The 288,358-nt window shown below is 37.7% G+C and overlaps 1 protein-coding gene and 2 non-coding genes across 11 annotated transcripts; all 3 read left to right on the top strand.

The window, feature by feature from the left end:
- The first annotated feature begins 3,292 nt into the window (after positions 1-3,292).
- On the top strand, positions 3,293-3,402 carry LOC141571477 (U6 spliceosomal RNA). The gene has a single exon (XR_012496205.2). It is a non-coding gene; the product is annotated as a U6 spliceosomal RNA (small nuclear RNA).
- Positions 3,403-117,494: 114,092 nt separating this feature from the next.
- Positions 117,495-117,601, top strand: LOC141571383 (U6 spliceosomal RNA). The gene has a single exon (XR_012496133.1). It is a non-coding gene; the product is annotated as a U6 spliceosomal RNA (small nuclear RNA).
- Positions 117,602-161,338: 43,737 nt separating this feature from the next.
- On the top strand, positions 161,339-288,015 carry FAT1 (FAT atypical cadherin 1). Of its 9 annotated transcripts, none has more exons than XM_074329766.2 (30): positions 161,339-161,752; positions 180,049-183,331; positions 222,245-222,559; positions 240,189-240,250; positions 243,275-243,604; positions 243,956-244,166; positions 245,362-245,430; positions 246,562-246,701; positions 250,484-250,759; positions 250,884-251,094; positions 256,561-260,628; positions 261,145-261,341; positions 263,838-263,991; positions 264,820-265,053; positions 265,904-266,293; positions 267,571-267,785; positions 268,070-268,207; positions 270,376-270,519; positions 271,141-271,338; positions 271,759-272,560; positions 272,701-272,832; positions 274,234-274,391; positions 275,038-275,500; positions 276,998-277,151; positions 277,315-277,425; positions 278,892-279,523; positions 280,256-280,393; positions 282,971-283,030; positions 285,517-285,552; positions 286,588-288,015. In XM_074329766.2, the coding sequence occupies exons 2-30, from the start codon at positions 180,067-180,069 to the stop codon at positions 287,214-287,216; spliced, it is 13,932 nt and encodes a 4,643-aa protein (XP_074185867.2). In that variant the 5' UTR covers positions 161,339-161,752; positions 180,049-180,066; the 3' UTR covers positions 287,217-288,015. The 9 variants fall into 9 exon arrangements, 7 of the variants coding, with proteins under 7 accessions (XP_074185867.2, XP_074185869.2, XP_074185868.2 ...); XM_074329767.2 differs by lacking the exon at positions 161,339-161,752 and adding an exon at positions 164,268-164,425; XM_074329768.2 differs by lacking the exons at positions 161,339-161,752; positions 245,362-245,430 and adding an exon at positions 164,265-164,425.
- Positions 288,016-288,358: the final 343 nt, after the last annotated feature.

Below are 288,358 nucleotides of genomic sequence, written 5' to 3'. Positions count from 1 at the left end.
TGTATCACTACTTCGTGTAGCCAGCATGGCTATACTCTTACTCTGTGCTCCATGAGGTCTGAACTTTCTCTTTTGTATTTGCAAACCACTCTCTTCCTCCTCCCCAGCATCTCCATGATCCTCTGCCAGATGCCAGAAGACCTACTATGATGATTTCTATACCCGGTCTCTTTTTGGAAACAGTATTTGTCATTTGTGACCAATGTTTGCATTGCTTCTACTCCCAACCTTGCCCCAATTCATTCTAAATCAAATGCAGTAATGGGATGGAGCCAGCAGAGCATTCCTTACTGTCACCTCCTCTCACTGACATTCTGGTTGTTCTGAATCTCTAAAGCTGCATAGCATGTGCTCACAAAGGCTGTTCACACTCTGACTTAAATGGGTATGCAGTACCCCCAAATCTGCATCTTGAATGATAATTGAGCTTCCGAACTGATAAGCAAACTTCCTGGATTTATAGGAAATACCTTCTGAACTAAGGAAATACATCATTAAGTCAACTCTCCTGACAAAGGGGAGAGACAGCCTCCCCAAGTTTCAGGTCCTCTGGCTATGTCTCCTGCTATTCTTTCCAGTAAAGAACAAACCACTGACCACCTGCCATCATCCAGGAGTTGTAACATTCTTATTGTCCTACACAGCTCCCCACAGCATTTGCTAAATCTACAAATCTTAGATGTGCAGCTGAAGGAGTATGTTCTTATTAATATATATTACTTACCAAAAAAAAATATACAAAAGTAACGATGGCCTAGAAAGAGTAGCAAATAAATTCAGGCGTGATTAAAGAATAATTGTCTTTCAGAGTAAAATGGCTAAAAGGAAGAGACAGAGACTAGCAATGCCCCAAAGATGACAATGCACGATCTGATGCATGCATTTCCTTTTATTTCCTCCAAGGATCCTTATCACAGATTACAATTACTATCACCCCCACTCCAGAACAGTTTTCCATTGAGCATATATCACTATTAAACTAATGCTTTTATTTCTCTCTGACCAAAAACCTTAAGGGTAGAACAACTTGGTTTATTTTGATCTCACTCTATCACTTTATGAGGACTTCAACCAGGTCTCCTCTGAACCAACATGTCCACATTCTGCTACAAAACAGTGATTATTGTTATTGTTTGTTTTCTTTTTCTTTTTTTTTATTTATTCTGTGTATCATGATTTGCCTCCCCATGCCATTTATATAACTACAGAAATTCTGAGTCTGCCACATGTGGGGTCATCTTAGTTAAACATGCGAGTAGGAGAGGTAATTTGCATGGTGGTTAAGCCTTTAGGCCTCTGGAGGGAGACACACTGGGTTCAAATCCTGTATCTACCTCTTTATAAATGTATAAACTTGGACAAGTTACTTAATTGTTCTGATTCTAAATTGTCTGTCCATAAAGTGGATATAACTATTATGCCTATAAAATGAGTGGCATTTATTAAAAACACAGGGAGGATTCTAGGAGATAATAAAATGCTTCCCAGAGCATCTGCTACATAGTTAAGTGTTCAATAAATCATAGTCATTAGTACTATTCAATAATAAAAAATAAAAAATAAACTTTTGTTTGTTTGTTTCTGCTGTGCCCAATCATCATCACCTTTTTCTTTACTTTGGTTCTCTCTGTTTACCTCTCTGAGTGTGATTTTTTTTTTTTTTTTTTAATTCTTCTGTATGTCAATACAGGCCAAAACTTATAGTTGATTGAAATGAGGTATTTTACTTATTTATGAAATGTTGAACTCCTCTTTTCCCCCCTAAATTATTCAAAAAAAGGCATTCTATGCTTCCATGCTTATTCTCATCTCCTTTCTTGGTCTCATCTCTCTGTCTTATAGGGCAAAAGGAGGATAAAATAACTATTGTGCCATTTTGAGTTCCTCGGACATATTAGCTTTCAAAACGTCATGCTTTTGAATGTGCTCTAGTCTCTACTTGGCTGGAAACTCCACACTTTTTTTGTTTCTTTGTTAAATTCCTATTTATCCCAGAAAGTTAGGTGAAGTGCAATAACCACTGTTAAGTCTTGCTTGATTTCTCACGGCACAGTGAGCAGTAGTACCCTTGGTGTTCCCATAATAATGTAGTCAGAGCTCAGAGATGCCATGTGAAGTGTCGTATGTAATGGATCTGTTTGTGTTCCTATCTCTCTTGTAATACACTTAGTTCCTTGAAAGACAAGGACAATGCACTATGATTCTTTACTTGATGTCTCTACCCTCTAACATGTGGACATCACATAACAGATACTCAATAAATATATTTTGAATGCCTGAGGGTCTTCTATCTTCTACAGAAAGAGTCTAAATTATTTCTAAATGTACCTAAAATATGGCACATGTATGGACTGCAAAATCCATGGAAAGGTTGAAAGAAGAAAAGGGAAAATAGGCAAGCAAAGTAAATGATCCAGGAAAGTGTACTACACAGAGGGACCCTTCAACATTTTTTGTGTTAGCTGATTTATTTTGACAAAAAGTGCTAGAGCCAGAATTCCATAAAAGCCTTGCCTTTGAGCTCTACTGTGCTTTATCAACAAACATAACTTGTTATGACATAGAGTTACTTTCTTCTTCCCAGGCAACTTTTCACCATCGCTTAGAATCTTAATCATGGGTAAGATTATGATTTGAAGATTAAATTTTAAAGAACTATAGTCCAACCAAAGCATGAGTAGCTACTATAATATGGTTCTCAAATTTTATATCAACAAAGCTTATAAGAATTCTGACATGAAGTAAAAGATCATTTTTTTCCAGAAAAATATGTACAGGTTCATAGACATATGTATATTTTATTTACTGTGAAATATAAGGGCATAAAAATTGTCACAGGCTGTTAAAAACTACTGTAAATTGTTTAGCTATGAGTTTAAAAATCCCCATGCAATTAATTACACTAAAATTATGCTATTAGGCATAAATTCCTTCTGGGGTAACTAAAATATGAGATAACAATAAAATTTACATTGTTATTACTGGGGGTGAACCTGATAGCTATGGCTAAATTATAGGCAGACCTAATTCAAGCTTTGCTCTCAGCAAGTTATTATATTATGATATAATGCCACAGGTCATTGTCTGTGATCATTGGCTATTTCAGCGAGAGAGATCTCTGACAGGCTTCTTCCCAGTTCACAGTTGTTAGGAAATAGGTGTTAGTCTGAAGTCAGACATCTTATTTATTCCTAAGTATCTGAGTTTAATCCTCTAAATTCCACCTCCAAAATATATGAGCTACCCTCTCATCCTTTCGCCATTGTCAAAGTCCTTAAGAAAGAAAGTACAGCTGCTCGCTTCGGCAGCACATATACTAAAATTGGAACGATACAGAGAAGATTAGCATGGCCCCTGCGCAAGGATGACACACAAATTCGTGAAGAAAGAAAGTACAGGTATAACACAAAAATGATTCAATACAATAAAGAAAAACATGGCATATAGAAAAGGAAAGATTTCCAAATGCTCAGCTATACTAAGTTCACAAAATTAGGTAAGGGACAGAAGGGTTTCCTTAGATAGATGAATTGTTCCTATCTTTGGCACAAGCAGTGGTTATCAAACTTAAACAGTGTGTGAGAAACTTCTGAAGAAAATAAATTTTTAAGATTAACTTATTTTATTTTTAAAAAGAAAATCATCGTGGAACTATTGAAATCTGCATGAACTGTGAATCCAATTCAACTATTGTTGAACTCGATCAGGAAAATAATAATCTGAAATTAGTTTTCAATTCTTACAAACATTGGAAAGAATTTCTAGTTTCAGCACAAACTTGACCGCCAAACCACTGAAAGAAAGGAATAAATGCCAGGTATCATTTATTCACATTAATCTAAAAATAATTTGAGCAAGGGTCAAGTTTTCTTACTACTGTTTACACTTTGGCTTCAACTTGGAAAACCTCATAACATCTATTTGGCTTTCTTTGGTGTGATAGCTAGCATGTTTTACATGTTAGGTCAGCTTCTGTTATTTTCTTGTTAGACCACTAAGAATTAAAGTACCTCTAATTGCTCATTTTAATCTCAAAAGAGAATTTTTTTTTGTCTCTTCAACTGGAAAAAAAAATTCCCCATAGCACAATGACAGACCACATGCTAGTTGTCATTTTGTGCTGCCTCAAAAGCAGCAAGCATGCATTCCGACACAACTAATCTTAAAGGCTCTCCTTTTAGGCACCAATCTGGTTCTAAACACAAGCCCAGAAGCAGGCATGGAAACAGGATTCAGCTATAAAGTGACTATCCGAATAATACAGAATATACTTCTGTTAATTTTTTCAAGTTGTCATCAAAACAAACAAAAACATTCTTTTAAAATGCTTGCAGAGAACTTACAGATCCCCAAAAAACACATCTGAGAAAGATCCAAAGATTCCATTGTGAGAAGCACTGAATTCAAAGATTGAACACTTTCTTCAGTTCCTAGAGACCTATTTACATCAAGTTTCCAGACACCCTTTAAACCAGGAGGCAGGTGTTCTCAACAGGCTCATTGCCATAAGTACATTAACTAAATAAAATAGCAGATTTTCCTAAGTGAAAGCAGAGAACGAGACACATCCAAGTCACCTGCAACAACAGGTCATGTAACTATGAGGGTGACATGGTAATGCTGATGACCACACATGTGAATCCAGAGCAGAAACACACTATTTCCTGTCTGGTAAGGTCCAGAGCAAAGACTCTTCTGGTGGTCAGGAAGACAATGAATTAGAGTAAATACCAGTTTCTATTAGTAGAATGAAAGGCACCAATAGATAATCTGTGGTGGGTAGGATCAGCATTTGCAGGAGAAAATCCTGGTAACATGCCCTACCCAGCAAGAGGACCCCAGATATGCCTCAGACTGATGGCATGAGTATAATCGGCTCCAAAGTATTACGCTCTAAGTCTCCTAAAACTTGGTGTCTATCTTTTGAACAACCTTCCAAATAACTCCAATGTCAGGAAAATCTACTTGACAAGCCAATTTAGTTTACTTCGAGGGCTAAATAGACAGAAATATTTGTTTTTATAATAGCTGTCATTTAGAAAGTATCAACTATCACCTGCTTTATTAAATGTTTATATCTAGTATCTCATTAATTTCTCACAATGATGCTACAAGGTCACTGTTGTTATTACCAGTTTGTGGATGAATAAATTGAGAGTTTAAGTCTTAGAGAGCGTCTGTCAACCATGTCAGTTTCTGCTATAGATACTAGTGGGTACTAAAATAATACTAAGACATATAGCATATGGTATACTATCCATTATAGAGCAGACATCTTCTTAATTTATAACTATAAGTTCCATCTTGTGCCCATTAAAAACTCAATCCATTAGGCCAACCTTTCCTCTATTTCATATCACTTGGTATACAATATATGAATTATAATCTCACTGTCCTCAACTTCCTACTTTTGTCCTATTTTTCTGTCTCCGCATGCCTTCCTCCATTCACAGGAGAGAAAAAAACTCCAGTGTCTCCCATTTGTGAAAACACGGGCAAACATAGTTAGGATATACAGAGGGTGTCAAAAAAAAATGTATACACATTTTAAGAGAGGAAAAAACTATTAAAATTGTAATACTTAATACATACTGATAACAAAAGATGAATACAAGTCATGTGTATACAATTTTTTGGCATCGTCGGTATATTAGGGAAAAGATCACTTAACAAAAACTTTTAAGGGAATGATTCACCAGCACTTTTACAAAAGATGAAAATGTACATGTCAGGAAGCACACGTGAAAACACAGTACTATTGTTTGAAGACCATCGCCTGATGAAAGCAACAGATAAGAAAAAACAATATTAAGTAGGCAATGCGACATGCAAGCATCGTTTGTAGCCAAAACATACATTTCGCTTCACATCAAATACCCAAACTGTACCCTTCCATGTGGTGTTCTATGTATAAGTTCTTATGCAGAGCACATGAACTGGTAACTGATGGAGTTTTCTAGGATATTTCTTAAAGAAAGAAAACATTTTGGCTTATGAATACTTCTTGTAAAAAGTAGTTTTTGAGGTCTGAATTCCAGATAATCAATTTGCTCTACTATTTATTATAGATAATCATGTTTTCCCATCCTTTATTCATAAATAAGCACAAACTATTTTATCATTTACTTTTATTAAATTTAGAAGAAAATATCAGAGGAGTAAATTGGTGATATTTTGATTTAAATATTTTGTTTGGCCAACTACATAGTACTCTAAGCTCTGTAGTGCATGAAATCTTTTTTTGAAATGAATTTATACTTTGTCCTTGATTGCCTTAATCTTATAGATGAAGGATTTCCAGACAGGTTGTAGCACTGCTATTTCTTAATCCTCTTTCAAGTAGCTGTTCCTGAAGCCATACACCATTTAAGATACAAGCACTGAGTAATTCATTTCAAAGGCTACTGTGCCTGTCTAAATCACTTGTAAATTACTTTTAGTTACGCTAACTACGCTGTAAACTATGCAGACATCTGAGCACCAAATCCACACTTCTGGTTTTACTTACTAACTAAAGAGGAAAGTATTTAATATTTTCATTCTTATATTGGATTTATTTATTGTCTACAAACCTCTTGCTAATGTGACACACTGTATTTTAGCTACAACAATTCGCTGTCATGTCAGCAATTCAGTAAAGACAGTAAAGAAAAGCCACTGACTTTTTTAGCATAGTGTTTTTATAACTTTGTACATTTCCTTGGAGACTCACTAATCATCAGGATTTTGGCAATAAAAGCTTTCATACTCACACATCAAAAAGAAAATACCTACAGCATTGTTTTCCTTTCTGCCTGCCTCCCACATTTATTAGCCCAAGTTACCACCCATATAAATGAGTCACTTCTCTTTGGACATATGTTTTATAATTATTCACCTCAGGATATACACAGCTTAGATAAGGCCATAGCTCTTTATAAATTCCAGCCACCACACATATCAGTGGTTAAACAAAAGTATTATGTCATAGAATAAAGGAAATAGAGTTGTATCTTTTTTTCAAAACACAAAAGAATAATTTGAAATATTCTGTGCATTAATAGTTATGACTTGAGCAAAAAAAAGTGGATTAAGTTGTAATAGAGGAAAAAAGTAAGCAAAAATACTAAATATGTGATTTCATGCTTTTCAACAGATTATCCAAATCCCGATGGAAATATTTAGATAAACTATCACACACTTAATAAACATTAGTGAGTAAATAGATGAAAAATGTCTCGCATTGCCTTAAGTTAAAAAATTATCACTGTTTATTTATTTATGTATGTATTTATTTATTTGATGTTCATTTAAAAAAATTGTGATCAGCTCCTACTATTCATAAACACTATACTGGACCATAAAAATACAAAAGTGAAAAAGGCAAACAGAGACATCATATAGGGTACACAGACAACAAAAGAGGTAAGTACAGCATAATGTAATAGGCCTTGTTTGAAGAGAGCATGTAAGAAGGGATGCAACCCAGTAACTCAGATGTGAGGTACTAGGGAACTCTTTCCAGAGGTACAGACTTTTAAACGTAATCTAAATAATGAGTAGCAATTAACCCAATGAGACAATGAAGGGGTGAATGGGGTGGACAGAGAAGAGTGCAGAAGAAAAGGAAAGAAGGAAGGAAAGAAAGAAGAAAGGAAGGAAGGAAGGGCTGAAGGGAGGGAGGGAAGGAGGAAGGAAAGGAGGAAAGAAATAAGGAGGGGTGGCAGGCAAGCAGGAGAAAGAACACCACTCTGGGACCACTTAGTTATAAAGCAGTAAAACAGAGTACGTATTTTCACTGCTTTGTTTTCCTATAACCACAGATTCGAATCAATTCCATCATAGTCTACAAAACATGCACTTGGAATGCTTTGTCTTTCTCATTTATTCTTCCTTAATTGATCAAGGTTTACTTGTAATATTTATTATGGATTCATCATAATTAAAATTAAAGATAAATTTTAATTCTTTAAAAAATCCCGTTTTTTTCTTAAGAGTTAAAATATCTAATACTGAAAGCTTTTAAATCTTAGTTCTATAATCATCTTGCTGAAATATCCATAAAATGAGCTATTTATCAAAATAATCTTGAGGGAAAAGCTTTGCCTTGTGTTAGGATAATTTTATACTTGAATAATACTCTTACAAAACTCTACCTTTTACATAATCATTGTACAATGTATAGTGCATAAGAAATTACCTAAACAAACTTTATTTCCTAATGCTAAAACCAACCTTCCAATAAAATTAATTGTATTATAGGTATTATTTAGATTGTATTTATTATGCTGTATATATGGATTGTTATAATTTTTTAATGTCCTTATTAAAATATTTCTAATAATCAATGGCCATATTACACGGTATTGGTATTAGTATTTAGTTTCAAAGAATGTTAAGGAGTTTCAATATGTTTTAATGTATCTAGTATTTCATGTTATTAGTGCTTGCAAAAGTTTTACAGAAATAATTCCAAAAATGTTTATTATAAAAACAATAACATATTACATAATATTTGAAAAGTATAGGAGACAAATCACTCAAAAGCCTACCAACTTACTGGAAGAAATATTGATATTTTACCAATTGAAAGGTATGCTCAGACTGGGTGGAAATGCAGTGCATGGTAGAATCAGCCAAACATATTGCCCATTATCTTTTTCCTGCCTCTAGCACTGACACCTTAATCTCTTTCTTTAACCCTGTCTCTGGCTTCCATCCAGGGCATGCTGCCAGAACAGGCATATTTCTACATGGAACAATTTACAAAATAAGCCCCAGAGTCCCTCACAGCCCTTTCGTTTGTAGGAAGTGCCATCTTAACATCATGGACAGCTGGATTTAGGTCCCTTGGTGATAGCACATATTATAACAGTTTCCCCCAGCACCACCAAAGAGAAAAAAAAATTAAAACCTGTCATTGCTAAATAAATGTTTAATAACAGAGTCTTAATTCAAATATTTCTACCAAAGAATTTCACAATGTTGAAAAGAAAACAAGACCCTTACATATGCTGCCTACAAGAGACTCACTTCAGATGGAAAGGCACACACAGACTGAAAAGGATGAAAAAAAAGACATTTCATGGGGAAAAAAAAAAAAGCTGGGGTAGCAATACTTATACCAGACAAAAGAGACATTAAAACAAAGTCTATAATAAGACACAAAGAGGGACCCAGTAATCCCATTTCTGGGTGTTTATCTGAAGAAACCAAAATGCTACTTTGAGGGGACCTGTGCATCCATGTGTTCATTGCAGCATTGTTTACAATGGCCAAAATGTGGAGGCAGCCTGGGTCTCTGACAATGGAAGAATGGATAAAGAGGAAGCGGTACATACATACAATGGGATATTGCTTGGCCATGGAAGGGAATGGGTTCTTGCCATCTGCAGTGGCTTGCATGGACCTGGAGGGTATTGTGCTGTGTGGAGTGTCAGACAGAGACAGACAGATACAATGTGATTTCACTTATATTTGGAATCTACAGAACAAAATAAACAAACAAAACAGAAACAAACTCATAAATACAGAGAACATGGGGCTGGGGGGGGTTGAAAAAGAGGATGGGATTAAGAATTACCAACTGGTTGTTACACAGTAGTCATGAGAATGTAGGGTATAGCATAAGGAATATAGTCAATAATATTGTAATAACTATGTATGGTGTCATATTGTCACTAGATTTGTTGGGGTGATAGGAGGAATTTGGGAACAGGGTAAAAAAAGATGAAGAGATTAAGACACACAAATTGGTAGCTACAAAATAGTTATGGGGATGTAAAGTAAAGCATAAGGAATATAGTCAATAACATGATAATAACTATGTATAGTGCCAGGTGGGTACTAGCCTAGTCAGGGAGATCACTTCTTAAATTATATAAATGTCTAACCACTATGCTGTACATTTAACATTAATACAAAATAATATTGAATGTCAAAAATTATAAATAAGAAGACTTCATATAATATAGAGAAATCTATCAAAAAAGAGTATATCACAGCATTGTTAATAAAATATTAATTTTAGAGCTCTAAAAAAGAGAGAAGAATGTTCTAAAGGAAGAGTCTCAAAAGCAGAGAGCCCTGGAAGTCAGAATAATCGGGGTGTATGTGAAGTTGGGAGTGCTTGGGTGCAGACAGAAAGAGGAGCTTGGCAGCAGCAGAGGATGGACCTTTAGGAATGAGCTTTCGTGATATTTCCAGAAGAGTATTTCCTTGCAGAAAGTTTCAGGGTGTAGCATCATGATTCTAAAATTATTGATAATTCCTATAGACAATTGTTCATGATAATTAAATAATGTTATATTAGAAAACATAACACCATTACTAATTGGTTTGGTAATCTTACCAGTGATGATAAATCTAGAGCTGTTTGGCTTGGAAAAATAGTATGGGGATGAAGTTTGAGAAGGGGAGAGAATATGATAAACATGCTGGGACTACAGCATGGTGAAGTGAAAGGGAGCTGGACCAGGATTCAGGACGCCTAGGTGCTAGCTCTGACCTGTATCTGTGAATCCTCACTTGGCCATGCTGATGCTCAGTGTTGATAGCTATAAAATGCCATGTTGAAAAAGAGGATTTTTAGGGTTTACTTGTTTTCTAGATTATATCATCTCTTCTTTTAAGGGTTTTCACATTCAAAAGAACGTAGACATATTCTGTACAAATTCAGTGGAAGAATTCATATATTTAGGTGACCAAAATAAGGAGAAAGATTTTAGCTTCATATGAGTGTATTAGTCAGGGTTCTTGGCTACAAACAACACACAATAACTCTGGTAATGTACGTGGAAGAAAATTACGCACTGAAAAGGAGAGCTCACAGTACCTATGGGAAGACCAAAAAACCATGCTCAGGTAGGAAAACAGAGAGGAAAGGCCAGGAAAAAAATCCCTGTCCCAGGCATATTTCTTAGACCACTGCCAAGGCCATTATTGCCATTGGACCCTCTGACAAGGACCGTACTGGAAATGTGCAACAGGAGCCACAAATAATCTCCAACTTTGAACTGTGCTGCAGCCTTTTAAAAGTCCCAGGCCCAGTAGAGTCATATGACTGCCTCTGCTTCTGCCGTGAGTTCATTCCCTAGAGAACAAGTTCTAAAACGAGAGCTCAATACTAGGAGACAGAGCCTTACCTCTCACCTACCTTGGAATTACTTTTAAACAGCAAGGATGTATATATACTGTTCAAAAATAACAAAAGTCCATTCTAATAAAATAGGTCTAAAAGTGAATGGATTGCTTTTGGAGGTTGTAGTCAGCTGAATGATGGTCCCCCAAAAGATACGACTATGTCTACGCCCTAATCCCCAGAAATTGTCAGTTACCTTATTTAGGAAAAGGTCTTTGAAGATGTCATTAAAAATCTTGAGATGAGGAATTCATTCAGGATTATCTGGTTGATTCCTGAATCTAATGACACATATCCTTTTAAGAACCACACAGAAAAGATAATGTGAAGACAGATGCAGAGATTGAAGTGATATAGCCACAAGACAAGGAAATGAGCCACCACCAGAAACTAGAAGAGGCAAGGGACAGCTTCTTCCCTAGGGTCTCCCTATAGAGAGTGCTGAATACCTTCAAGTTTCTGGCCTCCCGAACTGTGAGGTAGTAAATTACTGTTTGTTTTAAGAAACTAAATGTGTGGCAATTCCTTACAGCAGCCCTAGGAAACTAATGTAGAGCTAGTGAGCCTCTCATTGTACTTAACAAGCTGATTCTACTTCTGCATTCAGTGCTTTGGAGGCAATTCTTGCTCAAGGTGGGAGGCCGAATTCAGTGATATGCGTATGTTCTTTTCAACTCTAGGGTCCTGCACCTCTAACTGTCACATAGCTATCCCATCATGATCATAGCCTCATCCTGTTGTTTATTGTATCATTTCTGTGCAGTTAGGGTTGATGACTACAATAATAATATTTGGCTATTGATATCATGTAGAATATTTGAGATTTTATTCCCAAAGTTGTTTATACACCAACTTGATCTATTACTTACACTGCTTTCTTTTAATCACTTTCCTTTCATTGATTTCTTTCTCTGACTAAAGGTTGAATCAACTAACATGAAAAAATTAGCTGTTCAGATTATGCAGCTGTCATTTTTCATGCTCCTTGGGAATGTTTGCTGGAAAAATAAATGGAGCTGGGTTGGTACATTTGTTACCAAATCATTGGAAATCCCCTTATTGTACTTTGAATCACCCCGAGGCACACTTATTTTTAGCCATTTTCTTGATGTCATAAATCAGGGTTCATCTCTACATCGTGGTGACTAATGCCTCATCTGCATAAATAAATATTGAGAAACAGTGAGCCCAAATTTCTCTGTGTTTTTAAACAAGGAACTTAAGCAGGTGACAAGGAATTCTGCATAACTGGAAGTTAAAGTCCATTGTACTAAATCTAATCTGCTTTGATGTTTTTCCACTCTTTCTCCAATAATTAAAAGTTAGTGTTTACATAGTATCCTTTGGAGGGTTTTCTGGGTATTTTTAACAGACGTAATTTTTTGTATCTTTATTTAGGATATTATCTTGTGATATTTTATGGAAGTACCCTACCTATAGCTGAGCATTACATATTTATACGTTATGGAACATTTTATTACAGATCAAATGTTAGTTTTAGTAATCATGAGCCTTACAGATATTGGATTTTACATGTAAAATGAATTGTGATCACCACTAGACACCAAAGTGGTAGCATGTGAGCGATCTCTACTTTATTGTAATCTTGCCCAATTCTACTCTTCATCCTGCCATCTCCCATTATCCTCTTCTAATATCTTTTATCCCTGACCTATTCAAGGGGCTCACAGCATAGAGGGAGGGTCAGAGATACACACAGTACCTACAACAGGGAAAGTGCTGCTGTGAAGTTATTAACATGGTGCTGTGGGACAACAGAGGAGAGGCTTTTCTTCTGGAAAAGACTAGAGTGAGGAAAGTCTAAAGCAGTGGACAGGACTTCCAACAAACAATGCAGAGGGAAAGGAAAGTTCATAACTCAGAAGCAGAGGGCAAAAAGGCCCAGCCAAGGGAGTATATTGAGAAAGGTTTGAAGATACCAAGGCAAGATGCTGACAGGCAATGGAGGAAGGGATTGGAGGCTGGGTCAGATTTGGATTTTGTTATACAAATAAAGGGGAGTCACTGAAGGCTTTTGAGTACAGAAAATATTTGTTCTCTAGAAAGCTCACATGACTCAGATGTAAATAAAGTTAAACTGGAGGGAAAAGAGGTGGACCCTGGTCGTTCTCCTTTTCAGGCAGCAGGTTTGGAAAATGGTATTCTGGAATGGTGATAGAGAAGGAGAAAATAAATGGAAGTCACCAGGAGGAAAACCAGTGGATCTTGATTAAAGCTGGGAGGTCAGAGAGAAGGACAGCAGGTAAGGCCAACATGTGTTGCCTCAGTCTGTTCTGCTTCATAATTTCAGACATGAGCATTCCAAAGACCTGAAGAGCTGCCTATTCTGATGCTAAAATAATGGGAAGTAAAAGTCCAGTAATAAACTTTCAAATGCATCACACAACTTAAAACACCATTTGAATTAAATTCAAGTTGTTCAAAACAAAACTCCTAAAAATCAAATGACAGCTTTGCTGCCTAACTTTATGTGGTTTGTAAGCGGGATAAGTACACTTTCAACCATCTGTTGTTTTCCTAACTTGCTAGAGAGAACTCTAGAACTTACCCTGCTATGCAATCACTTATTGCTTTATTAATTTTTAGCCCAAAGTAAAGACATTTTATATCGTGTTTGTGTGTGTGTGTGTGTGTGTGTGTGTGTGTGTGTGTGTGTATGAAGGAGTGAATATGTATGTGGTGGGGGTGGGAAAAGTGTTTAGTGTGAGCTTTAAATTCTACTTTTCTCAGTAATAGCGTAAAATGCAGCTGCTGCCTTCCAGCCCAGCCCAGGCCACCCTCCCTGTTTACTCTACAGTTGTCTTTTATTTGCAGCACTTGACTGAACCAGTCCTAAGTGCCTTTTATCCCAGGCTGAATGTAGTCTGACCACTTAGCCTTCACATGTCCACTTCCTCTGCCTTGCCCTTTTACAGGGGTGTGTTCACGCCAGCACATTTCTCTGCAGTTATAAGCCTCTGACTTCCTGTGGAGAGATGAAGGCTGAGCAGCCTATAATCCCCTGTCATATTCACCACTCCCAGTGTTGGGTTCTGAAATGTTTGAGTGAGGTTTTCGTTTGGTATGGTTTTCACTTTTGTAGCCAGAATATTTGTGAGACAGTATTTTTTTTTTTTTTAATTACTTACTTGGGAAAGCATTTGAAAGAAAAGGAGAGAGAGGTGCAGCTGGCATCCTTGGAATGTTCTAGGCCGGCTCTCTGCAGAAAAGAAAACACAAGCTCAAGATGCTTCCTTTGGGAGAAAGACTACTGTGTGGCAAAATTAAGCTCACAGTTTACAGTAATCCCTTCTCTCCCATAAGGGCATCTGTGCCTTCCAGAGCCATGCAGCAACCCTGCTTGGCAATGACAGGTCTCAGAATTACAGTTTATATTCTCTATTGCCTGGTGGCAAACAGTGATTTGCAGGCCTAGAATTCTCTTAGTTGGCAGGAAGGGCCACTCCGCTAATTCTCAAACCACATTTGGACAAATAGAACTGTATATTCTTTTGAAGATGGATTTGCCCCTTCTTTTAAGGCCTCCCTAGATGTAAAGGTATAATGGAAAATGATAATTATTTCAGTTCCTTCTCTAGCCCTTGTTCTCATGTCTATGGGATAGGGTCCTAGTTTGGAGAAATCATCCACCAGCTGTTTAATATCCTGGGCACCTTTGGGAAACAGAGTGAGGGTACAAGATGCAGAAGAATGTCCCCTGCAGAATGATGCTGTGGTGATCCTGAGAGATGCTAAGTGGTCCTAAGAGTCAGGCTAGGGGTTCCTCTAGATTCTACAGAGCTGAAGAGGTGCTTTTTGAGAGTAAATCAGGAAAGCAGTAGAAGAAGCACTTTCCCAGGAGCAGGACATAGACGTTCTTCTGTTGGCTTTGCCATTAACAAGCTACATGACCCAGGACCAGTCTCTGAAACTTGAACCCTCCGAGCATCAGTTTCCTTCAAAATCAAAGCTACACTAAATCAACAGTTGTTACCTCAGAGGGTGCAGGATGTTATGATCACCTAGGAGTGTGTGTATGTTTAACACTCATGTCTGACACCAAGCTTATAGGATGTATCCAGTATTCAGGAAGGAGGAAATCAAGAAGCCAAAGGTAGATTTTTTTTTTTTAATGTTTCTGAGCTGTTTTTGATAAAAATCACCCTCATCTTCATCCTCACCACTTTCTGATGGAGAATCTATTAGATTAGATGCATTAGGTGATATCTAGGATCCCTTTTGTCTTAACATTATATGACTGCACCTGAGAAAAAGAAAAAAATTAGGGAAATGAAAATTAAGACAACAATGAGATACCAGTAGACACCTACTAGAATAACCAAATTCTGGAACACTGACAACACCAACTGCTGGTGAGGATGTGGAGCAACAGGAACTCTCATTCATTGCTGGAGGGGAGGCAAATTGGTACAGCCACTTTGGAAGACATTTGGGTGGTTTCTTACAAAACTAAACATACTCTTATCATACAAGCCAGTAATTGTACTCCTTGGTATTGACCCAAAGGAATTTAATAATTATGTCAACACAAAAACTTGCACGTGAATATTTATAGCAGCTTTATTCATAATTGCCAAAACATGGAAGCAGCCAAAATGTCTTTCAGTAGATGAATGGATAAATAAACTGTAGTACATAGTAATATCGTTCACCACTAAAGAGAAATGAGTTAACAAGCCATGAAAAGACACAGAGGAACCCTAAATATATATTACTAAGTGAAAGACACCAATCCTAAAAGGCTACATACTGTATGCTTCCAACTATGTGACATTCTGGAAAAGGCAAAACTATGGAGATAGTGGTTGCAAGGGTTGGGAAGGGAGGGATGAATAGGAACACAGAGGATTAATGGGGCAATGAAAATACTCTGTATGATACCATAATGATAGATACGTGTCATCAAACATGTGTTCAAACCCACTGAATGTAGAAACCAAGAGTGAACCCTAATGTGAACTACAGACTTTGGATAATAATGATGTGTCGATGTAGGTTCATCGGTTGCAACAAATGTACCCCTCTGGTGAAGGATGTTGATAATGGGGGAGGCATGTGTGAAGGCAGGAGTTATACGGGAAATCTGTGTACTTTTCACTCAATTTTTCTGTGAACTTATAACTGCTTTAAAAATAAAGTCAATAAAATACATAATGTATCATGGTTTGGACCCATTAATTTGCTAAGAAACCTATGTGATGACTTCTTTCTAAAGCCAAATGACCTTTATCTTGAGATAATGCAACTGAGGAAATTACAGGTCTCAATGTGAAATGTTTTCTTATAAATGCGAAAGTGAACTAAGAGAGAAACACCACAGGAAAGAAAAGAATGAACCTTACCTTGTGATAAAAAAGTGTTGTGTATAAACACAGAGAGAAAACTTTTATATGGAAAATCAATGCAGCTCAACTATTCATAGGACAACTTGTATATAAAATTTTTAAAATGTGCAATTTTAAATGATAAGGTTTTTCTTATTGTCATACCATGTAATTTGGCAAGAAAATGCACAAACAATTATCTATTAAAGTACCTTAATGATACTACTCTTCAATAATTCCGCTTTGAAAACATATAATATGCTCATTAGACTTTCAAATTAGGGAACTTCCCATCTCTTCCTACTTGTACACTTGGGTTGAGTTCTAGCCCTATCTTAAAAACAGGAATGAGAAACCTGTAAAGATAATTTGGAATAATCTTTTGCGATGATCTATGTGAATTTCTGTATTCCTTCTTCTCTCCTCTCACACCCACACAACAATTTCTCTTCACATACTCATAAAGGAATTGTAAAGTAAAAAAATGGCTGCCCTTGGAAACAAATCATCCATATAAAAATCAAAATGGTAATGGTTCCTTTAATAAACATTTAGTGTCTACCTTGTCAAGTACTGGATTAGGCATTAAAAATACAAAATCAAATAATATTCAGTCTTGACTCTAAAGATGTACATATTTTAGTAGAATCAGCAGCAAAGTAAATCATTATTTTAGAAATAGGATAGCTGTCTTCAGAAGGTAATAGGAAAGCACCTAGGAGCGCCTTCTAAATTAGATTCAGAGATAAAGGAGGGCCTCTTTGAAGAAGTGATGCTCATACTTTTGAAGAATGCATAGAAGTTAGCTAGACAAGGGGGAAAAGAGAAGAGAATGAAGAAAGTTTTAAAGGAAATAAATAATATAGGATGACCCATTATTTCTATACGAAAAGAGACTCAGGATAATGGAAAACATTAAAGCTAGTAAAAGAGGCAAAATATCTCTGAAAGACATACGAAAGCCACGAGTCCTAGGCTAAGGAATCTGAACTTTATTCATCAGGCAATGGAGACATGTTGAAGGATTTTTAAATAAGTTAATGACATGCTTGGGCAAGTACTTTATAGCAATTGTTCCCACAGCACTCTAAATAATACTTTAAAAGAGAGGCAAGGATATTAATTAGGTAGTGAGTGCAATAATTCAGGCATATAGGGTGAAATCCTCACCTAAAGTCATGATACTAAAACAGAGGAGGTAAGAAACTAAATGAGAACTGTTAAAGAGGTAGAATTTGAAGGACTCCATGACTAGCTAAATGAAAGAGGTGTGGGAGAGAAAAAGAAGTGAGGATGTCACATGGGTTTCTGGCTTCACCAGTTAGTTGAGTAGTGATACTATTCATTGATTGATATAGGAAATTTAAAAGTAACCAATTTTCTGGAAAATTGTTTGGAAATGTTAAGTTTGAGGCTTCTGTAAGACATATAAGTAGAGAGATATTCAAGACCATCGGATACAGAGATATGGAGACTTTTATAAAATTAGAATATATAGCTTTATATAAATATATATGAATATATATAAAACTATATATCCAATTATGCAAATAATATATACTCAACAAAAAGTTGGCAAGAGAATACATCTAAGTTTAACAGGCATTTATCTCTGGTAGATTTAGAGATAGACTTCCATTTGTATATATTTTTTTCTATTTTCCAAATTTTATGTAATTAATATGTATTTTTTATTGTAGATAAATTTCCTTTTAAAAATAAAATAAAAACTAATATGAAAAATAAAAGAAATGTCTGTGTGATCAAGAGTACCATAGAGCAGTAGAATAAAATTAAGAGAGGAACGTGTCTATTGGTTTGGCAATATGAAAGTCACCTGAGGATTTTACTAGAAGTACCTTTTCTTTTCTTTTTTTTAATTAAAGTTTATTGAGGTGACAATTGTTAGTAAAGTAACATAGGTTTCAAGTGTACAATTCTGTGTTTTCACCACCCAGAGTCAGTTCTCCTTCCCTCACCATGTATTTGATCCTTTTACCCTCAATCTACCACCCCTTCCCCCTTTACCCTCTGGTAACCATCCCTTGTTCTTGCTATCTCTACTTCCTCTGAGGCCATTTATAACTCTGTCCATCAAGAAAAGGGACTAAGTGATACTTTCAAAAACTTGACTGCAAATGGAAGCAGAAATATGGACAGGGGCATGTGGAAGATACAAGTGAGCGTGCGGAAGATGTTATTTTAAAGGAATGTCTAAAGATGGAATTATCTCAGTGTGTTTATAGCTGACAGGAAAGAGCCAATGTAGATTCAAAAGTATAAGACCAGGAAGACTATTGGAGCAGTACTTCTGAAGAGACAGCAAGAACTTGAATTTGAATATTAGGTGAAGTAATAGCCTTAGACTAGAAAAGACCTTAACTAAAATAAAAGGAAATGAGGAAAGGATGGGCAGAAATAGAAATACAGAGACAAAAATTAAACACATGTAGTAGCCTCAAATCTTTCCCAAATTCCATTTAGGTAACAGTAAAGCTATCAATACGTAAAAAGTATAAAAATTCCAAAAGGAAGGCAAACATCAGCAATATAATTTTGGAATTTGAAAAATAGATGGGTGAGTGGTAACTGATTTAGCAAACCTGAGAAAGTTGGCAGTGGATAAAAGCTATAAAGTAACCCAATGTACATCTCCTCACCTGCAAAAGACTCAGCAATTGGAGGAATCCTCCTGCAGAATGCTGGCAGAATGGGTTATTCCTCCATGCAAGAGTTTGAAAGAGTCTTCCCTGGGGAATCTGGTCCACCTACAACAAAGAAAAACCAAATATACTGACATTGAGGATTCTTCAAGAAAATAGCCAGAGAACTCACCCTACAGTGAAGCCCACAGTCAATAAAATCCCACCAGCAGGAAAAAGATACCCAAAAAAGCCCACTGGAAAACAATCTTGAAATTTAAAATACACCAATAGAAACGGAAAACTCAATAGAAAGATTGAAAAATAAGGTGGGAAAAAACTTGGAAATCAGAAGAAATCTAGAAAAACAGAGAAAATAGGAAATAAAAAAAAATAAGAAAAGTAGAGAACTATTCAAGAGAGCCAATATCTATATAATAAGAGTTCCAGAAAGAGAGACTAGGAAAGAAAAATGGAATGAAGAAAATCATCACATGAATAAGACAAGAAAATTTCCCCAGAGCTGAAGGATACAAGTTTCCAGATTAGAAAGACCCAGCAAGTGCCAAGTTCAATGAATGAAAATAGAAACCACCCATACATTTCATTGGTAACTTAAAAGAAGGAGGTGAGGGGAGAGGGGGAATGAGGAGAAGGAGGGGTTTTTTTTCCACAGAGAAAAGGAAAAACAGGTCACACATAAAGGATTAGGATTAGGAATTTAAATGGTTTTGGACTTCTCAACAGCAATGTTGGAAACTAAAAGACATGGAAAATATCTTCAAAATTCTGAGGAAAAATAATTTCCAGCCAAGAATTCTAAATCTGGCCAAACTATCAAGTAAGAGAATAACAGCATTTTCAGATGTGCTAGATCTCAAAAAAGGTGACAGCTGCAGAGCAGGTATAGTAATCAAATAGGTCAGACTGGAGCAAGTCAGATGCTCCAAGAAGAGACTTATTCAAGAAGAGCAAATTAGCATTAAGAGTTGAAGGGATTGAGAAGAGATTTATATAACTGGGAAGAGGATAGGGAAAACCTATCCTCTTCCCAGTCATATAAATACATCATTATATAAATACGTTGTAGGAATACATCGTTCTTGGTCCTAGAAACAATGTGTTTTAATTGCCTCCTACCCTTCCCTTTGGCGAGGGAGAAATTCCCATCCTAGGGTTATGGAATGACTGAACACATGACACTTGACACTGGGCAGAGGAGATCAATAGCAGTTAATTAATAACAAATACAGTCTGGGGGAGGAGGAGACCATATGCCATGCAGGGCCACACAGGTTGTGCATAGGAACAGAAGGAACCATCAGGGGCTTTGGGAGGCAGTCTTTATAGTATCAAGAGGAAGAGGTGACCCTTGGTCCTGCAGGAAGATGTGATTCGCTTGTTTAAATAATTCCAAGTGTTAGCAGGGAACTGAAATTCATTGCTCAAGGATAGGTGACAGTCAGAGCATTTGAGGCCCTCCTGGTTTGACCAGATGTTAAGGCAGCACATAATGCTGGGTCTTAATTTTAGGCCAAACACCACAGTGTTCAGGAAAGGAAAAATAATTAGAATATACTTATGGCTTAGTCATGATTAGCATTTACATTTTATAATATACAAATGAATATGACCTGTAGGAGAATGGGGCAGGAAAGAAAATATGTTATGTGTTGAGAGGAAAGGGGTTTTGCTATGTGCAAGAACTCAATCTTCATAATTTATTGTGGGAATTCAATAGCAAGTGGCTAAAATAGACACATCAGCAAATAGCACCATGTGCCTGATATGTAGGAATATGGATCTACCTGCCCAAAGCGTCAGCTAAAAGTGGTTTCTTCTGGGGAAAAGGAAATTAAGGATCAGAAGATCAGGAACTGCTGTGCTTTCATGAGTGTTTGTCTCTTTAAACTATGTGCATTAATAATGTTGAGAAAAAAACTGTAAACCTTATTTTTTAAAATTAATGAAGATAAGTTTGTGATTCAAGGGAGAAAAAGCTGAAGAATTTGTTGTTTGGTGCTGAAAAGGTGAACTCTGGAAATAATCCACAAGGGTATGAATACTGGCTGTCATCCCCAAGCTGTTCCACCTTGGGTAAGTTACCCAACCTCTCTTAGCTTCCACTGCGTCAGCTCTCAGATGGAGCAATGATAACCATATCTACCAGAGGAAGCGCTGGTGAAGACAGATATTCATTAATACACTTCCAGAATTACTAGCTGATGTAAATAAAGGACTTAGCACAATGTCTAACATACAGTAAGTGCTCAGCTGATGTTAGTAATTTTTCATAAAGATGAGCTTGATTTTTTCAGCAGAGTGGAAAGCAAAGTCTTTGCGGAAAGGGATGGTTGAGGTGGTGAGGTCAGGAGTTTAAGGAATGAGATGAAAACTGTGAAGAACTGCTGAGGGAAATGGGACTGGAACTGAAAACAATTGTGGGAAACTGAGGGTCCAGCTGCGGTGAGACCAAGGACGTATGGCCACTCGGAAAACGCCACTGCCATCAGAGGCAGTAGTGCTGGTGCACAGGCAGGGAAATTGAGTGTTGGCATTGATTGGGGCCAGGAGTTTTGCTGAGCAAAGAGGGCAAAAGACTTAAAAAAAAAAAAAAGAAAAGAAAAAAACAGTGGCAAGAGAGTGATTGACATGATGGACTATAGAGATTAGGCTGGAAATGGAACCTGGCAAAGGTAGAAGTCACCTGATTGATGCAGCCTGGAGGTTTTTCTGCAGTCAAAGAGGTTTACAGATAGAAAAAAGGGTATGAATGAGAGGAAAAGTTCTCCTGGTTCACAAAGGAGATCAGAGAAGAGTATATGGGGGTTTTTGGTTTCATATGTCCATAGTATGGGATAAAATACATGACACAGAAAAAAAAATATTTATTTTGTTGTATCCTCACAACAACCTTAGAAAGGAAGGAGTGAGGACAGAGGAGAGAGTGAAAAAGAAAAAAAAAAGCTGACATCTGTTGAATACCCAGTAGGTATCTGGATTGTGTTAGGCCTATTACATATTAATTTCATTTATTTTTCATAACAGTCTTAGGAGGTAAATAATAATATCTCCACTTTATAAATGAGTAAACTGTAGCTCAGAGAAATGGAATAATTGTCTCCAAAGTCAATGTAACTTCCACAGCACCCAGCTAACAACAAACTCAAAGACAGGCTAGCTGTGGGAACTAGGGAGAGACATGAATTTTTCTGAAGCTCAATTTCCTCAAAACAAGTGGGCTGGACTAGATATTCTTCAAGACACTTCCAAAATTAATACCCTATACTTCTGAATAACAATGTTTATGAACATACTTTTTCTCATTTGTCAAGCAGAGTAACAACTCACCTCGGAGTGCTGTTATGGAGATCACATAAGATAATGTATGTGAAAGTGATTAATAAATTAAGACATACTGTATCATAGAGAGTTTAAAATATTTAGAAATAAGGGGGGGGAATCAAAGTCATATGGAAGAAAAATAGAGAGACCGAGATTTAAATAATACCCAATGAACAGCTATTCTCCCACCTAAGGGCCAGAGACCTTGGGCCGATTATTTAACTTTCCGGTGCTTCAGTTTCCTTATCTGGAAAATGGGGATTGAAAATTGGACTGCTTCACAGAGCTGTGGTGAGAATTAAATGAACTGGTTTATAAAAGGCATTTAAAATATTAACTATTATCATCAGTACTACTACTATTTTCCAGGTATGTGGTTTTTGCATAAAAATATAAATATATAATACATACTAAGAACTATATATATAACAATATATAATATATTAATATATTATATAATATATACTAAGAAATATAAATATTATGTTATTTATATATATTTTATACAAAAACACCATACCTGGATAATATATATTCATATATAATATACATATACATATTCATATATATACATATATATGTGTGTGTATATATATATATATATATATATATAGAGAGAGAGAGAGAGAGAGAGAGAGAGAAAGAGAGAGAGAGAGAGAGACAGAGACAGAGACAGAGACAGAGACAGAGACAGAGAGACAGAGAGAGAGAGAGAGAAACTCCTAAAGGATTAGGAATAAATTCAAAGGGAAAGTATCCGGAGGCTGAAAAGGGACTAACAACTGAAACAGGAGAAAAAAAATAAGAGAAATAAGGACACTCGGTCATTGCCAATACCAGACCAATAAATAGAAACAGTAGGTAGTCACCTGTATGTGTGATCTATGGGGCTCCATGAAGCCTGCTCTATTGCCCACAGCACTTCAGTGCTACATAGGTATCACAGTGCCCCTACATTCTAGAGCCAACCATGAGTTAATGATGGTGTTAGGTACTGGAGAATAAGAGATAAATAAGATAGGTCCTGACCTTAAGCACCAAATAGTGAAAGAATCAGCTGTTTAAACAAATTGCTCCAAAACAACATGGAAACTATTAATTTTTTAAAAGGAGATAGTAATTGCTAACATATATTGTATGCTTACTATGAGCCAGGTACTATGCAAGTGCTTTATATAGATATTATCTTATTTAATCTATCCAGAAAAGTCAGGATTCCAACTCCAGAGTTGGCATTGTCAGTACTTTTCCCTGCCTTGACTAAAAAGACACAGTCAGGAGGTGGCTGCAATAATTTATTTGGGAAGGGCAAGGGACTGAACTATGGGGGTGATGGCAGGAATGAAGAGGGGGAGATGGGTTCAAGTTATATTCAGGCAATTAAAATTGGCAAATTTAATGTAGTGGGTAAAGAGGTATTGAAATCAAAGACAACTTTCAGATAACTCTGGAGGGGCTTTCCCCATTGATATGAATCTAGAGGGCACAAATATTTAAATGTTTATAAAAGCTCAAGCTTATGTTTAGAATCCCTCATACATCAGAGACTGCTAGTTTCCTATCTAATATCCATTAAGCCATCTTTTAATAAATAAAACCTGTACATTGTTAGGTACAGAAAAAATTTCTAGCCTCCCTCAATAGGTATAGCCAATAAGATGCCAGCAAAATATACTGGATGTGGCTGCAGGAAAGTTCTTTTGTTCCTCTCTTTTCTTTCCTAAACAAAACATGGATACAATACCTGAAGCTTCAGTAGGCTTTTTCTGCAGACCTGAGGTGACCTTGAAGATGACCACCAAAAGTTAAGGAAGGAAAAGTAAAAAGTAGAACTGCCTGGGGCACTAAAAGCTGTCAAGAAAAAGATTCCCTTAGTGAAGCCTTCCTTAGAAGTAACACCCCACCACCATCTTATTCAAATGCCAGCTCTCTTCTGTGATAGCTGATTTATGATGCTTACTTACATGAAGGTTGTTCTGACTGACAGGCTTTCCTCAAGACCAGGGAAGGGAAGTGAGGAGCAATGGAAATCTAAAGACAAGGGTAATGGGGAAAGAGTGACAGGTAGCTGAGGAGGAGAAAGTGGCAAGGTAAGAAATATTCTCTACTTCCAGCTTTCCACCATAATTCTGTGAGGCAATATGAACTGCACTCTCTCATTAGTCATCGATTTCACTAATGTTTTAGTGAGCACAGTAGACCCTGTTTGTCACCTTTCAGTAGTCAGTTCTGTGGACCAGAAAGCCATAGTCCTTGCCACTTCAAAAGCCAAGGTTTCATTCACCAGAGTTGTTAGAGTGAAAAGGGTGAGAAAAACAGGTTAAGGCACAAGACAGAGAGTCTCTGATGCCATAGATGGCCACTTAAAAAGTCATATCTAGGAGATCCAAGGTGGCAGAGTAGATAAACACTATTTCTGCTTCCTTCTGTAAATACATTAAAATTACAACTGAATTATAGAACAATCAACCTGGAGAATCATCCGAAGTCTAGCTGAACGGAACTTTTATAACTACAAATATAAAGAAGAAGCTATGTCAAGACTGGTGGGAGGGGAAGAGACATAAAATGGGCTAGCCCCAAACCTCTATGTGGCAGTTGAGAAATGGGACGGATGTCTCAGTTGTGGAAGTTTCCCCCAGAAAGCAGGAGACCACAGCTGCAACCCAGTCTCCCTAGCCTGGAGTAGTAGTGCTGGGAAGAGGAGCCATCACAACTCTGGCTGGGATTCCAAACATCCAGGTGGGCCAGATGGTGTAGGAAACCTAGAAGTCCTCTTAAATGGCCCACATGCATAGACTCCTTCACTTAAACATACTCACCATAGGCTCTGCTGAGGGACAGAAACTTGGGGGATATCAGAGACATACAGGGAGGGGAGAATACTGAGGTATGTGGCCTTAGAGTGAGGGCTGAAGGACAGTCACCATTTTGCCTATGAGGGTTCCTTCTCCCATGCAGCCAGCAGGTGGGTGCCATCTTTCCTGTGTTGATCCCTCCCCCACACGTCCAAATCTGAATCTGATTAGTCTAGTGAGCTCTGCTGCTCCACCCTGCTGACTCACTGGGAACCTGCCCTACCCAACTCCCTGAATGCCAGAAGTACTTTTTCTGAAAGCAGCCAGCCCCACCCACATTGCACTCTATCTTGGAAAACTAGCAGAGTCCAGGTACCCCAGGCAAGCAGCAACTGTACTTGGTATGCTTTGAGACTTTTGCTCAAATAACTCCAGCTCAGAATTGGCATAAAACCAGAATCTACATTAACCTGGTGACCGCATCTCTTCCCAATCTAGTGAATCCCTGAGACCCTGCCTCACCCAACTTGCATACTACATGAGGTTTAGTCAGTGACTGAACCTTAAGGGAGCCTACAGGTGGCAGCAGAATGCGGAATGCTTTGTAGCTCCTATCAGGTAGTCCCTGGCCGGTCACAGGCAATGGCTTAACTGGCTCCTTTACTGGAGCCCCTCCCAAAAGGCCCCAGAACTAATATGCTTGGAGGATGGCTTCAGACCACAGCAGAGCACTGTCCACTTAGCCTCATTATTTGCATACCAAACAAGGTTTTATCAGTGACTGAAACTTAAGTGAACCAGCAAGTAGCAGCAGGCCTCAGGGTGTCCTGGCTTTTTGAGGGGCTACCCCAGGCCTGATAGTGCTGACAGATACCCTCAGTTTGCAGCATAGTCTCTCTCACATGCCACCAGGTTTAGTACAGGCAGCTAATAACCACAGAATGCTTTGTAGCTCCTACCAGGTAGCATCTGATGTAGCTCACAGGCAGTGGCTGACTTGGGCCTGCACCAGAGTCCCTGCCAAAAAGCCCCAGAATGAACATACTTGAAAGTTGGCTTCAGACCACAGCAGAGCACACCCACCCCACCCCCCACCCAAATTAGCGCCACAAGTGGCACACACAAAGGGCGGTCTCAACAGGCATCAGAGCCTGCTGGGGCAAATTCCACTCAGTGGAGTAAGCCCCACCCCCAGCAGCTTATCAGCTGTGAATGTGGCCAAACCCCAAGCCAATCAGTCTGAGGGTTGTTCCCACCCACTGATGTACCAATAGCAAACAAGACTCAACTATAACAGGAGGGCACACACATCTCACACCAGGGACACTCCCAGAGTACCCAAAACAGATGACCATGGAGACTGTGCCAATGAACCCCACAGGACAAGTACTGCATAAGGACATCAGGCCAAGACTGGGAGACATAGCAGATCTACCTAATACATAGAAACAAACATAGAGAGGCAGCTAAAATGAAGAAACAAAGAAACATGTCCCAAATGAAAGAACAAGAGAAATATCCAGAAAAAGAACTAAACAAAATAGAGGCATGAAACCTACCAGAGACAGAGTTCAAAACAATGGTTAATAAGGATGCTTAAGGTAGTAGGAACTTTAACAAAGAGATAAGAAGCATAAAAAAGGACATAGAAACCATAAAAAATAACCAGTTAGAAGTGAAAAATACAATAATTGAAATGAAGAATGCACTAGAAGGAATTACCAGCAGACCAGATGAAGCAGAGGATTGAATCAGCAATTTGGAACACAAGATAGCAGAAAACAGCCAATTGGAACAGCAAAAAGAAAAAAGTATTTAAAAAAATGGGGATAGTATAAGACACCCCTGGGACAACATCAAGTGTAACAACAATCACATCATAAGGGAACTAGAAGGAGAAGAGAGAGAACAAAGGATTCAGAAGCTATTTATAGAAATAATGATAGAAAACTTTCCTAACCTGGCAAAGCAAAGACATACAAGTCCAGGAAGTGCTACAAATTCCAAATAAGATGAGCCCAAACAGGCCCACACAAAGACACATTATAATTAGAATGGCAAAAGTTAAAGACAGAGAGAATCCTAAAAGCAGCAAGAGAAAGGCAAGTAGGAACTTATAAGGGAGCTCCCCTAAGACTGTCAGCTGATTTCTCAACAGAAGCTTTTCAGGCCAGGAGGATTGACAGGAAAAATTCAATGTGATAAAGAGAAAAGAACCCACAACCAAGACTACTCTACCCAACAAGACTATCATTTAAAAGTGAAGGACAGATAAAGAGCTTCCCATACAAGAAAAGGCTAAAGGAGTTTATCACCACCAAACCAGTATCACAACAAATGTTACAGAGACTTCTTTAAGATGGAAAAACTATCAAAATTATAAAAAAAAAATGTCAATAACTACATATCTATCAACAATTACTGTCAATGTAAATGGATTAAATTCTCCAATCTAAAGACATAGGAGGGCTGAATGCATAAGAAAACGATACCCTTATATACGGTGCCTACAAAAGAATCACTTCTGATTGAAACACACACAGAGATGGAAGGTAAAGGCACGGAAAAAGATATTTCATGAAAATTAAAATGAAAAAAAACAACAAAAAAATCTTGGGTAGCAATAGCTATACCTGACAAAGTAGACTTTAAAACAAAGGCTATAACAAGAGACAAAGAGGGACCCAATAATCCCACTTCTGAGTATTTATTCAAAAAAACCCAAAACGCTGCTTCAAGGGGACATGTGCCTCTATATGTTCACTGCAGCATTGTTTATAATGGCCAAGATATGGAGATAGCTTTGATGACTGTCAATGGATGAATGGATAAAGAGAAGCTGGTACCTATATACAATGGAATATTGCTCGGCCAGGGAACAGAATGGGTTCTTGCCATCTGCAGCAGCCTGGATGAACCTGGAGGGTAATGTGCTGAGTGGAGTATGTCAGGCAGAGAAGAACAGATGCTATGTGATTTTGTTTATACCGTGTTTCCCCAAAAATAAGACCTAACTTGAAAATAAGCCCTAGCATGATTTTTCAGGATGACATCCCCTGAACATAAGCCCTAATGCATCTTTTGGAGCAAACCTTAACATAAGACCCGGTCTTATTTTGGGGGAAACACAGTATGTGGAATCTAAAGAACAAAATAAACAAACAGAGAAAAACTCATAGATACAGAGAACATTTTGATGGTTGCCAGATGGGAGGGTTGGGGGTGGTTGAAAAAGGAGAAGGGTTAAGAAGTACAAATTCATTGGTACACAGTAGTCATGGGGATGTAAAGTAAAGCACAGGGAATATAGTGAATGATATGACAATAACTATGTATAATACCAGGTGGGTACTAGACTAATCAGGGGGATTTCTTAAATTATGTAAATGTCTAACCACTATGCTGTACCCCTGAAATTAATATAAAATAATATTGCCAGTCAACTGTAATTGAAAATTTAAAAAGGAAAAAAAAAGATTAAGGTGAATAAGAGGTCAAATTTCAAGGTAGAAAACAAGTAAGTCATGGGGATGTAATGTACATCATAGGGGATAGTCAAAAATACTGTGATAGCGTGGTATGGTGTCAGATTGAGACAGGTTAGTTAGCATGTTATTAGGTAGACAGGGAGGTCCCTGGTGGAATAAACAAAAAAAGCAGCCATATCTTGAAACTCCAGGTTCTGGAATGTCTCCTTCACTCCAGGATAGAGATATGAGAATACACCTTGAGGTTAATAAATTATCTTACATCTTTTTGGTGGAACAAAGGAGCAGATCTAGTAGATAGGAACAGGTTATTTTGTTAATCCCTTCAGCATGGGCAAACAGGACATACATAATAGATGAATTTCATTAGAAGGCTCCAGCCCCCTCCCCCAAGCAGGCAGGGGAAAGTATAAAAGACTTTTGCCTTAGCTAATGTGCTTCCTAGTTTTGGGTACCTCCTCCTGTTCGGGAGCTGCAACCCATTCTGCTTTTAATAAATTATCTTCTTTTACAATTCCTTGCCTCTCCCTGGTCTGTGTGTCCATTCTTTGGCTTCACAAGACACGATCCCGGCCTACACCCAGAAATTGCTGGCAGATCTTACATCATTTGGGGGCTCATGTCCGCGATTGAAGGAGAGGTAAATATTATCTGTGCCTTCCTACTTGCCCACCCTATGGGCCTTCATCGTTTTTGTCTCCTTTTCCTATCACACAAACAGTAGGCCTCCATCAGCCATTTAAATGCGAAAAGCACGGCTGCTATTCTCAAGGAGGGCAGGTCTTGCAGAAGGGCTCTGGTTGATCCCCTCTGGCACTGAGCTGGAGGAATGTCGGCCACAGTCCAACTGCCTTTTCTCTTGCTTTATCTCTCAGGTGGAGTAAAGCCCAAAGATGGCGCGCCGTTGAGGTGAATGGCTCTTGGCAGCAATTGGGGGACTCTCACCGTAACTACTCTGCAGTGTGTCCCAAAGGCTACCTGGGTCTTCCCCAGCCCGACTGTCCATAAGGGTGCTGTTCGGAGGCTTCCCTCCCCTCTTTGCTACTTTCTCATATCCTTTGCTGCCTTTTTCCTTTACACGAGGAGACTGAATACTAGTGCATGGCCAGGACTGTGGGCCGTTGCGGACAACTGAGGGATCCTGGCCATAGCTACTCTGTGGTGGGCCCCAAAGGTCCCTCTGGTCCCTTCCCAGCCTGACTGCCCATAAGGGTGCCAGCAGAATAACTCCTTTCTCTCTGTTGTTCTTTCATCCTGTCACTGTCTCTCCTCAGCTTTTGAGATGCTGGTCTGGGGTCTCTCCTGGCAAGATCTCCGCAACAGTCCCTCCTGACCTCAAGACATCTGAAGGTAAGAACATGGATCTCTGCCTTTATAGGACGTCTCTTGTCACTCAGGATAAGATCTACTGGCATTTAGCATTTCCTCTCATACCATCCTCTTGGGATCTCCTCCAAGCTTTAACGCACAGGTGGAAGTGTCCTGGTCTCCACCCCAAATCTCTGTTGTTTTTGTGACCGCTCCACCTGTTGTCGATTCTTCAATAATTGTCTGGCAGCCCAGACTCATCAGGGGCTCCACCCATGGAGTCCTGAATACCTCACCACTTTCCACTTACACCTCTGCTTTTGTCAGCCATCTGACAAAATTCCCAGGGAAGGGCGGTATATTCCAGACTCACTTTACCTTAAGGAGGAAGCATTATCTGAAGACTTTTGGGGCTTCCATTTCCTCTTTTTGCCCCCTCTTCCCTATTGGGAATCAAAACTTCCCCCTTCCCCCTTCTGCCCAAACGGCATGTCTTCTTTACAAGCCTTGAGTGTATACTCCCTCCTTAAACATCTTTATTTAGAAGGCCACTATTATATTAATTGTGCCATCAATTTTTGTGATGCCCAGAGTTGGGACATACACTCCTGTACCTTAAAGCACCTCATTATTGGTCACAGCCTTTATCAGCCTGTGGGCCAGCACCAGACATTCAGGCAGGGACACAGACATACACAGATTTCGGTAGGAGACCACAGGAGGCATGGGCCAGGCCGCCCAAGTAAGGACGAATAATCCTGGCATGCCATATCTCCCTACCCACTTCAGAACCGGTCGCATGGTATCCGTGGCCCATGTTTTCTGGGGGACACCCTAGAAAAAGTTGTGGGAGATGAATTTCAAATGGATGCCTTTCTGTTCTTTCTCCCTTTCAGATGGGCAATCAGTGCAATTGTGCCTTTGCCCCCCTGAATTGTATCTTGAAACACTGGGACAAATTTGATCCTCAGACTTTGAAGCAGCACCTCATTTTCTTTTGTTCCGAGGTTTGGCCTAAATACACGATGGAAGATGGGGAGACTTGGCCTTCTGAGGGAAGTATTAATTACAACACTATCATGCAGCTAGATCTGTTTTGCAGACAGGAAGGCAAATGGTCAGAAGTTCCATATGTTCAGGCTTTTTTCGCCCTGAGGGACAAACCAGATCTCTGTAAGAAATGAAGGGTTGACCTTTTTTGGCCATGATCTCTTGCCTCCCTCCTCCTAAGGACACCCCTTCTAAGGAGACTCTCCTTAAGGAGACCCCTCCTAAAAGGACTCCTCCTAAGGAACCTCCAATGGGATCCTCCTCTCCTGAAGAGGACCCTTCAACAAACACCCAGTCAAGGGACCGTCCCAAAACTTTATATCCTACTCTTCTTCCGGAGCCGGTTCCTGCCCCAGCTCCTTCTCCATATCCAGGACCTCCTGTACAGAAGCTCTCCCAGCATCGAGTAAATCTCCTTCCCTTACAAGAGATACTGGGAGGAGAATTTGGGCCTGCGAGGGTTCATGTCCCTTTTTCCTTACAAGATCTCAGACAAATAAAGGGAGATCTAGGGAAGTTTCCAGATGACCCTGACAAATACCTAGAAGCTTTCCAAAATGTAACCCAGGTCTTTGATCTCTCCTGGAGAGATACTACATTAATCCTAAATCAGACTCTCACCAGTTCTGAAAGACAAGCAGCCTCGCAAGCTGCCAAAAAGTTTGGAGATGATCAGTTCCTAGCCTATCAAGAGGAACAGGCAGGATGGGATTTCACTCGGGAACCCTTCCCTACATGGAAGCAGGCAGTACCCACTGATGACCTACTGTGGGACCCTGATATAGCCATGGGAAATCGGCAAAGAAAACACTTTCTGGTAGGCATTTGAGAGGGACTGAGGAGAACAAGGGCCAAACCCATTAATTATTCAAAACTATTCACTATTAGCCAGAATTCAAAAGAAAATCCCTCAGCCTCTTTAGAAAGGCTCAGGAAGGCCTTAATTAAACATACTCCGTCCGATAGGGCCAGACATCCCCGCAGGGGAAATTTTTTTAAAAGACAAATTTATAACTCGGGCTGCCCCAGGTATCCGCAAGAAATTACAGAAATTGGCTATTGGTCCCAAAGGCACCTTGGACCAGTTACTCAAAGTGACCAACACCATCTTTTACAATCAGAACCAAGAGGAAGCCCAGGACAAGGAAAAGAAAATAAGAAAAAGACAGAAATACTAGTAGCTGCCTTACAGGGTACCCAGGGAAAGGGAAGGTCTGACTGCCACCAATGTGGACAGTCCGGTCACTGGCGAAGGGAATGCCCACAGCCGCCAGAGTCAACTCAGAGACCTCTATCACCCTGTCTCATCCGTGAAGGGGATCACTGGAAGTCAGACCGTCCCCAGAGGCCTCCACCCCCAAGGCCTGCCTCACTCAGTCAGACTCCCACTCGGGCCTGAAGGGGTCCTGGGCTTCCACCAGTGGGTTCTTTGTCCTATCTAACCTTCGGGACCCCCAAGCCCCGGTAACCCTAGAAGTGGAAGGAAAACCTATTGATTTCCTTCTAGACACAGGAGCCACATTCTCTGCCCTCCTCTCCAATCCAGTACCCTCTCCAATCGACATGTTACAGTCCACGGAGTAATGGACAAGCCAATTACTAAATATTTTTCCCAGCCCTTAGGCTGCATATGGGGCGACCTAACATTCTCCCATTCATTCTTGATCATGCCAGAAAGTCCTACTCCTCTATTAGGAAGAGACATTATGACAGCGATGGGAACTATTGTTCTCCTAGCCCCTGGAAGGATTTCTAGCTGCCTCCCAGTAGTAGAAACCAACATCAACTCTGATGTCTGGGCATCACAAGGGACAATTGGCTGCACCTTAATGGCCACTCCAGTCCACATTCATCTTAAGGACCCCATTTTCTTTCCTTGCCAGGAATAATACCCTCTGAAACCCAAGGCACAGAAAGGACTAATCCCTATCATTAACAGTCTCAAATGACAAGGGCTCCTTAGAGAATGCATCAGCCCTTGCAGCACCCCCATCTTAGGGGTTCCCAAACCAAATGGAGAATGGAGATTAGTTCAAGACCTCCAGGCCATCAACGAGGCAGTTATTCCTATACACCCTATAGTTCCAAATCCTTACACACTCCTAGCCCAAATACCTGAAAGTGCCAGATGGTTCACGGTATTAGATTTAAAACATGCCTTTTTCTGTATACCCGTGCACCCTGACTCACAATATCTCTTTGCCTTTGAGGACCCTGAAAGTCAGATTTCACAGCTCACCTGGATGGTCCTCCCTCAGGGGTTTAGGGATAGGCCACACCTATCGGAGAGGCCCTCTCCAAGGACCTAACAGAGTATTCCTATAACAGCTGTACTCTTTTACAATATGTTAATGATCTTTATTGTGTGCTCCCTCTGAAGACCTCTTCAGCCAAGGCTCTACTGCCCTTTTAAATTTTCTAGCCTCTAAGGGTTACAAGTTTCCAAGGCCAATGCCCAGATGTGTCAGACTTCTGTCAAATACCTTGAGCTAAGTATCTCTGAAGGGACTATGGCCTAGGGAAGGGCCGAGTTCGTCCCATCTTCATGTATCTCCTACGTAAGACCCTGAAACAATTAAGGGGCTTCCTAGGCATTGCTGGCTAATGCCGCCTATGGATCCCAGGATACGGAGAAATGGCCTGCCCCCTTTGCCATTAAACATACTCAAACTGCAGATACTCACCTGCTGCTTTGGAACTCAGAGGCAGACCAAAATTTTAGCCTTTTAAAACATGCACTGGTAAGTGTTCCAGCCTTAAGCCTTCCTACAGGAAAATCCTTTCATTTATATATAACAGGAAGAAAGGGAATGGCTTTAGGAGTCCTAACACAACCCAGAGGACCCTCACGGCAACCAGTAGGCTATTTAAGTAAAGAACTAGACCTTGTAGCACGCGGCTGGCCGGCTGGCCTCCAGGCCGTAGCTGCGGCTGCCCTTCTGGTTCCTGAAGCCACCAATCTCACGATAGGACAAGACTTAACCATCTTTGTCTCCCATTACATTCAAGGACTTTTAAATACTGACAATAGTCACTGGCTCACAGATAGCTGCCTCTTGTGGTATCAAGCTCTTTTACTAGAAGGTCCTATAACTCAAATACAGATCTGTTCTTCTCTCAATCCAGCCCCATTCCTCCCTGAGGTGGGAGAAGAGCTGATACATAACTGCCAGCAAGTTTTACTACAAACCTATGCTGCTAGACCAGACTTACAAGACACACCCCTAGACAATCCAGATTGAACACTTTTTACTGATGAGAACTCTTTTGTAGAAAGTGGCACACGAAAGCCTGGGTATGCTGTTGTTACTTTACATAATATCTTAGAACATGCAAGCCTTCCTTCTGGAGCTAGTGCATAACTGGCTGAGCTAATAGCTCTTACTCGAGCACTAGAGCTGAGCAAAGGAAAGAGCCAATATATATATACTGATTCAAAATATGCCTTTTTAGTGTTACAAGCCCATAGAAGCATTTGGAAAAAAGAAGCTTCCTAACTGCCAACAGGTCTTCTATCAAATATCACCAGGAGATGAACTGACTGCTACAGACAGTACTTTTTCTCTAAAGAAATAGCAGTTATACACTGCAAGGGACACAAAAAGGAAGTGATGAGATTTCTGAAGGTAACCAATTAGCAGACCAAACAGCTAAAAACACTGCCAAACTGAGTCTGAACCCTACACTAACTCCTCTAATTTGGGATGGGTCGATAACCCACATTAAACCCCAATATACTCAAAAGGAACAAGAATGGTCTAAGACAAGGCGATGTATTACTCGACCCATGGGTTGGTTACCAGGGGAGGATAGTTGTTTACACCTCCGAGCTGCCAGTCAATGAAAAGTTCTAAAAACTCTCCACCAAAACTTCTACTTAGGAAGGGACAAAACTTTACAAATGGCTCCAAAATTGTTCATAGAAAAAGACCCTCAAAAGACTATACAACAAATTTTTTCATCCTGTGATGTCTGCCATAAGAATAACTCCCTAACACATCCTCAGACACCCATAGGGATGCAAAGACGAGGCAAATGCCCAGGGGAGGATTGGCAATTAGACTTCACCCATGTGCCCAAAGCCAAAGGATACAAGTATCTCCTAGTCTGGGTGGACACCTTCACCCACTGGGTTGAAGCCCTTCCTTGTAGAATAGAAAATGCAATAGAAGTAGTTAAGGCCTTAATTATGGAAATTATACCTAGATTTGGTCTCCCCAAGTCTCTTCAAAGCGACAATGGGCCTTCTTTCAAATCTTCAGTCACCAAGGGTGTATCCAAAACTCTAGGAATAGACTATTACCAGCATTGTGCTTGGAGACCACAATCCTCAGGCAAGGTAGAAAAGACCAATTAGACATTATCAAAAGACATCTTAGAAAATTATTACAAGAAACTAGTCAAAATTAGACGGCTTTACTCCCCATAGCTCTCCTCCGTATTCTAAATACTCCAACTAAGTGTGGCCTAAGCTTTTTGAGATGTTGTATGATAGGCCTTTCCTAACCAATGACCTCCGAATTGATCATGAGAACAAGTCAGAGAAGCATTTCTTGAGAACCAAGCTGCCATAGACTACCTCCTCCTCAAACACAACATATAACTAACCCAACGTATAACTTCCTTAGCATAGTTCCAGCAAGTCATCCAACAATCATCAGAAGCTCAACCTCGGGCAGATCAAAAACCCCTATTTAACCCAGGAGTTGAAGTTCTTACCAAATCTCTTCCTTCTCTATCTCCAACGCTAGATCCAGTATAGAAAGGACCCTATGCTGTGATTCTTTCTACTCCCACAGCAGTAACGGTCCTAGAATTTAACTCCTGGATTCACCACTCTTGAGTCAAACCCTGTGTAAGTACACCCACACACACAGAAGAAAAAGACCAAGGTCCTCAGGATTCCAGTCAACCTCTAGAGGACTTAAAACTTCTATGCCATACAAATAAGTACTGAGATGATAGTCTAGTTTCTAAAAGGGGGCTTCTAGTTCCATATTAGGGGGCTTCATTCTCCTTACTGCTGCTTTCATTCTCCTCGTTGCTACATCTCTCACGTGTATTATCCTAGATTCAGCCCCTTCTTCCTGTCATTACTTGCCTTGGGCAGGATTGAGCCTAGGAATATTTTGTATTATTTTCGCATGCTATATTTTAATTAGTCTTCTGAATCTTTCTGACATCTAAGACACCGTTAACAATTACTACATACTGTTTTATTAAGTTTTACTCTTTAATAATGCTTCAACATGGGGCTCCAGAGGACCTCATACCATTCCAAAGAAATGAAAATGTATGGATTTACTTAGCTAAACATGTAATGAATGTGTCAGAATTTTGCCTTAAAGGAGGAAATTGTGTTGAACAAAACTTTACCTCCTGTCTAGTTGGAGTTTGCACCCCCTTAAGTTCTATAAAGAATTATATCACCTTCAATACATCGATAAGCTCATATCTGACTCCGATATCTACAATTAGGGCCCCACTACCCCTAAAAAGACACAGGCATGTTCTCTACACAGGTTAGAACTGTAACTCCAGCTGATCAATGTGTTATTTTCATCAGCTGCCCAACCATTGTGTTGATCTTTCGACCAATGATAGCCTTAACCATCACTGTTATAATTTATGCTGATGCACATGTTAAACTATCTGCTGGATGGCTTCTTCTCTGTGGGAAGATGGCTTACTCCTATGTTCCAGTTTATAGCACTGGGGAACCTTGCCCTCTTGAAAGATTAACTGTCTTCTTACCCCAAAAGCCTCGCCAGGTTAGACGTTGCAGAGAACTTGCTCTAGATCCCAGCTGCAACAGCGATATACCTTTATTTAGTCCAGCTGAATATATTTCTTTATCTCTCTTTGTAGTACCTGCTATGACCATAGCCTTAAATGTGGAGATTAGCCACATTGCTTATTCAATGGCAAAGGCCCTGAATGCTACTTCACAGGCTATACACACCATGGGCCAAGAGTTAGAACAAGTCAGAGAAGCATTTCTTGAGAACCAAGCTGCCATAGACTACCTCCTCCTCAAACACAATCAAGGATGTGAACATTTTAAAGGATTATGCTGCTTCGGTCTTTCTGATAATTCTCATTTAATAGAAAGTACAACAAATCTATAACATACTTTCCAATATTAAACAACAGACAGGATTCTTTGGTTTAGACTTATCCTTCCTTACTTCCTGGCTTCCTAGCTTAACAGGATTTAAAGAAGTCTTTCTTATATTTCTCTTATTCATTATTATAGGAATTACCTCTTGCTGTTGCCTATGTTGCATCTCTGCTTGTGGACCACTCACTAGCTGGCTACAATGGTCTCCAAAGCAACAAAATCCTCATCTGGATCTGCTCATCTACCAGGGACCTTTAGATAGACTGCTGGCCAAGCCCTCGCTGCTGGTCTCTCTCTACGTCCCTCCTCAGCCTGAAATAGCCAGAGCAGTTGTTGCCCCTATCTCCTAACGGCAGTTAGGGTTACGTCTTCAGAGGGGGGATTGAGACAGGTTAGTTAGCATGTGCTAGAAAAAAAGCAGCCATATCCTGAAACCACAGGTTCTGGAATGTCTCCTTCACTCTAGGACAGAGATATGAGAATACATCTTGTGGTTAATAAATTATCTCAAATCCCTTTTGGCCGAACAAAGGAGCAGATCTAGTAGACAGGAATAGGTTATTTCGTTAATCCCTTCAGCATGGGCAAACAGGACAAATCTAACAGATGAATTCCATTAGAAGGCTCCAGCCCCTTTCCCCAAGTAGACAGGGGAAAGTATAAATGTAAAAGGCTTTTGCCTTAGCTAGTAGGCTTCCCAGTTTTGGGTACCCCCTCCTGCTCGGGAGCTGCAACCCCTTCTCCTGCTTTTAATAAACTATCTTCCTTTACAACTCTTGTCCTCTCCCTGGTCCGTGTGTCCATTCTTCGCCTTCATGAGGCACGATCCCTGCCTATACCCAGAAATTGCCGGCAGATCCTACATCAAGATGGTTGTTGGACTTACCATGCTGATCATTTCTTTAGATATATAAATGTTGAATAACTATGGTGTACACCTGATACTAACATATTATATGTTAGCTATACTTTTAATTAAAATCTTTTAAAAAAAACAGATAATCACATTATAAATAAATAACTTTCTATTTCATAGAAAAGTCTGTCATGCAGGGCGGCCTGCAGAGTCTCTGGTCCCGCTCCCCACATAAGAACGCAGGCTATGATGAGGCCAAAAAGGAACACCCACGGAGCCACAAGTAGGGGAGTCATATCACTATATCCTCACTGGCGGCATCTGCCTCTCTGCAATCCGCTCTTGCTAGCTCAGCCACCATCTTCTTGCCAGCCCCCATTTTCTGCTAGCACAGCCACAGCAGTTATATTAGTGGCCAATGGCTCACTGGTTACAGCTGACGGCCAACTAGCCACAGCTGATGGCCATCCAATCACAGTTGATGGCCATTTACTACCTGAGCCAACACCTTTCTATGTGAGGCCGAGAGCCTGGAAACTGCTTTCTGGGGCTCTGTCCCCACACTCCACCCCTACAGGCTCTCGCCTCACAATCCACGCAACAAGCATCTTCCGCGAGGGGCTCTGTGCGAGGAGCCTGGAGGTGAATGCAATATCCTGGACACAGCCAGGCTCTCTGGGCTCAGCCAGGGTTTCTCAGGGCACCACCAATCCTTCTGAGCACAGCCACACTTCCTGGGCTTCTTAGGGTACCACCAGTCTCTTCAGCCACAGCCAGGGCCTCTCAGCGCACTGCCACTCTCTCTGGGCACAGCCAGACTTCCTGGACTCAGCCAGGGCCTCTCAGGGCACTGCCACTCTCTCTGGACTCAGCCAGGGCTCTCAGGGCACTGCCACTCTCTCTTGGCTCAGCCAGACTTCCTGGACTCAGCCAGGGCTCGCAGGGCACTGCCACTCTCTCTGGGTCTCTCAAGGCACCGTGCTGGAACAGCGACTCACAGTCAAGGTGCTTACTGTCATGCAGAGAGTCATGCAGGGTCTCTGGTCCCGCTCCCCACATAAGAACGCAGGATGTGGCTAGGCCAAAAAGGAACACCCACGGAGCCATAGGTCGGGAAGTCATACCACTATGGTCTCACTGGAGGCTGGGTTCACACAACGTGCGACCTGCTGTCCGCTTTTCTGCCAACCGACCAACGACTCTCCTCCACTCTCCTAGACTCTGCTCCTCTACTCTCCTCCATAGCCACAGCAGTTATATTAGTGGCCAATGGCTCAATGGTTACAGCTGACGGCCAACCAGCCACAGCTGACGGCCATCTACCACCCGAGCCAGCACACCTCCATATGAGGCCGAGAGCCTGGAAACTGCTCTTTGGGGCTCTGTCCCCACACTTACATATTCTTGATGGCGGCCGGTCAAGCCACAAAAGCAAACATCCGCCAGTTCCACTATATGGTGGTATGTTCCCAAGCAAACAATCAAGCAGTCCATTAAATTAGGGATAGAAGAAAATTTCCCATAGTCCATAGTCATTCACCAGGGCTTTGCGTTAGCCTCACAATGTGTGCCATTTCCACAGGGCGAAGGCTCCAAGTCCTCCCCAACCTGGGGGTGAGGGCCTCAGCAAGCACTTCCCAGCCCACAGAGCCACAACCACCTTCACTTTCTCCAGCCTATGCTGGTTGGGGAAACATCCACGTCTTTCCACCCCTCCACAGCTCTCCGGCAGCTGCTCCTCCTGGTCTTCCTGAGACTGAGGGTCCACACGCACAAACTGCTCCACTGCCCTTCAGGGAGCTTTGGCCAGCACCATACCCTGCTCGCTGTGCCATGTGTCATGTGGGGCGGCCTGCGGGGTCTCAGCTCCCGCTCCCCACATAAGAACGCAGGATACGGTGAGGCCAAAAAGGAACACCCACAGAGCCACAAGTAGGGGAGTCATATCACTATATTCTCGCTGGCGGCATCCTCCTCTCTGCAACCCGCTCTTGCTAGCTCAACCACCATCTTCTTGCCAGCCCCCATTTTCTGCTAGCGTAGCCACAGCAGTTATATTAGTGGCCAATGGCTCACTGGTTACAGCTGATGGCCAACTAGCCACAGCTGATGGCCATCCAATCACAGTTGATGGCCATTTACTACCTGAGCCAACACCTTTCTATGTGAGGCCGAGAGCCTGGAAACTGCTTTCTGGGGTTCTGTCCCCACAAAGTCATATCTATCTGATTCTTAAATTTGTAACAGAATGAATGCTTAACTTGAATGGAAATTGGTAAAAGATTATCCATATTGACATAGTTATGAGCAAGTAGTTCCATTATTTGGTTTCAGAAGTCTGTTTCAGTAAATATTTGGACTATTAGAAAACATATCCTTTAAATTGGCTAAGAATATTTTCATGTCTTTTACTAAAACCTCCTTAATTGTTATGAGGAAGTGTACCCATGTGTATAACATGTGACTGCCCATTTTTCTTAAATAATATGCATTATAAATACTAACCCTATCAGGTATTTGCTGTTTAATGCAGTATCAAGGTATTTGTTTTGTTGATGATTATTTTGATTGCCAAAATCTTTGTTTTGTATCAGATGGAATATGTGTTCATTGCCCCAGAGTTTTACTTGTTTGTGTGTGTTTTCCATTTCTTTTCCTCTGAGAACTGAAGCTGTTTCTGTGAGAAGCTCAACACTGAATGACCTTAAAATAAGAAATCAGATTAACTATCCATCTGATAACCATCAATTTGGACTTTATTAACACATAGCATCATGTGCAAGGAGTTCCCTGTAAATTCTACTGCCTCGAAGTGTATGGAATGTTTTTTAAAGGCCTTGCAATTATAGTCTAACAATTGGGTCTAGTTTTAAAGATTCCTGTTCCAACACTCAAATGCTTGATCATTACAACTGCCTTCCCTATCTCTGAAGAGTGCCAGATTCATAACAGAACGGGGGAAGTGTGGCTAGAGGCATGCTCTAAAAAACAATGGAAGAGAGCCCAGAAACAATGTCCTTTTCATGCTGCCTGCTAAGTCTAACTGCTATGGAATCAGGAACACAACAAAAGTGTAAGAGGAATTGAAAAAGTGACTGGATACCTAGAAACACAAAAGGCCATTAAGGAAGGTGGGCTTGTCAAATGGGATTTTCCTTTTTCATCTAGAGAACTTTTGTAATTTTTCCTTGTCCAGATAACACAAAGGCCTTCAGTTCTTCTCCATACCTATATTCGACATTCAGAAGAAAATTACCTCACCCTTTAAAATGTCACCCTTTATGTTGTAAATCACCGTGATTGGAGAGGAGTCTGGATCCTCTTGGCATGCCCAGACTAGATTTTATCAGGAAATGTTTCATCACATTCTTTTCCTGTCATTAGAGTCAATTATCATGTATATTTATGCATTCCTTTGTTTGAAAGTGCAGTTTGGGTCTGAAAAGAGCCTGTACAAAAGGGCATTTTTAATTTGACAGTCTATGTGTCTCCAGACTCATGAATGGCTAAATAAAATTATATATACCTATACCGGACAAGCCCACAAAATCGAGTTTCTACTGCAGAGCAGTGCTGAGCTAATAGAGCTGGTGAGAGTCAGCTGCATTCCATTCAGCCTCACACATCACCAGCTAAATACCCAGCTGAGCTCAGATCCCAAAGGTTATTATTGGTAATGATGGTTAAAGCAAAAATTCTTTGGGCATTGCACCCCAAGCTTCTAATTTGACAGTTTGAGCAATCTTGTTGTGACTGGTAAACCTTGCACTTGATATGCTAGGTAGTTAATACATAAATTATGTGTAGGGTTGAATGCCATGTTGCCCATGTAATGCCTTGAATTGTGTCCTATGATCGCAAGTAAGCATTCCTAAATTTCTAGTCAAAAGTAAAAGAAAATTTGCTCTCCCCTGGAATCCAGGTGAAGAAATCTTTGGATTTCATCACCCCTATAGTTTTTATGGAAGGTTGTTTTATTCTTCTAGATGGAAGGAAAAGGAAAAAAAAAAAAAAAAACTCTCTTCCTTTAAGAAGTATCCAGAACCTTAGGGGAAAGAGCCCAACTACTACTGATGAAACTGAAAATGCCTGCCCAACTCTTGCACTGGCATCTACGGTGGAGACAGACCTGTTCCCTTTGAACCAGCAGTTGACATAAAGGAGCAGGAGCCATGCAGAAGTGGGGGAGGTGGGAAAGGGCAAGCAGTTGTTGCAGCTACGGCTGGTTTGGAAGGCAGTGGTTTCCTGCAGTGTCCTATGGTAGATATTAGCAAAGCAGGCCACGGCATCTGTGCCCGGCAGTGGCAGTTGGGAGGTTTTCACTTGCGGATGGGAAAGGGGCTACATATTAAACCTGACAAACTCAGGAGACTACAAATAATCACATAAGATAGCATGAGCATAAAAAATTTCATAACTAAGTGAGCCATGGCGGGAAGTCACATCTTTAGCTTCCTTCATAAAGTTAATCTGTGCCTTTCAGTGGGCCTGTCTGTTGTCTTTTTTGCACCTAAAATGACATCCTTGGAATGTGAATAATCCCTTTTTCTGGACCAGAGCAAGAAAGTACAGAATCCCTCAGTATTATTCTTGTCCCTTGAGTAACATCTCTATGAGACCTATTAACTATCCTGTACCATCTATGTGAAAGAAGTACCTGACTCTCCAATTTACTTTTATCCAATCCCAGAGATTTCCCCATTTTGCTTTCTCCCACCCCTTTAATCTGTCACTAATAGATTTCATATAACTTTCCTCCTTTGATTTTATGTATAAAATAAGCTGCAAACCGCCATTTTGTGGACCATTTTCTCAGTCTGTTGAGATTTTGCTTCCCAGCCATTGTCGTTAGTTTGGCTCAAATAAACTCAAAAGCTTTCTCTTTGGCTGGATGTTTTTCTTCGACACACTGGTGGAAGAAAAAACTTCTCTACCAACGTAGGTCCTATTGGTGGTAGTGGTGTGGGAGTGGGGTAGAGGGTGACCTGTGAATTAACTGACAATAGACAGATGAACATGAGAAAATTTTATTATGCATGAATGCAGGAGTATCCTATAGAGAGAGTAGCTAGGAGCAAAAGTGAATATACAGGCTTATTAAAGGGGAGGGGGCCTTAAGATCTCAATGATAAATTTTACAGATATATTGGACTATCTAGAATAATAAGTACTAATTATATCAATAATAATTGCTATTATTTTATAATTATTTATTATATGATAATGCTTAATTGCTAATAAGAAGGATACTTCAGAGTAGTCTCTGCTGATTCACACAAAGACCACATTTTATGTGGTTTTATAAGTAAAAACAGCCTCTTACTTAGTTTTTTCTCTCATGGATTACTTGACAATTCTTTCTCCAAATTTCTTATTATCATGCAGGCTGTTGGTTTATCTGCTACTATTTCTTTACATATCACAAACAATACTCACCGATAGTGCATGAGAATGTATTTAATTTCCTGCATGAATGTCAGCCCACCGCTCTAGAGCTGCTTAGAAAATATTCTTTCATCTGTCTTCTCACCTTCCAGAACCAAAAGACTTGAGCCACAGGGATCCAATTTCAATACTGACGACTCACCCCAATCTAGGATCTCATTATTGGTTAGCTTGTCTTTCTATTTTATATTGAGAATAGCCTGTTGTTTGTATTGATCAAATGGTTTTGAATTTTGGGATCCTCGTTTGTAATGGGTTTGAGTTTTTATTGTCAGTTTTAGGTAAATGTTTGTAAATTGTTTTGTAGACTTAGTTGTGAGTTGACTGTGTTGCTATTCAGTGTCTGAGATCATCTTGATAGTTGTGCTGGGTTATTATTAATATTATTACTGTAATTATTTTGGTGGACTGAGAGTTTCTTAGGTAGCAGAATTGAGACAGGTGTATGAGCAACAAAAATCTTAAATGTGGTTCTTGTATTGTGATATTCATGTCTGAGTACTGTGTTGACCTTGCAGAATAGCACAATTTCTCTCAACAGAGTTTTCTAAGTATGTTTCCATAGTGTCTAAATATGGTCCATACTGCCAAACAATTGACTATGTCGAGAATGTCTGAGAATGCTGTTTTGTACAAGGAGAGTTTCTTGCAGGAGTAGTGGAAGTAGGCGCAGTCTGAAATCAGCTATGAGGTGTCTATAAGGTTGGTACAAAAGTAATTGCGGTTTAAAAGGCTAAAAAAAAAAAAAAAAATTGCAAAACCGCAATTACTTTTGCACCAACCTAGTAATTTCATAATGTAGGCTGAATAGACTGCAAAGCTTTTGACATGTTTCTTACATATCTAAAACATCCCTAAAGTTCAGACCTATGGAATTTGTGCTCAGTCTTGCAACCGTTCACTTTTTGCTATGTGTAGTTTTGAAATGTGTCCAAGACCCTCCCTCAGGCCTTGGAGTAGTCTACCTTCCTGTGTATGTAGGGATCATAGAAATCAGTCTGAGTACATCGGCTCTGTCATCCATCAGCTTATTGACCCAATCAGCAAACTGCTTAGATTTCCAGCAGAAAATGGAAATGTGCATTTAACATTAGCTTGAGCAAAGAAACTTCTTGGTAAAATGCCTGGAACTGTTGGTGCCATATTTGCCTTATTTTGTTGAAAGCAGATGTTCACCACAGCACCCTTCACAGTAAACTGCCAAGCCAGCTTGCGTGACACTGTTTTATAGCATAATCTTTGTGAGTTCACACTCTTGGCATATTTGTCCTGATTCTATAACCAACCACTTTCCCCATCTACTCATTATTATTCCTTTGTCATTTCCTGGGAAATGCATGTATCTTCTTTTTTTTTTCCAAATAGGATGTAGTCTTTCCCCACCTGCCTTTTCTCAGTCACATAAACGATGTAATTGATTGTGACAATTATTGTGAGCCTAATTTATACTCCTAAAGCCATTTATATTTTCCTGGCCCTTCTATCATAATTTTAAAGAGTTACTTCCCACATAAAAATGTAAGATTTTTCAATGTTTACTTTGATTAATAGTTGAATATATCATACACATTAATACCAAAAACTGCCTAACGTTATACTTGAGAAATCACAATGGCTAGTTTCTAAGCAAACTAGTTTGAGCAACTCTAGATGTGTGTCAACTCTATACAAGTACCTGAGTGCCTTCTTTAACTAACCAAGAACTCATAAAATAATAGACACTTAGAGCTGGATTTTAGAAATTCTCATAATAATGATTTTCAAATTAAAGCTCTAAAAGTACAAGGAATTCTGCAGAGATTTCGCAGAGGAAAAGGAATTATAAGACCAGGACCCAGACTCTCTACCACTCTCCAGCGCGCACACACACACTCTCTCTCTCTCTCTCTCTCTCTCTCTCTCTCTCTCTCTCTCTCTCTCACACACACACACACACACACACACACACACACACACACACACACACACACTCCCACTCCAAACCTAGTAGATCTGTAGTTGTTGGGCTTCAGCCTATAATATCTGTACATAATAAATGGTTCATCTGCTATAAACATCAACATATCAACATAAAAGTTCAGAGTATTGGCATACAATCTCATCATTGTTTTGAAAAGATTAAAAAAGAGACCCAAATGGCTTATATGGTTTAACCAAAGCATTGATTTCCTGGTCAAGTAACTTCTCCGATCACCTTACTTTCTTGTTTTATTATTCTTATTATTTAATAAAATATGATATGATCTTTAAGGTTTTTAAAATATATAATTATTTTATTTTTTATATTTAAGTAATATATTTGAGTATTTAACTTACCATTATGACAATACATGAAAGCAATTTTAGTTTTATGATATAACCAGAAAGCTCTTTGTCACTTCCCTTGAGAACGTAAAACCATCAACATAAAGCATACTAAAAAGGCATATTTATGTATCCTAGTGTTGGCCCCATCAAAATTACAATGCATTTCTCTCATTTTATATACAGATCAGAGAACTATAAAACACAAGACAAAGAAAAATTATATGCAAAAATAGCAGGGTTTTACTCTACTTTTCAAAACAATTTACTATGCCTCTTTGGCCATTTTGCAGAGTTTATCCATATGCTATGCTCCTCAAGTCAGTTAATAAAATATATTTGACAGACCTAAAAAAGGTTAAGTATTCTAGAAGTATTTGTGGTATGCACTTAAGAAGTTTTTTTTGGAGCTGTTAAGAATAGCACCAAAAAAGGATTAGAAATCCCACTGTTCTATCTAAAAGAATAGGTTTACCTTGCAGTAATAATTTCAAAACTGGCTTTTCCTTGACAATTTAGTATAAAATACTTGCAGTAAGAAGTAAAGATAGCTCAAGGATGTGATGTGATTAGGACCTTGGGACTCTCATTTAGCCAGGTCTCTGTTGTGACCTCAGACAGACTATTCTGCTCTGCTTTCTTCATTTAGAGAGCAATATTGACTAATCCCATAAGATTTCTATGAACAAAAAAGATTATAAATGGTGGTAGAAACCTTTGTAAAATAAGATGCAAAGTAGTCCTATTTTACTATGAAATTTGAATCATAATCACTTTAATGACAACTATATTTATGGGTGGTTATGACCAACTAAAGAAAAATATGGTATTTAACTAAGAAAAACTGAGAAAGAAACACATCCTCTACATTCTGAGAATGGATTTTCTAAAATAAGCAATATATATTGCATACACTCACACACATATGTATGCATATATAGTTACACATACATATATACATGCACAAAACTTCATAGCCAGACAGATGAGTTTCAAACTTAGTTCTATCACTTACAAGCTGCAAGAACTTAATCAAGTTACTGAACTTCTCTCAGTTTCATTTTTTTAGAAAGAAGAATATAAAAATCACACAATTGATGTAAGGGTTAAATAAAACTGGATGAGAAACTTTATATATATTTATGCATCTGGCAAGTAGTAAAAATACCGCTTTTTTAAACCCACCAAAAGCTGTAACATTATATGTTAGTAAGTTTTCAGATCTTGCAGAAAAGCTTGTTCTATAATTGCAACAAGCCCCACAGGTCTTACCAAGCTTAGCTCTTAGAGACAGATATTTTGATACAAATCTTAACTTTAGTATACTTGTTTTTCCGGTATGTGTTTTGGCTTAGTACAGACTCATAAAAATTGACTGAATAAAAATGACACATAACAATTTACCTGTAGGCAGATCTACTCCAATAAGACAATATTTAAACCTGCAAGTCTTAATACATATGTGTTAGATCATGAATAAATGAATCTCATGACATGAATAATTTCCTATAAACCAAAGTTAAAATGAGAAAAATTACAGTTTATGACACATTGAATATTATTTTTACTCTTGTCTCTTAAAACAGTGTAGTCCTTTACCTACAAAATCTCTATCCCCTTCTATTTTTAAGATTTTTATTAAAATATAGCTAACGTACAATATTATATTAGTTTCAGGTGTATAATATACTAATTCAACATTTATATACCTAAAGAAGTGATCGCCACGATAAGTCCAGCAACTATCTGACACTCTACCACGCTATCACAATATTATTGACTATATTCCCTATGCTGTACATTACATCCCCATGACTTATTTGTTTTATACCTGGGAATTTGGACCTCTTATTCCCCTTCACTTTCCCCCCTTTTTAAATTTTTCAGTGACAGTTGACATTCAATATTATTTTATATTAATTTCAGGCACATAGCATAGTGATTAGACATCTATATAATTTAAGAAGTGATTCCCCTGACTAGTCTAATACCCACCTGGCATTATACATAGTCATTACCACATCATTGACTATATTCCCTATGTTTTACTTTACATCCCCATGACTATTTTGTAACTACTACTGTGTTTCCCCCAAAATAAGACCTAACCGGCAAATAAACCCTAGCATGATTTTTCAAGATAACATCCCCTTAACATAAGCCCTAATGCATCTTTTGGAGCAAAACTTGATAGAAGACCCAGTCTTATTTTCAGGGAAACACGGTAATTTGAATTTCTTAATCCCTTCACCTTTTTCTCCTGGCCCTCCAACCACTCTCCCAACTTTCACCCCAAAATATCTAGTACCCAGCTGACCCCATACATAGTTATTACAATATTATTGACTATTCCCTATGTTATACCCTACATCCCCATAACTACATTGTACCAACCAGTTTGTACTTCTTAATTGCTTCCCCTTTTTCACGCATGTCCCAACCACCATCTTATCTGGGAACTATTAATATGTTCTCTGTATCTATGAGTTTGTCTCTGCTTTGTTTGTTTGATTATTTTGTTCTTTAGATTCTACATGTAAGCAAAATCACATTGCATCTGTCTTTCTCTGTCTGACATACTTCACTCAGCACATCCTCTTGGTCCATCCATGCCACTGCAAATGGCAAGAACCTATTCCCTTCCCTAGCCAAGCAATATTCCATTGTACATATGTACCAATTCCTGTTTATCCATTCTTCCATCTACAGACACCCAGGCTGCCTCCATATCTTGTCCATTATAAACAATGTTGCAATGAAAATGTGGATGCACATATCACCTGGAAATGTAAATATAATATAAAGAAAACACTATTGAATATAATTTAAAGAAAACACTATTGCTGGAGTTCTGTCCTGGCTTTTACCTCCTAAACGCTAGTAGCAACTGTCAATTACTGTGACAACTGAAATGTCTCGATACATTTTAAGTATTCTCAGGAGTTGGTCTGTACCTCCCTTGGTAGAATCAATTTGATTCTACCTAAAAAATACATTAAAAAAAAAAAAAAAAACTAAATAAGAATTACTCAGCCATAAAGAAAAAAAGAATGAAATCTTGCCATTTGTCATAACATGAATGGCCCTTGAGGGCTAAGTGAAATAAGTCAGGCAGAAGATAAATACCATAATACGATCTCACTTACATGTGGAATCTAAAAACAAACAAACAACAACAACAACAGCAAAATAACTCATGGATATAAAGAAGAGATTGGTGGTTGCCTGAGGCAGAGCGGGTGAGGGTGGGTGATATGAGTGAACAAAATCAAAAGGTACAAATTTCCAGTTATGAAATGAAGTCATGGGGGTAAAATGTATAGTATGGTAACTATAGTTAATAATACTGTATCACATATTTCAAAGTAACTTGGAAGTTCTCATCACAAGAAAAGAATGATAGCTGTGTGTGGTGGTGGATGCTAACTGGACTGTGGTGATCATTTTGCAGTATATACAAATATTGAATCATTATGTTGCACACCTAAAACTAATATAATGTTATATCAATTGCACCTCAATAAAAATTTTTAAAAAGTTTAAAACAGAATAAAAGAGAGAACTCAATCATATTTGAGGGCTAAACTTCCAAGTCACAGAGTCAGAGAGATGTGCTTTCAGAGTGAAGGAGGTGACTTCCACAGCTTGTGGGCCTGTCTAAAGCCTTGGGAAGAAATTTAGGGGCAGCCCAATAGGAAGTTTTATTTTCACTCCTGGGCCTCAGTGGGCAACATGGAGATCCCTAGTCAGACAAAAGGATAAGATGCAGATTTTGAGGGCACTAAACCTCTTATTGGATGATTTCCCAAACAAAATCCAAGAAAACTCTTTCAAAACCACCTAAGAAAGACCATAAAGTTTTAAAAGAGCTAGGTTTCTTGACTTATTTATTGGGCCATTAAGAAAGGGGTTATTGAGGGGAAAAGAAGAAAAGTTTTATTTCATGGCCAATCATGGCACAAAGAAATCCAGGAGGAAATGATAAAGTGTCAACCTCCAAAGATAAAATCATGCTGAATCCCTGGGACTTGAGAGAAACGAAAGGGCATATAAAAATGTAGGGCAGCCAAATGTCTGCCCCAGACAACGGACCCAGGGATATCCCTTAACGTGCCCAGCCTCATCCTATTTCTCTAAGATTTATAAATTAATTTGTGTACAAGTAAGTGTGTACAATGAAATTATTTGTTGCACAATGATCTTTGGTTCATATAAACCCTTGTAGGATGATTATAATTCATTTACTATTAAAGGAAACATGGCTAAAAACTGAAAAGTATAAAGATTAAACTTACGGGAACATGGGAGAGGGTTTTTGCTTAAAAAAGAAGGGTCTATATAGTAAACATAAAATAAATAAAATAACATATCTTTATTATACGTAGTATACAATAAATATAAAATAATATACAGTATATATAGTAGACATAAATCAGATGAAAAAGATTTCTTATAAACTAACAACATCCAAATTCACCTGTACTGCTTTTTTTTGAGATACTGCCAATTACCTATGGTTATGAAGAATAAAGGCCTTCATCAGTCTTCTATGTTACATAATTTGATTTTCTAGAGATGATCCATTCACCTGCATTAAGCCACATTCATTCACTCATACATTCATTCATTCAATAAACACTAACGCCGTACCTACCATTTGCCAGGTACTGAAGCACTAATTAGGAATCTCTGCCCTCAAGGAGATTATAGTTTATTCGGGATAGTAGAGAAACAAAACAAACATTACAGTTTAAAAGATTAAAAGATCCTTTTTTTTTTCCCCAGGGAACACTGAGCAGCTAAATAATGTGTATTATGGGGACTGAGGAGATAGGTGTGGGGCAGTGGGCAGTTTAAAAGATGTTCCTAAGGTAATACTGATTTGAATTTTGAAAGATATATGGTGGTTAGCTGGAGATATGTTGAGGAATCCATAAGATACCCAAGTAGAAGAAACATTTCATAGGCAATTAAATATATGTATCTACATTCAAAAACAAGGTTCAAATTTAAGATTTAGATGTATTTTCCCTACGAGTATCAGCTGATGTGATAAGTTGGAGAATATGGAAAATATAGAGCGAGAGGAACCGAGAGCCAAGCACGGCACCATGAAGATAACAACGTTTCAAAACCCAAGACAGAATCAAAACAGCATGGTATTGGCAGAAAAACAGACACATAGACCAATGGAATAGAATTGAGAACGCAGAAATAAAACCACATAAATATGGACAGATAATTTTTGACAAAGAAACTAAAAACATATAATGGAGGAAAGACAGACTCTTCAATAAATGGTGCTGGGAGAATTGAACAGCCACGTGCAAAAGAGTGAAACTGGACTGCTATCTGTCACCATGTACCAAAATTAATTCAAAATGGATCAAAGACTTAAGCATAAGACCTGACACGATAAACTGCATAGAAGAAAACAGAGGTACTAAACTTATGGACCTTGGGTTCAAAGATCATTTTATGAATTTGACTCCAAAGGCAATGGAAGTAAAAGCTAAAATAAACGAATGGGACTATATGAAACTTAAAAGCTTCTGCACAGCAAAAGAAACCATCGACAAAATAAAGAGGCAACAAACTGAATGGGAGAAGATTTTTGCAAACAGTGCCTCTGATAAGGGGCTAATATCCAAAATATACAAGGAACTCATGCAACTCAAAAACAAAAAAAAAAAACGAACAACCCAATTGAAAAATGGGCAGAGGACCTGAAGAGACATTTCTCCAAAGAGAATATACAAATGGCAAATAGACATATGAGAAAATGCTCCACATCACTAATCATCAGAGAAATGCAAATAAAAACCACAATGAGATATCACCTCACCTGAGTTAGAATGGCTATCATCAACAAGACAAATAGTAACAAGTGTTGGAAAGGCTGTGGAGAAAAAGGAACCCTCATAGACTGTTGGTGGGAATGCAGACTGGTGCAGCCGTTATGGAAGGCAGTGTGGAGGTTCCTCAAAAAATTACGAATAGAATTACCATATGACCGAGCAATCCCTCTCCTGGGTATCTACCCAAAAAATCTGAAAACATTTACCCATAAAGACACATGTGCTCCAATGTTCATTGCAGCTTTGTTTACAGTGGCCAAGACATGCAGACAACCAAAATGTCCTTCGATCGATGAATGGATAAAGAAGTTGTGGTATATATACACAATGGAATACTATTTGGTGGTAAGAAAAGATGATATAGGAACATTTGTGACAACATGGATGGACCTTGAGAGTATAATGCTAAGCGAAATAAGTCAGACAGAAAAAGCAGAGAACCATATGATTTCACTGATATGTGGTATATAAATCAAAAGCAACAAAAGAACAAGACAAACAAATGAGAAACAGAAACTCATAGACACAGACAATGGTTTGGTGGTTGCCAGAGGGTAAGGGGGGTGGGGGGTGGGGGGTGGGAGATGAGGGTAAGGGGGATCAAATATATGGCGATGGAAGGAGAACTGACTCTGGGTGGTGAACACACAATGGGATTTATAGATGATGTAATACAGAATTGTACACCTGAAATCTATGTAATTTTACTAACAATTGTCACCCCAATAAATTTTAAAAAAAAGAAGGAAAAAGATAATGGAGGTAAAAATAAAAAAAAAGAAGAACAAGACAGAAAGAGGGGCTGTAAGAGACTAAAAGGAGCATCTGGAGAGGAAGAACAAAAGCAACAAAGAGCCATGTCACAGAGCCCAAGGACAAAAGAAAATGGCCATAGCAGGAGGATAAAAAACATTAAAAATTATTTGTAAATTATTCATTGGGCTTATGAATCAGTAGGACATTGTCAGTGCAGTGATGGAACAGATATCAGGTTGTAATGTTGTGAAGTGGAGAAGAAGAAGTGAGGTGAGGAAATGGAGATTTTGACTGAATACTAACTTTTTCTAGAAGCTTGCCTACGGCATCAAGAAGAAACAGTGGCGAGAGGGCCTCAATGGATTCAGGGCGGTTGCTTGGCCTTATGTTTCGGAACAGAGACCACAAATTCACAAGTACTTCCCTCAGGAACACAAAGAAAATGTGACTTCTTTATTTATTTTTTTATAACAAATTTAATCTTTTATTGGGCAGTGTGGAATAAACTTAATTATTATAGATGTTCTCGTTCCCTTACAGCTAGAATGGTCTCTTGATGAGTCAGTCTCTTTCAAGTAAATGCCTTGCTCCTCCTCATTAACAACTAACATTAATGAGACTATTGAGGTGTTAATATGTGTGAGGCAAATTTTCAAACATTGCATTAAAATTACCTTATTTAAACACTGTCTTTACTTAAGAACCCTGTCTTTACTTCAGAAATGAGGAAAATGAATAACTTGACCAAAGTCAGGCAGCTAGTGAGTGTTGGAACCAGGATTCAAGCTTGGGTGGCCTGACGTCAGAGCCTATGCTCATAGCCACAACATTTGCCAACACCAAGACGTCATCTGGGTGTGCAGAGAACTGAGAGAAATGAGTCTCTCAGAACCTCAGTCTCTGATCACCTGACAGTTCCATCTACACCCTAAATTGGTGAATGCTGAGGTGCGATGTGTCCTCCCTCTCTAGTTATCAAGTTGCCCAGCACTACGAGGTTCCGTGGTCGTATGCAGGGCATTTGGACACTAAAATCCCTACACACTTTGGCCCTTTTATCCTCTGCTTAGTTTCTCTCAGTATCTCTTTGTCTCTCTCCAAAGCATCAAAACATCTGGAAGTCCCGCATGTCCGCTACAGGCGTGGAAACAAAAACCTCTGCCTTAGCCACCTCCTCCTTCAATCAGTAAGCACTATTTTTTCTACACTATGCTGAATGTGACCTTGGGGAGGCCAACTGCAACCCCCTCCCCAATGCCTATGGTCATTGTCCCGTGTCTTCCTCTTGTTTTGCTGCTGCATCCCTCAGGTCAAAAGGGAAATATTTCTCATTATTCTCTGTCTCCAATTTGGGGGTCCAATTACAATTTGCATATAATAATCAACCAAATTTGTATGTTAATGGGAGCTAAAGAAATTTAGAAAAGGTGTTTCCTTCTCACCAAAGTCAGGCTTTCAAAATTACTGTCTCACTGCACATTCAAGAACTTCAGCTTTGTGGCTAAAGTTGAGCAGTGTTGTCTGCTCCAGGAAGGGTCATTCTGCATTCTATAGGGCAATGCATCTCTGGGCCCAAGCATACAGGTGGGATGCTAAAAGGGAACATGATATTAAAGGGGAAATTCAGTACATTGGTTTTTAATATCTTCATGATACTACCACCAGATATGTTCCTAAAAACTTTCCTTAGGGTTATAAATAAGTATAAGTAAACTCTCCTTACTCCCCTCTGCCTGAGGCTGTTTTTCCTTTTAGTCTGAAAATGGAGTCCTGTATTTGGTCACAAATTTGCCATCTATAATTTTATTATATCCCTTTTAAATTTTTACAGCTAGAGTAGGAGAGACTCAAACTTGTCAACATTTTACATCTTGAGAGAAAAGATTATTGTAACAGGTTCTTTTATTTAGGACCAGAGCTGAGTTAGATGCCTACTTTAATGAGTCATACACAAATAAGAAATGTAATACTACATAAGCAAATATTTTCATTACATAAAGAAGACAGATTTTCCTTACAGGAGTTCAGCATACAGATTTAGAGAGTAATAAAAGAACTACTGATATTATTTACATTAGTAACACAGATATTCTAGCTTTAAAAGGTGGCATTCATAATTATTATCAGTCTGACTTCTCTATCTGCTTGCATGAGTTATATGTATCCGTGTGCTGTAAGCCATCAACCAACATGTCTTATTGCTGGTTCTTTTAATGTAAGTCAGAAAATCATCCACGAGCGCATACAAATTAACAAGTGAAGCAATAAAACTCTAATAGATTAGCATATAAGAAACATGATCAGACATTTCATACAAAAGAAAAAACAACTAATAAATATACAGGGAAATAGCATTTTCATACTGAAGCAGAATAGACAAAAAGACCCATGATGAACTGATCATTAAATTAAGAAAAAAGTAATAAAACCCAATTATTATAAAGCTGAAAGTAAAACATATATATATATATTGTTGGTAGCATAATAAATCAATATAACAGCTTTAGAAAACAATTTGGGAATGCTCTTTGAAACAATATTATATTCATACACTTGGACCATGTAACTCCAAACCTGGCACTTTATCTTAATGAAATTATCCAAAATAGGAAAATAATTTGGCTACTACAATAATAATTAGGAGTTGGCCCTTCTGTAAAGGGCCAGATAGCAAATATTTTAGGGTTTGTGGGTCATATAGTTTCTATTCAACTCTAACATTATAATGTGAAAGCAACAATAAGTGATACATAAATGTGTATGTGTGGCTGTGTTCTAATGAAACTTTATTTACAAAAGCAAGTAGTGGACATTAAATTTCCAAAGGAGATCCAAGATAGCGGAATAGGTAAACACTGTGCCTGCTTCCTTCCATGCATATTAAAATTACAACTAAATTATAGAAAAATCAACCTGGAGACTCAAGCTGAACAGAAGTTTTACAGCAAAGGATATAAAGAAGAAGCCACGTCAAGATTAGCTGGAGGGGTGGAGACACGAAATGCGCTGGCCCCAAACTTCCATGTGGCGGTGGACAACCGGGAGGGATATCTTGGCCACAAAGTTTCCCCCAGAGGAGTGAGGGACCTCAGCTGCAAACCAGTCTGGAATACTGGTGCCAGGAATAGGAGCCCCCACAACATCTGGCTTTGGAAAACAGTGGAGATTCTGACCATCAGGGTGGGACAGAAACTGTGGAAAACATGGACATCCCCTTAAATGGTCCGAGCACAGACTCTCTCACTTGTAGTCACTCTCCTTGGGCTCTGATAGAGGGACAGAACTTGGAAGGTATCAGAGATATACTGAGGGGGGCATCCTGAAATGTGTGGCCTTGGAGAGATGGCTGGAGGACAGTCTGCATTTTCCCATGCTGCTGGCAGGCAAGCACCATCTTTCCTTTGTTAAGTCCTCCCCCAGAGGCCAAATCTGAATCTGATTGGCCTGCTGAGCACCACCTCCTCCACCCTGATAATTCACTGCGACCCCACCCAACACCAAATGCACTTTCTCCATGAGCAGTCAGCAGCCCCCAACCCCACCCCCGAATTGTACTCTTTGTTGGAAAACTGTCAGAGTTCATGGGCCCCAGGTGGGCAGTGACTAGACTTTTGCTGAGTAGCTCCAGCCTCAGCACTGGCACCAAACCAGAATCTACATTAACCTGGTAACCACAACTCTTCCCACACTAGTGACTCCCAGAGACATTGCCTCATCCAATTTGTGTACTGCACGAAGCTTTATCAGTGGCTGAACCTTAAGTAAGCTGGCAGATGGCAGCAGGCCTCAGGGTGTTGTGGCATTTTGCATAGCTACCTCAGGCCCAGTACTGGAGGCAGACATCCTCAGTTCACAGTGTGCCCCCTTCCATATGCCTCTAGGGCTAGCACAGGCAACAAACAACAAAGTAACTCTTTGTAGCTCTTACCAGGTAGTCCCCAGCCAGTCAAAGCCATTGAGTGACCTGGGCCTGCACTGAAGTCTCTCCCAATAAGCCCCAGAACCAACATACTTGGAGGTTGACTCAGACCTCAGAAGAACACTGCCCAATTAGCCCCATAAGCTGCACACACAAAGGGAAGTCTCAACAGGCACCAAAGCCCAGTGGGACGAATTCCACTCAGTGGGGAAAGCTCCCCACACAGCAGCCTGTAAGCTGTGGACATGGCCACATCCCAGAGCCAGTCAGCATGAGGGTCAATCCGACTTAATAGCTATCAAGGCTCAACTATAACAGTAGGGCACATACAACCCACACAAAGGACACTCCTGGAGTACTCGAAGCAGGTGACCAGGGAGACTGTGACAAGGCTCCACAGGGCACCTGCTACATAAAACTACCCAGCCAAGACTGGGAGAAATAGCAGATCTGCCTAATACATAGAAAGAAACACAGAGAGGAAGCCAAAAATGAGGAAACAAAGAAATATATCCCAAGCAAAAGAACAGGAGAAAACTCCAACAAAAGAATTAAAGGAAATGGAAGCAAACAACCTACCAGAGACAGAGTTCAAAACAATGGTTATAAACATGCTCAAGGAACTTAGTGAAAACTTCAACAGAAAGATGGCAAGTGTAAATAAAAGGACATAGAAACCATAAAAAAGAACCAGTCAGAAGTGAAGCATACAATAACTGAAATGAAAAATTCACTAGAAGGAATCACCAGTAGGATAAATGAAGCAGAGGACTGAGTCAGCAATTTGGAAGACTAGGTAGCAGAAAACACCCAATCAGAACAGCAAAAAGAATCCAAAAAATGAGGATAGTTTAAGAGACCTTTTGGACAACACCAAGCGTAACATTTGCATCATAGGGGTACCAGAAAAAGAAGAGAGAAAACAAGGGATTGAGAAGCTATTTGAAGAAATAATAATGGAAAACTTTCCTAACCTGGTAAAGGAAACAGACACAAAAGTCCAGAGAAGTGCAGAGAGTCCCAAACCAGATGAACCCAAATAGACCCACACCAAGATACATTATAATTAGAATGGCAAAGGTAAAAGACAATCAGAGAATCCTAAAGGCAGCAGAAAAAGGTGACTAGGAACTTATTAGGGAGCTGTTATAAGATGTCAGCTGATTTCTTAACAGAAACTTTATAGGCCGGAAGGCACTGGCACAAAATATTTAATGTGATGAAAAACAAGGACCTACAACCAAGATTATTCTACCCAACAAGGCTATCATTTAAAAGTGAAGGACAGACAAAAAGCTTCCCAGACAAGAAAAAGTAAAGAAGTTCATCACCACCAACCAGTATTACAATGAATTTTAGAAGGACCACTTCAAGATGGAAAAAAAAGTTCAAAATTATGAATAATAAAATGGAAATAACTACATATCTATCAACAATTACTTTCAATGTAAATGGATTAAATATACCACTCAAAAAAACATAGAAGAGCTGAATGGATAAGAAAACAATACCCTTACATGTGCTTCCTATAAGAGACTCACTTCAGATTGAAAGACACACACAGATGCAAAGTAAATGGATGGAAAAAGATATTTCATGAAAATGAAAACAAAAAAAGATTGGAGAGTAATTCTTATACCAGACAAAATAGACTTCAAAACAAAGGGTGTACCAAGAGACAAAGAATGACCCAGTAATCCCACATCAGGGTATTTATCTGTAGAAACCCCAAACGCTACTTTGAGAAGACATGTGCATCCATATGTTCATTGCAGCATTGTTTACAATGCCCAAGATGTGGAGGCAGCCTCTTCATCAATGGAAAAATGGATAAAGGGTAAGTGGTACATATATACAATGGAATATTGCTTGGCCATGGAAAAGAATGGGTTCTTGCCATCTACAGTGGCATGGATGGACCTGGAGGGTATTGTGCTGGGTGAAGTATGTCAGACAGAGAAAGACAGATGGAATGTGATTTCACTTATATGTGGAATCTAAAGAACAAAATAAACAAACAAAACAGAAACAAAGTCATAGATACAGAGAACATATTGATGGTTGCATATGGGAGGAGGGTTGGGAGTGAGTGAAAAAGAGAAAGAGATTAAAAAGTACAAATTGGTTGTTACACTGTAGTTAAGGGGATGTAGAGTATAGGATAAGGAATATAGTCAATAATATTGCAATAGCTATGTATGTGTCATATTGTTACTAGATTTGTTGGGGTGATAAATGGGAGGGGGTTGGTGGATAGAGTGCAAAAGGTGAAGGGATTAAGAAGTACAAACTGGTAGTTACAAAATATTCATGAGGATGTGAAGTAAAGCACAGAGAATATAATATAGTCAACTATATGTCAATAACTATGTATAGTTCCAGGTGAGTACTAGACCAGTCAGGGAGATCACTTCTTAAATTATACAAATGTCTAACCACTATGCTATACACCTGAAATTAATATAAAATAATATTGAAAGTCAATTGTAATTGAAAACTTTTTTTAAATGGGGAGAAAAGTGAAGGGGGATGAGGTCCAAATTTCTAGGTATAAAACAATTAAGTCATGGGGCTGTAATGTACATCACAGGGAATATAGTCAATAATATTGTGACAGCATAGTACGGTGTCAGAAGGTTGCTTGACTTATCATGGTGATCACTTTTTTAGGTATATAAATGTTGAATAACTATAACGCACACCTAAAACTAATATACTATTGTATGCTAACTATATTTTAATTAAAATCTTTTAAAAATGTAAATATAATATAAAGAAGAAACTATTGATAAAGTAGCAAGAGAATTTGTATCATAAACCTTCTAATTCTACATTAAAACTTTAATACAAAAATTTTAACAAAATACTAAATTTCAAAACAAAAATAGTAAGAAGTAGTTGACAGTATTTGGCCCACGGATGAAACCCAGATTCAGAGTGTTATTTATTAATGACAAATCAATGGGAAAATCTAAACAATAATCTCAACAATTGGAAGAGTTCATAAAATATGATAATCAACTCAGTGGCTTATTGTGTAGCCATCAGGATAAAAATAATTGTAAAAAATATAGCAGCATGCGAAATATCAAGTAAAAAAAGGATCCAGAATTATATATACAATACAATTATAAACATAAAATTATCTCTGTAGAAGGACAAAGGCTGAAAGGGAATACATTAAAAATGTAAATAATTGTTTGTTGTCATGGATGAGACTTCAAGCTTATTATTTCCACCATTGGTATTAAAATTTTATTTGAGAAGTAATACAAACTTTAAATACTCTGTTTCATTGCATTGCTGTCATCACACAGCATCTGCCTTTGGGTTAGAAAAAGTTCTAGTAATACACAGCAGGGACATTAGGAAGTTTGGTAGTTCTACAGTGATCGTATGTAGTTTCACATGGTACAATTTCATAGATGAACTCCTAACCCCGGTCCATCATGCCACAATGCAAATGGGCTCCATTGGCCACAGATAATCAGATGAAAAATTTGCATGATTTAAACATAACCATATGCGGATTTGTGAAACCAACTCAAAGCGCCTATAAGACAAATGGTAGGTTCACAACATTGTCATCAGAAAGGATGGTGTCCCAAATATTTTAGATACAGTCCTTGTTGTAGCATGCCAGAGACCTTTCTTAAGCCAAATCCTACATTTATCAATAACTGAGCATGGCTTAAAAACATAGTCATAAAATCTTTATACTGCTGTATACTACATTATGCTACTTACTTTGTTTATGCTATCTCCTTTGCTCTACAGAATTCACTGTAAAAGGATATTAGGAAATGTTAATATAATTCTTAATTTATTATGACACATTAAAATCATATATACCGCTCTATAATCTGATGTTTAAGGGCATAGATCTAGAAATAGACTGCCTAGAGTCAAATTCCAACTCCTTGAGTTACTGGATGTATAAAGTTAGGCAAACTTACTAACTTTGCTATGCCTCAGTTTCCTCATTTACAAATGGGTATAATAGCAAATTCTACCTCCTAGGGTTGTTCTAAAGATTAAATAAATTACTGTATGTATATTGCTTAGAATATAGTTTAGTATACTTGGTAATACTAAGCATGCAGTATTTGTGAATAGTCAGTATCCATTATTGCCTTGAGGGACAATATTCCAAGGATATTTTATTTCAAATCACTGTTGTTTATAAAATTTCATTTCACCACTCTGTTTACATTATTTTCTCCTCAGGCAGCATATAAAAAATTAATTCAACTTCCTAAGCAGACAATGGTTCAGTACTACAGCTCACAAATCTATAGCATTGTAAAAAGTAGAATGAAAAATCAGATTTACTCTGATAATTATCTTAATTTCACTGTTTCTCCACAAACACTGCTTACTATCTAAAAGTAATATTGATAATCACCCCCGATCAATTTCCAAGAATTGCTGTTAATAAGATAAAAAAGTCATCTTAGATTTTCTTAGATAGCTACATGAGAGACAGGAGGTGATTTCTAGATTGTTTCTAGGAAGCAGGTAGAAAATTTGTGTTGGGATTTGTGCTGTCAGACAAAAACAAGGATCCCACAAAGCAACATAATGAATGTTGCACTTTTATTATGTCACCATTATCATTCATATGATTTTCAATAGTTGCTGTCGACACCCTACTTTTCCTATCCAAGTGTTACAGATTGACCAAGTTCTTAAGGTATCAATAACACTGAAGACAATTTGGAAGCATTCTGAAAAGTAAATAATATATGTAAGTGGGTGACCACAATCTTTATTTTGAGGCCATTTGTCTTCGTAAATGTAATTATATTTTTCCTACTTGTGCTAGCTACTTCTTTGGCAAATATTCTGGGAATAGTTCTGAATTGACCAAAGAACCAAAAAGATGTGAAATGGGGTGTGATTTACTATCCTAAGTCATAAAGCACTAAGGACAGCCCAATTATTGAATTAGTATATCAATCTTAACCAAAGGGTGTGTTTGATCTAAGTGAAGGGTCATAACATTATTTGATATTTTGGTAAGATGAGAAAAGAAGGAACTTTAGCAGAAATTAATCCACTGAACTGGGTGACAATAGATATTAAGGCATTAAAGATGGTCATTTTACTGGAAGGAAATAAGTTATTGGACAATATATCAAAGAGTTCTTTCTGTAAATGTAAAATAATTTTTTCCAATTCCAAAATATATTTGTCATTTCAGTTCATTCCAACCAAATTGATCATTAACTAAGATATGTAACATTTAGAACTCCTTTTACTATATTCAAAGTCTTCAGATTGTGTTCCACATATTACAGGTTTACCATAATGTATTGAGAAATAATTAAATACATTAAAAATAATAGCAGTGTTAGCATATTGCTTTTCAAATTAATGTTATTACATAATATATGATATATTATGAGCATCTCTTGAATTAATTGGCATTACAAGGACTCAGCTTTAGAATCATCTCTACAAAAGAATCGGTCAAATAATATGAAGAGATAGATCTAGGCATGCAGCAAGATCTTATAACACTTACATTTTTCACCTCTGTAAATCATAATTTCAGTGTTTGCAACATTTTGAGTGCAGACACCACAGGCAGTAATAACTGGCTTAAATGCCTTCACGGTACAGCTGTTTGCAACAAAACCTCCATTCATAACTCTCAAAAAATAAAACGACAGCTACAAGTGCTTTGAAAGAATATATGCTCCTCTTTACATTGTCCCACAGGTTAATGCCCAGGGTGCTCTGAGCTCCATGTAACAGTAACTGTAATTGAAAGCATTACACCCAAAGTTATTACACAGGGCCACGGGCAACTACAAACATCTTTGTGTTTTGTCAGTGGGAAATCTATATTTGAAATGCACTGTGAAATCATTGTTTGAGATATGATGAATTTGTTCATCTTAGCATAAATACCTCAAACTATCTTATTTGGTTGTTGGTCAGACTAGAGGGGGAAAAAAAGAGAGTGTGTGTGTGTCTCCTCCACCTTTCGGCTATGCTGATCTCCAACTTGTTATTTCATTGGGCGGCTTATTCTGTGTGCCTGTCAGTCAGGATGACGTCCATCAGCCCCAGATGCACATAGGCCCTGCTTAGCAATCACCATGGAATTAGATGCCCCCCACCAGGCAAAGCCCTCTTTCAATTTCAGAAAAGACACTAATTTATCTTTCTAGAGCCACATGCACATTCCTGAATCAATCCTTGGCACCGTAATAGCAAGGCTTGGTCACATGCTCACTCATGAAGTGGGACAGGACATTCTGATTGACACCACCATCTGGACCACTAAGAGTGGGGAGAAGTGAAGTAGGATGGGTAATGATGCTGAGTAGACAAAAACCACAGCTTCCACCAAACCCTGCAGACCATCCAACCTCCTGATGAAACAATGGGCCCTGGGAAAAAGATGTCCACGCTGTAGGGAAGGTCATCCCAATTAATGGGACGGATGCTACAGTTCTTTGTAAGTTTTCATTTGTGAAAACCTTTAAACCAATGTCAACACTGAAAAATCATTTACACCTGAACTAATGCATGAGTGGACATCTGTATATCCTACTTCCTATGTGGATGAGTGACATTTGACATTTTGTGAAAATCCTTAAAACATGTGACTAATAGAAAGTCATGAATTTGGAGAATGCTTAAAGAGAAAATAAATCAGGTAAATCTTGACGATTTACACCCAAAGCTTGGGGGTGGGGGCACATCTCTTAAATTAGATTTTATAATATGGGACGTAAATTACCACCCAATGAAATTTCATCACTTGCATGAATAAATGAGGAATCTCACATTATTTTACATCGTCAATTTAAAATAATTTTTCCATTTAATTATGAAACTTATAGAACTTGGCTTCTCAGTATCAGTAGTCACCCGGGCTTCCCCTCTTAAAATAGTATAAATTTTTAGGTTCAAACTAAAAGCCATTCCTACCCTTAAAGAGGGTGATTATTTTATCATAGTTTAAAGCTTCTTTGGATAAACAATTATTTATTTGTGTGCTTTCCAAATTCATGTAAAAATGGTCAGTGACAAACCAGTGTGATAATATTATTGGGACTAATTCAGTTCCAACTAACTGAGTGTAAATGAGAAAATAAATGGTTATTCTTTTATCTCTTTCTCTAAAGTTTCACAAAATTGTATAATCAGAATTTACTCACAGGTTTGAACATTTACACTGAACTCTGGTACTCAGGAAAATAGCTCTTCAAGCTGGCAAAACAGGATTTCTTATTTTTGAGGGGAAAAAAAGATTTCTGAACCATTGGAATCTAAATATTCTGCCTACTGTGTAGCCTTTATGTCATTGTGGAGAAGTTATCAAGGAGGGTAAAAACCAGAAAAATAACTATAGAATCCATGAAAAACGAAGCACTTAACTATAAATTTAAAGTTGCTATTATTATACATGCTTTATCAGGGAGAAAACAATAGCTGGATTAAAAATTAAGATAAAGAGTATAATTTAGTAAATTTACTGAATCCAACAATGTCAGATATAGGTAAGAGCTTTTGCTAAACTAACGGTGTGGCCAGAATCACCAACATGTTCTGAAAGGCATTTCTTCAGCAGGGGTCCCAACCAGTAAGGTGTGATATATTTTGCAGTCTTTCAAATTCATTTCATGAAATCATTACAGTATTTTTTATCATTTCTGAGATATGACAGAAAACTTTCTAAGAACATTAGTTCTTTTTTCACTACACAATTGTTTTCAACCCTTTGTTTCTTTACTAAAGTGCAGCTGAAATTGTAAGGCAGTTATTCATCTTTTGACTGAAGTTCATCCAGTATGCTTAGTTCATGTGCTAAGTTCATGTGCTTAGTGCTGTTATCAGAAGATTCACCTAGCATAGGCTTGCAAATAGATTTTTTATTGTTATTTCCATATACTTTCATTTAAATTGAAACAGAAATCTAGGATTCCACTTGCCGTATAATCTCTTCACTATTTTAGAAAATAAGTCTCCTAGCCAAGTATCATTCAAAACTCTCAAAATTTTGATGTAATTAATAATTAACTTCTTTAATCTTAGTAGTCCATCTAACCAAGTAAGTGTTCTTTCACTTTTATATGCTTTATTTACCAGAAAACTAAATTAAAATGTAACTAGAACAGCATATAAAATTTATAATGGTTAACAATTACAGAACGTGTTCTTCAATTGTAAAACATTTTGATCTTTGATTCCAGCTTATCAACAGATGTGTTTTCAGAGTAGTTGGATCATGCCATAAAGAGAGTGCACAAAATGCTATGACTCAGCTTTGTTACGTGATAGCAGAACTACTCCACCTGTGTAATTTAGAGGTTAACTAAGTAAAAAATTATCTTCTGTGCCTGAGCTATAAAAGATTCCAACCTGTCTGAGCATGTCTAAGAAACTGAAAGTATAGATATAATGATTCAGAAGCCTCTTGCTAAAGCTACATCAGTTTGAGACCCATCTGATTGTGTATAACACAGAATAGAAAGAGTAATCTGTCTTTCTGGATCTTCTTCACTACCAAACACCATGTAGCTTTGGCACTCTAAAGGACATAAGTCCTGAAGCCTGTTGGAGCAGCTGCCTGGGCATACCGTGCCATCCAAGAAACTAGAAAGACCATGGTGCTTGCTGGAATGGCTACTGAGAAAAATCCTGGTCTGGCTTTAGTGCCAAAAATTGTTGTATCTCTCCAAAGCAACTGAGAATTGTTTTTCTCTTGGCCCCTGAGACCACATAATTGATTAGATTCCTGTCTTTTAATTGGCTGCTAGAGCCAACTTGTTTCTAGCACTATAATAGACCAGATATCCTGAAAGATCCTGCCAATAAAAATAACTAAAATGTTGAAAGAAGAAGAAAATAGATATTTAATTGCATTGTTGAGGTGGCACAAAAGAAAAGAATCCACAAGGGACAAAATTAAAGTGAAAGCAGAAACCCAGAAGTCAAGCAACTGCCAATGACAGCTTTCCCTCTGAGGAGTTATACTAAGCCCTGAAGACCTTGAGTTTCCACCATAACAGTTGTATGGGGTGTGAAGGACTGGAGATAAGAACATAGCCAAGGTTGGAAAGAGCTACACACCCTCAGCCTTAGGACAAGTGAAATATAAACCCACCTCACAGAAATGGACAGCACAGAAATTTGCCTGTCTTACCCTTAAAGCAAAGTAGGGGGAATAAAAGAGCATATCTTGAGAATTTATACCACTGAAGTTCAAATTCACCTTCGTGTGTGATTCAGAACACTTGACAGAAAATTTTATTTAGACTGGCCCAGTTGAAGAGTGTACTCATATGTGCCTAAGATGTCTGCAAAAAAAACAACGCAAACTCTCTTTGGATGAGCATTACTTCAATCTACATTAGTGAATTTCCATAGTTAAAAAGAATATGAGCTCCCAGTTAAGATAGTCACAAAACACCCACAGAAACAATAATCAACAAAACAACATACAGCAGAAAATGACCACAAAGACTTTAGATCCTGGAATTTTTAGATCCAGAATATAACATAATTATGTTTGTAATCTCAAATAAATAAGAGAGGAATGTGAAAATAGGAGCAAGGAACATGAGGCTATAAAAAACACAAAGTATATTTTTAAAAGAATCAAATAGAACTTTTAGAAATTAAAAACTCAATGAACAGAGTAAATAGAATAGATACAGCTGAAGAGAGAATTGGTAAACTGGAAGATAGATCCAAAGAAACTGTCTTGCATTCAGCTAATGGAGTTAAAAAAGAAAAATATCAATGAGTTTAAAAGACATGCAGAATAAAAAAAGAATGTCTACCATATTTTCCACCAGAGTTCCAAAAAGCAGAAACTAGTTCAAGAGGCAGTATTAAAAAGATAATGACAGAGAACCTTCTAAATGGTAAGCCCCATTGGCAGAGTGCACTGTGACATTTTAACCCTTGGTTCTTTGGATAGCACGAGGATGATAAAAGCCAGACTCATGAAAAGTTACCTGTAATAAAGAAGGGGTGGATACTTAATCACTAGCTAGACTGTCCTCAAAGGACCTTCCAAAAATTCCAGCAGGGCAACAGTTATAAATGCCATAAGGCAGAAAAGATGAAGTCTAGTTACTTCAGAGGTCACACCTATGCCATATAACAGACACAGAAAAACCCTGGGGTAAGACTGCCAAGACCTCAGAAAGGACACGATGAGACTGAATGTCTGCAATTTTACTGCTAAGGGTTTAGAAGTGAAATTACATACATAGCCATCCAAAATCTCTTGATTATACCTCCCAAGGGGTCAGAAAAATAGAAAGTAGAGAAATGCTTAACATCTTCTCTCTCATTTTTGTTGTTTGTTTTCTCTTTACTATTCCCTAGGCCTAAAACTCTCCTTTTTGCCTGAATAACCTAGTTTTCCCTAATACCCACTCCTTTCCAAATGCCTGTTCTATTTCTTTTTCCCCAGAGCATCACATACCTATCACAGCATCTAGTCTACTATACAGAATTCTTATCTTCTCATAATCTGTTTTACTATCTGTCCCTTTCACTTGTAATTTCAAGCTCTATGTCCCTACAAATACAGACCTTATATGATTAGTCTTTGTGTCTTTAGAATCTGTTAGGATCTAGTTCAATGCCTTGAATGTAGTTCAGTATGTTGAGCAACTCTTTTTATATTATATATTACACGCTATTGTGTCAAAAAAGCTGAACTTTGCTATTTGGATCATAAGGAAAATTACATTTAATTGAAAGTAAAAGACAGAAAGGGCATAAAAGACTGAAGCTAAGAGTATTAAATAAATTTTAATATTTCTTATACTTCTCTTTCTATTCTTTCTTTTTCTTTAACTTTAAGTTTATTGGAGCGACAATTGTTAGTAAAGTTCCATAGATTTCAAGCGTACAATTCTGTAATACATTATCTATATCTCACATTGTGGGTTCACAACCCAGAGTCAGTTCTTTTTCCATCACCATATATTAATCTTTCTATTCTGATTTCAATGATTTCGCTAATAATTAATTTTGTTTCTAAAATTGTTGAAAAATGATTCGCATTCCTTATTTTCTCGACTGCATGAGTTTTATAAAACTTCTTTCCAACTTTTCTCCCCCTGAGTTTCCCAGGCCTCCATAGCTCGATGTGTTTTGCCTGCATGAAATCAAACAGTATTAATGTCTCCCCATCAGTTGAAGTTACCATTCAACCCACATTTTTTTTTTAATTAACACCACGCAAGATTCCTCATTAATGATAGAAGATTTTGGAAAAGCTGGTGCTCTTCTGGTATGTGACGTGAACCCCCAAAACAGAATTAGAAAATAAAATATAAACATAAAGATTATTACTCCCCACAACAGCAAGCCCTAACTTATGTCCCAAGAAAGGTGAATAATATAATAAAATAAGGGGTGTATTTATTTTAGTAATCTTTCATTTTGATATAATTTCAAACATGCAAAAGTTGCAAAAATATTATGAACTTCACAGGCTTATTATTTGTTAATAATGGCCCCATTTGCTGAATCTCTTCATCTCTCTTTCTGTCATTATAATACACACACACACACAAACACACACAAACACACACACACACTGGGGGTGTCAAAACAATGTATGCAAGTGGACACGTTGGTCAATGTTGCTCAAGCAGTAGTTTGCCATAATAAGAAGTGTCTGGACACTGATGGTACCACTTTGATTACTTCTTGTAATTGCGGAAGTCAAACGTGACTTGTATTCATCTTTTGCTATTGGTATATATTGAGTATTACAATTTTAATGCAGCTTTTCTTTCTTAAAATGTGTATACATTTTTTGGGCACCACATATATCAATCATGTGAAAGTAAGTAATATCACACGACTTTACCCTTAAATACTTCAGTATGTATTTCTAAAAACAAAGACATTCTCCTGTATAACCACATTATAATTATTAAAATCAGGGCATTTAACATTGACGCTATAACCCTTGGCCCATATTCAAATTTTGACAACTATCCCAATAATACCCTTCATAACATTTGTTTTCTTCTCAGACTCAGGATCACATATGGCATGTGATTGATGGTCATGTTTCTTTAATCTGAAATAGTTAGTTACTTGGCCTTTCTTTGTGTTTAGAATATGCCTGACATTGGGTTTGTCTGCTATTTCTTCATGATTAGATTCAGGATACGCACTTTTGGCAGAAATGCCACAAAAGGGATGTACATCGTATCAGAAGGGACATGAGTTTGGCCCATTATTGCCCCATTGATGACATAAAAAGTGTGTACTTAACCACATCAGTAAACGAAGAAGTAATACAAACATAAATTTTTATGAAAGCTTACAAAAAAAATGAACCAAATATAGCAAATGCTTGACATTCACAGAGCTAGCATATCCCCACACTAACCCCTTTTGACAAATAGGCAGGAAAATAAGGAGGCATTAGAAACAGAACAAAAGAGACATTGTTGTGGGGAAATCTGGGAGACAGCGACATTTGCATATTAAGGAAAAGCAAGTCCAAGTCACTAACAGTTTCAGAGAATATATAAGAAACTGGGGTCATTTTTCAAAAACTAATTTGAATTCCCCTAGATTCCCTTTCTCGGACATCACTGGTAATTATGTTTATAAATCAAAAGTGCTTCATGACAATGGAAAATTGGGTTTTTCTCTGGCAAAAAAAAAGTGATTTTTTTTTTTAAGTTCCTTTCAGTTCAAAGGCTTTTAATTTTGTTTATTTTTTAAATATTTTTGCTAAAAAATATAGCTAACATACATTATATCAATTTCAGACGTACACCATAGTTCTTCATATACCTAAAGAAGTTGTCACCATAAGTCCAACAACCATCTGACACTGTACCATGCTATCACAATATTACTGACTATATTCCCCAGGCTGTATGTTACATCCCCATGGCTTATTTATTTATACCTGGAAATTTTAACTTCTTATTCCCTTCCCCCTTCACTTCCCCCCCTTTTTTAAATTTTAAATTACAATTGACATTCAGTATTATTTTATATTAATTTCAAGTGTATATCATAGTGGTTAGACATTTGTATAATTTGAGAAGTCCAAAAGCTTTTCATTTAAAAAGAGTATTAGGAATATGTCCTATGACACAGATTTCAGTAGCAAAATTATAATATATGTGAGTAAACTTATAAAAATACAATATATAGATTAATATGTATGTATGTTTGTAATAGTATAAATACACATATTTTAATGTTTACCAAAAAATGGAAAATTTGTTCATTTCTGTTTATAAAAGTCATAATCCACAAAGAATTAACTCAGCCAGTGTCACCTTGGTTTGCTACCTTTTCCCATTCATGAAGTCTCCATGTGTAACAGGCAGCATTTTGGTATACAAATGATACTTAGAAATCTACTGTGGTAATTTTATTCCATCCCCGCAATTGGATATAGTACAGGGCTATTTAAAGTAGAGGGGAATTTCAATACATTATAATGTACAAACTGTAATTTCAGTCCCAATTTTCAGAAACTGTTCTGTTAGAAAAAATAACTTCACTGGAAGGTTCAGCCCACACTATTTTTATGCAACCCTGTAGGCATGTAAACTTAAAGACCTGGCTTGCCCAAAGAAGTTATTTTCTAGTTTGTTTTGTTAAGAACTCAGTTCACCGAGCACCAAGTGGAGGATATAGAGATCCTTTTTAGTTTTGAAGATGATGCTGTGATAACAAGAAGCAGGACAAGGATTTACACTTTTTGTTCTTCATCCATATCATCCTCCAAAACTTAAAGACATTAATTTTAATAAGGCTAACTCATGTGCAAATATGAAAATATGGTATAGAATTTTAAGAAGAGGACATTCCATCACTTAAGCTATTTAATATCACCTAAGGATTGTGAAATACAACAAATACAAATAACGTTTGGAGGATGGTGCCATACAAGATTACAATAATTAACCAACAACTCTGTGAGAGAAGTCATCTAAAAAGGATTTGTAATATCAGCCTGGTGGAATAGCTATAGTGGGGTATGGTTGACTGAACTTTGTATTTGTCTGGAGTTGAGAACCTTCCTAGGTTTCTAATCCCCAGGGAAAGGGACTTGGACATCATTGGACAACCTTCCTACCCCTTTAGACTTCTGCTGTAAGGTCTAAAACATAAATTTGTTCAAAGGTAAAGAAAGTTCATGGCCAAATGAAGAAAACTTCTAACACATTCCTGTTCTCTTCTAACTGTTTTACTTGTGTGTTAATTACCTTTTGCCCCATTCGCTCTTCTGCCTACACAATTATGCACTTTCTCTTTGGGTCATCTTTCAACAGTTGAGCCCTCATAAGCGTTCCCTCACAAAGGATTTATGAAGAGAAACAGTTAAAGGTAGACTTGGCCATGGCCCTGTCTTTATAGATGATAAGAAAAATTCGCCACTTCTTCTTCATGTCAAATCACTTTATCAAATGGAAGAAATGAGTTAATTATTCAGTCACTTAGTGATTCATTGGCAGAGGAAGCAATAACTGACTCTTGGACCCTGCTTACCCTTCCTGCATGGCCTTTCATGTCACATCCGTGAGAGAACCTATATGAAATGCATAACAAAATCATTAACCAGGAAGCCAATGATTCCAGCACCAGCTCCTAACAACCTACAGCTACTTACAGAAGATTCTACAGGAGTCCTTAAAAACAATCCTGTTTATATTTGAGACCTTACACAAGAGCTGGTCATTTTTACTCTTTTATTTTTTTATCTCTATGGAAAAAACAGGAAGCTGTTTACATGAGGATTGCTACTTGTTGCCATGGGTGAAATGCAGCAAGAAAGGATATAATTGGCATAACAGCAGACACAAATATATGTAAAGAAAGGTTGCAACTCCTATGCATGGGAAGCAAGGGTTTTTTAAAGCAGTTATTTCTTCTTTTAGAGTAGTTCCTCCAATTATGAACTTTGACCCATTTTCACCAGTAAACAGAGACTAATTTGAAAGACAACTACATTCCATGCTGCTTAACGTGAGATGAAATAGATAAGTCCACATAGCTTAAGAAGTGAAATGTACCAGACTTAGGGTTACTTATGTTCTCGCAAAGTGGAAGTCATTACACAGTATTTTCTTTGGGACAGCCTCCTCTTTGAGGTCATGAAAATAACAATGACCTTAAACGATTAGTGTGAGCATCCCTATACCATCAATAGACATACTGTGTGGTTGTGAATTAGATGTTCCCTTTATAACTGATGTATAATATGTGCAACCTCACTTTTCTAATCCAAACATTAAGCGGCCATAGTAAGCAGCAACAGATATCAGCTGACTGAACTCCTGGACTGAACTCAAACAGCAGGGAAAGAAAAAAAAAAAAAGCACACAACGTAGAGAATGAGGGGTTGGCTTTGAAGTGGTTGTTTCTTTATTAACCTAAGGGACACGTGAATCTCTAGCATATTTTAACTAATCCAGGTTCTTAAAAAGGTTTTGGAAGTGATTCAGATACGGCAGGCCCGCTAAGCCTAACATTTCCACAGCTGACGTGATTTGCTGGCTTGTGAGCTAGACAGTAAAAACATCTACGGCATAAAGTCCACGGTGGCGGGGTGCACAAAACAGTCACTCTTCGCTCCTAAGTGCTACCGTGGAGAGAGAAGTGGGATTTGTGAGAAAGAAACTGATTCAAATCCCCCCTGTAAATTTAACTTCTCAGTCAGATTTTGAGCAAAATAATGTAAGTAAAATCAAAAGTGCTGTAGCAGACTCCAGCCCTTTGTGGTGTTTCAGTAACCCTTTCCTCGTAGGTTTCTTTATAATGAAGAAAAAATTTAAAACAACAGAATTATCCACCTTTAAGAGCTGGTCAACCAGTCTAATAAGGCAGTTGAAGACCATTCAAAATTTAAAGCAATGAAATAGATTGTATGTGTCCATATGGAAAAATAATTAAGACACTGTTAAGTGAAAAAGAGCAAGTTGCAGATTAGCAGTAATAGAGAGTTCATTTGTGTAAACAAAAAAAAAAGTGGAAAAAAAATATATATTTTAAACTTTCTGGAAGAACATGTATAACATAGCTAGTAGTTGTCCAGGTCAGGTGTCATGCGGGAGACCCTGCTCGCTGCGCCATTTGTCATGCAGGGCGACCTGCGGGGTCTCTGCTCCCGCTCCCCATACAAGAACGCAGGACATGGTGAGGCCAAAAAGGAACACCCACGGAGCCATAGGTAGGGGAGTCATACCACTATATTCTCTCTGGCGGCACTATACTCTCACTGGAGGCTGGATCCACACTGTCCGCAAACCGCCATCCACGCTTGCCAGCCCAGCCGCCATCTTCTTGCTAGCCCCCATTCTTCCTTCTGTCTCTGCTAGCGTAGCCACAGCAGTTATATTAGCGGCTAATTGGCTAACTGGCTACAGCTGACGGCCAATCAGCCACAGCTGACAGCCATCTACTACCCGAGCCAGCACTCCACGTGAGGCCGAGAGCCTGTAAACTACTTTCTGGGGCTCTGTCCCCACATCAGGGTTCTTCAATTCAGACACAAATGACACTTTGGACTAGGTAATTCCTTCTGATGGGGGCTGTCCAGTGCATTACAGGATATTTTACAGCAACTCTGGACCCTTCTGCTAAACGCCGGCAGCAACATCCTCCTCCCCCGAATTGTGACAACCAAAATGTCTCCAGACATTGCTAGTGTCGCCTGCGAGTCAAAATTGTCCCCCATTGAGGACCACTGCTCTGAACAGTGAGGCTGGAGGGGGTATTTTAATTTTCATCTCTCCTCTTCTGAACCATTTGATTTATTTTTGTTTCTTCATTTGATTTTACCATGAACATGCACTACTTGTATTTAAAAAAAAAAAAAAAAAAGTTATTATTTAAAAAAAAAAAAGTAAGTAAGTTTCCAGATTTTCCTCGGAACTCATATATAACCTGGGGAGAAAAAGAACTGTATAACTAATAAATATTCCATACAGCTGTGTTGCCATTTTGATTGATTTAGTAGCTTCATGTAGTACATCTACTCCAAAGAGCTTAAGGCTTTTTAAAAAAAAAAACACTTCAGAAAATACATTTTGAAATTTTTATAGCCAAAAAAATGACAGCAGCAAAAACAGTGGAGAAAATGGCAGCCAAAATCAAGCTACTTAATGAATGCAATTGGCATTGGCATCCAGGGTTAAGAATTTATTTCTGCTCAGTAAAGCCAACCCTTAGCAAAACTTCGAGGAATGTGAAATGTATCTTCAATATCCTTCCATCTTGTCATGCCACTGGCCTCCACTATCTTCATTTATTTGCTCAAATATGCAGAAGGACTATATTAGACACTAAATTCTCTGGGATTTGAGAAGCATCAACAATTTTGGTATAAATTAATCGATAGATTTATCCTTACCAGTGACCTATGCACTTTAACATACTACTCAGAGACAGGAAAGTTCTCATGGGGCAACTTCAGAGACCAATGTCTCCTGGCAGGAGCTACAAGGGGAACAGGGCTGCCTGCCAAATGATACCACAAAGGCAGCTGGCTGACAAGGTCAGGGGCAAGGCCAGGCTGCTCCTGAGGAAGAAGTGAGTGAAATCCATGAGAGGAGAGGACGGCCATGTTGTTTCACTTAGTAAAGAAAAATTCCAGAGAAGGATGTGGAACCTAAAAAGTCAAAGTGTTTGGACAAACTGAAGGGAAAGCAGGCTAACACATTGAATAAGAGAAGTGTAGATAAGGGAAAGAGGGAATGGGGCAGGGAAATGAGAACAGTGCTGAGAAGAGCAGTATTGAAGAGGAAGAGTCTCAGGAAAATGAGGAGTGAAAGAAAAGTGCCTGACTGGTAGTGGAGCAGCGGGTAGAAAGTTTGGAAAGTAGATTTGGATCTAGGACACAGCTCAGAGGCCAAGGGTGTTTTCTTAAAGTGCAGAACCAGTAGTGAGTTACAAGGATAGAGTTGATGAAGTACCATTCCTGAAAGTCAGAGACATGAATAAGTAGGTTCTACTTAAAAAAAAAAAAAAGAAAGAAAGAAAAAGAAATAGTATTAGTCTTTTTCAAGTCACCATATTTTAACTTCATCGTGTTTATCCATTATTCAGCTTTTACTTTTGTCAGTCTCTAGCCAAGACTTGAACTGCCATTTCCTGGTTCTGTGGGTGGTTAGGATAATGAGGGGTATTCTATGACTTTGCTTCATTTCTGGCCCCCTCCTTTTTTGAGGGTGTGTGCTCCCTTAGCTCTGCTCCATAAAAGATACTGTCATATATGAACACTGTCTGTGTGTGGCCCTGGAGCCCCTCCAACCTGCGCCTTAATAATAACAGCAGCAGCCAGAAAAGGCAGAAAATGGATTATAAATTTCAATGTTAATGTTAGGACGAGCAGCGGCCATGTGCTGCTCTTTTTTTCTGAAACAGAAACGGAAAGAATGAACGTCCTAGGCTGTCCATGAAATGAGTCGTCTTTACAAAACTTTTTCTTGGTTGTACCTCAAGGCAGTTGTGATGTGGACTTTTGAAAACATCAGTGCTCTTAATATTTAGAAAATCATAAAATCAAGAATTTGCCATTAAAATATAAACAAGACTTGTTTTTCTTCCTTTATAATCTTATTTATACACTGTTTAAATGGTTTACCTAAAATTGAAGTGTTAAGAATTATGAAATAGCAAATTGGCAGCTCCCTTTACATAAACTGCTTATAGCAGTGGTTCTTAATCTGAAAGAAATAGAGTTCCTTAAGCCATTTTCAATATTTCTAAGAGTTAAACAGAAATTGCAAGTTCACTTTCAATAAAGTTGGAAGGCTAATTGAAATGTCAAGCACCTTTGATTCTGCTTGGAATTATATTAATGTAAAGTGGCAACTCTGGTTATGTCTTGCAGATCAGGATTTTTGTTACAGAGAAAAGGAAAGGGAAGCGAGACAGGAAGAGAAAAGGAGGAAGGGAGAGAGGAAGAGAGGGAGGAAGGGAGGAAGGAGAGAGACAAGAGGAAAGAAACAAGATTTAGCTCTAGACCTGAATTAGTCTTTGTTAAATTGGATGATTTTTTTTTATCTCAACAGGCCTCAGTTTTCTCATCTGTAAACTGGGCATAATGCTATATCATGCTACAATGAGCATTGGAAATAATCTGCATAAACACTCAAGTTACATAGCGTGGAATCACCAACATTTCTTGAGTACATGCTATGTCCTAGACTATGTTCTAGGTGCTTTTCATGGATTTATCCAAAACAACATTATGAAGTTGATGAAATTATTATCTCCCTTTTAAGACGAGGAAATTGAGACACAGAATAATTTTCAAACACTTTTCTAAGGCCACACAGCTAATCAACTGGGGTCTTAACTGAGGCTATCTGGTTAAGAGTCCATGGCTCTTCATTACAAACCCATGTTCCTAATCACTCTATTACCTTAATATGTAATAAGAATTTAATGTGTGATCATTTCTGTTAATACTATTATTTTATGTCTTTATTATTAAAAATGAGAAAAAGGAATAACTTACCAAATAAATTGATCATGTTTAATAGACAAAATTCTTTAAACCTCAAGATCCATAATGGTAAAATAATTGGTAATCATTGCTCTATAATGGGGAATTTGACATTTTATGTTCAATCATTAATTTAGTCACAAGGGTGACTCTGATATAAAGTGAAATTCCCATCATTCACTTTTTTTTCCCAATCATTCATTCGTTCACTAACTGCACACCAGGCACTATTTTAACAGATTCAAATATAGTGTTATTTTGAAACCACACTATATTTATAATACATATTTTAGATTCATTAAATACAAAATATGTTTTTAGATTTCTAAGTGTATGCTCTGAAGTCACAAATCCTATACTTGATTCACTTCCCACTTTGTTCTGTGTTTCTGATTTGTAATTTGTTTACGTATAGCTGCACACAAAAATGCATTTTCTGAAATATATAAAACATTTCATACTTTTTCTGAGAAGATTTAATCCAAATTGAATGAATAAGCAAAAAAACAAATAAAGAGGAGGAAAAATAACCCCCAAATAATCATCATATACTATGAATTTTAGTATAAAAATTATATAAGGTACATAATAATTCTTCTCCATATCCTGACGTACAATTCTTATAAATCCAATTTGAAAAAGTTTCTAAATAAAAAACTTCTAAGTACAACCAATTAGAATGCAATTAGCTACAGTGGATAGTCCATTCCCAAGTGTCCAACAGCCGGTTATTCAGTTTATGGATTTTCCATACTCCATGTTCTACCATTTTCTCATTTTATGCTTCTCTGCTTCTCTTCCTATAGCCTTGTACCTGTTTATTAACATGTGAAGATAAAAAGTTCAAAGAATAGAGTTTTGAGGTAGAACTCATTGAGGTACGTTGACTCTTCATTAGAGGTTGTCATGGGGCTTTTATCAGAGAAATGAAGCAGTACAATTAGTTACATTAGGTTTCAGGTGTCAAAGCGAAATATCCTCCTTTCAATATTTAGTTTGACTGTATGACATCTTTACAGCTGGAAATATGCTCAGAGATCATGAATTCCTACCTCCAAACTTTGCAGGAAGAACCAGAGCTCAGACAAGGTAGGTGACATGCCCCAGGTCATCCAGGCAGATAACATCACAGACGGGATGAGAAACTAGGTTTTGCTAATGTCTCAACAAGTTCTTTTCAATCATCCATTCTAACTTTTATCCAGACTCATGTTTTCCCAGTACATTTTATTTCTACAGTATTTCCTAGTAGTGAGGAATTGAGTGATTCAAATAAAACAATTGTATTAATTACAATAAAAATTAGTTTATTTGAATAAGTTTTGACTCTTTCTTTCCCATTTGTGGGATATATATGAATTTAAAATATGCATATATTTCTTTTAATATTCTGGGTTTGTTTTTGTTTTTGTTTCCCCACCCCTGTACTAATACTAGGTATCTCCCATTATTGTCATCTTTATCAATCATCAAAATCTTCACTTCTCTCTTTCAACCACCATTTTCTTTTGCATTTATCTATGCTAATTTTTAATCACTTCTTGTAAGTTAGGTGAAATAGTCAATTCTCTATCAAATGTTTTAACATTAGATTACCAAACTGTTCTTCACTAAAATAAAGAATTAGAAGTCAGAGGTATAAGTGGGAGGAGAGGAAAGCCACACATTATCATAGGAACACAGACCACATAACATCTACTTGATATATAAAGACAAACAAGGGACTTCTGGGCAAATGCCTACCATAGACGTCTTACTTTTTTTATTACTGTAGCAGTATTCTCAACCTTCAGTAAAATTTTCTGCACACAAACACATTGTAAAAGAAGTTTTTGGTGTAAAAAATTTTTTAAATGCTGAGCTAACTGTTTGGGTCAATAGGAACCCTAAGGCCATAGGGCATAATGGTGGAATGATCTTGAATGAAGTCATTCAGTGGAGATAAGAGTCAGAGAGGAACATGAGAATGTAAGTTAAAGAATGTTTAAGAAATCTTAGATATAGCTTAGCCTTTTCTATTTTCTCTAAAAAACAAAGTTTTAAATAAATTTAATCTAGACTTAAAGAGCAAGATGGCCCCAGAGCTCTTTGGGGTTACCATTTCTTTCAAGAATAATTCATTTCAAAACAAATGAGTTACTGAGTCTCTAGAAAAAGGCAAAATTAAACACTAAGAGTTTTTTGTTTTCAGAAGCAAATATTGTCAAACAATAACAAAAAGGCAAAAAGAGTTGTTCTAAATATATAAGCTTTCTGTCAAACAAATTTAACCCTAATAAGACAAACAAAACAATTACTAAGGGCATTATAGCTTTAGAAAACCATTTGAGGCTGTTTGTTCCTACTAATATCTTAAAGTTGTCAAAAGCCAAAAACTGTTTTGACAAACTTTTTTTTTAAATTTAATATATTTCAAAGTAAAGATTGTTCTATGACCTGGATTATCACCCTAAATTTTTCATGTAGATCAGGAAATTTCATGTTTAATGATGAGTATTCATCTCTTCACTCTACCTCCCCAGCCATTTACTACTCATATTCCTCACACACACACAATTAATTTTTCATCAGAAGCTACTCCAGGACCCTGAGTATAGCTGAGACAAGGAGTTATCAGTCTCTTTAAACAAAGCTGGATGCTGCAGAAATGACTGGAGTAAAATGTCATCCAAAGGAATGTGAGGTGGGGCACAAGAAGAGTCAAATACAACTCACCCCATGTATCATTCAGATCCACTCAGGCTTTCCATTAAAACTAGTCTGTCACAGAATCTTTATAGTCTGAGATGACCACAATCTCTCCCACAGACCTAATGTAGGCAGAATACTAGAGGGATAGTGGAACAATCTTCACTGGCCACCACTTCAACTGATGCCTCCTCCAGCACACACTGTAAATTTTCATCACTTTTGGGTATCACATCAGCAGGTCGTGATTGCTTGCCTGGTGGAGTGACCCAGATCTTCATCCTTACAGGAGCTGAATACTTAGTTGCTTTACGCTTGTTGGACATTTATAGCTATTACTGGGCATGGAAACATCAAGACATCTGATTGCATTTCCTGTGTTCTGGACATACTTCTTTCTACTTCTGTTATGTAGCAGCAACCCTAACTCCTCGTGGTAACAGATACATAACTCCTTTCTGTGCCTAATGATTCACTATCATGAAATATCCAAAAGGACCAGGCAGAAGTCATTGTGTCTAGTTCTGTGGTATCCCATCCAGCATAAGTGCAACCCCAACCCTGCTCTTGGGAACCAGGACCTCTAATCCAATAGAGCTATAAATTGGCAAGGACAAGAAACACTAATTTGGGAAATGGGTCACTGGGAGTGATAGTGACAGGAACTAATCTTCCATCCCATTCCTGAACCTATGTATTCCATTAGAGACAAAGTGCCATATATTAATCATTGTTTCAAATCATATACCTCATCCCAGAGATAGCACCCTAATCTTATAGAGTGTGTTCTCACACTGGTGCCTTAGATAATTCTTTAATAAGTCATTTCTTCCTCCAGGCCCAATGCTCCTGGCTTATGTTTGCACATGATCCAGAGGATCCCAAGATTATATACATGTTGCTATATACATGTTGTTGTAGTTCCTTGCCCCCAAAATGGGTCATTTGATTTGAGGCACTGCTGCAAAAAAAAAAAAAACAATGCTGGTAAATCTGGAATTTCGAAAGCCCTCAGATTGTGGTTGTGGAAGAGGCATTTATGGCAAAGAAGGCAAACCCATATCTAGAGTTTACATCAATTCTGGTAAAGAACCATTTTCCCTGCCAAAGTAGAGGGTTCAATGCAATCGAACTGTAACCAGTGGCTGGCTGGACTCCTCACAGTAGTAGTATCAGCATCAGTCTCTGCTGCCAACAGGTTGGGCATTGAGTGGTGGCAGTATCTAGGTCAGCCTGAGCCTATCTATGCAGAGCCTCCCTGCCTCTATTGACCTGTTATTTATAGATCCATTGTATAAGAATTGGGTAGCCAAGGACAGAAGCTGGCTCACCTATACTGGACGAGTCATAATCAACTGGTTATTCAAGAGCTCTTTGTGTTGATGCTATCTTGTGGGCATTACCTTAAGACATAAAGATCTGTACATTTTGTGCCTACTCCCATTTATCCACCAATATGCCTCTTCCCCAGATTTGCTTATCTCCAATTTTCCAGTGTTGCTCCTTTCAGGTCCCTGACCAACTAGTTATTCACTACTACCCAAGAGTCCATATGTATTTTATAACTCCAAAAAATATTAACAATCCAGGGTACTGCTTGCAGTTCTGTCCACTGAGAGGATTTCCCTCCATCACTGTCCTTACGTCCATCCCTAAGTTGTGCTGTTGTATAGCAGCAGCCCATTTATGACAAGTACCAAGATACTGAGCCAACCCATCTGGGAACCACGCCTAAGTTTTTTCTTCTGTCAGTTGGTCACAGGGAACCCCCAAGAGACCATAGCTGTGAACTGAGGCACTACACAGAGGGAGATAACAATGGAATCTGAGTCACATATTAAAAGGAATTTACATGTGGCTCCTGGGTCTGCTTGGGACTCATTGCAAATGTATCATTTCCATCATAAGAGATATTGCTGCTATACCCATTTGACCTGGTAATATTCAACTCATAACGAACTTCATTAGAGTCAGATGTCTCACCATTAAGTGCTCGGTCTCTACTAGGGCCCAGTAACACTGTAATAGCCATCTTTCCAACAGCTAGTGCTTCTATGCTGCAGAATACCTGATCTTGCTCCAGACCCCTAGAGGTCTGTATTGTGACATTATTCTACAGATTCATCATGGATTTCTCTAACACCATTAGATGTAAAAATCTCTATAAACTCTGCCCTGGAGACTTCTGACTTCCACAATATTCCCTAATTTGACAGTTGGCCAGCCTGACCTGTGTCATACAGGGTCTCTGATCCCACTCCCCACACAAGAACGCAGGATATGGTGAGGCCAAAAAGGAACCCAACGAAGCCATAGATAGGGGAGTCATACCACTATATTCTCAACGGCGGCTAGTTGTGACACAAAAGCAAACATCCGCCAGTACCCCAACTAGGGGTCTTCCTGCACCCCAGTCTCACTGGCAGCCGGGCGAGGCACAGGAAGGAGGATCCACATTATCCAGAATCTGCCATTTGTGCTTCCTAACCCCATTTGCTAGCCGCAATCCCCGACCACTTCTCTGACACCTACACGTGCTAGCTGCAATCCGCCGTTTGCTTCTCTGCCAACCTACCAACCCCCTAGAGTAGCCACAGCAGTTATATTAGTGGCTAATGGCTAACTGGTTAACAGCTGATGGCCACCCCGCCACAGTGGATGACCATCTGATTACAGTTGGTGGCCATCTAATAACCGAGCCAGCACCTTTCCACGTGAGGCCGAGAGCCCGGAAACTGCTCTCTGGGACTCTGTCCCCACACTCTGTCATTTTATTCTTTCACGGCTTCTAAAGCAATGAACAAAAGTCAGCCAACTTCTCAAGCTTTACAGTTACTATTTCTTCTCTCTCTATAAACTAACACAAAAGTTAATGTCCCTCCTTCAACCTGTATCTTACCTTAATCTACCATCATTGAGAGTAATAGTGCTGCTCCTATGTGCCAGGGGTTCACCCCTCTTATTACCAATGGCAGTGCTCTTACCCCCACGTGACCTGTGAATGATCCAGTTCCTGATCCTCACCCTGAATTCTAAGGCCGCTTCTCATAGCAACCAAAAAGCTTATATGCAAGTGATTTATTTTGGGAATTGATATTAGGAAACAGGTGAGAAGGACTAGAGAAAGTAAAACAGAAAAAGGGGAAAGCTAATATAGAGTTGCACTCGCCAGCTGGTTACAGCTGATGGCAATTGGGCCATGACAGCTGAGATTTTTGGAGAGGCCATGAGTCCTTCACCTGTGGGACAGAAAGCAGACTGTTAGCCACTATCCCATCTCCCACAGGTCCTAGGTTACCCCATGGGGTGTTAACTATCTTTCAGTTCCTTATTGGGCATACATGAGTGCAAATAGCCCACAATCTGGTGTCAGAAGAGCACCAAAGAAAAAAGTGAGATACACACATTGTAATGAGGCCAAATATGTGCAGACAATTTGTGCAAAACTGGTTGCAGGAACAATAGTTAAAGTAAAAGATAGGTTAAAAGGATGGGAAGTCAAGAAGAAGAGGTTTCCTGTGCAGACAATTCCAGGTTATTTTGTTCTCCATCAGGATTGAATTATAATTCACTGAGATGGAAAAGACTGTGTAAGCATTTTGATAGACAAGTCAGAGTAGAGGTCAATAGTGGTAAATTAAATTTGGGAGCTGACCATATAGATGGTATTTAAAGACTAGATAAGTACATCAAAGGAGTGAGTATAGATAAAGAAGCGATCTAAGGACTAAGTCCTATGACAGTACAATGTTAAGAACACCCCCCCCCAAAAAAGAAAAAAATGAAGCGAGACCAAATAAAGAAATTGAAAGAGGAAAAGTGGAGAGTTAAGAAGAAAATCAAATCATGGGTTTCTGGAAGATGAATGAGAAAGTGTTTCAAAGGAGAGGGAGGAATCAATTGTGTCAAATTTTGGATATAGGTCAAAGAAGATGAAAACTGAACATTGAATATTGGGATTTAGCAGCATGGAGGTCACTGGTGACTCTTCCAAGTAGATTTTATGTGTACCACTGGGGTGGGGGGAGTCAAATGCCTGATTATAACGGGAAGAGAAAAATGGAAAGAGGGAAAGTGAAGACACAAGTACCGACAACTCTTTCAGAGTTTTAGCTCAAGGAGAGGTAGGGGATATAAATAGGGAAGAATAGGAGTATAGAAGAATAAAGCAGAAGTTGGCAGAGAACAAAGACTCAAAAGAGATTTGCTTATTTGTTTTAAGATGGAAGAAATCATGTCATTTCATGTGCTGATAAGAATGGAGAGGAAAAGTTGATAATGCTGAAGAGGGAGGGGAGAATTACTGGTGTGGGGGCAGAGCCCCAAAAAGTAGTTTCCAGGCTCTCGGCCTCACATAGATAGGTGCCTGGCTCAGGTAGTAAATGGCCAACTGTGATTGCATGGCCATCAGCTGTGGCTAGTTGGCCGTCAGCTGTAACCAGTGAGCCATTGGCCACTAATATAACTGCTGTGGCTACGCTAGCAGAAGGAGGAAGGAGAGAGAAAGAATGGGGGCTAGCAAGAAGATGGCGGCTGGGCTGGCAAATGTGAATGGCGGTTTGCGGACAGTGTGGATCCAGCCTCCAGTGAGAGTATAGTGCCGCCAGAGAGAATATAGTGGTATGACTCCCCTACCTATGGCTCCGTGGGTGTTCCTTTTTGGCCTCACCATAACCTGCGTTCTTGTATGGGGAGCGGGAGCAGAGACCCTGCCAGACTCCCTGCACGACACATGGCGCAGCGAGCAGGGTCTCCCGCATGACAACTGGGATTTAATATCATTGAGAAAGTAAACAAAAATGGGATCTGTATTAGCTTTCTATCATAACAAATTACCAAAAGCTTGCAGCTTGAAACAATACAAATTATCTCCAGGTTTCTGTAGGTCAGAGTCTGTGGGGATTGAAAGAATTTGGCTGATTCGTATATGGAGACTGTGGGGGAGAATCCACTTCTAGGCTCATTCAGGCTGTTGGCAAAATTAAGTTTCTGTGGTTGTAGGACTGAGGTCACCATTTCATTGCTGGCTGACAGCCAGGAGACTCTCCGCTCCTGAAGGTCACCCATATTCCTTGTCAGGTTGCTCCCTCCAGGTTAACCAGCAACAGCACATGAGGTCTTTCTCAAGCATCCAATCTCACTGGCTTTTCTTTCTGTCATATCTCTCCTACTTTCTGGTGAAAAAAGTTCTCTGCTTTTAAGATCTCATGTGTTTAGATTGAGCCCACCTGGGTGGTCCAGGATAATCTTCCCATTTTAAGGTCTACAACTTTAATTGCATCTATAAAATCACTTTTTTTCCCCATATAATATAACATATTCACAAGTTCCAGGGATTAAGGAATAAATATCTTTAGGGTGGGGGCAACTACTCTGCTTACCACAGGAACTGCTCAATTGGTTTTAGATAGGATGCAGAGTAGAATATGCCGGTATACAAACAGATGGTAAAGGGAGTGACATAGGCTAGAAGCTAGTGAAGGCCCCTTTGTGAGTCTTTCTGTTTTCCCAACAATGGGGGAAGCAAGGTCATCAGGTTAGTTTAAACCTAGGGGTAGAGGTGCTGGAGTTTGGAGAAGAAAGAAAGTATGGAATAAGAATGGGAAAGTGAATGGACTAAATGTAGTATAATTTCCAGGCAAAATAAAGGATTTAGTTGATGGTCATGGCCAAGAATTTAAAGAGACACTAGTCAGTCCAGTGGTTATTAAGCCTGAGAGCAACAGGAATTGAAAAGAGAGGGTCAAATGAAAAGACATATTGCAAACTTGAGTGACTGAGTGAATATGTAAGAAAGGGAAAGAAAGACATCCTATCAAGGGGATCGGTATCATTTCACAAAAATAAGGCACATGTCATAGAATTAAGGAAGTTGGAGGCATAGAAGAACTCACATAGGAACAACATCTATATATCAATTAAATAGTGGAATCGAAGACACTAGCATTATGAGTAGAATATCTGTATTGTGTAGGACAGGTAGTTACTGAGTTGCTAAAAATTGGGTTTACTTTCTTTTATGTGGATCTTCCGGTAAATGCCATTTACACCTTTACTAGTAAAAAGTGTAAAAAGTGGTATAAAATACAGTTATTTTTACTTAAATACTAATTGCTTTATGATTCTGTTATTGTCCTGTGTATTATTCACATATCAACTTAGAAATTGCTACACACACACACACACACACACACACACACAGGAAAAAGTGTATAAAAAACATAAATGAAGACTATAAATATGTTAATACACACAAAGTATACTACCAATACAACCTGGGTTATAGTGATAATAATTCAATTTCAACTCAAGTTATACCACCACCATTTCTGGAAGACAAGAACAATAATTTTTGTAGACAATACAAGGTAATGGCTTTAAGTAAAATGTTAAATCATAGTAATAGACTATACTATTTCACATGAATAAAAAGGAAGCATTTATAACTTTTAAAATAAACAATTTTAAGTATTCATTCAAACAATGAACAAGAGATAAAATTCAATGGAATCTTAAGATTATTTTGTTAACTGTCAATTTGCTAATTTTAAACATTGAAAACATAGAAATTAGCTAGTCTAACCTCACTCACATTTTGCCAAGGGGATACCTGATCATTAGAACACAAATAAAGAGGTGTTGTTTACCAGTTTAAGAATTTACCATATTTTCTGAACTAAATTCCTGTCTTCCAGCTTCCTGCATTTTCAATCCCTATCACTATCAAACCTTGTACCAATTGAATAGATAGTAATGACAAAAACTGAGTGCTTATGACTCACTTTTTCACTTTTTTCCCCTCTCTTCTTGCATTATGACATAGGAAGAAAAAATCTTGGGAGAAGATTTCTATATCTCAAACTATTGCACAAAGAGACCCAAACATTCCATTATGAAAAATATAAGAGTGCCAGATGAACTGTCTGTACTACCCTTATGAATAAATGGTTGAGCTTGGAAAAAATGTAAGGAAATTCCTATAAGATCGGAAATGAAGTTAGAAAAAGAGTCCCAGGAGGTAAATAAGTAATTAAGCCAACAGTTGACCTGGGCATGTCTACCACTTCAGATAGCCTAGAGCAGGGGTGTCAAAACTGCGGCTTGCGAGCCAACTGCAGCCCATGATCCATTGTTAATTGGTCCACAGCAAATTCCAAAAATATATTTAGTTTACTTACATAAACCAGGTGAAGTAATACGTACTTCACCTCGAGTGAGTGGCCTGGCTGTTTGTGTATTTTACCGCATATGGCCCTTGGTGACAAACATTGAAAAAAGTTTTGACACCCCTGGCCTAGAGCTTTGGTTTCATTTCTGTGCAAGATCTGAGATCCCTGCCTACAACTAGGACCGAACAGCATCAATGATAAGGTAAAAGAGGGTGTGGATACAAAGCCACTTTGCAGAGGCAGACAAAAATCAAACCTTAAGACAAACTGTGAAGAACTATAATACATAACACAAACTATATTTTCTAACCACAATTCGATATAAAGATAGAAACTAGTAACAATAACATCTAAAAGGATTGAAACTCAACAAGCATTTGGAAATTGAGACCTCATATAGCTTCTTCTGAATGACTGCTCTCACTTTCTAAGAACAAAATTTGCTAAATTCCTTATCTAAAATATGTATGCACTGATTAGTCTGTAAATCTCTTATAAAGTTACTGTGTGCTGTAAACATAATGCTGGCTCTGCCTGTCCTTCTATATGTCATCATGATTCTTTATGTGAGGCCTCATTTGTTTAATACGTATGAATTTTTAAAAAATGAAAATTAGTAGTTTGAACTAGGAATCCTGACATTTTTAGAAAAGAGAGCAAGAACAAGCATATAGCATGAAATAAAGGAGGTCCTTCTGTCTTAGTCACTCATACACACTTCCTACTCCACCAACCTCTCATTATGAGTAATTTCCTCCAAGTTATTCATAGAAGCTTCTCTGATGTTCTCCATAAATTGTCTTACCACCACAGGCCTTCTTGAATATTGCATAGTTAAGCTCCTCTCAACAGAGAAAACCCCCACCTTTAAACATTGTAAAAAGAAGTTACTATTTTCTGTAAACACATCTACATTTTTTCATTTCAACAGTTATTTCATCACCTCATGCAGCAAGACCAGTTATATTCATTCATTCATTTACTGCACAAATATTGAATGATATAAACAAAGTGTTGGTTATCTCTAGCTATTTAGGATACAGTGATGAAAAAGACACACATACTCCTAGCTATCATAGAGCTTACTTTGTAGCAAAGACATATTATAAATAATATGTGTTAAATAAATATTTATTTAATTACATAAATGTAATACATCTGTTCATAAAATGGATGTATTTTCAAGAATAATTACAATATAAAAAAATGGCACATGCATTTTACTAAAGCTTGTTCAAAGAACTAATGAATTGCCTTTGCACAAATATAACAGATAGCCTTTTGATTTCATAATGTGTAATCACCTAGAATAAAGCTGGAAACCTTTACTTGCTTAGCACAAATGGAGAAAAGGCTTCCTTTAAAGAACATATTTCACAACAGGCTTTTGAAATATGATCAGCTAACTTTATAACTAAAAATGAAGTGTCCAGAGAAACAAATGACCCATTCTACTTAAAAAATGTATTGTGCACTTGTGACAGCTGTTACATGGTAGTATAATCCTCCCTAGAGAAGACTATGAGGGTTTCCCAATCCCACCCCCAAGAGAAAAGTCAATTTGCACATACTAGCTATTCAACTATGACCTATTTGTTTAGCATAATTCCCAAGATATTCAATTCACAAAAGGGCCCACTTGTTCGATCTGCTGGTTGGAGCCAGTCTTTTCAAACCCTAAAGAGGAAAATCCTCTGGAGGTTATGTAGGATGGAGGGAGACAGAATCTAATCCTTCGCAGCACATTGGCTGCCTGCCAAAGTTCTCCAGAGGAAGAAGAATGCAGGAGCCCAGACCCCGGAATGCAGCTACATCTGGAGAAGCTGTCTGATGAGAGAGAGAGCATCCTGGGAGCTGCCACTGCTGCTCCATACACTGCTTCCAGTTACTTACTTCATGAGAGACACTGAAGTGCAGCATGAGTGACAAGTACCAATTCTCCATCTTACTGCAACACACCTGGTTTAGACACTATCGGGGAGGGAGGTGAAAAATGGTTTGTCTTTTCTACAGCAATATAAGCAAATGATTTATCTTAATTATTTTTAGATTGCAATATGTTGCCTCATATGTCAAATGTACATTAAAGAGCAATTAGCTTAAATGTCAGCATTAAACGATTCACTACTTAGCATTTCAGAAACAGAAGCAAAAATAATGAATCCACATGTCGGTGTACAACAACCTGAAAAGTTTCCGTAACAATATACTCCTCTTTCTGCTTTAAATTTGGAATAATGCATTCTATCTTAAATCCCATCCAGGAGACAGTAACTACAAAAACAAAACAAAATCCAAAAGACACAGAAGTCAATAAACTGAGGCCCTTAAGCCAAATCTGGCCGGCCACCTGCCATTGTATACAAAGTTTTATTGCAACATAGCCACACCTATTCATCTACATATTGTAAATGCTTTCAGGCTGTAATGACAGAGTTGAATAGTTGCAGCAGAGACCATATGGCCTGCAAAACCCAAAATATTTACCATCTGGTCCTTTACAGAAAAAAATTTGCTGATCCCTGGTTTATAAAGTGTGTATCATTCTACAGGTGGCATCCTTTGTGCAGATGCTCAAGTACTTCGCAGAGAGAAGACCACGGAGACCTGTGGAGAGCCCCCTGAGTATTCAACAGAGAGTACTGATCAAACCACTTGAGATGAAGGAAAAAAACATTAGAAGGATTAAAGGGAAGAGTGCCAGGTTCTCACACAGAGACAGAAATAGTTTCTGTTCCTACTTGCCCTACTAGAAAACTAATTCCAAGGCATTGAGTAAAATATTCATAAGTGTTCTCTTAGTTCGGGGGGTGGGGATGGGAAAAGGTGGTTGTTTAAAAGCTTTTCGTCTTGCAAAAGAAAAGGTTGGTGAACTTGAAAACAAAGAAGCAGAAACTATTAAAAATGAAACCCAAAGAGAAAATAAATCATGTGAAAAACCATCAGTGAACTGTGGAACAACATCAAAAAGTCTAATATAAGTTTCACTAAAGTACTTGAAGGAAAAGAGAGAAAAGCAGGGAAATATTTTAAGAAATCATGGCCAAATATTTCCAAATTTGATTAAAACTATAATACCATAGATTCAAGAAGTTCAACAAACACCAAGCTCAAGAAACACACAAAAAAGCTATTCCAAGGTCATCTGTCCACACCATTTTTATTCAACATTGAACTAGATGTTCCAGTCAGTACAATAATGCAAGAAACAGAAATAAAATGTGTTTAGGTCCGAAAGGAAGAAGCCAAAACTGTCTTAATTCACAAATGACAAAATTGTCTATGTAGAAAATTCCATGAAATCTACCAAAAAATACCAGAACTAACAAATAATTTTAGCAAGTTTGCAGGATACAAGATCAATGTAAGAAAATCAACTTTATTTCTATAGACCACTGATGAACAATTGGAAGCTGAAATTTAACAAGCAATACTATTAACTATAGCATCAAAAATATGAAACACCTAGAGATAAATATTTGTACACTGAAAACTACAAAAAAAAACCCCTTCTGAGATAAATTAAAGAACACCTAAATAACAGGGAAAATGTCCCAGTTTATGTGTCAAAAGACTCAATGTTAAGATTTAAATTATCCCAAAACAGAGATATAGATTCAATATAATCTGAAAAAAAAAAAAAAAAACCTGCAGTAGGCTTTTTTGTAGAAATTTAGACGCTGATGCAAAAGCTCGTATAGAATAATCACAACAACTTTGAAAAATAAGAACAAAACTGAAGGATGTATTCTAATTCAAGGCCTATTTAAAGCTACAGTTATCAGGTACTATGCTACGTATTAGTATCAAAATAGATAAGTAGATCAATGGAACAGAATAGAATCCAGAAATAGTCTCCTATATAGACAATTAATTTTTGAGAAATGTGCAAAGACAGTACAGTGGAGAAAGAACAGTCTTTTCAACAAATGGTACCACCAGAACAATTGGAATATAAATTGTAACAAAATAAACTTTGATTCATACCTTACATCATGTATAAAAATTAACTCAAAATGGACTATAGACTTAAATGTAAAACATGAAATTATAAACTCCTAGAAGAAACACAAGAGAAAATCCTTGTGACCTAAGCAAAAAATTTTTTAGAAACAACATAAAAAAAATCCAAAATTGACAAATTTGACCACATCAAAATTAAAAACTTCTGCTCTTTGAATGGTACCAATAAGGTAATAAAAAGACAAGCCACAAACTAGGAAAAATATTTTACAAAGCCTATACCTAATAAAGAAGTTGTATCTAGACTATATTATGAATTCTCAAAACTCAGCAGAAAACAAACAACTGCGTAAAAAATTGGGCAAAAATTTCAGTAGACACTTCACTAAAGCAGATTTACAAATGACCAATAAGCACATAAATAAAAACTCAACATCATTAGTCATTAGTCATTAGAAAAATGCACATTAAAACCACAATGAGATACTAATTCACACCAATTAAGAAGGATAAAAGTTAAAAGATTGACCATACCAAGTGATGGTGAGGATGTGGAGGAAATATAAAATGGTTCAACAACTTTCAAAAACACTTTTGCAGTGTTTTAAAAAGTTAAATATACATATGATCCAGCCATTTCACTCCTATGTATTTACCCAAGAGAAATGAAAGCATACATTCATACAAAAACTTGTGGATGGATGAAATAATATCAAATGTCAACTGTAACAGGAAAATTTTTTTAAAGGGGGGAAAATGAAGAAAAACGTGCATAGATATTTATAGCAACTTTTAAAAATAGCATTGATATTTTAAAGCAATTTTACAATCTGAGCAGTATTGAAGGGAAGGTACAGAGATTTCCTATATACCTTATGCCCCCACACAAGCATAACCTTCCTCATTATTTACATTGCTATCAAGAGTGATATATTTGTTACAATTGATGACCCTACATTGACACATCATTGTCACCCAACGTCCATATTTGACATTAGGGTTCACTCTACTGTTGTACATCCTATGGGTTTGTATGACATGCATTCACCATTATAGAATCATACAGAGTAGTTTCACTGCCCTAAAATTCCTCTGTTCTCCACTTATTCATCCCTCCCTCCTGCATCTTTATTTTTAATACTCTGGAAATGAAAACAAACCAAGTTATCCATCAACAGGTCAATGGAAAAACAAACTGTGCTATATCCACACAGTGGAACACAAACAATAAAAATTAGTCAACTACTGATTCACTCAACAATAAGTACTAATCTCAACATCATTATACTTATGTGAAAGGATCCAGCCAAAATAAACGATATACTGCAAGATTCCACTATATAAAGCTCTAAAAATGCAAACTCATCTATAGGGACAGATCGGAGACCAGTTTGCCTGGGGAAGGAAGTACCAAGGAGTGCAGAAGAGAGTGATTACAGAGGCAGGAGAACTTTTTTGTGGATAATGTGTATGTTCACTATCTTGATTGTGATGGTGCTTTCATGGATATGTAAATACATCATTATGTATCAAATTGTACATGTTAAATATGTGCAATTTAATGTCAATATGTGCACTTATAATAGCAATTGTACCTCAATAAAGCTGCTCCATAAAAAGAATATATGAAGATCTACATGACAGAATGATTTTGTTTTGGAGCCATGTCAGTCCTCATAAATTAATATTCATTGAGCTCTAATTTTTTTCCAGTAAGTTTTACAAAGATAATTATATTTAACCATCATAACATAGCATATGAGATAGGTACTGTTGTCTTTGTCTGATAGATAAGAAAATGAGACTCAGAATGGTTCAGTAACTTCCATATTGTCATTCACCTATGTGGCAGCAATTTGATTTTGAACTGAAAAGCCAGAGATATTTTGTCAATACACTTTGCCTCATCAACAATTCTCCTTTAAATATTAACTTAGTATACATCCTGAAATGTTCTAGCCTCTCAAATGATAGAAGGCAAGTTCAAATTTCAACATTTGTAACTCAAAACAAACTTCTTAGACATTTATCATGATATAAAAGTTTTACATGCAGTTGGGTGTACGAAAGAAATTTGCTAATAAGTATGGCTATTTAGAAAAGAAATGGCTTTCTCATGAAGCAACAAGCGAGTTTTCTTTCCCTGTACGACATTAAGTAGTAAAACACAATTGGATATCCATATGCAAAATAATGAAATTGCACCCCTACCTGACACCATATGTTAAAATTAACTCAAAATGAATCAGACCTAAATGTAAGAGTGAACTAAAACTACAAAACTCTTAAAAGAAAACATGAAGTAAATATTCATGACCTTAGATTTGGCAATGAATTCTTAGATAGAATACCAACTCCAGCCTACTTCATAGAAATATTTATCACAATCTAAAGGTCCTATGCATAGCAAGGTACTAGAAAGAAATTTGATGATATTTACAGCAATTTGGAAAAGGAATGGCTCCCCTATGAGGCAAAAATTTTGTGTTCTTTCTCTATAAAATTATTTCCCTGTAAGAAACTAGTAAAACTATTTGGAACTTCATAGTATAGCCCATGATCTCTGAATCTTTCAGACTAGAGAATTAATGTCATCCCTTTCTACATTTCCTTTCTCCACTTCAATCTGCCACATTTGTTGTAGGAAAACAAATTATTGAACTTTTGAGCCAAGTAAGTAGTTGCTTCTAAATTATATGAAATTTGCAAACCACCCCATGTGTTTGCTCATTTTACTTAAAAAAAAATGAAATTTTCTAGATACTCAATTGGCCTCGCCATGTTATCTAGCCTAATGTATCTCCAAACATTTCGTTAGTTGAGAATTTTACAAAGGAACAAAAATTGTTTTGTTTTCCTCTTTCACAAGAAAAAAGAGAGAGAGAGAGAGAATAAAAATAAAATATTTAATTACTACTCTTTAGTGTTTATTACTTAAGTAGATACAAAATCTCTTGAAAGACGACTTCTTTCTCAATTAATTCTATGGTTATAATCTCTGCCCAGACTCTTCATGAGTTAAATCATTTTTTTTTTTTTAATAAATGAGATCCTGAGCTCAGCAAGTGGTACATCCAGCTTAATGAAACATATCTTCTTATTATTCTCAGAAAACACCTCCTCAAAGTAGTTCTTAACCTATTAATCATTAGTTTACCCAGTGGTTATTTCATTGCACAACATGTTCTTTTAAAAAAACTACTTTTCTTTCCACTAAGCTGCCTCTTTCTTCCCCTACCCTTAAGCAATATTTCGTTTACCTTATCGCAACTTCCTGGAATACAAGGACTCTGACAGCTTTGGATAGAGAATAAACCCTAGAAAATATTCCATGCGGATGTCTTACCAACTCACAAATTAAATCAAAGATGTCTAATAATAGGTTGGTGCAAAAGTAATTGCGGTTTAAAAGGTTAAAAAAAATTTGCATAAACCGCAATTACTTGTGCACCACCCTAATAGAATCTTTAGCCTTGTTTACTTTTAATTAATTCTGAAACTTTGTCTTTGATTTCTGAATGATCTTACTGAACACGGCTATTTCTGGCAACAATGATGTTCTTGTCTACTGTCATATATCCTCAACAGCACCTAAAATACCTCAGTGCTCATAATCAACGCTGCATACATTTATTAAACAATCATGTGAGTGCACATACAAGTTTATGTGTTCTGTGACACATATAGATAGAACTAGAGTAGTATAGGTATTGTTCTGAAACTGGAGATGGATTCAGGTTGTACATGTGAATACAGCTACCATACAGATGCTAAATTTAAAGATGCTACAAATACAGATCAGGATTTATAAATGCTTCTTAAACTGGAAGAAAATATAAAGATCTCAAAGTCAGCCTTCCATTCAAATGTAGGAATTCCTTTTTCAGTATTCTTAACTTTGGGTTGAACACTTTCAATGACAGAGTGAGTATTATTTCAAAACCACTGTTCCTTTTTGGGATGACTGAAATTTATAAAAAGTTAATCATTATACTTAGGTTGAAATCTGCTTCATATTTTCTACTCATTGGCCTTAGGTCAATTATCTGAAGCTAAAATGTCTGTTCTTCTATGGGTGGGTGAAGAAAGAGGCAGTGTAGTGGAAACAAAAGTATTCAAAATAATAAGAGCATGTTGTACAATGAAATAACCACTGGGTAAACTAATGATTAATAGGTTATGAACTCATTTGAGGAGGTGCTTTCTGAGAAAAATGACAAGAGGTTATCTTTCATTAAGTTGGATGTGCCACTTGCTGGGCTCAGGATCTCATCTATAAAATAAATTGATTTAACTAGTCAAGGATTATAAGTTCAAATGTTTTCAAGAGGCAGAGAGGAAACATCAGTGAACATAAGATAACAGGAAACTTGGGGGACTGTATTGAAATGAAAACTCCTGCCCCTCTAATGACATTGGTATTCAGTTTAAAAATCATCCTCCTGAGAGCCCAAACAGACATATCCACGCCATCTGGTTCTCAGGCTGCTGGATTTCTCCCATGAACTAGATGACTTTTCAACTTGTCTATCAGGTTTCTTCCACCTGTAACATCTACAATTTGATGGTTAACTGACCCCTCACCACACTGGTCTTCTCTGAGCGTCCTGCTGTTCGCAGTTCACTTGCACTTGTGTTGGCTTTCTGAGACATGGTGAAATTTGTGTGTTATTTGCTCTTTTTGCTTTTGTGTACTTCAACACTCTGGCTCATTTCTTAAGGCATGTTGCGCCTATACTCTAGAAATGTAATTCCCATTATGACATAAAAGACAGACTCTCTTTTTACAGGAATACCTGTGTTTTGACAAGAAGTCTCAGAAAGACTCCACTTAACCCAAAGGTACAAAGTCAGAATGATGACATTCCAGACACGACCCATGACTGTAGAGCAGGATGAATATTTGGGGGCAGGGTTGTAGTTTTTAGTGTCCTGTAAGCCCCATCATGTATGTGGCTTTCCAGGTTTGGTTTTGTTTTCTTATTGGTATCAAATTAAAAAAATAAGACATATAAAATTGTCCTGCTGGTTTCAGACCTGTGATTGATATATAAATAGTGTTTGTGACTATATTTGTATCTATTTGTTTAAAAAATTGTTGTGGTGTGCAGCAAATAATATTGGACTTTAGGGAATTTAAAGACATAAGGTCCTCCTCTGTCCCTTGGAAGACTGATCTTTTTGCAAAAGATTTAATTTATGGGGTCCTGGTTGCCTAACCCATAAAATAGAAAGATTGATGCAGTATCTTGTTTAATTCACACAATTGCCGTGAGAATGCAACTTGAGATATTGCACTTCCTTTGTAAAATATAAAGAATTATATAATGCAACATACAAGTAGAATGAATTTACTTGACCTCTGCTTCTGAGAAGATGTACTAGGTAGGTTGTGAAAGGCCAGTGCTTCTATTACAAAAGTAGAAAAAAGAGAGAGAGATTTTAAAATAGTGCGTTCATACAGACTTCAGAGAGCTGTGGAAACAACAAGAGTACACCACTTAAAATTCCAGGGAGGCAGAAATGTATAAGGCTATCTGATGATAATCCAGCGTTGCTGGTTCTAGGCTCAGCCTGAGCATAGGGTAGGGCCTAATCAGAGATAATTATCATGGAAAAGAGAAACCAGCAAAGCACTTAGCAGTTGCATAGTGCCAGAGGACAAATTGGAAACTTGAGGAGCCACAAATACACTGCTTTTTTACCTCATGGGACATTTGCTGAGTTCTGAGGTTTTGCAGGAGGTTGTGGAACTAGGCCTAAGCTATCTAAAAGCCGAAGGAGATTTCCTGCAGTTTCACAGGACTTAGGAAACACACATGCCAAGGGAGAGGACTGCCGCAAGCACATGATCGATACCTAGAAGGCAAAGAGTAACGCAACGATGAATTTTTGTCCAAAGTATTTTAACTCAGTCATTTGGCCTGGCACTGTCATCCTCAACTAAAAGTCTCTAACTGAAAATCATCCGTTTGTAACATCATGAAAGACTTCTGTTATCCCACTTGTAGTTGGCTTGATCTGCACCTGCAAGAATTTATTGACACTATGTCAAAAATTCCTCATATCGGGGATATACAACCCTTTACAGAGTCAAAATTCACTTATTCATTTGTATATTACAATATAGTTAAACATGAAATGCTTGCAAACAACAGCAACTTAAAATAATTATATAGTTCTATATCTAAAAAAATTCACACACAAAACACAGTAAGGTAATAGGTATCCTATAGATATTAATTACCATGTACTTGTTTTTTCCAGAAAAACACTTTATACATTTCAAAAAACTTCACTGTATCTTTCATTGAAAATATATCTGTACTTCCACAAAAGCAGATACTCAGGAATATTTTCTGACTTAATGAGTATATGAGCCATTTTTCATTCCACTGCTCCTAAGTTCTTATTTCTTCAGTTGGTAACATTCTAGGGGGGAATAAAATGTATGTGTAAGGGTACCGCATCATGTACTATGGAATCTGTATTCTATTAGCAGGGTCATTGCCAGGATTTTTGTAATTAAAACTCTATTGACCCATCTCTTTTTCTTCCAGAGCTGAGGAAGATTATTTACTTGGTTGTAAATTTAAAGGTCATCAGATGTAAGACTGTACAAATAAGCAGAGAACAGCCAGAAATCCCCTCAAAACAAGCATTGCTGCGATGAGGTCAGAAGCACACAAGCAAGAAGGAGGACTGAAGACATGTTCCATATTTACAGTTTCATCATTACATAAAAATAGTTTTTTACATCCAGATTCAAGTGTGTGCTGAACTAGGTTGAAGGCCTCTCTGTGAATATGTAAATATAGTTAACAAACACACAATTGTCCATCACTGCGATCTGTGTTGCTTTTTTTTTCTCATTATAAAACCTATAGTTTAGGAACTGAATGACAAAATCATAGTTCTTCACTGTAACTGGTACAGGGATAAATCTGTGGAAAACCCATTTCTTAATTTGTCTCCCAGGAGCAGGCTCATGAGCACATTTTGTAAACAGCAGTTATAAGCTTGTTTACCATTTCCTTGTTTTTCTCTATATGTAAAAGGATCATTTATCTGTGTCCTCAATTTTAAAGTTTTAAAATGTCAAGCCTAAAAGTCAAGCCTCATTTGAAAGAAAAGACACACACTGTAAAATCATTCCTTATGTTTCAAAAGTTTAATTTTTCCTTGAGTCAGAAAAACTGCCTGTGTGCTATAGAGCAGATACTTCATAGAACTGGGGAAAATGCAAATTGCAAGGGTTAGATAATTTGTTGAATGTTTGTGAGTTATCTTTTTAACATTAGAAAAACAAGTTGGATAACCTTCCAGAAAATGTCCTTTGGAAACAACTCTAAGCTTAAAAGATGGATTTTTGCTGCCCAGCAAAGAAAATAATAACTTTACCCTAAAAGGGAAAGTTTTATATCGCTCTCTAGGTCTCAATTCAACACAATTAATCACAACTTAAGATGTGTTTTTCTTGTGTGTCTACCATTGAGTTTGCATTAAAATACAATAGAAAGCAATCTTGATTTAGGTTCTGCCTGATTCATCCGATCACAAGAATTAATCTTATAAAATATAAGACAAATTATAGATTTTTTTTTTTAAATTTCAGACTGATAAATTATCTTTTGTTTTTGGAACATATTCATTTGGACTTATAAATTACATTAAAATGTAGCATTTAAAACTTTTTAAGAATGAGGGGCCATCTTTGCAAGGAATGATTATTTTACACAATTGAATAATCTTGTGTTGTAACACAATTGCAAACAAATGTAAGCTATATCAACCATATTTATTTTTGATTTCTGACAATGCAACAATTTATCCAGCTTCTTTAAGGTGAATTGCCAGCTTTAAATGAATCGTGAGGATTTTGTTGTTATTTTTGTTGTTTGAAATAACAGGAATACAAAGTTCATGTTTAATGTTATAGTTAATAATTGATTTCTTACCCTGACAAATAAAATCTTTCTCTCTCTCTTTTCTCTGGTGTCCAATTTTTCTTTTCAATTCAACTGTGAAGTGGTTACTTTATGAAACCAAGTAAAAAGCACAAGGCCTCCTTGAAGTATTGAACTTCCTATGGCAGATTTCTTTTGTTTTATATAGGACAATCCATTCTTATCCTTCATTAATTCTAATAAACTCAGACAGGTGGCTGACCTTCTCAAAGAATTTGCTTTGAAAATATAACAAAACCTGTGTCTACACATATCAAATGAAGTCGAGAATTAAGCTTCCTTTTGTTGAACTCAGTTAGGGGGCAGAGGGCAACCGTGATGATTTAGAGGAAGAAAAAAATATTTTCTTCAGTAGGTGAAAACGGTTGAAAAAACAAATGGCTTGAATTATCCAGGCCAGAATGAGCAAACTAGAACTCACAGGTCAAATAAGACCCACTGCCCATTTTTATAAATAAAGTTTTATTGGAACACAGACATGTTCATCATTATATACTATCTAAGGCTACTTTCATGCTGCAATAGCATAGTCGGTAGTTGTGACAAAGACCACATGACCCTCAAAGCCTAAAATAATACAATCTGGACTTTTCAGAAAACATTTGCCAACTCTTGATCCAGATAAATATCTCAACTTTTTATTTAATACTTGCCTCCATAGAACTAGCCAAAAACATGAGAAAACAACCATTTGGGCATCCCAAACTAACATGTTTTCTGTTTAATTTCTACGAATCTTTATTTTAAAGAAGTTGCAGAAAAAAATTATTTCAATCAAGACTTATGTTAATATGCAGGCATATCTATTAGACTCCAGTTTTGTGATAGCCTCAAAGGACATATAAAAACAGTCTTCCTCTAAATTGCATCTTACTCAGTTAAAGGCATTTGTTGGTTTGATATGTGTGATTTTCTCTTTAATTGCTGCAGGGGTTTGAATTGCAGGTGAATTAAAATTTAAAATTCTGATCATTTTGCAAACTTGTCATTATGCATGCTATAGGCAAGTTAGATTCAGTTATGCCAATGATTGCAAAAAGATACATTATTGCTGCATTCTAATGCATAAACAGGTTTTATGTTCTTCTGCATAATATTAGAAACTCAAATTTATGGAGTCACAGAGCTATGATCATCATCCAGTTTTTAAATAAGAAAGCATTTGGTGATTTATATCACACATAAAGAAGTTTCCCTGTCAAGGTGCTTGCTGATCCATGGCATATAATTTGGATAAATGACACAAACCTTTGATGGGGTCATTAGCAATTATTTGTATCCATGGTTTTTTAAACAGTGTTTTTATTTTTTGAATCTCAGGTGGTACTACCTATGCTCTCTCAACAAATTTTGGTTGTTCAGAAAATCCATTTCAATAGTTTTTCCATCAAAACTTTTAAAGTTAAAATATGTATATGAAGATCTAAGCATTGTCTACCAATAGATGATAACATTATGATAAGATAACACACCGGTCGTTTTAAGTGTCCTAATGAAAAAGACACAACTTTTATAAAGATGTCTTGCCCCCTCTCCAAAAAGAATTGATTTGGGGTCTGATCTAAGGTCTAGATTCAATTACCAATTGACGGGAAATACAGAGAGCAAAGGAACATGTTAAATTACACTATGGGGTTGCAATGCCCAAAATCCAGATTGGGGGGAATTCTATAGGGTAATGACCCAGTGCCCTAACCAAATAAATTTCAAGAAAGATAGCAAGAGGAAGGGGAAACTACAGATTAATTAAGACTTAAACGTGGTAGGCAATTGCAACTGTTTACTTTATTTGGGTCCAGACTCAAACAAATAATTAAAAATCTGCAGATGCTTCTTGACTTACAATGGGGCTGTACCTTGATAAACTCATCATACGTTGAAAATATTGCAGATCAAAATGTATTTAATACATCTAACCTACAGAACATCACAGCTTGGCCTAGTCTACCTTAAACAAGCTCAGAACACTTACATTAGCCTATAGCTGGGCAAAATCATCTAACACAAAGCCTATATCATAACACAGTGTTGAATATTTCATGTAATTTATTATGCATATTGCTTTTGCGCCATCATGAAGTTGAAAAATTATGTCGAACCATCATAAGTCAGGAACCTTTTGTATTTATGACATTTAAGAGATAATGAGAAATTTGAGCCCTGGGTAGAAATATAATAATTATTGTTAATTTTTAAGTGCTATAAACATATTATGGTTTTTTAAAATAGAATTTTCATCTTAAGAGACACATTTTGAAATTCTGTATATGAAATGATAGGATGCTTAGGATTTGCTTCAAAATAATAAAAGAAGGAAAATAAATCTGAAAATTAAAATGAAATAATAGAGAACGGGTAAGAGGAAACAAGATTGTGAGATCATAAGCATTAACACTGTATAATGTGTATATTAGGGTTCATTATGCTATGTCTACTTTTGTATATATTTAAAATTTCCATAATAAAAAGTTAAAAATATATGTGGGATACAACATAAAATGCCTCTTTATGATGAATTTCACTGATTTTTGGTGACTAATAAAAGTAATAGACGAAGGTGGCAGAGTAGGTAAACACTGTGCTCACCTCTTCTCAGGACCACATCAATTACAACTACACTACAGAACAACCATCATGAGAATTACCTGAACCCTAGCTGAACTGAAGCCCTACAACTACGGACAGCCACCTCGAGACTGGTAGGAGGGGCAGAGACACAGAACGGGTTGGTCCCAGACCCATGTGTGGCAGGTAAAAATCAAGAAGACTATCTCAGCTGCAGAGGTCCTCCAGAGGAGTGAGGGGTCCAGCTTCACACCAGGCTCCCCAGACCAGGGTTCCAGTGCCAGATTTCTCTGCCAGAGATTTATGCAGAAAACACCAACAGAACTCACTCCTGTAGCTCTCTGCTGCACATGCCATACTTGCATTTCCTTTTGAAATCCACCTACTTTTATCCCCAGTCCTCCTTCAGGCTGCTGGTTAAAACTTATGTACTATGTGAAGCTCACCACCCCATCCTCCAATAAAGGTTGTTGTGAATGCTACTCCATACAACCGCAGGGTGAAATAAATCTGTAATGGTCCACTCCTCCCCAACAAACACACAAAGAAGTATGTTGACATCAATCATTTAGTTTACATGTAATAAAGTCAACTAAACTGAAAAGGTAGGTTTTGTTTTTTTTAATTCTTTCAGAAAATTTGTATTGTGACAGGTTTGACACATACAAGAAGCCTTTTTACCATGTTCTAAAACCTAATTAGCAAGAACACACCTGTCATGCCTTTCTTTCTCCAATTTTTGTCCGTCTGTGAGCATAACTTTTAGAGTGTTCTTTTTACTCATAACTTTTATTGTTTAAGTTTAAATGTTGTCCTAGGAAATAATGCATGCAAGTTAATGTAAGTGAAAATTAAAATTTCTGTGTCAGAGCAATAAACAGCTGGGTAACCATCTGCTGCCCTCCATCACCTCTGACATGAGCCAAGTCCCAGACTTAATATCTCTCCCCAGATCTCTTGACTTTCAAAATGGCTTCCAAAGAAGGTCTTCCTACCTCTGGAATCGCTCAACCCTAAAACTTCTCCACAATGCTACTAAAGTGATTGGTACTTGCCCTGTCTAACACTGGTCAGTGTCTCCCCATCACTTACAGTGAAGCTCTGCCCACAGCCTCGTCTCTCCCCACCCCTCTTCCACGCCTTCCCTGCTGTTTATATCCTGTCCTCTTGAAGCCTTCCCCCAAGTGCCGTGCCATTTCTCACCTGTGGGAAGGCCCAGATCATTCCGTCTTCCTGGATTAACACACACACACACACACACACACACACACACACACACACACGGGGTCTGCTTCACAAATACAGTCATTCTTTAATACCCAGCTCAGAAGTAACATCCTCTAGTCCGAGTAGTCTTTACTGTCATCCACACACCATCACTTTCTATGCTGTTGACATGTCACACAATATGGTAATTTATTTGTTAAATGTCAGCCTGCTAGTTTTAGAGCTCCTTTAATTCCAACAACTGTATTTATCTCTAGCGTCCAGTCCAGCATGGGGTACGTAGTAAACTTCAGCAAGTGTTTGCTGAGTAAATAAATGAATAATTTGAATGCTATAGTTTATTCAGTAAGCCCTTGGCTAATACCTTCTGCAATAGCTTAATCAATTATTTAATAAATGTTTATTTAGCATGCTGTATAAGACACTGTGCCAGACACAATTGTGGGTTAGAAAACTGAACAAAGTGGTAAAATAGCTGTGCTTTGAGAGAGAAGATAACTAAAGTACATATATGTCACTGTAGTCAAAATGCAAAGCACAAAACACTACAGGGTCCCATAAAAATTCAAGCAATTTTTTGTGCAAATTAGAGAAGGAATACAAAGGAGGTACCACACTTTTTAGTGAGATGGAAAGGATTTCATCAACAAATGGTTCAGAAGTTATAGAATAAGGTTCATATTTTGAATGAACCTTTTACTACTTTCTACTACCCTTTCAGCTAATGTTCAAAAATGTCTTCCTTATAGCTTAGAAATATAAATCTGAAGGAATACTGCAGATGGTTTAGTCATTACCTCATTTTATAGAGAAAAAAGCCGAACTAGATCTCAGGGCTTCTTTCTTCCATTCTATAATTCTTACTATACTGAAAAACTGCCTCAGATTTTAAAAATTAATTCTATATATTACTATTTGATTTGTGGTAATTCTAGACACAGACTCTAAAATGTGGATAGGAAAAAAATTGAAAGACAAAATTTTGCCTGTATGTAAGACTATATAGAATTACTGTGAACCCATTTCAAAATTTGCTTTCCTGTATTGCTATCTTTTAAGTATTTTTTATGGGCAAAAATTAAGATGAATACCAAATTATATAAGACTTAACTTTGACAATAAAATAACTTTAAAGTTATTTGAGGTATGGATAACATGTAATATTTTGCTTGTTTCTCTATGAATTTTTAAGCATTTGGCAAATTATGGATTCTTACTGACAGAAGACAAAGTACAATTTTATATAATATAACTGTATAGTTTGTATTGGTAAATAAAATAAATATAAACAGAATTAATTCAACCAAATATATTATTTAGTGCCTTCCATGTATAAGGTATTGAGGTATGTAAACAAAACAATATTTTTATACTTTTGATACCTACACAAGAATTGAAATCAGATAACACCTTCTGTCTGTTATATTTAGGACTTACATTTTATATTTGAAAATAGCATCCTTTATCCAGACTTTACAAATTCATTCTACTTTTGTCATATCAGAGTCTTCTTCCATAACTAGCATTTAGCAAAACTATGCATTTTATCTGTTTCATTGCACATTACACTAAACAGCTAGGTGGAGAAAAAAGATCTAATATCACCTTAATGGAACTTTTGGGAATAAAATTCCTCATTTCTCTTTGTGCAGATGGTTACATTCTCCAAATGATCTTCTGCTGAAAACTGTACAGAAAAATATATCCCCGACTCATCATAAACCGCAACTCAAAACTAAACCTTGGGATGCAATCCTCCAACTCTGTTTTATTTTCAATCACATGATTATTTAAAAATTGGAAGAACGTGTTTAAAACTTACTTTTAAGTTTGTGGCTTGAGTCACATCCAGGCTCAAAGCAGCATCATTTGTACATCATACATTAAGATGAGATGACATGAGAACCACAAGATAAAACACATCTGACAGCCTTCTTTCCTGGAGTTTGACCCAAGTGGTGACTATTTTCAGCATAAATATGAAAGTACTAAAGTTATGATTTATTACCAGGAATAAGGAGGATAAACGTTGAATAAAAGATAATGGTCAAGTGGAAACTTGACAGTTAGTGACTTATCACCTATTTGATGTGAAAAATCATCTGTCATATTTTTGAAAGTATTTCTAATCTCTGTTGCCAAGTGTGTTCCCTTTTGGAAAAATCTGGAAGTAAATATTACAACTTGATTATAAGTTTTGTCTACAGTTGTGGTTGCCAAACTTTGAATTTCACAGATCAATAAAATTCCAAATATATAGTTAGGGATTAACACAGAGTTACCAACCTTAAAAACTTCTGTCAAGTTAGAACGCTTTTTAAAACAAAAGATAAAAAATCATTATAACAATGATATTTCAAAACTAGAATGTTCTAAGCAAAATAGGGGGAGGGGCACAATATCAGAATAAGGAACAATATTTCAGGATTAAAAAAATAATAACTTTATTTAAAATCCACCATATTATACTAACTTTTCTCACTTCAGGACAGACTGGTGCAGTCTTCAGTTCAGTCAGTAATTAGGAACCACTGAAGGAAGAGAGGGAAGAAGCAAAGGACTCAAGGAAATGTAATAGAATACAAAAGTGGGCAAAAAAAGAAAAAGTGAGCAAAGAATATCTCACTTTTGAAAAGGCTTATTCAGGAGCATTAAGAGTTAATTTCTTATTTACATATCTCACTGTTGGTACAGAGCTAGAAAACTAACTAGCACAACCAACTCATTGGTCTAATGAAACTGTCATACTTAGTTTAATGTTTTAAAGAAACTGCAGAAATTTCTGAGCATATTGTATTGATTCTAAAATGTTGCTCATTTTCTTGGCAAAAAATAAAACAGGACCTGAGATATATGGAGCTTAATAACGCTTTCTTTGAAAAGCTCCTCTGAGTTTTAAAATGACCTTCTTCCTAAGATATATTCAAGAAGAAAAATGCTGGCTCTACATAATCTTTGACTCCTGAGCATCAGTAGTCTTGTCCTCAGGTGAACTCAGGTCTACCCAGTTGATATTCTTTCAGCACCTACAGTGTCACACGAGAGGCAAAGGCCAGGTCCTAGGCATTGCCAATACCAAGACGAGTCCTGGCTTACAGGTGACTTAAAGCCAGATAGGTATATTGAAGTAATAGAAGCTCAGAGTGACAAAGAGCGTGATTATGAATATTCCTTAACAATACTACAAAATAGCTCAGACACTTATCCTTAGGATTTAAATCCAAAAGCTACTTTAATGTCGGTCATCACTGCAATGTCCCTAAGCCGTCATATTAGTTGATGATAAGAATAATAACAATTGTTATCCCATATAAAAAATACAATACACCAAAAGAAAAGAAGAAATTGATGGTATAGCATGATTGAAAAACATTTGAAATGTATAGACCAGACTCATCTTACACTGTGTTTTTCTACATTTTGGAAGTTTCCCTCTCTCATTAGACCAGTATTTAGCAATATACTGGGAACAAGGTCTGCATGGAGGCCTTTCAAGATGTCAAAATAAGGACAGTGAAGACAGCCAAATAGAATCAAAGAATAACACAACCAAAGTAACACTAAAAATGTAAAGATCATGTACACATAGTCATCCATTGCTTATGAAAGTACAAATATTACACGCTTTGTTAGTAAATTGTTGGTAGTTAATTCAATAAATAATTCTTAAATTTTGCAGAACCGTCATGTGTAAATGTTAAATATGCGTTAGTGAGAGATCTCCCTTCACATCAAAGCACTTCTGAGTTAATGATAGTGGCTATTGCATTCCATATATAATGTGAATGTCTCAAGAACACTTTGGCAGAAATAGTACCATTTAACATAGCACACTTTTTGTCCTTCACACATCCTCTGTTAAGAAATAAATTATTGTGCTAAAGAAAGGAGTTTGTGATGTTAAATTAACAGATATAAGCTAAGCACTTCAGTTGGAAATGCCACCTTTGGAGTTATATCCTTTATAAATTGTTATTGGAAGTTCTGAAAAATCAATTTTAACCTTGTACAGGAACTAAAAGCAAAATAATCATGAAGCGTGTCAAGACAGAAAGGAACCATAAGCCAAAGAATAGAAAAATTTGGACTTTAGAGGGTAAAAACAATAAATCCTAGATACATTGGTCCGATTTCTATAGTAAATCAGCTTTTGATTATTTTATACTCTATATACTTTCCTACCATTATTAAAACAATAAATAACATCCAAGAAAAGAAGCAAAATTTGTGCCCCCCCAAAATCCAATTTTATCAAAAGGAAATAAAATTTTGGAAATGCAAGCAACTATTTGGCCCCAATGAACATACAGTGTTTGATGCTTAATGCTTGTAACTCATTTAGTCCGCAAAGAAAAATTTAGTTGTTTTATAAGAGAAATTAATGTTCCATTATTTCTCTGATTTTTCTACAGACAGACACATGTTGAAGTCAAATTGCAAGTTAAAGATACAATTTAATCAGGCAAATCTTGACTCACATCTTTGAAAGTCAGTTTCTTTGTCCAAATAATTAGAACAATAGTCTACCCACCTCATACAGTTGGTCTGAAAATTAAATGAGATAATGTATTTAAATGCTGTCACATATTAATCATTCAAGAGGACCAGTAGTGGTAGTAACAGTAGAAAGAGTTGTAATATCAAAGTACATCGATCAGAATGAGGGAAAGTAACTGAACTAAATATTTCATGGCATTAGGTGTGATAATCTGATTCATCACTCTCACAACTAGGATGGTGTTGCCAATGGTATCCAAGTAGTCTGTGCAGAAAGACATCCTGCAACTTATCCTCATTAGAGATGCCCTTATAATAGGATAGGAATAGTTGACGTCTGTTGACCAAAGACTCTTCTTTCTTTAAGAGTTATTGGCGGGCTCTGCCATCATTGGTTTCCTTAACTTCCATTTTCCTAGGCTTCCAATATCACCCAACTTCTCCTGTGATGGTTTTCCTTGCTAGTCTTCCCTTACATATGTTAACATGTGCAAAGTTGTTACAGTCTCACAGACCCAAAGGTCATTTTCCTTTCTCCCTGGGATATGAGATGATCAATTAAGGAACTGATCTTAAAGTTTAACTTTCTAGAGGGCAACCTTTTTCTCCACTTCAAACTGAAGGGGACATCACCAAGAATAGTAAAACAAGAATATCTGCAAAACAGAATCATATTTACTTTTCACATGTTTTCATATTCGTGTAGTATAAACCCTAGTTTGAACCTAAATGATGTTAAACCTAGGATTCAACATGTCTGGACATATCTGGAAGACTAGTCAGGTCAAAGTAGCAAGGCTTTATTTAAATGACAGGTGGGAAGATTTCTTGAAATATAATCTTTAAAATAAATGTGTTGACTGAAAGGATAGTGGAGTGGGTTGTAGAATTGATTCTGAGCACAACATAGTTAATTCTAGGAAAAGGAGCTGTAGTAAAACAGCGAATAAAACCCAAAAGAGTCATTTATTACAATCCCATTAAGAACAAAAGCATTATTAGGCACTACTACTTTCTCATTTCTGCAAAAGTATGGCTCAATGTGGAGTGTCAGAACTATGAACTCGGTGAGCTGAGGTAGGCAGCTGGACCAACAACTGCCAGTTCAGGAGAGGACTTTTAGACAGATACCCTTTAGGCAGGGCCCCTCAGACAGAACCTTTTAGCAGAATTAATCACAACAAAGAGGAAGAATGATCCAGAAAAAAATTAAAACAACCTATGATATTCCCTTATACAGCATCCCCAAAAGGAACCCCAAAATTCACTGGGGGGTAGAATTTAAGCTTCACAGCTTAATTCTATGGGCTTAAATAGCCTTCCATAGAGGAAGGCTAAGGAGTCAGTGAAACTCTATTTTGGTTCTGCTATAGTAACCTTGTTTTAACCTCCATGCTGCTGTCAAACAGGTAAATATGGATTATATTAACATATTATTTCAAAGAGTTTCATCCATTAAACACAGCTTTTTAAAAACATTTTCTATTTCTTCATAAAAAACTTTGGAAGCAATCTTATTTGTTCTGTCAAGGAGGAATATTTTATACTCCAACCAACACACCAAGTTAAAAGATCAGAACACTATTCTCCATTCTTTCAAACTACCATTTTTGTACATATTATTAAAACGGGAAGTAGATGTTAAGAATATGGACACTGGAAATAAAATGCATGAGCTCAAATGCTGGCTGAAACACTTACAGCTGTATAACCCTGAAGAAGGTCTCTAACTTCCTATGTCACTCTGTCCTTGTTTGTAAAATAAAGATAATTGTCACTACCTCATGGTGGTGTTTAGAGGATTAAAATGGTTAACAGTTTTAAATATGTAGAACAATGTCACGTGCCTACTTAAGCTTCACTGAGTAAAAATTACTTAATAAATGACTAAATATATATTCATCACAGAAATGTTTCTTGAGTGCACAGCTGAGCATTATGAGCACTTCTGATACTGGGAATATAGAAAAGAACAAAACACATAACATTACCTTCCTCAAGGAGCTTGGATTCTAAATGGTCTCTAAACCATAATCAATAGCTAAATAATCCAGGGTACCATAATTAAATACTTTTATAATGTCAGGCATTCAGGGTTCACAGTTTCTCTTGTTACATAGAGCACCACTAAAGATCAAAATTTTTGGCCCACATTTTGAATACCTTTTAGAATGAATATCCAAAATTTGAAGTATTAGGTAAAAGTTTTCAACATTATAATTTAAGGAATATGTTCCTGATTTTTCAAAATAACTTAATTAGCTTCTAAAAAATGTAAATATACACAAATGTGGCTCAACACATTTAAAGTGTAGGGAAAATATGGTTAAACCACTTTGGAAACTGGATAAAACAATGACCGCTACCACTCTGATTCTGATCATATTAACAATAAATTTCAGCTTTGGAAAATATAACCTTAGACTTACACTAAGACAATATAGTTTGGTTATATTGTACCCAAAGAAGACCTCTGCATGGTGAAATCTTTTTTTGGGGGGGGCGGGGGGGGGGGCGGGTAGATTTCATGCAGAAGATACGAGCTTGTTCTGATTAGAGAAAAATCTATGAATTTTCACCATCCAGATACACTTAAGAGCTTCAAAAAATATGTTTTGAAGCAGGAATGGCCATAGTAAGATAATTTTCAGTGTCTCAATCAATATCCTCTAATAGATTAGATTGCGGAATACCATACATTTAAGGATCAGAAAACTGATTAGTATTAAATCACGTAGAAAGATTCATTGGGGTAATTATTTCTCACTTGGAATAGGTCATCACCTTATTTTCTTAAACTTTTATAAGCCAACTTTGACAAATACAGTTTCATTAAAAAGTATATTTAGTGTCAAATATGAAAAATACTCATTTGAAGACTATTTCTGTTTGCAGCACTGTAGTCTGAAGGCATCCTCCATTATTTTAGCTACTATTTCTAATTTTAAAGCCAGAAAGTTTACTCTCATGAAGAACTTACACGCTTCCATTTGGGGAGGATAATGGAAACTATAGAATTCTTTGTGTTTCCATTGTCAAGAACTCAGAACTAAATTTAGAACTTAGCTGCAATAATAAACAAACCCTACGAATGATATATCTATTTCTTCTTTCTGTTTAGCTAAAATTAGTTCTTTTGTTTTCTTTTTAATTGCTCTGCTTATTATGTATTTGAATATTCAAAGCAGTATCAAATCCATGTTGGAAGAAACTGAATTTGGAAGTCAGACATAAATAGATGATATTACAGCAATTCAAATTCTTCCCCCAAATCACATAATCAGTGACAGGGATTTCAGTATCACTACAGTCCCACCATGGCACCTAATTCAGTTAAACATGGTGTTAGATAGGGTCAGAGAATCATTTTACTACCAAGTACATAAAGACTGTATAATCTGCCCTCCGCATACAACTACACAGTAGAAAACCTTGGGGGAAAGAATTAATCTTTATAGTGTGTGGGTATAATAGCTTGAGTTCTAGAACTAGTTCATTCCTTACACCAGTAATTGCTCTCAGTGAAATAATAAAAAGAAACTTGAAAATGAAAAGTAATATCCAGGGTCAGCTAGGGTACAGGGAAATAGGAATTCCTGGGTACATGTGGTGAGAGTTTCAATTAATACAACCTTTCAAAACACAGCATAACCTGGTGGTTAGTAACAAGGGTAGGGAGAAGGCCTACGTCTCGGTCCTGGTTTTCTTACTTCCTGATTGTATGACCTTGGCCAATTTTTTAAGTCCTTTAAGTCTCAATTGTTTGACCACCTTTAAAATGGGTGTCATGATAGCATTCATTTTCTAAGGTAATGATGATTGAGCTACAGTGCCTAGCATACTGTAAGCATTCGTGTGCTTGATTTTGTTATGATTATTACTTCTTAATACTGTGATTTGGCAAATACTGAGGCTTTAGAGTAAACATTTGCTTTTGATCCAGAAATTCCACTTTTAGGAATTCAGCCTAAGGAAATAAGTAAGGACACTCACAATGATTTCGCTGTCAGGACACTGCAGAATTCCAGAGTCATAACTCTGAACATCACTTGTGTGTGTTACGTCTTGGAGCTAAAGCGAGAAGGTACAGAGTCTACAGTAACTGCAGGTCTTGCCGGCTGCTAAGTAACCATTCTGTGATTCTTGCGAAGTGAAATACAGAATTTAAAACTTTGATTATTATGTGAGAAAGACACTATATGGAGGAACAGTCTTGAAATTTAGGCAGAGGAGAGAATATTTAGAAAATAATCTTTGTTGTGAAAGTTTCCGTAAAGCTTAAAGTGTGTGTGGCTTTGTTTTGTTTTTAAAAAATGCTTTTAGCTGACAACAAGTAATTAATAACAAGATTAGCCCTTGGGCAGTGTTTACTTGGTATGATTCCCTATATTAAAAGCCACTGGTTTGTTTGGTAAACATGCATACTTCTGTGTCCATCCCAGGCCTGCTAAATCAGAATCCTGGACAGGAGTTTGGAAAGCTGCACATTTTAAAAGCACCCAGAGGTTAAAGCCAGCTGAAGCTTTGGTTCCACTCCCCTTGGAGATGAGAAGTACCAACCCATCTGGGGAAGCAGTTGCAGCTCTCAGGTGGAAAGATTCAAAGTCATGGCCTGTGAAAGCATTTTTTGAGAAGAAAAATATAGAAAGAGATGACTTTTAAAAGGAAAACAGAAGAATACAGTTTTTGACTGCACTTTTCTGACTTGTGAGGATATATACATTAGATCATTTTAAATAGTGTTGCCATTTATGCCCACATCTGTTTCTGTGCGTGTATATTTACAGGATTCTATCAGTGGCTTTTTCTTTAAAAGTTTCATCTGCAAAGAATGTATTAACACATGTAAGCCTTCCAGTCTTTGAGGGGTACTTTCTTACAAACTCTTATATCTCTAACAAAAAAAATAACTGTACAGCCTAGCTCTGACAAAGTATTTCATTTTTCTCCCTCCACTCTCTGGTACAAGTCTTAAATTTATTGTCACCGATGAACGCAAGTGAAAGGTTGGCTTTCAAAAGGCAACTATGGTCCACTCAAAGGCAACCACTCTGTAGAACAGAAGGAATTCCCTCCGCTTCCTTCCTACGTGGTAAATTGTTTCTCATTTATGCTGTTTGGGATGAGAAATAATTTAATAATTCATTTTTAACTTTTATATCACTCTTTCAAGCAATTCAATTTCCAAAAAAAAGTGAGAGCAGCATCCTAGAAACCCAGAATCTATGATTATGGACCTATTAAAAGGAAGTGGACCTTTGCTTGGAGTCTTCCATATATAATGTCATGGAAATCAGGTGTTTAAAGGTGACAATGGCTCAAGGAAACTGCTAATGGAGGAAAGAGAAAGTGGTAGAAACTCCAGCTGATCTGAAATTTTTTAATGGGTCAAAGGTTTCTATATGTGTGTGTATTCAATTCATATATGTTAAATATGTGTGTATCTATCTTTGTCTATACAGTAGGATATGCATACATATTACACTACATAATTATTAGGCATATATGTTAAAAATGTTTCACATTAATTATGTAGCATACATATTATACTACATAATTATTAGGCATATATGTTAAAAATGTTTCACATTAATGAGAAAAATATTTACTCTTATGTGAACCAGAGTTTCAGAGGGTTTTTTTTCATTATTCTAACATCCAAAATCTGAGTTTAATGCAGTATGTGGCATCTGAAACCATGTATTTTTTATTTATCGTGGTCAACGGGCACCCACCAGTCCCATCCATCCGATCTTCTGTCTCATGTTCCCCACTCACATACATATACAAATCCCCTACATGTAAACACGCAGAGTCTTCTGATGTAATTTCTCAGCAACTGAGATTTCCTCTCTCTACTCTCTGATGTTATTTCTAGGTGTCCCAAGTCTGAGATTCCACATGCTTTATGGAGGGCTGTAAGTTCCCATTCCATGTCTACCTCTCTGTCATACAACCCAGGCATTCTTGGAGCAGCAGTTCAGTCTCCTGGGCTAAAAGAGTGAAAATCCTGGCCAGGGAGTTAAGGGATAGAAAGAGGAGAAGGACACCAGGAGAATGTTCTCCTGGCATCTGGAAATCTTGAGGGAAAGAAATAGGGGCAGATAAATTAGAGTGAAGATGCAAGGAGAGGACAGTCTATAGGAGTCACTTAAAAATACTGCCAAAGGTGGCAGACATGTCCGGAGCCCTTAGCACTAAGCCCCCAGAGGTCATCCTCCGTAGGCAAGTGGGGAGGCAGGGGAGGGACATTTATCATATGTTCTTACCCAATCCCCTCAGCACTCTTTGAAAGACTGTTGCAAAGACTCTGACCCAATAACCTGCAGGTCTTACTTACAAATTTAAAATAAAGTCAATCTTATTGTTGTTAGAAATATAAGGTTTAAAGCCTAGAAAATAACACTTTGACATAAACACATTTCTACAAAAAGTAAATAACTGTAATTAGAGCCTATCTCATTTTAACTGAGAGAAATTTCTGTAGCTAAACATAAAATAGGAGCTGAAATTGGATCAGGGAGGCCAGTGGAGCTAAGGAAATAAAGGGCAGTCCAAAGGCATCTGACACAGACTTCACTCAACTCCTTCACAGTTTTCTCGAGGACCTGCCTATCTCCTTATTGATGGAATTGAAGATATGCAGATGCACTTTCGGTACTTAATATTCTACATGACTGGGAATGAAGTATGTTGGCCTGAATTCTGCCTGACTTTGCCTAGGCGTGGCTGATTCCTCTACCCAGCTAGGTCAGTATTGCCTACTAATTCATGAAATCTCTTGCAACAACACTCACCTTTCTTTACATAAAACAAGCCACTATTATATTATTCATTTGTAAATTCTATCTCATCTCTGTCCTCCCTTTGGATTTGCTGTCTCAACTTATCTCTGTCCCTCCAGCCATATACTTCAATATTTCCTCAGTCCGAAAACAGAAGTTCTGTCTTGGTCTTCTCTCTCTACCCACTCTTGTAGGATATTCTCATCTATTCCCACGGCTTCAGTTACGATCTGTATATCTATACATACAAGAATACAAGCTGAGTCTTCTTCTTAAAGCTCTCCCTTGAGGTCTAGATGCTAATATCAAACTGTGCACTAAAAAGAGCTTTTGCATATCCAGCAGACACCTCCAGCACCAGTGTCTAAAAGGTAACTGATTGTTGTCTACCCTCTCCCCAAGGCTGTGTTCCCCATCTCAGCACTGACACCATCACTAGTTTCCTGGGTCACGAACCTGGCAGCACTGGGATTTTCATTCTCATTCTCACAAGTCCCTTCTCCCTTCCACAGACCACATCAAAACAATCACTTAGTCCCGTCACTCTAAAGAATTCTACAACTCTCCAGTCTCCTGCTTCTAGAGTAGTCTGGGATAACATCATGTCTTTCCTCTCTTGAAGGAAAATGCTGTTTCCATATTCCCTTCTCTTCTCTTTAGCCTTCATTGAAAAAATCCTGAGTATTTTAAAAACTCCCATTCATGAAGTCAATTCTCCATTAAAGCATGCCAGTACTTGCCAGTGCTCATGGATTCAAACCTATGTCTTAATGTTACATGACAGTCTTTGTTTATCTTTCTAACCTAACAGAGAGTTAGGCTCCTCTATTTCCACCAGTATTAGTTTCAATTTATTTTTCTTTACACTCTTTAAGCTACCAAGGTCCAACTCATCTCATGCCTACCTTCATTCCAGGTTATTCTTTCAGCTTGAATTTGACTTAACTCACCCCTTTGGCTAGGCCACTTCTTCTTAGTATTAATGATAATATTACTTTTGTTTTTCACTTTTTATTTAAATTTATTGGGGTAACATTGATTAATAACATTACATAAGTTTCAGGTGTGCAATTTTATAATGCATCATCCGTATATTCCATTGGGTGCTCACCAACCAGATTCTAGTCTCCTCTGTCACCATATATTTAACCTCCTTTACCCTTTTCATCCTTCCTCTCTTCCCTTTCCCCTCTGGTAACCACACACACACACACAAAAGATGAAATATTGCCATTTGTGACAACATGAATGGATCCTGAGAGTATTATGTTAAGTATAGTATTACTTCTTAAGACTGGCCTTCCCCAGTCCCAGTTTCAAGCTAGTTAGAGCCCTGTGGCAGATATGGCTAGTTTTCTATGCTGAACTCACTCTACCCACCTTTTATAATAACAGACCTAGTTTGTGTTCAGTGCAGCAGTGTGACCAGCTGAAATACTCACATCTGGTCAGGCGTGGTCATGTGACCCAGTTCAGGCCAATAAGAACTCACCAGAAGTCTGTGGGGCTTACAAAGATTTTTTAAACAGACTCAAAAGACGTTTTTTTTTTTTTCCTTTTGCACTTTGCCTTTATCTTTCCCTCTCCTTTCTCCTTGGATTCATGAGTGCTGTCTGGATATAGGGTAAAAAACAACATTTTAAGACTATGAGGAAAAACCTCATGTTGTGATAGTGAAACAGGAAGGTAAAAGGAACTTGAATTTTTGATGAATGATCTCGGGACTCTGACATATTATGATGGAAAATCTCTTAGTTTTTTTCAGCTTCTAGTTTTGTTCATTACTACAAGCCTCATACAGTACTAGACACAAGGTAGGAACAACGGCTATGGGATGAGTAAGTGAGTGAAAGGGAGAGGAAGATGTGGCGGACCCTAGGGGAAGTGACCATGAGCTTGCTCCAAGGCTAAATCTCGTCATTCCTTTTAAAGGTTTAAAGGTATAAAGGTTCTGTAGATATTTAGGTATAAATATCTAGATAAAAGAATCTGATATTCCTTCATTGATCATTCACCTGATTTGAAACCCTAAAATCTTGGTTAAAATGTGGATATTCTATGGGTAACAAATTGAGTCATTAACATTAATGCTCAAATTACTTTATCCGGTAATCTATTTAGAATATGCTCACCTGTACCTTGGGAGAATAGGACCAGGACCTCCAGATAAGTGTTCATGCGGAAAGGGAAGGCAATGGGTGATAATGAGAAGGGGTTGTCAAAATATAGCCTGCAATTTAGGAAGTGATCCTGTACCAATCTCTGTGTTGGCCATAAACAGATATGGTTCCTTATTTCACACAGGACAGCTTTCTAAGGATCTTTGGGTATAATTTTTTATCTCCTTTACATTTGAAACATTTATTATACTGGCACAGCCACCTAAGGAGTGATATCATTTTTACTAACTGAAATACAGCTTTATAACTACATTAAAAACTGCTACAGGACAGTGATTCAGAGTACTGGCTGGGAAGTTTTGATAGAAATGAAAATACTCTTTTTGTTGCAATTGCCAACCTAGAGTTCCATCCATGGAAATAGCTGTGACTGGCTCTCACATAGCAGCTTCATGTTTTACTATATGTAATGTGTATAATACTAAGTATGGGAGAGGTAAAAATAGCATCTTCTGAGGGACATTACTTAGCATGTGACTTTGATTAAAAGAAGAAAAGACCAAAATTAATTAATTATCACAAAGTTAATTCTTAGCATCTTAGAAAAGAAATTGAATAAATTATTGAACTTCCTTTCAAACATGTCACTGAAAAGATGAATAACAAGGAGACAGAACGCAGAGAGAAAAGAAACAGGTATAGAGTTTGCTAGTCCTTGGATGCTAAGCCAATTGTTTTTTAATTCAAAATATGTAAAGAGTAAAGAATATTTTGATCCAAGGGCTAAAATGTACAACATAATGAAAAATAAATCAGAAAGTCGACACTTGACACATTATCACTATAGGTGTCATTTGTGAGCCAAAGTAAATAAAATATAGGTTAATTGGGATTACAGTTTTTCGAAAGTACTTCTTTTTGGCTTTAATAAATGAAGAAACTCTGTATTCAGATAATTAAATTAAAATGACATGCTGTTTCTTTTTTATTTCCTTTTTTTAATGAAAGGAATTTCATTAATGTTCTTCATTTCCTGAATAGCTACAGCAGTTATCTTCCCATGTTAAACACTGTGGTTCATGACTCAAAAAAGACATGTAGAAACGCAGACCTCTCTTAACAATGAAAGTACTGTTAGTACAGGCTTAGACAAGACAAACTAGGTATGGCATTTTTCTGTTTTATAGAGGAAAATAAACGATTTGGATTGATTGAAAAATGAGATTGAAAAAATGTATTGAAAGACAAATGGAAGACCAAATAAGAATGTGATAAACACTTGTACCTTATTTAGGATGACAAACATATATCCTCCATATGAGAAAATGCAACTCACAATCCAGCCCTAGCATGCTGCAATAGGTGTTAAAGATTGCTGAGAAGCAAACTCTAGAAGTCTTTCCTGTGCTTTGCTCCTGAAAGCACTTGAAGGGAGTGAGGAAAAAGCCCTGAAACCTGGCTAGCAGATGTGTGACCACATTCTCATCACAAGAAAGACAAGAGAAGAAAGAGTCTTTTTAAAATTTGTTTGCAAAATGATATTTCTATCTTACCACCCTACATATGCATGGTTTATATTGACTTCAAAGGGACATCTCTACAGCTAAAGATAATACTGATTGAGTCATTCACGATTTAGCAATTGACAAATTGCCTTCATATGCATTGCCATGTCCTGGGCTCAGGGTAAGATTTATCTGGAGGGGCACAATATTTTGAAAGGCCTAATTCAGGAAACATAACAGCCTAAGAATTTTTTTATTTTTTTTTAAACAGAAACTCTAATGAAAGATTGATGATGCATATATTACAAGTTTCTCATTCTAGCAAGAGAATACAGGCCCTCCTGTTGTCACTCTGAGTCAGTCACCTCAGATGGGCATTGGACACACATCCCAGCACTGAGGGGAATAAAAAAGCATTTACCAGATGAATGCTCTCTGCCTTCAAGGAGCATGCGGCCTTCTCCACTTCCTCAAACTTTCCCCAGGTCTATACTTGGCACAAAGGGAGGGATCCGGGATCCCCTTCCTGGGTGCTAGGCTCATCTCCACTTGCCACGCCAGACATAAACTTTCTCTTCTGCAGTAAGCATAGTCGCAAAGTTAACAAAAAGAAGGTGATAGAGCAGTCCTGGGGCAGAAGTGTGGCTGAAGGAATTTCTGCTTCCTTTCCTTCATCATCTTCTCCAAGGAGAGCCACAAACATGCAAAATGATTAGGTCATGTGGTTTTAGACTGGGCATAAATCTTAAACAATGGTGCGAGTACAGCAGAAGCGTCATAATTATTAGACTAGTCTATGAGGCATTTTTAGCTTCCTTGAGCCACAGTTGGTCATTTCCTGGTAATTACTGACTCAGGACTTCATATCTTCTTTTATTGCAACACTTAATGAGTTAAAGTAAAATGATTTATTTACAGGTCCACGTCTTTGTTCTCCTATGGCCTGTTAAACTATGAGCCCTTCACAGCACAGTCAATGTCTTACATAGATGGTGTCTTTTTCCTCCCAGCCCATCCTCCTTATCCCCAAACCTGCAAATGCCTAGCACTCTGGCCCTTACGAGGCAGTAGAAAAACATTCATTTGGTGAACAAATAAATGAATGACCTGCAGATCTGAGCCAATACATTAAATGGAGAAGATTTTCCCACTAGGACACCAAAATCACCGTGTCATGCTCACTTAGGCAGCACATATACTAAAATTGGAATGATACAGAGCAGATTAATACGGCCCTTGTGCAAGGATGACATGTAAATTCATGAAGTGCTCCATATTTTGTGCGGTACCCCAGCCTCCTCACACCCTTTTAAAAAAAAAATCACCCTGTCATGTTTTTGACCCCAAGTATTGGACTATTATTAACTTCAAAGTCAAAACATAAAGGAACTTGTATTAAAAATATACGGAACGTATAAAACTGAAAGAAGCAAAGGAACAAGACAAACAAAGAAACAAAAACTCATAGACACAGACAATAGCTTAGTGGTTACCAGTGGGTAAAGGGGGGAGAGAGGATGGTAGAAGAGGGTAAAGGGGGTCAAATATATGGTGATGGAAAAGAGAGCTGACTCTGGGTGGTGAATACACAATGTAACATAGAGATGATGTATTACAGAATTGTACACTTGAAACCTATGTAATTATACTAAACATTATCACCCCAGTAAATTTAATTTAAAATTATATGGAACATTTCAAGGGTATGTGTGTACCTATGTACTCATTTACTCCCAATATAATGTTATTTTGAGTGTAAATATGCCAATAGCATTCTTCTGAACAAAATGAAATACCATATTTCTGTTTGTGAAGTAGTTTCCACTGAATATTTGAACAGATCAATGTACTGCAAAATGTGTATGTAATGGGAGGTCCAAACCAAGCGTGAGCACTAGGTCTGAGATCCAGAATGCAGTAAGTGCAGCTAGGGAGCAAACAAACAAACAAAGCCAGCAAAAAGGAAGATACTCAAACAACTCTAAAAAGTGAAAGAAGATGAACCCAGGGGTGTTTTAAGGCCAAATCATGCTCGTCCAGGGAAGTGAGTGCCTGGTGCTTTAGTCTGTCATTTTGCTTGGAATATGGGGCAGTTACTCTCGGCATTGCTTAAGGAAACTGCTGCTCCTTACCTTAGCCCTTCCAAAACTAAGATCTACTGCACAACTGGGGACTTGGGCCTAAAGTAACATGATAGAAAGGTGGTGATGCACAGAGGAGAAGCCAGAATCTGCCATCAGGGCAGTGAACCTGGGATGGGCTGGGGAACCTAAAAATGGTTGGGTTCTGAGTGCCCAGGGAGCTACGGGTGTGATGTGTCCACACTAATAGTCTGTGAGAAAGCGAACATAGAAAAACTCTGTTCTGGGTAAATTTCTGAATCTTGTGTTCTTGTTACTTTCTCTAGCCTCCTTTTACTTTAATTTCAACAACTGTTACATCAACATATGTCCACATTTTACCGTAAAATCTGTCACAAAGGCATATATTTTGGAACCACTGAGGAAAGAAAGTAACCATCTGCCTGCTCTTTCTTAGCTGTGTTTTGGGTACTGCCAATCTGAAGGATAAATTACAGAAACGCGGAAGTGAATAGTGGAGGGGTTTCCTGATAGCAATTTACAGGGGAAGATTCCAGAAAATTCCAAGCATGGTACGGAAAACTAGAAGATTGCTTGTAGAGTAGAGATAGCCATGTACACAGAGTAACATTACCCAGGCCCAAGAAGCACATGGGGTTTTTCACAAGCGACAGTCCTAATGTATCTGTGGGTACCTCCTTCAACTGCCTTTATGTCCATCAGGGAAGAAAGACTGGGGGTGGGTGGGAATGAGCCAGGAGTGTGGACGAATCCTGTTCCCATTGTCATTTGAGAGGCTTAACTATAAGTCAATAGTCATTCATATAACCTGAGTTCAAGTGTTAAATACAGTTAATTTTTTTGAAAAGTAATTAAAATTGTAAGTTTCTTTTGATAATATATGCTCATATGGACAAAATTACATGTTTTTATCACTTAGAGATATGTGAATTTATAAATTGTCTTGTTTGAAATAAACCTACCAGTAAAGCAATCGTAAAGCACTCAGTCTTCAAAAAGATGATTCTGGCATTTAATTTGGAAACCCCTTAGCAGAGATCAGGATGCCTTGTTTCTTCTAGCTTTGTCGAACTCTTACACATCTCTAGAGAATGCCAATGCCTGTATTTTTATATATTATTTGCCTCCTGCTGAAAATTGTCTTCCAACCCTCTTTTTAAAATTCTTTTACTCAAATCAGCCTCTGGAAGAATTTATTGTCTGAACAGAGGTGTTCTTATTTTGATTTATACAAATCACTGTGATATCAACAAATGCTTGGCGGATGATTTCACTTGCACAAATTTGCCTGGAGATAATGAATACCATTCACCTAATGTTCCAAAGGAACCAACATGTTCTGCTGTGGGATCTACACCTGCATTTAATCTTTGTTCTTTTTTAAGGATGAGGAAAATAATCTCGTTTTCTATGTGTTTACCAAAGTATTTCAGGTACTTTAATATTTGACAGAGGACACAGTTGTGTCTGCCTTTCTGTCTTATTCTGTAGACCAATGTGTAGTCATTTTGAATCTTAAGCGATATAATTAACATGGGGTATTAACATGGATTATAAAATTAACATGAGTTATAAAAAATTCCTTATAGCTCTGCTCATTACAATCAGGTGTTTAATATTATATTGGCAGGCCATTTGAATGTTTTACCTGAATTTTCAGGTATCATTTTAATTCTAGGTTTGTTTTTGTTGTTGCTGTTGTTCAAATATTGTTGTTCAAAGCAAGTTCTATATACTCTGCTTATTATTTCAGAGAGAAGAAAAAACACATTATTTCTGGTTTTAAAAAGCTTTAAAAATACTTGGAGAAATAAGTTTCTAATAATAAATATTCAGAATAACACATAATGTTTATAAAATGTTTAATAATTTACCACACTCTATCACAGACATAGACTGATAATATGCTCCTCTGAGAAATCCTGAGGTAGAATAGATATGATGATCTCCATTTTATAGATATAAATAAATAAATAAATAAATAAATAAATAAATGAAGGCTTGTAGGTGAAATAATCTGCTCACCTAGTGGTAGAGCCAAGACCAGAGTAGAGCCAGTGCTAGATTTCAAATATTGTCTTATTTTTATTACACCAAACAACCATAACTCAGAAAGCATTGAAGGATGACATAAGAATGATTCAGTTCACCCCAATAAACTTTAATTAAAATTTTTAAAAAGAGTGATTCAGATAATTTGCTGCTTTGTTGAGACAGGGGTGACAGCTCTTCTGATTAAAGAGGTGGCATTAAAGCTAAGACCAAAGATGGAGCAAGAATTCATCCAATAGAGACAAAGACCATAACATTCCAGAGAGTAGAATCATAGAAGGAAAGCCATACAGGTGGGAAAGGGCAGGACATATTGGAATGAGATCAAGGGATCAGATATGGCTGGATTGCAAATTATTTCTTAAGCAGAACAGAATTAGATCTACAATTATACATATCTCAAAATAAAAAGTTTAATTTTTAAAAAAAGGGACGTCATGTTGAAATCAGAATGCAAAGGGCCTTGCAAGTCAGACAAAATATTCACTTTATTTAGTAAGCAATGGGGAGCTACTGAAGATTTTTTACTGGAAAAATGATATGCTGAGATTTGCACAATAGGAAAATTACTAGGACAGTGGCATATGAATAGACTGAAGGGGAAAGGACTTATAGATGAGAAGAATATTTTTAAAAATAAAAACAGGAAAAATAATAATTTCAACATGCATTAGAGTATCAATGGGAGAGGGGAAGGTAAACACAGGAATGAATACGATGATTATTTCAAAAGTAGAAGCAAAAAGACAAAAAAAATGGAAGACATAACAAATAGCTAAATGTTGAAAAGGAAAAGTGAGAGACTTGTTAAAAATTTATTCTGAAATTTCAAGTCTGAGTGTGGGAAAAATAATGTTACCATGAACTGAAATGTAGAAATCAAGAGTAAGAGGTAATTTGGATAAGAAGAAGGTGATTTCCATTTGGGGAATATTGAGCTTGAGCTGCTGGCAAGGTATCCATGTGAATATATGAAGTAAATACATAATAGTTTGAAGTTTACTCCCAGAAGAGAATCTGTGGTGATACAACAAGTCAACGGAGAGAATAGAGAGAGAAAAGAAGTTAATGGACAGACCTTGCAGACGACATAAATTTGTTGAGCCAGGTGGTGATGAGACAAAGTGGAGATTTTGGAAGAAATGGTCAAAGAAGTAGAACAAAAAGATAGTAGCAATTAAGTGTTATATAATTCTTTAGGAAGAATAACACTTACAAAGACATAATCGGATTCATAGTAAGTAAAGAAAGAAGTTTTGTATAATGGATTAGAAAACAAATTGTGTGAAACTGGAGCAGAAACGTTGAATACTGTTATGAGAATTTTGAGAAAGACAAAGTAGGATGAAGGGGGAGACAGATAAGGAAAAAAGAAAAAGTGGTAGCTTGAAATGAAGGTACAACTGGAAGAAAATGATTTATAGTATTTTATTTTGGAAGACTCAAGTATACTTCAACACAAATAGGAAAAGACCAAAGAAGAGAATATGATATCCAAGAGAGGGAAGAAAACCAAAGGAGCCAGGGGCTGAAGGGTATAAGGTGAAGATCTTGGGTGAAAAGAATATTGAAAGAGGAGACAGATTAGAGAGAAATTTTAAGTGAATCTGAGTATGCTCATAAAGAATGGCTCCAATTTTTATTGTTTCCTTTCCCAAAACAATCTAAACTGAACAAAGTGGTAAGTCACCAAGATCCAATTCAATAGGTAGATTTCACCTACTGCACAGAAGTAGAATTAGATTGATTAAGTTTTATAAAGTATAGCTAAGGATTAGAAAGAATTTGAACTCTTTATTTGAGACAATTTGATTTCTTCAGCAATGTATTAGCAAGCTAAACTATTGTAGCAGAGTCCCTGAATATTAAGTGGCTTAAGTGACAAAGAAGTGTATTTCTCTTTTGTGTTAGTCTGAGGTGAGAGTTCTTTGTCAGAAGGAGGGTCTACCCCACACAGTCTTTCGGAGACCCCAGGTGACAACAGCTCTGCCATCTTTAACACGTGGCATTCAAGGTTGCTGTGGGCATCACCAGTTGTCCAGGGGCAAAAATTTCCTCTTAATGAAATGAGGTGAATGACCTCACTGCCTTTAACATTCCTTTGATGTGTCCTGTGGACACACTTCATTGCTAGGGGCTTAGAAATGTAGTCCCTTGCTGGCTAGTTACATCCCAGCTACAATTCTATTTCTAAGGAAGAAGAGCACAGATGTCGGTGGCAAACCAAAAATTTTTGCCACAAGTATCTTAAAAAAGAAACTCTTAACTGTGGCTTGTGCTTTAGTACATACTTTTCTAAATAAGATTATAGAAATGGTTTTGCTGTTTAGGAAAACTCTCGAAGTTATAAAGAAACAAGCTTAGAAAAGAGACTTAAATAAGTTTACTTCTTACTGGCTGAGCTATACTTAAATTCCCTTTCTTGGTAAGGACAGATAAAAGCCCAATAGATCATAGATGCTTATTAATTATTTACATAAGTAACACTTACTATCCCTCACTTATGTAATCTGATAATTCTCTGGATGCAATTAATTAGAAATGAGATCAAAGCTACATACTCCCTTTGATGTCCTATTTATATAATTTATTTCTGTCAGAAGAAAATAATCATAATGTCATGTGCCATGTGAATATATGCAATTTCTTTCTGACATTGTTGTTTTGAATTTCTTAGCTTTTTCTCACGAAGAATATGTCCTGTGATGTGACATCTTGTCTATTCTGACTGCTTCTTTTTAAATATACAGACTTGGTGGTCTTTCTAATTATTTAAGTCTTCTGGCTTATTTTTACTTTATTGAAGGGACTTTTCTGGGTTTCACATTGTTCAGTTAAAGCTCCTGGACCTTGAGTCTTTTCTTTGGTAAATAGCACAGTTAAGGATATAGTAATGATAATATGTGTTAATGTGCTTAAATTGTAATCCTAATGATTATTACCTATATTCACTGCCTATATAATGTCTTGGAAGTTTGATAGGATGAGGTTACATATTTAAGAAGCTATTTAGACATATTAGTGGATATTTGGAAACAATTATTCCTAATTCAAACTGTTACCAATTAATAATCTACCAAATGTTCTGAAAATAACCAATTGTGTGTTGTCAACAAAACTGTGCTCTTTCAGTATATCTGCACACAATTGGTTTTTGGCCCTGCCATGAGATACTTCTATCTTTTGAGCCACGTCTCTTACTTTTCTGGATTCCTGGTACATCCTCACGGGTCAAATGGAAATATTGCCTTCCCAACTTGCCTTGTCAGATGGTTAAAAATTATAAAAGAAAAAAAATCAAGGTACTTTCAAAGGCAAAATCGTAGGCATCATTATTTTAATTCCTCAAAATGATTTCAATTTGCTGATAGATACAAAGAGTAGCAAGGATTAACAGAAGAGTTAACAGCGAGAAATCACACTAATAATCACTGGTAAAAATTCTCATTTCAATCTAAGGATTAGGAAAATCACATTAAAGACTTTTTTTCTCTAAGGCAGGGAAATGTAAGAAAAAGGATTTAATAGGGAAATGATAAATTTTTCTAAAACTATTTGATTTTATTTGGTCTCTTTTTAATTAAAAATCAGATGAGATTTTAAAAATCTCCATCAAATAAATTAAAATTGATTTTGAAATGGGATTCTACACTTAGGAGAGAATATAAGGATACCAGTCGTTATTTGTGTTAGGTACAGGCTGGGTTGCTGTAACAGAGACTCCTAATGTAGCAGTTTAAAAAAGATAGGTTACTTCTCACACAAATAACAGTCCAGAGATGGGCAGACAGTCCAGCTTGGCATTGTATCCACCCATAAAACCCACAACATCTCCCAATCTGAAGATTCTTAACTTTATCATATCTGCAAAGTCCCTTTCTTTGTCCATATAAAATAACATATTTACCGATTCTGACAATTAAGATGTGAATATCTTTGGGGTCCATTACTCAGCCTACTACAAACAATAAAGCCATTGATTTTAACATAAATAAAATAGACTTTTATGAAAAATTACTATATTTTCACAACTCAAACTAATGTTTAGTGAGAAGAGTGACATTGCTTTTTACATTTTGCAAATCTCCTCAATGACTTGATAAGTAGAAGACAGTTAGCTGGATTTTCAGATCTGCTTCTTCACTCAATGTGTTGTGATATATTATTTTGGCTGAAGTATATAAAGAAAATCCATCTTCACACAGTCACATATTTGTGAAAAAGAGGAGTATTTCAAAAGATTTTTCAGATAATTCTGGATATGCTTATTTAATACTACACCATAACTTGAAAAGTGGTAGTTTTCTAAAGGTTAGTTGCAATGTAGAATCTGAAACAATATTAATGAAGTTTTCATATTCTGTCACATAAAAATCTAGTGGTCTAGCTTGTATTTGAATGATTTTGTATTATCATAGAGTTATCATTTGGAAAATACTGATTCACTAAGTTGTACATGTCTTTTGACTACTAAAATATTTTATTATATGATATTAAAAACATTTAGTAATATCACAACCAATCTCATTAGAAAAGTCTTTAAACATTGAGAAGCTCTTAAGCTCCCAATGGAAGATTCAAGTTTTCTAATTCTAATTTTTTTCTTTACTTCTTGAATTTTATCTTGAAAACAAACACTGTCAGTTCTTTTTCTTGAAGCAACAGGTCTCCTTCATCATTTTCAAGAAAATGTCTGCCAAGTATCCACATTTGAATAACTGTGGTTTGTCTGTCAGTTGTTTTTCCAAATAAAAATGGTGTGATATTAAAAAATAATAACTGAATAGTTCAGTTCTCAACTCAAACATTTGCACAAGTGCTTCCCTTCAAGACAATCATTATACTTCAGCCTGCACAAGTGTTTTACACATATTTCTCATTTCTTTACACATGCTGTTAATAAGCTGTGCACTTAACATTCCAGATTTAACAATATCAATCATTGTTACTGCTTCAAGGATCAGTACATTTTTATTATATTTTTAAGTAAAACTGGTATTTTTCTTCTGTGAGTATGTGGCAGTGCAGAATGCAGGGACTGCTTGTTTTATCACTACCTTCATTCACGCTAAGGCACTAACAGTGATGTTCCCCATGGCTTTAGCACCCTCAGTGCAAATGTCAAAAAAAAATTTAGTATTATTATTGAAATAGTTTTGACAATAAAGACCCACTAAAAGTATCTCTGAGGTCTTAGGGATCTGGGGTCAACGAATTAAGAATAGATGCGTTAAGGCATTATCTTTGCCTATCCTCTTTGAATCAATGCTACATCCACAATCCTGCTTTTAGGAAGGAAGAAAGAGCAGAAATGGAAAGCAAGGAATTTCTTTTTAAAGAAGTGAGAGCAGTTATGCACATTATTTCCACTCTCATTAGAGATAATTTAGTCATATGACCAAACCTAGATGCTGGGGATCTTCAGCTAAGTAACTCTGTGTTTAGCAAAAATTGGATTACTATTAAGGAGAACAAATTTTTAGGAAACAAGGTACTTTCTGCCTCATGAACCTCATCAAATAGAATTGTTTAAGTTGCCATATAAGTAGCTTCTCACATATTTATTTTAGCACATGTGTGTCTTTCAAAGGACCATAGGTTTTTTCTATGTAATTCATTTTAGGAGTTGAGTTCTGCAGACCAACATCCATTCAAATGGTGCAAATACTGCATGAGATTGAAAATAGTAATAATACAATTGAGGTGTTCTTAGCGCTAGGACTAACTCTGAGCAATGGTTCTGGGGATGAGGAGAAGATAATGGGGGTAGTAGAGTACATTTTTCTATAGATGGAACCAGACTGAGATAAACTTTGGGATAATTTTAAAGAAAAGAATAAAATGTCCATATATTTGTTCCTTGTCCTCTCCCCTCATTCAAGACAGAAAACTTCACCGTAACGGAAGAAGTATGGACTTTTACACAAGAGAAAGGCTAAGTTCTTTTCTCAGATTCCACATTTGAAAAAGATGATAAATAATATCTACCTTGTAATTGTATTGTGATAGATTAAATGAGATCACCTGTTTGACACACTTATCACTGGCTACTTAACAAAACAACAACAAAACTGTAATGCAAATCACTAGGCAAATTAAGTGATTTTTCTGGTTAAGAGCTGAAACTCCTAGCTGAAAACTATCTCTAGTTTTCTAGTTCTGTCACTACCATTTGATGACTAAAGTCCGTGTACAATAGGAGTTAGCCTCTCAAGTATCTTGAACTAATTCAATGAAAAATAGGAGACTTTCCAAGATCAAACTTTCCTGTACTGCAGGGTGGACTACATCCTAATTTGTCTGACTCCAGTGCTTTTGTAGACAGGTTTTCATAGCCTCTTTTCACCTAGGTTAATGGATCTCTTTTAGATCATATCAGCGCACTCAGCAATCTCTCCCCACAGGAGTGGGGGTAGGGGTGAGAATCATGACAGTGGCCAGTGAAGAACAGGTGAGATTGCCAAGTGCTCCCTGACACAATCTGGTACCTGAGAAGGTAAATGTTAGTGTCATTTCCTCGTCATTTATTTATAAGGTGTCTGTGTGCTTTTCAGCTTCTCTGCAGCTAGGGAGGTGGTCTGGGGTGGTCTTAGCTCACAAATCCTTATCCATTTCCCAGGCAGGCATTCTATCTTTTGTCAGTGTAAACAGAGGCAATATCTACCACCTATTCAATAATTTCCAAACACCTTGAACCTTTGGGGACAAAGATGAATTTCCTCTCAGTTTCTTGGTTAGTCTGTGAATTGATCAATGACAGACTGAACACTTTGATTATGTAAGAAAAGCAGGGCTTGTAATGAACTTGAACGTGGGGATTTGAGGTTATTTCCCAAAAGGAGTCCTGGTAGGGGTAGAGTGCAAGGGCACACACAGGACGCAGATGAAAGCCTGTCGTTCAGCTGGGCTCAGGGATGCAGAAGGCAGGGAAGGTGTGGCAATCCTTGAGCCCTACAGCCTGCCACAAGCACACCCTCGAACATCAAAAGGAAGCTGGAACTAGAGGGAGACAAAGGGCTAAGCAGACTGTGATGCTGCAGAAAACAAACATGATTGATCTGGGTTTTCCCTGACAGTGTGTCTAGTGTGCTACATTTAAAAAAACAGCTGCACCAGCTATGTAAATGCTCAAAAATATTTTCTCTTTTAAGAGGAAAAAAACAAACTTACAAGAGAGTGGAAAATGTGTATCTTGACATACATATGATGACATGGAATGGTCACAGACTATTCATAAACACCGGCAACCACAGCTTTTCTTTGCAGCACCCGTTCCTGGAGGCCCTCGCCCCATTTTTCTTGCATGATGGGAAGTTTGATGCAGAGCTGTAACCAGACCAGCCACACAGGTATTGACAGAGTTTGCAGCTGCAACTACCACCAACCACTGCTAAGAATCCCTCAGGAATCCACATGTGCTGACAGCTGGACATACTTAAGATTGTTGAAGTACTAGGTCATAACAGGACATTTAGCACTTACACTTTATCCATGGAGCCTTTCTTTAAAATGTTGAAGCATGCCACAATAACCAAAGGATACATTATTATAGTCCAAGTCACTTGTGCCACAATGACATTATTCATTATTCCATAATTCAGTAAATAAAAATAAACAGATTATAAAGTCAAGGTTTCTGGATGCAGAACTGGGAAGTCAGAGTATCTTAGGAAAGCATAAATAATTTAGAGGTGTTTACTACTTCTTATATTTTTCTGCAAACTTTTAAGAGAGAGCCACATTTTATAATAATTGCAGATCTCAAGATTGATTTATCTTTTTCTAATACCACACTTTCTCCTTCTATTTTATTTGGAGAATATATCTAGTCTGTTTTAAAACATTGCAACAAATAAAGGACACTTCCCCTCTGCCTGGGTTGAAATTTTTCAAATTTTTCTTTTGTCCATTGTTTGCTTTAAGAAGGACACTCATTCAAACTGAAAATTAAAGTCTAAGTTTCTAAAACAAGTCTGAATCTACCAGACAAACATTGAGTTGTAGCAATTGTCTTTCATTTCTTTTTTCCTCCTAAAACAGTTATGTCCTCTGGAAATCTGTATCCTACAATTTCTTTCCATTCTCCTTACAGGTGTTTATTTCTCTGGTTATAGATCAAACTGCTTATTTTGTTCAGCCTATCACTGCCAAATTATTGGTACTGAAAAGCTCACTATTTACAAGTCATGCAAAGAGAGTACTTCATTTTTACCATACTTAAAATGAAAATCACATTCTTCAAGTGAAATTTTTATCAAGATTAGTGGTTAAGTCAACATGCAATTATTTTGGATTTCAAAACATTTTAATTTTCTTTAGAAACACAGTACAATCTATAACTACCCTATTAACATTTGTTAAACAGTTGAAATCACAATCAAATATCTCACTTCCTATAGATAGCACTAGAAGTCCAATACTATTTCCCTGTCCTCCAGACTCCTTGAAGGAAGACTTCAAGTCCAGGTCCATAGAGTTTCACAATGCAACATCCTCATTTGGAATATAGTAAGCACACAATTAATGTTGCCCATCACTGTTATAATAATACTTGTTAGGATTAAAATATGAACACTATGCCATTTCTTCAGGGCCCAAAGCTAGTAAGTTTGTTGTCTTAGTCAGGTTGGGCTGTTATAACAAAATGTCATAGACTGGGTGGCTTAAATAATAGTTTTTTATTTCCCACAGTTATGAGGGCTGGGAAGTTCAAGATCAAGGTGCTGGTCGATCCAGTTTCTGATGAAGGACTTTTCCCTGTGTCCTCACATGGTGGAGAAAGCTTTGCTCTCTAGGACCACTGGGATAGCACTGTTACCCTCACAGTGACGCTGAGGCAGCTTGGGGAAGGTGCTCCCTTGGGCTCCACGGAGCCTGCCCCCACCTCTCTCTTCGAGGGCCTCCCTCCTGCGGTACTGAGTGGGGTCATACTGACTCGTAAAGACTAATATATCAATGGGTGATACCAGGATTAGTTCTTTGCACCATATTCCTTTTTTTTTCTTTTTAAAGTTGACCCTGTTCTATTTGCCTACTTAAACCATGGGAATGCCCTAAACTTAAACCATGGGAATTTCAAGTTCAAGTACAAGCTGCCCTTGTACTTGGTAATGTCTCAAATGTCGTGGAATAATCAGGAAGAGCAAATGTTAGTAATACACTCTGATCTATAGGTTTCATGCACCATTTGGTAGCCCTGTGTTTGAAAGAGATGTGCAAATGCCTGTCTCAAAGCACTGCTCAGTCCGTGAGAGACAAAACGTGCATCCTCTGCTTTTCAGGGCCTAGAACACATGACTGCTGCATGTTTTAGATTCTCTACCTGATGGGAAGATACTCCAGGATAATATTTTTCTCTCTGGCAGAAGAAATCAAACACTTTTAATCCCTTTCTTTGACATACACCCTATACCTCATGAATAATCAAGTAATGATTCACAATTGGCAAGTTTTCCTTCCCTTTTGTACTTTGCAGACTTCAAAGGACTTTTGTATAGGTAGAAGGTGAGGCTGGTGGTACAGATCAAGCTAAATTATCTTATCACTCACTAGATGTTTTTGCTAAGGAAAATGTCATTCTTTAGCCATGATGAGGAAAGCCAAATCTTCAGCTTCAAAGCCTGAACCTCTTTAGCAAATCCTTGCTCACTTCAACCCCTAATTCTGAATTCCACCTGTACCTGCTCACTCATCTGAGTCAGTCTGCACAGTTACTGAAACCCTCACCGACCAAGACTTAATCCTCCCCCTGAGCAATGTTTGCAAGTAGAGACCAGATTTTCCAAGGTCAAAACCCACAGTTTAATAGCAGCAGCACAGTGGACGAGTGCATAAGGAAATTGAGTCCACTTTATGATACAATCTGCAGTTCATGCTCTTCACTAAATATTTTATTTAATGACTTGGTTTTTAAGAGCAAAAAGCTAAGCAAAAACAATAATTAGAACACATGTCAGCTCCTCAGCATATCAATTCCCTTCTTTAAAAAATAAAAATGTGAAGTACTGAACTGAATCCAATTACAGTAGATACTAAAACAAAGCAAACTTCAGAAATGTGTTGCAGACATTCATTTAGTGTGATGGTTTTGGCCTTCAATAGATCATGTTTGGAATTACAATTATTTTATGAGACTTTGGGATCTGATTTAATTTCACTTATTTGGTTGCTTTAATCCACTGCTCTTAATAAGAGAAAAGATGTGTTCAGAGCCCAGGAATAGGATTAAGTTAACTTTCCTGCAAATCCATGTTGGCCTCGGGCCCCTGGATCCTGTGGTAGGGATCCCTATGGGTACTTGGTTGCCAGGGAATTGTTCCTGGACTAGGCCAAAGGCACAACACGTTATCTGACACCTTCTTCGACAAGTTGAAGATTGGCACGGGCCTCAGTGCACATCCTCATGAGCAGAGGATTAATACCTTTCCTGTAGGATAGTCATGCAGATTAAATGTCATGCAGATTAAATGAGTTAGGTCATAGAAAATGCTTGGAACAGTGCCTGGCACCTAAGAAGCTTTCAGCAAATGATAGTTGTTATTTGGTTAATATTGCTGCTGCTGTTGTTATTGCCTCAAACAATGAAAGGACAATTAGGTAAGCAAATCTTTATTATTTCTGGCACTTGCTAAAACTGATGAGGTTCTGTGTGGCATGGCTGTACCCAAGGGGAATGCATTTAAATAGAACACCTGATATCTTTATAATGGATTTCATGTAGAGATCGCAAAGAAAGCCTTTTCTTATAAATGCAATATATGACCAAATAAAGGGAGCACATACAGAGGTCACGGAGTCAAATTCAAAACAACTTTTCTTTTTACAAGCAAGAAAAATTTTTCAGTGCTGGTGTTGTTTAAGTTCTGGATGAGTGTGTGGCCACCACTGATATGAGAAGTTGCAGAGAAGAAGATGGAGAGAAAGAAAACAGATGTAAATTTAGAGAAGGAAGACTTTATTTAATTTGTGGTGGTATCTTTTGGATAGGACAAAGCTGTGCATATCGCATTTTATTCATTCACCATTCATTTTGAATTTTCCAAGAAAATCGTTCGTAAATTCTAAATCTTATTCCAATGTCCTCCCAAAATAATTCAGTTCATCAAACCATGTATTCCAATGTTTACTAAATCTATGTTCAGTCTCTTCGTTAGTCAGGAGATCTCATTTCCCTACCCATCCCTTCTCACCACTCCAACATAAAATAATTTTCCATGCTAGCTTGCCAGTGCCTAACATTCCATTAGCAGGGAAAAGCTTCCATTTCACAATTTGGCCCCATGTATGATACTTGAGTGCCTCTGAATCTCTTTTAAAATTCAAATTAAATTATGTATTGTTGAGTTCAGGGTATTTCCAGGAACCATGGTTTAACCGCTGTGGAGCACATACACGGTAGGGCTAAGGGGTGAGAGAGTGGGGTAATGAACAACAGAAGTGGGTATAGGCAAATAAAAAGTAATAATAAAGGTTAAGGGCCCAAAGGCAAGTTTATAGCCTTCAAAAGTGTTCAAACATTAGACCTGGAATAGAGTGTTGGTTGACCAGAAGTGAGAAGGTACTGAGGTATAAAACCAGGATTAAATTAGATTTTTGGGAATATCTAGAGTTTTATTTGGTCATCTGTTCTCTGGGGTCAAAACGGGTAGAAGAGGGATCAGATCCACTAATTCCACAGGGAGAGAGCAATTGTGTCCAGCAAGCAGATCTTGCTGGTAATTAGTCCACAAGAGTCAACAGAAATAAGCGCTTCTCACACAACTCAGTTAGAAAAGAGTAACCAAAAAGCCCAAACTGCCAGTCATGAGGTAAGTACTAAGGATGCAGTGTACAACATGATGACTATAGTTAACACCACTGTATAATATATATACAAAAGTTGTTAAGAGGATACATCCGAAGAGTTCTCATCACAAGGAAATTTATTTTCCTTTTTATGCCTTTTCTTTTTATTGTATCTATATGAGATGATGGATGCTAATTAAACTTTCTGTAAAAATCATTATACAATATACATATGTCAACCCATCATGCTATACACCTTAAACATATACAACCATGTGTGTCAATTATATTTCAATAAGCTGGGGGGGGGGGTGATAAAGAAATGAGAGCTTCTGAGCCCTTTTTCTTATACTAAGTCCCACTGTCTCCTATCCTACAGTCTCCACGGAGTGCATGACTAATAGAAATCGAGGGAGTGATTCTCTCCTTGCCCTAGTGAAGTATAAACCCAGGCTTGGAAAGGACAGATAGGGCTTGTTGTAGCTTGTTCTTCTAGAATCAGCTAGTAAAAACAAAGGATTTACCTAAATGTCTTTTTCCCTCCTTTACTGTAGTCAGTTTTTCATTAACTAAAGCAAACTGCATTTAGCTACTCACAAATGTTGGAACCGCTTAGCAGATAGTTCAACATTAGTATGTATGTACTAGGAGGTTCTTTCATCCATATGTTTTCTAGTCTCAATATCCGTGTAATCTTCAATTTTCTTGGTACTAGTTAGTCCCAAGAATATCTTTGGTTTCTAATATTTTCAGACTTTCTTCAAAGCTAACTTTTTCATCCCTATAAAAAGGTAATATCAATGTGTTGAGCAAGGAAATTCGTCTACATATAATTAAGTGAAGTTCAAACCTGAGTTATTTTTATGTCACTTCCTTTTAAACAGAAAATAGAAATAAACTGTACATATCTGAAACACCCATATAGTTAAAAAGAGCATACCACAATCTATAGAATCAGAGAGGAAGCAGAACTGAAAAATAATTGTAACTTCTGGTCCAGTCTCACAAAAGAGAAGATGTGAAACAAGAGGCCTGGTGGCAATGGGTAGGGGCCTCTGAAAGACAAGGTGTGAACCTTTGATAAACAGTTGACTCTACATTAGGAAGAGGTACCTGTTAATGAGCAATAATACCTTAAACTCAAATTTCTAAGCTCAATAAGATCTAACTGTTAGGTGGTTATTATTTCTCCAGTTTTATATGAACAAACTGGGAATGAGGAGATCGAGTTATTTACTTAAAGTCACATGGCTGGTATACCCTGGAAACAAGATCTGAGCTTAGACCTGATTGGATGAAAAGTTATGCTCTTCTCAGCATACCAGGTTACTGAAGATAAGACTTGCCTCCTCTGGTGATTCAATTCACTTTCCTTTAAGTTGCCAACATTCCAGTCATATATTCACCATCCCATATTTTATGATATTCATCAAGCATAGTACACTTGCATGTGGATTGCAAGGAAATGTTTCTTTTAAAAAGCTGTTGTAAATAAAAGGGTCCATAGTGCTTACCTTGTTGTATGTTGACAGACTATAAATAGATCCTCATTGATTTGCAAATTCAATGTCATATTCTAGAAACAATATGAAAATAGGATCGTTTTTTTGCTTGTTTTTCCACCATGTTGTCTTTATTGCTCATCCTAAATGTTCTTCCAGAATAGCACCAGGTACCGGTTACGGTCCTGATAATAAACCAACTACAGGAATAGATATTCCATGAAACATTAACTGAGTTGGCTGTGGCTTCTTAACACTGTGGCTCCACATACAGAACTGGGCTGGGACAGGAAGGGCAACCCAAGCACCAAAAGGTTTTTCAAACGAGGAAGCAGCCAGCCTCCTTTTCACACAGTGAGCTTTCAGAGCCTCAGTGACTGCATTAGAGAATTTATACCTTATCGATGCAGCTTTTTCTTTTTAAAACACCATGCCCATCTGTTGGCCTCATGTGCAGGCAGCTGCACTAGACCTGAGTATCAACATTCTTAATGTCAAGGGGTTGTGAAATTTTGCTTTTGTGACAAGAAGACTTCGGGGCCATAATTAACAGAGTAGGGAATTTCAACCCAAATATTATAACTTCTTTAAAACTATGCCCATCTGCTAGCCTTATGTCCTCAATTGAGTTTGAGTCCTGAAAGCAGCAAGAAAAAAAAAAATCACAAAACGTAATTTTCATTTCAATTAGTTTTGTTTTGTTTTTTAGGGTGATGAGGAAGGAGGTGTGGGCATTGTTCACAATTTACAAAAGAAGAAAGTGAAACTATTATAATTGGACTTGTAATCTGCTTTTTAAATTTTTCCCAGTAGAAGTAGAATTACAGGTTTGGAGAACGCTGGTTTGAGGCTATACAATTAGTAAAGCTTATGCTTTAGTTATTGCTCTTGTCCCCTTCTTTCCTTTCTCACCCCTGCACCCCATTCCTTTCCAGCTTTCCCCAAATTTGCAAAGCAAATTTATTTTCATTATTAATGTGGATCAGCTTCACACCAATATTTCATGTGGCCAAAGTGACAGAAAATTCCAATAACACGTCAAAAGTATAGAATCCAGCTATGTTACATGGGTATCCTTCAAGGTATTTTTTTTAGATGTATGTCTAGTTTATTTATTATTTTTTCCAGAACTGAGATCATACCAGAAACATTTATTAAGTGCCTATGCCAGGGACTAAGGATATAAAGATAAATAAGACATAGTCTCAGCCCTAGTGATAAACCATCTAATAGTTAAACAGATTGTATCAACAATGCTACAATTAAGGAGTACAGTAATGAAAGTACCATAAATGAAAGAGCTCCTGAGCCCAAGATAAGCAATTCAGAGAAGACTTTTTAGAAGAAGTGTCACCTCAACTGAAGGATGAAGAGTTGGTTAGGCAACAGAGGGTCAAGAAGTTATGTTTGGTGGAAGGAGCAAATTGACTGGTGTTCAGAATTGCTAGAGCAGGAAATGTCAAGTTAGAGATTCCAAGACTGAGCAGAGGCCAGGTTAGGGAGGGTCAAGAACGCTGTGCTAAAAAACTTTTAGATTTTATCCTTTAGAAATTGAAGCATTTGAACATGGTGTTACATTACCATTTAAACAGAGGACCCCAAAAGCAGTGTGAAGTTTGGATTTGACAGAGGACACACCAGAGTCCAGAAGACCAGTCGGGAGACTGGAATTAGTCCAGCAGAGCAGAAGACAAAGAGAAAGGAATGGAATCCAAACTATTTGATGGTCAGGTGAACAGACTTAGTGATTATTGCTAACATGCAGCAATTGCAAGATAAATTGTTTGTTATTTCTATAGATTACTACCATGAATGAGGTGATAATGATCTAATTAATTTAGACAAAACAGGATGGGGAGTTTGTCTTGTGAGGCAAAAGCTGAGTTCCGTTGTTTACATTTCTTATTTAAGGTATAACATACACGTGGCCAGAGGACATGAAGCTTAAGTTCAGAAAGCTGTTGAGGGATCGAGATACAAATCTAGAATTTATCTGCATATAAGTGAAAACTATGAGAGTGGGGGAAATGATCCAAAGAGAGAGTACAAAGTGAGAAGAGTTGCAGACATTGAACCCTAGACCTCATTATTCAGCAACAGTGTCAAATATTGTGGCCAATATGGTGAAGGGGTTCATTAAACAACTGTTTAGTCATAAATCAAGATGTAGCCACACTCAAAGTACAATAGATAACTTATGAATCAACCTTTTGTAAAAGGTAATTTCCAGTGTGTTGACTGATTGAACGAGTCACTCATTTATTCAACAAAGCTTTATTAAGAATTACAAGGCTGGTAATAGTTCATCACTGGGTGATGGTAGGACTGTAACAATAGTTAAAATATTGAAATATTGAAATATTTCTGTACCAGAGGGCATATAACAGTGACTCTCAGCTAAGGTGATTTTGCTTCCCAGGAGACATTTGATAATATCTGGAGACATTTCTGGTTGTCACAACTGAAGGGGAAGTGCTAATGGAACCTAGTGGGTAGAAGCAAGAGCTACAGCTGAGCCTCCTACAATGCGTACGACAGCTCCCAACAACAAAGGATTATTGGTCCCAACGTGTCAGTAGCGCCAAGATTGAGAAACCCTGGTTGATCATCACTGTCGTGAGCCTCCTGGGAGCTTCCTCATCTCTCCTCTGCTTCTCTCTCGGTCCATCCTTCCCCTCCCACCTTCTCAGGATCCAGCCACTGAAGGGTTACTGTCTGTCCCCAAAGGGACCTGCAGGACTTTGTTCAGCTTTATGGCTCATGTCTGTTCTTATTGGTAAGTGCTCCAGCCTTATCAGTTGTTAAATATTTGGAATATTTTATAAATATTTATATAATATGGTCTCTCTCGTCAATAAGTTTACCTGGATCATCTCAATGATGATACTGATTGAAATTCTGTGCTTTAAGAAAGATAATACCTTTTACTAAATAATACGTATCACCAGAAAAATGAAGATTTGATACACCAAGCTCTTTGAGAGGAGTTTGGAAAATATAAATTAGTGGTAGGTGATGGTATAAGACAAAAATAATAACATGATTATTGCTAACATAAAGAGAAATCTGGAAAATCTCTAAGAAGTTTAAAGGAAATGACCTGGATTTAAATCGTTTTTCTAAAGTATATTAAGGTATAAAAATTTAAACAATGTTTAAAAAGATATTTTCAATATAGCAGGTGATAATAGGAAAGAAATTTTTCTTAAACTTGTTAAGTCAATCATTTTCACCCTTAAACTCTTGTATAAATCGCATTAAACTTGAGATACAAATATTATTTGGATACGCTATACAACATTTTAAAGGCTTTAATATAAACACTTTTTAAAATGAAATATCCCAAGGAAATTACATAGCAAAGGAAGTCTGTTTTGAACATGTTATTTCTTTCCAAACATCTTCACATATTGACATGGTTAGTTACTAAAGATAAACATAAAATATTAATCAGCCACCTACAGTGTTGCTTTCTGTTCGATGCTACTGGGAATTAAACAACTGAATTATGCTTATTAAAATGCACTGTAAATTAGAAAAACAGATTTGTAAAGACATATGTTCATGGTCATACAACTTAAAACAGGATAGCATGCCTTTTAACTAAACAGCCCTCAAAGTTCCCCTCCATTTCAGCGGAGAATTCAGACCTAAATAGGTGGCATCAGAATGAAAGACATTGCCCCCAAAGGATATTAAATTTTTTTAGCCAACAAGGTCTGCATTATAACTATAGATCACTCAAATAATGTATCAGTGAATGATGCCTTCAGAGTATACTTTTTACTTCTTTGCTACTTAGATTATTTTTAGCAGAAGACACTATACCAAAAAAATGAAGTTTGTCCATATTTCACACAAGATCTAAGCCAATATTTACATGAAAATGTCATTCAAGAATTGATAAATTTTCTACAATGGTTAGAGAAATCAGACTTTTCTAATTTTCAAAAGACTTCAGGTATCTAAATCCTTTGAGCCTCAATTACTAACAATAAATACTACCACACACATGAAAAAATCACTGACTGAAGATTTCAATGAGAATAAACATTGTGGCATATTTAAACTTTCATTGTTCAACATCTATTGAGAATCTGTTTCATCAGATGATGTATTCTCTCTAATTCTCAGTTTCTCCATCTGTCAAATATGAATAATACCTATATCATAAATTTGTCATTAGAAGTAATTAAAAGAGCATGCAAAGGAACGAGTATATTTTTATTCATGGACGAATCAGATTTTAAAGCTGGAAGGACCTCCGCCTTCTTCTACTTAGAAATAACAAAACTAAGCCTCAGAGAGGGTCGACTTGAAGAAAGTTACAGAGAGTGTCAGTGGAAGATCCAAAATCAAAAGCTGGGTCACAGGACATTAACCTTGGTGCTATTTCCATAGCATTAAACTAGAGGATAAGCTAAACTAACTTTGAAATAATTGATAGTAAAGTTTGTATCATAACACACACATGAAGTTCTACCCTCAAGCGAGCCACTCATCAAAAAAAAAAAAAAAAAATGTATCTTATTTTGGATTGTAATGCAGTCCCTCAACAGTGATTAATTTGATGTATTTTCTGGATTAGTTACCATAGATTTGTTTTTCAAAATGTTTTTCCACAGGCTTTCTCATGGAAATAGAAGCTAAATATTAACACTCATTAATCTTTTTCTTGTATCTGAGAAAGAATTTTAATAAATCTACTAGCTATAGCATCAAGCAGTTTCTCCTGAATCCTGAGTTCTTCTGCACTGTGTGCCCATCAGTGAGACTGTGAGCCCTTGAGGATAATCCAATGACCAACTCTGGGAGCACTGCCACTGGGAGTGGGAAAGCAACTGGCAACAGGAGGTGGTATGCAGAAATGGGAAGCAGAGGGGAGATGAAGGGTTGTTCCAGCTTTTCTACACTTGACTCACTTTCATTCCAAGGTCCTCTACCTAAATGATTTCCAAAGCTAGTTGATTCATCAGAACCAACCGGGGAGCTTGTGTGTTCAAAAACTTGTTCAAGATCCTAAAATACATTTGGCTGACATGTTTTCTAAGCTTTGTTAAATCTCTCTCTCTCTCTGTGCCCACTTTCATTTTTTATGCCATTTGTGGGAAAATGGATTATTTCGTCTTTTAGGTTTTTCCCTTGTTCTGATGCCATTTGTGGGAAAATGGATTATTTCGCCTTTTAGGTTTTTCCCTTGTTCTGAATTTGGCATATTGCATCTTCAAGGTATCAATTGACATGTTCCTTTTTCCCTCATCTTTCCTATAAACTAGCCAATCAAGATATTTCAATTCAGGTTCAGTTTTTGACGCCTGAATACAGCCTATGGTAGGAGGGACTTAACATCCGGTTGTCTGTTCTACTTTTACTGTTAAGATTGATTGTGGTTCAGGTATTGTCAGGCTGCTCCATCCTTTATAACATTTTTCCTGTAAACTTTCACCTACGTAATACTTTTAAGAACCTATGTTTATCACTGCCCAGATTCATTATTTTATTAAAGTTTGCAAAGTAAACAGTCTCCATGTCTATCATTCCTCCTGCATTTTTACATGTATTTCTTTTCAATTTTATTGAGATACAATTACCATACACACTGTACACGTTCCAAGCATACAGTATAATGACTTGACATCCATGTATTGCAAAATGATTACCAATAGATTTAGTGAACATCCATTATCTCATAGAGTTACAAAGAAAAAAATTTTTAAGAACTTTTAGGATCTACTTTCTAAGCAACTTTCAAACATACCATATGGCAGTGTTAACTATCGTTACCATGTTGTACATTACATTCCCAGTACTTATAACTGGAAGTTTTACCTTTTGACCACCTTCACCCAGTTCTTCCTGTGCTAACCACAATAATTTTTTGGAGCATCACTATTAATTCATGAATTTTTATTTTATATGTTTGATGTGTTGCAAGCCTTCACTCATTATTCTTTTTGTTCCTGAATGATCACGTTTTTGGCCAAGAGGTGTTCTTGGCACTTGTGTCCATTTGACAAGACCCAAGTTTGGCAGCCTCCTTACTTTCTGACACAAGATGCCCCAGAATCACATTTTCTATGGCCTGCACTGTAAATTGGGTGTAGCAGACCCAGTTTATATGCCTCCCTGGATTTGCTTGGCCATAGCATTTTGCTCAATGCTATTGGAGGAGGATCCTCCAAGAAGGCTACCCTGGCACTAATCACAGCTTTTTAAAAGCACTCCAGAGTATTCTGATACCCTGCAGGCTTTGAAAGCAGCTTATACCCTGGCCTTCCTCCCGAAGGTAAGGAAAGGGAGTAGGGGAAGTTTGAAATAATCACACCCACTCCAGTGATTCTCTTTTCATGTCTTCACTTTAAAAAAGAAGTATTGGGGTGGGGGGGGTGTAGCAATTTGGCTTCACGTGTAAGCTCTCAAAGCCTATCCTAGCATTTCTCATGAATTCAAATCAAATCAAATATTCCAACCAAGTAAGTGAATAAGCATTCAAGAAAAAGAAATTAACTGGACGTGCATGATTATCGATACTACCGGCTTGATACTTGTGTCTTTGTTTCACATACAAGTATAAGGCTAATCCACAAATACTTTGGATCGCTTATTTCTATTGTTTTGCTTTTTTAATCTGTGAGAATCTGAAAATCTCAGCCTCTCTCATCTGCCACACACCTCAAGCTGCTGGACTTCATGAGTTGTCATTTGTAAAACACTACTAAAGAAAGCTCTTTTCTTTAAAAGATATGTTTTATTGTGCTATGAACAGCTCCAATTCTAAAGGGAAGTATAGAGAATAGTACATCCATGCACCCATTACCTAACTTTGCCACATTTTGACAACTGTTCCTCATTTTTTCAGGAACAAAATTTTATAAGTACAGAGAAGCTCTGTTCTTCACTCATCACCAATCTCATCTTTCACTCCCCTCTGAGACCTAGTTATTCTTCCGAATTTAGAATGCATTGTTCTGCTCACATTTTAATAATTTCATTACATATATTTCATTATATTCATAAGTAATATAGAACAATATTTGGCATTTCCAAAATTTATATAAATTGTATTATACTGTATGTAGCTTTCCCCAGTGAGTTTTTTTTTACCCTCATTGTTTTTAAGATTTATATATTGATAAATGTGGCCTTTATTCACTCAATTTAAAAGCTACATTTTATTCCACTCTGAATTCTACTCAATTTATTCATTTTTTAATGAATATTTAGATCGTTTCCAAATGTCACTATTTAACAATGTTGCATTGAATTGATATGCTTTGTCAGCTTTTGGTGGGATAACAAACAACCCCCAAATCTTAGTGGTTTACAACAGAAGACAATTTTTTTTCCTTTTAGTGGGACAGTGAGTGGTTTGGCTATAGCTCTATTCTAAGATTAGGGCATGGGAGAGCAGAGAAAAGGAAGAGAAAACCAACTGGGGTTTTCTATATTACCTCTGAGAATTATACATTCCCTTTCTTGCTCTTCAAGAACGTGAGGGGTGGACTTGTTAAAAATGCAAATGGTCAGGACACAATACAGACCTACTGAATCAGAAACTCTGATGGTGGAGTCCAACAACCCGTGTTTAAACAAGCTCTTAGTGGTTCTGATGCCTGATAAAGTTTGAAAACCACAAGCACAAAAGAATAAAGGATTAACAGTAATTAACATCTTAAGATAAGTAAAGTAAGGACACTTGTGCTCTGTAATGTCCTTAAAGTAGGTATGTGATATTTCCTAAACAGTGGAATTCTTTTTATATTGCAAAGGGTTATAAAGTCTTGGCAAATTGCACAAACTATGAAACATGAAGAGAAACCAAGAGATGCTACACTATTTATTGATATATTTGTAAATAATCTTGATTGATGTAATAACTGAATGTATTGCTGCTGATTTATAAAGATTCTGCTTTAATTTATGTTTTTGTTTTAGTACTACTGACCTTTATGTGATCCCATTTTGTGAAGAAGTTCTTTGGATTGGAGTACTACGATATTGGTCTCTGAATACTACTGGAATTCATTTTCTGGCTAATTTGCATCCAAATGGCTCTATCTGAAATACTGATAACAGGGTTAAAGATAGTTTAAAGACCCAAACCTTTGGAAGAAAGCTTATTAGAGTTCAACTTGAAGCATTATATTATGCTAGAGGATCAAATTTCCTATCTAACAATTCTCTAATCTACGCCTTTTAAAGATGTAAAAGACTTTTAGGTTATTGCTCAAATAAATAGAATGCGTACGCATTTTACAATAGTTAATAGATAACAAACATTTTTTAAAGGGAGAAAGTCAAACCTATACTTGAGGGCTTGTTATGTTTCAGACTTGTTAGGTACTTACACACATTATTTCAATAACTTAATGGGTAAATATTCTATGCATTTTTTAGATTAGAAAACTAAGGTTCTACATCACCGGAAGCAGCCTAATCTAGGTCTGTCTGACTGCAAACCCCATGTGCTTTCCACGGTATCATTTATTTTTTTAAAGATTTTTATTGGGGAAGGGGAACAGGACTTTATTGGGGAACAGTGTGTACTTCCAGGACTTTTTTCCAAATCAAGTTGTTGTCTTTTCAATCTTAGTTGTGGAGGGCGCAGCTCAGCTCCAGATCCAGTCGCCCATTGCTAGTTGCAGGGGGCACAGCCCACCATCCCTTGCAGGAATCGAACTGGCAACTTTGTGGTTGAGAGGACTCGCTCCAACCAACCGAGCCATCTGGGAGCTCAGTGGCAGCTCACCTCAAGGTGCTGTGTTCAATCTTAGTTGTAGGGGACAGAGCCACCATCCCTTGTGGGACTCAAGTAGTTGAACTGGCAACCTTGTGGTTGACAGCCCACTGGCCCATGTGGGAATCGAACCGGCAGCCTTCGGAGTTAGGAGCACAGAGCTCCAACCGCCTGAGCCACCAGGCCGGCCCCCACGGTATCATTTGTATGCTTCAGGAAAATAAACTTTTCATTAAGTTTCTACAAATGCTTATTGAGTAGATGCATGAAAAAGAAGTCCTTGCACAGGAAAGTGCAATACAAACTTAGCCACGCAAGGGTCAGATCTGAGTCTGAAATAAAGTTAACTGGTAGGTAATTTCATAGAATGCGTAAAAACATTCACCATTTTCTAAAGTGGGTATTTCAAAGTAGCTTCCTACATTTGGCTATGTACTCTTGTCCAAAAATGAATCTGTGCAATATGCCACGATAACAACCAGAGTGTCACAATTTGTTATGAAAACCCGGCTTACTGAATACATCGAGTATCATGGCCACGCTCCTGGATGCCTTGTCTGCCTTGGTCCTTCTCAAGAAGCATCAGAATCAAAGCCACTGTGTCCTGTGTACACAGCCTGTGTGGCACAGCACAAGTAAAGGTGGTACTCAGTGGTCTAAACACTGTGATGTTAATAATAAGATTCTTGCTTCTCTTTGCAACCTTCCCACGTAACCAGTTAGGAAACTGCTTACATTTTACAGAATAAAGTTTTAAAACAAAATGCAGTACCAAATAGAAGTTGCCTATATACCTAGTGGAATTCAAAAACCAATTCTTCATCTATTTCAGAACATTAAACTTAACAAAGAAAGAATGTAGTGCATCCTGAAGTTTTTCAGAAGTGAGTTTACTTGAATTGCTAGACAAGTCTACCAAAAATTAGCCATCTTAACAGAATCACTTACTATAGTTAAAACATGCACTAAAATAAACCACTATTCAACAGGAAGTATTTGGAACTAAAAAGAATCCAGAATATATTCCTATTGCTAAACCTGTTCAAAATACACACACACAGTCTAGGGGCAAATTATATACAATTTTACTTAAACAGGATATCTCAGAACTAGAACATTTCTGGGAAAATGGATTTATATACATATGCATCTCCTTTATTTCAGACAAAATTTAGAGCTTTATCTTTTCCTTGTCTCTTCACAATGAAAATAAACAGACCATAGATGACAAATGCACAAGTTCAAAACAGAAAGACCAAAAAACAAACAGAGGTAAGCCAGTTATTTAGGCTTCTATAGTCAAAGTACTCAATTCATTTCCAGAACCTTTCATTTCATATCCAAGCAATATGATATCAGGGAGTCAGTGCCAAATGAAGCACATGTAAATGAATTTTATGGCTGACTATTTAATCAGAATGTACTCTACCTCTGAGAGGCATTAAGAGACATGATTAAGGAGGCTTTCAAAAAAAAACAACAACAACAAAAACCGCAAGAAATATTAAAAGTGAAAAAAAAAAAAGGTAACTTTTATTAAACGAAAGACTAAGCAATGTGGTTTTGATAGGTTCCCTACATAGATGCAACGCCCTGTGCAGTAGACATTAAATATTGTATCCCCAGAAGACCTTAATTCCTAGGAGCCAATCAGGGATGGTGGTAGCAGCAATCTTGGAATATTATGCAATAAATAATTTATAAGGGCATGACAAAAACTGCAGTTTTTCATAGGATCATTTTTAGTCATTATCTGAGATATGTAGGACTTTAGAGAATGGTTCCTTGAGCTTTTGTAACATTCTCCCCAAAACAATGATGTGATCCACTTCCACTGTTGGCTTATCACTTCTTGACAAAGCACTGAAAGGCAGTGGGAGTAGCTGAGATACCCTGAAGCGTCCCCTCGAATGGTACATCTTGCTGGAAGATAAAAAGCATTTCTCTCCTCACTGTCACAGCATTAGGTTTAGAATAACCAATTCACAAAATGTATCTCCCAAATAAGCTACTGAGTTCTTTCTTGAACTCAAACTATTAGACCCTGGTCTACCTTTGTCCTATTACTGTGACTAGAGTATTATCACATGCTGAATCTTTTTTTCTCTCACTACCAAATTTGGGAAGTGTATGAGCTATAGAATTAGATGATGATCCCATTAATACAGATCTGTTCAATAGACTCCCTCAGTTCATTAATCTCTAATAAAGTCATCTATGTAGGACATTGTTGAAATAGCCTTGAGTCACTTACTTATGATGGTAGAATGATCCCCTGAGACTCACCCCACATTAAATTTATCTAGCAGAAAAACTTCCCTCTCCCTTGGTCTTTAAGTTCTCCTCCTACCTTCTTCTAGTACATGTAGAGTATTGGAGAATTCCACATATCTCAGTCATCCAGACTCAGATTGTGCTATTTCCTAACACAATTTCAGGAAATGGGACAAGAACTCAGAATCTGTGTTGCCTATCTTTGGTACCACCACCTCACCTTCACCTTTCATTTGCAGTTAGGGCTGCTAAATAAAAGACATAGATTGGCAGGTACCTAATACCCCTAATACTTTTCACATGCCCCTTACCCTATATCCTTCTCCACTCTGCTCTGTGCTTAGAAATATAGTTTATATATATGATGGACTATCACTTAACCTTTAAAAGGAAGGAGATCCTGCCATTTGTAATGACATGGATGAACCTGGAAGAAACTAAGTGAAATAAGCCAGGCACAGAAAGAAAAGTACTACGTGATCTCACTTACATGCAGTATCTAGAAAAGTCAAAATCATAGAAGCAGAGAGTAGAACCATGGTTACCAGGGGTGGGGAGGTGGCAGTAGTTGCCCAAGGGTACAAAGTTTCAGTTATGTAAGATGAGTAAGTTCTAGAGATCTAATGATACAGCATGATAACTATAGTCAATAGCATTGTATTATATGCTGGAAATTTGCTCGGAGAGTAGCTCTCAGAATGTCCTCTCAACACACACACACACACACACACACAAGGTAGTTATGTGAGGAGATGGATATATTAATTAACTTGACTATAGTAACTATTTTACTATTCATACGTATATTACAGCATTATGTTGTATGCCTTAAAGATAAACAGTTTTTACTTAAAAAATAAGTTTAGCTGCTATTAGTTTTAGGATGCTGCACTATCCATTGTTATGCTAATGGTTCTCATGCTTTAACACATATCAGAATATTCTGAAAAGTTGATTAGAGCATATTGCTCAGCCCACCCTTGGAATTTTGAATTCAGCAGGTCTTGGGTGGAGCCTGAACTTTGCATTTCTAACAAGTTCCCAGGAAATGCTGGTACTGCTGGTCTGAGACCATACTTTGAGAATCAGTGCTCTATACTGACACCTCTGTTTGTAAGGACTATAGGCAAATAGTATGGTAATAGCTACCAGAATTGCCAACAGCTGGTTTGAGAGAGGTAATTAATGGGCTTTCTTGTATCAGTTGGGGTCCAAACTAGAAACAGATGGCACACTTCAGATAGGATTAATTCCCTACAGTCAACAAGTGAATGTGTGCAGCTTGTTAGGCACTGGGGTTTTGTGCTGAACACCTAAGTATACAGGTGAAAAATTGAACTCTGCTTATCTCTACACACACTTCTTTAAAACAGCTGACACGGAGAGATCCAAGATGGCGGAGTAAACACTGTGCCTGCTTTCTTCCATGAATACATTAAAATTACAACTAAATTATAGAACAATCAACCTGGAAGCCATCTGAAGTCTAACCAAACAGAAATCCTATGACTAAAAATATAAAGAAGAAGCCACATCCAGACAGGTAGGACAGGCACAGATGCAGAATGGGTCCCAACCACCATGTGGCGGTTGAGAATCAGGAGGGATATTTCAGCTGCTGAGGTTCCCCCAGGAGAAGTGAGGGACCTCAGCCTCCCACACCAGGCTCCTCAACTCAGAGTACTGGTACCAGGAAGAGGAACCGCCATGACACCTAGCTGTGAAAAACAGTGGGGATTCTGACCATCCAGGAAGGCTGCAGGGAATCCCAGACATCGTCTAAAACAGCTCACGCACAGACTCACTTGCAGGCACTCACCTTGGGCTCTGGTGGAGGGGGTGACTCAGGAGGTGTCAAAGACATATGGAGATAGGGGGAGGGTGCAAGAGAGAGTGGCAGACTGACGTGTGCGGCTTTAGAGGGAGGACTGAAGAACACTCAGCATTTTCCCTGTGTGAGGTTCTTCTGTGCAGCTTGCAGGCAGGCACCACCTTTTCTGTGTTGAGCCCGCCCCTTCAGGGCCCAAACTGAATCTGATTGGCCGGTTGAGCTCGTTACAAGATTACATCCATCTTTGTACTAGCTAAAAGACTCAAGTGGGTATCTTAGCTGTATATTCTGAAACTTTCATTTTCTTTTTCCTCTAGGAGTACCTGGTGGCCTTGCCTGCTTCATCCCATGAATTCGTCTTTACTCAAAGCCTGACTCATCATTTTAAATATCTAGGAAAACTTTTTGTGATAGATCAGACTTTTATCTAGGTACTGCTGTCTCCCTTCTTCTGATCTATCTCACTACAACACATATGCAGAGGGTTATTTTACTTCCTTTCACTTCTATATTTGAGGTTATATCCATTCTTGCTACCCTTCATTTCTTCAAATGCCTGTCAAAAGGATATTCAATGGATACATTGATACCCTTTTGGTATTAGGTTACAGATGATCTCTATATGGCCCTAATTATTACAGCATTCTTCTTTACTGTTGTTTTGGTATTAAATATTTTTAATACTAATATATTAATTATTTATTAATTATAATAATTTGTTTTGGTGTTAAATATTTTAATACTAATATATTAACAAACTATTTTTAAGTTAATAAGCACAAAACAAATACAAACAGCTAGAAACCCATTCCTTATCACAGAACTAGAATATTCTTGTACATGAATATATCTGTTTATCCCATCCACTAGCCGTCTCTCTTCGAGAAACTGCTATTCTTTTTAAAAATGAATATGCTAATCTCTTCACCTTCTCCCCCATCTTTGGAGGAGCGGGGTTATCACTTTGTGAGGGGTGTAAATGTCTAACATTATGTTTCTTTGTACACCTGAAACTAATTAAAAAATAAAGACATGATAATTATGTGATGTGATAGAGGAGTTAACTATCACTGCAATAGCAATCATATTACAATCTATAAATGTATTCTTAAAAAATGAATATGCTATATCATATGTATATTTCCCTAAGCAATATATTTAGTTTTACTGGATTTTGAACAAATTTTTAAGTCTATTTCTCACTCCTCATTATATTTTTAAAAATCATATTGTTACATGTAACAATAGTACATTAATTTTTCCTGTGTAAATTTCATAGTGTGAAGATGCTGCAATTTATTTATTCATTCTCTTTTTGCTGAGCATTTGTGTGTTTTCCAGGTTTTTGTTATTGTGAACAAAGCTGTTATACATTTTCTTATAGATATATGTTGGTATACATGTTTTAGAGTCCCTCTTGGGTATACTAAACCTAGTGATAGAATTGCTGGGTTATCAGATATGTGCAGATTCATCTTCACAAGGTGATACTCAACTGTTCTCCAAAGTAGTTGCACCAATTTACAATCCTACCAGTACTGTGTAAGAATTCCCATTGAGCCATATCTTTACCACCTCTGATATGATAGGACATCTTAATTTTTGCCAATATGGTAAGTGCTCAAGGGTATATATTGAGGATTTAACTTTCGTTTCTCTAATAACTAATGAAAGTACCCCTTCTTCGGTACTGTATTCATTTCTTAGGGCTGCCATAACAAATTACCACTCACTGGGTAACTTGAAACAACAAAAATGTATTGTCTTACAGTTCTGGAAACCAGAAGTCCAGACTCAAGTTATAATCTTTCCAAAAGCTCTCAGGAAGAATCCTTCTCTCATCTGAATGACTTTCATAATGACACTTGTCATTGGATTTAGGTCCCACACAGATAATCCAAAATGTTCTCATTTTGAGAGCCTTAATTGAATGACATCTGCAAGGAACCTTTTCCCCAAAAGGTCATATTTATAGTTCTGGGGATTAGGAAATGGACATACATATTTTTTTGGGGGGAGGGGCACAATTTCAATATACTACATGTATAATCACCATTCGTATTTTCTCTTTCAAAGTACAGGTTTATGATTTTTTCCATTTCTCCATTGAATGTTCCCTATTTTTTAAATTGAATCGCTCTCTTATTGATTGGCAAGACTTTTTATATTAAAGATATTAATTTTTCTTAATTATGTTTATTAAATGAGTATCCTCCCAATCTGGAATTTGCATTTTCACTTTTTAAAATGGTGTCTTTTGATAAATAGACGTTCTTAATTTTTATGTAATTAAATTTGTTGATCTTTCTTACACAGTTAGAACATTTTATATGTTATATAGTAAATACTTCCATTGGTCCCAAATAAATTATTTTCTTACATTTTCTTCTAAATATTTTAACAGTTGGTCTTATAGCTTTACATATTTAATTCATCAGGAGAAAACTTTTGTTGTAGTATAAGGCAAGGATCCAATTTTACTTTTTGCTGTGCATGGGGATAACCAGTTCTTCTTCAGCCAGTCTTGATCAATATGTGGAGCAGCAGCAGTTATTTCACAATAAATGCGACCATAGCTTGAGGATGAAAGATATGATCTGACATGATGAAGAGACTTATTTTAGGGATACCGTCATCATTTAAGACAATAAGCTTTATTACAGAGCACAATTAAACATATGTCACTTAAAAAGAATAAGAAAATCCAGATGGACATCCCTACTCTACTAACAGCATGACATACAAGACATCCTACAAGCCTTAGCTGAAATAGTTTTGTATACACTAAAGTCTACCTCTAGTCGGGTTAAACTAACAGAGCAAGTAACTTAGAGTAGTTGTTTTTGCATTTGGAGTTGCATATTTACCAAATGATATCATTGAATAAGTGGCTCCAAGAAACACTCAGGTTAACTCTCTCTCACCCAGCAGATGGATGAATCACCAGTGCCCTGTGTAGTTAAGGTAGCAGTTGGTTCATTGCATGCCTCTTCAATCAATGATGTAAATTAGCCATTTGTGTGGGACAGTCAATTGAATCCATAATTTCATGTCTAATAAATTGCACACATACACACAAAAGGATATTTATGAGCAGACTCAGAAAACCTGTTTTGTGTGTATGTGTGTGTTTTGTTTTGTTTCTACACATGGAAGTAAATAATTGCTTAACTTAACTCAACCTATAATTTCTGGACTTCCTAAATAACATGTGTCTTCCTTTACAAAAGTCACAATTGGAGAAGAAAACATGTTCATGATTTTTATGTACTGTGTTCTTTTTGACTCTGTTTTGGAATGTCGTTTGTTGGTTTAGAAATTTCTAGATTTGCTCTGTCCAAAATGGTAGCCATTAACCACCTATGATTATTTAAGTTTAAATGAATTAAAATTAAGGAAAATAAAAAAATTCAATTCCTCATTTTGCACTAGCCATATGTCAAGTACTCAATTAAACCACCGAGGACAGCATCGATAGAACATTTCCATTTTCACATAAAGTTCTTTTGGATAGTGCTGTTCTAGACATTTTCTTCCACTCTATTCATGTGGTTCTAACATTCACGTATTCCTTTATGGTTTACCAAATGTCTTCTCATCCATGTTTTGACTGAGTCCTCACTATATTATTGGTAAGAAGCCATTAGTCCAAATTTCTTTATCTGTTGCTGAGTAACAAATTCCCTTAAAAATTAGCAGCTTAAAGTGACAAACATTTATTATCTCACATAGTTTCTGAGGGTCTCCAGTATGGGAGCAGCTTAGCGGGGTGACCTGGCTCAGGATCCTAATGAGGCTCCAATTTAGCTACCTGCTGGGGTTGTAGTCACCAGAAGGCTTGACTGGGGTAGAAGGATACACTTTTCAGTCTTACTTATGTGGCTATTAGAAGAAGCTTTGAGTTGCTCACCATGTGGGCTTTTGGCTTGTCTCAAAGCAAATAATGAGAAAGAGAGAGAGAGGGAGAGAGAGAGAGAGAGAGTTGTGTTATTGTCTTTTATTATAACTTTATCTCAGAAATTACAAGCCATCATTTCTGGCTTTTGCTATTGTTACACAGACCCTGGTTGGTAAGATATGGGAAGAGACTACACAATGGTATGAATGTCAGGAGTTGGGAATCATTGCTGCCCATCTTAGAGTCCAGCCAATCACATTGCTATTAAGAAGTTCAGTAACCTGCCAAGCTCACACAGCCAATAAACATTAGATACAGAACTCACGTAAATCCTCTGACTTTTAATTCCTTTCTTCCACAGCACTTTCTCTTTACCCATCCAGGTACTACCTCAACCTCCTTAAACAATTTGGCTTTTTTGTAGAACAATGACACAGACTAATAATCTTAACCTGCAAATATTATAGCTGAGATTCAAAGGGTCTCAGATGTTAGATTAATAACAATTGTTGCTCTCCTTTTCTTTGCTGTTTTTCAGGAAAAAACAGTAATAGGAGAATAGGAAGAACAAGAGTATGTTACTGGTAAACACTCTTGCTCAAACTCTAGACAGACTCCTTTTATAGGTCTTGAATTTGGTATCATCGTTGTTGGGCCTGCATCACCCAGTCTTAGCAAGAATCCTATAAAATTGGTGTAGCCAGAGTCACCCACCCTAGATATCTAATCAAATTTTGTCATCTCCCACCATCCCCCAAGTAATATCTGATCACCTTGGCCTGTCTTCAGTAAGAATCCTGTCAGATCCCTTTAGCCGGAATCCCCTCTCACCCTTGATATTTCTTTCTCAGTAATTTTTTTTATCTACCGACCCCCCACCCCCACCCCAAGCCAGCTCCTTGGCTATAACTCCCCACTTTTCCTTGTTGTATTTAGAGTTGAGCCCAATTTCTCTTTCCTGCTGCAAAATGCCATTGCAGTCGTCCCTACATGTAACATGATAGTCCTGAATAAAGTCTGCCTTACTGTTTTAACAAGTGTCTTAAAACATTTTTTTCCCCACTACTCCAGAACAAACTTCAAATGGAGTAGAGGAGATAAGAGGAAGATTACTTTGTTCTTTCTCTCATACACCTACCCTGGCAGGAGAAGTGACTTTTTACAAACTGTTGCTTAGAAAAGGGGCAGGAGCAAACTATCTTCTTTCCTACACATATAAAACAACAAAGCAACTTAAAGCAAAACTTATCTTCAACCATAGCACGCCCTGAGTTTTAACTTTTTTTAAGTGATTTATTTCAAATAAAGGGCAAAGCGTGGCCAAAGTTGGCCAAAGTGACTATACACTGATTTTATTTTTTGGCTTGCCATTCGATATTGGCAATCGGAGGCACAGATAGACTCAAATTCCAAATGTCATAGATTTACTCACAGAGAGCACTCCAGCGGACTGCTTTATTCTTTGGTAATTATTTGACATCAGGATTTGGTTTACATTCACTGTAGAGTCTAGGAAATTACTTCTGATGTGTCCTTACAAAGCTACTGGGAAATGTGCTTTGGACACCTGAGAGAAAAGAACAGTAGGAATGAAGAAAAATCTCTTAGTTGAAGAAATAAAATTTCAGATTCTCAGTTTCATCTTAGTTATGGTAGAAAAATGGGCAGTTGGCAAAACTGAATCATTTTGTATGTATCTAAAAACTTCTTTCTCACCTTTAAGGGAAAGCTCTAAGAGTCCTTCAATATTGTCATTATAATCAGTCTCAACTCCTAGTGACCAGTGAGTTGAGGAAGCACTGCCACTTATTTTCGTCTTTCATATAATTCCCAGTATATTTAATAAAGGATTAGCTAGTGGTGGGAGATGATGACAGGTACAAGTGTCCCAAATCCTAACACAATTCTGTTTGAATAAGATGGAAGCTTATGTGCTCTCCCATAAAAAGAAGTATGTCAACTATAATTTAATATATATAGTCACGGGACATGGAATACAGCATAGGGAATAGAGTCAATGGAAAAGGGTGAAGTGTCTAATTATTGCATTGTTTTGTACACCTGAAACTGAAAAAAAAAAAAAAAAAAAAAAGTTTTGAGTTAAGATTGACTCCAGAGAGCGTTGGTTCAGTGTCAATGAGAACCGTCATCTGCCTTCCCCCATTTAGGCCGCATCCTCAGCAAGTAAGATGGCTGCAGTAGTCCCTGGTATGGCATCCTAAATCTGACAATGTCCGTAGAGAGACATAATGTCTCTCATGGATCTCTCTTAGGAGGGAGAAAATTTTGTTCCAGAGCCTCCAGCAAACTTCCTCTGATATCTCATTGGCTACAATTGGTCCACAGGCTCATGACAAGGGGTAGAAAACTACACGATGGGCTCAGATAGATCATCTGTTAGAGAAAGAACATTGGGGGACTATCACAGTTTTCATCTCCCAAATGGAAGCCTCTTAATTTCTATAGCAGATTAGCTTTTAGGACAAAAAATTTCTACCAAAAGTATAGATAGAGGGAAATTTCCATATTGTCATATAGGAAAGCATAAACGAAAGAGAGAAAGAACTAGAGAGATCAAGAAACACTAGCCGTTCCAGACCAGAAAAAGGAAAACTGAAGTGTAAGTTGAAATGCTGATCATGAAATCCTATGAGATAGCCCTTGTCAGAATTCATTGAGCCTCATTGGTATGTATTTTTCTGCTGTTCAGACTAAACAAGTTAAAAGCCAGACGATTTTAAAGAGAAATGTGTGTCAGAGCACGTATACATACCTAGGAAAATAGGCAAATCAAACAAATAATGCATGTATAACATATATATATTCCTAAACACAGTTGGTGATGCTCTTACTCTGTGACTAAAGGAACCACTTTTCAACAATTTTTTTGTTTTTGTTCTATTTCTTTTAAAAATGCCATTGGGATTTTGATGGGGATTGCATTGAATCTGTATATTGCTTTGGGTAATATGGCCATTTTAACTATGTTGATTCTTCCAATCCATGAGCATGGAATCTTTCCCTTTCTTGGTGTCTTCTTCAATTTCTTCTAAAAATGTCTTATAGTTTTCAGCATATAGGTCTTTCACATCCTTGGTTAAGTTTATTGCTAGGTATTTTATTCTTTTTGCTGCAATTGCAAAAGGAATTGTTTTTCATATTTCTTTTTCTGAGATTTCATTGTTAGTATATAGGAATGCAATGGACTTTTGTACTTTGATTTTGTAGCCGGCAACTTTACTGTATTTGTTGATTGTTTCTAATAGCTTTTTGGTGAAGTCTTTAGGGTTTTCTATATATAGCATCATGTCATCTGCAAAGAGTGATAATTTAACTTCTACATTCCCAATTTGGATGCCTTTTATTTTTCTCTTGCCTAATTGCTCTGGCAAGGACTTCCAACACTATGTTGAAAAGCAGAGGTGATAGGGGATAGCCCTGTCGTGTTCCTGAACGTAGAGCAAAGGGCTTCAGTTTTTCACCATTAATTATGAGATTAGCTGAGGGCTTCTCATATATGGCCTTTATTATGTTAAGGTATTTTCCTTCTATACCTATTTTATTAAGTGTTTTAATCATACATGGATGTTGTATCTTGTCAAATGCTTTTTCTGCATCAATTGATATAATCATATGATTTTTGTCCTTTATTTTGTTTATGTGATGTATCACATTGATGGATTTGCAGATGTTGAACCATCCTTGTGCCCCAGGGATGAACACCACTTGGTCGTGATGAATAATCTTTTCAATGCATTGTTGTATTCGATTTGCTAGAATTTTGTTTAGGATTGTTGCATCTGTATTCATCAGAGATATTGGTCTGTAGTTTTCTTTTTTTGTGTTGTCCTTACCAGGTTTTGGTATCAGGGTAATGTTGGCCTCATAAAATGAGTTAGGGAGTACTGTCTCTTCTTCAATTTTTTGGAAGAGTTTGACCAGAATTGGTGTTAGATCCTCTTTGAAGGTTTGGTAGAATTCACTAGTGAAGCCATCTAGTCCTGGACTTTTGCTTTTGGGAAGGTTTAGGATGACTGATTCAATTTCGTTACTGGTGATCGGTCTGTTTAGATTTTCCAGTTCTTCATGGTTCAGCCTAGGAAGGCTATATGTTTCTAAGAACTTGTCCATTTCTTCTAGGTTATTGAATTTGGTGGCATATAGTCCTTCATAGTATTCTTGGTTGATCCTTTGTATTTCTGTGGTGTCCGTGATAACTTCCCCTTTTTCATTTCTGATTTTGTTAATTAGTGTCTTCTCTCTTTTTATCTTAGTGAGTCTAGCCAAGGGTTTGTCAATTTTGTTAATCTTTTCAAAGAACCAGCTCTTTGTCTACAGCCATACCACCCTGAACACACCCAATCTCATCTGATCTTGGAAGCTAAGCAGGGTCGGGCCTGGTTAATACCTTGATGGGAGAACCAGCTCTGTGTCATATTAATTTTTTCTATTGTCTTTTTGTTCTCTATTTTATTTAGTTCTGTTCTGATTTTTGTTATTTCCTCTCTTCTGCTGACCTTGGGTTTCACTTGTTCTTCTTTTTCTAGTTCTTTAAGGTGTAACATGAGGCTATTTATTTGGGATTTTTCTTGTTTCTTGAGATAGGCTTGTAATGATACAAATTTCACCCTTAAAACTTCTTTCGCTGCATCCCAAAAATTTTGGTAGGATGTATTTTCATTGTCATTTGTTTCTATGTATCTTTTGATCTCTCCTCTAATTTCTTCTTTGACCTGGTCGTTCTTTAAACGTATGTTGCTTAATCTCCATGTATTTGTGTTTTTTTCCTGCTTTCTTTTTGCAATTGATATCCAATTTCAAAGCCTTGTGATCAGAGAATATGCTTGGTATGATTTCAATCTTCTTGAATTTGCTGAGGCTGATTTTATGTCCCAATAAATGGTCTATCCTTGAGAATGTTCCATGTACACTAGAAAAAAATGTATAGTCTGATGTTTTAGGATGAAGTGCTCTATATATGTCAATTATGTCCATTTCATCTAATGTGTCATTTAGGCCTGCTAGTTCGTTATTTATTTTCTGTTTGGATGATCTATCCATAGCTGTCAATGATGTATTTAAGACCCCTAGTATAATTGTGTTTTGGTCAATTTCTCCCTTTAGTTCTGTTAGTAGATGCTTGGTATATTTTGGTGCTCCCTGATTGGGGGCATAAATATTGATGACTGTTATGTCTTCTTGTTGTATAGTCCCCTTCACCATTATGAAATGTCCATCTTTGTCTCTTATTACTTTTTTTCACCCTGAAGTCTGTTTCATCTGGTATTAGTATGCCTACACCTTATTTTCATTGCATACCATTTGCTTGGAGTGTCAATTTCCACCCTTTCACTTCGAGTCTATGCTTGTCCTTGTAGCTGAGATGTGTCTCTTGGAGACAGCATATGGTTGGGTTCAGTTTTTTGATCCAATCTGCTACTCTGTGCCTTTTTATTGGTGAGTTCAGTCCATTTACATTTAGGGTGATTATTGATATGTGAGGATTTCCTGTCATTCTATCTTTCGTTTTCTGATAAGGCTGTGTCTCCATTGTTTCTTTGCCTTTTTGTTGTTGTCTATTATTTCTGTGTGGTGGTATTCTATGATGTTTCCCTCAGTTTCTTCTTTTATTACAGTATATATTTCAGTTCTGGATTTTTTTATTTTTTTTTTGAGTGTTGCCCTTAAGTTTATGGAAAAGAAAGTTTGATATTTAGAATATTCCATTTTCTTCAGCACACTTACTTTCTCCATTCCCATATTCCGTTTCAGGCCTTTACTCTCCCCCTTTTTATGTTTTGGTTGCCACAAATTATCCCTGTTGGTGGCTGTTGAATAGACTCCTTTAGTATTTCTTGTAGTGTAGGTCGTGTATTAGAAAATACCCTCAACTTCTGTATGTCTGGAAAGATCTTTATTCCTCCTTCATATCTAAAGGATATCTTTGCTGGATATATTATTCTTGGCTCATAATTTCTCTCTTTCAATTGTTTGAATATTTGGTTCCACTCCCTCCTGGCTTGTAGAGTTTCTGCTGAAAAATCTGATGATAATCTAATGGGCTTTCCTTTATAGGTTACCGTCTTCTTTTCCCTGGCTGCCTTGAGGATTCTTTCTTTGTCGTTGATTTTAGACAGCTTCAATACAATGTGCCTTGGAGAAGGCCTGTTGGGAATGAGGTAATTAGGTGTTCTATTTGCTTCTTGGATTTGAGGATCCAGTTCTGTCCACAAGTTTGGGAAGTTCTCATCGACAATTTGTTTGAATATATTCTCTGTTCCCTTCTCTCTTTCTTCTCCTTCTGGTATGCCCATTATTCTTATATTGCTCTTTCTGATGGAGTCAGAAAGTTCTTGTAGAGTTCTTTCATTTCTTTTAAGTCTCAAGTCTCTTTCTTCTTCCACCGTGTCATTTCCAGGTTTCTATCTTCGATGTCACTGATTCTTTCTTCCATCTGGTCAACTCTACTACCTAAACTGGGTATTTCATTCTTAATTTCTTCTCTTGAATTCTTAATCTCTAGAAATTCTATTTGGTTCTTTTTAAAAATTTCAATCTCTTTCGTAAAATGCTCATGTTGTTCTTTGATTGTGTTTCTGAGTTCATTAAACTGCTTTTCTGTGTTTTCTTGCATCTCGTTGAGTTTTTTCAGAACTGCAATCTTGAATTCTCTGTCATTTAAGTCACATATTTCCATATCTTTAAGTTCCTTTCCTGGAGACTTTTCACTTTCTTTCTGAGATGTCTTGTTGCCTTGGTTATTCATGGCAATTACTGATTTATTATTTCTCTTCCTAGACATCTACAGGAGTGGCTTCTGCAACAGGTTGATAGGAAGAGGTCTTTCTTTTGTTTTCCAGTGCTTGTTGGTAGAATGTTTTATTTGCTCTCCAACTGCAGCCTTTTTTTCTCTCTCACACGGTAGTGCTATGTTTTCTCTGCACTATTCCTGCTTCTCACACAATGGGGTGATTCCCTGGGAGATGGGCGTCTCCTCTGTTAAAGTTCGCCTGGGTCACAGGGCGCAGTGTCTGTGTGGGTATGCGGAGAGCTTTTGAAGTTCCAAAGCTCTTCCTGCACCAGATTCAGAGCCCATATGTTTCAGCAGTTCTGTTTACTACTGCAGGGATCCGCCCAGATAGGTGGGGACAGGCATGGGGTGAGTTGTGAGAGGTAGCCCAGAGCAATGGCGGCGACCACCACCACAGCTGGTCCTGCTTGCACAGCTCTCTCCCCTTTGCCGGAACTCGTTGGGCTACGAATCTGTGTCTGAGCTCCACAGTTCTTAGAATGTTGGCTATGTTGGCTATGAAGACAGCCAGCCTTGGGTTTCAGTACAAAAGGTGACTCAGCATGAGTTATCTAATCTACCTAAACCTCAGTTTCTCATCTATGAAGTGGCAGTAGGTTATTAATTGGTAATGTCTTACAGGATTTTATAAGAATTACATGTGATAATGCATATAAAGAAGCTAGAACAGAGTCTGGAGCATAACTGGCATTAAATCGATGTTACTGCTATTGGTTCTACAAAGCCTCATGGCTGAAATGAGAGGGGTAGGGTGAGAAACAGTGGGCAAATTTGAGGAAAAAAATGGCATTGTAGTCCTTGTCTTCATTCTTTACTGGTATCTCTCACAACCAGTGAGGCAGATATTTTTAGATCATTTTAGAGATGCACCTTTGTAGAGGAAAGTGAGGCTCTCAAAATTCAGTAATAACCAAATACACTAGATTTTACGTGGCAAAGACAAGACTCAAACCAGATTTACTGACCTCAAGTGTAATGCTCTTCCTACTACCTCTGTCGAGAAAGTATTTTAACAGTTTCTGCATGATTCGTTACTTACTGTTCAAAAAAGTAGACTTGGAATCCTTCAATCACTAAGCTGGAAAAGCATCACAAGAATTACATTTGTCCAGCAAAATCTGCTCCCAAACCATTTCGGGATGTTGATCTTATATTTGTAGGGACAGGAAGTCAGCAGCCAGCCTATTCCAGTATGTATTTATTCCTAAAATGAAGATATACTTTGCCCTCCTTTTTTATTACTAGTTAGCCGTCCAGTAGGATATTTGTAATGCCTCCAAATATTTTCCAGACTAGCTATGGCATCTGGAATTTCACTATTAAAATCAAATTTTATCCTTAAGGTACAGCTTTAAGAAAGTCCTCCTTCTAATGTACTTGGAAGGGACCACGAATATTAACATATTCATACCCATAGTTAACTGCTACTGATCCTTATCAGATTGACAAGTTGTCTGTTCTAATGGCCCTTTCTTGAAGAGTACAGGCAGATCCCAGAGGAGAGCTGTATGTGAAGGGTAAAACAATTCCAAAACAATGGGAAAGTGGAGAGGGCTGAATAATAGTATGTCACCTTCAGGAAGTGTAGGCAGAAAGGCGGTGCAGGCAAATGAGAAAGCAGTGAAAAGGAAAAGAGAGAGGAGGCCAGAAGTCAGTCAGCCAACTTATAATTATTTAGTCCTAGGACGGTTCCTAAAAATGCCTTAGAATTTTTTCTTGCTTTAAATTCAGTATATCCTCTGGTTTTAGTTCTCAACAGTGATTGAAAACAACTAAAAGGCCATGTTAATATTTCTTAATCACCAAACACACCAAATTCATTAAATCTTGAGTCTTTTCTTATTTCACTGAGCATGTTGTTGATACTTTATAAGTATTTGTGCAATGAGTGAATCCTTCTGTGATTCTATTTTGTTTTTTACTTTGGAAGTGACTCAGTATTGGATACATCAAAATGATAATACTTGAAGTAGTCTTCCAAATTCCATAGCAAAGTCTTTAGCAGTGTTGCTCAATAGAACTCGGGGTCATGATGAAAATGTTCTTTAATCGGCCCTGAACAATACAGTAGTCACAAGCCACAAGTGGATATTGAGTACATGAAATGTAGCGAGTGAGAGGAAAGAACTGAATTTTAATTTCATTTAAATAGCCACTTGTGGCTAATGGCTACCTATGGTATTGGACCAGGTGGGTCTAGAGGTTTTATTAAAAATTTTCTGCCCCTCTCACTTTGTTTTTAAAAGTAGCAATTTGGATTCATTCTTAATTATTATGTAGAAGTTCCCCTCATTTGTAGTCTTCTTTTTTAAATAGAAATAATTAGATTTACCTATGATAACTCTAAAGATTAGTACAGCAAACCAAATTGATTTGCACAGCAGTGTCTGGAGGGAATTTATGTGTGTCATTTATAGGAACTTGTAATACATGGTCAATTTCTAATTTCAACTATTGACGTAAAAGAGTCTGTGTAGCTAAAATAGTGAAGCATGAGGAGTGTGTCCTCTGCACTGACAGGTTGGCCTTTCAAGGCAGTCTTTCATTTGATGGCCTCCTCCCTCCTCAGGAATCTGGCACCTTCCCACTGTCCCTGTGTCTGCTGGGGGCCTCTAAGGTCCTTTCCCATAGCTCTTCATCCTTCTAGCCTCTCTGTACCCTCCCTGCCCTTTCAAATCAAAATGTACCTTGAATTATTTGTGATGAACTCCCTTTAACTCTTCCTTATTTTATAGATGAGGAAATGGAAACATTGCAAAGAAGAAGGGTGGGTAAGAAAACTAATATTAACTACTACGTGCTTGCCAGACACGTCATATGATGCTCAGGAAAAGTGTTGCCTGAATGAATGAATGTTATCTCCCTGGCAAATAAATGGCATTCAATAAATACTTTTAATGGATAAATACACGAATACATTTTCACCAGGTGGAACAGATATTATTGCTTTATCACAGATGAGGAAACAAATTTAGAGAGGGTATATGACTGACTTCCTGAAAGCTAAGCACACACAATACTCCAAACATTTGATCTTTACCTTTCAAAGAGAGGGATCAGTTAAAATCACCTCTAGATTCACATCGATGGCTGCAAATGCAGTGGTAGAAGCTGCCCTCCAGCCCCCTCGCCCTTTTCTAGGGATCTTCGAATTTTAATGTCAAGTTTCTGGAGACAGTGTCAACCAACTCACAGAAGTGTCTCCCTGGGAATTTCACACTGTTCAGGAGGTTTTATTTTGGTATTTACCGGCATTAAAAAACAATTCCACAGCAGATATTTTCCTGGGGTCTGGACGCTTACATAAAAACGACGCATTCATTTACAAATTAAACTTCAATAGTGTTTACATTGATCTCAGTCCATATTACGAGGAGTAGACGATTAATTTGTGTATTGGCTCCTATCACTACAGATGACTTGTAAGAATCAGTAGAAATTGACTCCTCCTCCATCTCTTCCCCCACCCTTCGGAAGCTTCTATGTTTACTTCAGAGTACGGTCTAAAAACGTAGGCGCTTTTGGAAAGGATTTGAAAATTAAAATATGGCTCCGTGATTTTCAACACAAAGACCACAAACAGTGCTAGAGCACAAGAAGTATTTAAAATATATCACCTCCAGAAGTTGGAGGGCTACAAAGTAGAAGTCGTCCAGGCCAGTCTGCAGAGACTGTTCGTGATTCCAGCCCTGCAAAAACCCGGCAGGCGACACGTCGCGGCGAATTTCAGCTGCAGAAGAGGAAGAGCATCACCTGCAGTTGGAGGCGTGGGAACCGCTGCCAGAGGGGGCTTGAAAGAAAGCAAGCCAGAGAGGGGGAGCGCAGCGGGGCTCGGGGGCCGCTCAGGTGCTAAGTGAGAGGACCGCCAGCGTTCTGCGGAGCCCGGGAGACACCGCAGGGTAGAGGTGGGCAGACGCTGCACCAGAGGGACCGCAGCGGCGGCAGGAGAGACGGCTACAGCCGCGCTGCTACTGTCCAGGAGGCGGACCCCGCGGGAGAATCCCTTCCGCGCCGCGGGGCGGGGGCTAGGCGGGGCGCTGACGTCACCACCCCTCCCCCAGCTTCTCCAAGAGGGAGGGAGTGAGGGAAAGAGGCAGTGATCCGCCGCAGCTCCCGGCCGCAACTCCCAAACTAGGCGGCTCGCTGCTTGGACTTGTCCTGACAAACTTGGCTTCTCTTCGGCCCTCTCTCTAGTCCTCGCTCACTCTCATCTCGCTTCCTTTCGGTGCTCAAGTTTCACCCAGGACTGAAGCCTCCGGAGATGCGTCCACCTGGGTCCGGGCACCGCGGGCGGATCACACTCTCGCTGGAGACACGCTGAAGATCCGAGGAAGGCAAAGTTGGTATTTCAGACACGGCTTTTAACAAATATCCAAATCGCGTGGAGATTACGGAGCTGCCAAGGACTTTAAAGCGGAGTGCCGAGGGCTCGGCTGGTTTGGTGAGTTCTTTGTTTAGTGCAAGCTTTATGTATTTAAGTTTCAACGTAAATGAAATTACGTGGGGTGTTTGGCTCTAAGCTAGTGCAGGGAAGCGTGTGCATCCTACAGGCTCTCCGCTCCACGAGCTGCACACTCCTCTGGCTGTGCATGGCTCAGGAATGAAAGATTGATAAACACAGATTTTGGAATTCATAAAATACATGCATAGTACTGCTCAAAAGAACTTGAAAGGCTATGCTATTTGTGCATTATTTAAATGTAACTTATTATAGAAATGGTGCCCAGGGAGGGCGCATCAGGGGCAGCGTGATTTGCAGTGGCACAGCGCCCTCTAGTCCGGACACCCGGCAAGGCGCGCGCTCTCTGCCGAGTTCCTCGCGGACCGCGAACTTGGACCTGCTCCTGGGACGTGGGCGTGAACTCGGTCGCCGACACCCCAGCTTCACTTACCACCCACTCCGGCCCATTCCGTATGTAATTTACAAATAGTTTGGGTGGACTGGATGCAGAGGCGGTGCTGGAGGACCACGGTTTTCTTTTCGGGAACTATCTTCCATCTGCTTAATTTCCAAAAGCCTTTGAGGACAGGGTGGGAGGGTCGACTATTGAAAGGACAAACGTGGAGCTTGAACTACCTTTCTCTTTCACGTGAAGGTAATTCGATGATAGCAGAAAGGCACCTCTATTTCGTTCCGTTGGGGCTAAAGGATCAGTAAAAACGTGGCAGCGCGGGAGTCTGAAATATCTCTCTGGCTCTGCTTTTCTGTGGTGACCAAGTGCAACTTCTTACAGGCAGTTAGGTTTCTCAGGAAGCCTGGAAAACCGGGGTTCCCAAACAGATGTTTTAGCTCGAGTAAGCGTTATTTATAAATAAATAGTAATTTTCTCCAGGAATCCTTTTGTGCCATTTAAAAAATCTTGTGATTTCATGTTATGGGATCGTGTCTTTTCACTTTTCACTCTTTTCCCCCCGCCCCACTCTCCAACTGTTGGTGTGTCTTGTGTGGTTGTGTTTTGTTAAATTAGAATTCGGCAAGGGGCGCAAAGCGGTTGAGCTTGGAGATAAGGTCACCTACTTCAGAGTTATTCCCTGTGTGAAATCGACCTATAACATCAGGAGCACTTTGCGCAGTTGTGGCGGTGGCCAAATGTTTGGATGATAGTGTTTGCTTGGTGTGTGAATTTGTGTGTATTCTAAATAATGCGCAGGGAATACACTACGTATTCTTAGTGCTAAGAATCAGCACACTTATTCTACAGGCATTATTTTTCCTTCCCTGCCATAATCTGCTAGACCTTTATTTTTTCAATCACCTTCTTTAAAGTGGTTTAAGGGAAGACTGCATTACTAACTTTGATCCAAGGAAATTCTCTCTTTAACCCTAGACTCCCTCGCTCCCATCTTCCTCGCAGTTTCCCCTGCAACCTCCTCCACCGGTTCCGGGGAAATCAGATCTCTTTGTCCTCACAATGTTAAAATGTTCGAGCCCAACAAACTTTCCGAGGTCATGTCCGCCCTCTTCCCGGGGCTGTTTCCCAATGCCCAGGAGCATTCCAAGCTTCGGCTGCGTCTCAACCGCACGGAGCCCGCGTCTGGAGCTTTGCTAACGCTGAGGATGGGCTCGCAGCGGAGAACGCCAGACTGCGCACCTCGGCACGGGGGGAGTTCCCGGAGGGGGCTTCCCTCTCTCCCTAGGGAACTTGTAGTTTCGCGTTTGACTGGTTTCAGTTTGCTAGGTGTGACTTACCGGCTGGGAAAGCGCACGAGGCGGCACAGCTGCCTTTTGTCCCGCGATGTGGGAGTCAGGGGTGTCTGCCGACGTTAGGGTTCCTAACCAGGGTCGGAGAGGTTATGGGGTCTAACTAGCTCTGCACTTAAAGATCGAGGAGGAAGCGCTTTCATTTTCCAGGGATAATAATATAGATTGAAGAAGGAAGTCGATTCCAATCTAACTGCATTCCTTTTCAAACACCCCCCCCCCTTTTACTTCTCCCCCACCCTCCCCCCAACAATTACAGACCCGGAACCAAGGCATTGAAATGCAGATTTAGGAATTCCCTGAAGGTTCTAGAGAATCTAAAGAGAGGCGTGGGAAGCTGTTTCATTTGCCTTAGCTGACTTTTTTTTTTTTTTTTTTTTTTTTAAGCTAAACAAATGTTTTCCCTTTCGTAGCAAGAAACATTCCATATTCTCTGCACAAATCTGTGCTGGCCGTAACTACCGTCGGCCCTAGAGCAAGCCCCACACTGTTCTTCTGAGTGTGGCAAGAGCACTTGCTTGTTTCCTCGCATGGAGTTGGCTGCTGTAGCAGCAGGGGATCTCTGACCGGTGGCTGGACGTTGTTGCCCGGGACCCCGGGGGCTAATAGTCCCGCCGCCAGGGAAAGTCGGATCGAGTTTCCGCGCTGGAGAAACGAGCGCCGGCGCTCGCAAGGCGTGGCCGCGAGCGGAGGGATCTACCTCGCGCCGGCCGGCCTGGGAGCGGGGCGCGGGGGTGGCGAGCCGCGGCCTGGGAGTGGGGCGTGCGGGCGGCGAGGGCTGGTCGGCCACACCATGCAGACCTGTGGGCCCAGTGAAACCGCCGGCAGACCCAGTCCCCGCTCGGGGGCGCGCTGAGGCGGCGAGGTGTGCCGCCCCCGAGAGCGCCACCGCCACTTGAGGCCAACTTTGCTGTAAGTTTGATGGAAACGAAGTTGGGGTTTGCGGGCGGGCGGGTGGGCGAGGGGCTCCGCGCCGCGGTTGCCAGTGCCCGGGAGGCATGCAACTTGCTGCTTCGGGGTGGCGGCTTTGGGGCGCCAAGGTGCTTTTCCCAGCGAGCCCAGCTGCGGATCCTGTTTCTGCCGGAGCTCTGGAAAAAGGGATGAAAGAAAGAGCCCGGCTGGAAGGTGGCAGTGCAGTGGCGCCTGCCTACTGGAAAGTTCAGTGCTGGCGGTGGATTCGGCAGCTTGGCGACGAGGCGGAGGCAGAGGCGGGACGGAGGGGTGGGAGGGGGCGACGATTCACGACGTGAACCGAATGGGAATGAGCGAGCGGGGTGCTGCTGCGAGCCAGCTGCAGGCTGCGGCAGCGGCCCCAGACGCACGGGTTTGGTCCTGGAGCCATTGCTGGAAATCAAAGCGGCGCCGCGGCGCGGGGCTACCGGGCGTCCCCGGGGCGAGGACTTCCGCTGCGCCCTGGAGCTGGGAAACTTCCCCAACGCGCTCCACTCCCTTCTTTCCGGTAACACTCAAGCCAGCGAAGGACTTAACTGATCTCGCTGCTAAGTTAATTCTTCCAATTTATGAAATAGTATCCACAGCGGAGGTGAGATGAAAAGAGAGGCCAGTAGTCAAGAGGTGGCATCTTTGAAATGGAGTCGCAGAGGTCTCCCAGATGTTTTGCGCCCTCGAGTGCTGCTCTGAGGTTTAATTACTAACTGGTTGAATGTAGATGGCAAAAGGTGCGATTGATAGCGGGGCTAAACCTTGCACAATGTACTGTTTATCAGTTTTTATCTTTTCTGAAAAAGAAACTTGTGAAATCTATTTGTAAAGAAAAATTCTGGTTCTTCAGTGCTCTCTCTTACTCAAAGTGCCTTCTTCTAGGAAGCTAGCTTTCTGTTATCTCTAAGAGTTTTTGTTCCCACTGATGTGAATTGCAGAGCTTTGAAAACAAGGACGCAATTGTATGCATTAGGAAAGTAAACTCATAAATGTTTTCTATGTAAAGTTTTGTGTGTGGGTTTTTTTTTTTTTTGCATGTTTCTGAACTATGGTTTCGTTAAGTGGCTTTTGTTAAGCAACTACCTGGTGCCTGGTAGATTGGATTTTTTTTAAAAAAACTGGATATTTACAGTGATTATTACAATCGGAAAAGATTTAAAAGGCATATTGTCTCATTATTTATTTGTCTTTACAAAAGCAGATTATTAAGACTTCATATATTTAAAGATAGGTTTCAGTACTTTAAGAAGATATCTGCACGTGTTAAAACTGGGTAATGGTGAGATTTTTCCATCTTACTCTTAGAGTTGTTGTTATCCAGCACATCCAATTATTACAGTTACTCTTGAAAATTTGTTTCTACAGATATATAGGTTAATTCTGTTATTTGTTTTTGTGTTTTAGAAGGACAACCCTGGTTCCACAATTAGAATTATTATTCATTTTTTCTTGTTATATATTTATGCTTTAAAATGAATGTAAAATACTGCAAACATTACATAATGTTAAAATCAGTTGACAGAACTGTTATGCCAAACATGGCACTTAACAAGTTCAGTTTAAAGTTTGATTTGAATAAAGTGTGCATTTGTGTACCCATTTCTTGAAAAAATGAACATCTCAAATGAGCGAAATCCTTTGTCACTCAGGAAGTAAGAGTGCTAGAGGACTTCATAAAATCATTCAGGCCAACTGTATATTCATTTGTATCTTTTAATTAATCACTAGAAGGACCCCCAGTGGGTTCTTAGGTTAACAGATCATTTACATCCATGTTATGGACTGGTGCCAAAAGAGGAATCTAAAAATTATGTGCAGACTAACACTGTTTTCATTCCTTTGATCCCATGCCTTTCTAGTGTATGTGTTTAGACAGCCTCTTGAGCCACCTTTGAGCAGTCATTTCTTTGAATGTTATGGGTGAAAGGGATCTTACAGATTATCTGTTTTAACGTCCTTATCAAGTTTACCATCACCTGTTTTCCCCCCAGGTTTGGCTGATTTTACATAGAGTCAATAAACTGAATCAAGTTAATGCATTATTGTTGCATTAAATGTTGTCTCAGTGACCTAAAGATCCTGGTTTAATAGCTGGAAGCCATAAGGCTAGTTGTGTGTTTAATCTTTATGAGTGGGAAATTGCAGTAGGTAAACTCTCTTTTGACTAAATTATATAGACGATGAAGCTAAACTCTGTCTTTTTGACTCACTTAATTGTTCAGTTTGCAAGTGTCAGTTTATCCTTAGGCACTGGGAAAGGAGTTTTTGAAATGAGTGATGCAGTAACTCATTTAACTAAGATCAGAAAGTTGCCATTTTCTCTTCTTATATCTGAGAGGAGCTTTTTATTTCAAAAATGTATTTAATCTGATGAAGAATCTGTATATTTCACGTTTTAAAGTTTTTTTAAAAAATTCATCATTTAAGTCCCAGATTTAAGTATATTGCCAAAATTCTTGCTTAATTCTGAAGTTTATTACATATGTGGAGATAAATCTACAATTAAAGGTCTTCTACAAACCACTTAAAAAAATCAGTAATTATGTAATCCTTATCCTTCCTGGAATATTCAAGTATAGAGCTTCATAATAAGCTCTGCAGTACAGACACTGATCTGGCATCACCTCTAGCCAATTTGGAAGCATTTGGAGGTGGGTCCTGACCTCTTCCTGAGCTGCTGGAAATAAGAGCCATCTCCAGGGCAGCCATCTGCAGTGTTGTTACTGGTTTGGTGGTTGCACCTGGGTTTTCTGTTAATTTTGGAGCCATGGATGTATTATTATCCACTTTGGCCCTTCTTTCCTCTCTCCCCTCCTTCAGTCTGTCTTCCGTTCTCCCGTGTTAGTCCTCATCCATCTGCTCATTCACAAATCCATCAACTGTGGATCTCCTCTGTGCCAGCACTAATTGGGCCAGACGCAGTTGACAGTGTGAATAAATCACGTTTCCTGCCCTCATGGAGCTTACAGTCCAGTGGGTGAGAAGAACAAATAAGTAGTCAATTATATCCATTCTGGTAAGAGAACCATCAGGGTCAGGGTAGTTCATCAGCACCTTTGTGACGGGACCTACGGAAGGTGGATATTAGGGTAGAGTGAGTTCTGAGGGAAGAGTGATTCAGGAGGAACTCATTCAAGGAGAGGAAATGACATGTGTAAAGCAAGTTGTAGAAACCTTAATAAGTTGTCAAGTGTTAATTTAAGGATTAAGGATTAGTTGTGATTTGATTGTGGTGTGACAAATGTTGATAAAAGAGACCTGAGACCTAAACTAAGCATGCCGTGTTATGTTTAGGAAAAGGGTTGGTTGATTTATCATCAATGCTTCTTTAATCCTATGTTCACTTGGTTATGAATTGTTTTTTTTTCATTTGTGTAGGTAGAACATAGAAAATCGATGACTAGGGCTTATATTTGCTTATAAAGACAGGATAATTTTAGGGCAAGGGTTAAGGAAAGAAAGAAAGAACTGTTGAAGAAAAAGGTGACAATAACTAAGCTGTAGGCAAGGAGTGAAGGGCAGGAGAAAGTAAAATAATAATGTTTGCCTCATCTTTTCGAAGGGAAGAGGTGGAGGTGGTACAAGTTTAGAGTCCCCACCACAAGGTGGGTTCATCAGCTCAGGACAGCTGGGTAGTTTCAAGTCTGTGGGAAGTATACTTTTTTTGGTTTGAAATAAGAAGAATGGGAGATTAAATTAGAAAAGTAGGTAGAAGTCAGATTATCAAAGGTCTTTAATACAAGGCTAAGAAGAGTATGCTTAGTCATAAGGCTAAGGGGAAACACTGAATGTTTGTAAACTAGGGAATAATATTACAAAGATGTTTTAATGAGATTAATTTGATTGCAGTGTATTGGCTGAATAGTATGGGGACCAGAAAGCAGGACTACCAAAAGGCTATTCAGGTACTGTGCCTGAACAAATGCAAATATGAACTAGGTGGCAGCCACAAAAATGGAAAGGGAACAATTTTGAGAAATTGAGAAAGAAAAAATGTCAAGTCTGGATAACTTGGTAGATATGGAAGTTTGGCAGTTAAGAATAAAGGACCATAGAAATTCTGAATTGAGAGAGAGAGAGAGAGAGAGAGAGAGAGAGAGAGAGAGAGAGAGAGAGAGAGAGAGAAAGGGAGAGAATATGTTACTTTGGAGGCTGTAAAGATTTTAGTCCAATCTCTAGTTTTTCAAATAAAGGAATGGAATCCAAGGATTAAGTAATTTCCTTGAATTCAAGTCCGGGCTAGACAACAGGTTTTATGTCTCCCAGCTCTATTTTATTTAATTTCTTAGGTTGCAAATTTGCATGATTTGGGAAGTAGGAAATACAGTGGAATCTTTTTTACAGGCATACTTCATTTTATTGCACTTCACAGATACTGTGTTTTTTACAAATTGAAGGTCTGTGGCAACCCTGCATCAAGCGAGTCTATCAGTGCTATTTTTCCAACATCATTGGCTCATGTGTCTCTGTCACATTTTGGCAATTCTCGCAATATTTCAGACTTTTTCGTCACTTCTCTATTTGTTATAGTGACCTGTTATCAGTGGTCTCTGATGTTTCTATTGTCATTGTTTGGGATGCCATGAACCACACATTATAAGACTGCAAACTTAATGGATAAATGTGTGTGTTCTGACTGCGCCACAGTCCAGTCATTTCCCTGTCTCTTTCTCTCTCCTTGGCCCTCCCTAGTCCCTGAGATACAACAATATTGAAATTAGGCCAATTAATAACCCTACAGGGGCTTCTAAGTGTTCAAGTGAAAGAAGAGTTGTACTTTTCTCGCTTTAAATCAAAAGCTAGAAATGATTAAGCGCAGTAAGAAAGGCATGTCAAAAGCAGAGGCAAGCCAAAAGCGAGGCCTCTTGCACTAGTTAGGCAAGTTGTGAATGCAGAGGAAAAGGTCTTGAAGGAAATTAAAAGTGCTACTCCAGTGAGCACACGAATGATAAGAAAGCTTTACAACAGCCTTAGTGTTGATATGGAAATCAAACCAGCCACAGAGTTCCCTTAAGCCAAAGCCTAATCCAGAGCAAGGCCCGAACTCTCTTCAGTTCTTTGAAGACTGAGAGAGAAAGCTGTAGAAGAAAAGTTCGAAGCTAACAGAGGTTGGTCTGTGGGGTTTAAGGAAAGAAGATGTCTCCATAACAAAAGTACAAGGAGAAGCAGCAAGTGCTGATGTAGGAGTTGCAGCAAGTTATCCAGAAGATTGATCTACCTAAGATAATTAATGAAGGTGGCTACACTAAACAACAGATTCTCAATGTGGACAAAACAGCCTTCTGTTGGAAGAAGATGCCATGTAGGACAATCATAGAGAGAAGTCAATTCCTGGCTTCAAAGCTTCAAAGGACAGGCTGAGTCTCTTGCTGGGGGCTAATGCAGCTGGGGACTTTAAGTTGAAGCTAGTGCTCAATTTATCATCCTGAAAATCCTAGGGCCCTTAAGAATTATGTTAAATCTACTCTGCCTGTGTTCTATAAATGGAACAACAAAGCCTGGGTGACATTACATCTATTTACAACTATTTACATTGTTTACTGAGTATTTTTATCCCACTCTTGAGACCTACTGCTCAGAAAAAAAGATTCCTTCCAAAAATATTAGTGCTCATTAACAATGCACCTGGTCATCCAAGAGCTCTGATAGAGATGTACTGTAATATTAATGTTTTCATGCCTGCTAACACAGCATCCATTCTGTAGGCCATGGATCAAAAAGTAATTTTGACTTTCAAGTTTTATTATTTAAGAAATAGATTTTGTAAGTCTATAGCTTCCATAGATAGTGATACCTCTGATGGATCTGGGCAAAGTCAGTTGAAACTCTTCTGGAAAGAATTCACCATTGTAGATGACATTATGAACATTTGTGGTTCATGGGAAGAGGTGAAAATATCAATATTGACGAGTTCGGAGGAAGTTGATTCCAGCCCTCATGGGTGACTGAGGGGTTTGGGGATTCAGTAGAGGAAGTGGCTGCAGATGTAGTAGAAATAGAATTAGAAGTGGATCTTGAAAATGTGACTGAATTGCTTCAATCTCATAATAAAACTTGAATGGATGAGGACTTGCTTCTTATGGATGAGCAAAGAGAGTGGTTTCTTGAGATGGAATCTATTCCTTGTGAACATTCTGTGACGATTGTTGAAATGACAATGAAAGGTTTAGAATATTATATGAACTTAGTTGATAAAACAGTGGCAGGGTTTGAGAGGATTGACTCCAATTTTGAAAGAGTTCTACTGTGGATAAAATAGTATCAAACAGCATCACATGCTACAGAAAAATCATTTGTGAAAGGAAGAGTCAATCAGTGTAGCATAGTTGATTGTTGTTTTAAGAAATTGCCACAGCCACCCCAGCCACCACCCTGATCAGTCAGCAGCCATCAACATTGAGTCAGGACCCTGCACCAGTAAAAAAATTATGACTCCCCGAAGGCTTAGATGATGGTTAGCACTTTTTTGGCAGTATTTTTTAATTAAGGTACGTGCATTGTTTATTTAGACATAATGTTATTACACACTGAATGCACGACAATACAGTATAAACATAACTTTTATGTACACCAAGAAACGAAAAAAAATTGTGTGACTCACTTTATTGTGATACTTAATTGTGGTGGTCTGCAACCAGACCCACAGTATTTTCTAGGTATGCCTGTATTTTACAGTGGGGAGTGGGGGAAAAGGCTATATGGTATCTCAGTAGTGTTCGGTAGCACTCGAGGGAGTTTAGGGCTGTAATGTAGGATTCTGCAGTGATCCTTCATGATTAAGGCATAGTGATGAGATCGTTAAGGGTGATAATGTGCCTGCATACGGAGAGTTGGAAGACAGAAGTGTGTGACGCCAAACTTTAAGGTGAAAGAGTCAATGTAGAGTGTAAGAGTACTGGAAGAGAATCAGGAAAATAGTGTCATTCATTCTTTATATGTTATGGACTGCGTCATTGTTTTAGGCAAGTCTGTGACACAGGGATATTGGGGAGAGGGATTAATAGCGTCAAATGTGACATTAAGTCTAGGAGGATGCGTCCTGAGAAAAAGGTCATTTGATTTGACATTAGCTTATGGTGCCAGAAGAAACTGTTTCTGTTCCCAGAGTAAATCTGAGGTTGTGCAGAGCAGTTGAGGGACAAAATCATGCTTTTAGAGGAGAGGAAATTCTAAGGAAATCAGGGTAGCACTGAGAAACTATTTTTTTGAAACTCTTTACCAATATATGACAAAAATAGGGTGTTAGTTTGAAGGAAGCGAAGGTTTGAAGGAAGTTGATTTTCAAATAGGGATGAATCTGTGTACTTGTAGACTGCAAAAGGTGGCTGTAATGAAGGGGTAATTTGAGTGGGATGTCTGAGTTGGAGAGAATTTAGGGAGGAGCTGCAGAAGAGGGAGAATTTTATGGTATCAAGGGTGTCTTTATTTGTGGGTAGGATGGGTCCCGTCTCCTGAGATGTGGCAAGAAGACAGAATGGGGGAGAGAACCTTTGAGGGAGAGGAAGAAGAGAGACTGTCTACCTGATGACTTCCATTTTCTTATTATACATGGAACATTCACATTCCTCATCCATTATGTAGTGAAATGCCTGTATGTGTACCTCAGTACACAAGAGCATTGCAAATTTGACCTGCAATAAGACCTTACTAAATTGGGAATGGAAGAGGTGGTCAGTGTTACTTTCTGGCTACCCTGCCAAAACATTATTTGAATGATTTCTGTTTGCAGAGAAAAATACATTAGGTGAGATGATCTTAAATTACAAGAGATAAACACTCTGTTTATTGAGCTTCTCTGTGAGCTGAGGTTGCCCTGGAGTGTGGTTGAGGAAAAAGTGGTTGGAGGATGAGTAATAGATAGTGGTCATGTTCCTATGTGAGAAGAGAGTGAAAGCAATAGTGCAAGGATGCCTGACCCAGCCAGAAATGTACACACAGCCCTTGTTCGTCTCTTTTATTTTGCAGAAGCACAGAACAGCTAGAAATAGTCATCCTCATAATGCCCACAGACGTGTTTTATGCATCCATGTAGTAGGTAAATTACATACAGAGTTATCGAAAGTAGTAAATGATATATACTAAGCATAAGGCTACTGTTCAATTCTAGGTTCATAGTTCGGCCTGCACTCAGTTCTACTGAAAAACATATCAAGATGGCTTAAAAAGATTTCGTATGTACTCAGAAGATAAAGATCTACCCATTAATTTTTCAGTGTTAAGTGCTTACGAAGTATGACAATTAGGTTTGCGAACTCATCCTAGAAAAAGTGCTACATATCTCATTGCTGAATATCACTATGGTCACCTTTGACGTACTCCCCTTGGGAAGCTATGCACCGATCCCAGCACCTAGTCCACCCTTCAAAGCAATTTTGGAACTCTTTTTCTGGAATGGCCATCAGAGCTGTCGTCATATTACCCTTGATGTCCTGAATGTCATCAAAATGCCTTCCTTTCAATATTTCCTTTATCTTTGGGTAAAGAGAGAAGTCACTGGGGCCAGGTCAGGTGAGTAGGGAGGGTGTTCCAATACAGCTATTTGTTTACTGGCTAAAAACTCCCTCACAGACAGTGTCGTATGAGCTGGTGCATTTTCGTGATGCAAGAGCCATGAATTGTTGGCGAAAAGTTCAGGTCATTTTCATCTAACTTTTTCACACAGCCTTTTCTACATTTCCAAATAGTAAAGTTGGTTAACTGTCCAGTTGGAACAAATTCATAATGAATAATCCCTCTGATATCACAAAAGGTTAGCAACATCATTTTGACTGTTGATTTGGACTGACGGAACTTTTTTGATCGTGGAGAATTGGCTGACTTCCATTGTGCACTTTGACACTTAGTTTCAGGATTGTATTGGTACATCCATGTTTCATCACCAGTGATAATACGGCCCAAAACATCATCTTGCCTCTTCAAAAGGTCTTGGCAAACTTCGACTCTCCTTTATGTTTGTTCATCAGTTAGCTCCTTCGGGACCATTTTTGTACACACCTTTTTCATGCCAAGATTTTCAGTGAAGATTTTCCTGTTTCTCTATCGATGTTTACTTGGTCAGCTATGCTTCTCACAGTCAGCCAACGATTTTGACACACAATTTGACAAATTTTTGCAATGTTTTCATCAGTTCTGCTTATACTAGTCACCCTGACCTCTCTTCATTAGTGACACGTTCTCTCCCCTCAGAAAAATGTTTAATCCGTTTGTACACTACCCTTTTCTTCATGGCATTATCCTCCTAAACTTGGACTAATATGTTCCTGATTTCACTTCCACTCTTGCCAAGTTTAACAAGAAATTTAATGTTTGTTTGTTGCTGTAATTCAAGCTCAGACATTCTCGCAACAGCACACAAAAACATGCAACAACAATAATGAGCGCCACTCAGCAAGACACTGCCATATGTTGACATGAACCCAGCTGTGAGACACTGATATACCAAGGTTATGAAACCTCACGGAGCTGTTTGTACAGGGCTGCCAGTGTAAGCGCATGGTGGCAAGTTCGCGAACCTAATTGTCAGACCTCATATGCTGAAGTACTATCTATGACTATTACCGTGTTTCCCCGAAAATAAGACCAGGTCTTATATTAATTTTTGCTCCAAAAGACACTTTAGGGCTTATGTTCAGGGGATGTCATCCTGAAAAATCATGCTAGGGCTTATTTTCCAGTTAGGTCTTATTTCTGGGAAAACACTGTATAATGTAATTAGAAAAAATATGCATATTTTTTTCTGTTATAAATGTTATCTGGAAGCTGTGAATTGATTGTAGCTGAATAACAAAACAGGCTTTCTTAGTAAGATACAATACATTTATTTGACTCCCATGATGTGATTTTAGAGATCATTAAACATTTATTTAACACATAGTATTTTTAAAAAACAAGTAATTTACTTTCTTATTTTGTTTTTTACAACTTCACGACATTTTTCTTTGAAAATGTTATCTTCCTTGTAATTTAGACATTTTAAAAAAATACTCTGAAAATGTGACACTATTCAAACAGAACATTGAATTCTGAATTTCAATAGTGAGTTAAATTCTAGTGATTCTCTCACAGATGTTGGTACAAAATGTCAGTCTCATCAGGAGAGCATGATGAGTGGGAACACAAAGTTTTGGGATGTTTTTTCGTATTTTTATCATATGTGGAACGTGAAGTTTTTATATTGTTTCCCAGTGTGTAGAGGGCTAGAATAACTAATGCTGTGTATAAGAATTGTGACTCCTAAATAATAAATATACAACATTGAATAGAATTTATGCATTGTGTAATGCTGTGTCCCACCTAATATCCTGTCTCTAAGCAGATGAAACACTTATGAATCTTCAGATTTAGATCTAAATATTTGAATTTATGCCGTCATGTTCTCATCTAGGGGTTGTATTCTGTTTTGTGAAGAATGTGCAATCACAGTAATTGACTGTGGAACACTTTACATGAAGGTCTCCCTAATGAAGAAATATGAGCATAGTAATGTCTGAGTCTTACTACAAAAATTATTTTTTTTCTCTTCTTTATGGATTTTTAGAGATCTTTGCTAAAGATATTTAAACTTTGGACCGGAGGCCGTTTTCCCTAAAGGCTTAACTTGGTAAACATTGTTTTCACTTTGGTGAAATCCTAAATTACTGTGAGTTCAAGTAGTGTGATCACCTTCTAAATATCAAAGTGTAGCCTTTGGCTACAATGGTTTTTGCAGTTAATTTTCATAAACGTGAATTCTAGGTAACAATGTACTTTTTTAGATGAAATGATATTAGTACCATTTTTTCCCTTCATCTTTTTTGTTTGTTTTGCATAGAGCAACAGCCATAGTTTTATTTATTTATTTATTTATTTATTTATTTATTTATCATGGTATTTTATAGTGAAACCTGAGTTCACAGTTCTTACATCACTGTAAGGTTAACAGTATCTCCTAAAGATGGATTTTTTTCCTGATCAAAAGCACTGCATTTAATAATTTATTCTAGTTACAGTGACATTCTGTTAGCCAACTTTGCACAGTACATTTAGTGTTTTTTAAAGTCTCAGTTATGAGTGTGGTGCAGAAAGTTTATTCCAGCCATGAGAACTGTGGTAGGTGAGTTGTAAAAGGTGGTGGAGGTGTTTGGAAACCCCGTTGTGAGAGGTAAGTGGGTGGGAGCAGAGGCTGTGACCAGACCGAATGAGTGAGATGCCATAGTGAGAAAACAGCTGCAGTGACTTGACATGTTGGGCGTTTTCCTGGTGACCTGGGGGGTAAAAAGGGTGTCTAGGGCCTTTTAGCGGTGGTGGTGGGCGCAGCATGGCACCAGCCAGCATTTATGGGTCATTTATTTTCAAGCTCTAATGTTAGGCTTCAAATGTTCAAAAAGATTGATTTACTTACGTGCCCATCACACCACTGTTCCTTGGTTCTGCTACCTCGGCAGCTGCTTTATCTCCTTTGCTGGTTCCTCTTCTCTGCTCTCCTCTAAATCTTGGGTAGCAGCAGGACTCTGCTCTTGGTTTGTTTGTTTTTTTTTCCTCTCTCAGTGCTCTGTCCATTGGTGATCTCAGTTTTGTGGTTTTAAATAACCATCTTTTATATTCTGATGACTCTCAAATTTGTATTGCTAAGCTGGACCTCTCCCACACATGTAACTGCCCACTTAATCTTTACAACAGGCTTTTCCATCTTAAGTTGTTCAAAACTGAACTCCTCATCTTACTCCCTAAAACCTATTCCTCCCTCATTCTTCCCTCTCTCAGTACCTGACAGCTCAGTTCTCTTCTTACTCAGCACACAATCCTTGGAATGTTCTTTGATACCTCTCTTTCTTTTCCTCCCTCAGCCTTTCCAATTCATCAGCAAATCCTGAAATAGATCCAGACTCTGACCACTTCTCCCCACCTCCACCATTACCATTTTTGGGCTAAGCCTCCATGGTCACTTTCCTCTACTGTCGAAGTAGCAGCCTTCTAACAGGCCTCCCTCCAGCTTTTACCCTGGCCGCCCTCCATTCTCTTCTCAACACAGGTACCAGAGCCTCCCTTTTCCCTTTCTTAGAGCATGCCACACCCCCTGTTCAGAATCCTCAAGTGGTTTCTCATTTTCTTTGTGGTAAAAATCAGTCCTGAAAATTACCCTTCACCCATGAGTCCATACTGATTTAAAGGAATGATTGAATAAATACACAAATGGGAGAGAACAGACAAATCGCTCCTGTAGAAGAATTCTAAATAATTCATGGAGCATAGCTCGCCATTCCTTAAGTGTGGGCTGGGCAACGTGACTTCCTGATAAAGAGTATAATACAGCAAGTGGGGAAAAGAGTAACTTCAGTGTGGAGAAGCCTGACAAGCGCTACTTCAGCTAAATGACCAAGTGCAACATCAGCATGGATGCGTCATGGTGACGTGATGATGTGATGTAAATGGGATGTTACCTCTCTGGTCTTCCTCCCTCAAACACGTAGCCTCAGGGTAATCATGAGGAAAACATGAGGCAAATTCCATTTGCGGGAGGTTCTACAAAATACCTGACGGGTACTTCTCACAACTGTCAAGGTCATTAAAAACAAGGAACATCGGAGGAACTGTTACAGTCCAGAGGGGTCAGAGATGTGATGACTCAGTGTAACGTGTTGGTTCTTGAGTGGGAGCCTGGAACAGAAAATGGGCATTAGGACTTAAATAGTGAATAATAGTGCATCTCTGTTAGTGCATTGGTTGTGACAGATGTACCATAATAATGTGAGACATTGACAGTAGAGGAAACTATCTTTGAAACTATTCTAAAATTGAAGTTTATTGAAGAAAAAATCTGTTACTGCCCTTCTCTCACCCACGTACCCCAGCCACAGTGGTCTGTTTGTTGTTTTTCTAACTAGGCTTCTCTACTGGAGGTGATTTTGAGCCCCAGGGGACATTTGGCAATGTCTGGAGACATTTTTCTTTAGGTGGTGGGACACAGTGATACTGTAGGCTTTTAGTGGGTGGAGACCAGGAATAATACTAAACATCCTACAGTAATGCGTGGGACAGCTCTCCCTCCACTGCTCCCTGCCCCCCTCACTCCCCCCAAAAAATCCAAAATGTCAATAGTGCTGAGGATGAGAAGCCCTGGTCCTTTTGAATTTAGGGCCCTCTCTTTCCCTTCAGGCTCCTGACCACAGTCTCTCTTGCCCTGCTTTATTTTTTTTTTCTCCTTAGTACTTAATCATCAGCATCTTTGTATACTTGTTTGTTTGTCACCAGGCAAAATATCTACCATGAGGATTTGTTGCTAATCTGTTTGGTTCACTTTTGTATCTAGCATCTAGAACTGTTCATGACACATAGTAGGTGCTTATTAAATATTCATTGAAGGAATCAAATCATTGATGAAGGGAGTGAATGAATGATAAAGATAACATACGCCCAAAAATTCAGATGGAAAAGTGAAAATGTAAACCATCCTGCAGCTGCCTATTCTCCGGACGTTACACTGTTAACAGTTTATTTTTTTATCTATTGAGAATTTTTCTGTTCTTTTTAAAGCACATTCATTTACTCCGCACACAATTTATCTCCCCTCCTTATTTTTTTGTTTTTACAAACAGTTTAGTTTTTCCAGTTAATATAGCTGAACATCTTTACATATCAACATACAGAGTGCTGTCTTACTCTTTTTAATGCATAATATTTTACATGTAGAATTAAGCAAAAATAATTGCTTACAATATGATCCTGATATAATACTTTGTTGTAAAGTGGATAATAGTAATAATCTGTCCCCTAAAACAAAAGATAATGGTTGTTCAACATCATCTTTTTAAGTGTTCTTTAAAGCATTTTCTTTATATGTATATTTATTCCTAGTTTGTATAATAAATGCCTGAGGATGGGGATCTCTGTCTTTTAAAATAGTCTTTTAACTCAATGTACCTTGCATGGTTTGTCCTGATTCCTGTAGGTGGAATAGAATTGAAGTTTTCATTTGTTTTGATAAAAATTACTGGATCATTGTATAATATTCAAATTTCCCTGAGTATGAGAACTGTTGACCAAATAAAGAGATAGTTTTAGAGGGAAATTGTTTTATTATTTTCTAAACTGTTCTTCTAGAGACCAAAAAATGGGTCTTAATTTCCTGATGTTCTCTGCTGAGTAGAAGGCATGATAACTAGAGAACAAGTTAGGGTGCCCAACTTGAGCATGATTCATTATCAATTAAGCTTCTAATTGCTTTCAGCATATCAGGTCTTTCCCCCCCACACCCCAATGAAATGAGTAATGGGGCAAAGTTGGCAGTAGCTAGCTGAGTTAAGGTGCTGTAAATTAATATTGCCATATTAATTTCAACCTGGCTGTTAAAACAGCCCTCCAGTCTGCTGTTTCACCTTTGGTAGCATTCACATTTTGTGAATATTCATTTGAGAGTAACTTTGCCAAGGGTACAGAGCTGTCCTCTACTCTCAGTGCTGGGATGTTTTCTGAAGCTACATTGATTTACAAGGTGAATTTGTTGGTATTTGGGGCACAGTTGGTCTGAAAATCATTGTCCTGCTCCCTTGCCAGGCCTCAGCCCAGTGGACTGCCTCCTTTCCCACTGGCTAAAGGCAAACCTTTCTCAGGTGTCCTTTCCTTCCGCCTCTCCCTCTGACCCTCCCACAGCGCCTACCGCCTGCTGCATTGATTGGGCCCTAGTCTGTGTGCGTTAGCTTAGGTGATTTGGCTGTTTGTGTGTGTCTTGTGTTCGGGTGACAGGTTGTTCAGTGCCCCCAAAGACAGTAGGCACTCTGAGCGTTGGTCGTTGACAGCAGTGGTGATAAAACATTCATGTGGTCGGTGAGATGTGCTTCACTGACTTAGGAAAAGTTCTGTTCATCATCAAGCTGCTGGTTTTCCTTTTGTAAGCTGGTCTTTTTTTCTTTTTTTTCTGGCTCATGTGCTCGTTCAGAAATGACCTCAGTATTACACTTGAATGATATAATTATTTTAATACACTTAAATAGTTATATACTGCTAAGTGAGCCAGTAAATCCTCACATTATATAGGGAGTGAACTTAACCATTCTTATAAAGAAATAATTTCAGGATAAATTTTGAAATGAGATTACAAGCTATCATTATGGGAGGTCATATAAAACCACTGTTTATAGAGTTTTTGTTCTAAATTAGTTGTTCGAAGCTTCCCCATACTCAGGATACAGTGGTAACATTAAGTTTGTGAGCTTTGGAGCATTTTTTGTACATAAGTAGATGTGAACAATGTACTTATCTACCTTTTTAACAATTGCTTATATTTGCCTAGAAGATTTAAGTATAAGACTGTAATTTAACTGTTACAAGTTGGCAGTCTTTCATCTGATGCTCATTAGGATTCTTTAACTTGAGTCATTAAAATATGAAAAAGAGGTTCTTAAATTTAATAACACTAGACAAATAAGAGTGTTGATACTTATATTGGAAAACAGAAAAAAAAGCTAAAACCATTGCATTTATTCATATTCCACATAGATGGAAAATACTTTGTTAAAATATAAGGTCTACAACAAACTGTAAGAAAAAAATTGACATTTTTTTTGTTAGTTTTGTTTCCCCAAAATAACGATTCCTATTTCTTTCTTCTGTTTTAGCTTCCTGAGAGTTCAGCGATGGGGAGACATTTGGCCGTGCTTCTGCTGCTGCTTCTCCTTCTCCATCACTTTGGAGACAGTGATGGAAGCCAAACACTTGAACAGACTCCTATACAGTTTACACAATTCCAGTACAATGTCACTGTGCATGAAAATTCTGCAGCTAAAACCTATGTTGGGCATCCTATAAAAATGGGCATTTACATTACAAATCCGTTGTGGGAATTAAGGTACAAAATTGTCTCAGGAGACAACGAAAACCTATTCAAAGCTGAAGAATACATCCTTGGAGACTTTTGCTTTCTAAGAATAAGGACCAAAGGAGGAAATACAGCTATTCTTAATAGAGAGGTAAAAGACCATTACATGTTGATAGTCAAAGCAGTTGAAAAACATAGTAATACTGAAGCACGGACAGTGGTCAGGGTGCAAGTGCTGGATACAAATGACTTGAGACCATTATTCTCACCCACCTCATACAGCGTTTCTTTACCTGAAAACACAGCCATAAGGACCAGTATTGCAAGAGTCAGTGCCACAGATGCAGACATTGGAACCAATGGAGAGTTTTACTACAGTTTTAAAGACCGAACGGACATGTTTGCTATTCACCCAACCAGCGGTGCAATAGTTTTAACTGGTAGACTTGATTACACAGAGACTCAGCTGTATGAGATGGAAATTCTGGCTGTGGACCGTGGGATGAAATTGTATGGTAGCAGCGGCATCAGCAGCATGGCCAAGCTAACAGTTCACGTAGAACAGGCCAACGAGTGTGCCCCTGTGATAACAGCCGTGACGTTATCACCATCGGAACTGGACAAGGACCCCACATACGCAATCGTCACAGTGGATGACTGTGATCAGGGTGCCGATGGGGAAGTAGCTTCCTTAAGCATCGTGGCAGGTGACGTCCTCCAACAGTTCAGAACTGTGAGGTCCTCTCCAGGGAGCAAAGAGTATAAAGTCAAAGCCGTTGCTGGCATTGATTGGGACAGTCATCCTTTTGGCTACAATCTGACACTTCAGGCTAAAGATAAAGGTACCCCTCCCCAGTTCTCGTCTATGAAGGTCATTCACGTGACTTCTCCACAGTTCAGAGCTGGGCCAGTCAGGTTTGAAAAGGATGTTTACAGAGCAGAAATAAGTGAATTTGCTCCTTCTAATACACCGGTGGTCATGGTAAAAGCCACGCCTAGTTATTCCCATTTGAGGTATGTTTTCAAAAGTGCACCGGGAAAAGCGAAATTCAGTTTAAATCCCAACACTGGTCTCATTTCCATTTTAGAACCAATTAAAAGGCAGCAGGCGTCCCAGTTTGAACTTGAAGTAACAACAAGTGACAGAAAAGCCTCAACCAGGGTCTTGGTTAAAGTCTTAAGTGCTAATAGCAACCCCCCTGAATTTACCCAGACAGCGTACAAAGCGTCTTTTGATGAGAACGTGCCCATTGGCACCACGGTCACGAGCGTGAGTGCCGTGGACCCCGACGAGGGGGAGAATGGGTACGTGACCTACAGTATTGCCAATGTAAACCCTGTGCCATTTGTGATAAACCATTTCACCGGTGCTGTGAGTACTTCAGAAAACTTGGACTACGAGTTGATGCCTCGGGTTTATACCCTCAGAATTCGAGCGTCAGACTGGGGCTTGCCGTACCGCCGTGAAGTTGAAGTACTTGCTACCATTACTCTCAATAACTTGAACGACAACACACCCTTGTTTGAGAAAATCAATTGTGAAGGAACCATTCCCAGGGACCTAGGTGTGGGAGAGCAAATAACTACTGTTTCTGCTATTGATGCTGATGAACTTCAGTTGGTCCGCTATCAGATTGAAGCTGGGAATGAACTAGATTTGTTTAGCTTAAATCCCAGCTCCGGGGTGTTGTCTTTAAAGCAATCGCTGATGGATGGTTTAGGTGCAAAGGTGTCATTTCATAGTCTGAGAATTACAGCTACAGATGGAGAAAATTTTGCCACACCGTTATATATCAACTTAACTGTGGCTGTCAGTCGCAAGCCAGTAAACTTGCAGTGTGAAGAGACTGGCGTTGCCAAAATGCTGGCAGAGAAACTCCTGCAGGCAAATAAATTACACAGTCAGGGAGAGATCGAGGACGTGTTCTTTGATTCTCACTCTGTCAATGCTCATGCACCTCAGTTTAGAAGTACTCTTCCAACTGGTATCGAGGTGAAGGAAAACCATCCTGTGGGTTCCAGCATAATTTTCGTGAATGCCTCAGACCTTGACACTGGCTTCAACGGGAAACTTGTCTACGCCATTTCTGGAGGAAATGAAGATAGTTGTTTCATTATTGACATGGAAACTGGAATGCTAAAAATTTTATCCCCACTTGACCGTGAAACAACAGACAAATATACCCTGAATATTACAGTATCTGACCTTGGCATACCGCAGAAGGCTGCGTGGCATCTTCTAGATATCAGAGTTCTGGACGCCAATGATAATCCACCTGAGTTTTTACAGGAGAACTATTTTGTTGAAGTGAGTGAAGACAAGGAGATAAATAGTGAAATCATCCAGGTTGAAGCCACAGATAAAGATCTAGGGCCCAATGGACACGTGACATACTCTATTCTCACAGACACAGATAAATTTTCAATCGACAGCACGACTGGTGTTGTGAGAGTTGTGTCCCCTTTGGATCGTGAAGAGCAGCATGTGCATTACGTAAAGATTGAAGCCAGGGATCAAGCCACGGAAGAACCCCAGTTGTTTTCCACTGTCCTTTTGAAAGTCTCATTAGAGGATGTTAATGACAACCCCCCTAGGTTTATTCCACCGAGTTACCGTGTGAAAGTTCGAGAGGACCTTCCAGAAGGAACCATAATCATGTGGTTAGAGGCCTATGACCCCGACTTAGGTCAGTCTAGTCAAGTGAGATACAGTCTCATGGACCACGGAGAAGGAAACTTTGATGTGGATAAACTCAGCGGTGCAGTTCGGATTGTACAGCAGCTGGACTTCGAGAAGAAGCAAGTATATAATCTCACAGTGAGGGCCAAAGACAAAGGGAAGCCAGTTTCTCTGTCATCTACTTGCTATGTTGAAGTTGAGGTGATTGATGTGAATGAGAACTTACACCCACCGGTGTTTTCCAGCTTTGTGGAAAAGGGTGTAGTGAAAGAAGATGTCCCTATGGGTTCATCGGTCATGACAGTATCAGCCCACGATGAGGACACAGGAAGAGATGGGGAGATCCGCTACTCCATTCGAGATGGTTCTGGTGTTGGTGTTTTCAAAATAGATGAAGAAACAGGTAAATATGTTCTTATTTCTCTGTTTGATCGCCCCTCCCATTTTTTGTGACGTCAGTATCTGCCCTGTGCTAGTGCCTCTGCAATTCCCCATTGGCCCCTGGTAGGGCTCAGTATGGAAGTACATGTGTATGCTTTTTGTCCCATTGCAGGTGTCTGTGTGTGTAGTAAGCCCTGAAGGTGGAACCTGAATACGCTGGCATAAAATGAGTAAAAAACGGGGGAACATTGAAGACATGACCACTGATACTGATCTCTACATGTGTACTCTGTATTATCAGAAGCATCATTGTGGTTTTGCTGTGACTTTGGGAAGTCCTTCCAAAGTTTTTTCAAGCTAGTATGTTTGCAGACTTGGAATAGTCACTACCACCATCCTGAGCTTATTGCTCACCTGCAAAATTGTGTAGTGCACAGGGAGAAGACTACTAGAACTTCCACCATGTGATCTGCTTTACTTAGTACCTCCTCCAAGTTTGTTTGAGAGACAGATGTAGGGTAGTAAAATGTTGAATTGAGAAGACCTGGCTTGGAATCTTGGCTCTTCCAGTTGGTTATTGGTTGGTCTTGGACATATTCGTTATTTTCTTGAAACTGACTTGCTTCACCTATAAGATAGGGACGCTCAAAATTACAGCAAGATTTATGTGAGGCTAAAGTGAAATAACATGGGAAAGCTCCCTAGCGTGTACTAGAGTCTGTTAATATCTTTTGGAAGTGGTAGCAATGTTTTGTTACCATATTCCTCCACCTAGAATAAAGTCCCCCAATCAGAACATCCAAGAGCCAATTTAGGCTAGAGGGTGTATTGTTTTGCACTTTGTATATATCTCTAATTTAGCTGCTTTTCATTGGTGTAGTTGTCTGTCATTCTCTTGTGATGGAGTGTGAGCCTTTATATTACTTTGCTAGGGCTGCCATAACAAAGTACCACAGACTGGGTGGCTTAAACAACAGAAAGTTATTTTCTCACAGTGCTGGAGGCCAGAAGTCAAATATCAAGGTGTTGACATGGTAGGTTTCTTCTCAGACCTCTCTCTCCTTGGCTCGTAGATAGATATCTTCTCCCTGTGTCTTCACATGATTTTTCCTCTGTATGTCTGTGTCCTAATCTCTTCTTATAAGGACACCAACCATACTGAATTAGGCACCACCCTAATAACCTCATTTTAACTTTTTTTTAAATCTCTTTTAAGGCTCTATCTCCAAGTACAGTCACCTTCTGAGGTACTGGGGATTAGGACTTCAACACATGAATTTTAGGGCATGCAATTTACCCCCAAACCACCTTTAAGGATAAGCTTTTAGCTCATGCATTTTCTATTCTCAGCATCTAGCAAAAAGTGCCTGGCATGTAGCAGCTGCTCATTAAATGGTAAAAGAATGAATGAGTACATTAATGATTATTTTTGACTTTGAACATCCTGCCCTCTTAGAATGGTAATGGAAATGGAAGGAAACTGGATAATCACAGCGCTAGTCGGCCATAGATGGAGCTCAATTTGTCCATTAGTCTCATTGATGTTTCCTTTGTGAATGTATCCATACTCAAAGGGATGTTTTCTTATTACATTTAAACTTTGTTTATATTCAGTAATACCACAAATAAATTCTTAAGTCAATACCTATAACAGTATCCATTCCCACATATAATAGGTATATAGCACATGAAAAATACAATTATTGTCCTAGAAATAGGTTATTTAGATGCTATAGTATTTTTAAAGTGCTCCTTTTTATTCAAGGGATTCTTTTTCTAATGAATTAAATACTGCTAGCACATTTATAGATACAGACTGCATACCACTCATCTAAAATACACCTTTAAGAGAAAAATAGCATAACTAACAAGTTAGTAATGACTCATCTGAAAGAGTAGAATAGATTTTATTTTTTTTTTGGTCATGCTCTTTAACATGAATTAGAATTTTCAGCTATAATGTCAACATAAAAAAATACCCAAAACTTGGTAACTGAAGCTGAAGTATTTTGTGAATTTCTAAGGACAGTTATTTCTACTTTTTTTTTTTTTCCCTAAAGTGGGTTTTGAAAACCTATAAAGACCTGTTTTAAGTTCAAGTTCAGGCAGAAAATAGAACTAAAATCTTAATTTACATTTCCTTGATGGCTTAAATTATATGAGCACTGCTTTTTGGGGTTTTTTCTTTCAAGTGAAAAGACTATTTTCTGTTGCCTTTTAAAGACTCATTTAGAAACTAGTATTTTTCACCTATAAATTTAAGAGATTGAGATATTTTTACAACAAGAAAAAAAAAAAAAAAGCCACCTAACAAGCAGTATCCTGAAATAGATCTATAGTCGTTTTCAAGCTGAATGGCAGTGGCAGACTGTTCCAGTGGTAGCTTAGTAGGAGGCCGGGGATGAGTTGGGATTATGGGCAGTGAGCTTGGGAAGTATATACGGAACTGCATTTGTGTAAATATTGAGATTTAAAGGTGAGAGAAGAATTGGCAATTTCTAGGTCATCTATTCTGTCATCCTTTCTTTACAGAGGAAATTATGAGGCATACAGATTTCTGTTTAGTATGATTTTTGAAATTAAATAAAAGTGATATAATAATATTTACACATTGGCCTGGTATACATCACAAGATGTATTTTTGGCAGTAGAATTATCAGCCCAAGTGATTTTAGAGATTCCTGGCAAGACAGTTGGTATCATGATGGAGAATTCCTTCAGGAAAAGTCAGTGTGTTTTGTGCAGTAGAAATACTAAAATTACGTATGCTGATTTTTTGTTTGGGGTTTGTCGACTAATTTCTAGGGCAGGCTGGATGTGTAGAGAGGTGCCTGCTGTTAGATGAAGAAAACGAGGGGCAGTTCAGGAATACCAATGGGGACCCCATAGGACATAGCACTGAAACTCTGTGACTTGGATTGGCCTGGCTCAGGTCAGGTTCATTAGCACCTTTCTAGACCTTAAGTCTCTGCTCATTGCCCATTTCTGCTGTGCTCTTACTTTCTCTTCTGCTCAGACATTTAATGTGGGCCTAACTGATACAAGCCTCCACAGGACAGCTTTGGCCCTGGGCACCAAGAACCTGCCCATTTAACTGTTTGCTTCTTGCCCTTGGCTTAAGTTTAAACTACAGTGTTGGTTGAGTAATATAACCAAGTTTTTGTCGTGGTTTACTTATTTCACCATTGTCAAATATGTGTATCATTTTCATAGAACACATTCAGAGAATATAATGCAGCAATCTGAATTTAGTTCTTACTATATTTTAAGATCCTTAAAAAAAAAATCTACTTACAGTGAAACATCCCCTGAAAAGTAGTTTCTTGAAGAAATAGAAATTCTGTGGACTACCTAAAATATGTACAGTTCTGTCAGCTCTGGATTTTGTACATATTTTACTAATTGGCTTTGCAAGGAGGTAACTTGTAATTACAGTGTGGGGGTGAGTCAGTTGACTCATCTGAAATTCTCTCACTGTATCATATGCTTTTCCTGGAGCGGCTTCTGGGTGTTAGTGAATTGTTCTGACAAATCAGGCACTTGATTTCTCATCCATGTGAGGTTTGGAAGGGTAGGGTGTTACGCAAAAAATTATTTGGAAACTCAGTCTTGTTTGAGAGCCAATCTCCAGTGCTGCCATAAAGATTTGCCCTCTTTTTGTCTCCTTCACATCTACAGTGAGGGTTATAAAGCAGATTTAACAGAAATGTTAGTGGAGTAAGTATCTTTGCAGCATGTGTAATTTCACATTCACATTGATTTGCCTGACTTTGTACTTCCCAGCATTCCCCATCCTCGCTTCAGATATGTTCTTGGTTGCTTTGTTGTAGCTTCAGAGTTGAGCAGAATAGAACCTTGAGCATCCCTCTGCAGATTTGTGGCATCAATTCAGCTTCGTGTTCTTGGCTGGTGGGTACCCATCCGAGTTAATTATTACTTGAGCACCAATAAAAAATTGCAACTTTCTGCTAATTTTTAGAACTTTGGCTACGTCTAGAAAAATGGTTGGCCAAAGATTTTTAAATTGTTAGTGGAAACTGTTGAGGCAGTGCTTAATTGAGGTCTGTTCCACTGATGTTCGAGGTTGGACAATTAAGTTCGCAAACTTGTTGCAATGATATTACTAACCTTTTTTGATATCAGAGGGATTATTCATTATAAATTTGTACCAGCTGAACAGTTAACCAAGTTTACTACTTGGAAGTACTGAAAGGCTGCATGAAAAAGTTAGATGATCTGAACTTTTCACCCACAATTCATGGCTCTTGCATCACAACAACACACCAGCTCACAGGGCACTGTCTGTGAGGGAGTTTTTAGCCAGTAAACAAATAACTGTATTGGAACACCCTCCCTACTCACCTGATCTGGCCCCCAATGACTTCTTTCTTTACCTGATGACAAAGGAAATATTGAAAGGAAGGCATTTTGATGACATTCAGGACATCAAGGGTAATATGAGGCTAGCTCTGATGGCCATTCCAGAAAAAGAGTTCCAAAGTTGCTTTGAAGGGTGGACTAGGCTCTGGTATCGGTGCATACCTTCCCAAGGGGAGTACTTCGAAGATGACAATAATGATATTCAGCAATGTAGCACTTTTTCTAGGATGAGTTCGTGAACTTAATTGTCACACTTCGTATGTATTCTGATAGGATGCCCTTAAGTATGTTTTTCCCTCAGTCTGGAGTAATTTGGTTCAGTTTGCAGCTCAATAAGAGCATTTCCCCCTCTGACTACTTGTTTGTGGGGGAAGAGAGGGATTATGTTTTTCATTAAGATAAGAGCAAACTCTGAATTTACTAGTGCTGTGTTACTTTTAGAATCCCAGTCGTGGTTTCAGGATTGAAATAGACGTTTTGATGAGAAGACTCGAATTAATGTGGAAGTACAGCTATTGCAACAAGATAAATCACCATCCATGAAATATGGGAGGGGAAATTAGGACTGTAGTTTTCTTAAGCGACACTGGCTACAGTCTCATTGTGGGGGAGTGTTGCTCCATTCCTATATTACCCGTTTGGAGACTGGTTCCTGGCCTTCCTTACATAGGGACACAGGATGAACACGTTTGTGTAGTGGGAACAGAAGGGGATTCTAGTCCTAACTTATTGTTGACCTCATTGAGAGGGAAAATGTTTCTGGGGCTTCTGTCTGGTTTGGCAAAACTCCGAATTATTTTCATTATTCACTCAAGTTTAAAAAAAAACAAAAACAACCCTTTTCCCAACAGAGTAGGATAGTCTGCATACACCCAAGGACCTATGTTTTTTTCCTAGGGTCTGTTCTGTCAGGACAGGAAATAGAATGTAGAGGATATTAATGGGCTAAAGCCCCATGACCAAAAAGTTTCTAAGAGTGGCCGTTAGAAGTGCGGTCTGCTGTGCTGGGACCAATTACCTCTGTTAGAGCTGGGTCTAGAATTCCTGGCAGCAGGAACTTAAATAGATACTGGTGGGAGGCTGGGTTAGGGAGTTAAGAAATTTGCTGGTGAAAGGGCTTTTGTATTGCTGTCTCTTCCCGTAAGTGGCAGCAGCTGCTGTCCTGTTCTTTTTGTTTTCCTCCTATAAAAGTTGAAGAGAAATGAATTTCCAAGCCACAGTGAGATTGGACATTGGTCTTTGGCAGAAATTATATTATGATAATGTGTTGTTGCTGTGTTTGGGAGTAAGACACTTTTCTCGTGTGTGTGTGTGTGTGTGTGTGTGTGTGTGTGTGTGTGTGTGTGAGAGAGAGAGAGAGAGAGAGAGAGAGAGAGAGAGAGAGAGAGAGAGAGATTCTGAGTCAGGCAGGACATGGTAATACTTCCTACTGGGGAAAGAGTTCTCCTTTGAACCAGATAGATTTTAAGGTGAAAATAGGGTCCAATTAGAAATATTAAGGAAATTCCATTTTGTTTTCAGAGAAAACAGGATCAGCTTTTCTTCAGTTCCCCCCCCCCCCCCCGATATTTAACAAGTTGATGCTTTAAGTACTGATGGAATACTTGTTTGGGGGGGGGGGGTTGGATTATGAAGTTCTGCGAACTGTGGTTGCGGGTGGCATTGTGTTGTGAAGCAGAATGCGGTGAGGCTGTGCAACGCCTTTGTATAATCCTGAATGATGTGTAAGGGCCAGACCCTGGGGGGTTGGGGTAGACATCACTTCAGGTCTGGTCTCTTTGGCCTCATGCTTTCAGTAATCATGAAGTAATGCTGTGGACCTCAGTATAATGCTAAACCACAGACACAGTGTCACAACCAAGTGCTGCTGCAACCACTCTATATGCATTAATTTATTTAATTCTCCCACCCACCAGATAGATACTCTTATCCCTGTTACCAATCAGGAAACATTCACAATGAAGTAATTGGCCTACGACCCTTGGGCACTAAGTGACAGAACTAGTGAGCCTTGCTTGCAAACACTAGGTTGCACTGCCTCTCACGCTTTAAGGAATGATCTTTTTAAAAATTATTTTTTTTAGTTACAGTAGACATTCAATATTAGTCTCAGTATAATGATTAGACACTTACATAATTTGTGCAGTGATCCCCCCTCTTTCGTCTGGTACCCACGTGGCACCATACATAGTTTTTGCAACATCATTGACTATATTCCCTATGCTGTACTTTATATCCCCGTGACTATTTTGTAACTACCAGTTTGTACTTCTTAATCCCTTAAAGAGTGACCTTGAGATGCTCTAAGGAAGCTCATTTGAAAGCTAGTAGTTGAGTGGGACTGTGGGCTGAACTGGGTTGGGCTGGGCTGGAGATTTGCATCCTAGATTTGAGGCTTGGTCGTGAAGGAGTATTGAATCTAAGAACCTTTTTCTGAGCTATCACTTTTTCTCAGAGTAACGTATTGCTCTTGAGCACACTCAGAACAGGATGTTTGAGTTACAGTGTGGTGGCATTCAAGCAATTGGAGATTATTCCAACAAAGTGGTTAGTAGTGGGGGAATCAGTACAGGTAGTGAGTTTCACTGTCTAGTTGAGGTGGACGGGTGTCTTACCTGTTTTTGCAATTGTGAAAGTATGATCTCATAAATGAAAATACTGCACGTCTGAACTGTTCAGGATGTTAATTTCAGCCTTTTTTCATCAAAACAAAATTTTAGATGATTGTTAGGGTCCTGGCTAATTTTAAAAACCAATTTAACCCACAACGTAGCTGAAGTTAAGTTCATCTGCAAGTTAGTTGTATAACTTATAGTCATTTCCTAATGACTTGTAGTCATTTTCTCTTGCGTCGTCCTCCCTGATGCCTCCTCGGCTTGGGCAGCGTGTCCCCGGCCACCTGGCACGTGGCAGGAAAGTGAGTGAATGTCACTCTCCTCAGTCCTGTTGGCAGGGGACCGTTTTTACAGTCTAAGAGTGTTTAAGAGTTGAATATTCCTAACTTCATGAGTGGCCTATGCGTATAGAGATATAATGCTCAATTAATACATGGTCTGTTTTTTTCCATATTGTCTGCCTTGCCCAATTATGAAAATTGACTAGATTTTAAAACTTTAGGTGTTTGTCCATGTTGGATTTTTTTCCTTAATCATTTAGTCCCTGTTGTTTTGACTTTGTGGATTATTTTGGTTCATAAGGCTGGATTTGTCAAATTGTTACTATCTATCAGTTTGTATTTTGCATACTGTGTTACTTTGCAGCTACCTTTATGGCACTTATTTTTTTAAAAGATCAAGCCACATTGGTTATAAATAGTACATGCTCGCTGCACGAGACAGAATACCATGAGGCACAATCCTTCACGTCTTTGTTACTAGGAACAAATGGACTTGGAAAGATTGCCATTCAAGGTCACTTTCCTGTACTCGATGAATTGGCAGTTACCCAGTTTAACAGTAGTGATAGTAAGTCTAGGAAACTATTCACATATATGCTTCCAGGGCCGGTCTTATCAATTAACTTGCCTTGCCAGTTAAACTATGCCATCTCTCCTCAGCGTATCTGACACCGTAGTGAACCTGATTGCTTGCTAGGCCTTCATGTGGCTGAGTGAACTGACCTGTTGAACGAGATTCATTAGATTTGTCTATTTATTTTATGCTGAGGAAAGTCTATGAAAGATAGACTTTGTAGTTTTAGCCTAATTGATTTTTTTTTATATGAGTTACCCAGCTATTTCTCTACTTTCTTAAGTCTTCTTTCTAATTTTCTGTAATTTAACCATGTTATATACTTATCACTTTTTCGCCTTTATCATGGTTAGTATATAATTATAGTTCACATTTATTGAATGCTACTGTGTATCAGCCCTATTTTAAGCGCTTTAGACTATCTCATTAGATCGTTATAGTAATTCACGAGTTAAAATAAGACACTAAGACACTCTTTATGTAGTACCTACATTGAAACACAGACGTGACAAATAATGGAGGTAAGCTATGCACTGACCTTGTTTGATTTTGAAAAAAATTTAAATTATGTAATAGACATTGATGTGGTTTAAAGTGTGACACGTGGGAAGCTGTTGGTAATGTAGAGATGATTCTTGGGCAGAGGTATTCGATCTCATGGAATCTTCCTCCTTAAATCCTTTCAGTGTCTCCCATTACATGAAGTCTAAGCTCTTTAGCATAGCTGGTAACACGCTAATAAATTCGCCTCCCTCTCCCGGTTTACTTTGTGTGTGCTCCTGTCATCGGCTCCGATTCGTGCCCTGTGCTTCAGCCAAATGGAGCCAGTCCCTTCCCCATGTACTACGTCAGCCCCTCTGCCGTTGTTTCTAGTCTTCCCACCTTTGGAGAACATTGACCACTCGATCAGCTCTTATTGTCCCTAACTCTGCTCAATCAGTCTTTCTTCTCCTTCATCTGGAGGTAATTCTTCTTTTCTTGTATGTACTTAAAAAAAATAACATTGTAAATATCACTCTAATGTCATTGTTTCTTTACATGTCCTTTTCCTCTAAATTGTCAGCTCCGTGTGTGGGTGGGTTCTCAGCCTTTCACCACTGGATTTATATAACAGGCACTCAGTCAATATTCGGTCGGTTGGCCTAATAAGCCATTGTTGCCTCTCCTGAGAAGCCTTTCCTGCGACACAGGTACTTAGTATTGGCTTTTCTTTGTTTCAGTCGTACTTTCTGTACGTCCTTCTGGTATCGTGTGTGACTCAGGGTCTTGTTTATCTGTCTGTGTCATGTCTGTGTCCCAGAGCTGAAAGACCGAGGACAGTCTTACTCATTTTTCTGCCCTCTGCCTACTTAGCCCTTGTTTATTCAACAAACAAACTGATTGTAACATATAATAATGGGAGTCGTGAGAGTTGAGTGAAGCCTCTCTTCTGCCGCCCAGTGCCTATTTCTAGACCTCCAAAATGGTGGTTCCTAATGTTTTTGGCATCAAAGAAACTTCTGAGGATCTGTTGAAAACTGTATTTTGTCTTTAGCAATATGGTGATTTGGTTACAATACCAGGGGCTTGTAAAGTGCTGAACCTGTTCATGGGCCTTTAGTATCCTTGGACCTCTGGGTTTAAGTTTCCCTGATCTCGGGGTTCCAGGGCTGCCAGTCCTCAAAGGATCTCAGAAAGGAGGCCCCGAGGGTGAGGAGAATGACGATGGTGATGATGATGATGATGACGATGGTGACAATGGTAATGACAAGCATTTTGTATAATGCTCTACAGCCTGCAGGTGTCTCAACATATTAATATATTACATGACACCCAGGCTTAATAATATGCTTATTATTATATATAGTGGTTGTGGGGTGGCCAGTTAGCTCCGTTGGTTAGAGCGTGGTGCTGATACATAGTAGTTGTTACTTCTATTTTATAAGTGCAGTAGATAAATACTTTACAATGAACAAATAGAAATCGCTTTTCTATATATTTGTACGTGTGCTTAAAATGATTCAAGAGAAATTGTCATTCAAGGTAATTTTCCAGTGAGATAATAACCTGTAGTTATTTACAGACCTGTATCATCAGATAGCCCGTCTCTCCGTGAGGTGTACAAGACAAACAACTCTAGTAAAATCATTATAATAAACAATACATCTATTTTTAAGGTTGGCAGCCCTTTAGGCCAGGATTTGATCTTCAGTGTTGCCAACTTACCATGGAAACCCCCCTTTGCTCCACTAGTAAAGGTAAAACAATCTGTCAGATAACTCAGACTTCTAATAAGAGTTAACTTTCTTGACAGACTGGATTTTTATTTAATTGGACTTCAAAATCAGAGCATTTGGGATTTAAACTATTTTAGTTTTTTTAAATAGTCCCCTTATTCAGTACAAAAGAAAGAAATTGGTAAATAATGCCTATTTTTATAGGTTATGGTTCATTGTGAAAGGAACATGAAACAACTTTATAGTGAAAAATGAAATAAATGCATATGTGGCAACGTTTTCTGATCTATGATTTAAAGGCATTGATGTCTTATCACTTCCAGTCAATATGGTTTTTGACCTCTATGGAGGTCATTTTTTGTAAACAGTGATTTGGGAATCTTTCATCAAGTAATGTTTTCTTTATCACAAGGTAAAGACATTTTATTAGTTGAAAACAGCTTTTTGGAAAATGACTTTAAAGTAGTTTCACCATAAATTTTTACTTAAAAGATTTTAGCTCTCTTAGGTTTTTCACTTGCCTTAAATCTGCTCAATATCAAGATGTCTCAAACGTCTTTATTTCTCTTTTCCCAGTGCTTGGTTCACAGTTGATATTTAACAAATACTTATTCAGTAATGTTCGTCTTTTGATAAACCCAATAAGTGTCACATCATGTTCTTTTTTGATTTATTTCTCAACTGAAGGTGTTTACATTTTTAAATGAAAAACAAAAAACTGAGTTTTTCATGTAAACATCAAGTTAGTTCCTCAGCTGAGGCATCAGAATGGAAATCAGTTACTTTTAAAAGATAGATATAAAAAAATTTTTTTTAAAGAAGTATTATTTTCTTAATAGAGTGATAACATCATGTAGAAGATGCAAGTTGATTAGGAAAGCATGAACATGAATAATATTCATGTTTGATATTAATTAGCTCAATGTTGGTTTTAGAAAGAAGTCAAGCTAAGTATCATATCTGTAGAATAAAAGGGTTTTATAATTCCAGGCCTGTGATTTTAAAAGTATTTATTTTACATATGGTTCATGTTAGAAATTATCCTAATATAGTGAAAAAGCCTGCTTTTCTCATTTTACTTCCACCACAATAAAAACACTCGGAGGGCAGGGGCTTTGCTTTGTCTGTCCCTGGATTGCTGGTACCTAGAACTGCGCCTGGCACACTCTAGACACCCGGTAGCACTTGATGGATAAGTACAATTTGAAATTGAAATCGATTATTACAGAATTATAAAGGGAAACATGTCTAAGTAACTATTATTGGGAAAACCCTCTTAAATTTGTTCTTTGGGGCACATAGAGAGAAAATCCTAATTGGGGGTAGAGAACTGTCCTATGCACCATAGGTCTGCCTGTTCTTTCAATGCAGTTAAAACTGCCCTTCTACTTAAAATGCCCGCTTTCCCATACCTCTGAAATAGCTAAAAGCTAAGAATTAGAATAACAGCCACAACAACACTTCAGTAGCAATACAGATTCCTTTTGTTTATAGCTTGCCTTCTTCTAGAAGCAACTTTGTCAGGTTGAATACCAAAGCCTAGAATTAGAAATCCTAAATTCGTTGGCTTTCCAGGTGAATATACCTGAGTTAGGCATTGTTGTTTTCTTGGGCTAGAGAATGGTGATATCCTCTGGGTTCAAAATGTTTCTTCTGTTTTAAGTATAAAAGATGAATATCCATTTAGATTGTACATTTTTGGCAGAAACTTGAACTCTCGAAAGACTTTCAGGGTCTATTTTTATTTGTTAGGATCGTCATTGATGAATTTCCTAAAACTCAAAAAAATAATCACTTCTAGTGTTTCACAGAGTATTTTTTGAAACCCTCAGTTTCCTTGATTATATTGAGCACATATAAATGGACCCTTTTTAAAAACCATTTGTTTTTGTGTTGTAAATCTCTTGGCTGTTTCTGTTGATGGGGTGCTGTTTACTTATGAGCAAACCCTTCTTTTTGACTTAAGGGAAATGCAGTGACTAGATTATTTTAAGGAGAATAATGTATGTGAAACTAAAAATATTTTCTTCATTTTAGTGACTGCATCTAAATTAAAAAAAAATGAACTCTTTTTGCATTTTGTATATTTTTCTTGCTGCCTAGGGTGTCTGATTCTATACCTTTCAAACATATGAATAGACAGCAGTTCAGTTAACTTTGTTTTTCTAATTTATGAGTCACTTATCAGGATGTAAAGGAAGGGCAGAAAATCCCTGGATTTGGGTAGAGATCTGTTCATAGAAGGCACAGTTAGTGCCTGAGAACAGCTGAGAGTTATAAGAAATGAGCTGATGGCCAGGTTAAGTTAGATCCCATGCAGGAGGTTAGAAGACTCAGTGGAGAAAGTGCATGCACAAAGCTGAATTGACACTTTTATTATCAGGCTGATACTAAATACTGTGAATGAAATCACAGACAACTGTGTTATTTAGCCTTTTGTTGGGGAATACCTCCATCCCCAACTTAGTGACTTCAAACAACTTCCATTTATTTTGGTCACAATTCAGTGGGTTGGCAATTTGGGCTTGCTCAGCTGGGTGTTTCCTTTGCTGGGCTCTCGTGTTGGGTCAGTAGCTGATAGGCTTGGTGGCTGTGCTTCTGAGAGAGTTGGCTGGGGGCTGGGGCTACTAGCTAGGCCCTGTGTCTGTGGTCCTCATCATCCAACAGCCTAGCCTGGACTTGTTTACATACTAATCTCAAGGTTCCAAGAGCTGGGGAAGAGAAGCAGCAAAACCTCTTGAGGGCAACCCTCAGAACTCATACATTGTCACCTCTCCCACATTCTGTTGCCTGAGTAAGGTGCGCCATCAAGTAGGAAAATAGGCTTCTCCTCTTGATGGGAGGAGTTGCAAAGTATTGTGTTCATTTTTCAGTGTACCACAGTTACACTTCCCCTGATATTTTCTCTTTGGGGAAATTCTTTCTTGGATATTAAATGTGCATAAGAATTGAAAGGCTTTTGAAAGTTTTCTGTGAAAATATCTATCTATGGTGTCTTAAAGATTTTCTATCTTACATAGTCAGCTATATGTAAGGTTTAAATACAGTTAAAACATTTCATGGTATTAAAATACTTCCTTATTTTTGATATGTTTCCATTTAAGCTGGAACTTAACCAGAGATGCGAGCGGTATACATGAAGTCTGAAGATATCAAAGCAGTAGTTCTCTATTCCTTCTGTTTCCGTTTTTACCGCAAATATTTTTGTTTTCTTGCCCCCAAGGGAATTTGAGAATCCCAATTTTTGAACAGCATTTTCATGCCAAAGAAAGAGAGATTAAGGGATAAAAGGCATCAAGGAGTTCTTCACAATTGCCTTTGGCTTACAGATGTTATTTTTTGCTCATTAGGACCACTTTTCTTGCTAATTGATTTGTCACAAATTGTTTCATTCACTTATTGCTTTCTCTTAGAGGATGAAAGAGTTGGGGGAAATGGAATGGGAAGTAGATGGTAGATTTGGGGGGGACACGAAAATAGAAACTGAAATAGGGAGAGAATATAGGAGTGTTGCTTTGGTATCTTTAAGGCTGCAAACACATCCCTGATGTATCTGCTCAAGTTTCAGTTTAAATGGAAAGGTATTAAAAATAACTTAAAGATGTATTTTAATGCCACTTAGTATTATACTAAATTTAGCTTGTATTAGAATTGTGGGACATATATGCAACAGAATAAGTAGGAGAATGCCCTATGATGAGTTGAAAGAGAAATCTTAGGATTTGAAACAAATTCATAATTGTACTGATTCACTAAGAAGCCTCAGGTTTCTGTCGGCAAATCTGGGGAGTTAATGTCTTTGAACACTTTGATGTACACATGGAAGAGGAAACTTGGGGCTATCTTTAATAGGCTTTTTAGAGAAGATAAAATTAAACCCCAGTTAGTATTCTTTCCCTCAAAGAGATTAGAAAAGCAAGAAAGTGAAAATGATTACCATTATCGATGAAAAAAATAAGTGACCTCAGTAAAGCATAAATGTTTGTTCATTGTTTATTGCTTGAGAAGAGTTCAGTGCTCATTAAATATCAAAATGAAGGGTCTTATTTCTGAAATTAATAGGATTAAATTAAGGTTCTATGACAGAAGTTTAGAGTAAGTTTCATTAGAAATTTAACCTAGAGATGCTGACCTAAAATTTGATAATTTAATAAATAGCGGCTCTTGATATGTAGAAAATAATTTTATCTAGGAAAATAACTTCTGTTTTGGGATTAAAGATGATTCTGTGCATAGGCACGTAATCAGCACAACCTGTGATAAACTAAAACCACAACAAAACCATTCATGTCCCAGAATATACCGTAAAACGATTTCTTAGAAATATTCCATTGTTTAGATTCTGTTATTTAGGTACAAGTATCCATATGAGAAAAGTGAGCTGATTTTCACAATTAATGTTAGCATAATTGTGTAAATTCTTCTAGTGTTTACTTTTATTTTTTAAATTTTCAAAGGAGTTAAAGGGGTTACGGCTGCACTGCTCAGTAGTACTGTCCACATATATAATTTTCAATGTTCTAGTTGCCACAGTAAGAAAGAATAAACAGGCGAAATGAATTTCAATATTAAAATTAATATTAAAATAATATTAAAATCTATGCTGATGGCACAGACCCTGGCGTGGCTTTTATAATATTACACTGAAGCTATTCATCTGTGATGTTAAACTAGTGTCAAAGGTAGTCATTTGTCTTGGGCTCTTCCTTGCTTTGTGTTAATGGATGTAGGAAAACAACCTAACAGTTAATTTCAAATTAGAACTTTATTTTCAATTAAATTTTGTCCACAGATAGCTTTCGTAAAATTCTGAGTGCATCACGTGATTTTTGTTTGTTTGTTTTTTTCAGGATAAACATCTGTTATTAAACTTGTCCCGTTCACATTGCTTTTGGGGGCATATTTGGGGTTGGTAGCATAATTCTAATCTAGAGATGAGAAATTGACTTAACCTCTGAGACATAAATCTTTTTTTGTGAAAATATGTGATGTTTTAAGACAATATTTTAGAGAGTAATTTTCCAAAAGATTTGATTAGATGAGGTCCACCTAATGAAGCAAAACATGTAGTAATTAACCAACAAGTTCCTGGGGCTTGCAGAATTCTTAACCTGTGTAATTTCTTCAAAACCCATATTTTTCATACTTCTCTTTGGAAACAAGGGCGATCATAAAAACTAGTCCCTCTTCTGTAAACTTGCTCTTTGTGTCGTTTCGGTGTTCTAACTATTTTCAGAGTTAAAAAGGTCACATTTCAGATGTTGGAATTTTTGTGTAAACTTGGGGACGTGCACACTGGGATTTTTTTTTTCAGTCATGTTCATTCTAGTCGTGATACTTTTCATGGCTTTGAAATGAACGCAGACTGTGAAAACCTCTTGTGCCGTTCTACTCCTACACCCGTGTAGCTCACAAATCTACCTGTTTCCATTTGGACTTCAACAGTTTCACATCAAAAGTTGTGAGTGACGCCTAAGTAAATATGTTGGTTTTGTGCTGGCTGCTGGCCAGAAATCTGCTGAAGCAGCTGGAGACTTTTTTTTTAACCTCTGCGGGGTAAATCATCACTGTGACAGGTAAATAGCATTCTTCAATAAAGCTTGAACGCTCCCCCTGCATGCCCCCACCCCCTTCTTTTCTTAGGACTGTTGAATGAAGGGATTGTCTTGCTTGGAACCCTATTGATTAGGTCACAGCCTGGTCTGCTGAAAACAGAGCTGCCCTGGGGCCACTTCACTGCAGGGGATTTGCTAAAGCCCCCATGAAAGGGCCACATGGGGTCTCACTATTACCTTATGAAGGGCAATCAGTTCAGGCAGCAGACTACATATTTAGGACCTATTAACTTCTTCAGGCTTCTGGTTGAATTGAAAAGCACTTGGGAGTGAAGGAATAATAAGAGGAAATCTTTGCCAAAGCCACTGAAGATGCATCTTGCCATATCTCTGTGGGCGCATCCGTTCAATTGCAAATCTATTTCCTGCTGGGGCATCTGTTAGCTTCAGAAGTCCCCTTTAAGGTTGTGGGAGTTTGAAAATGATTACATAATGTGGATTCTTTTCTTGCAAGAGTTGAGTCTCCATTGTATTTGGATAAAATTAGCAGAGAAGTACCCTTGCTTTAAAGACAAGCTTTATTTTCCAGTAAAAACAGTGGTATGTTATAACCGTTGTAGAAGTGTGGGAAAATGTAGACTTATGAAGAAGAAGAAGAAGGAAAAAAAACCCTTGAAAAGTTCTACGGCCTAGAGCGCCGTTGACATTTTTTCCAACATGTGTATAAACACACGCCCGTGCGCGCGCGCACACACACACACACACAACCTACCTGTACAGCTCTGGGTGCTGGATATTAGAAAAAAGTAAGCATATACTGCACATGTTGTTTTGTTGACTATCTCTTGATAGGTCCAGAGCCTTTTATGATTAAGTTTTCTTAGCGAACATGATTCTTGGTACTCTGGTATGCCGCCGCAGAGATAAACTGTAATACGTATATTAAGACTCAGTTTTTGAACATTTACATTGTTTTCTTGTTAGTGTATTTCTGTCACTCTACCATAAATTCTAGGAAGGGGAGTTACTGGATCAAAGGGAATACAAATTTAAAAAGCTTTTTGATACAAAACAAACTGCCACATTTTCATCCAGAAAAAGAATTCGTCAACAGTTTGAGAGTACTCATCTCTCTGTATTCTTTGCTGCAACTGAGTATTTGGATTTGAAAACAAAAACAAAAAAGGTTCCAATATTGTTGGTGAAAAACAGTATCCTATTCAGGGAACTATCATAATCGAAACAGTGATTGTTAATTTTGTGCCTGTAGTTCTCGTTCTGTATTTAGAAAATTCTTATTTTTATAAACCAACTTTTTGAGATAGTACTCTGATTTAACTTTTTTAGATCTTTGGCCCAATGGCATCTTAAGGCTTATTTCTTTCCATTACTTTATTAAAAAAAAAAAAAAATCTCCTTTTATGCCAGATAAAAGTCCTGTGAAAAAAATAACTGAAATGGGAGTTTACTTTTTATTTCTTTTGGTTAGATACTGCTTACTATATAAAAGCATATGTTTAGTATGAATTTCCAATTTTAGCTGCTGAGGCTTTTCAAATAAAAAATGTTTTTACTGTTAAAACCAAGAATACAAGTTCTCTCTTCCTTCCCTAAATGGTCCTTGTAAATTAATTCACCATGTCCATAGCTAATATGTACTCAGCAGCTCAGTGTGAATGAATTAAAACAAATTATCTTATTCATGGGATGATTTGGTAAGAGATTATCAAAGAGTGTTATCAGGCAATAAGCAATTCCTTAGCAGCTATTAACTCACTTTAAGTACTTGGGAAAGAGTGACACAAACAAAAGACACAAGTTTCTATTCAAAACAATAGGGTAAAGAACAGTTTCTTTAAATAAAAGAACAAAGTGGTAAAGTTTTAAGTTAATGGCTTAGGCAATAGATCTAAGAATTAAATATGAAAATTAGGTTTGTATTAGAGTGCTGTATTTATACAGATTAGGAGGTTAATACATTGATTTAAATATGCTAAGGTGATTTGATTGAACCCTTGGAAAAAAGCACTCATTCAGAAATCAATGAATATTTTAGTCTTTGTTGGCTTCATGTTGCATGCTTATAATTGCAGTAACTTATAAAAACTGCATTTTAGAGTCTAATTTAGGAATAAGTTTGGGTGAAGAAAATTCACAAATAATTTTGGCACAAAACTTTCTGCCTTACATGCTATGGGGGACTAATTCTAACGTCGCACAACACTGAATGGATGCATCTTTAATCATGTGGAAGTAAGAAATCCATTACTTTTCTAAACCAGACAGTGGTTGTCTGTTTTCAGTGGAACAGTTGGTTGATTACAGTACTTCAGGGCTTTATTTTTCCCAGTGCTTACTTCCTGTCTGTATTTGAATTCTAGCTCTAGGAATTGTCATAAGTGAGTGAGTCAGAGAATCAAAGAATTTAGAATAGGGATCTGAGGTGATTAATTTATTTTAGTAGTTTTTGTGACATTGCAATCAGACGTCATAAGTGAGTGAGTCAGAGAATCAAAGAATTTAGAATAGGGATCTGAGGTTGATTAATTTATTTTAGTAGTTTTTGTGACGTTGCAATCAGACTGTGTAACTAAGGGAAGTAAATTTCCTCAGCGGATTTGTACCACCTGGGTGCTTAGAAATTGACTCATATCTACAAATACACAAGCAAAACTGATATGTTACGATGCACCCTACCAAATAGGACAGAGAGCTCAGGGTCTGTCAATGCTTTCTTTTTAGTAGAGAGAATAATGCTTCTTACCTATGTTGAAGGAAATAAAATAGTCTGTTATAGAAGTTAACAAAAAAATAAATCTTCACTTTTTTTTTTACAGTAAACAAATATATGCAGGCTTTATGAAAAGCATAGCTCAGATTCCCATATACAGAAAGCATTATACAGGTTGAAAAATACTGGCTAAATGCCTCAAAAAGTTAAAGAAAGGAACCTCTGAGATGTAGTCAAAGGAAAGTTAACTGAGGAAAAAAAATGTTGACTACATAATCCTTACTTATGGAATAACTAGAAGCACTTAAAGCAATCCCAGGCCACTGTTTGTTGATGGTAAAATCTGCTGTGATTTTAGGAAAATATTAGTGATGATTTTTCATTTGAAGTTGGAATTTTGAGGCCTTCCTATACTTTATGTTCTTATTGAAAACTAAGGAAATTTGCTTCCCTGTTAACTTTCTCATTGTCATTTAACGCTCTCTGATTGCAGTCCCATATACTGTCGGCTATTTGAAATTTTATTTAAGGACAGAGACAGAAATGCTTCATTACAGCTTATTCATTCATGAAATGTAAGGCTTGTTCTTTCTCTCCCTGTGAGAAGAGATTCATGTGAATGCGGTTGCCTTTTTGGAATGCTGTATTTGATCTAGGGTTGATGCCCTTGAAGTCCCCTTCCTGTAATGAAAGAAAGGTGAGGTGAGTCAAAGTCATGCTAGATAAGATAGGAATGCGCTTCTTGGTTACTTCTCTGTCATTTTTGGCTTTAAGATGGCTGTATATATACTTTACCTTTTTTGCCTAAGGGAGTAGGGCACTGGTTTGACTTCCTTCTAGATACAGTGTTTCATGCACAAATGGGACTTGTCTGCTGAATTCCTGAAATTCATGACTTGATGTGAGACATAAAAGAAGTTACCAAAAACAATAAGAGATTGACATTTTTTGTTAGTCAAACCCAACACTGGCTAGTACATGAAAACTACACCTCTTTTGTTTTAAATGGTGCCCTGTCCAAAGATTACCTTTTTTGTTTAGATTTGCTAAATTTTTGTTTAGTTTTGTTAACCCAGTTATAATTACTTGTCTGAAAATGTTTCACTGTGCTACCATTAATGCTGGTGGAATAAAAGGATATGATTTTTTTTTTCCCTGTTACCCCCAAAGTTAATGATTAACATATGGTCATTCACTTGTGAAAGGAATGTTGATTGCTTTGGAAAATACATGGTAATTATTTAAAGTTTCCTAAAGAAGTTTGCTAGTTGTTTCATTCTGTTGACTATGGGCCAAGTGTCAGTTCCACTTTCTGTGCACGGGAATGTTCAGGTGTGGAAGGCAGGCACATTCTTGTAGGGAGGGAGCACAGTTAACAGTAGCCAGTGAGTCTTGTATGGGAGCCAACAGGAAACTGGCAAAAGCACTTTCTCCCTCTCACAGCCCTAGGCCTGGGCTTTCTAAAGCAGTCGTACACTGAAGCACTAACATGGATTGGGCAGTGCAACCTCAATTTGGGAGTGGATGTCGTGTAATTGGAGGACAGAGTCGGTCTAGATCACACAGTATTTTAAAAAAAATTGTGTTAAAAAAAAAAAAAACACCTTTAAAAACTTTTTGGTTTTTAGAAAAAAAGAGAATGTACTTGTCATGCGGGAGACCCTGCTCGCTGCGCCATTTGTCGTGCAGGGAGGCCTGCGGGGTCTCTGCTCCTGCTCCCCACACAAGAACGCAGGATATGGTGAGGCCAAAAAGGAACACCCACGGAGCCATAAGTAGGGGAGTCATACCACTATATTCTCTCTGGCGGCACTATACTCTCACTGGAGGCTGGATCCACACTGTCCGCAAACCGCCATCCGCGCTTGCCAGCCCAGCCGCCATCTTCTTGCTAGCCCCCATTCTTCCTTCTCTCTCTGCTAGCGTAGCCACAGCAGTTATATTAGCGGCTAATTTGCAAACTGGCTACAGCTGACGGCCAATCAGCCACAGCTGATGGCCATCTACTACCCGAGCCAGCACTCCTCCACGTGAGGCCGAGAGCCTTTAAACTACTTTCTGGAGCTCTGTCCCCACAGTACTTTATTGTCAAATGTGCGTAATACTTACCTAATTGAGTGGGTAGGTAAGGCTGCTGGGAAGTGAACACTTTCTTAGGGATTTAATAAATTCTTAAATACAATAAACATGATAAATTTTAGCTTACTTTCTTAAGTAGATAAGCATATCTGTAGTTCTAGCTAAACTATTACTTTGCTTATTTAATTATTGGCATAACTGAATTACATGATACCTGAATGCGTTGGCTCAGTGGAATTAGTGAAGTCGTAATCATAATGTGCCATAACTTTCGAAAACAACTGGAAAATTCATAAATTTTATGTGAACTGTCTTGTGATTTTTATTTTTAATTTTCTGTGGAGATTTTTGGGGTCACTGGGAATTTTAACCATTTCCAAAGGGATCTCTGATCCCTAAAAGGATGAATGACTCCAGAAGACAAGTTGAGAGAATGAAGAAGCACACAATATGCCCTGAAGATCCTTAACAGATCTGTGACTTTTAGGGAGAAGAACCAGTTCCTTGGACTGTCCTAGAATCCTGGAGGAGGAGACTGTGGGGAAATGAGAATGTGGGGGCAGGAGAAGGGGGTGGAAAGTGTGTGGCGCAGACTCTGCACATCAGCAGTCTCAAATCCTGCACATCCATCCCTGAAGGATGGGGACTTTGGAGCAGTCACCTTGGAAAGTGAAGCTTTGGGAGAATTTCAGAGGCAAGAGTTGAGAGGATGAAAAAAGGCTTCGATGAAGAGTTCATTCGTTCATTCATTCATTCACTCACTCACTGATTGCTCTGTATTGACTGCCTCCTACATGCCAGAACCTGTTCTGGATGCTGAGGATTCTGCATTGTGCACGATACACAGTGCTGTGGTCTTCATGGAGCCTTCTGGAGAGGAGACAGCTGACAAACAAGAAACTAAGAAGATAAACACAAACTACTTTCAGCATAGACATGCTACAGAGAAAATAAACAGGGCAGTGTGACAGTGGTGGTTTGCAGGGCCTTCTTTAAATTGAATGGTCAGGGAAGGATGCCTGAGGAGGAAATGTGAGCTGAGACTTGAATAGGAACTGCAGAGAGCCAGCCACGTGAAGGCAAGTTTTGATCAGAGGGAATAGCAGCCCTCAAATACAAAGAAGCTCGTACAGCTGGAAGTCAGTGATGAGGGAGGTGAGAAAAGCAGGGGCAGGTCATGTGGAGGTTTGCAGGCTGTGACTGAAGGGGAATAATGGGAATACAAGGCAGTCCGTCCCAGGGACGGGAGTGGCTGGGCCCTGAACCCAGGAGAGCAGTAGCCGCTTATCTGCCTTTCCAGTTCTGTGGTGGATGCTCCTTTTTTCCATCCACTGACGGTCTTACTGTCCTAGAAATCCTGTTGCGATTTTTATCCCAGTCCAAGCTTTGCATGTGGCTCCTGGGGGACCTCTGTGATAGCTGGTGGTAATCACTTACGACAAGGAGAAAAGAAGGAAAATGCTCCTCTATTCATCTGAGTGCTCCTTTCAATTTTGATGGCCTGCCAAGCCAATTTTCCTCCTTGGTAATAGACTTTCTGTTGGATGTAAACCCTTGAAATAAGATTGCTATTTTAACTACTTTTTAAAAAATCATTGAAAGCAAGTTGTTTTCTTTCAGCAGCATGTTTTTAATTTCAGAAAGCCTTTCTTTATGCAGATATGTCATAAGAAATCTTGAGTTCGAGACATTTACAATTTTTAGCAATTCAGAAGGTAAGTTAATATTGAAAAGAATCTTAGGAGATGTATGATTCATATTTCTGCACCTGGGTGCGGACCTAGGTTTCTTCCCAGGTCTTACATAAGGTGTTCCTCAAATGTTTCTTATCTCTATATAATATAAATAATTTTGTACATTTGGTGACTACGGATTAATTGTTTAGTATACAGGTATAAAGTTTATGCTTCAAATTGTTTTAGTAATGATATATTCTAGGAATGACTTCTGTTGAACTTGATTAGTTTGAACTTGTAAATCTGTAATGACTTCTGGAAATTTGATGAAATTTGATCAAAATTTGTTGAAAATAAGTGGTGAAGAAGACAGTATTCTGGGCAAAGATGGGTATAATGTTCTTCCTTTGCTCCTGAAATTTCTCATTCGATTCTTTCTAGTTTTGATTATCATGTCATGTTTAGCATGAGACTTCATAGTGTTTCATAAAAGTCACTGTACATGGGCTTAGGGGAGAGTTTGTGACAGACCTCAAAGGACTGTCAGTTGAAATAACTTATTTATGTGTTTCCACTGAAAATGTTGACACAGTGGTACGCATTCCTTTTGCTCTGCAATACTCAGTCTGGAGTACTAGGAGAATTTAGTCACCTGGTCTTCAAGTGATTGCAATAGTTCTATTTCAAACACTGGTTTATAATAGTGTGGTTTCTGTTAGCTAGTTTTCTATCTGGAGTAATAGTAACATCCTTGAAGTACAGAGGTTAAAGATGAAGGTGTTATACCTCTTTAAGAAGCTTTCTAAATTTTGACTTTGCTTTAGCATCTCAAGTATCAAAATAGATTTAGTTACAGTAATTACCTTTATTTTTATACTAATCACTTATTCCTTATGATACATCTATCCACCACCACCACCCCGCCCGCCCTGGTTTATACATGAGGAAATGGTGGTATATAAATTGCCAAAGGTCACACATTTATTAAAATGCAGAGTTAGGACAGTTGACAAGAATGCTGTAAGAATAGTTAATTATATTGCTTGAAGACTAGTACTTTTAAGTAACATACCTGGAGAACAAATCCTTCATTCTCTGAAAAGCCTCTTTTTTGAAATAAATAATATTCTTGGCTTGTGTGACGGGTGTGTGATTGAGTCAAAGTCAATACTACAGGGAGGTAGGGCCAGGAGTACTTTTTAAACTTTCTTAGAATTTTGTTGCAAATCACTAAGTCTGACATTGCATCACTGAAGCTTGCTTTTCTTGCTATTAGTCATTTCTCTCACAAATTGGAAACCATATTCCACTCCTACTGGAATTTGGATTAAGGCCGCAGCTCACTTCTCTACTAGGTAGAACTCTTGCAGGTAGGCTGGGGTTTCAGGAGACTGAGGTTTCAGTTATGACTTTGATTCCAGCTCTGCAGCCTAATGATAAGTCATTTACCCTCTAGACCTTGGCTTTCTCATCTGTAAAATTAGAGGGTAGGACTGGATGATTTTTATTGCTCTCTCAATTGTATCTGCTTCTTTGGTTTGATCATTCAAGATAACTAATACCTTGCTTTAGAGCTTCTCTTGCTTTGGGAACTTTGTAAAATGCTGTTTCCATATGAGGTCAGCTGCCTATATGTGCCGTTGTAAAGGTATTTGAGAGTATCCAGTTGTGTTTTCTTCTAGAGGGGCTGAGAGGAGAGGTGGATAAGGAGAGGAACATTATAGAAATGACAGTACATATGGAAGTGTGTTAAGTGTTTTATGGTAGTGTAATTACAAATGTAAGTTCAGTCACATTCAGATTTCATAGTTATGTTATTACGTGTTCTATTCTTTGACTCTTTGAATTAGTTACTTTTACCTTATTAGAGAACACCGGTTCTGTTAAGAGCATCAGTTCTTAGTCTGCCCATTACTACTAATGACCCTGGCATGTTTCTCTTGAACAGATAAGGTTAGTCTGTCTATTGGATTGTATTTCTGTTTAAAGACAATAATTTAAGTCATAGATATGCCAGACTTATTTCAAAATATGCCGGTAAAGTGAACATCTTTAAAGTTTCTTCAAAATTTGGCTAAATTAATTGAGACTAAGTTTATAAACATAATTTAAAAAGAACTACGTCCCGAGATCATTTGGGAAATATTTATATATTTTCTTGTGTTAATGGGTATAGTTAGCACTAAATGGATAAGTTTCCTGGAGCTGTGAGTGATGGTTGATTGAAAATTTACCAAATTGTAAAGTGACCATTTACATTTTATAAATTGTATTTACAAATTACAAAATGTCATTTACATTTTTTCTGAGTTTTAGATTTTAAAAAATTGCCTGTCACAGCAAACCAACTAAAGTCGTAAAATAACTAGAAAAAATAAGTGATTGTTTCACGACCTTTTTTGTAAGTGGTTGGATGAAGAGGCAGATCCAGCTAGTTCAGAATTGAATAATTTTTTTTAAAAAGTCATTTTAAAAATAACAATCAAACTCGATAACAGGACATCTGTCCGCTTTCCTTTGAACCTATATATCTAATATCCTGTCATGAGCTAGAAATATTTGAGCTTCTTTAGAAATGCCAATAATGTTAAATATTAAATACCGTGCTTTTTTTTTCTTCTTGCGTCTTGAGTTTATACTGAGGTTTTGGAAAAAGTATTTGGAAAATGCAGATGATTTTTAAAGCAAAATGTGAGGCATTTCCCTTTCATCAAATTGCCATTTACTTAACTATTAATAAAGGACATACGTTTTTAATGTTTTGTACTTGCAACGAATTATACATTTAACCAAGAAAGTTTCATTTTTGTTTGTATTTTTATATTATCTTTCATACATTTTAGTAACTGTTTCACTAGTTAATTACAACTAATATGCTGTAATTAACTTTATGCACTTTTGAATATGTTTTTTCTAATGGATAACTTGATTGTATACTTTTTCTAATGTGTATGGATACATGATGTCCCTGTGTTTATTCATATTCTATATCTTCTATTATCACCTCATTTTATTAATGGTTAGGAGGATTAGAGAAGACAACATTTCACTTTTTAATGAAATGTTTATTATTTGTTAAAGAACAGCTTTATTAAAGTACAACTTTGGCCTCAATAGAGGGAATGAATTAAGAACCAGGATCATATAAGAACTATTACAATCATTCTGTATATTAAAACTTGCCCAAATTCAGTTCTTTGCTTTAGTTTTTTAATGTAGACACATGCAGTTATTTGAGACCCACCAATCTATTGTTACGTGGCCTCTTGTTGTCTCAAGTAAGAATTATGTCTCCATAGTCTCTAAGCTGATGAATTAGCAGGAACCTTTCTCCACATGCCTTAGCTCAGTGTTTCAAAGTATGTGTTCCATGAAATGTGTTTCCTGTTTGCTTAAAACAGTGCAGATTATATAATTCCTATGTATGCGTCACAGTTCCATTGAGAAATCTTGGTTGTGATTGTTCTGTTTGTGAGTGTATACTGGATATTCTAAAGTTGTTGAGTCTTGATTGTGTCCCTTTATTTTTAGAATCCACTGATAAATGTACGTATGCTCTGCTTTTTTGATTTGAAAGAACATATCAAGTTATTTTCTTACACATTCAAATGTGTCGCACCTTCGTTAAAAAAAAATCTGAATTTATGAAACAGATAAATTTAGGAATTATATGTATTTACAAATTAATGTTTTACCTTAACAGAGATTCTTAGTAAGTTTTAAATAATCAAATCTTGCAGTGCATTTAGATCATTATGTGTAGGTGTTTGATTTGTTTGAAGTGTTTGGTCGCATAAAACATGGAATACCCGAAGTTTCTCCTAGGTTATCAGTGTCAGTGAATCAGTTCATACCTAGGTTAGCTTCAGGTTTAGCAGCAAATTGGATATTAAAAGTAACTGAATATTGCCTCTAAATTATACTGTGTCAATCTGTAAAATAATTTGGATTTTCAAAATTTAAAAACTGTTTTGTGGTTACAGTAGAATTTAATAGAGAAGCAGGTTTGTTGTTTTCATTTGATTGAAAGTAAAGAAAAATGCCACTTGGAAGTGGATAGGAAGGAGGTGGGGGGAATTTATACAGGTTCATTACCACAGGCGCCCAGAAGTAAATGGGATTTTTATTTGCTTCACTGGTATTCTGTTCATATAAAACACACCTTCCTTTTTGCATAGCCGAACTGCATGTGGGCCTTAGGTCTTATTTTAAGAAAAATAACTACTTGCAGTTTTCTGTGTTTAGAATCTGTTTTATAGAAGCCTCAACAAAACTGAGAAAAAGGAAGCTTGCTCTTCAACCAGCCTGTGCATTCTAGGGCTCTGGAGACAAGTGTCTCTTCTGGAAAAAGCCGTGTTTATACAATGACCAGTGTAATACTTGACTGTAGCAGGAGGAATCTCATTCCATTCCTTCTTTAGCAAGGGAGTGTTTTAAGGAGTTTGGCATGAGGCTTAGTCATTTCAACTGACATTTTAATCATTGAATAGTGCCTTGTCTTCATGCTAGAACATACTTTACAATACAAATGTTTCAGGCAGTTGTTACTCAGCTTATGGAAACCTGTAAGTCAGTCTTAACCTTTAAAGGTTGCTTTTACATTTCTGAAATTACTCAAGTTCTGTTGAAACGCTTCGGATTAATCCTTTACACATGTGAGTTTAAAAACATATTTTTAAGCAATGCATATATATTTCTTTTAGAAAATTAGAAAATACTGACTCAAAGAAGAAAAAATTAACTCCTCCTTGTAACACACCACTTTTAGTGTTATGTATAGCTTCTCCTCGGCTTTTCTTACAAAATGGAATTATAATTTATGTTTTAAAAATCACACAATTTGTTGGCATCATAAAATTCAGGCAGGGACTGATAACCGAAGAAAGGATAGGTTTGACCTTTGTGTAAGAGATATTTATAAAATAAATGGAAAATAATTATTAAAGTAACTAGTTGTAAAAATACTGTCACCCTTCTCGGACAGGTGTGCTTTCTTTCCCTTCTCTCCAGTCTGCTCCAGGGAATGTAAATTATTTAACTCTCTTTCGCATAAGATCCTGTTTTACTTTGTTTTGGATCCTTTAGCACTTCGTACCATGCATGGCAGATAGGAAGGAAGAACTGTGCATTTGTTGAATGAATTAAAGACGGTGCAAGTCAGTAACGCCAGGTTCCAGATTGATTTCTGGCAAGATCCAGGCCACTGCAAACAACATTAAATCTTTTTTGATGAAGAGGATATGATAGGGTACAGTTTTTAAAAATCTGTTAAGTATGGGGGACTAGATAAAAAAGTCACCAAGATTTCTTTTCCAAAGAGGGGATATTCCTTAAAACATCAGTTTTTATATGACACAAAATTTTTACAACTGGCTTAAGATTTAGAACTCTGGATCTATCACCTACCCTCAGTATTTTAAAGTTAATAATAAGAACTGCATTCATAACTCAGTTATGCTAGTGTCACAGTGATTTCAGTATTAGATAATGCCACACACTTATTACGTGTCCTTTAACACAAATTTAATCAGCATTTTTACATAACAAGATGGTATGATAAATACACTACCTTCCTGAATACAGAACAGTGTGGGGTTCTTTTCTCCCTTTTTTCAAATCCAAAATGGACTTTGTCACCTGGATTCTTGAACTTTGTTCAGGGATCTGTTTGGCCCACATTTAGTTGGGTTTACACTTTAAGTCATGTTATTTCTCCCACCATGGGCCAGTGTTGGTAAACTTTTGTTGTGTTGATGTTTTTCCATTAATAGTGGTGGATTTATGGAGATCACCTACATGGACTTACAAGGAAAGAGCCAGGACTTGAGAGGCAGACATGGCTATTGAATCACAGCTCTGCCAGCCCATAGGAGGAATAGGAAACGGAGAAGAGAGTGCTCTAGCTGTTAATGAGTTTGGGCTATGGAGCTAGTCAGCCAGGGTTTGGATTTTTGCTTCTCTGCAACTTGTTGGGTAATTTAAGGCAATTTCTGTAACTTTTGAGTCTTAACTGATTTACTAAATGTTAAGTGCTTAGATGGCTACCTGGTGAGGGAATTCACTAATTAATTCACTGCTTAGTTTATTACTGTTATGATGATGAGTAAATGACTTTAGACCAGTGACTTTTCAGCTCTAAACTATTGCATTCACATATGGAAAATGGGGAAGGACCTCCACGCTTACAGAATAAATAATATGGCATATACTCAGCGTTGGCTGAGTGTGTATCCAGTAAATATAAGGTAGGAAAAGTAATCACTGTTGAAATTGTGTAGTTTTTAAAATGTAGAAGATTTTTCTTTTACATTTTAAGATTGCCATTGGCGTGTTAAATGTGTCCTTTGAATTTTAATGTCTCCAAAGGCTGTCTTGTGTATTAGTTTTATCCAATTAATGTGTTCAAATGATACTTTTGATACCCAAAGATGATCCTCTTTAAGAGAGCTTATCCGTGAAAGCCCTCATTAACAATGTTAATGATTCTGACATGGAAATCAGAACTTGGAATCATTTCTCAATAAAGCATGAAAATGTGGTTTAGCAGAGCTTGCCATGGGAATGACTCTTTGCAAAGCTAAAGAAATTCCTGGACTTGAAACATGATGCTTAAAATCTGATTATGAACTTAATTAATGTAAGTTCTAGTAAGTTTGTAAGTCAAAAAGCTTCCTCAGCTAATTTTAAAGTTATTGTAGCAATTCTAATTGAAAGAGTTGACAGATCTAAAGTTTAATTAAAATGAGTTAAATAGGCAATGTAAATAATGAAAAAGCAGATTGACAGTTGCTATATAAAAAGCTTTCCTTTTCATCGTTAACTTATGACGTAACTCTGGGCAGTATGATTATAGAATTTCCTAGACCTAAAAGTTTGCAAGTAGTCTCACATAATAAATACTTTTGGAATATTAAATTGTTGAAGCAGTCAGAATATCCATTGTTACACATCTACTCAGATTAAATGAAAAAGGAAGGTTACAAACTTTTGAAGGACTGCTGTTAGTTACATTTTATTTGGCTTTTTATTGTATGTATTTTAAATATGGCTTAAAATTCATTGTTATAGAAATTTGCAAATTAAAAAAATTTTAGTTCCTTGGGTCGATTAGTTTCCCTCCATCACCTTGTTTATTCTAGACCTTTTCTTCCTGCATGTGTGTGTTTGTATGGTTTTTTTTATTTTTGAAATAGAACTAAACAGAACCAAGGTCATACTTTGTACACTTTTATAAAGATTTACGTTTTTCACTCAATTTGTATATCACTGACATTCTTTCATGTAATTAATATACACATCTTTTTTAAAGCTGTATCATATGTACTGTTATACATTAAACCAGTTCCCTTTTTCTCCAGATACTATGGAATGTGCTTAATTAGAGTCTTCATGGCACAGAAAACAAAGTCTTTGAAGCATCAGATACTTTACCCAGATCCCCAGTTATTGGAAAAACATTTTTTTTCTATGTGGTCACTACATTTTTATATCCCATTGAAGCCAGGACTTTTCTTGGAAACTGCAGATTGTGTTTAGTTGCGCTCATGCTTCCTCCCAATTAGAGAACACAGCCAGACATTTGGAGGTGCTCCAGCGGGATTATCTGGAGCTGTCTTTTTGGGATTGCATCCCAGTTCCACCACTAGTGAACTCTGTGACTCTGGGCAAGCTTTTGGCACTGCCTGTTTCCTCATCTGTGAAATAGGGATGATCATATTACCTACTTCTTAAGGGTTACTGTAAGATTAAATGAGTTAATAGATGACAAGTGCTTAAAATAATGTCTGGCACATTCTGAGCTCCATATATGTCTTTGCTGTTTTATAATATTACCATCATCATCATCATCATTTCACTGAGTTTGCTGTGTTCCTGACTACAAAAGCTTCTCACAGAATGACACTCCTGGAAAGTCATTGGTTTTGAAAGATTGGCTCACGATAATAATCGGTACCATGTCTCTAGTTAAACTGGGGAGATAATTTTACAAAACAATTTACTCTGTTTTTAGCTGTAAGAGGGCTGAGAGGTGTCTGTTGAACTGTGTGCAATGTATAAGTAGACTGCCTAGCAGTTTGCTTGGCTTGTGAAGGATGCTTCTTAGTTGACTTTTATTTATTTTGAACTTTTTAAAAATTATCAAAAGTGTAGAATATTTATATTTGTGGTCTCAAGCATTTAAATTAAACAATTTTGTATATATGTATATGTGTGTGTGTGTGTGTGTGTGTGTATACACACACAGTGGTAAATGTATGTACCATTCTATTTTTGAAAGTACTAGAACTTTTTTGCAGAGAAAAAAAACATTAAACATGACTCTACATTTTCCTTGTGTTTTATGGTAACCAACACCAGTAAAGGAAATAACAGTATCTTATATACTTAAGGTGAAAGGAAGTATAAAATTTTTATTTCAGTACTGAAAGCATTTCTTGTGTGTCATTTCTTAAGTGGACTGAATAGCCATTTTAGAATCTTAAATGCCTTCAACTTAGCACAGACTCTTATCTGATTTGTTCCTCTATTTTAGCCAACAGTAGCAGCACAATTTTGCTAACTAATGACAGGAACAGGCAACATTAAATATATATTATATTTATATTATGCTCTACTATACTTGTGTTTCCTGAAAAATTAAAGAGTTTTGATTTATTAGATAATATTGCATGTCAAATTGGTGTAATCATTTTTTTAAAGAGTGGTTAATATATATTAATCTCACTTTATATATCAAGAAACTTATTTTACCACTTTTTGCACTTTAATATGAAGGCAAAAAAAGTAATAAATCTTCCTTAAATTTACAGTAAATTTAGAAGTTAAAATGTAAACATACATACAATTGGATTCCTATTTTAAATCTTTAGACCTAATATACAAGATTTTTATTTATATATTAGGCTCTCCCAGAGAATTGTCAATATGTTGAAATATTAACAGCATTGTCAGTCAAATCTAGTGTTTAATAAAAATGAGATAAAAAAACAAATTTAAAGTTTTATCACTTTAAGAAGGAAACAATCTACATATTATGAACTCTGATGGGCATCCTTTAAAAAAACGATTAAGTAGATTTACAGAAAAATTGCAGATAGTGTTGCGGGAGGCTCACGGGATATGTAAGAGAGGACTCACCCCGAGCAGCAGTGAGTGGGTTCTATTCTGTGAAAGAATGAATGCAAGAGCGAGACAGATGCAGGAAAGCCAAAGTGAGTTATTGAAAATGAAAGCACACACTTATGAGGAAAGTGTGGGGAAACTCAGAGAACTGAGTCGTGCCCAGGAAGTCATGATCAGGGGTTTTTAATCATTCCAGGGGTAGGAATTAATGATATCCCATTGACATGGTTCATCCATCACCTCCCTGTGGATGGGACCTTCCCGTTAAAGGTGTTTTTTTCCCTTATTTGGTTCCTCCAGAACTGTCCTGGTGTCAGGTACATGATGGGAGTCATAGTAACCACAATGTAAATGAGATTATAATGGCACTATAATTAGCTAAAGGTCAGGTCTCCGGCATAGGGATCATTCTAGCTGGATGAAACAGGGTCTTGTTTTTCTCCATCTGCAGGTACTGGATACATCACTTGTTACCTGTGTAACAGTGAGGCACCTCCATTGCACCCTGCAGAGGGTTGTCAATTTCCTAACTGGCCTCATTAATACAGAGCTCCTACACAGCCCCCCCCACACACACATACAGTTTCCCCTGTTAACATCTTACATTAATATGGCTATTTATTTGTTGCAATTAGTGAACCAATATTGATATTTTCTTATTAGCTGAAGCCCATAGTTTACTCAGATTTCCTTAGTTGTTTTTTTTTGTTTTTTTTGTTTTTTTTTTTTTAAATATTTTATTGGGGAAGGGGAACAGGACTTTATTGGGGAACAGTGTGTACTTCCAGGACTTTTTCCAAGTCAAGTTGTTGTCCTTTCAATCTTAGTTGTGGAGGGTGCCGTTCAGCTTCAAGTTGTTGTCCTTTCAGTCTTAGTTGTGGAGGGCGCAGCTCAGCTCCAGGTCCAGTTGCCGTTGCTAGTTGCAGGGGCACAGCCCACCATCCCTTGCAGGAGTCGAACTGGCAACCTTGTGATTGAGAGGACGCGCTCCAACCAACTGAGCCATTCGGGAGCTCAGCAGCAGCTCAGCTCAAGGTGCCGTGTTCAATCTTAGTTGCAGGGGGCACTGCCCACCATCCCTTGCGGGATTTGAGGAATTGAACTGGCAACCTTGTGGTTGAGAGCCCTCTGGCCCATGTGGGAATCGAACCGGCAGCCTTCGGAGTTAGGAGCATGGAGCTCTAACCGCCTGAGCCACCGGCCGGCCCTTTCCTTAGTTTTTGCGTATGTGCTTTTTCTGGTCTAGGATTCCATTCAGGATCCTGGGTTACATTTAGTTGTCACGTTTCCTTAGGCTTCTCTTGGCTGTGACTATTTCTCATACTTACCTTGTTTTTTGATGAACATTGTTTTTTAGCACAAGCTTAATAAGCACTCACTGTTTATTCCCTGAGCAAAACAGACAACAAATCTGTGCCCTCACAGGGTTTGCATTATAGTAGGGAGCTTATAGTCAACTTTTAAAATTTAATTTTAAGGAAGAAAGAATGTTTTGTAGTAGGTTAATATTTAATATAACAATTGTGGGACTTACATTTTTTCCCATGATTATCAGAAAAAATTTGAATAACCATTAATGAGTTAATTGCAGAAACATAGATAATGTTATCTCTAGAATGTAGAAGGTATCTCTGTTGTTTTTAACCGAATATTCTTTTTATATTTGAGAAAACATTTCCTAAAGAGTTACTCTGTTTATGATGAGACTATGGAATTGGAGAAAAGAGTAGTCAGTCCCTTGTTGCCTGCAGGGAAAATGTCAAATATTATATTTCATTTTTAAGTTTATCTTGTGATTAACCAAATAAGCTTTTCATACAATAGCTGCCTTAAGCTTGGTTCCAGAAAAATGAAAACAAACAAAACGTATGTAACATGGTATATCAGAAAGGAGGGTAGGGTTTATGACAAATTTAGGTTGCTAGGTCGTTGCTTTTGTTAAGTATTTTTGAGTTGGAGTAGTTGAAGAATCTGAAATAGCAACATTTTGTTGAAAGCTCTGGCACTAGGACTTGATACGGGGCCAAGGCCTGTTAAACAAAGAAAATAGGAAAATTCCAGGAAGAAAGGTGTTATGTGGCCATGGAAATTTGAGTCAGTTAAATTATTTTTGGCAGTGAAGTGGCTACATATAACTTTTATTTTTGCCCCCAAAATTACTGTGTTGAAAGCGTCTTGCTCCACTAGTGTCAGAGGAGGGAATGCTAGATTTTCCTTTTCAAGGGCAATTTGAGTTAACAGCACCATTAGACACCAGTGGTGGGTAGGAAAAATTACTCTTTGAAACCTTTATTTACTTTTGGATGATTTACTTGAGCACCTACCTACTACTGTACCCGCTAACCTTTGAATAATCAGGAAGACAAAATCAGTACCTGTTTAATTAAATATATGGACATTACTGAATCCTCCTAGAAAGAAATTTTCTTGTAAACTATAATTTCAGCTACATTGGCCAAGCTGTTTTAACAATTACATTGTGTTTTTTTATTTTCCTCAATTCTTCTTTTTCCACTCTATTCACATTTAAAATGAGTTTCCATAGTGACATCTGGTGGTGGTTTTGGAATCCTAGAGAGTATGTTTGGAATGATAAATATTTTCACTTGATAGATCCGAATTTTCCTGCTTCTTTCAAATTTTTCCTCTTACTAACTTTTTCTGATAATGTCTTCATTGTATTCTTGAGCTTGGTAGATCAGGCGTTTTCTTCTGTAATGTTTGATTAAAGCAAACTCGTTATTCCTTATAACACTGCTGAGGAGTGCCTATAACAAGCCTGTGTAAACTTGTCTGCTGTGCTCAAAGTATATGATATATACAATCACGCAGCGGCGTCCCTACCCTTCCTACTGCTCGTGCACTGTCACCTTGGGGTAAGAAAGGTGTCGTTCCCACGTTCTCTTTCTCACTGGTTTTTTTCTCTTCCAGCATTGATATTCTTCTTATCTGACTAGAGGGAGTTCTCTGGAAGGCCTGGGCTACCACTTCTCTCTTTCACTGCCTGGGCTTACATGTCATCTACTTGCATTCTGTTGTTTCAGAAGGTGAAAGGGGAATTGAAAAATAGGAGCATAGATGGCAGAGAAAGAAGGGAGCTGAGAAAAGGAAAGATGTTTGAAGACAGGAGGGAGACCGCAGAGGAAGAGTTTATGTGTGGATGTATGTACTGAATAAGATGCAGTATTCCGGGCACGTGTTAAAGAGAAATATCTTTAAAATTAGTGCTTAAATATATACAGTTTTTGTTGGTTCCTTCGAGAGTTATTTCAGGGAAAGTGAATTTATAACCCAGTGTGCAAACGAGTAGTTACTGCAAGTTGGTTGCTAGATGATCATGGATTGAGAGAAACAGGCGTGAGAGTTTTGAGAATGAACACAGTAGGTTGATTCACTTCCAGTGATGGCTTGGAATCTAGTTGTTGTTTTTCTGTATTAAAGCTACTAATTGAAGTCTTTATGATGAAATTTTGAAAATTTGTTTCTCTTTATGAATGAAGGTAACTGCTGAAGTTCCAGAAGAAACTACCTATGAATGCTAGTTGTGGCTTTGGGAAGGCTTGGGAACAGAAAGGTAACCAAGTGGAGGACTAAGGACTTGTAGTGACTAAAAGAATAAACACTGCTCCTGTTTAGACATCGGGATAGTTGGTATACTGGTCTCAGAAATTAGGACCCCTGTAAAGAATGATTGGGGTTCTGATGAGCCCCCGATGAAGGAGATGCCTCACTCAGGATCCAAACTCGACCTGGTTAGTTTCCTGAACTTGGGCGAATCATTTCAACTTTCTTTAAAAACACCGGAGTTGCACTGAGGTTGTGTAAGGTGTCGCCAGTGTATAATTCTTGATTTTGAGCTGTTCAGGCTAGATCTACTGGTCTTTCTTTGCAGGTTATCTAGACTGTTTCTAGCCTTCCCTGGACTTTTCTGTTCTTCCTCGATTCCGCAGGGGAGCTCAGTGTAGTGCTTAAAAGATGCTTCAGACTACGCTCTGCCTGTGGGTCATGGGGGGATGTGTCTTGTGACTAAGCAGACAGATTAAAACGCAGAACACAAGTAACCTTTCATATGTATGTTCTCTCCCCACCTCCTTGATGCTTTTTAGAATAGTTCTTAATTAGAATCTGCAGTTAGAACAGTGCTTAGGCACCAGACCTGGAAGCTCTGTGACCGAGCAGAGTCCTCGGATCTTCCCTCCTTTATTGTCCTTTAAGTGTGGGGAGGAGCCTTATTTCTGCAGTTGAAAACTCCTTGTAGCATTTCTTCATGTAAGTAAGCAGCACCCCCCCCCCCCCCCGCCATCCCCACGTGGTCCCAGCATCTCTGTGCTGTGGAGTGTGCGACAGTGACGCTGTAGCTAATGATGACAGTCTAGCCTGATGGTGAAGACCCTGAGTTCTGGACTCAGACTGTCTGACTCAGATCCCAGTTCCACTGTGTAAGTTGACCATGGCTCTGTTTCTTAATCATTCTAAAGCTTGGGCAAGTGGATTACTTTCTCTAAGCTTCTGCTTCCTCATTTGTAAATCTGGGATGAAAATCATACCATTTCTGAGTTTTTTTAAATGATTTAATGCATGTAAAGCACCTAGTGAAATCCTTGGCATACAGTAAATACTTGTATTATTAAATTATTATAAGTAGAATAAATTTGCTTGTATTAATACGAATTTGAGCATTTTCATTAGAAGAGATTATTCAGTGTGCCCTCCTTCCCCTTTGGCAGTCAAAAATCCACTTTATTTTGTAGTTAACTGTAAGTTATATTAAATAATTGTTTGCTCTTTTATAAGGATGTAATAATTAAAATACATAAAAACGTAAACATCTTAGCAATCACAATATGATATTATGAAAATGTAGTCTTTGACTTAATGAAATATGAACATCTGAGCATCTTACTTATGCATATTCACTATTTAAATTGCTAATTAATACAATCTCAGTTTTCTTCCATATTTGAGTAGAGCCACTTTCCTGTTTCACTTTGAAGCTTTGTTAATATCCAGAGATTACCTGAGATTCAGAAACTTCCCATCCTAATGTGGCTAGGAGGTCATGCAGAGAAGGTGGTGGCTGTTCCCCAGTTGCCAGGTTGATTGGGAGAGAGGGCCGCTCCCAGCAGAAGGCATCCCATAATTGTACACTACAGTCTGCACACAGACAGACCAGACTTAGAGTAGAACTTGATGGAAAAGAAATAGCCATTTTTGTCTGTGATTTAAATGTCATAATCTATTTGTGTTTTATATTTTTCCTCTTCTACCCTGACACTAAAGAAAGCTATTGTATATGAAAGCACATTTAATACACTTCTTCTGAATACTAATATGTAAAAAAATGGATGAAATACGAAGTTTGACTTGACTTTTGAGGGTTTTCACATTAACCTTTGTATACTGCACTTTTGTCATCCTAACAACTGAGGGAATTTTGTTGGCACCAAGGTCAGAGATTGATGGCATCTGAACTCCAGCTCTGGCATTTGCCATGACCCTGGGAAAGTTCCTTATTTCTCGTAATCTGAGTTTTGCATCCCTGATGTGGGGATAATAACATATATGTAAGCAGGTTGATTATAAAGATTAAATAAAATAAGGTAATGCCTGTGAGACAGACAGTTCTCATAGTACCCAGCATACGGTGAACTGATCACATTTATTTCCATAATTCAGGTTCTCATGAAATGCCTACAAATCAGTTAGAGGGACATGATTTTAAAAAGGGAAGCGCCGCATGAACTGTTCGAGGAAAGAGGTGAAGACATGCACCGTGTACCTGTCTTCTTGAAATTTTCTAACAATGCTTCACCTGTCAAATGAATTATGTTCCATTTTAATGAAATGGCAGAACACAAGAGGGGCATATGTGCATTCATTTGTTAATATGTAATCCTAGGAGAGAGCACGTTTCTGTTGTTCCCTGACTGCCTTTGTATCAGTTGATGGGAGTGATGAAAAAGAAACTGGATAAGATTATTTTCCCTTGGTTACTATGAGCACTATTCTTTCAGGCTAAAAACAGGTATTGTACTAATTTAGTGGATAGATTGAGTGCATAGACTATATTTGGACCAGAGAAAAAGATAAACGTATTTGAGTTTATTTGACAGTTGTCTCTGCTGCATAGAGAGGCCAGTTACCTCCTTGTTATTTAAGAGTTCTGAGACTTTATTCTGTATTTCTACGAGGAGTATTATAGATCCATTTATAAATTTAAATATTTGCTTATTTGAGATAGGTAATATGAGAAAATATCATTTATTTTGAATATTAGATAATCATAGCTAACACTCCCAAAAAGGTTTACAAATTACCAATAGCAAACTTAACTGAGTATTAAAAGGTAAAATAGATTATAAATGAATGTTTATTGCTATTCAGAAACATTATAATTACTTACTATATTGCTTCATTAATTCCTAACAAACCTTCACAATAGAATTATATTAGATGGAAAACTTAAGTTATTCCGGAGTTGTAGGATTTCTAAAGTCCAGCCTGGACCCTGGTGCTGAACCCTAACACTCGTTTGGAATGATTACTGCACAAGAAAAAAAAAATACAGTGATATATTTTGAGAAAGCCAAAGGACAAGATTATACTATTGAATAAAAAGGTGGGGTTTGCCTAAGATAAATGGATATTTCCACCATTCCTCACCCCAAGAAGAGGTTAATCTTGGGGTTAAGCAAAGTTTTGACAGATTTTAGTGGTTGGTCCAAAACATTATACTCTAACCCTCTTCTTTGTAATCATATGACTCCATGATTTTACCAATTGACGTAATAAGAAATGTGTCCTACTTTGGGTCCCAGCTGAGGACTTTTCTGTACCCACCCCAGTTGGATATCTGTTCGTTTTTGTTCATCCATTTAATAAATAATCATTGGGCTTTGGGTAAGGTGCTGGGTATACTGTCATTCGAGAAAGATGTGACCTCTGCCTTTGTGGGGTTCATAGTGTAAGTGAGAGAATTTATATTTGCAGCACACTAGTTGTCATTTGCTTAAGGTGATCAAAAGAAACTTAAGGTTTCAGTATACAAGAGGCCTGAGGCAGCTCTTATTCTAGCCTTGGAAAGGCTGTACTCTGCTTCTTAGCCACTCTACAGGATGTGTATACCAAGTAAGCGGTGTAGAGGAGGGGCCCTGCAGCCTCTTTCTCTGAACTGGAGCAGGGGTCGCATGCATGCCGTGTGGAAAGCAGCGGCTGTTAGACTCGGAGGAACATGATCTGGGCCATGGCTCTCATTTAGTCCCTGGCTCCCCGATTAACATCGAGGAAAGTCAGCAAATCGCAACTGACCGTAAACTTGGGTCATGAGATAATCTCTTGGTACCCATCCATCTCATTGGGTTGTTTTGAGACTTAAATGAGATAATATTTGTAATGTGCTTCACATAGCGATTGGCCCCAATGCCAATAATGAAAAAAATATTTTAATAGCCAATATTATGTACCAAGTCCTGTTCTAGTCAGTATGTGTATTAGTTCATTTAATCAACCCAGGTGGAACTTACGGTCATTATCTCCATTTTAAAGGGAAGGAAACTGAGGCACAGAGTTTAGATAACTTCCTCAAGGTCGTGCAGCTGTAAGTGACACATACGCTCTCAATAAATCAGAGTTATTTAGGTTCTCAAAGTGGCAGGTTTGTATGGTTGCTGACATGCTACTTCATGATTTTCTTCTCTCTCTCCAGGTGTCATAGAGACTTCAGACCGACTGGACCGGGAATCCACCTCGCATTACTGGCTCACGGTCTACGCCACCGATCAGGGCGTGGTGCCTCTTTCCTCATTTACCGAGATCTACATCGAGGTGGAGGATGTCAATGATAACGCACCGCAGACGTCAGAGCCTGTTTATTACCCAGAAATAATGGAAAATTCTCCCAAGGATGTGTCTGTGGTCCACATTGAGGCATTTGATCCAGATTCTAGCTCTAATGACAAGCTGACATACAAAATCACCAGTGGCAATCCACAAGGGTTCTTTTCAATACATCCTAAAACAGGTATGTGTTCCTACTTGTCTGTGAAATATTCTTGTGTATACTTTCCTGATAACGGGGACATTGAAGAACTAATTTTCTTAATTTGACACTTTTCTTTAGTGTTTAATAAATTGTTTTCCTTTTGAGTTATTCAAAACAAGCCTTTATTGCCTGATGAAAATTTAATCCAAATTTTTTTTTTTCCCTTTGAATTTACTTTTATAAAGCTATTTGATGATTTCGCTCATTAGTAAAGTTTCACTTGTAGGTTCAAAAGCAAATATTGTTGTTTCAGTAATGGCTCCTAAATTAGTGATATATCTTAAACTTACTGCCAAGTCTACTGCTGCTAAGTATTCCAATTTCCTTAACTGCTCTTTATGAACAATATCAAGAGTTTATTTCACAATTCACAGTAGGATTTTTTTTTTTTTCTTTTAATGTTGTTTCAGAATTTTTCCATAGAGCAGTGCTGTGCCTCTGCAGGCTGTAGGGGATCAGGAAGACACAGTTTTGAAATTGGGAGCAGTTACTTTCTTCAGCTAATACCTCAAGTTCTCCTTTTGACTGTTTTCGTCCTCTTAATGACTGACCCCCTGTTTCAAAGCAAATAGCTTCTTGACTCCAAAATCCTCTTTGAGAATCCTTATAAACTTCTTATCTTTGTTCTATTACACTGGACAGTGCATCTACTTTTTCTTAGTCCTTTATTTGTTTTTTAATTATTCCACAAAAATAGAGGTTCAACGTAGCTGTTGTTTGTATAGTAAAAAGTTAGCTATCATTTATGCACCAAAAACGTCATATGTGGAGTGTCGCACTCTTCAGTTTCTTGATGAGAGTTAAAACAAGAACCACAATGTGACATTGAGAGGACAGTTTATCTGTAGGAAAATAAAACTTATCAAGTAGATCACTGGCCTTTGAACCCAGATGTTTCAGTGATTCAGTACTTTTCTATAGAATCTAGTTAGGAATTCTGAAGTGATATTTACTATAACTTCATACCTCTATCCTGGCTTTGCTTATTATGTCTGTCTATTCTAGGGGAGCTGGCCTGTTCAGGTACTGGGTTGTCAGTTTGATATATATCAAGGAAATAATACACAAAAATCGAAATTAAGGAAGCATTCACAGCTTCTTTACTGGTCTTTGTTATCCCTTTCTTGTACCATTTTTATTTCATAATTTCCTTTGTTGACTTTAAAAGAAAGAAATTCTTAACGTGACAAGAAGCTTGATTTCAGTATCTGTACCAAAATGCCTGTATAAGATGCCTAATAGAGATAGATCATGGATGCATGTAATAGTTTGTCTCCTAAAAAGCTTGTTAAAGTGTTAGTTTTAGACCTCTTATCAGTGTATTTCAACCTGAGATTCGTATAAGTTGCTTTTTTTTTAACGTATTAGGATTTACTTTTGCTTTGAGATAATTAGGCCTTAGCTCTTTGACCAAATTCTGATATGTTCCTCTGATGGAGAATGGGAGTGAAGTTTGGAGCCTTAGAAAGTCAGTAATTGATTATTAAGAATGGTTGAGCTATATAAGAGTTAACATATAGGAGAGAAACAGGATCTGAAGGTTTTTTTCTTTTGGAAGCATTAGGGGCTGGGTGCAGGACCCTGGCCTATGAAAAAGGGCTGAATGAAGAAATTATACAAAAACGTGAAGACTTGAAACAGCATCTATGAATGATTAAGAAAAGGCTTGTTTAAGCAATGTAGTTGTGTACTTTTTTTTTACAGCACAAGTAGTAACTAAGTTCAGCTTTCTTTTTTGTGAAAGAAAATGTAAGAAAACTAAGAGCCAAAAAATTCGAAGGTGCTATCAAATATAAAAGAAGAAAGATTAGAAGTTTATAAAAATTTCGAAGGAGGATTTCAGTCAAGAAACGATTTGCCTGAAAGCGGGTGAGGGGTAGATGGTTACAGGCCTTGAGAAACAGAGAAATCTAGAAGTTAAAGCCTTGAGGTGGTAATTCAAGAACATAACTACCCTTTTTAAAAAAACTTTGATAAAGTAGACTTTAAAATGTTTTCATTTTTCTTATGCCATCTGTCTCTCTTTTAGATTAGGTTAAGTTCTCTGTAAAGTGAGGCAAGTAAGCAATAAATGAGCTTTTGAATATCTGAGCAAATACTATAGATCTAGACATAATGTGTATTTGAGGACGAGAAAGTAGAAAGAAACTTAAGGAAATTATTTATGTTAGAGCTCTTGTGGGGAGCCTTGAAATCTACATTATCTGTCTTTGGGGCCTCTGAAATAATGATATCACTGATGTGTTGTTATGTCTTGTGGAGGAAACTTGATTAATGTGGCATCACCACTCCCTCTTACATCTCTGTTCTGACAACTCTGAGGAAGACATGTCTGCAGAGACTTCTTCCTTATCTTCAGGGAGAATTAATCCCCGCCAGGAGCCCACAGCCAAGTCCTGAACCCCTGGGTGGGAAATCCATGCGTGCTGCTGACAGAGCAGCAGGAGAAAATGCCTGAGATTACAAAGAGGTTTTATTTTCTTAGGAGTTGAAGGCAGGTACAGTGGAGAATAACTATAGTTAATATACAGGAATATTTGTTTTGAAGTATGTTGTAGACTGTATGGGTTGTAAAGAAGTCTGATCACTCCATGAGTCACCTAATGTCTCTTAAGATCAAGAAATGACCATATTCTAGCATGGGCGATGTTAAAGAATATAGTAAATATAGCTTCATAAGGTCTGTCTGTGGATGATTCTGCTCCCCCACTCAACAGAAAATTTTGGGCACGATCCTCGGGGTCCACAATACAGTGCTTCAAAGTATACGTCTTCCTCAAAGCTTTTAAAGCAGACTTCTTTTTAATAGGTAGGACAGTATTCCTGGATTCCTGGAGGCCAGATTGTGAAAGCTGATGAAAGGCAGTCTGGTAGAAGAAAGTTCCCCTGATCTGCTGACCCATAACACCACCTGGAGACCCTAAATCATGCTACTTAATAATGAATGGCTGAGTGAGAAAATCACTGGCCTGAAAATCAAGAGATCTGGGCAACAGTGAACCTTTACCTCGGGGTCTTGGGGAAAACTGGCTTCCAGGTCCTTACTTTTGTGCGTAGTGCTGAGTGTTTTTGCATGCCTGTTAAGGGAAAGTCATTTATGGGAAAGACGCCATTCCTCTCCCGCTTGCATATGTTACAGTTGGTCTGTTAACTATACAGAGGATAATCGGGAGGGAGCTTAGTAGATTAATACATTTGTGCATCTCCTTTGGATAAATAAGTTTGATGAAGTAAAATGAGGCTAACTTTCTCCTTAGCGGTGAAGATAAATTTAAGACCCTGGTGTTTATAAAAATGTGCAGCAGGCTAGAGAAAGCCTAAATTCATTGCCATTCAGATCTTTTGTTTATACATCAAGTATTTACTGAGCTGCTCTGCTGTATACAGCACATTAAGAGATGCGGTTGAAAGTTTGTAGTCGACATGAGTGAATGAGCAAAGAGAAACAGGTGGGTGCGAGATAGTGTGTGACAGGCTCTAATACACACCTGGAGGAAGTGGCCACGACAGACTGATGTGAGCGATTGGTGTAATTAGGAGGATGATGTCTCTTGGAAAAGTTATCAGGCTGATTTTGAATATAGTAAAAGTGAATGGATGGAGAAGAGATGGGGGGCGTGCGTGATGTGGGGGGACATTTTGAAGGGATGGTGTGTTAGTGGCCAAGAAGTAAAGTTAGATGAGTGTATGGAGAATGGCTACCCTCGATGGAAAATCTTAAATACCAGAATAAGGGTTTTAAAGGATAATATTTAGGTGATTTTTATAAATAGTGACCTATTTTTAAGAGTCTCCATGCTGTCCCTTGGGACATTTTGTATAAACATAAATGAAATGACCGCACTAACTCATTTTGGAGAGGAGAAAAACTTCCACAGTACCTTTTTTTCCTTTTCTTACAGTATGCCAAAATATTTTGAAAAAATTGTCCTAGGACTGGGATTGATAATCTGAATTTTGGGTGCCAAATAACAAGTTTGAATGAACATTTTTGAAAGCTTTTTATTTTTCAGTCAAAGGTTTTGTGCTTGATTATGGTGCCAGGAATTGTCTTTCGCATCTCAGATAGTTCTTATTATATTGTTTATAAGTAGGGTGATGGGGCGTTTTTCTTTTTCAAGGTGTACAGGCAAAAGATCCACGTCCCTTTTCTGAGATACACACCTTTGTTGACACCAGAGTTTTTTATAACATTTTTTTGTTTGATTATGTTCACTATCAGTTAGGGTAAATTTGCTTCTTTTAACATAAATTGTGCAGTTATTCAAAGTGGGAGACAGATAAGAGTATAGAATGTTGGATTGTCTGAGCCTTGACAGCCATCACCCCGCAGACAAACGTGTCATGGCTTCATTAGTGGTATGTCAAGGACAGAGAAGAAGGGGGGGGGGGGGTGTCCCAAACAATGAGGTTCTGTGTGTGCTTCACAAGTTTCATTATCCACAAGTAACCTCAGGAAACTGAAACCACCCTAGCAAAGTGTCTTTTTAGTCATTGTTATCAAGTTGAACTTTTGAGGCGTGATATGCAACTTATAATTGGCAGATAATTTTGAAGTGTTACTTTTAGGCATGTGCGTGCTTTAGAAAAAAACCATAGTTTTATTTTCTTATCTGTATGTTTGGTATTTTTCATATTTTGGATACAAAGCAAGGATTACTCTTTATTTTTAAAAAGTTATATTGAAGTATAGTTGACATACAGTACATTGCACATTTTGAAAGTCTGCAATTTGATATGTTTTGACATAGCTATGCAGCTGAAACCATCACCACAATCAGGCAGTGAACATACCCGTCACTCTCAATAGCTTCCCCTTCCCTCTTTGTGTGCCCGCCCTCCCATTCCGCTCTGCCCCCGGCCCAGGCAACCACTGATCTGCTTTGGGTCCTCATACGTTAGTTTGCATTTTCTGAAATTTTAGCTAAATAAACGCATATGGTATGTATTCTTATCTTGGTAAAGCTCCTTGCACTTAGCATATTTACTTAGAGGTTCATGCATGTTGTGGTGAGTACCAATACTAGTATGTTCCTTTTTTATTGCTGCATATCCCATGTATACTATACTACAATTTGTTTATCCAGGCATCTGTTGTGTTCTCGCCCCTTTTTGGCTATTGCAAATAAAGCTACATACAGATATATATATATACATACATACACATACACATACACATACATATATACATATATATATACACACATACCGTATTTCCCTGAAAATAAGACCTACCCGGATAATCAGCTCTAATGCTCCAAAAGACGCATTAGAGCTTATTGTCCGGCTAGGTCTTATTTTCGGGAAAACATATATATACATATATATACACACACATATATACACACACACACACACACACACATATATATATATATATATATATATATATATATATATATATATATGTATATACGTATATACACACACACACACACACACACACACACACACACACACGTAGTAATTCCTAAAGCATGGTAAAGCCATAAAAGGCTATCGTAGCTAATAAGTATACTGGATACTCATCCATGTTCTAGTCCAGTATCACATTACAACTACTTTTTTCTCAATTAATGTAAATGGCATTTTATTGTGGCTGGAACGGAGGCTGAACAAAGTGCAATAGGAAATAGCTACAGCTGCAAACAACTTCCAAGGGTTTCCGGTAACATTTGATAGCTGTAAAGGAAGGAAATGAAGGGCCAGTCACTTTACAATGGAAGGAATTTACTAAAAAAAAAAAAGAAAGTTCCCCTATTTGTATTCTTTTTCCAAAGATATGCAGTATTATAAGGAAGAATCTATAAATTTGCCTACCTGTTCCTCATGCTTATTTTTTATAATATAGTGAAGTGTGTTATCCTAAAAGTCTGAAAGAAGTCAAATTTAATTCAGTGCCCTTTCTGTACATGTTGAAATGATGATATGCTTTCCTCCTAAAATCTGTTGACCTTGAAGCCTTAGGGAAATTCTGTCAAGTGGTAGTCTATTGTTTTTTAACATGTTGCTGAATATCATTTGCTAACATTATTTTAAGGACAGTATTTTATGATTTTGCATTTAAGTGTCTAAGTGTGATTAGCCTTTTTTTTTTTTCCAACACGATGTTAACTGTGTTACAAAATGGCTTGCGTCTCTTCCCCTCTCTGTCTGCTGTATCTGACATTTATAGGAATGATGAAGGCAAGTCCCAAATAAATTGCATTTGGCTTTTTATCTTACGTTTATCTTAGATTGTAATGCCTTTAGCTTTCAACAAGAAATAGCTAGTAAGATAGAAGAATTAAAACCAGAGGAGAAGTCTGGAGATTTCAGGGTGCAAATTCCTTCTCAGCTACTACCTGTGTGACTTAAGTCAATTGATCCATTTTATTGGGGTTTTCTATGGGACTCCGAAAGTTTGAACGAAATGAGTTCCAAGCTCCTTTCCAGCCTTGGACAGTCTATGAATAGAATTCCATTTTTGGCCCCTAGCCTAATCCTGCCGGCACCAGGACTGCAGTAGCCGACAATAGCTGCTCAGATGGCCACAGCTGCCAGAAGAGCTCCAGACAGGCTGTACTTAAACGCAGTCTTAGAACAGCACCTAAATAAAGACAGTGCAATACTGCGGAGTATCTCTGAGCTCATGGTCTAAAGCTCCAAGGGGACGAATGTGGAGTGATAACTGTAGGAAAAATTGAACATTCGCTCTTGGCCTATAAGGCAATCTGTATTTTTAGCATGAGGCTGGAGGTAGCGGTACCCAGCCTCCCTGCCTATCTTTGCAAGTCTGTTCGGCCTTTTCAGTATGGGTGCTGGTCTTGGCCTGTGTTTCGTGGGGATCCAGTCCCAGCTTAGGTCCTTGGTGGCCAGGACCTCCCCATACTCACTGATTGTAGCTACCCTAGAATGAAGCATGGCACTGAGTGTATGGTTGCTGCTTAGTACTTCCTTTCCAGTTGGTTGATACACATTAGTGACACTGATTTGATTTGCATTTCGCCTGTTGGAAGAGAAGGCTTACAAAGTTTGAACAGGACAGTCCTGCCATTGGTTTAGTTTGTCCCTCCTCCTGTCTGCTGTGCCCTCTGTCCACCCACTGTAGAGTCCTCAGGACTTCAGCTGTGATTTTGTAAAGTGCGGTCAGCAGCCTTGTTCTGAGAGCATTTTCACTTTATTAAAGCTGGTTGGGTATGGATCTGTAGACTAGAATGTCCCATAGCAAAGTATTGACAGCGTGACAGTCGTGGTACATGGGATTCTACAGTTACTGTCTCCTGCTTCCTCATCTCATGGGCTTTGCTCGTTTTCATACTTTGTTTTAAAAATTTGGAATTACCATTTGTAGCACCTTTATTTTTCATGCATTTCATTAGTCCCTGTAGTTTTTTTATAGTTTAACTAAAAGCATGCTATATTTTATAGTGTACCATAGAAATTAAAAATATACATTCAGGAATCCAAAGGTTGAAAATTCATATCTCATAAAGTTCTAAAACACTTTTAACTTCTAACCTCTCATATCTTCTTATTTTGTAGAGTTTATGTTAAATTTCCTGGTTGTAGGTATTTTACTGTTTTTATGTAGGCTAGCTATATGAGCAATGAGACATCATTATGACTAATATAGAAAAGATATTTGGGCAAATGTAGGGCAAGCACAGGTAAGTTTTTTTCTGACTAAAGATAATATTTTTGGGGGGTAAAGTATTTTTGAAAACTGTTTTGATTAATCTCATTGTACCCCGAGGCCCATACTGCCTGTTAAGTGAAGGAACTCTTCAAAAAACAGAGAGCAATTGTTTTGGTTTATTCAGAATAAAAGGGTCTTTTCTATCTTGATCTTTAGTTGAAACAACTCTGTAATTGGGGGTTGGCATTTTATGGGCATTAAGCTAGTATTTATACTTACTGTTAATGGGGTTACTAAAAAATATTTAGGCAATTCTTGTTTCATAATTCTGTTATGAGGGAGTAAAGACTATCAGAAATAATATATTCAATGATATTGTGGTATATTGTGGCATATTTTATATATTAATTGAGAAAAAGAATAAGATTGCTCATTTGTGGTTCTCAGCCCCAGATGTTCTTCAGGAGGCCACCCCCCACCCCAAAACTGAGGCGGCCTGCTTTCCCTTCCTTTTGAGGGAGAACATAAAATTAATTTGAATTATTTGGAGCATTTGGCACTTTCCTACCCCAAATCATCTTTGGGCCTGAGACTTTTCTTTTTTAAATCCTCTGCCTTTTTGAATTTTCTTGTGTATAGAAAAGTACCCTATAAACTCATAAAACATTTCAAATGAAGACAGTAATAAAATATAGAAAACAACAGAGTGGGTATCTTTGGATTATGGAATTGTTTGCATTCTTACCTAATTCTTTTTCTTGTTTGTTTTTGTATTTTTTCAGTACTTTTTGTTTGATATTCAAATAAAAAACGTGTATTAAATTTCTAAGGTTACTATAACAAATTGCCACAAACTGGGTGGCTGAAAACAACAGAAATGTATTGTCTCCCAGTTCTACAGTCCAGAAGTCTAAAATCAAAATGTTAGCAGGACCATGTTCCCTCTGACGTTTCTAGGGGAGCATCCTCCCTGGTCTCTTCCAGCTTCTGGTAGCTCTTGGCATTTTTTTGCTTGTGGCAGCATCACTCCAGTCTCTGTCCCCATCTTCTCTTGGCCTTCTTTCCTGTGTCTGTGTATTTCAAATCTCTGTCTGCTGTTCTCTTCAGAGGACACTTAATGAATTTAGGACCCACCGTTACTTCAGGATGATCTCAACCTGAGATCCTTAATTACATCTTACAAGACTATTTTTCTAAATAATGTCATAGTCACAGGTTAGACATATCTTTTAGGGAAGAGACAACCATTCAACATAGTATGAAAGGTATTTCCCCAAAGAAGGAAAATAAGCTGTTAAATGAAAAATGATACAGTTATTAAGATTGTTCGGTTGTTGTTGGTTTTTGTTTGTTTTGGGATTTTTTAATTTTTTTTTTTGTATGTTGGAAAGACTGCATTTCATTTAACTTACGTTTTAATAGAATTTAATGATTTGGGTCAGTAGTTGCAGCTTTGTCAGGAAGATTCTAAGAGATGTTTTAGGCTTTAATAAGTAACTTAAGAGCAGTTGGAATCTTCACGTATGCTATCCATTTCTTTGAAGTAATTTCTGCAGTGTTGATTATGGTTCTTAAGCACTGTTTATCTCTCATAAGTCCATAATCCTGTTATATTTCTCTATAATGATATTTTGAGATATTTTGTTCCTGAATATGGCCAGCATTGATAATTACAGTTTCTAATTATCTGTGTTTAAGAAACTATTTAAATAAGAGAGCATGGATATATATATGTGTGTGTGTGTGCGTGTGTGTGTGTGTGTGTGTGTGTGTGTGTGTATATATATATATATATATTTTTTTTTTTTTTTTACTTTTTAAAGCTCTTGGTGCAAAATGGTTACCGTGGAATAAATCACCAAATGACCTGGAAACCTCTATGAAACTGTACAAAGTGGGTCTTAATGAATGGAAAGTCTGATTTTGGGAGCAGGAAGGAAGTGGGTTCAGCCGTCATTTGCCATGCTTCTGATGTACACCTCTGGTCATAGTGTATTAGAGTAACAAAGACACTTCTGAACATTGTCTTTGGTAAGAACTCAACTAGAGTTCCAACTCTGCTGCTAACTCTGACCTTCAGGAATAAATTTAATATTCCTGAACCTCACTCCCTTGTTTTTAAAGTGCAGGATTTGGGTTTGAAGATTTTAAAAGATCCTCTGGATCTAGCAAACTTAGTGTTTACACTACAAGGACATTTTAGAATGTATGGTACATTTCATTAAAGTTTTCCTTCAAAAAAATATTAGAAAAAATTGTAAAAGATATGCCATTGTCATATCTCTTAAGAAGTTTTCATTTTTTATATATGTGGCCAGATATTTGAGGGTTCAAAAAAAATCATGTATTTGAGACTTTCCAGCCTAAGATTAATTTTCAACCAATAAACATTTCTGTATCCTTTCACTCTGTCCTATAAAATATTTTAGTGTTTAAATTTCTTTAAATAATATACTTGTTGAAAAAATATTAGCAGAATAAAGAAGTATGTAAAGTAAAACATAGACGTGCCCTCTTCTCTCTTCCCCTCTTCCTTTGGCCCACCTGTTTCATTTCCCAGGAGTAACCATGGGTAATAATGTAAAGTTTCACCTTTCATAAAGGTGTGAGCACATATTACATATCATTGTGTGTGTGTGTGTGTGTGTGTGTGTGTGTGTGTGTGTGTGTATTGCCATTTTGGTTTTTGTAGTACTCTGTGTGTAAAAGATCCTTGAGCAATGTTAAGTTTTACAGTCTCCTCACTGGGGTATGACAAGTGTTTTATTGTAATTGTTGCTGATTCTTAAAGCGTATTAAATGTCCTAGTAGCAGTCCCTGCTAAAGTAGGGGTTGAAAGTAGGAAGGTAGAAATTGAATTTCCAGATTATTGTAATAAGAACTACTGCAGAAATTACCCTGTCTACTCTGAAGACGCCTAAGACTTATAAATACTCACTGTCACCAAAGGAGCTGCAAAGATCTTAAACTCACAAACAGTAGAATATATTAAAGTTTTTCAGAAAAATCAGTGGAAAAAATGGTTGAAAATAATATAGCTAGAGTGCATGCCTATAGTCAAAGGTTAGTCAAATAGTGCTGAGATTTTCAAACATTTTCAAACATTGTGAAAAAAGGTGGAGAGTCCTGAGGACACCTGCAAAAGGAGCCATGCTTTACGGAGCGAATATTCCAGTCTTAGAGTAAAGTGAGAAGCTCGTAACTCACTGAATAACTCTTTTGTGTAATCATTAAACATAGTAAATATATAGCTGTGATCTATACATTTATAGTTACTTATGTGAGTTAAGAGCTTGGGCTCAGGGATCATACAGACTTAGGTCAGATCTCAGCTTTGCCATTTACCGTTGCTGTGACTTTACCTCTCAAAGCCTCCGATATCTTTAAAATGAGGTTAGTGTATTAGTAGCTGCCATGTAGGGTTGCTGTGATGATTCACAGAGAATGATGCACATGCTTAACCAAAGCCAGCTGCTTGGAAGCACACAATTAGTGTTGCCTAAAGAGTGAGCTATGAGAGAATCGTTTAATACTAATTTCTCCCTTTTAGATAAAAGGGCTGTTTCCTTAAATAAATGGTATGTCTTTGAGGACAAAGGCCTTGTCGTAGACTTTTACATGTGTGGCTCAGGGTGAAATATTTGGGGATGACAGTCTGAAAAATAAGTTGAATAACAGTACAGACTGAACAAGTGGGGTGACTTTGAGCTAGTAAGCTTTCTGACATTATTACTGCTTATGAACATAAATTTCATTGATTAATTTTTACTCACTAGTGAGAGCGTCAGAGGCAAAAACTATAAATTGGTCAATAATTATTTTTTAAAAGTTGTCGTTAAACCCAAAGACTCTTGATTTTCAGGTGTTCAAATGAAACTGTAAACTAACAACAACAAACCGGGTTTCTTTATTGCCATCTGAGCCCAATGAGATGGAGGCAAGTAGCAGGGAGCATTATGGAACAGTGTCAGCACAGTTGAAATCCTGGAGTTTGTTTGCTTTTTACACTGTTTAGATTTAAGACATGGGTTTACGGAATATGGATTTTGGTAAATAAATTTGCTGTCATTGCTTCAAATTTTAACCATGGAAAAAGATTTTGAATACTGTAGGTGTTCAAGTTCTTGATTTGGACATGCATAATTTGAAATCGGAGTCTGTATAGGAGCAGAGATGATTCGGGACTATTTGAAGTAATTTAAAAATTCACTCTTTAGTTACACTAGCCACATTTCAAGTGCTTAGTAGCCACATGCTGGGGGCTACCGTATTGGACAGTGCAATTGTAGAAAAGTTCCATCACCACAGAAAATTCTACCAGATAGTTCTTGGTTAGAACATATGTTGCTTTGGTTCATGCATTATTATAAAAAAAAAAAAAGTCTAAGTAGTTGTAGGGGTTAGAGGAAAATAATCGGAGTAGGGGGAAATGTAAATTAGGGGAACCGGCTTCTTTTCTTCCTTGATCTTTTCACCTACCTATGTTTATCCTAAGCAGAATAATTGGAAAATAGTTCAAAGTACATTCCCTGCCAAGCAAGGTGAACACATCGCCACTCAGTATTTTTCCTGTAGAACCTTTTCTTTTATAGTTTTGGTTCTTATAAAACTCCTACTACAGATCACAAGTACTTGCTCTCTCACTGCAGTTGGAACTGAATCAGATTCAAAAGTCCTTTTTCTTCCATTCTCTAGCTGCCGTCTAGTTGCATCTGCCATGCTGGTTTCAAACCATTTTTTACAGTCCCAAACTTTTAGTCCCTCTGGCTTCCATCATTCATGATGTGGACTTTAGACCGATACTCTGAGTTTATTGAATTCCCAACTCAACTCCTTGCTAAATGATGTTGAGTAAGCAACTTAATCTTCTGAGCCTGTAACTGATTAATTTATTTATTATGGTGTAGGTGCTGCCATATATATACATATGGTGCCAAAAAAATGTGTACGCATTTTAAGAAAGGAAAACTGTATTAAAATTGTGATACTCAATACAGACCGATAACAAAAGATGAATACGTTTGACTTCTGCAATTACAAGAGGTGCTCAAAGTGGTTACCATCAGCGTCCAGATACTTCTGATTACGGTGAACTACTGCTTGAGCAACATTGACCAACGTGTCCATTTGTATACATTTCTTTGGCATCCTCAGTACACAACACACGCGTGCGCGCGCACACACATACACACACACACACACTAAATGAGATAATGTATTTGAAGCTCATAGCACAGTACCTCTGTATTTAGCAAGCCATTAGAGATGAAGTGGATGCATTAGTTAGCTTTTGCTTTGTAGCAAACCATTCCAAAACTTAGTGGTTTAAAATAACCACCATAATTTAGATTTAGTTAGGGATTCCACTGGGCAGTTCTAGTCTTTTCCAGGCTTGCCTGATGTCCCATGCAATGGTGGTTCCTTGGCTAGTTGGCTTGAGGCTGGCTGGTTCAAGATGGCCTCATTCACATACTGGATGGCTGGATGGTTGTTTCCTAGAACACAGGGTTGACTAGACTGCATGTGTCTCATCACCCAGCCAAGTTCAGTCTTACTTGGAATACAAAGCCCTTCCTTTCTTTTCTGTTTTCTGTATGCACCCTACACTCTAGTCTAGCTTACTGTTTCTCAACTGTAGTCTTTGCCTTCTGCCCTTCATCCTTGTTTCTTAAAGAATGAAAAAAAGACTATTTTAATCATCTCTACATTCTGAGTGGACAACACAAAGTAGTTGAATGAATACATAAAGGTAGCTTCACCTCTGGGGGCTATCTCACATTATCTTTCTTTACCTACTAATCCTTTAGTGCTCACCTGGGCTATCTCACATTATCTTTACCTACTAATCCTTTAATGCTCACCTTTATGTACATTCTACTTTGTGAAGTCTGTTTGATCTTTTGAACTTCGAGAAGTTTGGAGATGGTTTTTATTATTGAATATAAAAAATGTTAGAGTAGAATTTTCTATTAAGCGTTACTGTTAATCTGCCATTCTCTCTTTTCTTAAATGAACTCTTCTCTAAATGTCTAAAGCAGCATAGAAAGGCTGTCAATAGATTTTTTTTTTTAAATGATGTTCATAAAACACAGGAAAGTTTGGTTTCTTAGTTTTACAAACACTAATGGGGTAAATTTGAAATGCTGCTGGTTGGTGAGAAGGGACGGTATTTGCTCTCTCAGCCCACGTACGTTTATAACAGTATTGGTCTACAGAATGGAGTGTTTTTCTAGGCCAAGGAAAGAAAGCTTTGTCTTTTTATTTCTATTTTTAATTTAATGGTGCTCTGCAGAAAAGAAAGATAAAACACAAAGTTACAAAGGCAGCACTTGGCGTACACATTTTCTTGCGTTCACCCCAGTCTATTTTATTTTCTAACTTGCATTTTTGGACCTATTAAATGAATAATGATTAACTGTTGCTCGTTTTTTCCCCTTTGAATTTCATATAAGTCTCAGTTCAGAGTTTATGGAGCGTTGAAATACCATAATGCAATAAGTTATGTAGTGTGTTGTGATGGGGAGGGAAAAATAAACAACAAAAAGCCTCTTATCTAGGTCTCAGGAGAACTACATTCTAATTGTGGCTTTGGTGATGACTTACTGGTGACCTTGGAACAATTGAACTTCTTTTGTCTGAGACACCTGAGCACGTTCATTTTGGAAATACTGTGCTGTTTCTATTAAGTCTATGTCCTTCTGGGGTTCAGTAATAAGTGTTACAGATGGGCACAAATGTTTAAAATGAAAGAAATGGATGCCCTTTTTAGAATATTTAATACCTATAAGGTTAATAATGTATCAGTATATAGAAAAAGCATACACTGGATTCATTTTTGAAATAGGTGTTTATCATGTATACAAGGGGGTAGAATTCGCAGGATTACAGGGGTGAAAATAAGTGTGAAATGCATAATGAATTCTACAGCTAAATTGGTGTGACTGGAGTGTGGGATATTTGGGTAGCATTTCCATGGTGTTGAGCGCCCAGTGAGGTTGAATGCCATAAGGTAAAGTATACCTCTAGAGAACATCCACAGTTTGCCTGGAATTTTCCTGTTTGATTAGGAAATTTTGTTTGCTCTTCAGGATTCATTTTGTATGAAAATTCCACAAAAAAACGCCCATTTCCCGTTCTCTTGGTGTGCACTACCTCATGCCACCCCCAGAGGGCGTACATGCACAGCCTCTCCTTGGCGATGACATTGGGAAAAGAACACTGTGACCCTGATAGGATTCCTTTTGGGAGGAGTGTTGTGAATCTGAAATACCTTACGTGTTCCATGAGTATCTTACATGTAATTTAAATGTCAGTAGCCACGTGAGGCTCGTGGCTACTGTGTGGGTTAGCATAGGTCCCGATCTTCATCTCCACTCACGTTTACATCCGTGTCTGTTAGCACACTGCATAGTCTCCTCTTCATAAAAGAGATACCTTTCCTAGTCTGCTTGCTGCCTCCTTGGCTCCCACTTCTCTGAAGTACTTGGAGAAGGGACTTCCTCTTTAAAATTCTCTGCCCCTGACTTTTGAGACACATGGTTCTCTTCCAGCTATTGCTTTATAGACTTCCTCATGGCTCTCTAAACAGTGCTGTCCTTTACTTTAATAAGATTGACCCACCAGTAGGCCCACCATTCTCTTTGTTCTTTATATTCTCTTCTATACTTGGGGTATAATCCAAATCTGTCGGCCTTGGACTACTTCCCTGCACTGCACGTTTGTGCTTCTAAATGTCTGCTGGTTGCCACCATCACCTACACCACCTGTCTCCATGCCTGACACATCTTGCCTGTGAATACACGTTAAATGGTTGTATAAATTTGCATTGTTATTTCCAAGCTTAGTGTAGTTTATGTGTCTCTCTTATCTAATACATATTTTAAACTCTATTCTTTTATAGTTTTAAGAAATTCATGTGTTCACACATTTAAGTATTCTTTGAGGGTACTAGAGATATAAGCGGTGTAACCAAGGTATACTTGAAAGACAGAGTCTGTCCTCATGGGCCTTGCAGTATACAAAAGAATACTTTTAAATGAGTGACTGTATTACCTTTGGTCGATGTTATGATAGAAGAACTACAAGAGCTTAGAGAACTCAGCTGTGGGACCCCCAACTAGACCTGGCAGCGGAGGCCTCAGAAATGATGTTTCCGCCGAGAGGTGAAGGAGTGGATAGGAGTAGCGGGGCTAAAATGGAGAAAAAAGGAACATTGGTGTTCACTGCATTTGAATGGAATTAAGGTTCCAGTGAGTTAAGAGGAGAATTAATCTGAAGCATAAAAAACATGCAGGTAATTCCCAACCTAGGAGATGCTCAGTCTGCTTTCTGTCCTCATATGGAATCGGTCGCACGGATGCAGGTACATCCTGATGAGCAGTGCGGCGTGCTGTGAGTCGGCTGTGAAATGGGGGATTTTATTTACTGGTGGCTATTTTCTTTGCTCTGGAAATGTATTTGCGAATGGATATTTGTGCACTGAATGATGATGCTGTACAGAAGCAGGGCACTGTTTTGCTGTGAACATGGCACGCTGTTGTCCTTTGTGAAGTTACCATCGGTAACAACTTCTTGATGGGCTCATTGGGACAATTAGATGGGCCTAATCGTGGGGATTTCCTGTGATTCTTGAACTACTTAAAGCCACAATCAGAAGGGGGTGGGAAACTTTTGATAGGAAACAAAAGAAATTAACTTTAAAAGGTTTTTAACTAATGAAAGTCAAGCTTGTGTGCCAGAGCGACACTTTCACACTATTAAGCATTGTGAAGCATTTTCCTTAAACCTCTTTCAATGTGTAAGTATGGTTTGGGAAGAAACTCTGATTCTAGCTTACAATATAGTCTTTTGTTGTTCCTATTGAAAAGAGAGCGTTGCTTCATTGAAGTGTGGGGAAGATAATGTTGATTCTTCGTGACTGTTTAAGGGAAAAAAAACTTCAAGTTAAAGGAAAACAGAAACCTTTCATTTACAAATTTAGAGAAACATTTTGAGGAGGCTTTAATCCGTAGTTTTTTGAAATGATTTATGGTAATAGGAGAAAATCAATTAGAGTGATAAAATCTATTCTTAAATATGAATTATTTGAAGTACTTCTCTGGAAAAACCACAGAAAGCTGGGCAGTTGTCTGGCCACATACAGTTGCCCTGGCAGTTGTCTGGCCCTATACAAATGACCTTACCTGCCTTTCAGATCTAATGTGAGAGCCACCAAGCATGCACCTGTCCTTTATCAACACAGGTTGCAGAGGGTATTTCAGTGCTTGGTGGAATTTTGTTTGTTTGTATTTTTTGTGAATACAAGAATATATTTAATCCATTTCAGTGGTCATCTAGGTTCCAACATACGTTGACAATTTAAGACAGTTATTAAAGTTCTAGAGAGGTACAGAAACTAGATATTCTAGTTTTATAGAAAAAATCAAAGCAATAAGGGGGTTTCTTTGGGGATCATTTATTTTCTTCTTTCATTGGAAATTAAATGATTGTTATTTGAGCAGCATTACCTGGAAAATCACATTACTTTTTTGAGAGAGTAGATGATTCAAAGGTAATAAAGCATAGTCAACATTATGTTTTCCAGTGGTCCTTTTTAATATAGTTATACAAGTTACTTCCGTGAATTCCTAATAATCTCTGCAGCAGTTAAAGGAGATATGGATGAAGTTAAAATCTTGAATAACTTTATCTCACTTTCTATAATAAAAATCTTTTCGCACAAAATATGGAAACTGCTAAATAAAAATCGTAACTCAAATTTGAGTTTTTCACTTTCTTAATACTTCTGTCATTATCTAATATATTCAAGAATTATTAAAATGAGAACGTTTAAAATATGTTGTTTGTAAATAAAATAATTGTTACTGTAGTAATCATTTATTTTTCCTTGAGAATAAATTAGAGATCTGCTCAGACATTTGTACTCAGAGCATGGTTATGCGAGGTTATGGTTTATTTTGTGAGAATTAACGAACTCTTACCGTTTTACAGGTCTCATCACAACTACATCAAGGAAACTAGACCGAGAGCAGCAAGATGAACACATATTAGAAGTAAGCATTTCTCTGTGTTTAATTATTTTAAAAATATAAGTATGGGAACGAGCAATCTTGTTTACATTAACTAGTATTCATAGCTGTTAATAGTTTCTTATATTAGCTTCTGGTCATTAATAAAAAGAAAAATAAAACATTCTGAGTATACTTCGTGACCCCTTTACACCCTTTTCTATCCCCAGAATACAAGACCACTGTCTTAAGTTTCATTCTAATCTTGTAGTTTATACATGCACACACACACCTAGCAAACAAAACTGAAAACAGTTATTTGAATTTCATTTTCATTTACAGAAGTGATATTTTTCTGTATGCCTTCTACCTGTTTTTCCTCAGTATTACACTTTTGAGATATAATTATGTTAATAGGTCTAATTTAACTTTTTAAACTGTAGTTAGCTTGTTGCATTTGTTTTGCTCTTAAACAATTGCATTGTTTATGCAATTGCTTTTGTTTATATAAAGTCTGTGCTTCTTAAAAATTTCTGAAATAAAAGCAGATTGAAGTCTGATGTGCTCTTCTAAGATGCCCTCTTCTGAGAAGGCTTCTCATTCTCACAGTGTATTTAAAGTGCCTTCTAGTCCTTGACAGAAGAAACACAGTTTATCTTTTACTGCTTGCCTTGTTTCTGGTGGGCAGTAAATACATTACAGGGAAAGAGATAGGAGTAATTTGGAAGAGGAGGGTAGCCCGTGATACGAGTGTCAGGCCTGATGAGATTGCCGATGCCATTGCTTGCAAACCAGGAAGAGGCTGAGAGATCAGGCAGCCCTTGGGGAGGAAAACAAACCTGTTCCCTCTGTTGATGTTTCTCTATCACACGTTAAAGGCCAGTGTTGAATACTAGAACCAAACCTGAAAAAGACCAAGTGCTTTTGTTTAATTGTGAATTATCTGCACAACTCTTCCAGACTCTTCAGTGTAGGTAATTGAGAAAATCCTAAACAGGCTTTTTTTTTTTTTTGCCCGTGGAACACGTACATTCTTTTAAAGACATTCTGCAGTGCTCTTTGGTTTTTAAATAAACTGTGATTATTTTTAAGTCCTGTCTCTTTATATTATTGCTGTTTATAATGCCCCCTGCTTAATTTCACTTCATCTTAGTCAAAATTTTCTAACTTCGTCAGTAAAATATTTCGTTTTTATAGCTCTCACTTTCTTTGTGTATATATATATGTGTGTGTGTATAATATGTATATGTATACATATATAATATATAATATACATATTATACACACACACACACACACACATCCTGTGTGTGTGTATGCACGGATATCCTATCTAGAAAAGGTGGTGTCACAGCCACAATTACAATTAGTAGTTTTTTTATGTGTTATGTCTGTTTAATCATAGGTTATATACTTCCCTTGAATTTTTTTTTTAAATGATAGAGCAGAGTTTTCAATTTTCATTCAGTCACTACTGTGTTTGACAGAAGGGAGAATATGATTCCTGAAGAAAATAAAGAGATGGCAAAATGTCCAGACCAGCATATTACACACTGGCATCCAGCTCCCAGGCCTCTCTCCCTAGTTAGAACTGCACATACACCCAGTCAATTGTGTGCCTCACACCAGATCCCTCTTTTCTCAATGAATGTCAAAGTCTGGATAGAAGCAAGTATGAGATACTTAAGACTTGGGAGATGATACTAACACTGATGGGAAATAATAGTTTGCTTACATATCTTGTACCTTTTTGTGTAATCCTTTTATGGTGGTACATTTTGAGGACCAATACTGGCATTGATTTGACTGTCTTAAAGAAGCAAGTTTTTTTCAATTACATGTTCAAAACTATGTTACTGGCTATTGGTTATTGAATCCAAGCCTAGGAACAATTTGATGAATACTACAAAGCATAGTACTTGGTTGTGTTTCTCGTTTTCTTTTTTCCCAAGTATATGAAAACTGGTCAAAAAGAAATGTTTTGAGAGGTAAAAATTAAAATAGTAGTTTTTATTTTGTTTTATTTTGAGAGTTTGGGAAAATAAATCATGTACTTTAAATAAAGCAACTACTTTATTTAAACATGCTTGATAAGTACCATCAGGATACATTCACACTTTTGTAAACAACAGGATTTATAACCTACCAAGCTTCAAAAAGAAAATAGTTCCATGGAAAACTTCTGTCTACTTTAGTTTTTGGTATTTCGGTAATTAATTTGGGAGGATGTGGGTGGGTGAGAGAGAATAACCGTTACTAAGGTCGTTACTTTTAATGAACATACTGAAGTAAACGAACATTTGATTGAAGGGTGAAATTGTTTCTTATGCACATAGAAGCATGTACTGGTGCATCCTCACGAATCCCTGATTTATATTCCTAAACTGGTTACATGAATAATTTACTTAGAATAAAAGTTGTTTTACATTTTTTTTACTGAAAATCTTATTTCATAAATTGATCTTAAATTTAAATGTTTATGTCTACTCTACTAAATATGGAAAACTTCTGTGCAAGAGCCAAACAAAATAAAATGATGTTAAAAGGCACGCTACTTAACATATATTTTAAATTGGTGATTCAGTTTATTTCGTTGATGAAGCTTAAAAATGACAGTTTTTTAAAAATGCAGTATGCGGGGAACTTATTTTTCAGTATATGGAGTGAATATTATTTTGAAGGGGACTCTAGATGTTTAAAGCAAAATCTTCATGTATCTCTTCCTTGGCTTAAAAATACTGTTTTGAATAGCTTAACATTTTGATGACATTCACAATACAGTGATGGTTGTGCGAGGAAAAGAGGCCTGGGGAGGAGAGCGCAAGGGCTCGCAGCCAGTTCTTCTTCCTTAACCCTTGCCCCCTCCCCAAGTTTCTCTCTCTGAAAATGGGAGAGGTTTTCCTGCTTTGTCACAGGGCTGTTGTCCGAATGAGAGCAGATGGCATGTGTCTTAGAGATTGCGAACTGTAGAGATTTATATAAATGCTGATTATCATTAGGAAGAAGGCATTCACTTTTTATATAGTACATTTTAAAAACATTTGTTGATCTGTTACCTTTAAAAAACAGGTTACTGTGACAGATAATGGTAGTCCCCCCAAATCAACCGTTGCAAGAGTAATTGTGAAAATCCTTGATGAAAATGACAACAAACCACAGTTCCTGCAAAAGTTCTACAAAATCAGACTCCCAGAGCGGGACAAACCAGAACGAGAAAGAAATGCTAAGCGCGAGCCTATATACCGCGTTATAGCAACAGACAAAGATGAAGGTCCCAACGCAGAAATCTCCTATAGCATCGAAGATGGAAATGAGCATGGCAAATTTTTTATTGAGCCAAAAACTGGACTGGTTTCATCCAAGAAGTCTTCTGGAGCTGGAGAATATGATATTCTTTCAGTGAGTTAAGATCTAGTCTTTGAATTTCCTATATACTTTGATTATTAATATAGTAGTCTTACCTCTCTTCTCTTCTTACTTTATCTCTGTTCAGTCAGTAACCTCAGTGTTTGGGACCTAACAGTGGGAAGTACGGGTTTTTTCTCTTTTCAGCTGTCACTCCAGTTATTTATGTTGACTGTGGCAAAAGATGTTGCTCTTTTTATCAAGTATTATTAAACACATGGAATATACAAATACAAATATTAAATGTTTGAAATTGACTTAGTTCAAGACCAACCCAGTCCATGCTCCAGTGATGGGATGTAACTCCCAAGTTGTTGTTTTATTCCCTCTCCCCATATTTTATAGATTAAGGCAGTTGATAATGGTCGCCCCCAAAAGTCGTCAACCACTCGACTCCACATTGAATGGATCTCCAAACCCAAACCATCCCTGGAGCCAGTTTCTTTTGAAGAACCATTTTTCACCTTCACTGTAATGGAAAGCGATCCAGTTGCTCACATGATCGGAGTGATACCTGTTGAGCCTCCTGGTACACCTCTCTGGTTTGACATCATTGGTAAGCATTCCTCGTAGTTTTCATTGTCCTTGTATCGGTTGCACCAAGGAGAAGCTGTTTATGGTTGTATGATTTCTGTGCACATCTCAGAATTTAAAATTGAGAGTAAGACCTATAAGTGGAGGTTTTGTTTTAAATTGCAGTAGTTTGATTGCAAAATTTATCACAATATTCAACATATATTAAACTTGTTTAAAATAGGTGCTCTATAAGTACCATCTCATTAATATAAAAATAAGGTTTTTAAAAGTACATCAAGGAGTTCCGGAGAAATCTAAACGTTTTGGTCCAAAAGTACAGCTTCTTAATTTTTCCTTCTTGATACATAACATACGGCACATTACTATTTTTAGTGAATATGATTTGCGTATTTAAAATAACTATGCCTATGTGATTGTCACATGTCAGTATTTTATAGGAAATAAGCTTACAAATGTTAATTTTATGACTTAAAAATGATAGTGCCAATCATAGGTTTTTAAATTTCATTTACCTCATTTTCAGTAGAAAGCAGGGTTCACTAGATTAAATTACCCTATGGTAAAAATTACATGCCTAACCCAGTTTGTTTTTGTCATTTAATTTAGCTTAGATGTAGAATATAATATGCTATTCCAACATATTTTTTAAAAATTCGTATTAGACTCTGACATCTTAGGTTTTTTTTAATTCTATTTGTTTACATTATGTTAATTGTAAGGATAGTTAAAATTAAAAGTATGTATTGTGATTCTTGTCTCTTTGGACCTTCATATCCATTTTCCCTCGTCCACCCCTTCGCCACCCTACCGCCACATGCTATTTCAGCAAGTTGAAGCCCATAGGACATAGTTTGCAGGGGCCACAGGGTGCAGGTGGTGTAGGCGATACAGGTTTTTCCTCTGGAACTTTCACACTAGATAGGCTATTTTCATAATTTTGATCAATGTATGAAATTGTGGGTGTCATCAACACATATGAAACTCATTACAGTTTAGTTTTAAATTAAAAAGATTATTTTCATAATTAACTACAATGAAAAGAGTTTGTTTGCTCTCTGTTAACGCCTGTCACGTTTCCAGATGAGCAGGCTGCTGCTGTGCAGCATCTGACTTCAGCGTTTAACCCTGACCGCCTTGGGAACTGGTCTGATTGATGGCTCTTCCTTGTTCTCTGCTTCCTTCCATGCTTGCTTGCTTCTTTTTGGCTGTGCCAGGAGACTCACTTGCTAGAGAAGTGTTTTACATCTTTCAGATGACTTGTGACCTGAACTGTACAGCAGAAGGTATCTGCTGAGATCACATAATTTGCCTCAGATTATGAGATCTAAAATTAAAGCATCAATTTCTAGAACTTTTTTATTTCCAGTGACTTGTGTTTCAGTGTGTTTTGTTTTCAGTGTGCATGCATATGGTCACTCATTTCCTTTTTAAACATTCTGACTTTGCATCCATTCTTAGTTTTAGGTTTGACTGAAGACTTTTTTGTGTGTGTTGTTTTTCTTGTACGGTAAGATTTAGTAATAGGAGTTCATTATGACATTAAGACTTTATTTTCATTCTATTTCATTTCATTGATATAAGTATCTCCAGTTTAATGGATTTGAAAACGAAGTTTTAGCTAAAATATAATTGGGAATGCATTTGGATAATGTAGTAGCACAGAAACTATTGCTTCATTAAGCTTTGTGTGTGATAACAATGGGAAAAAATTTCAAGTAGTTTATAAGAGTCAGGGCTAAACGTTAACTACCAATGATTTTTTCCAAGTTAACATTTTTTTTTTTTAACTAGTTTCAGGTGCACAAGACAAAGTAATACTTAGACGTTTATCTTTTATATCCCTCACACTGTGTGAATCTCCCTCCCCCCATCCACTATCCCTCTGAAATCGCACAGAGCCATTACATTTCCACTGTCTCTATTCCTTTAATAAGGATTTTATTAGGGCAGTATGACCAGGTGTCACAAATTTTTTTTTTTTTTTTAGTAATTATAGTTTTAAATGGCCAACCCTGGTTACTAAATCATGTCTTATATAGCTACTGAGGTATAAATTAAAAAGATATTTAGAACCCCTGAAAAAGCAAATTGAAAGTAATTCATTGGCAATATTGGCAGTTTCATTCTGTTTTCAGAGTTGCTTTCTTTCTTGCCTCCTTTCCCTTACTTGCTTCCTTGACATTTAGGTCTCAACCTCGTGTTACTAAGCATTGTCTTTCTAATTGGCCTTTCTTTTCTTGTCTTTCAAAATGTAAGCTTCTTGGAAACACCTTGATCAATACATCAGAAGTTCTTTTTTAGTTTGCTTTTTTTTTTTTTAACTGCCATTAAGAATCAGAAAGCCACAAAATAAATGACAGGTTTTCCTCCTGTGACCTGTTTTTACTTTTTTTATTTTCCCTAATTTAAACTAGGTGGCAACTATGACAGTCACTTTGATGTGGACAAGGGCACCGGAACCATCATTGTTGCCAAACCTCTTGATGCAGAACAAAAGTCAAACTATAACCTCACAGTTGAGGCTACAGATGGAACCAGCACTATACTCACTCAGGTTAGTGAATCGCTAGTGATGTGTCTGTCAGAGGAGGACTCATACAACATTCTGATTCCAGGGTCCACAGACAATATGAACAGTTGATTCTGCTCTCTTGGATTCTCAAATCAGAAGTTACTATGTTGATATAATTAACACGATGCACACCAAGGATTTTTATTTAGGGAAAGAAAATTAACTGCAAATCCTGATTTAGGTTTTGCATGTAATTAACTAGTTTTGAAAATTTTGAAAGAGAACTTAAAAAAATAAGCCACATTGTTGTTATGTCATCTAAATCTTTCATTGTACCATGTTTCCCTGAAAATAAGACCTAGCCAGACAAGCAGCTCTAATGCATCTTTTGGAGCAAAAATTAATATAAGACCCGGTATTATATTTATATCGTATCATATATCATACTATACTATATTATACCGGGTCTTACATTAATTATTGCTCCCAAAGACGCATTAGAGCTGATCTTCCGGCTAGGTCTTATTTTCGGGGAGACACGGTATACTCCTTCTGATCTGTGTTAGTATAAAGTGTGTCACTGTGGAAGATGAATTGTCCAGGTCATTTTCATTAAAACTGGTTACCTTAACTAGGGATGTGTAAAATAACTGATAATATTGTTCTAATAATTCCTTTAACATGTTTGTTTGTTCCTGATGATTAAGAGATGGCTAGATACTGGGATTTCAAATTTAAATGTTAAAACCCTCTAAACTAAATTTAAATTCTCATCTTTCTTATTAATTCTCTTTTATTCTGCATCGCCTGCTTAGAGACTTTGTTGAACACTTGCTATGTGCCAGGTATTGTTCTAGAAGCTGAACAGTAGGAAACAAAACCCTGCCCTCGCGAAGCTTCCATTAGGATGGTAGAAGCTAAAGATTTGTGCGTAATCTGCTATATCCAACTAGCAAAAGGAAGAAGTTAAATTGTTGGAGTACAAAATGCTTCTGGATTCCAGCTTTCTAGCTTTAGATTATACTATTTTAAATCTTGCATGGGATAGATCATGTGCTAAGCGACTTAATTGCATTAAAGAATAAAAATTATAGTCTGTGATGTCTTCTCAATTAAAAAATGAGTAGATAATTTAAAGCCAGTTATGAAAAGATTTCATTCCTTTTTGCAAATGCTTATGATTTTTAATGTATTTAAAATGGATGGTATGTACCATGCTTTGTGGTTATTTTGAGATGGTCATGTAAAAGTTCCCGTGCAGTTTTAAAATTTCCGTTTTGTCAGTAACTTTTCTCATTGTAGAAGTTAGACTTTAGAGCATGAAAATGAAAATAAAACATCAAGAAAAATAAGAAATTTAACAAGATCAAGATAATTCTAAAAGGTTTAAAGACTATAAGTGTATGTAGACCAGTTCAGATAATCAACTAACCAGACATCTAGCAAAGGAAACTTAATAAGTAGTAGAAATGACCCTCGGTGCCAAACATTCTTATTACTAAAGATGATATAGCTACCTGTAGCATTTATCATTTATTACATAAGTGAATAGTTAGTAGTGCTCCCCTTTCCCAATAATTGTAGTTTTAGTTAATACAGTTGAAAGCTTAGTATGAAATATAGTATAGATTGACTAAAATTCCTATGAAACATGGAAGATATATATTCTAGTCCTCTTTTCTTAGAGATGCAGAATATCTTAAATTCAGTGATGCTTTTATACTCCCATAACTGATTTTCAGTCATTTTCAAAACATCTTGGTACTGTCCTAATGAATTACTGGTAGAGGGAGTGGTCAGAATATCAGAGGATGGTTACAGCGCCTGGTTACTGATGGTTACTGACCTGTTAAGGTGCGGGACAAAGGGAACAATCAGTAAATGGGTTTGGATTTCTAGTGTGTGGCTGAGGGCAGAGAGATAGGAATTGGATGGGAGCGGGGCAGCAGAAACCTCCTGAAGAGGGTCACAGACATCAGAACGGGTTGATAAGACACTAGAACACGCACAGCAAGGTAGATTCCAGTTTATAGGTACAACTCAGGAACCAGCAGAGCAGAGTTTGCTGCATCAGGGTCAGTTGCAGCAGATAACAGATTGGAGTTTTGTAGAGAATTCTCGTGCTGAGCCAAGGTGCATTACCCCCAGTTCTAAGTCCTTCTCTCCAGTTTCTAAGAGATAGGTTGGTCCGTTCCACCTCTTGCCTTTGTGTCTGTGACCAAGCTCTTCCTCCTACCCCAACATACCTTCATCGACCAACCCCAAACCTACCTAAGCAAAGCCTGAACTCCTCCTTAGAAGCTTTCTGAATGTCCCAGACCATCTCTGGACCTCTAAAGACTTACAGTCTTTATAAGTCTTTACCTGACAGAGTAGGAAACCTCATTAGTCTTTGTGTGTGAAAGACGTTGCCTATGAGGTTGAAAGCTTCATGAAGGCAGAGTCTGTCACACATTTGTTTTACACTCTTGGTAAATGGAGGCAAGTGCTGAGCATGTACATGCCCAGTGAATATGTTTCAGTTGAATCACCTTATCAGAAATACCTATTTTTACTTTAGCTGTTTCTGTTTACTTGTGATTCATTGATTTTGGAGAGGATTAAACTATTTCTGCCCAACACTCTGTAAGAAAAATAATGTTTAAATTTATAGTGCAAATAAATACATAATGATTTAATTTATAGAAATTGCCTTTATAGACATCCCTTCTAGATATTCATTGACATTGAAGAGTGAGGCGTCTGTAGTTTTATATATTTACATAACTTTCACATAAAACCTTTCTGTGGTTTGGTGGCTGCATTTAGTAGTCATATAAAATGTCAGGTTACAATTCATCACTGATGTTTTAGTGTTCTCTGAGAACACGGGCATAGTCTTCCTGGGAAGGCCTCTTGTTCATATGCCTGCACCAGTGTGGTTAATGGCTTTACCTGTGCCTTCCTGGGACTTTGGCCACCTGTGCCATTTGGACCAACGAACCTCCTTGTTCCATATATGCCAACGAAGCTCAAATTTCTTGTTCATAACTGTAAGCCATCTTTTATAATTAGTAGTGATTGCCACGTCTTTTCAGTCTGAAAATTAATCCCCTTACTGTCAAGTAAAAAAAACTTAATTAGGACTCCGTTTTTTAACATCTGCTTTTTCCTCTAAGGTTTTTATTTTATGTTGACATATTTAATGGAGTTTCTTTTTTCAATGTACTTAAACTGCATTTAGGAAACGTGATTACTATTTCTATGTAGATGTTATGATCACAAAAATATAGTAAGAATTTTTTGCATATTTCTAATTTGTCTCTCTCTCTATATATAAATATCTGTCAGTAGGAATTTAGAGTCTCAACGATTAGAACAAGAAATATAGATACTGTGAGCATCTAGTAACATACTCACCTCAATAGCTTGATAGTTACAGATTCAAATCTGATACAGGAAATTAGTCTCCACAAAATCCTGGTACAGTAAATTTTTGTTACCTTTACATGAGTAATCTAGAAATATCTCTTCTGTGCAAACCCTAAGGGGAATTAAGTCTGCATATCAGAAAGAGGTATGAAAGGTGTTACACTTTCTCTCCAAAGTTTTAGTCTCAAGAATTTAGAAAGATGTTCATTATCTTTCTCATATTTACATAGTTGATATTTAAATGAAAAATGTTAAAGGTAATTTTGATTCTAGATTTTTGTAACATTCCTCATATTTGTATTTCATTTTGCTGAAAAATCAGTTTTTTTCAATGTGTATCTGATTTTTTCCTTGATTCGTTAAATAATTAAAATATAATTAGCAATATTTTTATGTGAATCATTTTGTTGTAGGTATTCATCAAAGTAATAGACACAAATGACCATCGTCCTCAATTTTCTACATCAAAATATGAAGTCATTATTCCTGAAGACACAGTGCCAGATACAGAAATTCTGCAAATCAGTGCTGTGGATAAGGATGAGAAAAACAAACTAATCTACACTCTGCAGAGTAGTATTGATCCATTGAGTCTCAAGAAATTTCGTCTTGATCCTGCAACGGGCTCTCTCTATACTTCCGAAGCGCTGGATCATGAAGCCATTCACCAGCATGTTCTTACAGTCATGGTATGGCTTTCCGCTCCGTCTTCTGCCACCATTTGGTTCCTGAGGGTTTCATGTGTTTGAGACTGATTTTGAATCAGTTATAAGGAAAACCTCAACAGGATTGATAATGCGTTGCTTCTTTTAGGTACGAGATCAAGATGTCCCTGTAAAGCGCAACTTTGCAAGGATTGTTGTCAATGTCAGCGACACAAATGACCACGCCCCCTGGTTCACGAGTTCCTCCTATGAAGGTCGGGTTTATGAATCAGCAGCTGTGGGCTCAGTGGTGTTGCAGGTTACTGCTCTGGACAAGGACAAAGGGAAAAATGCGGAAGTGGTGTACTCCATCGAATCAGGTATTTTGGGAGCACTTGATGGATTTATAACTTTGCGCTTGTTAGAAAGTGTTTCTTTTCTAAAATTAGTTCTAGATGTTCAAACATTTCTGTGTATCACTGTAAAAATGGCTTAAATTGATCTTTGGTTACCATTTTACGTGGTAGGAGAACGAGAAAGAAACTTTCTTTTAATTTTTAACTCTTTACAAAGCTAAGATAGAGAGTCCTAACGAAGTTTGGGGAAAGTTCTAAGCAAGTCACAATATTAGCATAATTCAAGGCAGAGAAGTCCTACAGTAAAGAAAACTGTATTTGACCAATTCAGTATTTCTAAAAGTGTGTTAACCACACAATCCTTTTCCTTTGTAAACTAGGAGACACTTTTAGGAAACCTCTGGCCTGTTAATATAATGCTTTATTTTCAGTCAGTATTTTCTCTTTGGCAGAGCAGGAAATGTCATGACTCATGAGTGCTGACTCATCCAATTCTGATTGAGTCAGATCTTCTAGAGAGGATGTCATGCCTCTCCTGCCCCTTCCACCCCATGCGGCTTTAACGGTTGCGTTTCATTCCTGGGTTATTGCTTGCAGTAGGTCTCAGGGTTAGGATTTGGACTGGAAGAAATGTTGAAAAGCCAAAGGGGCTGAAATTGGGCAAGAGGCAACAAGGGCAAGGAAGACCAGATCAGGAAGTGTAGGCCGTTCTTCTAGGGATGACCAGGCGAGAGACCAGTCTTGCTGGTGATGACAAGAAGGAAGGTCACCAAGAAGCAGGTGTCAGAGCAAAATGTTTTCTACTACTAGTCAGTCATTCATTTATTCGTCCCACAGACTAAGTTCATTTTATGTGCCGGCTGCCATGTTATGAGCATTCATACTTGTTCTTAACACGTAGGGGGTTACCATTGGTCCACAAATACATGTTCTTGCAAAAGAATCCTGCCCCCGATTGAAGCAGGGATTTGCATTAGAGCATATGATTGTATAGTCAGGAATGACCTTGCTTTGGGGCTTGTCTTACTCATACCAAGTAATACGAGTAAGGGATTAAAATGTCGAGAAGGTCGCTTTCGTTTTTCTATCTTTCTCAGTGCCATTGTTAGTACAGAGTCTCATTCTTCTGTCTTTATAATGATTTTTAGAGTATTGAGATCATCCACTTAACTTGACCTTTTTTGGGTAAGTCCACATCTCTGCATATTTAGAAATTTTGTCTTGCTTCAGCATTAGAATTGGAAGAGGTATAAATTAACTATAAGTCATATAATCAAAAGCCGAGCAAATGGAGAGGAATTTAAAAAAACAAAAAACTTAGTTGATGTGTTTTATGTGGTTAAACTGTTTTTGTTTCTTAATATATTTGAAGTTTCATTGATTTCCCTGAAAATGACCAAATTTAGTCCATTACTCACAAGACCTCATAGACTGCCGGTGGTTGCAGTGTTAAAATGTGTTACAGTGTAGTTAGTGCCTTGAATCAAGATGAAGGTTTTTCCACTGGTTCAGAAATTTAGCCATTAGAAAAACAGTGCATTCCATTTGTGCATGCCTGAGCACTTCAATAAAATAATTTTCTCATAGACAAACTGGCTGGGTTTGTGTAGGAGAAAATGTTAAACTTTCCCTTAGCTTTCACATAATTTTCAACAACTGGGTGGTTAAAATATGATTCTTGGTGCCTGACCAAAGGCATGTGCATTCTTTAAATGTTTGTAATGACTGATGGAATTAGTAATTTGGTATTCCAAGAATGGAACTGTATCTCTGCTGGAGGAATAGATAATACCAGGGACCTATTTTGGTATAGAATTGGGACTTTTAAGAAGATTTTTTTTTTTTATAGATTTGGTAATATAAAAATTGTGCTGAACAATTACTTTATAGGAAACTACTATCTTCAAATGCTATAGAATTGTGTGTATGCGAATCTGTTGGAATAGCATGAACTATGCAGTGGTCATACAGCCTTTCATTTAATAGTTTATTTATAATCACCTTCTTCTAATTTCTGTCAGATTACATTTAATAAAGTTCAAAAGACTCGTTATAAAGTCAGGCCACAACACTGCATGTTTAATTAGCAGCAATTTATTGAGCAAAAGGTTTGGTCTGATAAGGACTCTAGGAAAAAAGGAATTAATTAAAGGATATTTTCAGTAACAATTGAGTTATGTTTAGAGACATCAGCCGTACTTGGGGCCACATGGCATTTTCTTCTCTTTATTTTTTTTAAAGTAGATTATTGTATTTTCAAAACTGTCGTAACACCTGGAAATAGAAGACACTCAGTAAATGTACTCATTGACAATAACTGGTTTTCTTCCCCAAACTTAAGTTAAGTATTATTGCAACTGAAGCTTTATAAAGGCTTCCATATTGTCAAGCAGTCAGCATCCCCAGCATGTCCACCGCGGGAAGACAAGGATCCCTGTACACGGCTCCCTGACGTGCCCTCTGGGGTGCGTGTGTAATACAGTTGCAGCTAATGAGTACAGATATGCACGTTTGTCCAGATAATTGCCTTGTTCCAATGGAGGGAACAATTTAAGGCTATTTAGAAATCAGTATCTCCAACTAAAGTGCATGACTAAGCCCCCAACCTAGTACAGACTTCCCCCATGGCCTTGTGAATTCATTTACAAATGTCATACGTGTATTTCAGTATTAGTGAGTGTGCCTGTTACTAGATCAGACAAGTGCACGTGTGTTCAAACCACTCAGCAGCCCTCCTTGTTTTTCCACATAAACATGCTGTTGCTCTCCCATCTGCAAAGATTTCTGCCATAGTGTATATGTATGTAGCATCCATAAATTAATTGACTAGCTGGGTTCCTATTTAACCTTCTTGTTACCAGTGACAGGCTCAGAGCTGTCTTTATCAAAGTCAAGATACTCCAAGTATCTGAAAAATGTTTCTGAATACCATGTGGTTGATACAAAATTCAGGGATGCCCAATTAGTCCATATATGTTCCTTTTGCTAATACTTTTAAATGAAGTACTTAATCTAACAAATGGTAGCTGGTAGTTATTAAAGTAGAAATGCAGGAAAAACCCAACACAAGTATAAATATAGTGCCTTAAGAAATGGATTGATTTTTTTTTTTTTTTTTCAGGCTGCTGCTCAACCTGTTTGATATTTAATTCAGTATCTTTCCATGCATGTGTAAAAGTTTTTTCACTCAACAAACATATACTGAGTATCTCCTATGTGTCAGGCATTTTTCTAGGCACAGGTGATAAAATAATGAATAAAACAAGTCATGCTTAAATGGGGCTTATATTCTAGTGGAAGAACAGATAAGAACAAGGCTACAATACATGGTCTAAAGAGGACAGAAACAACCTGCTGAATAGGCAGGTCAAGGAAGGACTCACTGTTATACTCTAAGCACAGGACATTTGGGTAAAACGCGAATGAGTGAATGAATGAATGAATGAATGAATGAATGAAGCAAGGAGAATAACTGGGGGAAGACTGTTCCAGGAAAGGATTCACCAAATACAGTGATCCTGAGCTGAGAATGTGCTCACCTGAGGGAGGAGCAAGAAGGAAGCTAATGGGGCTGGAGGGTAAGGAACTGCCAGCCTGCTTTAATATATAGATAATAATCTATTCATTATGCCATGTGAGGCTTTGCATTTTGAAGTTAAGATTTCACTATACACGATCAGAGAAATGCATATGGATGAGTGAATATAAAATACGGTAGGTCAGCTGCTTTTTTAGCACAGACAGACGAAAGTCCAAGGGGTGGGGATAAAGATAGTTGTCCAAGGTTGTCACAGTTTCTGTGAGCCCAGGCAGCCAGTCACAGTTTTGGAAGGTGGGGTGATAGACAGGTAGGATGAGAAAAGACCTTGCCTTTCTGATGACTGACTAAAACACGAGAGAGAATCTGGGGTTGTTGACTCTCATAGATACATGCAGGCCAAAAATTTGTGTCTACAAGGCCTGGCCAGGGCAGCATGACACCATTCATGGGCAAGGGGTTAGCTCAGAGCTTCGGGTCCTGGAGAACACCTGGGCCTCTGCCCTGTTGCAGACTGAAGCACGGCCATGGGGCCTGAATGCAGAGCCAGGCAAACTTAATGAAAACCAGACTGGGTCTGGCCTCAGAAATAGCTATCATGGATTTTTGGAAAATGTGTTGAAGGAAATGAAGGCTGTAGAGGAAGTGTTTACTAGTAATGATGTGGAGAAAGAAGTGCTTGGTTAATCCCCTGGTTTGCAAATCACACTAAGTAACTCTGCTCTATGAAGTGCCACACTCGATTGCAAACTAAAGGAAAACAGAATTTGAGAAAGCAATTAAGTGAGGCAAGTCAGCTTTGTTTTGGGTAGGTGTAATAGTTCATTTGGGGAAAATAAATTCAATTCTCTGACTAGAATAATGGATCTGGAGTCTTGTTTATGAAACAGAAAACTGGATGGAGGGTTTGTGGATGGGTTGAATCTGAGGACTGTCACACTGCCTGGATCTATCCAAAAACATGGTACCCTGCTAAACTGTAGGAAACTGCTCATTTCTTCAGGAGGGTTTCAGTTGATACAAAACAGTGGAATATGGTAGAGTTGCATTTGCACTAAATACATGTATATAATATAGCTGGGAAAGGGCCAAAGAAAAGCAAGTTAAAGCACACGATGCTAGAGGAGTTTCTCAGACTCAACACTACTGACATTTTGAACCAAAAAAACTTTTGTCGTGCGGTCTGTCCTGTGTATTGTAGGATGTGTAGCAGCATTCCGGGTCTCAACCCACTAGATGCCGGCAGCACCCTCTCCTCCCAAGTAGTGACAACCAAAAGTGTCTCCAGACATTGTTGAATGCCCCCTTCTAAGCAGAATCACCCCTACTTGAGGACCACTGACCCAGGGAATAACTTGACCTAAAAAAGATTAAGAAGAGAATATTACAGAAATCTTCAAAACCTACAGGTTTTGAAGGTGGGGCAGGTTATACACAAGCTTATTCATCAATTTTCTGAATATTAAAATTCTTGAAGTTTGTTAAATTTTCTTAATGAATCGAAGTCTTCCCTTTCATAATGAATAAGAATCTTGAGCATTTTCAAGTGATAAATGCTGAAAATATAAGTATGTTTCACAAGGTTTTTGAGGGAGTCTTGGAAAATTATGAGCTTAATTGCTTTATGGAAGGATAACCGTATCCTTCTGTGGCACATTCCTTGTTCAGCCAATAGAGAGTGAGGTGTGGTGTTCAGTGCCGATTGATATTTCTTCTCTTCCTTGCATTTCATAATTTATGGCCAAAACTCTGAAAAATCTGCCTTATTTTAGGCGATAAAAACGAAACAAGTTGAGTAAAACAGGTTCCATTCATATGTTGATAACCTCCAAATTTCTGTTTAATTTCAGGATATGATTTTTGAAGATATCTTTGTTTCTGTATTTCCAACTACTACTTCTATCGATCCCTGTATTTTTCTCTTACATGCTTTTTTTTTTTTTTCTTCCCAGGAAATATTGGAAATTCTTTTACAATTGATCCCATCTTGGGCTCTATAAAAACCGCCAAAGAATTAGATCGAAGTAACCAAGTGGAATATGATTTAATGGTGAAAGCTACAGATAAAGGCAATCCACCAATGAGTGAAATAACTTCTGTGCATGTATTTGTCACAATTGCTGACAATGCCTCTCCTAAATTTACATCTAAAGAATATTCTGTTGAAATCAGTGAAACTATCAGCATTGGGAGTTTTGTTGGAATGGTTATAGCCCATAGTCAATCCTCAGTGGTGTATGAAATAAAAGATGGGAATATAGCTGATGCTTTTGATATTAATCCACATTCTGGAAGTATCATCACTCAGAAAGCCCTGGATTTTGAAACTTTGCCTGTTTATACATTGACAATACAAGGAACTAACATGGCTGGTTTGTCTACTAATACAACTGTTCTAGTGCATCTACAGGATGAAAATGACAACTTGCCAGTTTTTATACAGGCAGAATACACAGGACTCATTAGCGAATCTGCTTCAATTAACAGTGTGGTCCTAACAGATAAGAATATCCCATTAGTGATTCGAGCAACTGATGCTGATAAAGAATCAAATGCTTTGCTTGTGTATCACATTGTTGAACCATCTATACACAAATATTTTGCTATTGATTCTAGCACTGGTGCTATTCATACAGTACTAAGTTTGGACTATGAAGAAACAAGTACTTTTCACTTTACTGTACAAGTGCATGACATGGGAACACCACGGTTATTTGCTGAATATGCAGCTAATGTGACTATACATGTAATTGACATTAATGACTGCCCTCCTGTATTCTCCAAATCATTATATGAAGCATCTCTTTTGTTGCCAACTTACAAAGGAGTAAAAGTCATCACAGTAAATGCTACAGATGCTGATTCAAGTGTGTTCTCCCAGTTAATATACTCCATCACCGAAGGTAACATCGGGGAGAAGTTTTTTATGGACTACAAGACTGGTTCTATAACTGTACAAAACACAACTCAGTTAAGAAGCCGCTATGAGTTAACCGTTCGAGCTTCTGATGGCAGATTTGCAAGCTTTTCCTCTGTGAAAATCAACGTGAAAGAAAGCAAGGAAAGTCAACTAAAGTTTACCCAAGATTTCTACTCTGCAGTAGTGAAAGAGAATTCCACTGAAGCCAGAACATTAGCTGTGATTACTGCTCTTGGGAATCCAATCAACGAACCTTTGTTTTATCATATTCTCAACCCAGATCGCAGATTTAAAATAAGTCGCACTTCAGGAGTTCTGTCGACCACTGGTATACCATTTGATCGTGAACAGCAGGAGGCATTTGATGTGGTAGTAGAAGTGACACAAGAACATAAGCCTTCAGCAGTGGCCCACGTCGTTGTGAAGGTCATCATAGAAGACCAAAATGATAATGCACCCGTGTTTGTCAACCTTCCTTACTATGCTGTTGTCAAAGTGGATACTGCGGTGGGCCATGTTATTCGCTACGTCACTGCCGTAGACAGAGATAGTGGCAGAAATGGGGAAGTGCATTATTACCTGAAGGAACATCATGAACACTTTCAAATCGGACCCTCAGGTGAACTTTCACTGAAAAAGCAATTTGAACCTGACACCTTAAATAAAGAATATCTCGTCACAGTGGTTGCAAAAGATGGAGGAAACCCAGCGTTTTCGGCTGAAGTGATAGTTCCAGTTACTGTCATGAATAAAGCCATGCCTGTGTTTGAAAAACCTTTCTACAGTGCAGAGATTCCAGAGAATATCCAGATGCATAGTCCCATTGTCCACGTGCAAGCCAACAGTCCAGAAGGGTTGAAAGTGTTCTACAGCATCACAGATGGAGATCCTTTTAGCCAGTTTACCATTAACTTCAACACCGGAGTTATAAATGTCATAGCTCCTCTGGATTTTGAGTCCCACCCAGCATATAAACTGAGCATACGAGCCACTGACTCCTTGACTGGTGCTCATGCTGAAGTATTTGTTGACATAATAGTGGAAGACATCAATGATAACCCTCCAGTGTTTGTCCAGCAGTCTTACGCTGCAACGCTGTCTGAGGCATCTGTAATTGGAACGGCTGTTGTTCAGGTTAGAGCAACAGATTCTGATTCAGAACCAAATAGAGGAATTTCATACCATATGTTTGGGAATCACAGCAAGAGTCATGACCATTTTCACATAGATAGCAGCACGGGTCTCATTTCACTAGTCAGAACTTTGGATTATGAGCAGTTCCAGCAGCACAGGATTTTTGTGGCAGCCGTGGATGGTGGCATGCCCCCACTGAGCAGCGATGTGATTGTCACAGTAGATGTCACTGACCTCAATGATAATCCACCACTGTTTGACCAACAGATTTATGAGGCCAAAATTAGCGAGCATGCCACTCATGGGCATTTTGTGACCTGTGTAAAAGCCCATGATGCAGACAGTTCAGACATAGACAAGTTGGAATATTCCATTCTGTCTGGCAATGATCATAAGAACTTTGTCATTGACAGTGAAACAGGGATTATCACACTCTCAAACCTCCGCCGGCACACCTTGAAGCCATTTTACAGTCTTAACGTTTCTGTTTCTGATGGAGTTTTCAGAAGTTCGGCTCAGGTCCAAGTAACTGTAATTGGAGGCAATTTGCACAGTCCTGTTTTTCTTCAGAATGAATATGAAGTGGAGCTCGCTGAAAACGCTCCCTTACACACCCTGGTGATTGAGGTTAAAGCAACTGATGGGGATTCTGGTATTTATGGTCACATTTCTTACCATATTGTAAATGACTTTGCCAAAGACAGATTTTACACAAATGAGAGAGGACAGGTATTTACTTTGGAAAAACTTGATCGAGAAACCCCAGCAGAGAAAGTAATTGCAGTTCGTTTAATGGCTAAGGATGCTGGAGGAAAAGTTGCTTTCTGCACCATTAATGTCATCCTTACCGATGACAATGATAATGCACCACAATTTCGAGCAACCAAGTATGAAGTCAACATTGGATCCAGTGCTCCCAAAGGGACATCCGTCCTTAAAGTTCTTGCAAGTGATGCTGATGAGGGATCCAACGCTGATGTCACCTATGCTATTGAAGCAGATTTTGAAAGTGTTAAAGAGAATTTGGAAATTAACAAACTGTCTGGTATAATTACTACAAAGGAAAGCTTAATTGGCTTAGAAAATGAGTTCTTCACTTTCTTTGTTAGAGCTGTGGATAACGGGTCTCCACCAAAAGAGTCTGTTGTCCCCGTCTATGTTAAAATACTTCCACCGGAAATGCAGCTTCCAAAATTTTCAGAGCCCTTTTATACCTATGCAATTTCAGAAGACATGCCTATCGGAACAGAAATCGATCTGATCCAAGCAGAACACAGTGGGACTGTTCTTTACAGCCTTGTCAAAGGGAATACTCCCGAAAGTAATCGGGATGAGTTCTTTGTGATTGACAGACAGAGCGGGAGACTGAAACTGGAGAAGAGGCTGGATCACGAGACAACTAAGTGGTATCAATTTTCCATACTTGCCAGGTGCACTCATGATGACTATGAGGTGGTGGCTTCTGTAGATGTTAGTATCCAAGTGAAAGATGCAAATGATAACAGCCCTGCCTTGGAGTCTAACCCGTATGAGGCATTTGTTGTTGAAAACCAGCCAGGGGGAAGTAGAGTCATCCAGGTCAGGGCATCTGATCTAGACTCAGGAACCAATGGCCACGTTATGTATAGCCTAGATCAGTCACAAAGTATAGAAGTCATCGAATCTTTTGCCATTAACATGGAAACAGGCTGGATTACTACCCTAAAGGAGCTTGACCATGAAAAGAAAGATAATTACCAGATTAAAGTAGTTGCATCAGATCATGGCGAGAAGGTTCAGTTGTCCTCTACAGCCATTGTGGATGTTACTGTCACCGATGTCAACGATAGTCCCCCACGATTCACGGCAGAGATTTACAAAGGGACTGTGAGTGAAGATGATCCACCAGGCGGGGTAATTGCTATCTTAAGTACCACGGACGCTGATTCTGAAGAAATTAACAGACAAGTTACATATTATATAACAGGTAAAAATATTTAAATGGTTTAATTTAAAATTAAATATATTAGAAGTGTAAATCCTGAGATACATATTTTAGGGAAATTGGAAGGTAAAGGAATGAGTTAAGTATATCTAAAAAAGTAGAAAAAGCATCTGTTAAGCTACATTTCAAGTTCTTTGCCTGAACAAAGTTAACGGTTGTTTCACTAGACTGTTTTTTATTTTTATGACTCATTCTCTTGAACTTGATACTTAGCATACAATAAACATTATAATTAAAAAGAAAAAGTTACAGTTTCATTGTAGGCTAAAGTATTGTTTATTAGCCTATATTTTATTTGGCTTATTGCTGTGCTTAAAAATACATTTTAATACTGCTTTGATTATTTTTTGGTAAATGGGAAAGTTAACATACCAAATACATATGTAATTATTTTTTAAAAAAAACCTTAATTCTTTATCTACTGTATAATTTATTTCTCCTATTACTACTTTTCGTTATGTCAACAAGTTTGTCATCTTTCCTCCATTTATTTAATAGGAGGGGATCCTTTGGGGCAGTTTGCTATTGAAAATATACAGAATGAATGGAAGGTCTATGTGAAGAAACCTCTGGATAGGGAAAAAAGGGACAACTATCATCTGACTATCACAGCAACTGATGGGACCTTCTCATCAAAAGCTATAGTTGAAGTGAAAGTTCTTGATGCAAATGACAACAGTCCAGTTTGTGAAAAGGTAGGTGGCTCTTTCTTCACATTTATAGATTATGAATTCAGATGTGTTTCTCAGGCCTTGCAGAAGGACTCTCATATGGTGCTGTGGGCTTTATATTATAATCTCTTGTTGTTTAAGCAAAGATGAGTGTTAGATGGGGCAAGAGTTGGATTAGCATCAGAACTATGTTTGGGAATGCTTAAATGGTTTAAAATCCTCATCTAAAAATACTGTAAATTTTGGACAGGATTACATTTGTGTTTAAAAATGCTCTGTAAAGTTTCCATGAAGGGATTCCCTTTGTTTGGGGATGAGGTTATTTTGGGTGAAATATCTGGCCAGCAATTATTTATACAGAGTTCTGTTTTGCTTTAACAGACTGTTTTGGGGGCACTTGCTCTTGACACAGTTGAGAAAGTACGAGGTTAATGACGTGGCTCCTGCACATGAAATGTGGCCATTTCATGTGAGAACAGATATGTCAACGAAGAGCTGTCCCTGTGAGGGCGCAGGGTGAGGACGTGAGCAGGAGTGGTCAGGAGCTGGAGGATGAGGAAAGCTCAGCCTTTGGGAGGTGGTGATTAGATAACGGAGTAGAAGTGGGAAGGCAGTGGGTCTTAAGAAGGGTGAACTGGCTTAGAGAGGCTGCGAAGGTCCTTCCGGGGAATTGGGACTCTCTCCTAGAGAAAATAGGGGCTCTTTGAATCCCTTTCTATTTGAAAGATGGAGATCACATGAACCTAGAGTTCTTAAAGAAGATGAGTTCAGTAATACTGTGTTCATTTAGATGAGGAAGGCTGACAGCAAGGGGATAATAGAGCGTAGGCAGAGGTGGCAGAACGAATGAAAGGACACAAGACACTACACAGGGAAAACTGGTAGCACTTGGTCCTGCCTGCGTGTGACAGCATGGCAAGCATGTCAAGTCAACGTTGACTTTACTGTTTCCCACAGGAGAGATGGGGAGAAACTTGAGTTGAATGTATTTTTAGAAGTGTAGAGATGATGAGATTGAGGGTGGATATTAGGGAGGGATATGTAAATGTGTTAGTTTCTATGGATAACTGGTAATTGAATTCATTTGAAAGGATAATTACAAAAAGGGATAAAGAGCAGAGATAGGTAAGGTATCTCTCTAGGGAGAAAGGAGGAGGAAGCAGAGATGGAAGAAAGAGAATGCCGGTATCAGGATGGTGTTAACAGAATAAAGGAGGAGAGCATTTGTAGGAGGCGGGATTGCGAGCAGAGGTGTGATTGAGATTGAAGCAGACGGTTTGAAGTCTGACTGGCTTGGAGGTGGCAGTCTCACTATCACGATGGATGCCTGATTAATCAAGGTTAAAAAGTGTGCACTAAGGAGGAAATCGATTTGGAAAGTTGAGAATCAAAGGAAGGAAGAAGAGTATGGCATGTTGAGGGAAGGTTGGGTAGAGGGGAAAGTGATTTTGAAAAGGGGGCCAGAGGAGTTGGAGAGCTCCCCAGTAAGCATGAGACATGCTGAAGATGTGGAAAGGAACAGAACTGTTCTCAGGGAAATGGCACTTAACTTGTAATTCAGTCAAGAGGGGAAGTGGAACTTCTGAGGGGTGAGGCGTTCATTCCAGTCCATGTTTGTACTTTTTGGTGATAGTATTTTCTGGATGGAGGACTTTATATTTACATATTATAGAAACTAAATGTATGTGTTTTGTTGTTTTTTGAAACTTTCGTATTGTTTTAATATGAAATACCCTATCATCTTTGGGGAAAATAAAATTTGGACACTAGATCATTTAGAATCATCGGTATTGCAAAATATTTTGTTTCATGAGTCATTAAATGTAGTTCATCTAAAATTGAGCTTCGATTAAGAAAATAAATTCAATAAAATCTTACCTGTCTTATGGTTTTTTGGTTTATGGCATAGATTTCTAAATAGTTGGAACTGAAAACAACCATTTAATATGTTTGACAGGTCAGATGTGAAGAGAGAGGTTAGAGCATGTAATAGAAGAGCCCCAGCCCAATCCTCACTTACCCTCCTCACATGTGGCCTTGGGGAGTCTGTTTTCTCCCATGACTCAAGGATTGCTTCTTTCTTAACTGTAATTATTTGGTTCTGTGTTAAGAACAAGTGCAAACAATAACTTTTTGTATTGGAAGTTAGTAGATATGATGTCACAGGCATCTGTTTTCTCCAATCTTTAAGTAAATAGGGAGTGCTACTTATATTTACTCATAAGATTTTAAACTAAATATGAAACCAACTCAAAGACATAAAGCACTACATTCAGAACTCTGTTGGTTAAATATCAGATTAGACTCGCTCAGCAATATTGAGCTGTTAATTGTTATGTGGCTCCTCGTTTTATATTGTTTTATAAGAAAAATAGTTTTGAAAGCTTCTTGGATTGTAGCTTTAGTTATTTCCCATGTTTTCTATGGCCAAAGTTAAGTGATTTATTTCCAGTCATTCCCTTGGCAATCATGTTGACTTCCAATGTCTTTTGTTAACAATATTGTTTAAACTCTTTGTAGACTTTGTATTCAGACACAATTCCAGAAGATGCCTTTCCTGGGAAGTTGATCATGCAGGTCTCTGCTACAGATGCAGATATCCGTTCCAACGCTGAAATTACTTACACATTATTTGGTCCAGGTGCAGAAAAATTCAAACTAAATCCAGACACAGGTAATGATGGAGTTTGGGGCAAAATTAATTGTGTTCCAACAAAATCATATATGCAGGTGGGTTTAGATCATACACAAAAAATGAAATTACGTTTTCATGTAAAATGTACTGGATGTTACAAAATTGGCATCGCTTAGAAATTTACACAGCAATTTAATGTGTAAAATTTGGGGTGAGATTTCAAAAAGTAACAGCAACAGTATCACCTACTTGAACCAAGGATTTAAAATTGTTTATATCACCTTTAAAAAAACCCTCAGAAGTTAAAATATACTTCAAATACTCTACATTATCCGTTTTATTATGTAGCTTGTTTTCATGAATGCATGGTCATCAATTTATAATTTAGCATATTCATTAATTCATGGTATTTTACTCATCTTTGCATTGCTAGGATCGTTTTCCTCTTATAATTTATATTTTGTTAAAATTGGGGTCAAGTAATAATTTTCTATTAAGCCACCCCCCCCACCACCACCAAAGGACTAATTGTGAACATATAAATCTAATATTTTGAGTCAATTAATTTTTTTTTTTGATTTGGCAAATTAAGTAGCTATTTTGCTTTTGTAACATTATATGTAATGCAAGAGGCTCTAGCCTGGAGATCATTATGACTTAAAGAGCTAGCACCTGGCGGGGTGAGGAGACCTGGAACTCACTGTATTCACACAGCTGTTGACTCTGTCACTGATAAAACTGTTCTCCAAAGGAAGGCTGTTAGTCAGATTTTGTACCTGTAAGAGCAAAGAGGAAGAAATAAGATGTGCTATTACAGCTCACATTTTAAATCTCAAGTGAGTCCATTTATTTTTGTTTGTTTTGCAGGTGAACTGAAAACATTAGCCCCCCTTGATCGAGAGGAGCAAGCAATTTATAACCTTCTAGTCAAGGCCACAGATGGAGGGGGAAGATTCTGTCAAGCTAATGTTGTGCTCACATTAGAGGATGTGAATGATAATGCCCCTGAATTCTCTGCTGATCCTTACACCATCACCGTGTTTGAAAACACAGAGCCTGGAACGCTGTTGACAAGAGTGCAGGCTACCGATGGAGATGCAGGTATCGTCTAGACTATGCTTGGCCTTCAAACTGTACCCTAACATCCTAGCAACCTCTGTTTTAAAACACACCCCAGATTCAGCCTGTTTAGCTTATCTTAACCTCATGCATGTTGAATAGCTTATCGTTGTGTTATTTAATTCCTTAGCATTAAAAAAATGGAGTGAAATCTTTAAAATAATGAATGCATTCTCAATGAATATTTGAAGTCTCAAAATTGCATCCAGTGAACTTGCTGTTGTAAGGTATCCATAGTAGCCATAGAATTCTGGTTAATGACTAGGTTAGCTGATCTTCATATCCCATTGAATTAATTAGTGATGTATTTTGTGAATAAACCATTCATGACATGAAGAGATTTTAGTATCAGAATGTAACAGAAGCAAATGCTATATTTTTTAGTTTTACAAACCTGTCAAATGTTTTATGAAGAAAATAAAAACTCTAGGAAATCTATTTTATGGCATTTTGATAGCAGATAGTAAAAGTAACTTCTTCAGTTAGACTAATGCTGGAGAATTAGAAGAATAGCAAAAATGTCACTTTTCAAATAAATCTTTCTCACTGAAGGTAAATAATAAATAGACTTTAAAAGATCTGCTGGGTATTATAGCATAAGTTCACATAGAGCATTGTCTTAAAAAGCCAGGTAACTGAAATTATATTTACATTTACTTAAACTCAGTAAATTGCTAATCTAAAAGCTCACTGTTTTAAAAATCATAGTCATAAGAATTTTTAAATAATGTGTTAGCATTTTCCAATTTTTATAAGTATGCTACATTTAAAAAAATAATTTGTTTACATTCCTTGAAATAAAACATTCTGACATGATGTCATGTCTTGACAGGATTGAATCGGAAGATCTCCTACTCTCTGATTAACTCTGCTGAAGGGCAGTTTTCCATTCATGAATTATCTGGAATTATTCAGTTAGAAAAGCCTTTGGATAGAGAACTACAGTCAGTATACACCCTTACTTTGAAAGCTGTAGATCAAGGTTTGCCAAGGAGGTTAACAGCTACTGGCACTGTTATTGTGTCAGTGTTGGATATAAATGACAACCCACCTGTGTTTGAATACCGTGAATATGGTGCCACAGTGTCTGAGGACATTCTTACTGGAACAGAAGTTCTTCAAGTGTATGCAGCAAGTCGGGACATTGAAGCAAATGCAGAAATCACCTACTCAATAATAAGTGGAAATGAACATGGAAAATTCAGCATAGATTCTAAAACAGGTAACCTACCATGTAAATGAAAGGAAGCCCTTTATTCTGCCAAAAAGGTTAGATTGCCTGGCACTTGACCTGATATAAAGTGACAGATCATAAATTGTTAGTAGATACTCTAAAAAGATAAACATCAAGTTTTCTTTGTGACGTTATTTTAGGTAGGATTCAAAGTGGTTTTGAAGACTTGAAACTATAGTGCTACATAAAATACATCTCTGATATATCTAACTATAAGCAAATTAACTTTAAATAGAAAATTAAAGTGTCACACTCCAGTAACTTAGTAAAGATATAAGATGTAGTAAATTAGTAAAGATAAACAGTGGAAGATAGTACAGGATCTTGCATAATGGCTCCTTTTTACCTCCTGTTATTTAGAACTCATGTGAAGTAGCTTCCCCAAGTGAAACAGTAGTTTCGACCTCTTTGATCTTAGTTTCAATGGGGCGTCTGATACTTCGTAAGGTTGACTTCTTTATTATACTAGTTATGGTTATATATAACAGTCATAGTACTTTGAGTCACACTGCTATCAAGGTTAAAAGTCATAGTAGCTTAGACTCTTGCTGCATAAATACTTCTGTAGTCTTGTTAACCTGTGGTCTAAAATAGCTGTAAGTCTTAGAGCATTGTAAAAAGTCACTCCATTCAAACTGCATTTAATTGTATGTGACTATTTCAGAAGAACAGTAGGTGTGTGCGGATGCTATTTTAAAATGTATTTTTAACACATACCATAAAACTTATTTTTAGGGCTGTATAAGTAGTATGGACAATAAGGAAGTGAAAAGGAAAGATGTTTAAGGAGCTGTTAAAACAGGAATTTTTTTTATAATGATAGGATGTAAAGAGTTATTCTAGAGATTTAAAAAAAGGATGCACATTTCTGTAAAAGAAAAAAGTATGAGAAGGAAAAGGAAACTAAAAGCCAAAGAAGAGAATTTTTACTTTCTTTTCATTTTATGAAATTAGAATGAAGTCTGTATTCAACTATGGTTTAGAAGAAATGAGAAATAGAATAATTTTATAGCAGGGATGTGGGTAGTATTGATTGGGAAAGCAATTTAAATATCACAAAGAGTATCAGGAAAATAAGGACCCGGGGATGGGCAAATTCATAATTTTTAAGTGTTGAGTTAAGAAATTAGAAAATATACATACATGATGAGTAAACTTTTGAAGTAAAAATTTAATTTGTTTGACAGGGTCTATTTCAGTCATAGTACCCGGAGAAATCAGTGGCATTTTAAAGTGCTGGCAGTGATTTTGATTTTTCCATACAGGAGCCATATTTGTGATTGAGAATCTGGATTATGAAAGCTCTCATGAATATTACCTGACTGTGGAAGCCACTGATGGAGGCACACCTTCATTAAGTGATGTTGCAACTGTGAACGTGAATGTAACAGATATCAATGATAACACCCCGGTGTTCAGCCAGAGCACTTACACGGCAGTGATCAGTGAAGATGCCATTCTTGAGCAGTCTGTCATTACAGTGTGTATTTTTTTCTTTTTCTGGGTCTCTGCAAGAGTTTTTTTTGTTTCGTTCTTTTGTTTTTAAATTTTTTTTTTTTTTTTTAAGATTGATCCTGTTTTGGTAGTAGACTTACTTGAAAATAATTTGAAGATAAGGAAGTGTCTTTCGTTATTCTAGTCAGTTACTGACTCCATTATAAGTAATTGTCATCTAGCAGCTAGCTATGATACCAGAAATTCAAGACTTAAAGACTTCTGTCCCTTCCTTAGCTGTGTCCTAAACAAGAGCCTGATATTTTCTAGGTTATGGCTGATGATGCTGATGGACCTTCCAACAGCCACATCCACTATTCAATTATAGATGGCAATCAAGGAAATCCATTTACAATTGATCCTTCCAGGGGAGAAGTGAAAGTGACCAAACTTCTAGATCGGGAAACAGTAAGTGAAAAAGCTTGGCTTAAATTGTTTACAAATTACCAAATAACAAGTAGAAGTGCCTTGTATTCATATTTGCTGGACATGATGGGAAAGACCAGAAGGGAAGAACCGGAACTGGGAAGCAAGACATAAATACTTGAAAAGCAATTATAGTATTACATTCTCAAAAACGTAACAGATGTGTTTCATACTAATAGGAAGTTTGGATAATAAAAGTTTGTAGTCAAGAAGAAATTACTGTTGACTCCAGTGTTTTGAGACACTTCATGGAACTAGAAGCTGGATTTTAAATAATAGCAAATATTTTGAAAACCATAGGTGTTGAAAGAAGGGAATTCCCTGTGAGGAATTACTTTAGCAGAGGCATGGAGAAAGGAAGACCTGGGTTATAAATATTTAGGTGATTTTATTCAGTTATATTGGAGTAATCTTACAAAGAAGTGGGGAGGTAAGATAGAAAGGTGTTATAGGAACATATTATGGGCCACATACAAAACCAGGAACAGAGATTCAGACTTGATGCTGCGGACTTGAGGGAGTGACTGAGTATTCGTGAGCCCAGGTGTGACGTTACCAGGAGACATAATTTGAAAATGAGCTGTACATAGGTCCAGGTGTTGTTTAGAGTAGCGGGAGACCAGGGAGGCAGGAAGACCAGTGACAGTCAGTGGTAAGGCAGCCAGAGCCTAAATGGGAAAGGAGCAGTGACAACGGAGTGAAAAGACAAATGCAGAAACTTCGTAAGGGGAAAATTAGAATCCACACAGCTTAGACGTGGCGCTTCATAGAACGCAGTGGTGTCAGATGACTCCATTTTTTACAGTCTTGTTGGGACTGGGTCGTGCCCTGGAAGAAAAGCAGGGAGGTCATGAGGGTATATATAAACTTGGCTCCAGGAGAAGTTGTTGAATGTGGTTTTTGATACACTGATTTTTAGAGGAAAATGACATATTAGGGTAAACTTATTCAGACTGTATTTGGAGGTTTTAGTCAAACTTGAAACTTGAAAGCTGGAAATGCAGATATGGCACATGCCTCTGGAGATACAGAAGTGATCTGAGGTGTTGAGATAAATGGGAACAAAGGAAAGGCAAGCCAGGCGGAACTGAACATCCATCCATCCATCTAATCTATCCATTTGTCCAGCCACCCGCTCATTCCTTCACACAGACAGGAAGGAATCTGCCTCAGAGAAGTGAAAAAGTGAAGGAGAAATGAAGGAAGCCTTGGTTTAGGAAACTAGAAGACATTGATGATAATAAAGAATAGTTTTAGAGGAATAATGGGTTAAATCTAAGATTAGAGGAATTGGGGGCAATGGTGATGAAATATCTCATTCAAGTCTCAATTCTTTGATGCCTTTTCTGACCTGTTATTTTTGAGCAGGGGCTTTCCGAGAGTTTAGGAAGCACGACTCTTAGGTATAGGATTGTAGTACTGCTGGGCAGAGCAAAATTTAGTACTTTTCACTGAAGAGCTTCTTAGGTCCTTTAATATACAAATGTCCATTGTGAGGTAGCAGAGGAGATGGCCTGTGTTGTTTCCCAAACCAGCTCATCGTCAGAACCCGTTTTGGGAGGAACATATTGTCAGACTAATATTCTTCAGAACATATTCTGGGATTTAGCCAGCATTCTCATTGCTTCCCCCACACATTCTGGAAGAGGGACCTTAACAGGGAACTGTCCTGGAAAAGAAACTACCTTACTTGACTCCATTTTTTTTTGTAGGAAGTCATGAAGAGATAATCTTGGGAGATTTAGACAGTTGACTACAATCCAAGTGTAAAATTATTGTGAGAAGGTGGTCTAGAGTGTCCTGAAATGTTGGAAATCAGTAAGCGCTCAGGGTGGGAAACAGCTTCACGCCTGTCTGCCTCTGTCTGAAAGGAACATTTGGGCTATAGGAAAGGTTGCCTTCCCAGTTACTAAAGTAACAGGCTCTGAGATAAGGTTAACATTTTCTTCTCATCATTTGCATTACTTTTCCGTCTTAATTTCTGTTAGTAGAGCTGTATGTTAGGGAATTGCCCACATACAGGACACAGCAAATGATGACAGGTTTTCAGAGCTTCCATTCCAGGTTGTCAGGAGTATACTTCTGATTAGACCCTGTTCTTCGGCTTTGTGAAAATGGATATGCCATCTCTTTGTCTTGTCCCCAAAAAGATTTCAGGTTACACGCTTACGGTTCAGGCGTCTGATAACGGCAGTCCACCCAGAGTCAACACAACTACGGTGAACATCGATGTGTCTGATGTCAACGACAACGCTCCCGTCTTCTCCAAGGGAAACTACAGTGTAATTATCCAGGTAATCTTGGGGTGCTGAGGGGTTCATAGAATGCAGCCCTGTTGAAAGGAGCTCGTTCAATGGCTTCAGCTGTTCGTTTGAAATGTGTTTTCCAAAGACTGTGTTTTAGAAAAATGAGAAGAGTGCAAAATTAGAGGGCTCTCCATCAATACTAAAAGATGAGCATTTTCAAGATGCCACCAAGCTTTTATCTCTCTTGTTTTTGTGCTTTGGTTTTTAAGATACTCTCATTATCTTGGGTCTTAATCTTCTCTTCGGTTGTCCCTGCTTTTCCTTCTTGGCCTCACTCTTGCCCCATCTTGACTTTCCTCCTCTCTCCCAGTCCTCCAAACACCACCACTTCATTCCTCCCCCTCTCTCACCCCTTCCCTTACACTGCGTTATGCGTGTCCCATCCCCTTCAGTCCTTCCTCCCCCATTTCCCCTGCTCCCTTCTTCCCTCTCTCCTCCTCATCACAACCCTTTCCCCCACGTCTTTTCTTCTCTCTTCCTTTCAAGTGGAGCAGCAATAAGGCTTTGTTTTTCATATACTTTATATTATAGAAAACTTGCAAGTGTCTTTTACCATAAAGATTCAGTTTTGTTGAAAGTTGTATGTATTTGTGTGTTTGTTCTGTGCAGGAAAATAAGCCTGTGGGTTTCAGTGTACTACAGCTAGTAGTAACAGACAAGGATTCTTCTCATAATGGTCCGCCCTTCTTCTTTACTATTGTGAGTGGAAATGATGATAATGCATTTGACATTAACCAGGAAGGGTTCCTCTTGACATCAGCTGCCATAAAGAGAAAAGTGAAAGATCATTACTTACTGCATGTTAAGGTATTAAATTTTTTCTTTATGATTTTATTGTGGATTCATAGAACTGCTCTGATGGTTATCTTCTTGTATGGAAACAGCTTACATTTTATGAGAAAATAAATAAAATGTATAGAATATGGTCTGTTTTTTCTTTTTTCCCCATGGCTTCATGTTTATCCCACTGCACTTTCAGGGGGCTCATAACTCATTTGGGTACTTAATGATAGACGTTGATAGAGCTTAAGCTTCAATACGAATTAGTGAAAGGGCTATAAAGCAGTATACATCATTTTTCTTGATATGCTTCTTAGGTGGAGAACTAAGTATCTGATAATTGGTCATTTTTTAAGAACTTGAACAATGTTAATATGTTTTTTGTTAAGAAGTTGTAAACAATGACGTAGATAATGGTGATTGTTTTTGTTTTTCCTTTTCTCCTAGGTGGCTGATAATGGAAAGCCTCAGTTGTCATCTTTGACCTATATTGACATCAGGGTTATTGAGGAGAGCATCTATCCTCCAGCAATTTTGCCACTGGAGATTTTCATTACTGCTTTTGGAGAGGAATACTCAGGCGGTGTCATTGGGAAGATTCATGCAACAGACCAAGACGTGTATGACACTTTAAGCTACAGTCTTCATCCCCAAATGGACAACCTTTTCTCTGTGTCTAGCACAGGGGGGAAGCTGATAGCCCACAAAAAGCTAGATATAGGGCAGTACCTTCTCAATGTCAGCGTCACAGATGGAAGATTCACAACGGCGGCCGACATCACAGTGCACGTCAGACAAGTAACCCAAGAGATGCTGAACCACACTTTCGCTATCCGCTTCGCCAATCTCACGCCGGAAGAGTTTGTCGGTGACTACTGGCGCAACTTCCAGCGAGCGTTACGGAACATCTTGGGTGTGAGGAGGAACGACATACAGATTGTTAGCTTGCAGCCCTCTGAACCTTACCCCCACTTGGATGTCTTACTTTTTGTAGAGAAGTCAGGTAGTGCCCAGGTGTCAACAAAACAGCTTTTGCACAAGATTAATTCTTCCGTGTCTGATATTGAGGAAATCATTGGTGTTAGGATATTGGAGGTGTTCCAGAAGCTCTGTGCAGGATTGGATTGCCCACGGAAATTCTGTGACGAAAAGGTGTCTGTGGATGAAAATGTTATGTCAACACACAGCACCGCCAGACTGAGTTTTGTGACTCCCCGCCACCATAGAACAGCTGTGTGTCTCTGCAAAGGTAACACCCATAAGTATATGAAAATAGGGGGTAACGGATGATTTCAGTAACAACCTTTGAAGGCTACACATTAAAGATCATTTTCTTGACATTCCTATTAATTAGCTTTCCCTCCTCCCCTCTTCTTTTTTTAAACAAAGAGGGAAAATGCCCACATACCCATCATGGATGTGAAGACAGTCCATGCCCTGAGGGGTCAGAATGTATCACTGATCCCAGAGAGGAGAGCTATACCTGTGTGTGTCCAGGTGGCAACTTTGGTCAGTGCCCAGGTGAGAGTTTATTGATGAGCATGCTTTTTTTTAAAAGTCCCTTTCAATGTTTCTTATCATTTTTTATTTTATTGGAGTTGAAAAGTGTAGTAAAATTATCTTTATCTTAACAAGTCAAACACAGCGATAAATAAAGCATAACAGTAGTAAGTTTTCTTTCCTGTTGTGTAATAACTCACCCCTGAGTTAACAGTTTGATGTGCTTCCATATCATTAGTGCTCGTATAAACACATAGCCCCATGTGTACAGATTTATTGCCCTTTTTCTGTCACATCCTCTCTTTTTTAAAAGAGAAACTAAAAAGTTATCATATCTCATACAGTCCTCTTCCGCTTGCTGTTTCCTCTCCTTGACAGTATGTTATGGGCATCTTCCCAACTTAATACTAATGTAAACCTAATGCTTCTTAATTTTCTGGTATGGCTTGTACCATTGTTTATTCAACGTTTTCCTTGCGTATAGAGATTCAGGTTGTTAAAATGTTTCCTTATGATAAAAAAAGAATCCTTATATATGTATACTTACGTATAGGTGCTTATATTTCTAAAACTAGGATTTATTACATTAAAGATTAACTACATTTTTAATTTTTAAATATACCATTATGGTAGTTTCCCAAAAAGTTAACACCAATTCCTATTTCTTCCAGTCATGTGTGATAGTCGCATTCCCCATTCTTTGGCCAGTATTGAAGGTTCTCAATTAAAAAATAAATCTTCCCATCTAATGGGCATGAAATGATACCTAATTATTTTACTTTGCATTTCTCTGGCTACTTGTGAAAGTCGTCTTTTCGTTTGCCTGTTAGCACTTCTATGATTGGCCTGTTTGTATTCTTTACTTGGGTTATTTGTCCATCTCTTATTTTCATGTGTATTATGAGTTAAAACATTATCTGCATTCTGCTGTCTGTATATCACTGATTTTTTGTTTAATGTTATTTTTTGTCATTTTGAAATTTAAGTTTTATTTTGTCAGTTGTGCATAATTTTACATAACAATTTCCATCTCTGGAGATTAATAATTATTTTCATCATTTTTGGAGAATTGGGCTTGTTTATATCTAGTTTGAGAAGGTTTCCCAAACCACCTTGAGGATATATAAATATTTTCCTAAATTGTTTTCTAATAATTTTATATTGAACAATTTTTACATTTAGCTTTTTCATTATTTTAGAATTCACTTCTTTGTGATGCAGTAGTCTAATTTATTACCTTCCAAAAGGAGGTCCAGTTATGCTATACTGTTTATTAAGCAAATAGACATTTCCCATTGAATTGAATTTTTTGTTCTAATCTTAAGTAAAAACTTGTGTCAGTCTCTGGAGAGGATGCAATCACACTTTAAAGATATGCTTAAAATTGGTTCTGATTTATTTTTTCCTCTTTGTGATTCACAGGGAGTTCATCTGTAACATTTACTGGAAACAGCTTTGTGAAATATCGTCTAAAGGAAAATGAAAACAAGTTAGAGATGAAATTGACCATGAGGCTCAGAACGTATTCTGCTCATGCAGTTGTAATGTATGCTCGGGGAACTGACTACAGCATCTTGGAGGTATGTTTTTATACCACAGATTACGGGAGGCTTGAAAAATACAAATTCCATTTTATGTTCAGATTGTCCATTTTTGAAGAAAATAAAGGAAGCAAAATGGTTGAATTCCACATTTGAATATTTCATTGATACACAAGTTTTAGACTGTGGGGTGAAAAGCTCTTTCTGCTCTGCAGTAACTTAGAAATTTATTCCTGTTTTTTACAGTTGTTTACACGTGACAGTTAACATTCAAACTCTACGTGATATTATGTCGTACTAGTTTTGTATAGAGATCCTGCATATGATTGAAGTGATAATTATCTCACCTACCTTTTAATTTTTTTAAACACAATTGAGTTTTGATTTTGGATATTACACAGTGCTAGTTTGGGTTGTTGTTCAGTTAACAGTTCATTATTAGTCACTTCCATGATGCTTTTTTTGATGTGCAGTTGGCACTTGAACTTTATATCCCTAAGAGGTCAACTTTTATTATTTGTACAATGAATAAAGAAGTGTGTATTCTGTAGTGCTTAAACACAAGGCCTTACTGACTTTCTGCCTTCAATTGCCATACACACATACCTCTCCTTTAGATTTTTATCGGCGACTATAACTGAAGATTTTATGAGAGCAATGTGAACAGTAACTGTTTTTGTCGTAGATTCATAATGGAAGACTACAATACAAATTTGATTGTGGAAGTGGCCCTGGAATTGTCTCTGTTCAAAGCATTCAAGTCAATGATGGGCTGTGGCACGCAGTGTCCCTTGAAGTGAATGGCAACTATGCTAGATTGGTTCTAGATCAAGTCCATACTGCATCAGGCACAGCGCCAGGGACTCTGAAAACCCTAAACCTGGATAACCATGTGTTTTTCGGTGGCCACATCCGTCAGCAAGGCACAAGGCATGGAAGAAGTCCCCAAGTTGGTAATGGTTTCAGGGGTTGTATGGACTCCATTTATTTGAATGGGCAGGAGCTCCCTTTAAATAACAAACCCAGAAGCTATGCCCACATTGAAGAATCAGTGGATGTGTCTCCTGGGTGCTTACTAACAGCTACAGAAGACTGCTCAAGTAACCCTTGCCAGAATGGAGGCATTTGCAATCCGTCACCTACTGGAGGTGAGCTTCATGGTGGTACCACTTTTAAATGTTATATGTGTGCACTTGAGGGGGAGTTGCCCAAGTATTTTATTTTCCTCTTTTTATTCAAATATTGTCAGACATTGTATCCGTGTTGGGGTTGAGTGGTATGTGTTATAGGAGAGCAGAGCGGGGCTTAGAATTCTTCCCAGAAACCAGGCCGAAGGGAACAGTTTCTCTGCCCGTTGAACTCCTGCAGTCACCTTGCATTGCATTTCCAGATATGTCTCATTCCACACCAGTAACCGCTGGCAAGCCACAGCTAATTCTGAACTCTTCTTCCAACCACGTAGATATTGACCCGCTGGGATTTAGAATTGGCATTACTTAGTTCTTCTTGAGCGCCCCTTTTATCCAATGACCCAGCACACAGGGACTGCTAGTCTTGCTAGCTAGAGATGGGAGTATTGATTTTTCACAGGGCCTCAGACCCTTCCGGAAGTGTTGCCATACCTGTCTTGAAGCCCTACATAGTGAGTACTCTGTGGCTTCTGTATCCTGGACCCATTTGGCCACTTATCAGTCATAGAACACAGTTATGAAAATGACAGTCATCCTGCCTGATAAATAGATGCTGTGTAATGGATGGAACAAAAATTGAAATAAGCTTTTAATTGAGGAATTTCAAAAGACTTTGGTTTCCTGTTGTTTTCTTTGGAACATGTCTATGCATTCTATATGTCATGAGTAGGCCAGCTTACCCCAAAGTAATATTGAACAAAAGTTTATGTTGTGTTCCTATTATGTGTCCAAATCGGTCCGCACGGAGCTGTCCTCATTGTGTCATTAGGGATGACACCGAGAGAGGCATTTGGAAATGTGCTACCATGGTCAGCATAGCAGGAGGAAGGGAACCTGACAACCACATGCCAGCTCCTGAAGCTCCTCACCCAAAGAGCCACATTAATCACAGCCATGACCAACTTCAGAGGTGGTGAGGAAGTGCAGTGCTACCATCTTCCCCAAGACGGATAGTTGGAAATAGTCTCCACAATGCCTAACGGTCACAGCCTTCACGAAATAAAGGATCTGACATTCTTTTTGCTCCTTTATACATATTTGAAGATCACCTTTCTTAAAATGGTAGTTTATAGTTTTCAAAGTGCCTTTCCATTTATTATCTCATTTAGTCTTTAAAAGCTTGTGAGCTGTGAATAAATTGAGATGTTAGGTAATAAGTGTTGTCAATCTAATGGTCACTTTTATCCTGCTCTGTATGGTTAACCTAGTAATTTTGCATAAATTATGATTAAAGCTAATTATGAGTTCGCTCTTCAGCTCTTTGTTCTGGTGATACCAGCGGTGGCTTCTTGATATAGACAACTTTTTATCCAGAGGGAATGGGAATGTTACTAGCTTTTACAGGTCTTGGAGAACTAAATCGTCCCTTGAAATTAAAAGTAAAAGCCGATATATTAAGATTTATTTTTTGAGTTATTGAGTGATTGGACTTTTTGTTCCCTGTTGCTAATTTAGGTTATTACTGCAAATGCAATGCCTTATACATAGGGACATACTGTGAGGTGAGCGTCAATCCGTGTTCCTCCAACCCTTGCCTTTATGGTGGTACATGCATTGTGGACAATGGAGACTTTGTTTGCCAATGTAGAGGATTATATACCGGTCAGAGGTATGTATAGTTTTCTTAACTTTCATAATTAACTATAGCATTGAAATTTTTTAAAGGTAGTCATGTATGTAAAACAGTTGCATTGATTTGTTAATGTTTTCTGTTTTGCTATATTTATCTGCAGAAGTATTAGGTTTATGCATATTTTTTCCTGATTCTTCAGGTGCCAGCTTAGTCCATACTGCAAAGATGAGCCCTGCAAAAATGGTGGAACATGTTTTGACAGTTTGGACGGCGCCGTCTGTCAGTGTGATTCAGGTTTTAGGGGCGAAAGGTAACCAGTTTCTTCCAAGATTTATATTTGCACCTCTCTGTAGTGTCACATGGATTAGCAGATACAACAAAAAACTTCATTAATTTAGACCACATTGCTTCAGAATTTGATAATTCTCATATTAGTTCCTTGTATAATTTATCTTTTCTTTAAAATAAAAAAAATACCAAGCAGATGAATATAATAATGTTTGAAAAACCCTACCTCTATACTTTAGAGATATTATTTATGAACAAAGAACGTATGGGTTATTGCAAGCAGTAAATATTTGTGGAATGAATGAGATTATTGTGTCTTGTAAAGCAGATGACTATATGGAGTTGTTGCCTATCTTTGAGAGGGATGTTGCTGACGTTTTTTTCTTAATACATATAAATAACTTTTAACAGCATCTGGAGACCTTTTCCAGCTCGCTCATTATATTTTGTAATCCTTACCATAATCCTAAGAGGTGATCGTTATTTTTCACGGGAGCAAAGGGAGGCACAGAGGTGCCTGTTGTACACTTTAAAAGAGGTGGATTTTAGTTCCAGGTACCATTGCACCTTAGACTTTTCACCAGTTCAGCTGTGTAAGTGCCTAGTGCTGAACATTTAGATGAGCCTCACCCTCAGCCTTGGGAGGCTTTAAGTGTGACCTGCTTGCAGGTATTCACATGTGGTTTGGCTCAGGTAGTGGTTGTAGTCTTGGATTTGCCATCAGTCACATGCTCTTAATCCATAAGTTGACTTTTTCCTAATTCTAGTCAATTAATACTTGATATAATGGAAAAAAATGGTTCAGTAATCTAATTTTAATGCCATCTGAGCATGGGAGCTAGTAAGTAGATACATTTTATTAAAGGAGGAAGGGTTTGAGAAGTGTCAGGTAGATCTACACAAATACGCCCATTTGGAAAGCAGAGGGGAGGGGACTTTGCATGTGAGCTGCAAGGTAAGAGGGGGGGGCGTCAGGCGCTATGGGAGGGTTTCAACTGGGAGAAACATTTTAAAATGGAGAACAGAGTTTTCTAGCCTTTCACTTATTTTACAGAACTGTCATATCCCCGAATAGGAAGATTTTCTTGAAAATTTAAGCTAGCCTGTTAGAACTGTTTACAGTATACCATTTATCAAAATGCACCTTCTAAATTTCTGGATCAGAATTAGAAACAAAATAATGGTTAAACTGTGAATTTGATACGGTAATCTGCTGAATCCTAGAGAGAAATGGTTAAATATTGGCTTGACATCATGTGTATCTCCCAAGTGTTGGTTGAAGGTATGGAATCCAATGATTAATTACACCACAAAAATATTTTTTTGTTGTAGTTACTGTTGTCGACAGTGTGTTTTCGGTTGTTATCTTGGTTTCATTTTAAATATGTTATCAAGGAGGAATTAGTCTTTCATCTCTAAGAATTATAGGCCTGACACATTCTGACTTACATTGCAGATGTCTCTCCTCATTCTTGGCTTTGTTGGCAGGTGTCAGAGTGACATTGACGAATGTGCTGGAAACCCCTGCCGGAATGGGGCCCTTTGTGAGAACACACACGGCTCCTATCACTGTAACTGCAGCCACGAGTACAGAGGAAAACACTGTGAGGATGCCGCTCCCAACCAGTATGTGTCAACTCCATGGAATATTGGTTTGGCTGAAGGAATCGGAATTATTGTTTTTGTCATCGGGATCTTCTTACTGGTGGTGGTGTTTGTCCTGTGCCGCAAGATGATTAGTCGGAAGAAGAAACATCAGGCCAAACCAGAAGACAAGCACTTGGGAGCAAACACAGCTTTCTTGCAAAGACCGTATTTTGACTCGAAGCTGAATAAGAACATTTACTCAGATGTACCCCCTCAGGTGCCTGTCCGTCCTATTTCCTACACTCCAAGCATTCCAAGCGACTCTAGAAACAATTTGGACCGAAATTCCTTTGAAGGATCTGCTATCCCAGAGCATCCTGAATTCAGCACCTTTAACCCCGAATCGGTGCACGGACACCGGAAAGCAGTGGCCGTCTGCAGCGTGGCCCCAAACCTGCCTCCCCCGCCGCCTTCCAACTCTCCTTCTGACAGTGACTCCATCCAGAAGCCTAACTGGGACTTCGACTATGATAGTAAGAACCACTTTTTTCTGTCTCAGTTACATGTCACTGAGATGAACGAGGAGGTTAAAAGTTCTGCCAGAGTTTCTGGTTGTTCAGGTCAAAATGTGGAGTCTTTGTTAGTGATAAATATGCTCAAACTCCAAAGACCTTGGTTATGAGGTGATAACCTTTTTCCGATGCCATGAGTCCTGGCTGAGCATTGTGGCTGTGATACTGTTTTAATTAAGGAATTCAGTCAGGTCACGTTCCAGTTAATGTGGAAAGATCATTTCAGTTTTGTAATTGATATGGGTCCTCAACTGTAATTTGGGGGGCTTTTTATGATAAAAAAAAATCGGGAGGGCATTGGTATTATAGGAGTTTTTTGTGTTTTTAAAAACATGGCTAGAATAAGTGATGGTATTTAATAGTAGGGGCCTAACGTCTATTTCATGCTTTTAAAAAGAGCCATATATACCATCTTAAAACAAAACTTAAATTCCCCATATTGCCTAATGATATCCACGGGCAGGTTTATGAAAGATTTCTATTCTGTGAAGCTGCAAGAGTATTTGTATGTTTTTTGTTTGGGGTTTGGGGTTTTTTGTTTTGTTTTTCAGATGTTTCTCTTCTCCGCTCACTTGTTTTATTAAATAAGCCTCAGGACAGTCTTGGTGTCATGCTTTGGGTCAGGGAGCAGCAGCAGTGAACAGGCCTCGCCCTCACAGAGCTCACTGTTTGCCTGTCGTCTCTTCCTTTTAGCTAAAGTAGTGGATCTGGACACCTGTCTCTCCAAGAAACCCCTGGAGGAAAAGTCTTCTCGTCCCTACAGTGCCCGGGAAAGTCTGTCTGAAGTGCAATCCCTTAGCTCCTTTCAGTCTGAATCGTGCGAAGACAATGGTGAGTAGACAGAACCGTGAAACACTGTGGTTGCTCGCTTACTGTTCATCACGCTGTTCACTGATGTTATGTAACATCCTAGAGGCACCCGGTGCCCTTGTTACGTCTCAACATGTTTCCACCTCTTCCCTTGGCCCACTGTGCTACAGTGCCCTGGACATGCTTGCATGAACATCTGCTGGGGAAAATACTTAAAATATTCCTAATGGATACGTATTCGAACTGTAGCAACTTCTCAGTAATAGGGAAGAAAATAGAACTAATTGAAAGATAATTTTTACCTTAATCCTATATTAACTCTTTTTTTTTTTTTTTACAACAGAAAATGTTATAGAAGTTGTGTGGGTTTTTAAAAAATCCTTATAACAACTTTCTTGAGCATGCAAAACAACACTCATTTACTCCCTCTCACACTCCACACCCCTAAGAGGAGACACCATAGTCTGCAGTGTTCAACTTTAGTAGCACCTTTGGTATTACAAGGTTTTATTTGTTTCTTCTCCGACTGCCCCCACGGCCTCAGCTCCCATTTGGATCAGAGCGTACTGACTGAGAGCGCAGTTTAAGAGATTGCTAGTAAGTTTGATTATCTTTCTAATGAAGAAAGTTTAACAGTGGGATCTTTGATGCCATTTGTGTTTATCTGATTTCCCTAGGGTTAAATTGCATTGATAACCAGCTTCTCTGTAATAACACGCACCAGTAGAGAAACTTGTCAATGTTCAGTAACACAGTACAGTGAGTTTTTAGTACAAATTTTCAAATCTCAGAATTAGTAAAGTTGACTTTTTTTTTTTTGGCATAAAAATGTAATGTGTTTAAACATTTCAAATATTTTATTGGTGGAAAGAAATAACCCACTAATAATTATTTGTTTCTAAATCTGGAGTAATATAGCCCACAATATATATCACACAGTCCCTTTCCAAACTAAAGAGAGTCATAAGTATGTTCTATTCATTTCTGATTTCAAGCATGTTATATATAATATCAAATATGCCTGTGTTTATTATTTAGTGATGGAGTATGTGAACATAGCTTTGCTTATTAAACCAATAACAGAATTATTTCTTTCATTAGGTTTAATTCTAAAATGTCATTGTTGCCAGTTATTGTAATAATTTGTATTTTGATCCCTAAATGCTCTTTATAGATACATTTCAGAATTTGGTCAGTGTTTTTTTTCTAATTCTTTTTTCTGAAGCATCATTCTTTTTAATACTCTAAAATACTTTTAATAAATTATGATCAAATTAGTTATGAAAATTAATTGCCAGATAATACAGTGTGAGATAAAAACACATCCAGGAGTTTGTATTTTCATCTTTATCATAACTTTTATCATTATCAGTTGAAAATTAAAGTCTGTATAAAGAGTCTGTATTTAAATTATATTTTTAGTTTTTTAAGACTGTTGTAACAGATTACTACAAACATAGTGGCTTAAAACAAGATAAATTAATTATCTTACAGTTCTGTGGTTTAGAAATCCAAAACTTGTGTCAGTAGGCTAAAATGAAGGTGTCAGCAGGGCTGTTTCCTTTCTGGAGACTCTAGGAAGAATTGGTTTCCTTACCATTTCCAGCTTCCAGAGGCTGCCCCCATTCTGGGCTCATGGCTTCTACCTCCATCTTTCAAAGACGACAACATTGCATCTCGGTGGCCATTCTTCCGTAATCACATCTCCCTCCAACAACAGCTGGAAAGGTTCTCCCCTTTCAGTGACCCTTGTGATTACCTTGGGCCCACACAGATAATTCAGGAAAATCTCCCCATCTTAAGATCTTGAACATAATCACATCAGCAAAGTCTCTTTTGCTAGGACGGTCGCATAGTCCCAGGTTCCCAGGATCAAGACGTGGATGTCTTTACGAGCCATCCTTCTGCCCACCACATGCGTACTTATTTATCTTGGCATAAATGCTTTAAGACAATCCGATACACAAATGACAAGGGAATTTACACAGGAACCAGCCAGGCAGACAGTCTGCATTTTTCTGCTGGTATGTTAGCTTACCAGCTGTTAATCCATCTACAGAAAGACAAGAAATTTGGGCTGGGCGTACATAGAACAGAGACAAAGCCAATTTTTTGTATTTATATTGCATATTTTACCTTATTATGTAGCTCTTTAAATTTCTTTTTCCTTGAATAATGTATGAGTTTATTAAACAGACCCAGAAAATTGTCTTAGCAAGTTTTTACTCTTTGAATGGGAAGTCTTTCGCCCATGAGATGCTAAAATAAAGATTGTTTTGTCATGACTTGATCCATAATTGTAATTCTGATGAAATTTATAGCTAAATTTTTTTCCCTAAATTACAATATAATATGGTGACTCTATTCCTTTAATTGATAATAACAAATATATTGCTTGATCAGAAAAATCTCTGAGGTATATAACTAACAGAAAGAGTGCAGGAGTCATGCATAATTGTGTAGTTCTTTTAAAGTATTCAGTTCACATACGTATTTAAATTATGAGGTAGAAATTATATAAAGAAATCCTATTTAATGCACTGTATTTGAACTAACTGAAGATTTTCCTAATTTACTCCTTTTGTACCTTTTTACAAGCTTCCATAGTGACTGTCATACACCTTGTCAGTGCCGTAGTTGACACGGTGACTAACGAAGGTATAGTCACAATGTGTGTGCTTTGTGTTTGTGTTACAGTAGCTGTCACTAGAGTAGCACTTTTGCGTATTGTAATGTTATAAACAATCATTGGTGGTTTTGAAGGGGCTGAGTGCTTTTATTTTGTGCAGGTATGTGTATTCATAATCCAGATCCATTGCAAAAATATTTTCAATCTGTGTTATGTCTTTGTTACCTTTTGCCACTCGTAGTGAATTTACACAGACATCAGAAATAACCCTTAGGATCCTGACAACCTGCCTTTACACAGTATTTGGAAGTTTAGAAGTAATTCTGACTACCTAAAACTTTTTTAAGTGTAATAAAATCCTCTTCGTATGCATAAGGATAAGACTAAATAATACACAGCTGACTCTTCACCTTTGGATTTTCCCCCTATGTCTAACCAAGGAAAATGGTAGAACATGGCAGAAGGTAGTGTTTCATATTTGGTTCAGTGAAAAATCATTTAAAATGATGTTATAGTTGTTTTGTACATCTCAAACTAATATAATATTGTCTGTCAACCGTAATTGAAAAATAAGTTTTTAAAATTAAAAAAATAAAGTTTTACGTATCTTTAAAATTACAAGAAAAGGAATTGATCACCTGCCTTAAATTACTTTAAATTAAACGAGCCCATTATTAGTGTGCTGACATTTGAGTAATCACCAGTGAATTGCACAGGCTAGTAGTTTTTAAACTATAAATCCAATTGTCTGGAGAGCTTGTTAAAAGCCAGCCTACTGACTGGTTCCAGCACTAGAGTTTCTGATTGAGTAGGTCTGGGTTGGGCCCTCAGAATTTGAATTTCCAAAAAGTTCCCAGTTAATTCTAATCTCTAGGGATCATACTTAGAGAACCAGGGCCATAAACCATCAAGTGTACATAAAGCTTAGGGGACCCTCTTTGCTAGGATATATACTCGTATGTTTGTGAGGATTGAGGTGAGAAGAATGGTTTTCTGCCAGATTTGATAGGATGGGGCAAGGGTGAGGTGAGGTTTCAGTGTTATTGATCAGTTATTGATGAGACTTACACTTATTTTCCTGAGAAGTAGCAGGTTTTTGTTTGGTGAATCAGAAAGTAATCTGTATTTTGTCTAGTGAATTTTAGTTTTAACATGAGAGTCTAATATTTTAAATATTGATAGTTTAAAGAAGCAGAATTTAAACGGTTCTTTCTTTGCAATCTCCGTCACTGAAAAATATTTTTGGTGTATTAAGAAATATACATTGAATTAATATTGAAAGCTAGCTTAAATTTTAAGAATTATTGAGTGCCCATTTAGTAACAAAAATTGTCAGTCCTCTTTTTAAAAAAGAATGACTACATTTTTAACAGACTTTTAAGAAAAGTTCTACAGATACATGTTAACTCAATACTGGCTTATTCATTTATTTTGAAACACAAGTCTTTTCAATTTTTGATTTAAAGTCCTAGAAGAGAACCATTAGTCAAATCTTATTTGTTCCAAATTACTTTCTTACATGGGTTTTCAAGAACATTGTAGAATGCATAGAAAGCATTTAGAAAAATCACTAAAGTAACCATATTTCTCCCATGATAATAACTTTCACAGTAATAAGAATCATGATGATAGCTTGACCTACATTATCTGAGTTAAGGCTCATAATAACTCTAAGGGATTTCCACCCCCATTTCAAAGATAAGAACCTGAAGCTTAGCCAGAGTAAGCAGCCTGCCCAGGGTCATGTGACTTAACATGTGCTTTCCCTGACTTCATGCCAGGGTTCTGTGTATAAAATGAGAGCTCTGAAAGCGTGACTGTAATTACAGATTTGGGGCGGGCTGCAGAATAAATGCAGCTGATGGTCTCGCCAAGGAAAGGTGAACACTGTAAATATCACATCATACACAAAGTGGGCAAGGTTTGGAGAGATTTTTCTTTTAGTTATTTACAAGTATCTAAGTTCATTCGTCAATATCTGTGAGTTTAAGGGTTATTTGAAGGCTATAAGGTGCTCTAAAGTAGGTGTGTGTTACGTAGCTTACATGTATTTGGAGTATCACCTAAGTACCTGATGCTACCAAGTCTTAGGGAAAAAAAATGACTTTATAGTGTTTCTTAGTAAAATGAAGGTGTAATTTGACTTTCTTATCAATTTACATTTTATTAGAGCCTATATACTGTATTTTAATTATGGCTAACAAAATTCTGTATTTTCAGGTTTAGATTGCCAGAAACAAGGAAAATAAAGTAAAATAATGTCTGAGTTTTCCAGCAGAGTCTATAATTCATTGTCAGTCGTGCTTTCCCTCCACTCTCATGTTCCATTGTGTTGGTGCTACGTAAATTTCTCACCCATTTAGAATTTTCATAGCTAAAGGCTTAAAGGCATGGTCCATGGCTGACTGGGCCTTTATAAACAGTTTGCATTGTATTATGTACTTATCTTAATGCCTTTTGAGCCATCTGTTTTAATTATAAATGTTTTCTTTTCTCTCTACTCTGCCATCCAAAGAGTCTTTGGCTGCTCCTGACCTCAGCAAATCAAGAGGTGACTTATGCATGTCAGTTGTTCATTGATATTCACTAAAAAAAACATTGGTAAAGATTTCACCCCAGTGCTGCTGTGCTTCACTTGCTCGCTGGGTGGATGCTCCAGTAACCAAGCACATTCCTGTTCATGTACTGCATCCTAAATGTGGATTGTCTCACCTTTTCCTGTCAGTCCAAGGATTTCAGTAATCCAAAGGGGGGAAAAAAAAACCGTCCCTAAATTGGGAGGTGTTTTTTTTTAATAATTATACTATTGTCTAAAATGATCTGTAGTCCTTGTAAAACTCACACAAATTGATTGTTGCGGTCTATCAAAAATGTATTACATTTTTCAGTGTTTGGTTGCATTTTGCTTGATTTGGAAGCATGCTTTGATACACACCTATATTAATATAGTTCTTTTTTTTAGGGCTAATGAAAAATAGTATAATTTTTAATAATTAATCCTACTGTATGATTATAAAGGAATTTATTTTAAAAAATTTTAGCATGCTAAAGATTGCTTTTACTTACTATTTTAAAGCATTGTGTTAATTAGTATTTTTTTAATAACAAGTAGTGCAGATCAAGTGACATCTGATATTTTATTAATACTATATAGAGACTTCTTTCTGAAAGGACAGAACTTTTTTACTGATGTCCTAAGAGCGAACTAATACTCTTCTTCATTTAGAGCAGTGGGTTCTAAATTACAGAAGGAGAGCTGAAAGGATGGCTGGAATCATTTATAAAATGTGCATGTAATTTGGATGCTAGCATACTGCTTCTGTTTAGAACTCTCCATTTCCTTGTGTATTAGGTACTGACATAAAACTCTAAGTCCACATTTTAGAAATGGAGCCTAGAGGTTCTCAAAACTGGGTCGGGGTTGGGGGATGTCTTCAAAGCAGAGACCAAGGGTGTTTCCAAATGGTGAGCTTATATGTGTTGTAAAGCCTTTGCACCTTTGTGTGTGTGATGTACTGAGCTCTTCATCCATGGCACGGATGCTTGGGGGAAAACACTGAAAGCTGTTGTTTTCTCTTGTACACAGGGTATCACTGGGATACATCGGATTGGATGCCAAGTGTTCCTCTGCCAGATATACAAGAATTCCCTAATTATGAGGTTATTGATGAGCAGACACCCCTGTACTCAGCAGATCCAAATTCCATCGATACAGACTACTACCCTGGAGGTTATGACATTGAAAGTGACTTTCCACCACCACCAGAAGACTTCCCTGCACCTGACGAATTACCACCATTGCCTCCAGAGTTCAGTGATCAGTTTGAATCCATACACCCTCCTAGAGACATGCCTGCTGCAGGTAGTTTGGGTTCTTCGTCGCGAAATCGGCAGAGGTTCAACTTGAATCAGTATCTGCCCAATTTCTATCCCGTCGACATGTCTGAACCTCAGAAAACAGGCACTGGTGAGAATATTCCTTGTAGAGAACCCTACGCTCCTTACCCGCCAGGGTATCCAAGGAACTTTGACGCCCCCACCGTTGAAAACATGCCCATGTCCGTGTACGCTGCCACAGCTTCCTGCTCCGATGTGTCAGCGTGCTGTGAAGTGGAGTCTGAGGTTATGATGAGTGACTATGAAAGTGGAGACGATGGCCACTTCGAAGAGGTGACAATTCCTCCGCTAGATTCGCAACAGCACACGGAGGTCTGACATTCACACTCCCCCCAAAGTGCCTGGACTTTAATGAACTAGAGATGATATGAATGATGTTCTGCATTGTTCTCGTAGCAGTGCTTCAGCGCTTTTCTTCGGTGAGCTAACGTGGGCATGGCTGCACTGAAACCCCACGCCTCTTGACATCTTAGCCATTTCCAGTGTCCTACTGTAATTGGAGCAGATTTATTTTGGCTGTGCCATTTCTGAACTTTTTTTTTTTTTTTTGGTATTTACATTTGTCTCTGTTAAAATAATGAAACGAAATCAGTCCTGCCATCCTGTTAGCATGATTCATGTATTTATATAGATTTGATTATTTTAAATTTCCTGTCCCTTTTTTTGTTGTTGTTGTAAATTTTATGTACAGATTTGATTTTTTTCATAGTTTTAACTTGTTTTTCCATTTTGGTGGTGTTAGTGTCATTACCTAGCACCCTGATCTTTTAATATAACCAGGGTTTCATTGTATGTCCCTTTTCACTGAAGTTTGACATTTCATTAATACATTTCAATGTAGTCATTCATTTCTAGCTGTACATAGAATGGAAAAAGATCAGATCCATGACATGTCTTAAATGGGTTGTTGTATTTTAGAATTATAAACATTTTTCATAATTGGAAAGTGTAATGGGGACCTTCTGCATACCTGTTTAAAACCAAAACCATCATGACACAGTTTTTATAGTGTCTGTATATTTGTGATGCAATGGTCTTGTAAAGGTTTTTACTGAGAACTACCATTAGCCAGCTTTTCTTACTGACAATAAATTATTAATAAAATACTTTAGCTTTACTGCCTATTTTTCTTCTGTACTTATACTCCTGTTCTGGATTCAGTTAATGAATTAAAGAGAAGGATGGATGGATGAGTGGATGGAAGGATGGATATAAAAATAACTTTTTGTGGTTTAAATGTGAAATCTCTCCAGTTACCAAAACCAGGTGATACTTACAGATGGAGCCACTAGGTGGCAGTATATGGTTACGTGAAACTGCTCAGAACTCAGAGGTAGAAAGGTAAAAACATATAATAAATATTTTCTAACTAAAACTTCAAAAAAGTTTGCCTTTATACATTTTTTTACTTTATTATTATTTATTGGCCATAATTTAAGTGCTTTTATGGTTTTCACCCA

The sequence above is a fragment of the Rhinolophus sinicus genome, chromosome 16, assembly GCF_057876585.1.
Source record: "Rhinolophus sinicus isolate RSI-liver-muscle chromosome 16, RSI-T2T, whole genome shotgun sequence".
Classification (NCBI taxonomy): Eukaryota; Metazoa; Chordata; class Mammalia; order Chiroptera; family Rhinolophidae; genus Rhinolophus; species Rhinolophus sinicus.
The sequence above is the reverse complement of the archived record's forward strand: the minus strand, read 5'-3'. Positions and strand labels throughout refer to the sequence as shown.

Excerpts from the sequence above, each read along its gene's own strand:
- FAT1 (XM_074329766.2), top strand. The coding sequence starts at position 180,067 with ATGGGGAGACATTTGGCCGTGCTTCTGCTGCTGCTTCTCCTTCTCCAT. Across the intron at positions 263,992-264,819 it reads CAAACTAAATCCAGACACAG|GTGAACTGAAAACATTAGCC; the intron begins GTAATGATGGAG and ends TTTGTTTTGCAG. Across the intron at positions 272,561-272,700 it reads AGCTGTGTGTCTCTGCAAAG|AGGGAAAATGCCCACATACC; the intron begins GTAACACCCATA and ends TTTTAAACAAAG.